General features: G+C 41.9%; 2 protein-coding genes and 1 long non-coding RNA gene across 8 annotated transcripts; 2 read left to right on the top strand and 1 right to left on the bottom strand.

Moving 5' to 3' along the window:
• Positions 1-6,821: 6,821 nt before the first annotated feature.
• On the top strand, positions 6,822-132,686 carry VCAN (versican). Of its 3 annotated transcripts, none has more exons than XM_081930121.1 (16): positions 6,822-7,262; positions 23,951-24,017; positions 39,089-39,454; positions 48,216-48,390; positions 48,498-48,625; positions 55,805-56,098; positions 65,134-67,185; positions 84,433-89,754; positions 91,833-91,946; positions 93,869-93,982; positions 97,746-97,793; positions 105,943-106,101; positions 108,203-108,285; positions 126,806-126,950; positions 127,930-128,112; positions 128,808-132,686. In XM_081930121.1, exons 2-16 carry the CDS (start codon positions 23,957-23,959, stop codon positions 128,936-128,938), a joined length of 9,375 nt encoding a protein of 3,124 aa, XP_081786247.1. In that variant the 5' UTR covers positions 6,822-7,262; positions 23,951-23,956; the 3' UTR covers positions 128,939-132,686. The 3 variants fall into 3 exon arrangements, with proteins under 3 accessions (XP_081786247.1, XP_081786249.1, XP_081786248.1); XM_081930122.1 differs by lacking the exon at positions 6,822-7,262 and adding an exon at positions 8,445-8,465; XM_081930123.1 differs by lacking the exon at positions 97,746-97,793 and having other exon boundaries at positions 6,823-7,262.
• Positions 132,687-156,520: 23,834 nt separating this feature from the next.
• On the bottom strand, positions 156,521-216,991 carry HAPLN1 (hyaluronan and proteoglycan link protein 1). 4 transcript variants are annotated; one of them, XM_081930261.1, is made up of 6 exons: positions 216,822-216,991; positions 216,383-216,673; positions 178,478-178,603; positions 168,944-169,312; positions 162,282-162,584; positions 156,521-159,939 (listed from the first exon to the last, which is right to left on the bottom strand). In XM_081930261.1, the coding sequence occupies exons 3-6, from the start codon at positions 178,575-178,577 to the stop codon at positions 159,650-159,652; spliced, it is 1,062 nt and encodes a 353-aa protein (XP_081786387.1). In that variant the 5' UTR covers positions 178,578-178,603; positions 216,383-216,673; positions 216,822-216,991; the 3' UTR covers positions 156,521-159,649. The 4 variants fall into 4 exon arrangements, with proteins under 4 accessions (XP_081786387.1, XP_081786390.1, XP_081786388.1 ...); XM_081930264.1 differs by lacking the exon at positions 216,383-216,673; XM_081930262.1 differs by lacking the exon at positions 216,822-216,991 and having other exon boundaries at positions 216,383-216,760.
• LOC309380395 lies at positions 177,579-187,248 on the top strand. Its single transcript, XR_014172906.1, has 3 exons — positions 177,579-177,666; positions 177,878-178,056; positions 184,888-187,248. It is a non-coding gene; the product is annotated as an uncharacterized lncRNA (long non-coding RNA).
• Positions 216,992-229,452: the final 12,461 nt, after the last annotated feature.

Below are 229,452 nucleotides of genomic sequence, written 5' to 3'. Positions count from 1 at the left end.
AGCAGTATTAAGAAACCAAATATCAGCTCAGTAAATAGTTTCAGACCCATGCTTTTCTGGACTTTCCATATTAGCTGCATAATGTACAGACCCCACCCTTAAATCTGCACACACAATGTTTTGCAGGAAAGAGTTAATGCAAGTTATTTCCTCCACAGTATTGATGCTTGCTTCCAAGCAACTCTTGTGTTGTAAAAATATAATAAGGGAAGCAAAACTTCTGATTCATCATGCCACAGCTTCTGTGGCAACCACAAGAGCTGGATGAATGAAATTGTCTTGAGTTGTTTGTTTTTAAAAAATAATTTTTCATTGAAAGATACAACCAAGAATTACAGGATACCTGTTTAAAAACACAGTGGCTGTGACCTCGTTGTGTGGCTGCTGACTGTTGTCTATGGCCACATAGTCACCACAACTTAGAGCAGGTTCTGAGCTGAAGGTGTAGGAAGGGCCAGTGTGTTATGGGCTTCACTGATGGTTAGAGGCAGGGCTTTTTTCCAGTGGGAACTCGGTTTTGGAACCTCTCTGGTGAGTGCCATTGCCATTCTACGAGAACGAGGGAGTTCCAGACCTCTTTTTTGCTAGAAAAATAACACTGTTTAGATGTACACAACACATTGTTCCTGTGATTACAGTGTGCTTCAGAATGTCTTACCTAAATGCATGTTACTCTCTGGAGAAATAGTTTGGAAGCCACCAAAATTAGGCAAGTGTGTCTTCAATAATGTCATGTTTACCTCAAATGTTTGGATTTTCAAGAGTTTGTATCTGCCTGGAATGGGAATGTGTCTTTAAATTGACTTGTGTGCAGCTTGGAGCCTGGTTGGCTTACTCTTGTTCACAAATATTAAATGTTACCTCAGAGCCCTTCTTAAAGTGGTGTGTGCGGATCACCCAGAGCTGTCTCTCAGATTGTGACTGTTGTATATGTAATGTGATTGTAGGCCAGAGACAGCTGTGTATTCTGTACCGTTTGCCAAACAATGCTGTAGCGGTCAGTGGCACAGGGTAGAGTGGCACATTGTTGCCAATCTTGCCCCTCCTCTTACCACCAGCAACCTCCATGCTGGGAAGCCAAGTGACCAACTCCACCTCAGTCCAACCTACGATTGCTGCCTTCTGTATCACATTACATCTACTTTTCAAAGGTACGCTTGCTTAGAGTTTATTGAACTTTCAAGGCACATTCCATCTCTGTGGTTCAGGGCTAAATCTTACTTTTGCACTAGTTGTAAGGTGCAGATGTTTTCCAGAACAGTCATGGAATATTAGGATTTAGAGGGTTAGTATACACTTCTTAATTGCATACACTCTTTGAACTTTTGTAGTATATGCTATTGAACAAAAACAATTGGGTAGTTTGGTGCTGTCTTCAGGTATTGGGGGTGGGGGACAACCTTGAGCAAGTTGCTTTCAATGGACCCCCATTCCTAAGTGCGCCTGCCATCTTGGTGCCACCACTGCTGCCCAATTCCTTCCTTTTGGGGGGACCCAATCCATTATTTGGGAAAGATCAAGGAAAGTGGAAGATGTGGCTTCATCCCTTGCTCTTGTCAATGCTCACTTCCTTCAAGAGCAATGGATGGAGAGGCAATGACATTCAGGTACGTAGTTGATTCCTTGCAGAGCACTGGCACAACAATACCCGTTCCTGATGCCAGAATGGTAAGGTATAAAGGTAAAGGGACCCCTTTACTGACCAGTATGTCTGGTCACGGATAACTCTAGGGTTGCGGTGCTCATCTCACTTTATTGGCTGAGGGAGCAGGCGTACATCTTCTGGGTCATGTGGCCAGCATGACTAAGCCACTCCTGGCGAACCAGAACAGCACACGGAAACGCCTCTTACCTTCCAGCCAGAGCGGTACCTATTTATCTACTTGCACTTTGACGTGCTTTCGAACTGCTAGGTTGGCAGGAGCAGGGACCGAGCAACGGGAGCTCACCCCGTCGCGGGGATTTGAACCGCCGACCTTCTGATCGGCAAGTCCTAAGCTCTGTGGTTTAACCCACAGCGCCACCCATGTCCCTTTCACTATGTCTTAACCTCACATAAATTATTGTGAGGGTGAAATGAAGAGGAGAACCATGTGACCATCTTGAGATCCTGGGAAGATAAAAGTTGTATATAAAGGAAATAAATAAAACAAATAAATAAGCTAGATAATGCACGATTGATGTTCCATTTTCCAGGACGGCTGTAAACGATCATGCATGAAAGGACAGGGATGTATATATCAGGAATCATTTTTCAGTGGTCATAGAAGATGCATGTATGTGCAGAAGTTGTTTGGAAACTCAATAGATACTCAACACCAGGGCACAAAACTGCTAAACTGAGAAGAAATAAAGGGGCAGGTTTATCACATTTCTAATTTCCCCCCTGTTACATTATTAATAGCAACAAATTTTGATCATGGATGCATCTAATTGGCAAGCCCTAGGCTCTGTGGTTTAACCCACAGCGCCAATAAGGTACACTATTTTCCAAATCCCCTACTCTGTTCCAAGAAGTCAACTTAAAGTGTGTGGCAACAAACAGCAACACAGTAGTAGTGACAACAATGTAATACTGTAGCCTCTGTAACCATTGCAGATGCCAACTCTTTCCACATATCTGACTGTGCAGACACTCTTGCTTTCTCTGCATCCAGTGCACTCCCACGACTGCTTTAGGAAGTGGTATACACAAGACATTAGCCACAGCCCATTTGCAATTTGATGCATTTCTCCCCAAGACCAGCTTCAATCCAATTTCGAAAAAGAATGATCTAGCTGTGTTTTGTCATCGTTGTGTACATTCTGACAACACTATTACAGAACCTAATAATGTCATTGACAGTATCACATGCTTCTTTTCCTACTCTTCTTCCATATGCCAGTATCTCCTTTTCTGCATTCTACATAGGACAAACGCCATGCAAAAGACACTGTGCAAAAGGATAAATGGGCACAAATCTGACATCAGGAATAGTAGTATCCAAAAGCGGGGTTGGGGGGGGGGCATTTCTGCTTTCCAGGACACTCTGTAAATGACCTTCAAGAACAAAGAATCTAACCAAAACAAAGGCATTTTAACACATTATATGTGTTAATTAGCTTACCAATGCCAGGATATCTGTGCCATCGAAAGCTGTTTTATGAATTACCATTGTTAAGTATGTAATTATCACTGCACTTTTCTCCTTGTCATTTCCCTCTGACCTGACTTTTTACGATCTCCCCCCCAACCATGGTATATAATTCAGGCATGTCCAACAGGTAGATCATGATCTGCTGGTAGATCACAGGGTGTTCCTGGTAGATCTCCTGGTAGATCTCTGGGCCCCTCAGTGATCCCCCCCAAAAGCTCAACAACTTGGTCCATCCAGTGACAATGAGTGAATCATTGCCAGTTTTCTTATACTGTGAGTAGATCACAGTATATTGGGAGTTGGACTTCCCTGGTATATACGGTATATATTTACCCACGACTCAGGATAACACTTCGTGCATCTGATAAAGTAGACTGTACTCCATCACAGCTTTTCCCATAATAAATCAGTTAATCTCTAAGGTGTCACAAGGCTCCAACTTTCTTGGTTTTGATGTGGAAGGCTTAACATGGCTGCTCCTCTGGAAATCATAAAGTGTAAAAATTGTCTTATCATGAAGTACAGGAATTAAGCAGAAAAAGGGATCGGGAGTACATTTAACGGCAAGCAGAAAATCTAGCAGCGGCGATAGAAAACAATATCAGTCTTAACTCTCTCTTTTTAGAATAATTAAGTGCAGGCCTACACATGGAAGCACTAACCAATGCTTTACTATGTGGCCTCAGTGGGAATCCCTATAATAGAGCCAGACAGTCATTCTAGGGCCAGTTCTTACGTTGCATGAGCAACGTATCTCATGCTCCCCCATAGCTGCTTCCCACTCCACCCTGGTCCTATTAAAAGAGAGATTATGTGGGAGGGGATAATAACATGGTGACTTGCTACAGCAGCCTCGCCCCACCCCCTGGAAGGGATAGAACAACTTTGCCAGCCCCTCCCACATGACTTTGCGGTTTTAATTTTACTGGGATGACATAGGTAGCAACTGCAGGGAAGTTACAATCATGCTACTCCCCCTAAGGTAAAAACCCAGACCTTAAGGCACATCCAAGAAACCTGAAAGTGCAGAATCAAATGATGTAAAACAGAAGTCTTTGACCTTTGCTGTAAACAACGTTCCCCAGGCCAAGAAATAAAAAGTGTGAGCCTCTCCAAGTGCAATTAAAGGGAAACAAACAATCCAGCCACAAGGCCAAATGAATCAGCGGGGCAAGGTGGGGTGGGGGAAGCATGAATACCCATGGGAAAGGGGGTGGCACACTGAGAAAAGGAGCACCCACTGCCACCTTCAACAGAAGGCATCAGCTCTGTAGGGAAGCTGACCACATCGCACTGTAAAAGCCCCCCCAGTGTTAAGGGCTGGAGATTGCTAAACCTCAGAGGGAAACACCCCTGGCTAGAAAAGCTGTTAATGTTGGACTGTCCACAGTTCTGGCAGAGAAAGGGATGAAGTTAACAATTACAAATGTATTTTTCTTTAAAACTCCCTTCAAGTGAGAAAGGGTTTAGGATGTTACTCTTTTACTGGCATGAGAAGATTATAAAGGAGGTTTGGGAGATGGTTTTTCATTGGCCAGTTGCTTGTTTTTTTAGGATTATAAATTTGTGTCCTTCAGAAGAGAACATTTCTTGCCTATTCATATTTATTGTGTGTTAGTAGAACAATAATACAGTACACTTAACTCTTTTAAGTGTATTATATCTACTTATTACTGCTGCTACCACCACTATTACTATTGGTATTCACACATTTATCTTCTCCTAGTAAAGTTGTACCTGCATCTGTGGAGGCCTTGGTTCACACATGCCGTGGTTCTTTGTTTGAATGTATCCCCTGGAACAGTTGAGGCACATTGTGTGGAGCTCTTTTGTATGGGGTGAACCAGTTTTCAGTCTTGTTCCACAAACAAATATTTCTAGGAAGCAAATGGATAAGCACCCCATCTGGTGAATGTGTGGATGTTGGGGGGAAACAAGCTTCTTAAGTCAGGGTGGAGAACCTCTAGATGCTTTTGGACTCCAGGTCTTCTCAGCTCCACTCATCATGGCCAATGATGAGGAAGATGCCTTTTGTACTTCAAAAACATCTGGAGGGGCACAGGTTTCCCACGCCTGGAAATCTCGAGATGGGGCTGGAAGGGGGGGCAGTCTTGCTCCCTCTCCGCATGTACAATTTATAATAATTGAACAGCCCTATATTTTAAACAAAATGCTTGATTAACCTGGAGGTAGGCTGTATGAATTGTGTATTGATTTGTAATGATTTGTTGGGTCTCTGGACCGCAATAAAGATTGATTGAATAATTGAACAGACCTTAATTTTGTGTGTGTGTGACCAGTACAAGCTAAAGCATGCTTCAGCTACAGAATCCCCTAAAACAGCCTTTGCAAACTTGATGCCCTCTATAGTTGTTTCAGACTACAACTCCCATGAGCTCTAGCCAACACAAAGATGCTCATCTCCCCTTTACACTTCATGTATCCCTTGCTAGGAAAGCTAGTGTCAGTACAACACACACGCCTGCCACCACGATGATGGCTTTTAGAGAGGGCTGCCATATGTCCGGATTTCCCCAAACATTGCTGGGATTTCAAAGGCGGAAGTGGCATCTGGGGGGAATTTCTGGAAGGTGGTGGTTTGTCCTAGATCTTCGGCGAGTAAGCCAAAAAATCACGCTTATTTGGCATTGAAAGCTCAAAAACTTCCAAGTTTCCCTTAAAAAACCCAAAACAACTTTTGGGGTGTCCTGCTTTTTACTTTTTGAAATATGGCAACCCTACTTTTAGAACAAAGCCTGGGAAACCTCAGTTTAAAGCCCTGCCAGTCCAAACACAGAGTGACCGGAGGCAAGTTACTGTCTTTATAAGATGGACAGACTGCATTAAGTCGCATCGCAGATGCATGAGGATTGTAAAGTGCTGTGGATATGTTTGTGATATGTCTGAAGAATGCACTTTGTCCTTATCACAGGCTTTCCTTCAGCTTGCAGATATATTTGGCAACCCAGGAAACAGCAGTTTAATTAGAATTCCTGGAAAGGATAATGTCCCCTTTCTGGAAAGCTTCTGCCAGTCAGTGCGGACCATCCTGAGCTAGATGGACCACCAGGACAGTGGTTGGTTGGGAGTCTAACAGGGGCGATGGTTTTTCAAGAAGAGCATCCCTATACACTTTGTAACCCATCCTCCCATGGGGGGGTTCACACGACACCCCCAAATCCCACAACCCATCACAGGGGGCGTTTCACTGCTTAGAGAGCCAGTGCGGTGCAGTAGTTAAGAGGGTTGGACCTAGGGCCTGGGAGAGACCAAGGTTCAAATCCCCTCTTGGCCATGAAGCTCAGGGGGTGACCCTGGGCCTGCCCCGGGACTGTTGTGAGGTTTAATTGAGGCAGAGAACCATGCACATCCCCTTGAGCTCCTTGGAGAAAAGATGGGCTATAAATGCAATAAAACAAAAACTAATTAATCAGAACGCTGTATGGTACATATTAGAGAAACAGAGAGGGAGGTCTCCATCCTTGTCCCACTGAAACCAGTTGCTCTCCCAGCTTGGGCGACGGAAGGCGGGAAGGTCCCCTGCTCCAGCTGCCAGGCCGCCTCTTCGGCATCCCCGGCGAGGGGCTGAAGGAGGCCGCGCTCTGCCGAGCCTCTTGGGACTTGCTGAGTCCGGCAGGAGGCTGTGGGAGGGGGCGGAGGCGAGGCGGGCGCAGGGAAGCCGCCGCCGCTCCTCCTGCCCCCCTTTGGCTCGGGGCTCGTCTGCCTTGGCGAACCTCGCCTTGCGCTGGAGGGAAGAGCCCTCCTCTCGGAGAGGCAGGGCAGAGCCCCTCCTCTGGAGCGCTGACGGTACCATGATATAATAATGATGGGTGGCGGAGCCCGCATTTGAACTTGCAGGGAAAGCGGGCTGGGTGCATGTGGGTGCCTGCAGCTCCCCAAGCCGGACTTCCACAGCCGGGGATCAGGTGTTCACCACCGGGGGGGTCACGAGGAGAAAAACTCCCGAGCCTGGACCAGCGACTAAGAAGCCCGGGGCTTGCATGAAGGCACTTCTGGATTAACAAGCACGCTGTGATTTTTATTTTTATTTTTTGGTGCTCCTTTCCCATAGTTCTTTTTTTCCCTTGAATTTTTTTCAGTCTCTGCAATAAACTGCTTTAAAAGGTAACTATACCCTCCCCTCTAATTTTCTGCATTTGTCGGGTGGGGAAGGTTCCCACCATCTAGGATTCCGCTGCTGTGGCCACTCCAGTTTACCTGTGAAACAAAGAGTTTGGGGAAAGAGAAAAGGGGGCGAGGCGGAAGGAGTGGATTGTTACTTAAAGAAAAAGGAAATCTACGGATCTGGGGCGCAAAGCAAAAGGGTTCCTTTTTGGTGGGAACCACAAGTTCTGGTGAGGGGGGTGGGAAAGAGAGAGAGAACAAAGAAAAGTGAAAAGAATGGAGGAAGTGTGTGTGGCCGGAGTAATTGAATGGCAGGCAAGGTAGAGTTGGGAGTTTGGCGGCTCTCAAACGGTTAATGGCAGGGGGAGAGAGAAAAAGAGAGAAGTCTTTGTAGGGGCTTGAATGCACAAAGCGGCGCTGGAGGAAGGAGGTGGTAGAAAGCCGGGTGGGTTTCATTATTATTACGATGATTATTGCACTGATCAGGTTCGGCTGAATGGGCTTGAACAGCCCGCGAGGACGGTGGTGGCGAGGATGAGAGACCGCTTCCCAGCCAGGCTGAGGTGGCTTGGGGGATTTCTGGGAAGCAGCCTTCCTCCTCCTCCTCCTCCTCAGGTTGGGGTGGGGGTCTCGGGGGATCTCCTGGGAAAAGGGGGTAACAGAGAACAGAAACCCTCCAGCCCCACTGGTAGGCGACCAGGAGGAGGAAAGGGGGTCTCCCCCTCGTCCCCTCCCCATGGCACCCCAGCCGGCTTCAACTGGTCTCGGGGAACATTTCCACGTTTCTTTCCCACCGTCCTTCTCCTGCTCACCCACCGGCACATTTTTTGTGCCTTTTAAAGTGTGCGGGGAGAGAAATGGGGGCGTTGAACTGGCGAGGGAAGCCCCTCCGGTGAAGCAGGAAAGCCTTGGGGAAGTGACCGGAATTCCCTTTGCATCGGCATTTGGTTCAGAAAGAAACGTGAATGCGAGGCATCTGTCTGTCTATCTCTAATTAGTTTCCTACCCTGATTTCCGAAAGGAGTTGCTGGAAAGGAGTTCAAGAGGCTAGAACGCTTTGAGGAAGCGGGAGGGAGGGGGAGATTAAGGGGGGGGGAGAGAGCCAACCCCCAAACTTTAATCTTGACCCACTGCTCCAGATTGCAAAACGCATCATCCCGAGGGGGAGGCAACTCCATCCAGAACTGAGTTCAGACTTGGCAGGTCAGAAAGAGCGAATGTGCAACATGGAAAAAACGGAGGGTGGGTGTGGTGGTGGTGCGGGGGGGGGGGAGGGGATGGAAAGAGTAAGAGTTTTGTTTTCGTGCACTGAAACGTTGTGTCGGAGGATGGAGCGTTGTTTTGTCTGCTTCGGGCCGGTTGCTTATGTTTCAGGCGTGCTGGAGGAGGAGGAGGAGGCGGGCGGGGTGGAGAGGATCTTTCCCCGCTCGGATTTGCTTTTGGTGCGCGCCTGTGTCTCTGCACGAGGGAGTTTGCGTCCCGGGGAGAAGCTCCTCCGAGGTTTCTCCTGTGCAAAAGGAGCGATGTGCAACTTCCCAAGGCACCGCCAGCCCCTCTGGCGGGCTCCAAAATGTCACCGGGGGTGGGGCGGCGGCGGGTCAGGATTTTCTCTGCGGCAGGAAAAGTCTATGTCATCGCCATCGGTTCGGCAAGGAACTGCTTCTTCCCCCAGCCCAGCTGCTTTCTTTTAGACAGACTCCCCACCCCTCCCAGTCCGGGTGGGGGGGGGGGAAGGTTTTTTTTTTTTGGCAGATTTTTTAAAAAGTTGGCTGGAGGGGGGGGAGCCCATCCAAAGACGCCCCCGCGCATCCTCCTCCTTCCAGGGTCCGGGACGCGATCTCTTCTTCCCCATTTTACAGGAAGTCCCGCTTGAGCAAATGAATGGGCCGCTTTGCAAAGAGGGCTCCGCCGCTTGCAGCTTCCTGGTCCAGTCCCTTTCGGGTTCCGATGGACCACGCTTTAAAAATCCCAGGACGTAGAAAGGGCAGGTTTGAAAGAGCGGAGCGCTCACCTCATCCACCCCGAAGTCGGAAATCTAGGAATCGGACGCTTTTTTGATAGACCCTCGGCTCCCCCTGCTGGGGAAACTGCGAAGGAAGGCTGGAGGCGGGGAAGGGAAAGTTCATTCACACAAGCTGGGTGTATTCTTGGGCAAGCTGCTTCTCTCACTAGGGAGAACACGATACTTGCACGCATTGCACTACCTTGGGGATTCTTAATGCCATAAGAGATCACCAATTAATGCCTTCTAGCCGTCTTCCCGATCACTTAGCAAGTCTTTTACGGTTCCTTTCCATGCACAACTTTTCTTGAACTTGGAAAGGAATGTTATTTCCGTAGGGAATAAACGTTCCCTACGTACCACAAACGTTGTGGGGAATAAATTCTGCTATTGTAACGAAAAGATAACTTATCAGTTCATTCAAGCTCCGTTTGAACCGGCTTAATTTGAGCCAGGGATCTCAGATTTTATCTATTTATTTAATGCCGGAGCGAAAGTCTGGAGCACGTGAAAAGTAATAATACAGAGGCGTGGACTCCGGACTAGTTTGATGACTGCATCAAGCGTTTAGCAATGCCTTTGCATGTGTGAACGAATGAGCCTTTGCACATCACAAAGAGAATATTCACACATCCGGGCACGTCCTAGCATTTTGAAGATAACTCTTATTTTCAGCGGAGCCAGTTCACACACTGGATTTAAAAAACCGCATGCACGTGGGAACTGACTCCTTGAGCATAGTCAGGGTGTGGGTGTGTGTTTGGAGGGGGTGCTGTGGGGTGGGGGGGAGTTCTTTCCTGCTGCACACATCTGGAAGTAGGGATCGGGCTTTCAAGTGAGGAGGCAAGTCTTTCCGGCAGACTTTATTTACTTTTTCATGCAGCCAGGCTGCGGTATCTGTATCTCTCCAGATGTTTCGGGACTCCCAACTCCCACCAACATGACCAATGGGCAGGAATGATGACGGGCCACCCACCGGCTCCGAGTCCCTGCCACAGAGCATTGTAGGGGTACAAGACCCCGAGTTGCTTAGTCTTATGTCCGCGAGGAGCATACCGTTGGAAACAGGAACCCCAGCTGCCCCCCAACCTTTCCGTTCATCTTGCCTCTGACCAACTTTCCTATTCCACGCGGACTCCCTTGAGTCGAATCTTTGCTTTCTTCCCACTTAATGGTCCGAGTCCTTTCTCTTTCTTTCAAAAATGGAAACGAAACCAACACGTGATAAGAAGCCCCTGTTGGGATCTTCTGGACCCGAGGCTTTTAGGGAGGGATGCGTAATAAGACAGGCAGCGAAACCTGCGTTTCCTTGGCTAGAGAAAGAAAAGTCTTGTTCCGCTTTCCTTCCGGAGCGGGCGCGAAAGGGCGAAGAGATCCCACAGACTCCTCCTAGACTCTGCACAAATGCAGTTTCCGATGAAGATGGGTCCCGCCTCTGAGAACGGGGGCAGAAGGGACAGTGTCACATTTCGGATTTGATTATCAATGGAGATGGAGCCAGGAATCTGGCAAAAAGGCTGAGCAGTCCCAGCCAGCTGTTGTTAAAAATAAAATAAATCCGGGATCCGTAATGCGCCCCTTTCCCACTCCCCATAGCAGAGCAAGACCTGGGGGTGGGGGGCGCGCCCTGGGCGTCGCCTCCTGCCTACTCCCGCCTTGCCTGGGAGCGGGAGCCTGGGAGGTCTGGTTCCCCCGGAGCCACGTGGACTGAGGAGGTTCAGCTGGGAGGCAGTCTTGCTCCTCCTTTGTCCTTGGCTGTCTCGTATGAAGTTAGGAGCTGCTGCGGAGCAGTTTGCCCGGCGCCTTTTGTCTAACGACCACAGGACCCAGGAGGGAGAGAAAGAGAGGGAGAGGGAGAGAAGGAGGGCTGAAAGTCAGAGAGGTGACCCGGGAGTTGGCGTTCGGAGACGCTCACGGAATATTAAGGTCGTCTGCAACAGCGGCTGCGGAAGGCGGGTTGCTTTATTAGCCACATGGCCAGGCTGAATGGGGGTGGCAGGGGAGGACACGGGCAAGTGGAAAGAGGCCACCGTGGGGCGAGGTGCCATTGCGAGCAGTTGCCAGGATTAGCTGGTTTGTTCCCCCACCCCCAACCCAAGAGTGCTGTGGGAGACTTTCCTGGTTTGCTATGACATCAGCTTCAGAAGGCAGCCAATGAAACTGCTTGCTTCACATGCATGAAGCAGACAAAGAATGTCTTAGGTGGGAGCAGGAGGAGAGGCCCGCTGAATCAGACCAAGCAAAAGGTCTGTCTCCTTCAGCATCGTGTTTCCCACAGGGGCCACTCAAATGCTTTGGGGAAGCAGGCCATAAAAGCAACAGTCCTCTTCCATTGTTTTAATCCCCCACCATCTGGAACTCAGAGGTATAGTGCCCCTGAATCTGGAGGCTCCATCTAGTCACCCTGACTTACAGTCAGAGATGGACATTTTTGTCGTTTTTTCTTAGTCCACTTTAAAACTGGATTGTAGTGGGGATTGGGAATGGCCAGTGAAGTAGGTTGTTGCCTTCAGAATAGCAGGGCCATGTGAAAAATGTTTAAATATATCCCAGCACAATTTCAAGTAACATCACAGCACAGTTAACACTTTTTCTCTCTCTCTTTGGCGTTGAAAACCAACATCGCTAGTCTTTCGAGCCTGTTCTACAGCAAGTAGTTAGGATCAATGTATTGCACAGCACAGGGATATGGTAACACCCCACCCCAGTAATTCACTTGTTATTGCTATGAACATTGAGCTACCTGGGGCACTTGAGGAATGAGGATACTATAGAATATATCAGGGCAGCAGAACCAATATATTTTGTGTCATCTTCCTTAAGAGGCCAGCTTGCCTTTAAAAAACAATCACCATTAGGTCATCTAATGGTTATATATAGGGTAGATTTGAATCATAAATTGCCTTTTATGTACCACTGCTCTGACCTGACCAATTGTACCTTTACATATTATCCACATACTGCCAGCTCTCAAAGGCATGTTGTCACCCTAGGAAAACTACATCCTCTCAGCTGACATTCCCCAGTTGTCCACATGTAGACACACAGGCCCTGCAAGCAGTTGCACAGAGACTCATTGCAACACTCCCAACAACTCACCCTTGCTACTGGTATCCCTGGAATTGCTCTCCACAGCTGATATTGCTTCCTTCCTTCTTGCACCAAGCTCTGGAGCCTAATTTTTCTTGTGACTTTGTCTGGAGCCTTCAGGATTCCTTGATAGATTCTGCCTCCCCCTCTGTCAATGGGCTTCATGCCTCCCCCTTGGAATTCCAAGGGTACCCAAAGTATGTTGTAATGACCTAGACACCCAACAGCTGAATGATGTCAAATTTGATGAAACTCGTTACCTGTTTGGAAGGGAAGGGGCACAAGACCTCCCTTTTCCAATGGGGGGGGGGAGCTGAAAGGGAGCCATATTCAGCCACACCACAATGTTCCAAAGCAATGCATCAGTTCTATCAAACCCGACAGCATGTTCCCCACAGAGCACAAAGTGCACAAATGTGTGACCCTGTCCTTCTAGAATTTGGATGGGAAATTATGAGCTCAGAATGACCCTCCACTGCCGTGGCAGGGGGTTTCTAAATGCACAGAGATTCTCCTTCTCCTTTGCTCCCCCTCCCAGTTTTCCATGCAGACTCTGACTTTGTACATAAATATGATTTAGTCATTAGTACTTATTTATCATCATGCGTTAAGTCCTAGTCGGCAAACATCACAGGAGGCCAATAAACACCTTGAAATAGTCAAAAGTGCAAAGGCAAATAGGACCAGGGGTCAAGATGGAGGCACTGACCCAGGTAATCTTCTCAGTAATCCTTGCTGAGAGAGATGCCAGGCTGGAAACTCAAGGGGGACCTGCCATTTGTCTGGGTGGACTGAGCCTCAGTGATGGATAGGCAGCAATGATGTAACCACTTGGGTAGATATGCAAATGAGGAGTCCTGCAGTGATGGAATGATCAGACAGTGCCTTTGTGTGGAGATGGGAGCAGTCCTCTTTCGTAGACTCCCTCCAGTTCCGATGTTGTCGCATCCCATGGCAGCCTATCAATGGCCATGTTCCCGCTGATGATCAGAATGAAAGAGCTCTCTATATGGAGGGACATTCCAGGTGCAGGATTAGCAGGAAAGGAGAGGGATGTCTGCCGCTGCTGCTGCTGCAACGACATGAATGTTATGATGACTGCCTCAGTGTATGGCTATTTCTAGATTGGAACAGACGGTGATACGAATCGGAGAAGTTTGGCATAACGTAGAGTTCAGCACAGGCCCCTGTAAGCAAGCCAGTACTCATCATCATTCGGTCCTCCCTGTACTGAAACAGGATGAACATGTGGGATTGCTTTCACACACCTCTTTATCCTTGGACCTTTTGAGATATTCCATTGTTCAGGGATATCCCACACAATGTGGAAAAGAAATGTTTGCATCATGTGTTGCAGCAGAGAACACAATGCCATTTGAAGCTGACCTGAGTGCTTGCAAACAAACCTTGTGCAATAACAAAGTGCCTAGGAGCTGGGCATTTGTTGTCTCTTTAAATCATAGAATCATGGAATTGTAGAAACGGAAGGGACCATGAGGGTCATCTAGTCCAACCCCCTGCAATGGCTGGAATATTTCAAATAGGTTTCTCTTTTCAGAACTGATTGTGTGCACTGGGCATACAGTAGACATTTCTTTTCTGTATCATCTGAAACATCCTTCCTATTTCCTTGTCACATGAAATGGGAAGAGTGTCCCTGATCCAATTTTGGGGGGTGGGTGGGTGGGCAGAGTATCTTATCATTTCAAACTTTAATATTTAAATCTGAAGTTCCTCCAGCACATTCATGTTTTTGCATGCCAGCCTTATTGCAGAAGGATTCTTAATATGGTGGCGGCTAACAGGTATCCCTACTAATGCATTTGAAAGATCCACACTTCATTATATCTTTGCAGATTTTAGGAATATTTAGCAACTTGGCGATAGATGGGGGTGAATCCGAATAGTTTTATTGTGTAGTTTTGAAGATTCTTGTTAACAGCTTTTTGAAAAGACTTGACCCACTTGAAGAATGGAGAGCAGATATTCTAGGACAGACTTTGTCAGCCTGGGGCCCTCCAAATGTTCTCAGTATTCTGGCCTTTGGCTGTGCTGGTGAGGCTGATGGGAACTGAAGTCCTAAACATCTGGAGAGGTTGAAGAAGGCTGCTCCAGGCACTTTCAAGGCTACATCTGCACTATACATATAAAGCAGGATCGTAGTACTTTAAACAGGCATGGCTGTCCCCAAAGAATCCTGGGAGCTGTCATTTGTTGATGGGAGAGCTGAAATTCCCCCTAGCAAGCTAATTTCTCCGAATTTCCCTAGGAAAGAGGGAGCAATTTCTAAACAACTTTGGGAACTGTTTTAAATGTCTGGTGTGGAGATGGACAGATTCATTAAAATATCAATACCCAGGAGCAGTGCTATTTTTCTAGGAAAAAATGTGTCTGGACTCACAATGAACACTTTCCTTGTTCTCTTAGAATGTCGATGGTGCCCACCTGAGAGGTGCTAGAACCAGGGCTTTTTTCAGCTGGGAACTCGCTGCAACTGCACTGGCCTATAAGTACTGTAAAAGAAACCCAAACTCCACCGTAGAGCAATATTTTTTATTAGGCCAACCAACATGCCATAAAACTGTGTGCAAACATTTTGAGTTCTTCAGAACTCTTCATCAGACCAGATGCTGCCAGATGTTTCACCACCAGCCAACTCTCTCCCCCTCACACTTCCTTTGTTTACCATAGTATGATGAGTTATGGAGAACTCAAAAGCTTCCACACTCTTTTTGCGACATTCTAGTTGGCCTAAGGAAGGCATTGCCTTAATATGAATTTGGGGTTTTGTTTTTTTTACACGTTAGCTAAAAGGAGAGAGAGATTTGACCAAATGACTGTCCTTGGGCAAGGCATTCTACTCCTAAGAATACACCCTCCAACGTTTCTCCAATGAAAAACGGGACTTCCTAAGGGAAAGCGGGACATTCCAGGATCAAATCAGAAACCAGGATGGCTTCTGTAAATCTGGGACTGTCTCTAGAATATAGGGACACTTGGAAGGTCTGAGTAAGGAACCCCTTTTCACCCACCCATCTATCCAAAGCGGGCCAAAAGTCTGCTAGGCTGGCTTTCCTCACAGCAAAATAATAATAATGCTGTAGAATTATTATTATTATTTATTGAATATATATACTCCGCCCAATACCCAGAGGTCTCAGGGCAGTTCACAGAACAAAATCAAAATATAAAACTACAAAATATATAATCAAAATAAAAACCAGAAGCTCATAGAGTGGTACCTCAGGTTACAGATGCTTCAGGTTACAGACTCTGCTAACCCAGAAATAGTACCTCGGGTTAAAAACTTTGCTTCAGAATGAGAACAGAAATCGCACTGTGGCGGCATGGCGGCAGTGGGAGGCCCCATTAGCTAAAGTGGTACCTCAGGTTAAGAACAGTTTCAGGTTAAGAACAGACCTCCAGAACAAACTATGTTCTTAACCTGAGGTACCACTGTACCACCACCCCCAGAAGGTGCTTCAGCACATGGAGCCCCTTCTCTGCCTTGCTTACTTCCAAGATCCCAATGGTCGCAGCTCAGACAGGCTGTGGCTCGTTTTGGTCCTCTAAATCCATGCTTCCAACTCTCATACCTGGACTAGGGTGAGCTGAGCCCAGCGGGAGAAGCGTCAGCAGAGGTGGTGGCTGCTAAGAGAGGCCCAGTGCCAGCCCTGCCTGCCTGCCTGCCTGGCATTGGTCAGGGGCTGTGGGGGTGCCTGCCCAGGATGTGCTGCCCACCCTTCCCCTGAAGCACCTGGACTGGTGACAGAGACTCTGCCCTGGCAAGGCTAGAGCCACACACAATATGGTGGAGTTGAGCACTGCTGCCGCGACAGGTAGCCACCACCTTGGCACATCCGGGGCTCCCGTCCCAGTACTCTCCCTGGGGCTACCGAAATCAGCCTCGCGGGCCACGTGTGGCCCATGGGCTGTGTGTTGGACCACTTCTGGTTTAGTTGGAGTCTCCGTTATTGTAATCCATTGGTTTGGGTCCTACCCTTTAGAGCAGGTACAAACTACCGGCAGCTAGGTCCATCTGTGACTGAATGTTTCCTTGCTTTAGTTGTGCAGAGTCTCTGGCTCCATTCAGATGACACTTTATTCTGTATTCTCAATTTCCTTATTGGATAATTTCTGTGTTTTATGTGCTCTTTCACATGTTGCAAAAGCAACTTCTGAAAATCGGGATTCAATGGAAGTTAAGCACTCATTCTGTTTTAATTGCTTCCAGAAAAAATCCATTTGCAACCTCGTTAACCTAGAAAATTGTGGGAGCTTTGTGTTGTAATTTTCCTATGGTTTTCCATGGATCGTGCCATGTGATGAAATCTGGGGTAATATTCTTGACTACAGTTCTTTCCTGACATTTTCACGGGGAAACAGAAGCCCACATGTGTGTAATGGGTGGCAACATGTCCAGTGATGTTAACTGTTGTGTCACAACACACCCACTGAAATTCAGCGTGACATGGCAGTACAGTATGTGGATGAAAAAGCCACAGTTCCTTAACACATTGGGTAATGCAGTGTAAAAGGAACATTAGAAACTGGTATAGAAGCACTAGCATTGTAAGCAGGAAGACTAATGCAATAATGCCCATGTCTGAATGCACTCTCTGTCTAATGAAGAACCCTGGAATATCAGTGTTTTGTGTGTTTTTGTGAGCGTGTGCAGGTGACAGGGACCTGCAAGAGGAGACAGGCCAGTGAGTCCATAGAATCATAGAATTGTAGAGTTGGAAGGACCTTGAGGATCATCTAGTCCAACCGCCTGCAGTGCAGGAATATGCAGCTGTCCCATATGGGGATCGAACTTGCAACCTTGGCATTATCAGAACTACCTTCTGACCAACTGAGCTAACCAGGGTCCATCCACACTTCCCCCTCCCTCACATGGCTGTATATATATGCAATGGGGAGAATGGATATCTAGGGCTTGACTTCCCGACACCCACACATCAAATCTGCACATGATGTAACCCAATAATTTGAGCACAGCCTATCAGGCCTGCCAGTAACTCATTTCTGCAGCTCCTGTCAAGCAGCAAAAACAGAAGGTTGACAGTGGTTGGCTCCATACATGGCTGGTGGGCTCTTTTTTTTTTTTGCTTGGTGAGATAGAAATTATGCAGGCTTCTGCTCTGTATGTAGATCTGTGTGACACTCCTTGGCTTCTTCCGTGTGACACAAACCTTTCAGAAGTTTTCAGAGTATGGGAACACTTTAAGTATGGTGTGAAGAGACAGAAGCAAGGACCAAAGCGTGCCTTGGGGGAGTCAGTTGTTTTGAGGTTCTGGCAGCCAGTCCATAGCAAGCGATAATGAGCTCATCAAGAGACTGTGATTAATTGAATATGGCCGAAATTAACCAACTGTGAGCAACAGAGCAATTAATCAACTGGCAGTAATGTGGTGAAACTGGCAAAGTTAATTAAACCGAGAGGAGAATATTTAAGCAGCAGCGTTTATGGTGAAACTAATCAGTGTACAGCAATTAACGGTCCAGCAGAGTTTCAAAAGATGGGAGATGAGTTGATAGTGAACAATACAAAGTGCAAGTATATGTTAGGGCTGCTGCAATAATTTCCATCATAGCTTGTTAGCTGGGCATAGTAAGGAAATGCTCGCTTGGGGTCTATGCCCATCAATAGGCCATGCCACAACTTGGGCTTTTCAACTTCACTAAAAACAAGTAACATACCAGAGTACCATGGCTTCTCAAAGACCAAGACTACAATCCTATGCATAGTCACTAGTGAGCAAGTCTAGCTGCCAGTGTGGTGTAGCGGTTAGGTTGTTGGACTAGGACCTGGGAGACCAGGGTTTGAATCCCCAACTGCCATGAAACTCACTGGTCAGTCGATCTCAGCCTTGCCTAACTCACAGGTTTGTTGTGAGGATAACCTGGGGAGGAGGAGAATTATGTATGCTACTTTGAATTCCTTGGAGGAAAGATGGGATGTAAATTAAACAAACTGAATGAATAAAATGACACCAACCTTTGGAAACAGGAAATGGGAAGGCAAAACTACCCTGATATAAGCATCAAAGTAAACAGTGCTATAGCCTTCTGCTTGAATGAATGTAGTTATTTGAAGTAGATTCAGCAAATCTAGCAGTAGAGGTTGTTTCCTGTTATACTTTTTCTACAATCTTGTTGCGGTACTTCAGTTCATATAAAATACTTGGTGTAGGATTTATCCATTAATTAAACCAGAAGGAACAACATCTGCATGTCTATTTTGGGGAGGATTAGATTAGAATCTCTGCAAATTTTGTGTCTGAAAAAAGGAATAAGACTCTTCTAAGTGAAGAGAGATCCCCAGGGCTCTTTCACAGCAGCAACAGCAGATGAACAGGAAGAGACAAGCCTCTGATAGACTCTGCGGCCCAAGGAGCAAGGGTTTATTACATCTTTGATCACAACAAGAAGACTTTGAAAAATGGAGGAAGGAGCAGGGGACAGGCAAAACTTCCTTCCATCAAGGAACAAACAGTTCTGACAAGCAACGTAAGGATGGGGAAAGTCACAGCTCTTAACAGACTCTATTCTTGTTCATTTTTCATTGCAAGTGCTCCAAGCTCAGACATGTTTCCGTCCAAGAAGCATCTCCTTGAATCTCTTTTTTTCTCAGATTATTTGTGCACACACTGGCTTGATAAGAGATTGAAATTGCAGCATGCTCTCTCAGAGCTATGTAGATGGTTGCTCATCTACTCATTGGAGGCTGCCTCACACATTACTTTTCCAACTTGTAGACCCCCCAAAGTGTGCATTCACAATGAGCCGTAGCCACATGACATGAAAAGCCATAGTTTATGGCTTACCATGATCGAGCAACAGGCTAGCCCATGCTGCTCAGCCACTCCTGCTTTAAGCTTTGTTCTTGGCTTACTGCTTTCATTTTGTGGGAAACCATGAGCACCATTTCACATGCAGCACTAAGGCAAGTCTTGTGGCTTGTTTCTTGTAGCTGTAGACAGGGCAGAGTGAAAGGAGGGTGATTGAAGAATGTGCATAAGCATGCTGCTCATTCCCAGTTTGTTGCTGTGACATGCAAACCATGGCTTACAGTGACATTCAACGTGTGAATGTCAGCATGAGTGATCCTCAGCACGAGAGCCAAGAGAATCAAATGGATCATACCCATCCTTTCCTCTTGTTCAGTGAAAGACATAATCAACTAAGGCAGCCTCAGTCCTTAACCCTGACCAGAAGGTGGCTTGAAATGGGTCTAAATCAGGTCTCGGGGCCAAACACAGTTCTGTCTGGCCCTAAGGACTCTCCACAAACTTCTCCACTTACTGGAGATGCTTGAATGCTTCTGTCCACTGGTGCATGTTCCCTGAAGATTGACCATAGATGTGCTGCCTTGGGAACATCTGCTGCCTGAAGAAGCAGCCTCACCCTGCCTAATGGGTGGACAGGCCCTGTATCTGTCTATCAAAATTAGGTCACTTTAAAAAGGTTTCACATGCATTCTGTGTGTTCAGGGTCCATCCAACTCCACTGGCAGGGCAATATGTTGAAGAGGGGTTAGAGAATGCAGCATTTGTTGCCTCATTCTGGTTGGGTTGCTTCCAAATGACCTAGAAATAAGCTGGGTCAGCCGCAGCCTATTCACCTGAATAGGAGGGAAGAACCCCAGGAGTATTCTTTTTTTAATATGCCTTCTCACTGAATGTATTGTGCTGCTACTGAAATCGACTGGCTAATATTACACAGGATTAATAAAATTTCACCCTCTGAGGTTAGTTTCCCAAGACATTCTGAACATTTGAAGTTTTCTTATTATCTGCTAATGAACTGGAGTGGTGGTTTGACTATTTTTTTTAAAAAAAAACCCACCCATATTAAAAATGTATAGCTATGCCCTGTGATTTTTATTCACATTATCTTAAAAATGATGCTGACATTACCTAAGGCTTTCTTCAAGCTGGAACACGTAATAAATGTGTTGAGGGTGAGAGCGACCGTGTGAAAACAGGAACTTGTATGCTTTAAGAGCAAGATGAGAGATAGACTCCTGAGTGAAAACTGGGGTTGAAATACAGACTGCCATTTAGGCATCTTCTCTTCCAGCTGCAACAAGAGCCTACCATTTTGTCCAAAGGGCTTATGGGCACCTGGTTAAAAAGTAGATTCAAATACTGTGGTACCTCGGGTTAAGAACTTAATTCATTCTGTAGGTCCATTCTTAACCTGAAACTGTTCTTAACCTGAGGTACCACTTTAGCTAATGGGGCCTCCTGCTGCCACTGCGCTGCCGGAGCACGATTTCTGTTCTCATCCTGAAGCAAAGTTCTTAACCCAAGGTACTATTTCTGGGTTAGCGGAGTCTGTACCCTGAAGCGTATGTAACCTGAAGCATATGTAACCCGAGGTACCACTGTATGGCGCATTTGTTCTCCCAGTATATGGCTAGGAATATAATTAAAAAACCAGTTACTTTGGGTGCTACTGCAATGAAAGGCAATGTGTTACATCCAATTAGAGGAGTAACTGAGGATACAGGTTGGTCAACTGGAACCATAGTTTTTGCACAGATCGTGCCCCAGGCTTTTCACCTTGGTTTCCATATGAAGAAGATCATTTCTGCCAGCTGCTATAGAGGGGTGTTTCACAGTTCCACAGTTTCAACATTAACCCCTTGTACTGCATACCCTCTAAGTGTTCTGATCTCTGAAGGATTGTCCTGGAATTGCAAAAGACATCCTGGCTTCTGATTTGATCCCAGAATGTCCTCCTGGTGCTGCTGCCACTGAGCTCAAGGAGGAGGAGGAGATGGAGCTTGTCCCAAGCAGTGGTTGCAGTGGCTACAAAGGAGCATCCGTGGCCTCTCCATGGCTGCCACTGCCGGCCTCCTCCCTTGGGCAGTTCGTAGCAGCTGCTGGAGGTGGGCAAAGAGGAGGAGAAGCTGCCACCATTAAGACCCAGCTTTGTGTGACTTGCCGGCTCTGAGGGGCAGGCAGAGGGCAAGGTTGCCCTGGGTGAGAAGAAAGGGGGAGCAGAGCAGAGCAGAAGGAGTTCTGATGCTTTTAAAAAAATGCTTTGTTTATCTGTGCCCAGTCTTGCCCCTTTCTAAAATTTATTTATTAGTGTGTGTTTTTCTTTTTGTAAATCTATCAAATAATGGAGGTGTGCTGTGTCCCATTGGTTTGGTGGTGCTAGCAATCACCCTTCTTCTGATAGGAAATGTTCTGCGGGGCATGGGGACGAAAAATTGGGGTTGGGGAGTGAGAAATGTCCCATTTTCATCTGAGGAATGTTGGAGGGTAAGGTACTGGTACTGATCCACCAAAGGGAGGATTTGTTGTTAGACACCCCTGTTTGGGGGAATGCCTGTGTATAAGCATGGGTCAAGGATCAAAATAGGGGTGGGGGTGGGGGCTGGTGTTGATGTAAATAACTCTGGCATGCAACACTGAATGCCATGCTGTGTCTTGCAGTCAATTTTATTTGTTGTCTTGGTGTTAGCTCTGGTGGCAAGGAATTCTTACAGCATTAGAACAAAAAAAGTCTTTGTCCTTTTCATCCCTGCCAGAGACAACCAATGGTGTGAAGTGGGGACAGAGAAGAGGTAAAGGAAATTTGGAAAGAAACATGAACTTGGTACATCTTCAGCAGCAACTTAGTACTCTGAGTTATATGCATTTTTTTGTTCTGAGATTAACATTTGGGCTCCATTTACTATGGACCAGAGATTTATGCCTCCCAAGCCCTAACTCCTGGTTTTCCAGTCTCTGTCCATACCCATTAAAAACTGCAGAACAGTATACATAGCTACTTCTCTCCAACATGAAAATTGCCCTTGTGGATTACCGTAGCAAAAGAAAAAAAAGGAATAGCCCATTCCCCCATCTAGATCTAACACCCCAAAACTTAAAAGAGTGATCAAAGTGTCATGTTTTGGCAAAGCCATACAGAATTTAGGGAGACACACATCAAGACTTGTTCCCACAGGGAGGAATTGCATTTGGATTGACTCGCAGGAGAGTGAAGATAGCAGGAAGGGCAGCTAATTGGCTCAACTATCGAAATTCCAGTGTCAGAAAAATTATTAATTAGGAGAAATTTAGTTGTGTACCACCAGGTCCTTTGTTTTAGGAATCCCTTGGGTTTTCAGGCCTCCCTTAACTCAAACTAACTACCACTGCATTACTAATACTACGTGACAGTGATGAATGTGGGTGATTTGTTTCCTGCAGTTCTGATCATGTTATCCTGGAAATCTAAGCTCAGCAGTGAATGTGAAGGAAATGTTTTCTGGAAACACCATCATGCTCTTCCTCTGCTTCATTGTTGTTGCTAAACTCCAAGAGAAAGAGAGAGAAAGAAACTGATCGTCTTAACTAATTCCTTTCTCATTATATTCCTTATCATGTTTTCCCTGTCCTTTTCTCTGCCTCTCCTGATCTGGCCATCTAAATTGGGCTGAAGGGGAGGAACCTGTACACCTCCAGATTTGGTTGGACTTATAAAATCTTGTCAGCCCCACGCAGCATGGCAAGTGGTCCAGGATGATGGGAGCATCTAGTAGGCTACAGCAGCATCTTCTCCACCTCTGATGTACATAAACCAACAAAGCTGGTTTCAGAATGTGACTATGGTCTGGCTGTTGTTGTTGTTGGGTTTTTAGGTATCAGGCTTCTCTCATTTTCTCTGTAGTATAGAAATTTCAGAATAAAGTATGCTCTTTTTGTGGAGTAAGGGGAAAAAAGGAAGTGGTGAGATGGAAAAAAGAAAGTGTTTAGGCAAGGTCCAGAAGAAGGGTAAGTAGCAGGGAATCCTCAGTAGTGGACTAAGCACAAAACTATATTTAGCCACAGTTTATAAGGTGCTTTGTTGGTGGAGTATGAGTTTCCACTGCTAAGTACTATTTGAAGGGAGAACCTTTGCCTTTATTGGAGGGTGTCAGAAGGTATTGGACACACCATACATTGAAAGCACACGGCTTCCCCCAGAGAATTCTGGGAACTGTAGTTTGTTAAGAGCACTGAGAAGTGCAGCTCTGTGAAGCATAACCTACAGCTCCCAGGATTCTCTGGGGGAAGCTGTGTGCTATATAAGTGATTTAAATGTATAGCATGAAAGAAAGAACTAGTCTGGGTTTCACCACCCTTGACACATGGTGACTTAGAGCACCTGAAGCAAAAAATGGCAGAGGGCTGTCCCCCAATTAAAGGATATTAATTAATCGCAACTAATCAATCTCAATAATATGACTTACCGTAACTGATTAATAAATGAAACTGTCAATTATTCCATATATAAAGTTGAAGCACCATTCAACTTTTTTGTTTAGGTTATACACACATCAGCCATAGCAGGCATAATGAGAGAAGAGAGATTCCTCGTATGTGGTTATGGGGAAGCACCTATGTTAATGGCGCTTGTCACTTGCAGTCTGTGTGACTAGGATGGAAAGGCACCACTGGATAGAACCACTTGTCTAAAGAGCTAGAATAAAGACAACGAAATAGCCTGTAATTTGATAAATATATATAATTACCAGATCAAGTATTTACTTAGAAGCTTTTATAAGACCACAGCAGAGTACATTTAATTTATTTTGTGTTTTCATTTTTTGTAGGTCAAGATGTTAAAAAATCTCTTATGGATGTGTTGGACCTTAGCCATAACAGGTGCACTTCACAAAGGTAAGGACATTGTGGACCAGGAATATTTGCTGAAGTTGGCTTCTGTGAGAATTGGAGACGTTGTCCTGATGTTTTTTGGCAGTGGGAATATGGCAATTATTCTGAAGCAATTAGTCTGACCTCCATAACTTTAATGTGTATTTGTGTGTGCGGTTCCTTTGCCCTGATGGCTCCTAGTTACACAGAAATGAAGGAAAATCTCTGTATATTTATTTATTTAGGATTGCCACTTCTTCCCCGCCCCTTTTTGGACAGGGTTCCTATGCGCCTTTAACAGCTGCTTGACAATGAAAATAACTAAGGAGTAAAAGTGTGCCGTTATCAACCTACGATGTTGGGGGAAAGAAGCATCTCAGCACCATGCAAGAGCTAGCAAAGGTTCAAGAGTTCCTGTTGGAAACAGAGATGACAGGGCTCTTCTCAGATTATATTCCCAGGAGGAATCAGCCAGCGAGAGATCACTCTGTTCCTCATGTAACTGCTAGTTAATATTCTGAATGGGAGCTGAATAAAGTCCCAAGTTAATCCCTAGTTTCTCAAGGTAGGACTGGGAAACAATCCTGCAGCAAACCTTGGAGGCCCAGTGCCAGTCAGTACCAAGCTAGAAGGACCAATGGGTCTGTTTCCTATGTTCCTATGTTGTTCTTCAGTGGTAGAGTACATGCTTTGCATGTAGATGTTCCTAAATTCCTCCAAGTAGGGCTAGGAAGGACTATTTTCTGAAACCTTGTGAAGTTGTTGTCAGTCACTGTAGACCAGCAGCAGACAACATGGTGCCCTAAGAATGTTGTTGGACTCTAACCTCCACCAGCTCCATCCAGAATGGCCACTGGTCCTGTTAGCTAGGGATGATGGGAGTTGTAGTCCCAAAACATCTGGAGGGCCGAGTTTGCCTATGCCTGGCCTATAGAGGGGGTGCTAACTTACTTTAGTTGTTTGTCAATTATTTAGCTACCCACTGCTGCTGTGCCTATAAGAACAGCTTGTTGTGCAGCCATTGTGAAATGAGACAATGGTTATCTTTATTATATGCCAACTTTTGCACGTCACACACATCAACCAGGCCTGTTATCTTCTGGTCCATTGGCAAACTTAATACAGTGGTACCTCAGGTTAAGTACCGTATTTTTCGCACCATAGGACGCACTTTTTCCCCTCCAAAAATGAAGGGGAAATGTGTGTGCGTCCTATGGTGCGAATGCAGGCTTTCGCTGAAGCCTGGAGAGTGAGAGGGGTCGGTGCGCACCGACCCCTCACGCTCTCCAGGCTTCGCGGACCTCTTCGCAAGGAGCGGGAGCACTCCGGCTCCTTGCGGAGAGTTGCCAGCATGCCGAAGCCTGCGCGCGCTGAGCTCAGCGCGCCCAGGCTTCGCGGACCTCTCCGCAAGGAGCCGGAGCGCTCCGGCTCCTTGCGGGGAGTTGCCAGCATGCCGAAGCCTGCGCGCGCTGAGCTCAGCGCGCCCAGGCTTCGCGGACCTCTCCGCAAGGAGCCGGAGCGCTCCGGCTCCTTGCGGGGAGTTGCCAGCATGCCGAAGCCTGCGCGCGCTGAGCTCAGCGCGCCCAGGCTTCGCGGACCTCTCCGCAAGGAGCCGGAGCGCTCCGGCTCCTTGCGGGGAGTTGCCAGCATGCCGAAGCCTGCGCGCGCTGAGCTCAGCGCGCCCAGGCTTCGCGGACCTCTCCGCAAGGAGCCGGAGCGCTCCGGCTCCTTGAGGGGAGTTGCCAGCATGCCGAAGCCTGCGCGCGCTGAGCTCAGCGCGCCCAGGCTTCGCGGACCTCTCCGCAAGGAGCCGGAGCGCTCCGGCTCCTTGCGGGGAGTTGCCAGCATGCCGAAGCCTGCGCGCGCTGAGCTCAGCGCGCCCAGGCTTCTCGGACCTCTCCACAAGCAGCGGGAGTGCTCCCACGGCTTGCAGAGAGCTGCCTGTTTGCGGGCTGGGGTCGGGGGAAGCTCGAGCTTCCCCCGCCCCAGCCCCGCGCCTGGGGGGGGGGAAAATAATTTTTTCCCCTTTATTTCCCCCCCCAAAAATGGGTGCGCCCTATGGTCCGGTGCGCCCTATGGTGCGAAAAATACGGTACTTAATTCTTTCCGGAGGTCCCTACTTAACCTGAAACTGTTCTTAACCTGAAGCACCACTTTAGCTAATGGGGCCTCCTGCTGCTGCCGTGCCGCTGGAGCACGATTTCTGTTCTCATCCTGAAGCAAAGTACTTAACCCGAGGTAATATTTCTGGGTTAGTGGAGTCTGTAACCTGAAGCGTATGCAACCTGAAGCATATGTAACCTGAGGTACCACTGTACTGCATTAATAGTTGATTGTAGCTAAACCAGAACACCTAGATTTACAGTACAAAGCATTTCCCACTGGGTTCCAACAGGACAATACCTGGTAAATAAGCATAGGATTCCAGCTTAATCTCAGACTGGATTATGGTGACTTCAGATGTTACAATATTGCTCTATGGAAAGAAGTACAACTTGTGATCTCACACATGCACATTGCTACATGATTATTCACATGTGACCATCTACACAGAGATTGCATGGTGATTCCCACACAGAAGTGTTTTCTATGTAAAGAACGCTGTACCTTACGTTGCTTCAGTTGGTTCAACTGGTTTGTGGATTAACCATTGGCAGACTTTTATGGGCTATATGTTCCACTGAGGTGGAGATTTCCATCATGATTTGCCCTGTCTGTTGCTAAGGTGGTACCTTTAATAGCCAGCTAAATGTATGTGTGACGTGAATGGAGGCATAATTTAAATATTTGCAACTGGGTGTAATCCCCTAACAGGAAAAAGAATGTATAAAATCAAAATTAATTGACCTGCCTTACACTTTCATATTTTTCCATATTAAAACCCAGTTTTTCTTAAAGCCTCCCTGCCACATTTCCCCTGAAATGTGCAAATACCATTTACCATTTCAATTACGACAACAAAAATACATTTATATTGAAAATAATAAAGCTCTTTGTAGGACGACTGCTGTTGTAATTTTATCAATGGTTTTCATCACTGGCCTGGTTTCCACACCATGATAAACAATTAAGCAATTGCATCTTTAATCAGGGTTTCTTGTGAATGGGTCATGTCCTGGGACATACTGCTCAAAAGTCCGCTCTTCACTTTGCTCACAGGCCATGCTGGGAGCAACAAACCACAAGCCTTGGCTTGCCTTGTCATTCAAACCCAGACTAATGGTTTGTTTCTCTCCAAACAAAGCACAAGTGGTAGCCAGGGTTTGTTCTTGGCCTGCTGCTTGTGGTTCATTTGGGGGAAACTAAGCACAAGCCTGGGCTTGGATGCCAAGCATTGTGGTTTGTTGCTCCCAGTGCAGCACGTCCAGGAGTGGTGGAAGAGCAAACAGAGGGACTTTTGAGCAGCATGTACTAGAACACTGCTCATTTGCATTCAACCATAGTTAAGCATTTGTGATGGCTGCTTTAATTTCTTTTTGGAAGCAACTGGCAAGCGAGGCAGCGGTGCCACGTTATCTGTTTGAGAGCCTCATTTCAGAGGCTCAAAATTGCTGAGTTTTGCCCCAAAACTTTCATATGGGGGAGGAAAGATTATTCAAATATAGCCTCTTCCTACACCTCTCCCTTTTCCTCTCATGGCATCATCATAGAATCACAGAATTGTGGAGTTGGATGGGTCATAACCATAACATATCAATACTGTGCCTAGAAGCTGCCTCAACACTCCATGATTTCTCCATTTCATCTAAGGCAGCAGCTAACGTATGCCTCTTACACCTCACCTAATTTAAAGGGAATGCTGTTATTTCCCCCTTTTCTGTTGTCCCCTTCAATTTCTACCCCACTCCACCTTCCACAGTCCCCCCTCCCCCGACCCTTTCCTTTGCTTTGATTCCCACCATCAGGTAAGGTTGATTTGAGCGAAGTAGTACACGTGGCAGCAAGTGGCTGAATGCAACCTTGGCTTCCCTTTGTTGCAGATGGCATATACTCATTCCCAACTTGTTCCTTTTGTAAATCTTCACCTGCCCCCTTTGCCCTGGCCCAGTGGTGCCATTTTGTGGTTTGCCTCAGGTGTCAGAATGTCTTGGGCTGGCCCTGGTCAAGAGATTTGTAGATGCCTCAGGGGTGGAATGGCTATTGCCTCTAGCTCTATGGTATTTGTTTTGAAAGGGCCAGTGAGTATTAACAAGAAGCATGTATTGATGTGTTTGTGGGTGTTTCATGCTACTACATTCAGATGCATGTGCCCTCTTAAATATTATTGCTGCAGATGGAATGTACATTTGCCTAGTTTCACATGATTTACAGCCGGAGCCTGAACAGTAACCGATCCTTCACCATGCCTGGTTTACATCTTCCCTCTCTTTACTGTACGAACTCAGACCACAAGCCATCTGGCAGAACAGAAAGGTTTTTGTTAGAATTCAATTTATTACCTTCATTGTCAAAGCCTCATGCACGTTTCTGCTGGTAGACCTGGATATTTCTGCAGATCTGCTCTCGCAATCTATATACGCTGACCAGGTGATCCTAAGGGCTGATTTACATCTGATGAAAGTCCTGCACAGAAGGCACTTCCATGTTGGTAATAGCTGGTGACCCCATTATGTGTGCCTAAGGGGTGTGTGTGTGTTGGACAGGGGAAGAAGAGGTTCACACAGTAGTTAAGGGGCTGTTCTTTGCTATATATTCAAAACTGAATTGCAAAAATTGAGGGAAGCGGTGCGTTTCAAAAACATTTGTTGTAGATACTATAGAATAGAATAGCCTCTTCTGTAGAAAACCTGTATGTAGTCTGAAGCTATAAGTTGGTTGGACTTTCTGTTGCCCTTTCCAAATGTTGTCCTGGTCATCCATATGTAAATCATCACCGTTGATGATTGCATGCATATGTATTGTATGATGTGAACTGTCACCTGGAAGTCAAGATTGCTTTCAGCAACTTCCTGCTTTATTTACTACTTCGCTCAAGGAACCTGTATTTCTTCACCCAAAGTGCAACTGATTTATGGAATTTCATATCAAAATATGGGGCAATGAAGAGTAGTTTAAATGACTTTAAACACTACTATGTAAACTCACCCAAGATATACCTCTCAATGGTTTATTAGACGTGATTAGGAATGCTTGGGGAATTTGTGAATTCTGATATAAAGTGGCCTGAATCTAATCTGCTGGGCTAATGTGCTCATTGAAACATAGATAGCCTTCAGAGCTTACACTTATCTGAATTTTGTGATAGTGCTTAGAGTGTATTTGGACCACAAAGCACTGATGAATAGTTCTCAATCATGATAATCTACATACAAGTATAGTGCCTTCCATGTACCCCCTTTTAGGAGTTATGGGGCTGTTCAAGAGACATGGGTTGCAAGCTGGCATCGCAATATCCTGGAATAATTAATTTGTGGGAGGTTTTTCTCTAAGGTTTTTCTATTTTGGTTATAGAATAACAACCACATATGGATCTGTGCCTTCATAGCTGAACATGGGGCTGGGGGTTGCTCAGATTAAAGATTTATATTTATTATAGTTAACAATATGGTAATAAATTCTACACATATTTATCCAGAGATAAAAACTAACATATAGTTAGGAGAGTAAAAACTTAAACACATTGCAGGATGTACCAAAATAGACCAGAGGCAATTGTATCTCATCCAGCAGAGCTTTACTGCTACTGAAGGCAAATAAGCAAAATGGTCACAAATCCAATACATACAGTGGTACCTTGGGTTACATATGCTTCAGGTTACATATGCTTCAGGTTACATACGCTTCAGGTTACAGACTCCGCTAACCCAGAAATAGTGCTTCAGGTTAAGAACTTTGCTTCAGGATAAGAACAGAAATCGTGTTCCGGCGGTGCGGCAGCAGCAGGAGGCCCCATTAGCTAAAGTGGTGCTTCAGGTTAAGAACAGTTTCAGGTTAAGAATGGACCTCTGGAACTAATTAAGTACTTAACCCGAGGTACCACTGTACAGGATTGGCACTGCCCACAAGAAATCCAGTTGCAGCAGACTTAACTTAAACGTACAATAACTTATAATAAGACTAAAACCTTAACACTGAGATACATGCTTCAGAGACAAAGTTCTGCAGAGATGAAGGGTGTTGGTATTATGGTCATAGCAAAAGTCTTTGTTGCCTCTCAAAGATGCTGAGCATCTAAAAAAAAAAAAAGACCATTTTTTGCAATGGATAACAAGATGAGGTTTAACAGCACAGATTTTTAACCCAGAGGTCTGAGTCCTTTGAATAAGGGAAGGCTATGATTCTGATTGAGGTCAAAAAGGAGAAGAGATTTTATTCAGTGTAGAGGGAAAAAATGTGACTGTGAGCTCCAGGAGGTGGGATACAGAATTTATAGCTTCTCTGGGATCCCTGCCTATAACTACCTCCCTTTAAATTAATTAAACAGCTCAACAGTTCTTATAACTGCCTAGCAACTGAATGCATTAGCTCTCTGGGTGGAAGACTATTACCACATGTTCAAGAGGTGATTGTTTTGCAATATGTTTTGTGCACATTAACTAAAGAGTGGGATCCTTAGGCTCCCTCAGTGATGGGACGGAATTCATAGATAAAGACAGAGGGGTTTGGTGTAGAACCTTATATTTGCCAGGCTATACAACACAGACCCTCTAAGTGTCCCTTTTTTCCAGGGACGTCCCTGATTTAGAGAGGCCATCCTGGTTTCTGATTTGATCCCAGAATGTTTCACTTTTCCTTAGGATGTCCTTATTTTCATCTGGAGGGTATGGAGTTATCCAACCCCCGAGCTGTCTGAAGGCAATCCTGTATAAGGAAGCTTGTTTAATGTTTTATTATGTTTTTATATATGTTGGAAGCTGCAAAGAATGGCTGGGGCAACCCAGTAAGATGTGTGTGGGGGGTATAAATAGTAAAATTATCATTATGGAATGTGATGTCTCTATTTTCATCAGAGAAATGTCGGAGGGTATGACAACAGTGCTAGTTTGGTAAGAGTGCTGTTCGGAGCCCCCTTTTCCTCTCACAGAGCTACAACTCACAAAGTGGTTTAATGATCAACCCTTTTCTTTTAATCAAGAAACTCTAAGCATTGCACTTCTATGAGATGAGTAGGGATCTCAGCACCTCAACAAGCTACAGTTCCCACGATTTTTTGGGGTGTGTGTGTGTGAATCCATGACTGTTTAAAGTGCTTTAAATGTATGGTGCCAATGGGGCTCAAGGCTGCTCCATCTCTGCCTGACAGCCCTTCTGATTTTGGAGACTGCTGTAATTGGTTTACATCTAAAAACGTATACATTCAGAAACAACATTCAATAAAATTTTCCAGAAACTAAACAAAAACAAAACACAATGTTGTATGAGAAATAAAACTGAGTAAGAGTACTTAACTAAAAATAAAAAGTAACAGTCCAGGATAGCTTGTGTAAGCATATATGAGTTTAATAGCTCAGGTAGTAGAGCATAAGACTTAATCCTGGAGTTGTTGGTTTGGACAAAAGATTCCTGAATTTCAGGAACTAGATGACCCTTGTGGTCCCTTCCAACTCTATGATGTAAAGGTCTTTACTGTCTGCCTCATGAATTACCTTGGAGGGTACATTCCAGAAGGTAGGTGTTATCACCAAGAGGACTTGCTTCCTTATTGTCACTAACTGACATTCTGCTAGTGGTGCAACAACAAGCAGGGTCCTCTTGGAAGATCATAATGATTTGCTTGGTCCGTACCAGGAGAGGCAGTCTATAAGATACCCTAGTCCCTAATCTGCAAATGGAATGCCCCCCACCTCAATGTCAATAGTATCTCTGATTATTTTATTTTGTATCAGTAGGCAGAACAAACATAATCCACACTACTATGTGTTGTGTCTAGCTGCCTGCTCTTGCTAGAAGGCTGAAGATATGGGCCCATATCTCAAAGAAGTGAATTTTTGCTATAAGGTACACTTATAGGTGTCTTATGATTTTCTGCTCTCCTCTAGGAGTTTCTGCTTTGCTATCTTCCTTTTTTGTTGTTGCTGCATTTATTTATGATTTATTTATTTATTTATTATTTATTTACTTATGCAGCCTGAGCCTAGCCATGTTGGGGGGCTCAGGAGGAACATCTGGGGTGCAGGGCAGGGGAAGAGTGTGTTGCTGCTACCACCACCCTGCCCATCAGCTTCTGCCTTAGGGGGCCCCCTTGTTTCTTCTATTCACAACCCCACACCCGCCAATAGCCCCGATTTTTCTGATACATCACTGATTGACAGAAGCCACCCTGGCTCCTTATGTCAATCATCTTATTTGAATAACCCTACATTTCACTATTCTGAGAGGTTTGTTTTATACACCTCTGTCATGTCCTGCTGTCCTTACCTCTAATCTAAGTAGCCCATAACATTGTAACTTTTCCTTTTAGAGGAGCTGCTCCTCAGTGTCTTCAAGTGGTCCAGACGCCAGTGAATTAGGTCTACTTGCAAATAATTGTTCTCCTAAGACACTTTTACAGGGACAAGTTTTTGGAGGTTCCCAGCCTCTGTCTCCAGGGCAGTGATTTTCAGCAGCATAAAACCGTTGATTTACTACCTGACAGAACAATTCTCTTAGGTTTCCTTGCAGGCATGCTCTGAGCTGGGGTCTCGGCAGTTGTTGGCCAGCTTTCCAAGCTTACCTCCCAGCAGCTGTCTGGTGGGTCTTTCTTCCTGAGCCTCTAGCACATTTTTTAAGAAAATGTTCTCCCACTTGGCTCAGTGGTGCTTCCAGCATGATGATAAATGCTGCAGAACTGTGAAGCTGTGGTCTGCTTGCACTTATCTAGCTTTCAGAAAGTAGCTGTTATGTCTCAGCCTCTGCTGAAACATCAGCCCTCACTTCCTCATGCGTTGTGATTTAGATTCTTGACTCTGCAGACTTTGGTCGCCTCTCCTTGACTCTGCTTGCCCTCCTAGGGAAAGCTCCCCCCCCCCCAGAAATCATTTTGATGTCGCCCTGATCTTGCTCAGATAGACATTCATTGCCTGGCAAGATGCAGACTTACATCTGAGTGAAAATATCTATACAGTGGTACCTCAGGTTACAGATGCTTCAGGTTACAGACGCTTCAGGTTACAGACTCCGCTAACCCAGAAAAAGTACCTCGGGTTAAGAACTTTGCTTCAGGATGAGAACAGAAATCGTGTGGCATCGGCGCGGTGGCAGTGGGAGGCCCCATTAGCTAAAGTGGTACCTCAGGTTAAGAACAGTTTCAGGTTAAGAACGGACCTCCGGAACGAATTAAGTTCTTAATGCGAGGTACCACTGTACACCGGGTTGGCCAGAGGCAGCCCCCAATTTGAAGCATTGCCCAGTCTGTCGGGTTTAAAGATTTAAAAACATTCAAAAGAAAGAGCAGGCACTTTGGAGTTGCCCATCAGTCGTTAGCATCTGACCAGCAGAATGAGTAGGCATGCAGGTCACCTGGTTAGTCTTCCTCACTATGGTGAGATGTATTATATTTCTATTTTAATTATGGTAATTATATCTAAATTTGCATCTATGCAGGACATATAAATATGTACACGAAACTATTATGCAAATCTGTGTCCTGATTTGGTGGCGATGCATAAATGACCACCCTAGTGTACACTGCATTATTACATATCTTTCACACTGCTGTGTTTTGTGAGAGTGAGCACATGTCCTTGCAAAGCCTTTACCCATTTTTGGACATGTGAACTATCACTTAGTATTTCCATTCCTTTCTTTCTTCCTCTGAAAGGTTAAGCAGGATTTCTGATGTGCTGGTGAAAACTAATTTGGCCAATTTCATGCTATTTGGTTAAGGTTTTCTTATTCATCTCTAGACTTACTTTAAATGTGTATAAGTGACCTTAACAAATATTTGCACGAAATATAAACATGCATCATTATTTCCGGCACCCCATTTCTCAGGAGAGGTGGCAGTGCCAAGCTGAACATATGGTTTAGGCAAATTTATTTTGCTTTGAAACATCCTATCTCTAGAAGTCTCTGCCAATTAAAATGGATACTTCAGCAGAAAGGGCAATAAATCATTCCTGAATTGGGAGCATGAACTGCTACAGGAGCAAAAAAATCACAACTCAATTATCCTCCCTTCCCCAATTCTTCCCAGTTACAAGTTTGAGTTGATTAATCTGAAAGCTAGACCAGAAAGAACTCCCAGGGAAAGCTACCTTGGGCTGCCTATTATGGAATAGTTGTATATATATATGGCTACATTGTCATTTTTTGTTCTGTATTGAACAGAAGGCTTGTTCATCATCCATTGTGGATGCCTCTACTATTGGGTACTATGAGCTTGTTGCTTCACATAACTGATTCTGTGTATCATGAAAGAGCAACTGATGGTTATTGAATTTGTTATAGTTGTGTTTTCATAGAGCCGTAGAATTGTAGCGTTGAGAGGGGGACCCCCGAGGCTCATCTGGTCTAACCCCCTGCAATGCAGGAATTACAAATAAAAAGTCCATGACCGATGGCCACCCAACCTCTGCTTAAAAACCTCCAATGAAGGAGACTCCAACACCTCCCTAGGGAGTTCGTTCCTCTGTCAAATAGGTCTTGCTGTCAGCAAGTTCTCCCTGACGTTTAGTGGGAATCTCCTTTCTTGTCACTTGAAGCCATTGGTTCAAGTCCTACCGTACAGAGCAGGAGAAAATAAGTTTGCTCCATTTACCATGTGACAGCCCTTCAGATATTTGAAGATGGGTGCATGCAGTGCTTTGTTCTGGGGTACTCAAGAGTATGCAGTACCGACACCCCCCCAAAAAATATTAAAAGTGTGGCACGTACTGTAACAACTTCATGGTGAATACCAGCTCCCTTTTCCCTAAAAATAAATAAAGCATTGGAAGTACACATGCACATTCAATGGCTAATGGCATCCATGTCACTCAGAAGGTTGCAGCCGCAGAGGTAAGAAAAGAAGAGTCGTTCCGTTGTCTGGAGAGGTCATTTCCTGGTTCGCGTGGAGAAGCCGTTTTCAACGAAGCCCAGCAAGGGAAACACGCCACTGTATTGAGGCAGCACTGGGTGTAGAAGTTTTGTGCCTCTAACAAATTTGCACCCGGGGCAACAGCCCACACTATGCCACTGATTCCAGCACCTTGTTCTCACAGAGGCCAACCGGTTGAATATGGAAAATGAATGCAACAATACTCTCCCCAATTGGGATTCCCAACAACCTGTGTGCTTTGTTTTCTTTATTCTTGTTTGTGTATCTTAGTATGCAATATCTTCTCAACCTACTCTGTATTTCTCAGCGTACACATAAAATGAACATTTATAAAACATCCCTGGCTATTACTACATGCAAGTAAATGCTGTTTCCTAAACAGCTAAATAACTTACAGGTGTCGGAAGTGCTCATTTCTTGCTTTGCACCGTTGGTGGCCAGCACTAGTCACAGATATTACGTTTCTCAATTGTTTTGAATTAATACATTAATTCATTTTGAATGGGCTTTTAAGGAAGGAAGGACGAAGTTCGCTTTTGTATCCAGGGCTGTCAAGTCGCATTGAATAACTTAATGAGGGATTAAGGGTTGGCATTCAGTGTTAGCAAATGTAAAGTTTCGTCTCCAGACATGCTGCAGGCAGGTTAGATGAACAGTAGCCAGCATTACCCTTAAGGATATTCTTTTGTTGTATGGAAACATTTTGCAGTAAAGTGTTTGCAGCTGGAGATGTATAAAACCATTGTAAAAATCCTTTAATCAAGCAGGGACTATCCACGTGCTTTCACTTCCTCTTTGGGCCCTTCTCGCATAAAATGCCGTGGGATGTTTTATTTCAGTGATATGTTAAGCCCCTAGATTGGAAAGGCAATAATTAAAAGGCAATGATTTGTTGCCTGGAGTGTTTTTTTCTGGAAATAATGGGAATGTGGCTGTTTCCTCTAGATAAATGTTAAAAATAAACCGACACTTGCTTAGAATTACTAGATTATGTATTCTTTTAACATTTTACTTTGCTGAGTCTCAATAAACATTGAGCAAACCTTAGCAACGCAGTGTGCAAAGTTAGAACAATACAATAGTTCTAACCAGAGTGGTTGCTTATATACACTAGAAAACAGCACCATGTTTTTAGAATAAAAACCAACCTCGACCTGGCAAAAGGTCAGGATGAGAGCCTGGTACATGAACCAAATTTCCAGATCTTTTGGATCACAACTCCCACAAGCCACAGCCAACATGGCCAGTGATCAGAGATGATGGGAGCTGCAGTCTAACATTACTGGACTGCATCACAAGTTTATTCTGTAACAAACTTAAATCTGTGCAGTATCAGCTGGGCCCAAGCAAAGGGATGGGTGGGTACATTTGGCTTTAACCAGGCCCAGAGCTCCAGGGGAGGCCAGGCCTGGGCTACATGCCCATTTCTGTGAGGGGGAAAAACAAGTTAACTAGTAGATGGTGCATTGAAGATGTTTATACAAACTTATTTCCATGTATTCATACATGATATCCAGATCTTGTGAGATTTTCTGGAAACAGTGTTAGAGTAGAACAAGTAATACAGTGGTACCTCTGTATACCAAGTTACAGATGCTTCAGATTACAGACTCCGCTAACCCAGAAATAGTACCTCTGGTTAAGAACTTTGCTTCAGGATGAGAACAGAAATTGTGCCGTGGCGGCACGGTGGCCCCGTAACAGATTCAGGTTATGAACGGACTTCCAGAACGAATTAAGTTCTTAACCCGAGGTACCACTGTATTCTGAAAAGCGAGCCACTGGCCTAGACTGTCCAGAGAATGAAAGAACCTCCAGTGACGCATAGAGAAAAATCATGATGAAAGGGTCTTTGGAGTTGCGTGTTTTAACTCCAACAGCATGCTCTTTCACTCCCCACCATCACTGTGTGTAATATCTGTAGCAAAATATTCCTCTTTCAGCTGGCTTGATGTCTGCATTCAATTACTGAGTAAATGTGGAGTCAGAGAGAGGGGATTTGTACAGTGGTACCTCGGGTTACATACACTTCAGGTTACATACGCTTCAGGTTACAGACTCTGCTAACCCAGAAATAATACCTCAGGTTAAGAACTTTGCTTCAGGATGAGAACAGAAATCATGTTCCGGCGGCGCAGCGGCAGCAGGAGGCCCCATTAGCTAAAATGGTGCTTCAGATTAAGAACTGTTTCAGGTTAAGAATGGACCTCCGGAACGAATTAAGTACTTAACCTGAGGTACCACTGTAGTTTGAAACACAAAGGAAAGTATGTCATCCTTTGTGTCATGCCCTCTCAAGAACTACAACTCCTAGTGATCCATAGTTCCTATAAGCATTTCCTGTGCACAGGTTGGAGAAACCAACAGGGCTCGGCAGTGGAAGGGAGAAATTATTCACAGGAGGAGCCAGTGCTGCTGAAAATATTTACTGGGCCCAGGATGTAGTTGAGCGCATGAGGTAGACCTCTGATCTAAAAATTGCGCTGAGCCACGGACCGTTGATCCAAGGGACAAAGAATGGTGCTGAAATGACAATTGTCAGGGCTCTTGGGTATGATTCATATACATACATCTGATATTGCCCTGTGTTGCTAGAAAGACAAGCTAGGGAGCCTGACACACATGAAGCTTTAATAAAGGGACCTGAAGAAACAATTCATGCAGGTGACAACCATTTCGCATGGCGGTTCTGTCCCCAGCCCCTGCGTGATATCGGCAGAGTTCACATAAGTGTGCCCCACTCTGTTCTTCCCTTTTCTGCCCCCATCCTTTTCTGGACCCCAAAAGATACATTTGTCGGTGATAGCACGCCATTTGGACGCGCCTAAAATGCTTGCCGCCTGTACAAATTAATCTCCCAATTTTTCAAAACAGACAAGGCCTTTTGCTGGAAGAGAGTGAGGAAGGGACCCTGATTTCAATCTGTATCAGTCCCAGCCCTTCCACGTGGGAAAGAGGGGCTGCATAATATATAATGCTGTATTGTTTTTAGCACTCGATTGGAAGCTGCCCAGAGTGGCTGGGGAAACTCAGCCAGATGGGCGGGGTATAAATAAATTATTATTATTATTATTGTTGTTGTTATTATTATTATTATTATTATTATTATTATTATTATTATTATTATCAGCCTGTATCAAGCTCAATGAAATTAGGTTTGGCCATTGCTGTTAACTGTGCTCTCTTATGCTGCAAATATGAGGGAATTCTCACAGACCCTTTCACGTGGCCTAAGAGTTGTGCGGGAGCTGATGGGCTGTGCAGGCTGGTTCTCACCGCCACCATCAATGTACCCATTGGCCACTCTTCCTGCTGTCTTTTGGATAGGATGGCTGTGGGAAGGGACTGTACACATGTGGTCAGGAACCCCCCTCATGAAGGGGCTTCTTGTACATGTAGGGCCATTCCCACAGTCACCCAGTTCCTGGTTGGCAGAACTTGGGCTATGTGCTGTGTACTCATTCTTTTAATGTGTCAAGGGGTTTGAGTGACTGCCCTGCTCCAAGGATTTAAATTAATGTCTTAAGACAAAAGGGATGATGAGAAGATAACAAGTGACAATGCCACCAATGTATATGGGTTGCTGTTTATTTTACATAGAAATGCTATCCTGAGGTGACTCCTTCCTGTAAAGGGGACCCCCCCACCATAACTCAGATTCCATATTTTAAACGCAATGTTATTTTTCAGTGGCTGGGTTTTATGAGGCTCTATTTGTCATACAGGGCCTCACTCAGAAGAGGGATAGGCAACTTTCAGTCTTCCAGATGTTAATTTTATTAAATGTATATATCATGTCACATGCCTCAAAGGAGTCCTGAAGCAATTTACAGGACAATAAAGTACAAAAATACAATTTAAAAGCCATTAAAACAATATGCTCCTCCACTTCTCTTCCTATGGCTGTGCCCAAACCTGGGGCCATGGTTTGTTTCCTTCAGATGAACCATAAATGATAACCAAAGTTTTAAACTATGGTCCAATGTGACATGTCAGACAGCTGTTTGAATCAACCAATTGTGGCACACTTTCAGCTGTAGTAATAGAAGGGGGCTATTGTTGCTTGAATTTTAAGTCTCTGTTGATTTTGTGTAGATCAGCTTTTGCCGGCTCACTTATATGCTATTTTCTTTTCCAGAAAAAAGCCCACCGGTGAAGGGTTCGCTCTCTGGAAAAGTCGTCCTCCCTTGCTTCTTTTCGACCTTGCCAACTTTGCCTAACTACCACAGTTCAAATGAACTTTTCCGGATTAAGTGGTCAAAGATCGAACAGGATAAAGGCGGAAAAGATCTAAGAGAAACCACTGTTTTGGTGGCCCAGAATGGGAAAGTCAAGCTAGAGCGAGGCTACAAAGACAGGGTGTCTGTTCCGAGCAACTGGGAAGACATTGGTGATGCATCATTGACTATGGAGAAATTGCAGGCAAGCGATGCTGGGGTTTACCGCTGCGATGTCATCTATGGAATTGAAGATGCCCAAAATGTTGTCTCATTAGCTGTGGATGGTAAGAATACACTTTTGTATTTGTTCATCTGCTTTATCAGCTTCAAATTACAAAATGAATCATTATATATGAATGAACTAGCATGTTTAATATGTTTCGCAAAGCTTTTCCTGTTTGCCAGCAAGATACTCTTATATCTCAATTATCTTCTTAGCCTCCCTTTCTACTCCTGCTGTTTCTAGTTTCCTGGGAGAGTCAGTCTAAGGAGACAATGGAGTGTGGTGGGTGTGGCCTTTCCTTCTATTGTCATAAGTAGTCTGCCAGTAAGTCCTATTACTACTGGCATTGGTTGTTCTCCATCTTTTGACTCTGGGCTGGCAATGGTGGGAGACAGCTGTTGTTTCGTATTTGGCCAGAATTGACCACAAAGCCTCCAATTGCTGATCCTGCCTTGCTTTTGGCTGCTTCCAGACCATTTGCTTATTGAGTGTCCATCCTGATTGATTTGCATAGTGATGATGCCACTTACTTAATGGCCATTCATTCTGATTTGTTTCTGGGGAGGTTAGATGACGTTGTAGCAAAGCAAGGGTTATCCCACATTTTCTAGTGTTTTTCCCCCTGTTGCTATCGATATTGGAAAAGTTCTGATCTTTGGGGAAAGCAGGTTTGTTGTAGAAAGTCTACTAATTGGTTATAATTGCACAAACTGAATATGCCAGTATGTGATTGAATCCTACTCAAAAATAGTGACAGTCTGAAAGTACTTTCTGCTTTCTTCCCAGATACTGAGTTTCCTTTTATTCACCTTTCTTTGAAAGAGAGATGGTTCCCCGCCCTAAATTCAAAACAACCCCTGTATTCATTGAATGCAGACCCTGCTCTTACTATGCTCAATCTAATCCCTTTTATGTCTTATCTATTATGATACTTCTTAATATTCCCAGTTTGGGCTTCATCACTTGTTTTCATTTTTATCAGACGTAATGCTGTAATCTCTCTGTAGTGGTTAAGAGATCAGGAACTGGACATGGGATGGCACCCTCCTCCTTCTCTTATCCAGCTTGAACCACAGTTAAATATTGCTTCCTCACTGTACTTAAATCACTAGTCCTTTTTACCAGGAAGTGATGCCCAAGGTGGAATCTACATATATGTTGAAAATGTTCTGAAAATGCTTTTAAAAAAAGCGTTTTTAAAAATAAATGAATTTTCCATAAGGCTCACTATCTAGTGTCACATTGTATATTGTACTTAAAACGTTTTATTTGAAGCTGTATAGCTGAGTCCCAAGTTTGAGGCTGTTGGTTAAGAGAGAAACTTAGTTATTATTAACTGTAGTTAACATCATTGCTTATGTAAACTTCAGTGTGACTAAAGCTGCCAGGCCATGGGTTGAGGGAATGCCAAGAGGTCAGGGAATGGGGGTCTCTTACTGCTCATCATACAGTTGTAGCATTGAAAGGGACCCAAAGGATCATCTAGTCCAATTTCCTGCAATGCAAGAATCACAGGTTAAGGCACCATTTTTGACATCTACCACCACAGTAGCTTCCTTATATTATGGTGCCAAATTCATACAGGAAAAATGAGTTTAAAAATGACTGCATGGTGCAAAATAAAATAAAAATTTGATCATTTTTATTGTCATAGAAATGTGACCAGATTTATAGTACTTAATCTGGCACACAGAAACCCCAAATACGAACATTTCTTCTGCCCTCATCACATGTATAATGTAATCTAGATGATACTGCTACAAAAGCAGACATTTAGAAGCACACAAGGTGATCCACATCATACATAGCTGGGGGCAAGGAAGAACTGAGTAGAGTAAAGCAGATGACTCAAACCAAGCTAAATGCAACGCTGAAGGCTAAAAATAGTAAAGGATGTTTAGGGTCCTTTTTCTAGCAAAAATTCCCAGGTCTGTTCTTCCTGGCACTCTTATGTACCATATTTTTTGCTCTATAAGACTCACTTTTTCCTTCCTAAAAAGTAAGGGGAAATGTGTGTGTGTTTTATGGAGCGAATGCAGGCTGCGCAGCTATCCCAGAAGCCAGAACAGCAAGAGGTATCGCTGCTTACGCTGTGCAGCGATCCCTCTTGCTGTTCTGGCTTCTGGGATTCAGAATATTTTTTTTCTTGTTTTCCTTCTCCAAAAACTAGGTGCGACTTATGGTCTGGTGCGTCTTATACAGCGAAAAATACGGTAGGTCTCTGACTACACAGCAAGGGAACAACGAATGAGCTCCTTGAGGAGGCAAGGAGCTCCATGTTCTGTTTCTGTGCCCTTGCATAGCTACTCTTAACTTCCAACCCTGCCCAGTGGTGCTGTCCCCGCCTTTGCATGCCCATCTTGCAACATCTCTAGCCACTGTTCTTGATCCGTCCATCCTATAAACTTTACAGGGAAAATGAGGGGAAGGTTCCCATTTGCTTTTTGTGCAGGAATCGGGATTGTGTCACAAAAGATGGTCAAAGTTGAATACAAGCTGGCAACTTCCCCCTTTGTTTTTCTTAAGCCTGTGGTGTTTGCGTGCAGAAATGAGATGATATGTCTTCCTCATGATAATAATAATATGGGAAGCATTACTCACCACAAATGATCAACTAAGCTTCCTCGTTTCATCAGACTGGTTGATAAGTGAGGGGACTTTTTATATGCATCAAAATATGCTTGTCTGTTTTCTTTGCATTCCAAGGCTACACAGCATATCATCATATTTCTAATCTTTATTATTTGGCCTGGAGAGCTAGAAGCATTATAGTCTAACCTCAACAGAGCAATTGGAGTTAACCAGAATTAATCAAGGTTACTGGGGTGAAAATAAAATTGAATAGATGGCATTTATGGAAAGCCATGATGGCAGTATTTAATGGGGAGAAGTATTTAGTTCAGTGACAGATGGCATGGTCTCAGGGGAGAGCATTGTAATTGAAAAGCGCATTCGTGCTATGGACTAAAGATTCCTATAATATCCACAAAATAAAAATTGATAACCACTGCTTCAAATCAGTCAGGTATAATGATATATCATAATTTTATTTGTATGCTGCCTTTCCACAGAAAGGAGCGTGCTAAAAGTAAGAAGCCACCCTGAGCCTAAATAGCTTTAACTTAGTTAGCATTCATAAAGAAAATTCCATATTGCAGGGGGTTGGACTAGATGACCATCGGGGCCCCTTCAACTCTACAGTTCTATGATTCTGTGTTATTTAGCAGCATACTGAACCTAGAGGCTCTGTATAGTTATCATTGCATATAGCCATTTGTAGGCCCATCCCCCATGGATTTGTCTAATTCCCTATTAAAACCACCTGAGATACTAGTTATCACCATATCTTGTGGCAGTGAATTCCATAAATTAACTGTATGTTGTGTCAGACATAACAACTGCTGACCAAGACTGAGCATTGTATCCACATGTCATCTTCCCCCATCACCCCTCTCCCTCTCCCTCTCCCTTCAATTGCTTGTTAGGACTAAGGATAGCTGATTCTAGGTTCATGGCAGTTAGTAAGTAGAGATTAAACCACTGTTTCCTGATTTGATTATAATAGGAAACCGTGGTTTAACAAGCACTGGGAGTCTCTTAAGTCTGATGCACGAGCAAAGTGATTGGGGAGATACTAAAGGGAAAGTGTACAGCCATAGTTTATTGGACAGAAACCATTATGCCTAAACAGACCCCGCTGCTTTTGTTCTAGGAGTATACAGCAATAAAGCAAATACTGCCTCTGTTCCTTGTTACCCTTTAGATATATTGAGGATCAAACTGTGTCTTTCTTCTCTGTCATCAGTTTAAAGGACAGCTTGGCTGACTGTTCCATTTTGTTTCCAGCTGTCTTTGTAAACCAGCATTACCCAGGCACAAGTTGCAGTGCTCAATATATCACTCATGTCAAGCAGAACACATAATCAAAAGAAACGTCCCTTGGAAAACTCAAGAATTTCAGAACAACTTCAAAAGGTTTTTCTAGGTCTAGACTCCCAGGAGATGGCAGTGGCAGATGACATTTTTATATATAGCTTTTATTTTTATATATAGCTTTCATTTTCTCTTTTAAAACCTCATTAACTCAACGTGTCAGTAATAGATCAGCCTTCTTTGTGTCTCTCTGACTAATATAGGGGAAGGGCTGTTTTTCATGGATATTAGCCTGTTCATTTGAATTTGATCCAGTAGCAAGTTGGAATAATTAACGTTAAACAGAGAAAATTCTCTCTCTCTCTCTCTCTCTCTCTCTCTCTCTCTCTCTCTCTCTCTCTGTGTGTGTGTGTGTCTTTCTGTCTGTCTTGGGGAGGAGGAAGGGTAATCTCATTTCCCATTTATATCAGTGAGGCATGCATGAGAGAACTCCCTGTGGGTTTCTGACTCACTTTTTTGCTACAGGATTTTTCAGTCAAAACTCACAAGGAATGCCTTTCATTCCCCTTTGGGAGAGCTGTGTGAAAAAAAGTGGGAGAACACTGCACAAGGTGTTCAGTTTCCCACCTCTCGATGTTGCATAGTGGGGGGAAACCAAGTTTACACTTAACAAAGAACTACAACAAAATCCTTGCTCTATTATGAACGGACCACCAGCATGATGCTACAGCAGCAGACCCTTTGCACTTTATGACATTCCAGTCTGAGAGTCTCCAACTTTGGGTGAGGGCCTTGAGAATATCAATGGAAAGCAATAGCACCCAAGATTAGCCAAAACAATGCTTTGGGTGTTTTCATATTTTTGGACAAATCAGTATTGACTTTCCTTACTGTTATAGGACATAATTTGCCACTTGAGTGGTTTGTCAGTTCCTGTCACTTTAACAGCATCAGTGGCATGAAAAGCTTCCTCTGCTGATTTCTGTAGATCAGGCACAGGGGCAGGTCAAACCAATGTTTTTATCTAGTCACAGAGCAGCCCTGTTTGCCACTGCCTCTCTGCTTCAAGGCGTTATCAGCTTTGTGAGTACAGTGGTACTTCAAGTTACAAATGCATCAGGTTACAAACGCTTCAGGTTACAAACTCTGCTAACCTGGAAGAGCTACCTGGAGTTGAGAACTTTGCCCCAGGATGGGAACGGAAATTGTGTGCTGGCAACACAGCGGCAGCAAGAGGCTCCATTAGCAAAAGCACACCTCTAGTTAAGAACAGTTTCAGGTTAAGAATGGACCTGCGGAATGAATTAAGTTTGTAACCAGAGATACCACTGTATTGCTCACCACAGTTTATTTTGGGTGTATTTAAACTGGTGGTGTGGAGCCTCAGCCATGGAAGGGAAAACTTTGGGACAGGGCAAGAACCTGTGACCCTCCAGATGTTGCTGGATTAAAACTCCCACTTCTGAGCAGATATGTCTAGGATTAGGTTACCAGACATCCCCGTTTCCCGGGGACAGTCCCTGGATTTACAAATCAGTCCCCATACAAAATCAATTGAATTTGAAAAGTGTCCCCGGATTCATTGGAAAAAATCTGGTAATGTTAGTCTAGGATGGCACTCTAAGCTCACAATGTCCCCCCTCTGTAGGTAAGGGCAGCTTCAGGGGTTGATGTAAGTCAAGGGAATCATCATGGGGCATGGGCTTATCAGAGACATTTCAAAGCAATAAACAGGACTTGTGGTAAAGGCCCATGATGCAAATTTACATAAATGTATAGAGTAGATTTGGGCAAATTAAGATGGGAGGTGAATAGAATTGCACTGGCACTTCACTAGGGCCAGGTGATATATCGATATATCGTGCAAAACCGTCTTGAAGTCCATATTGTGATATTGGTTTCATAATTTTTGACCTGCCAATACATTGCAAATAATGATGTGTGAGTACGTACTCTGCAAGAATCATGATGCGGGAAAAACCATGAAGCCAGTCAGTGCCTCTACATAGCTCCATCCTTATTTCAGACATCATGATATATCAGTATATTGCGATGTTTAGCTGGTGATATATCATAATGTGGAAAACCAGATATCGCCCAGCCCAACACTGCACTCTGCAGCATGTTCACCTGCAACATAAGTGAAATAAAAACTAATAAAATAAAAGGAAGGAAGTGGTAGGAGATATGAAACCTGGCATAAAAGACTCTTTGTATCCTGCCCAAGAAGGAATACCCTTCTTCCAAATCAGGGTCCTGTTGCTGCTGCTTTTGGTAAACTAAAAATATTTATTGAGTTTCCATCATGGATGTTGCACCTCACATGTAAGCTTGATCCTTATTTGGACATATGTTCTGAAAGTTCCTGTAATCATCTAGAGAGCATGCTTAGGCTGTTCCAGCAGAATGCTCCCAATTTTTAATTCCATCTTGCTCCGATATCAGAAAGCTTTAAGCTGTCTTTCTGTTTAGATTTTAAAAGACGCTATCTCAGCCCCTTGGAAGCATACCTGCCCTTGGGTAATGATCACTGGCAGAAAGAAGCTGGGAAAACATTGTCTCATTTGTATCTCTGCAGCAGTGGAGCATAACAGACTGAAATTGGGTTGCATCAAGTTGGGAATGTGCCACATCACAAATCCAAATTAGCTGGCAAATTACATTTTAATGAAGATCAAGATGCAAGCTGACCAGATCAATAGCTTCACCTATTTGTGGCCAAAGTCTATCTGGAGCCATTTTCCAGTTCATTAACCTGGACACCAGTTGCTGTGGTCTGTTGTTCACAAGGGAAGAGAAATAAGCAATAGCATGCCTGATTGTCACTTCTTAACTTGAAGCGATGGATCAATTTCGTCTTTTACAGCTGTCTAGACTGGGGTGGCCATCTGTTATGGAACCCACTGAGTCTTGAACCTTCAACCTTCAGGAACAGAGTCAAGGTTTTTCACTGCATGGCAGTTCTGTCAATTAGCATTGTTATGAACGTTTCAATATCAAATAATAGCAGAATGTTATTCATAGTAATATTATCATTGTTATTGCTGTTACTTAGATAGTTGTGTTGTGTGGGGGGTGGGGTGGAGTGGGGTGGAGAAAGGGATTGTAAATTTGTTTAAATGGCATGTGGGAAATTCCAGGGTGGTAAACACCTAATGTAACTGGCTCTCTGCCATCTTCTCATAACATTAAGACCATGCCAAGCCATAAGCCTCTTCCAAGTACTGTTTGGCCAAATGTTAGCAACCCAACGGTATTCTGATGAATTATACATTTGGAATAACTCTTTGTGTTCTATGGAATCATTCCACATTTCCAGCGATGGAGAGAGGCTATCATAAAAATTCATGGAAACAGTAAGGGGTGTTTTACAGCAAAATGCCGTATCCCCATTAAGCACGCCTAACTCCTGCTAATTTCAGGAAGATTTGGATTGCAATCTTGCACCTAGTTAATCATGTTGAAATGTTTATTTGAGTTACAAACACTTTAGGTAATGCATACAGTGGAGGGGCCACAAGGTTATTGAGAAGACATACACATAACAGAAGAAAGGACATTTTGCCATGTTCTGAGGCTGCTTCAGGCTGTGGTATTTTAGAGTGGGCTTTGGTCACATACTATGAAATGCAGGTTGCACAGTTAGAGTAGATTTAGCAGTCTGATGCAGCAGACCTCCCCAACACTGGACTTTTTGCAGTAAAGAAGGTGATAGGAAAATGCAATGGAAGGTGTGATATAGTGGTTTTTATTTATTTATAGAAATATTTACATGCCACCCTCTTGAGGTCCCTTCTAACTCTACAGCTTTATGGTTCTATGAATATAAGACCATTTCCCTGAGCTTTGCTTTTTGTGTAGCCAGTTAAGTTGCTGAACTGGCATGACTCCTACCTCCTACAGATCAAAGTGGGCTTGAATTTTATGCATTCTTTCAAAAGTTACACTGGTGCATTAATGTTTTGTGCATTATTCTTGTGTTGGTCATAATAAAAATTAAAATAAATTCTGCAAACTGTCCAAACAGGCTTCAGTTAGAGGCAATTAAGAGTGTCTCTGAAAATTACAATGTACGTTTAGTGACATAGCCTGTTGTGGAAGATACATTATTTCTCTTTAAAGAAACCCTTGTTTCTAACTTCTGTTGTCTGACAAGTTTTCTCATTTGTATGGAATTATTCATTAAGGAAAATGTTGAGATAGCTGTTGCACAGCCATATAAAGCACAGCACTGTCTACAAATGCAAGTATCTTTATTCATTTCAGATTCAAACATATGCCCATCTTTCAACTAGGAGAATACATAACTTTTCCCTTTTCTTGCGAGGAATCCTATTCAGAATAAGGGAATTTCCCTTAAAAAGGGGGAAACGTTGAGAGCTATGGAAGAATATGTCCTCTAGCTAAGATTTGTCTTCACTGAATCTCAGCTTGATGGGGACTCCAGGGGTGGCTATGAGACTCCTACACCTCTAAAGTCCCATACATAATCTAAGAAGAGCCTGAAAGCTTTGAACCCAAGCACTGAGAGAATATATTCAGCCCTATTGTCTATTCCTTTTGGGCTGCAGAGTGGAGGATAGAAAATTGACAGTCTATTTTATTTCAGGAAATTTCAGTAGGGTAAAAGTCCAATTCAGTTTTATTTCCACATTGGCTGTAGGCCATAATAGAAATTCAGAAATACAGTACTTAACTAATGTACTTAATGGAACCCATATCTTACAGTGAGCAAAAGATAGGTCAACCAAATTTAGTTTTCAGTTCCACAATCATGGTGATGTAGAATAAAAACTGAAGTTTTAAAATCCTTCCTCCATGTTATTTCTAAGCTTACTGCTTAATGAGGCTAGTATAATTTCATCAGCAATATGATGATATTAATATTAATAATAATAATAGACGTTGATGACACGCAAGTGACCAGCATGATTTTACTCTCTTTGCAGGTGTTGTGTTTCACTACCGAGCAGCTACAAGCAGGTACACCTTGAATTTCAAGCAGGCTCAGGAGGCTTGTGTGGAGAATGGTGCTGTTATAGCAAGCCCTGATCAGCTGAAAGCAGCCTATGAAGATGGCTTTGAGCAGTGTGATGCGGGCTGGTTGTCCGATCAGACCGTTAGGTGAGAGGACCAAGTTGCTTCTTGACTGCCCACCCTAAAATGTTTTTGTACATCTGCGGGGGCAAATGAAACGTGACCGTCACAAACTTTCACTTACTCTGTTGCAGGTATCCCATCAGGCAACCAAGAGTTGGATGCTATGGAGACATGATGGGGAAGGAAGGAGTCAGAACCTATGGATATCGTCTTTCTAATGAAACCTATGATGTCTATTGCTATGTGGGAGCCTTAAATGGTAAGCGGAATCTTTTTTTAACGCATGCTGGCTAAACTGTAAAGCAGGCTTCCCTATCCTGATGCCCTCCAAAAGGTTTGGACTGTAACTTGGTGTTATGTACTGAGTTGAATAGGATCCAAAATGCAGCAGTCTGATTGGTCCACAGGAGCCACCCAATCCAGCTCCAGGTGGAAGTGAATCCGCAACCTGGTTGGCCTACAGGAGAATCCCGGAATTAGCCAATCACATGGGGCCCATTGTGTAAATAATGTATATAAAGCAGACATTCTGGGGGAATTTCCATTCCTCCTCACCACTATGAGCTGAATAAAGAGCATGAAATCCACTCTCGATTCCGAGTATATTTCACTTACATCAGCCCAAGTCAGCATAGCCGATGGTCAGAGCCTTTGGGAGCTTTAGCCAGGGGGAATTGGAGGAATCAGGATGGAGAGGGCTTATTTAAAGCACAGGCGGTTTTTCGGAAACCAAACATCAGGTAGTGAACCTTACATGGACCTAAGCTTTCAATGGCAGCTCAGTATTCATTTTATCCAGTGGGTCCAGTAGTCTGTGGGCAGCCAGTGCAGATGTTTAAGAAGAATTGACCATCTGCCCCCGCCCCCCCAGCAATTTAGTCGCTGCAATCTGTGCTAGCTGGAGCTTTTGGACCAGGCCCAAGGGCAGCTCCACATAGAGCATATTGCAGTAATCCAATCTCAAGGTTCCCATTTCATGGATTGATTATGGTTGTAGCTGGCATACCAGATGAAGCTGGCAAAGGACACTGCTGGTCACAGAGGTCATTTGGGCCTCTTATGAAAAAGGGAGGACAACCCTAACCAGAAGAGACAAGCGAGCTGCTTTCTGGACACAGGAAGCACTTACGGAGCTTCCTTCTTGCCAGGATTCAAGATGCATTCACTGGTCCTCGTTCACTCCATAAGTACATTCATGGGCTAGTCCAGGCTTGCACAGTATCTCCAGATTCATATATTATGGAGAAATAGAGCTGCTTGTCTATCAACGTAGCAATGACACCATGCCCCCAAAGTAACGACTGCTCCTAACAGCTTCACATGTAGGTGTTAAAAAAACTCCAGGGACAAAATGTGTCCTGTGGAACCTCATGGTGGAGGCATTTTAATTTTGGACCGATTTTGCAAGGTAGGGAAAACCTTGGTGAAGACAGCCATTGGCACTTGTTGTTATGCCACTAGATTCTTAATATCACGTACCTGAGTCACCACGATTGTTTACTAGTATCCGAATCAATAAGCGATTTCATTGCCATTGTTGGACTAATCACTAAGGGAGAACACATGCAGATAACTGAAGAATAACTGATTGAAGGACATTATTATACAGTGAAATGCCAGGGCCAAAGTGTTACACCAGATGGGATTATTAGCAGGGTGGAGAGCATGTGGAAATATGTTGTGAATTTACCATACTAATTAGATTCATCAGGGTGAGATATATGTAAGCACACATGATTTTAGCTCATTGCAACTCCTTTTATAGCCTGTTTCTATGCATGCTTACTTGGGGTTAAGTTCTAGTGAATTCAGTAGTGTTTATTCCCGACAAAGATGCATGGTATTGTGACTTTGGGCTTTCAAAAATCACCTCCGCATTCATAGATGTAGGAGCTGAGTTTTTGTTCAAGAAAAGATACATTTTGCATGAATTTCCCCAATACTAATCTACTCTGGCAGTCAATTATATGTGATTTCATATTTCATACTGGCCTTTTATTTATTTTGCAATGCCCTGAATAGTTTTGCTGAAGGGGCAGTGTAAAAATCATTTAAATGCACAAATATAATTGTTTGTAATACCAGGTAAAACCTTATGAGTTTGACTTAAGGGCAAATTGTTTTGCTTTAAATGCTGCATGAATAGAAAGAGAAATATTTTCACATTCAGAATTCTGCATAGCTAATAGTGAAACTGGGTGCAAGTGATCCCTGTTTGCATGTTTCCTCTTTAATGTGATTATTACAAACTAATTAATTCCTTAATTAACAAATACGGGGTCAGAAAGGGCACCTGCTTAAAGAACATATTGACATAATAATGCCTAAGTAGAGCTTTTGAATAATAATAATAACAACAATATTACCCCACCCATCTGACTAAGTTTCCCCAGCCACTCTCGGCAACTTGTAAACAAATAGTTCAGGAATGTTTATTTAGTTTGACCCCCTAGATAAACATGCTATTGATATCTGGCTGGAACCAATGGAAAATTTGACTTGTAAAAAAGCCCATTTTCCATGTCTCACTGATGATGCCGATCCAAAACACAGCTATGGAATGTAAAATCTCCTGCCTCAAATCCTATTAAACTATGCCCATATAATAAGTAATCAAGGGAGTGGTAGGAAACTTATTTTATGGAAGTGTAAAGGGAAATCTAACATATATTTCCCCATGATCCACCTTTATGCCTTTTAGTCAAGAAAAGCAATATAAATCCAGATGTTTCTTGCAGATTTTTACACACACACACACACACGTACGTTAGTGAGTATTCACATCCCACCACACAGCAAGGGAAGCTCGTTGATTTCAGACTGCAGTTGCAAAATAGCTTATTGGTAAGAACAATAATTGCAGACCTCAGTTCTGGAGAAAACAAAGGCCATAAAGTGAATGTGAGTTTGGCAGTTGTGCTGACTGTACTTACCTGGAAGCAAGCCCCACTGAGATTTTACTTCCCAATAAACATCTAGGACAAGGATCATAACTGGCAAACTTTAAGCTGTGTGCATTGTTGCTGTGCAGTTGGCTTCAGGGAGCCTACTCAGGAATATAAGAAACCATTCAAAGTTGACATCGAGTGCAATGTGTGTGCAGAGAAGCATGCAGATGAGCCCCACAGGAGTCAGCAGAAGGGCATTTTTTCTTTTGCACCATTACTGCTCTGCCAGACATGCAGCATCATGACGAAAACATTCATATTAAAGACAGGATGAAAAAAAGGGTTAAAAAATGTAACTATTACAAACTAACAAAAATGAATTTGACACAGTTTTATGGAATCAAACAACAATTAAAAACAACCAGTGTATGCCTATTGATTCCCAAAGCAAATGAATTCAGATCATTTGTAGGCTGATTTTCAACCTTGTCAGATTCCAAAGGCAGGGTACAATGAAAAGATTTGAATAATTTGGCCTGTCATTTGGATTTGCTTGTGATCAACAGAGAGATTGAAGGAGTCCCTATACGGATAAGTCTTTTCTATATTTTTTAAAAAGTAAAGGACCCCTGACAGTTAAGTCTAGTCGCGAACGACTCTGGGGTTGTGGCACTCATCTCGCTTTGGCTGAGGGAGCCAATGTTTGTCTGCAGACAGTTTTTCTGGGTCATGTGGCCAGCATGACTAAGCCACTTCTGGCGAACCACAGCAGCACACAAAAACAACGTTTACCTTCCCACCAGACTGGTACCTCTTTATCTACTCTCACTGGTGTGCTTTTGAACTGCTAGGTTGGCAGGAGCTGGAACTGAACAAAGGGAGCTCACCCCACCACGGGGATTCAAACAGCCAACCTTCCAATTGGCAAGCCCAAAGCTCAGTGGTTTACACCACAGTGCCACCCACGTCTCTATTTTCTATGTTTTTAGTGGTTCTCAATTTTATGTGTAAACTGCCTTGAGTCCTGTGAGGGAAAAAGGCAGGGGACAACAACAGTGTTAGGTGCACTGAAGCACAATGCCTGGTACAGCTAGGGGAGTGATCCTCTATCTGAAGGATCCTAAATACAGTAATCTCATGCTTAAACCAATTCACAGATGGTCTACATACCAATGACCCTGGTTGGATGTAATTCAAACTGCCACTGACCAATGGCAAAACCCCATTGCAGGTGTGCAACAATATTCTTTCCTGATTAAATTTCATGTGCAACAAAACATATGAACTGAGTCTCAGAGGATAGAATACTAGAGGGTAATCTCTTTGGAGTTCAAGCATTTTGGCATGAGGCTGTGGTGAATCTCTCTCTCTCTCTCTCTCTCTCTCTCTCTCTCTCTCTCTCTCTGTGTGTGTGTGTGTGTGTGTGAGAGAGAGAGAGAGAGAGAGAGAAAGCTTGGCTGCCAAGTCTATCTTGCTGCATTTAATAGCAATAAAAAGCAGCTTAGTCAGGTGCTTTTTAAACTGAGCAATGCAAATACACACAACAGGGGAAATCTGGAGATTCTTAGAGTGCTTTGACTCTGGGGCAGAGGCAATCAGCCTAAAACAGGGGGCCAAAACTAACAGAAATCACATTGCTGTCTGCAATCCAAAGATTGTCATGGTTTCCATGTCACCCCTGTTATTGCAGGGCACAGCTAGCTCTCTTGCTCCTGGCCCTGGTGTTTGCCTGGATCATTTTGCTGAGTTACTCTGTGTGGATTCCAGCTATCAAAACATTACAGACCACTTTTAACTCTTGACTCTCCCTCCCTCCACTTCTTTCTAAGTATTTCTTCATTGCTCTAATGCTCAGAGCTACGTCACTCGCAAGCTTGCCAGATGGATTTTCTCTGTGTCTTTCTGGAACATGTGGGAGAGATACATTTAAGCTGTTTTTGTTTGGGAAACCTTGGCTCAGGCAGATACATAATTCAGCACCTCAAAGTGTATGATAGAACTAATCCCCACACTTAAAAGTTGACTGCAACGCTGCCATGGTGAGAATAAGAGCTGGTTTTGGAGATTATGCTTTTAATACTTTTACCGAGTTCACTAACAGTCATAATCTTGTTGAGGGAAGTTGCTTAGAAGATCCAGATAATCTTTCCCCTTGACGCTGTGGAATGGGAAGCTGTGGATAAACACCACCCTAGCTTGGCTACGCCTGTGGAAGTCAGGATTAAAAGTTTAGTGGTTCTGAGACTTGTGGCCTGGGACGCAGCATATAGAAACAAGACAGATTTTATAATCTCTGTGGGTTATACAATTGAAGATTGCAGGTGGGGGGGGAGGGGTCATCATAAGACACAGTGTATGAGATTGCAAGCTTGTTTCTGGACTGCACCATTTCCCATGGGAAAGGAGAGATTTCCAGTCATATAGCATACCCATCAAGCTGTCCTGAAACCCCCCCCGGAACATTCTGTTTTTCTCACAAGAGGACAGTGGTCCAAATGGCCTCTGTGATCTTGTGTCATTTCAGGCCCTGGAAAAGTGCTTTGGGGGAGGGGCAGCTATCTTACACAGTGCCCTAAAACATGCATTTTTCTGGTGCTGAGCCTGAAGAAAGCACTTTTGGGGAGGCTGAGATCTCATGTGGGTCACTTGACTCATGTGGGACCTCAGCCCCAGAAGATGGCATCATGGTTTTGGGCTGCTTCATATTGGAGGTTATGATATAGTACATGGTCAGTACATGAAAGAACAACCTGCTCATAAAAAAGCCCTAGCCTATCAGACATCAAATATGCAGGGAGTTTAACCCTGTGATCCTAGCATCTTGTCTGAAGTAGTAATATAGTCCAGTGAAGTGACTGTAGGGATTGACATGCAGCTGCATGTAGCTGCTGAGCCTAAAGCAACTGGTGGTCTAGTGTGGGTGGGGCTCTCGGCCACATGTCACTGTTGGTTGCTGATAGGTGGACAGGCAAGGCAGCAGAAAACCAATCCAACACTTCTGATACTGTGACCATGCTGAGCTCCCTGCTGCCTTGCCTCTCCCATTGTCTTTTGGTAACCAACAGCAATGTGCCGCGTTGGGAAGTCAGGAAAGAAACATAGGCCCACCCTGCTGGCCTCTACTGTCCCAAGCATCACTTTAACCTAAGCCAGTATTCAAATGTATCGTAGCAATTTCAGTAGGACTCACTCCCTGACCCCAAACATGTTTTCTCAGAAGATGCAATTGATTTCAGTCATCCCCACCCCCCTAAATAATTGCACTTAGGTTTGCAACTTTGGACTTCCCTTACAGTCTTTGGAGTATGCTCTCCGAAACAGTAGTGAAATCATTATTTCATAAAACACGGAGAATCTCCCAAACCAGACATCAATTCCACCGCTAGCCGAAATGAGACCAGAGCATTTTTATTACCTGTTAAATTGGCTTGGAAAGCACATTCATGTGTATCCTCCAAAGTAACAGAACAAAACATATATATTCCACTGCAATTTGGCAGAATTAAATAGTGCTGTTTCAACATTTTTAGCCTCAAACAATCATTGTTTATTTCTTGTTGAATGCTTGTTTTGTTAGCATGTTGCAGTGGCTGTGTACACCACTTGAGATGCAGATTAGATTAATATTGACACATGGATTTGTAGTTTCCTTGCAAAGCAGATTGCGTATTTTGAAGACCTTATTGCCTCTTTGTGGCAACACATTAACTGGAATTGGCTTAGTAGCTGTTTTTTAAGCTAGAAGTTTGGAGACGTTATTGTGTAATTGCTTGGTTTGGATGCCAACATCTGGACACATTAACCTAATCAAACATTTAGTGTTCATATTAGCATGAATCTGTGCAAAATACTTGATGGAATGGCCATGCAAATATAGCGTTGGTTTTCTTGGCGTTGGTTTTCATTTTATGTTTTTTGTTTTAACTTTCAGCTGTGATGTGGTCCTCTTGAGTAAATAGTGTTCTGTTATCAGTGGCATTAAGTGTGTACCTTCATTAGTCAGGTGCCTTGGGACAAAAGCCCAGGGTCTCTGGCTTCATGTGCATAAATATGGAGCCAGCACTTTCCCTGCCTCTATAGTAACCTTTGGCACTTGTTATTCTCTCCTGTTAGTAAGATGCCTATTATCATGATGGACAGAGCAGGGTATATGAAGACAGAAGGCTTCTATGTACATTGCAAGGAGCCCAGGAGCAGGCTCCCCACTTTTCTCACTCAGAGATGTCTGATCTACCCACCATCAAGGCTAGAGGTTGGGCTGTTCTGTTGCTTATAAGGAAGCAGATTCATGCTTCCAATTCAATGTCAATGTCACATTTTTTATTTACCGTATATAGTATTATGCATACACACACACACACTGCTCATGGCAGTATACATCAAACCAACTAATTATAACTGTGTGACCAGTAAGGAAAATATACATAATTAATTATTACAATAATCCTGGAAGTAAATTTTTTCCCATTTAAAAACCATTTTAGGAATGTGAATGTGACACAGCCGCCCATGCAAAGAAGTAAAGGTGCCCTTTGTTTCTCTTCTTGTAGGCGATGTCTTCCATATCACTTCTCCCAACAAGCTAACCTTTGAAGAAGCTAAAGAGCAGTGTGAGGCAAACGGTGCAGTTCTCGCTTCTGTTGGTGATCTACATGCCGCTTGGAGAAATGGCTTTGACCAATGCGACTATGGCTGGTTGGCTGATGGCAGTGTGCGCTATCCTGTTTCTGTGGCAAGGATCCAGTGTGGCGGAGGTTTGCTTGGAGTGCGAACCTTGTATCGCTATGAGAATCAAACATACTTCCCTCCCCCAGACAGCAGATTTGATGCCTACTGCTTTCTACGTAAGTTTATTTAATGCTTAAGAATGTATAACTATCACAGATTTTTTAAAGGGAAAAAAGAGACATAATATAACCTGCCAATCTACTGGATTCACTTTCTTGTGGTTTATTGTTTCTTCATTTGTTCAATTTCTTTATTTGTTCAATTTCCTCCAGGATTGCAGACACGGTAATGATAAAACATTAAAAACTCAACAACTAAAAACATTATTTAAAAAAAACCAACAGTTAAAAACATTCTAAACTAGTGATCTCAAGGTTGCCAGAAACAGTGTGTTTCAGCCATCAAATGCCTGGGTAACACCAGAATGCTTTTAAATTTTTCCTGCAAGTCATGAATGAAGGAGATAGACACACCTCACTAGGGAAGGCATTATACAAAGGGAGAACCGCCCTGTCGTGGGCACCACCAACCATGCATCAAAGCAGCTCTTAATGGAGGCTTTACACACCAAGCAAAGGAGCTCAGCTGAAATAATTCCTGAAGTAACATTGTCTATAGATATTTCATTGTGGAAACGAAGGAAATGTTGATATAAGCTTGAACCTCGGCTTTGTGATCTGCCACCTCTTGGAAAAACATTTGATCAGCCACCCAAAGGTTGATTGCAGTTTCCAAGGGTTAGATAGCAGATTAACAAGCTTGACTGAATCATTACTTTATTTGGAGTTTTGAGGAAAAACCTGCAATTCTTCCTGATTGCTGTGAGCACAAACACTGTTTGATGGTTCCATTGAACCAGGGCTGGCTGTAACTTCTAATTGCCTTGAATAGGGGTCTGGCTGTTTTCTCTTTTCTCATGCAACCCCTGCTCTGCTCAATACAGTACTGGGTACCCAACACAGTTGTCCCATTAGTGTTGGCAGTGCGGTGCGGGGGAACCCTTTGTGCTGTGGGCTAGATCTTTATCTCCCCCACCCCTGCAGGCTAGTTTTGAGAGGTGGGCAGGACCACCCACATGCCCGTCATGATGACCAATTGATGAGCGGAAGGTTCAGTCCTGCTTTGATTGCTTATATGGCTTTAATTGTCTTCATGGCCCCCACCTGTTCTCAGTCCACTACCTTAAGAAGTAAACTAAGTCCAAGCTTTTGTTCCATGGACAGAAGCGTCCTCAAATTTTAAGCCTGTGATAATTACACCTGTTGAGAATCAGGTTCGTCTAATGCTAGCCAATGTCAAGGGAAAGTGCAACATTTTGTGCACGTGAAACAGTACTTTAACAAGCTGTGCAGGCGTCTTGGATTGCCCCCGTTATTAACTTGTTACACTCCCTGCTCATACCCATATACAACTCCTTGGAAAAGTGACTAATTCTCTTTGAAAAGAATACCTTTGGAATTAAAAGCAAAGGACAGTTTATAATCGCAACCATTTATATCACATTCGAGGCTGTTAATTGTGGGGTGAGGACAGAAAACACTGCATTCACTTCTCAGAAAGACAAAATGCAGCTAAGACATCTAGCTAGCAGAGGCGAAGACATCTAGCTAGCAGCAGCGCCTGAAGTCTGTAGAACAGATGTTCGTACAGTAAAAAGCAACGACGTCACCCTTTTACTGTGCCCCTTTCCCCCTCGCTTTGGAGCAGGAGATGTTCTCATTTACTTAACCTTTCTGCTTTTATGGCACATGTTATGTATTTACTCTAATGTGGAGGGCTAAAATCCTACCCCTTTACTCAGGGAGTTGCCCCATTCTGGAGCCATTGATGTAAAGATTTGCATTGCAATGTCACTCCCAGCAAAGCCAGGAAATCAGGAGGGGGGGGAAGGGGGGAGGCCTCTGAGAAGCCAACCAGACGCTGGTGTTTTCACATCCAGCAAAGCACAGGATCTTTGCCAGAAAAGGCATCTGTCTTAATAATTATAAAAAAACAAACATTGCTGTCAACAAAGCAGACAGCCTTTTCTTTGTGTCTCAGCAAGAAACTGTTTGTGAGTAAAACCTTTCTTTGGAGCAAAATGAATGTTTTAAAATTAACATGTCTTTTAAGTTAAGGAAAATGAAGCCCTGATTTTATTTTTTATTTTTTTAAAATCTGAACAACCAATTCCAGTAAGGATAAATTACAAGGTATCTGCTACTAATGTAAACACAATCGTAATGTTTAGATGCTCTTAACTCACATTGATATGAGTGGGGATCAAATGCTTAACTGTGGGCTAAAGCCCCAGTGGTTTCTTCTACATGTCCAGCTATTTCTGGATGATGCTTCTAATAAGTACCCAAAATATAACTTAACGCTAATGGAATTATATTTAAGCTCTCACTTAATTTGATTTCACATTGCAGTGCCTGGAGTATATATATATATGGCCTTAACCTTGGCAAGTAAAAGCAGGCAATTGAAATAGTGATTCTGATCCCCATATCCATGTGTGCCAGATGTGCAAGGGCTCTGGGCTTTTCTTTATAACTTTCATTCTGACTCGTTTCTCTCACTCCTGGACTACCAGATTGCTTTCTGTACTTGCAGCAAGTCTATGAAAAAGAAGTTTTAGATGTTGGGAGCTGAAAGCGGCTGTGCCAAGAAAGCCCCAAGTGGATGTGCAAATGTTCTTTATTCTTTTGGATCATGCCATATGTGTTTAGTTTTAGGTTTTTTTTTTAAAAAAAGGGAAGTTCACAGTGCTGACCATAACCACTTTGATCATGGATTTGTTCCTAGAGAAATCACGGGGCTTTCTAAAATGCTAATCATTTTCATGTTCTCTTTTGGGTATGGAGCCAATCCCACTGGCATTATCGAAATCTAATAAAAGACTTCTGAGGATCTGAGCCTAGAGTTCCCTTGCCCTTTATAGACACTAGTAACCCTATTGTTCCAATATGATTTCACCATTGCACACCTAAAATATAGTGGTCCTAGCTCTGGAACTTCTTTCCTCTTCACAGTTTCTCACCTGTTGCTCAAACCTGTATTCTGATCATTTAACTAATTTGTTTGAATATCAGAAGACCTCACATTCTTTTATTGTCTCTCGAGACAGACCGATGCCAGCAACAATAAGCAGCCCATTTAACTTGCCGTCTATCTAGTTTGTGCTATTAGTCACAGTAGCCAGGAAGAATGTCATAGAAGGTTTCCCTAACAGGGTATCATGGCAATGTCTAGCCCCCTGTTAGTCCAGACCATCTGGTAGTCAATGACATAAATTAAGCCAGTCGAAAGAGTTTCTGATAGAGAAAAGAAACCACCCTGGTAGCAGCAGATATGTACAAGTGATTTGTTACTTCCACCTTTTGTACTTCCTGTATAACATCAGTCAGAACTTGCACGTCTTCTTGTGCATGGAGGTGTGAACGTCAAATGCATGTATAGCTCATACAGAAGATGAGTGAATTATTGCTTCCAGTATTACATATCAGAACATTAGAAGCTGCCTTGTACTGTTTGTATTGTCAAATCATTCATCTTTCTAGCTCAGTACTATTTATACTGGCAGTAGCTCCTTAGAGTTCCATGCAGGTGCTTCTCCCACCCCTACCTGGAGATGCCAGAGACTGAACCAGAACCTTTGCATGCAAAGCAGCTGCTGTACCACTGAACTTCCAAGTAAACACTAATAATAATAATAATAATAATAATAATAATAATAATAATAATAATTTATTTATATCCCGTCCTCCCCAGCCAAAACCGGGCTCAGAGTGGCTAACAACAGTAAAAGTAACACAGTTTACATAGAATCACAATCAATTACAGTGGTACCTCGGGTTACATACGCTTCAGGTTACAGACTCCACTAACCCAGAAATAGTACCTCCGGTTACGAACTTTGCTTCAGGATGAGAACAGAAATCGTGCTCTGGCAGCGCGGCGGCAGCAGGAGGCCCCATTAGCTAAAATGGCGCTTCAGGTTAAGAACAGTTTCAGGTTAAGTACAGACCTCCGGAACAAATTAAGTACTTAACCCGAGGTACCACTGTGTGTGTGTGTGTGTGTGTGTGTGTGTGTGTGTGTATATATATATATATATATATATATATATATATATATATATATATGCTTATTTATTAAATTAATATAGCACTCAGCTGTAAGGCTTTCTGAACCATTGTGTTCATGCACATTTTATGTTTCTCTGTATTTTATTGTATTTTTAATGTGTATGATATTGTTCTCTAATTAGTCTAGAGAACAAAATCATACGCACTAAAATACAATATAAAACTGAATGATGAGCACATCTTCTTTGCCCCCTAAAACTACATGATACTTGCGTGCTAAGCAAAAAAGTTAGAAGGTAAAGAAAGAGAGAACATTTTAAACAATGCAGTAAAACACCACACACAAAATCAAAGCATACAATATGAGATGTTATGGGCAGAGTTGTCTGCTCCCTGAAGGCTAGGAGGAGGGTGTCCAAATTAAGCTTGATGGACAAGGAGCTCCATAGGTGGGGCGGGGGTACAACCAAGATGGCTTAATTCAGATTTTGGGGACAGTTGGATAATTTCAGTTTCTAAAGTTTCCTCTGTTGCCCTCATTAGTAGGGCACAATCTTAGTAATGTTTATGTTGAATCTGGACTGTTATTTAAAAGGCCTTTTGTGTATTAAAAAGTCTTTGCTGGGAGAGGAAGCATTAAAGAAAAATGTGAAGAGGGACTTATAATGAATTCTGATTCTTCTTAACTATAGTAAAGTAAAACACAACTTTAGCCAAAAACAATTTGTTCCTAATGGATCCTGGTTTTGTGGTCAGACATAAGAGTATTTTGGAAGATTTCCCTCCTCTTTCTTAAGACCTAACCCTAATGAAGTCAACCACAGTCTGTCCATTGCTTTGTAAGCTTTGGCCAAAGAGTACAAAACCAAAGCAGTTTGCTTTCTTTTTTCCTTCTTTTACTTAGGGGTTTTAATGCTGCTTTTCAGCCATGACTGCCAACACAATAGAAAATACAGTGGACAGTCCATGTCATAATAAAACAGAAACAAATAATCCCTCTACAAACCTGATGGATTAAAAAGCATCCACGACCAGTTCTGGAGCATGCCTCACATACAAAAGGTCTCAGGTTCAACTTCCAGCATCTCAAGATAAACTCCTTTCTGAAAACCAGGAGGGCTGATGTCAGCAGTGCTGAGCTAGATTGAGCAGTGGCCTGTTTGCAGCTTCCAATGTTTCAGAATCTTCACAGATCTCTTAAAAGTCACAATGAAACAGGCCTGGTATTTTTTCCTAGGGAAGGAATTTAAAGATTCAGTTAACTACAGGAAAAACCTCTATTTTTGTAGTTAATCTAACCTGATATGGTGGTGGAACCCAAAGCAATATCAGTCCTGAACTTCTGAATTTGCAGACAAGGGGCGAGTGCAAGGCCTGCTTGTCCATGAGGCAAGGTGAGGCAGTTGCGTCAGGCGGCAGATCCGACCTTCTCTGCTACCACTCACTGCGTCCTCCTCCTCCGAATCCGCCTTCCACCATAACTGCTTCCTCCACCCCTGGCCACCCTCTTTGCCATCATGGACGCCACCTCTGTGGCTACTTGCCACTGCCACCACTACCTCTGTGTCCAGCCATGGTGGTGGATGGGTGCAGAGGAGGAGAAGGAGGAGGAGTGGTTGATGTCAGATGAGGAGACCAGGGACAGAAAAGATTGCTATGGCAGCGGGGCAGGGGGAGACATTTTCTTTTTTTGCCTGAAGTGGCAAAATATCCTGGGCTGGTCTTGGGTTACCACATGTAGAAGATCATCCCAAGTATCCTGGTCCTTTAAGTATGTAGGCCTAGTTATGGACATCATTAATGATTGTAGTTGCTCTACTTTTTTTTTTTAAAAAAAGAAAACACTTTTTAGGCACACATAGCCAAATAAGTAATTGAAATTCTTGGGACGTTTGTGTTACTGAGAAGCATGATTCAGCTGGAACTCTGTCAGGATTGCACCCTCCACCCCTCCAGACCAGCTGTGAGGAGGAGATCAGAAGCTTTCTCTTCTGATTTTGACTGACCAGTGTTATGTCCAAATCCATACAAACTGCAGTAAGCCTTAGTTATGTTTCACTCAAACAAGCCAACATCAAACCTCAGTGTATGTACCTGGCTTGTATCAACAAACCATGGTTAATGTTAAGCATACACTTGGGGACCAGACCATAATGCTGAATTGTGGTTAATTGAAAATGGATCGTTTTCCAATCTTCTTGTGGCTGTCCCAGAGGACGAAGGAGGAGTGCAGGAGCCCAAGACTTACCTAGACTTGTTCTCATAATGATAAACCACAATTTGCCATTAAATGCACGTAGCCATTGTGCTCATACATATAAAATGTAGTGTGGCGAGGAGATGGAAAAGATCCAACCCACAGTACTTCTCTAATAGTCATCTGGGTAACCCTAGGCCAGGCCCTAAAGCCACCAAGAATGAAAAGCTGAGGGAAATATGAGAAAAGGAGGAATACTGCTATTTCTCCCTCCCTCAGTTTTCAGTAAAGCACAATGATCAGTCACTGACTGGGGTGAGGTGTCACCAATATGTCTATCTAAATCAGGAGAGGTGACTGAGATGGAAGCCTGTTTTGGATGGTACAGGTTCATAGCTTGGGGTACCCATGGATCCAACATTGTTATTTTAAACCCAGGTGGCCTTGGTGACTGGGTGCCTGTTTCCAGCTCCTGATGATTAGCCAACTATGGGCCCTTTTGGACCGAAATGACTTGACCATGGTACTCCATGCTCTGTAATCTGCCCTGAGACCTGGTAGTGAAAGGCGTGTAATTTACCAACCACAATAATTGTGGCTCTAAGTAGCCCCATATGCTTGGGGGTTCCGAATCGATATGTGCTCCGCATCTTGAACCTTTTGTTTGGTATATTCTGAGGTATAATTTCACACTGTTCAGTGTCCCATCTTTACATGGGTTTGCAGGGGGAAGAAGAGGACATCAATTCTCACTCTGGATTGCTGTACTTTTAAAAAGGGCACAGTGTTATGACAGGGAGCAATTACTGTGCAGTAGCTTGCTTTGGGAATTAGGCCATTTTTTCAGACCACTGATTTCCCATGCATATGGCTGCATACAAAGATAACAGGTATCATGGAGACCCTTTTAAAGCAGCAGCTCCTCTTATCTCCCAATTTTATCTGTTCCTTTTTGGTAAACGTTATTTAGCTTAATTCAGAATCACTGCACTGCACAGTAAGCAACCTGGAAGCAAGTGTGTTACTACACTATTCGGTGATCTAATATTTAATGATTCTCCCAACTTTTTAAAAAAGTTATCCAATGAAGAACAAGTTTGTTTTAATATAAAAACAAAGGAAATATGTGTGGGGGTTTTTAAGCATAGAAACCTCTTCCAGTTGCTCAGCTTCATTCAGGTTGTGCATAATGTAAAAGAACACTATTTTTTTTTAAAAAAAGAACTCAGGTTAGACTTTGATGTAAGCAGCTGTCGGTGAGATAATTTGCTTTCTTGCTGTATTAGATGTGGATATTTTATTAGGAAAAACTGCCTCATGTCTTGCATTAGAAGGAGCACAAAGAAGATATCCCATTGAACATATGATTCTAGGAGTTTAGTAATGCAAAACATCTGTACAGCGAGGGAGTCTGTTAAAGCTGGAGCAGAGCCTTTTAGAAAGGAAACACCCTTCTCTGGGCAGGTCATCTTCTTTTAAGCAAAAGGCAGATGAAATGCAGAGAATATCTTCTTTGAGACGGAACAGCTTTAACATCCATTCATTCATCCCTTCTCTCTCTTTTTAAAAAGATAAGTTTAGAAATTTAAAGCTTGTATCTTCTGAACTGTGCTGTTAATTAAGCAACGTTCAATGATGGTGCAATAATCCTGGATTAAAATATTGCTGCCACTAGACAGAAAGCAGATTGTAGATGAAGTGTGCTGAGTGAATATTTTCTGGAAATATTAGTTGAAATTTAAACAGTGGAATAAGTGCTGAGGCTTTTATTTGTTGTGTCTAAGTGGAATCTGACATTTTTACTCTCTTTTTTAAAGCTTAAAAAGGGTATAATGCATAAAATATAGGCATGCCTATACAAATAGGCATGCCTATATTTTAGGAATTAAAATATAGGTATAATGCCTATACAAATTAGGAATGGTGTCCCACCTTACTTTGAGAACTGCACTGTATAATACAAATGACTAAAGCAGAAAGTGTTTGAATTCAGATGTGATAGTGGAGGCAGCTGGAGTACAATAACTTCAGGTCAGCAAAAATGAGAGCCATTTCACAGATCAGTGGACCATGGGGCAGCCACTTAAATTCCTTTGCATATTTATTTAGCACATGTATACCCTGCCCAGCTTCTAAGGAACCCACGGAAACATACATAGGTTTATCCAGTTTTGTTCTTATAGCTAGTGCTTTCTTTGTGACAGTACCCATTGGTATGGAGTACCTTCAGATCATTGTTGTTGATGCCTTGACCACCATTTCGTGCTGGTACACGCAGTACTTTTATCAACATAAGAGCAGCAGCGTCACCTCATTTTATTTTACCAAAAACAACATCAACACTGCTTTTAGCAGCTGTTGGGATGGAAGAGTAAATATCGATCCAAGGCCATCTGGCAAGCTTTGTGGCTAAGCAGGATTGAACCCAGGTCTACAAACTCCAACAATGTAGCATATGATCAGCCATTCAAACCAATTCAGGCTTTTATTTTAACATGGAGGGGCAAATTCCCATTTGAAGTAGCATGAAAAAAGTTTGAATCTGTGTGAGAGTAGTTCTATATGACCGATTTACCATAAGCTGAAAACTACTACATACAAGACTTTTAAGTCATTGCTATGGACTAGTGGGAGTTCACAATTCATTTAAACTACATTGGGTTGAATTGCTTTACTCTAGAAGTACATGGGACTAAATTAGCTTAATTACAGCTGCTTTCTGGTCAAGATGCTCAGCAAGTACATTCTGGGAGCAACTGGCATATAGTAAAGATACAGCAGAGATAAAGGATGCTTGTTCAGAATTAATTTATTAAAAATGCTTCTTACAATTAAGATATTGTAGTAAGCATGACATTCATTTTAATTGTCTTTTTTTTTATAGCTAAGCCGAATGATTCTGCAACTGTTGAACCGAATATACCTTTGGAAAGCGGATCTTCCAATTTATTAACTGAACAAATCGCTTCTAAACCTAATCTTGATCCTTATATCTCTTCGGTCACACAAGGAATGCCTAAGGCAAAACTGGAAGAGAAGATACCTAAGCAGATTGCTAGTTTATCCACTGTTCTACCTCAGACTGTTACAGACTTTTCTGATTCATCAGAAGTGACAGAAACAGATACTGCACCGAGTGACCTAGTAGGGATCACACCCACACAAGTTGTCTCTGACCTCAGTGAGAAGAGCTCTGAAAGTCAGACTGAACAAATAGAGGTGGGACCAATAATAACTTCTGTAGACGTTCTACTGAGAAAGAACTTGAGTGAACCTGTAGAAACAAAAACTTCTGTTACATTAACAAAGGAAGAAACACATCCCAGCATCCAGACTACAAAAAAATCGATGGAAGCAAAAAGCGACGTAAAACTGACAACCGTTGTCATCCCCAAAGAACTGCTCCCTGATCATCATGAACCTACAAAAGACGATAACAATGGCAATATTTCACCCGATGACAGGCCAGTTGCCTCTAGCACTGTTTCAGAATCAGATGTAGTCAAAGTGTCAAAGACCTTCTCACCTGAGAATGCTACAGCTACACCAGGTGTAATAGTCAGTTCATCTGAAAGCAAAATACCACTAACTACCGGATATACAAAGAGCTATGAAACATCATTTAGCTCTGAGTTAGGCTCTATGGAGTTTCCAAAGACCACAACCACTGCAACAGAAGTGAATGACACAGTGGCAGGGGTTTTCCCCAAAGCTGAAAGAGAGGACATGCCAAGGCACCGTGATACAGTAACACCTACTCCAGAGATGCAACAAGAAAAAACTGCAGGAACAGACGATGAGAAATATGATTGGACTTCTGAAGGGAGTTCTGCTGAGCATCAGCCAGACTTGGGAATTCCCAGACAAATCACTACTATTTCCTCAACAGGCATAGCAGGCACAGAATCAATTATATTTACAAAGATGGTAACTCCTTCTGCAACAGCAAAGGAAGAACCTGGCATTTCCCTCGTTTCTGAAACCCCAGTAGATAAAATTGCTAAAGATGTGGTCACTGTTACTATTCATACAGGCGCCAGAGGTGCGAAAACAGAGGCTACAACAGCTATTCAGGAGGAACCTGATGCTAGAGATCAAGCTGTGGAAAAACTGGCTACTGTCCCAGACACTACTGCAGTGATTTCAACATTGCTTTTGACACCTGAAAGTGACTTAACTGCTGAAGGATCCGCATATGAAGGAAAATATGCAACTACTGAGGCTTTGGGCCCAGGTGTCAAAATATCAGTTTATGAAACAGCCACAAAACCTGAACTGTCTCCTGGAATGGATGCTGTCACGAAACACAAACTAAAAACGACGGGGGTTCCCCCCAGAAAGGCAAGCACAGAAAGTGAAAAGGATGTACCCACCACCAGATTTTCAGGTCCTTTTCCTACTAAAGCTACTGCTCCTGTCACTGAAAAATTACCTCATGTGGAGACCCTTACAACTCATAGCCCAGAAGGTTCAGGAACGACAGAAGAGGCCGTAGGAACAGAGCCAGTTTTATTCTCGGCTATTGTGACAAGTAAACCGACGGTGGTAAGTGGCATAGCCACAGCTACCATTGCTCCAGTAGACAAGACCCTGACCACTTCGCCACCCAAGCCTTTAATTACCAAAACACAGCCACCCTTAATTTACAGTGAACCTGATGAGGATACGAGTAAAGACATGGTAATAATTGAGGAATCTGTTTCTCCCATTAAAACTACTACTGATGATGATTTTACAGGCAAGATGGCCGAGCCAGAGATTGATACAGAATATTTTACATCATCGAGTGTGACTGCGGTTGCGCAGCCTACAGGACCACCCTCTGAGGTTTTAGAGTCTCAGGAAGAGCCTCCTTCTACTTCAGATGCTGACGTAGGAGTGGAAAGCAGGCCTGACATAAAAGTGTTTGTTGTTGCTATCTCTGGCAATGATACAGGTAAGACTTTGCTTCTCAGGGCCATATGCCCAACCTGATGGACCTTTGGCCATAGCAAGTAGTTTTAAAATGTGCTAGAAGATGTGTCTTTTATGTCTGGAGCATGAAACTATCTTACACTTTTGTATGTTAAAAATAGTTGATATTTTTGAAATGAGGTATTGGTAATAGCTATTGGCAATATAAATGTGCAAATCATCAGTTGTGGATGTAGCAATAATATATGAGAGCTTCCTATCTGATACTAGCAAATCATTGAATTGACTTCCATTATTTGTGGAACAAGGCATTTTAATTTCATAGCTTCCACTCCATGCATTACTACTCCTGAGTGTGGCATTGGAGCGTGTTAACATTCCATTAGTCTGTAGCTATTAACAATGGCATCTGCAGTGCTATCAGCTAAACAAGGCGTGGGTTCTTTTTTCTTTGCTTACGCCAAAGGGTGCTATCAAATTTGGGGAAAGAAAAGGGTATTGTGTGAAATTGCCAGGTTGTAATCAGAACAAACATTTGTTTTCTTCTGTTCTGTTCTGTTTTAGCTGAGGGCACTGTCTATGCAGCTTTAATCTTGTGGGTATCCAGAACAGAGATATCAACTGTCACTAATAAGTTATATGATTTCTTCGGTGTTAAGAAAAGAGGCCAATGTGTCAACTGAAAAGAGATCTGACAGGAGACGTTGTGGGATTTTTTAACATCATCAATGATAACTATGTTTTGAAGTCAGATAGAAACATTATTGGATAAAATAGCAATGAAAGCTTATTGGATATCACGTCTTATATAATTTTTCATACAGTAAGCCCGCAATTTATGCGGGGGATACATTCCAGGGATCATGCCTAAAGCTAATAATTGGGTTCAATGGCCAAAGTCATGTTTCCTTTTTCAAAGTTCAGTGGGATTACCAAAGTCATTTCCCCCAGAACCACACCCCTTTTCTGCCTCCATTTAAATTTCTTTTTTTTTCTTTTTTTGTCATGTGCACAAAGCTGAATGCACACACGTTAAATGCACCTAAGTTGCAGGCTTACTGTATGTAATTCTACCTTACTACTCTTTATTTACTCTTTCCAACCAGTAGGGCACTTCTATAAGCTTTACAGAGTACTCTTTTCCAGTTGTTGTTTTATCAACTTCACACTCACTCTTGGCTGTACATAGTGTCATAATGAACATGTGTGGGTAGACCAAGTTCACTGAAAGAATGCTGAAAATTACATCAGAAAGTAATTTATTTGGAGCTCTCAGCCAAACAAAAGTAGACTCTTGACTCTTACCAGTTCCCCCATTTCCGTGAAATCCCTGAATCCCATTCTCAAAGCTAATTATTGATTCCTGGCCTCTACCCAAGTCATAACAAATTATTGCATCTGCAAGCCAGTTGTGCAGAGACTATAATTTCCAGTGTGGGCTGGTCTGTTAGGGCAAATGAGGGACTGCCCCACCAACCTCAGCCTCTCTCTAGCCAGCCCCCACATGCCCACTTCTGTCTCACAACCTATCAGCTTCCTCCTCCTTAGCCTCTGTGTTGAAGGGAGGGTGGGGCTAAAACTAGTTAGTTTTACCTGGTTGGATTACCTGGTAGGTAACTAACACTATAGTAAGAATTCAGTAGTAATCATTCCTGAGTAGTAAAAACATCATGCAATTTTCTCAAACATTTATTGTCAGCAAGATTGAGGCTTCAAGAAGATAGGCTATGACCCTGTGCCATAGAGATGAATTGGTTTAGTAACCAAGTTCCATTGGGCCCTCTCCTTCATATCCCTGACAGTTGCCAGTTTGTTACTTTGCCAAGGACCACATGTGGATGATTCATATTGTTGGGCTTTAGCATTTATTTTACTGAATCAACTTGCAATGATTACACCATTAATTACAGCCAGTTGGATCTTTCCTCCGAGTTGGCCTCATTGGCCAAATGGATGCCACTCAGGAAGGTACCGCATGATCTGGGTTCAGGCTTGAAGCTGCGGAGTGAGTACAAAGACCTAACACAATTCCTCTCATGTTTGTTCTCTAAGTGGTTCAACCTGCCCCAGTAACAATTCTAACTCAGATAAAACCAAAAGAAATGTTTTACCAGAACTTTGGGGTGTTTTCAGTAGGTAGTGTTTTTGAAGTCTCTCTTGATCTTAACTTCTTGATCTTGTCATTCCTTGTAAGGTAAAGCTAAAGGGACCCCTGACCATTAGGTCCAGTTGTGGCCGACTCTGGGGTTGCGGTGCTTATCTCGCTTTATTGGCCGAGGGAGCCGGCGTACAGCTTCCAGGTCATGTGGCCAGCGTGACTAAGCCGCTTCTGCCAAACCAGAGCAGCGCACGGAAATGCCGTTTACCTTCCCGCCGGAGCGGTACCTATTTATCTACTTGCACCTTGAGGTGCTTTTGAACTGCTAGGTTGGCAGGAGCAGGGACCGAGCAATGGGAGCTCCCCCCATTGCGGGGATTCGAACCACCAACCTTCTGATCAGCAAGTCCTAGGCTCTGTGGTTTAACCCACAGTGCCACCTGTGTCCTGTCATTCCTTGTACCAAACAACTAAACATGGTCTATAGATGATGCTCTCACTCACATGAGAACGGTGCTTAAGAACACTGTGTTGTTGTATAATCTAGTTCTGTGAGTTGGCTAACGGTGGTTTAGGATGCGTGGCTGGCTAACACCTAAAGTAGGCTTCCTGCAAATGAGGCTTTTTGGGGAAACAAAACTACCATTCCCTACCCCAAGCCTTGAACCTCACTCAGAACAATGCTATGTCAAGGCATAGCATCATTCCAGGACATTCTGCTTGCCAGAAATACAGACATCAGCAAGGGATAAAAGAGTAAACGCCTTGAAAGTATTTGAAAAATTGTCCTGAAAAATTGTATGTCCCCAGATAATTGTAAAAAAGGACCCATTTCCATTTGTTGCTAAATTAGGGTAAGAATATTTCGCAACAACCCTAAGATATGTGTGTGTGTGCATTTATTTGTATATGTCATGAACCATAGAAACAACCTATAACTCCATATTCTATTTCTGATCCCTTGGGACCTATATGATTGTTTTCCTAAGTTGCATGCCTTTTCTATTGATATAGCATAACATGAAATTATTCTGGAAGTTTATTTATTCTTTCCTTACACCATATCAATTATTGTTTGGTACAAAATATCTGTTGTAGTTACAGAATTCCACTTGTGGGGCGAAGGGGCTGACTGAGATCTGGCTGAAAATCAAAATCGTTTTTTGTTTTGGCAGCTTCACAAAAATGTTGATAAGGGATATGCTGATAATATTGCTGAAGGGATTAAAATGGTTCTTTCCCCCCTCATATGTGTTAGAATATGGTGGGTTTCCTGAGAAAATGTATTGCAGAAGCAAACCATGCACTGATGCACTTTGAGACAGGTGTACAAGTTAATGAGAAATATATAAAGCACACCATTAGTGTGGGTCATGAGGAGTTCTAGGGCAGGTGTGCAAATTAATGAGCAAAAATATGTGTGTATGGGGAGACAACCCTTTGGGAATTTACTTTCTTAAAAAGGGAACCATGGCTATGCATGCTGCTATGTTTTCTCAGGGGCTGTTATTTCTTTCAACAGGATCCCATAACTTAACTTTCATACTATTGTCAAATACATGATGATACAACAGGGTGGACGGAATAGTCTCCAACAGTTTGATGCTACAGTCTTTTCGTATTGTGCAAGTGGAATCCGTCTTGCGTCAATACTTGGGGGTGCGGGGAGATACGCGTCATTTCTGTGCAGCTTAAAAGGAGCAGTAATGGAGAGTTATGATTCAAGAGCAAGGAGCGAATGAACTAGCAGAAGAAAAAAGGAACTTTTCTTGAGCATATAAAACTTTTTATGAGCTGACAAATACTGGGGGATTGAGGTGAGGCTGTTGTTTAACAGCAGCCGAGGGGATACTGAAAACATGACTTCTGTCTGTGTCGAGAATAATTTGCGCACCTGCGTCTTGTGGAGGCATTGGAAAGTGTTTACTTAGCATGCTTGGAAAGGCTTGCTAGGAGCCCAGGTTTCACACCAGCTATGTCTGGTTTTTTGACCCCTTCTGCTTTCGAACAGTCTGAAGCTGAGAGGGAGCCATCACTTTTTGAACGCAACCTTTTATGAAAAGGGACTGCAGCCTTTTTAAATGCCATTTAGCATGCCATTTATTTTTTATTTCGCTTATTTTCTGCCTCCAAGATGTAATAAGTGTATAAAACTTCAATGAAAGTAAGAGTCTTTCACAGAATGCACAGATTGAAACATAACCTTAAGTTTTGGAATAAACAAGTGTCCTTGTTAGGGCTAATACTGTTCTTTGAGATTGGACATTGCATTTACTTTTATTTATTTTTTAAAAAAACCTTAACATCAAAGGTCACATGGTGAGAACCTAAGAGTTATATGAAAAATGTCTCAGATTTCAGTGGCACCAGATGTATGAGAAGCTACTTACAAGAAAAATAAAAATCACTGGTGGACATAAAATTGTATGTTTGGCAGCAGACTAGATATTGGTTTTGAGGGAGGCTTTCAGAACAAGATGAATACAGGAAGAGAACTCATTTCCACAATATAGCAAGATTTGGGGCATCAAATGTGGAGCATTTGGAACAGTGAGTGCTAGTTTAATGCATATGGACTTGAACGATGCTGTTGTTTATTGCTGATATTTGCACTGTGAAAAGGCTTATAGATCCTTTATTTTGAAAAGTTAAAAAAATGCTTGCGTGGGAATGTGGAAAGAGATGGAACCTCTTTTCAGTGTTTGAAACTTTAGCACAGGAATGGAGAAGTAGACTGCCTGCTTCAGAAATCCCCTGCACAGAATAAAATCCTGCCCTGCATCAGAAGCACATGGAGGATTGTTTGTTTGAAAGGACTCATGTCAAATTTCTCTGCCTAAGCAAAACTAGCCTAACAGAGAAGCGGTTGGGATTTAATCCTTGCTCCAAGTGTATTAGCTTTGCAGGGACAACACACACACTTGATTTTGTCTGCCTGCTTTCCCTTTAAATGTGCAAGCTTTTCTGTGTAAAAGCTGTATTTCTCACAGTGTAATTAGGCTGTCATCTTGTCAGTGAGTGTTAATTTCTTAGTTAATCACCAAGACAGCTGTAGTAATTCTCATATTCTGAATGATCAAGTTCTTTTCTCTCTCTCTTTAATGAGGAGAATTGCATTATTCTCTCACAGTGCAGTGACAGACTGCTGCTTTACCACAGGAAATGACTCCTGGGAGTTCTTTACCATCATCAGACTTGGATTTCACCTAAGTTTGAGTTGAATATCACCCCCAACTCATGGTGCCACTTGTCTCCTACAAAAGTGTGTGTGCGTGCGCATGTGTGTGGCCTTTTGGAGAAGTCTGGGGTGGGGATTGCATGAAATTCTATAGTTCTTGAGAGGGCAGAGGGTGTACCATTATAGTTAAGGTAGCAGAGAACTTGAATTTGGCCTTTTATGGGGGGTGGGAGAGACATTTGCTGCCACTTCGTTGCTTTAATAAGCAGCCCAGTGGCATTCCAAATTAGTAACAGAGTGGACCAATGCAAACAATGCTATGTCATGACTTATACATTGTCTGAACAGCTTTTTTTGTTAAATTAAATTAAAAGGTTGAGTGCCCCTACTGGTGATCTTCTTGGTGCATGAGTTCACATATTGTAGAGGGATCTGTCTGAATGCAGTTGAATGTCTGCATGGCACTTATGAATGGACAGCTATGTTCATTTAGATCTCTCTCCACACACTATTGGCTACCCTGCTTTTCAAGGCTTCCCAGTGGATGGACCTCTATGAACATATAGTTCCCGTTGTTTTGAATCATACAAATGATTGAGATGGGGGACTGCTGCTGAGATCTTGCTCCTCCACTAGCTTTCACTCACCATAGCTGGGATATCTGAAAAAAGGCGTTAACTACCGAGGTGAACATGGCAATAGGCCACTGCTATTTTAAAAAGCAGATAAGAATCAGAATCTAAGTAAAGTGGAGTGATGAGAACATAAGTTTGTTCTGAAGTGGACATTAGAACTTGGCTCTCTCACATTCCTAAGTATTATTTGTTTCACTTAATTTTTCACTGGTACATTTGAAACCACTTTGTGTTAAATCTGCCCAACTGGAAGACCTGTTGTTTGTTATACTTGCTCTACAAAGCATTATGTACGCCTTTCTAAACAAAGTGAACACAGGGATAGTATAAGCTTATTTTTTATTTGAGAAATGATTGTACGTGTTTGAAAGAGAGAAAAGCATCTATTATGGATTATTCCTGCCCTTTGTACAAAACGTGAATTGTAGGCTTGAAAACTCCTTAATGTTAATTGCCAGCCTAAACTGTAGATTTAAAAATATCTTAAACAATTGACTCAATAGTCCATTGCCATCCATTGTAAGATGTTTCTGTGAAGCTTGTTAAAGAATGATTATATTTCCTCAGATTCCTTCGTAGACACCCGGAAACAAAATCATATACACATTGTCTCTGCTGTTTTTTGCATGGTTGCCAAGGAAACTTCATCACCCTATAAACAATACTTGAGGCTTCCTAATGGCCTTTTGTCCATTTATGAAACAAATGAATGATCACTTTATTCATGGGTACCATGCCATTTTCATTATTCTCATAGGGAAATAGAAAAAAAACACCTTTGCAAAGTACATATAGAGAAGGACCTATTCCGCATTTTACATGGATGCAACTCTTAACATGTGTTTTCTATTGAGGAATATGTTTCACTTCTTGAACATGTGGAAAGTTTGTCATCTGTTCCTTCAGGCACTATTGAAATGTGAATGTCCTGCCATTCTTGCTGCAAATGTTAGCTAATTGTCACCTCTGGGGAAATAGCTGGACATAGTGAGAACTTTAGTTCCAAAACAAATGGGCCAACGCTCATAAAACCAAATTCAGAACAAATGTGGCATTTGGCACCATTAATGCAAATAGCCTTGTATGGGCAGAAGCTTTTGATGCTTCTCATTTTTTCCTCTTTTTGTATATGTTGCTTTTCAAACAAATTTCACAGTGGTGTAGAAATTTCAAAATTGTGCTTTTTAAATATTGAGGTACTACTGCCACCACCACCACTACTCATTTAGTATATTAATAGCATACTACTTTGAGCGCTTTCTCCCTATTTCAACATATCCAGTCTCATGAAAGCACTGAAATTGCAGGGCAGGGAATGTCCAGTACTTTATCAGGTGTGATTAGTGTAAGAGCCATTTTTGGCACATTAACACTGCAGTAGAAATAGTAAAATGAAAACGCTCCTCTCAAAGAGACAGATCCATCGTCTATGAATAACCCCACCAAGTTAAACTGAATAGAATCTCCTATACACACATATTTTTAATCTCTTCCCCTTTTACCAGGTCTGTCACTCCTGAAATCACCATCAGGTTGTCAGAAAGGATAAACAGTCAGTCTGTGAGCACTTAGAAAAGGATGCTGTGATTACTAAGATCCAGCATGGGTTTCTCAAAAGCAAGTAAGGCTGGATGAATTTCATTTCTTTTTTTGATAGAGTTACAAGCTTGGTGGATCAGGGGAATGCTGTGGAGGTAGTGTATCTTGATTTCAGTAAGGATTTTGTCAGAGTCCGTTATTATATTATTGCAGAGAAGCTGCACCAGACTGCACTCCTTTCCAGTTTCTGGAGGGGGTGATGCTGAGCTACAGCATTTGTTTTTCTTATGTGGCATAAGGCTTCTGACATTGGCTTAGCATTGCAGGAAGAAACCACAGGGTGGCATATGAAGAGATCCTTGGTGAAATGGGTTGTCACCACTTAATTTGTCATTGTAACTTTATTATGTTGTTTCATTGGGAAGTGGCTGAGTGAATGTGGGAACATCATCTCCTTTTTCTAATCTAGCCTTGACCTTTTTGGAAAATCAGCAGAACATCATAATAAACTTCCAAAGCAAAGGTAACATCACTTATTTTGGGTTCAAGTTTCTGGAAACAAATGTAGCTAATAAATATTTTACAGGAACGTTTTTGAAATAAGAGAAGTAAGACTATTCTGTTCTAGTCAGTGACCCACTTTTACAGGACCTATATTTAGAGAAGTAAATATTAGGAACTAAGCTGGTGGGTCATTATCTCTCTCCTACTAAATGAAAAAATGTACTCTATGACCAATGATTTATGGGATGGGGTTAGGTAGGGGGAATGGGTCATATGGAGTCACAGATCTAGAATAAAAGTGTATTACTGCGACATAAGCAGTTACAACTGAATATTTAGTGAGGTCCATGATTCTTATCTGCTGTGAATCCAAATGTTGGTTTACTCATTCATTCAGCTTTACTGGCATAATTTAGACAATACAATTCATTCTTCTAATAATGTTTCTGGGCATCAGACAATATAGGAATTAAGAGCTACATCCCATATATGTGAATACAATGGGGAATCACAGTTACGTTATGGCTTTTTTGGCATTGAGTGTTCCAGGTATCTTAGTCGTTTAAAACCAAATTCAAATGTTACCTTTACAAGGCCATTGGATACACAGCCAATGTATCCAGCAGTCAGAATCACAGTTGATCAGATAAACTGTCCTCGGCAGATCCCTTGTTCTTTTCATGGCGTTTACTAGGTTATATAGCAGTGTTAATCCTGCAAGAATGTTATCCTTAGTCACATTATGCTATTTTTAGGCACCAATTGTTTTGGGGAAAATATGAGAATAACTGTTAGAGAACTACCAGCACAGACATTTTTTCAGTACCTATATTAGATGAGATACCATGTTCTTTTGATAAATGCTTTTTAAAAAGTCAGGCCCAATTTATGCGTGCATATTGAAGGTAGTAAAGTGCTTGTGGGTAATTTCATTACCTCAGTTTCACATGGAAAGCCACATGTAAACAGTCCAGAGTGAGAAATAATGGTTTCATTACTCTCCATTTTAACTTGGTTCCCTCCCTCTTCATTTCAAATTAAAATGGTGGTAGTATGAAATAAATATAATTTTCCCACCATGCAATTTTTTAACTTGACAGATTAATCAGGAAATGAGCTGATTTCAAGCCCAATCCTATACAATATTGGTCAGATGCAAGTTCTCTTGGGAGAATTACACCTAAGCAAGGGTACATAGAATAGTCTTATTCTGCATAAATCTCACACAGTAAAGTGGACAGCAGTGTTTTCCTGAACAACACATGATGAATACAGTTTTAAAGTATTATTAACATTTACCATATCCTTGACTCCAGTGAGATATTAACAACAGGTATTCGTTGAAGAAAGGATAAATTTCTGACTACTTCCTTCCCCTGAGTTCAGCACATAGCCAGCTGTTCAGGATTCTCCATTAACGTTGCCAGTAAAGTGCAACATGTTTTAGCTTTGTGAAGGCTTACTTGACCTTTCTACTCCAGTCTTCAGCACATATATAAGTAACTGATTGTGCTCACTTGGGCATTCCTAAGTATCAGGATGCTGATGCTCCTGAATGCCATTTTGACTCCTGCCATGTAAGCATTTAGGGAAGAGTTCATTGTAGCACCAAGTTAAAGTCCCTTAGTGGTACTAGCAGAATGGCTTGCGTAGGAGAAAGTGCAGGAAGCCAGGATATTTGTGGATAGTTGCGCAACCAGCCACAAGAACTATGGTATTTAGACTTTGGTTTTTCTGTGACCCTCTTCCTGGAAAATGGACAGTGACAATAATTTGCACAACTGGTCACACAACAAGCTTCTGCTAGTGCAATTGTTGCATGGGTTTTCATTTTCTTCGACCATTATTCTCACCCTTGTGCTGGTGGTCAGAGAATGTTGAATCCTGCTTGGGAGATGATTAACCATTGGGGAGAAATGATGTTGGAGTCTTCACTAACCAATTTGTTCAAGCAAAGGGAGGAATCCATGGGCTGGAGCGATAAACCCGAGTAAAGGTTTGAGACCTGTTATTGAGTTCACTTATCCCTAAAGCTTCATTAACCCAGTAATCCTACCATTTCACTGAAGGATGTATTTTTGTATTTATCTCACCCTACCAGTCCTGTATGCAATGCTGAACTTTAAGAGTCTTAAAGATTTTTTTAGGGCAAGATTTAATGCCATATAAAAGATGCTGAGCTCACAAGAACCTCAATTTCCTCATTTTTTAGTGGTGTGTGCAGGCTGCCAGAGTGGAAAGATAGTTTTGGTATAATACCCACATAGAATGTGTGAGAGAGTGGGTGTGCATCTCTGTTCACAGTTCTCTTGCCAAAAAGGGCAAAATTCCTTGATTGAAGGCAGCAGAAGAAAACATGTTTTGGCATATTGATATTAGTGAATAAATAATGATTCGGAATAGGATTGTGTATTTAATGCTAAGAAATACTATGAGATTTCTTCGTTAAGCCAGATCTTAAAACCATAAGCTAGGAACAGTTTATGCAAGAGGGTACTTCCAAGAAAGACACTGCTGTTGCCAATCCTGACACACAGCAAACCTATATAGTTTTTGGGCAAACTCTTCCAAGGTTACATTTTTAGACATGGGATTAAGTTATGGGATCATTCCCATGACTAAAAAAGGCAAGGTGGAAGTATTCATTTAGTAAGGGAGAATAAACATTAACAAATTCCTTGGTTTATCCTGTAACCTAATGATTGTTTAAAATATCAGGTTAAGTTAAGGAGAGCATGCTAGAAACAAGGTCTTTCTTTTGGCAAATCAGTATACCCTTGATTAAAGACACATTCATTAACTGCTTAGGTGGTTAAAGAATCAGGCACTGGCTAAAATAAAGTAATACAGTGTCATGCTTGATCATTGTCAATGCTTGGTTGAGCACAGTGCAGTTAAGAACAAACAAACCGTCAGTTACATGGTGCCCATACATACGAAAAGGTCCTCTCTTATATTAGCAACATTTATGTGAATAGCCTCCCCCCCACCCTTAATGGGTTTTGATGGTGGTTTTCAGAGTCTGGTCAGGCAGAACTTGCTGTAGAATTCAAGGAGGGACATACCTAATTGTGCAGTAGTGTTTCCTCTCTGGACCTAGCTAGATGGCAAGTTGGATCAAGCTTTGTTACACTTTCCCATAGTCTTCTCAGCTTGGATTGGGCCTCTTCCCCTTTGACTCAAGTTATTTTGCATAAGGTTCAGCTTATTTTGTGCAGACTGTGGCAGGCTCGGAGGTCCTGAATTGAAATAGTCAGTATTGAAATTAGGCCTTACTTGATGCCCCTTTGGAATAAGAAGAGTTGCTCACATAGCCAGGGGGAAAATACAGCTATTCCAAACTAATATTGAATAGGAACTTGTAAGGTTCTTCCACTCTCAGAACTGAAGTCTTGTAGTACCTGACGAGTGCATGGCAAATCAATCTCTCTTGGTGATTTTCAATGGAAATGCTATTTTTGTCTTTGAAAATTGTACCACATGTGCTAATAATTGCACAGTATACATGCATGCAGATCCAGAGACAGAACAATCTAAAATAAAAATAAAAATTCTGCCTTTATAGTTTTATAACTTTCTTTTATCTAGGACATATCTTTCACTTAATCACCATAAGCTGCTACTTCAGGCCACTTTCTCCAGTGGGACTTATTCTGACTGCAGTGGGACTTATTCAGAGTAAGCGGTTTGAGGATTTCAACTACAGTCTAAAAATAAAAGTCTTGGACAGCTGAATATTAACTAAAGCTGCAGAAAGAAATAGCACTGCCATTGTCAACAATTAGGACGTGTGGCATTAATTTAAACTTTCTTAGAACTGCACTAAAATATATATTAAGTCTATTGCAACCATTCTGCACAATCCAAAACCATATTAACAGTCATATTGAAAATCTACAGCCAACAGATGAGTGGATAATAAAAAACAAGGCTATAATGAATTACAAAGAGAAATGGAAGACATAAAAGCGGAAGAAATGCTAAATTCTATAACAGGAACCACCAGCACCCCTCTGAAAGTGACAGTAAAACATCCCCCCCCCCATTTCCCTTGAGATCTAGGGTTACTTCTTTGAATGTTCTACCAGTACTGTAATATTATCTGAAAGCAGCTTATCAATAGTATATATAATTGTCTTTACCATAAATGGTCTCTTTAGTAAATAAGGAAGAGATTATTCTTAACCTCTGGTGGTATAAATAACCCCAGACTAAAGTAACCTGTCCCATGTTCAAAAGTGTTCACCTGTGCACTCAATGTCCATCATATATGAACAAATATATCTATCTGTCTATCTATCTATCATCTATCTATCTACTGTATCTATCTATCTATCTATCTATCTATCTATCTATCTATCTATCTATCTATCTATCATCTATCTATCTATCTATCTATCATCTATCTATCTATCTATCATCTATCTATCTATCTATCTATCTATCTATCTATCTATCTCTATCTATCTATCTATCTATCTATCTATCATCTATCATCTATCATCTATCTATCTATCTATCTATCATCTATCATCTATCATCTATCATCTATCATCTATCATCTATCTATCTATCTATCTATCATCTATCTATCTATCTATCTATCTATCTATCATCTATCTATCATCTATCTATCATCTATCATCTATCTATCATCTATCTATCATCTATCTATCATCTATCTATCATCTATCTATCTATCTATCTATCTATCTATCTATCTATCATCTATCTATCTATCTATCATCTATCTATCTATCTATCTATCATCTATCTATCTATCATCTATCATCTATCATCTATCTATCATCTATCATCTATCTATCTATCTATCTATCATCTATCTATCTATCATCTATCTATCTATCTATCTATCTATCTATCTATCTATCTATCATCTATCTATCTCCTGGAATTTCTAAGAAAAATCTTAACATGCGTAAGGTAGAAAAGAAGCAATTCTATCAATGGTTCTATGTTCATCTTGCATCTCTTGCACTGTGCATTTTTCCAGTTGTCTCCAGCTGTTTCATTTCCGCACAAATTCTGGTGATATGCAGTATAAATGGTGGCTCATTCACATCTACTTGTGTGTAAGTGGCCCGGATAAGTGTGAACTGCACATGTGCAAATAGAACTACCCAGATTTGTCAGTATAAGGAGGACAGGTGTGAAAAGCTTTGCATTTCTTGTTTTGGAAAAATAAAATTGAGAGTGCTGACATGGCATAAGATTATAATTTAGACAGAAGTGAAGATATTGCTGAGGTGCTAATTTAAAACATCGGAGGTCAACAAAATATGATTAAAGAGCCAGTGTACCACTGAGCCAGAAGATGCATTAAACTGAAATGAATGAATGACTTTTCTGAGCTTGGAAGAAGCATTTGCAAAGCTGTGATGAAGCCAGAGTGGAGAATGTGAGGATGCTCCCTCTGGCAACATCCACTCTGCACAGATGTTTCTGGTCTCAGCCAACAATTCTGACAGTCTGAAATGGGGCCCTTCAGACAAGAATTGGAACTTGAGAAGATTCTGCTAATTAAAACATTCATCTGCTTTTCCATGCTCTTCTACTGGAATACAGGCAATGCTGTAAACCAAGTTCTGTAACTGAATCTAAAAACTCCAATACCAAGACTGACCACCCAACTTGCTTGATTTTCAACTCCTTTCAGGCCAATTGTACAATAAATAAGTTCTTCTTTAGCACTGCCTTCAAGAAACTGAGTTGACTAATAATTTATAGCTTTATACGAGTTTCATGTGTCCTTAAAAAGAAGAAGGGCTTACTGCTGCAGGGTGTTTTCCCCCAAATCTCTCTTTTAATTGTTGAAGAGAGGACAAAAGTGTACTTTGATTAAATGTGTTTGTGTGAAAGACTGAACCAACAGAAAAATGTTCAGCAATATATTCCTTAAACCTTTAAATCACAGCCAAAGATAACAGTGCTTTGACAAGGATACATCAGCTAGGAAACATTGTGGATACATCTGCTAGGAAACATTCAAAAAACACTGACTTTCACTCTGACTTTGGCCAGCCTACTTACAAATAGGTCTGAGAGGGGAGAATAGAATAAAAAAGTTAATAATTTTTGCATAGCTTGGTTTGTTTAACTTAAGTATATGTAGTGGTAGCTATGTTTCCCCCCACAACTAACTTGCTGACATTGGGCAAATTCCAAATTCCATCTTGCCAGAGGGAGTAAAACTGTTAACAACTTTCAGGGGTTTCAGTTCTTCCCCAGATGGAGGGATCAGAGATTCATCATTGATATTTGAAGGCTGCATGCATACAGCAATTATTCATTAAATTTGGAAGACTAAACGATGCTTTGGCATAATCATGCCCCTCCTGGCAAGTTGACAATATGACTGACAAGTCAGCAGTGGCAGGGTCAGCAAGGTCTATAGTCTAGTGATATGGCTTCTTATCATATGCAATACCCTGCGTTCTACTAGGCAAAAGCTGGAAGGTTATAGAGAGCTATGGCAGGTCAAGAAAATAGTGTAGTCAATAGAAAGCTAAAGCCAGGGACCAAAATTGGTACAGTTGAGAACCAACAGTTCTCAAAAGATCATCCACTTGAAGCTGATGCTACCCATAAAGGTAAAGGTAAAGGGACCCCTGACCGTTAGGTCCAGTTGTGGATGACTCTGGCGTTGTGGTGCTCATCTTGCTTTACTGGCCGAGGAAGTCAGCGTACAGCTTCCGGGTCATGTGGCCAACATGACTAAGCCGCTTTCTGGTGAACCAGAGCAGTGCACAGAAACGCCGTTTACCTTCCCACCGGAGTGGTACCTATTTATCTACTTGCACTTTGAGGTGCTTTCGAACTGCTGGGTTGGCAGAAGCTGGGACCGAGCAATGGGAGCTCACCCCATTGTGGGGATTCGAAACGCCGACCTTCTGATCGGCAAGTCCTAGGCTCTGTGGTTTAACCCAGAGCGCCACCCACTTCCCTCTGATGCTACCCATATATAATCTAAACCTTGATCGTTCTGCGATTGCTGACCATTCCTTATCAACATTGTTGCCCAGCTTAGGAGGACAGGATTACCCTGAAACATAATTTAGTCTTCCATCTCCCCTAAATGAGAGCTGAATGGATATACACCCTTTAGATGGCTTGCATGCATTTCTGATCTCTTCATCTGGGGAAGAACTGAGACTACTGAAAATTATTGACAACCGCCCCTCTCAAGCCAGGTGAGGGAGAGAGGGGTGTGTGTGGGGATAGATGGTGTCCTCCAACCTTCTATCAGATTGCTAGATTTCCAGTGGTCATACATTTTATAGGGGGAGAGGTTGATCAAAGCAGTGAGAGTCCAAATGGAGAGAATTGCAGTGAATCTGGACCCTAGGTGATGCAATGTGTGCTCTGACAGGAGCAAAAGAAAATGAGAAAACGTAAAAGAAAAGGTACAGATTCAAGCTCTGTTCATAAGGACAATATACCTATGAGGACTGAAAAGCTGATGATTACAGCCAAATTACAAAAACTGTAGCATGAAGAAGGTATTTAATGTAATATTATAGAACTCCATGCTATACAATACCATTCCACCCACCCAGGGGAACTGTTAGGTTGTGAACAACTGTTCAATGTTTTAGAAGAGAACCTGGTTTTAAAATTATCTAAATATGCTAAATCTGTAGCAGAATCATGTTGGAGCATTGCATCTCTATAAATTGCTTCTTTTGTGTGTATTATATGTTTTAAAGCTTAAGGAGATCAATGCAGACTTGATGTAGGCTGTTGTTGGCTACATATGTATATATGTTTATGTCTTCTCTGGGTGCCTAAAACAGATGCTTTTCATCAGGGTTATTACCTACTATAAATGAATTATACTAAACCAGTAATCTATGTGTCTCCCAGGTGAGAAAAGTAAGCCAATGGCCAGGAATTTTTTAGTCTCATTACTGCCCCACAGTAGAGGGGCCAGTTTTTCAGTTTATAATTTTGAATTGATTGGTTAAATGTTTTGAACTACAGCAGCAGAGAGTTTAACAAACAAACAAAAAGTTTCAGAATTACTGAAGATGGTATTGTTTAGGTAAGGGGAAAAAATTATTCCTGAGTTTTTCTCATCATGGTAGTTTGTTTTGCTGCCATTACTTTCAATAGCCTCGGGGGATTGATTGGTTTACTGCAGTATATGAAGACAACTCCACAGTCTTCTACTTTTCCAAGAAACTACTATCATGGGGTAAAGCAGTTCTGGGAACTTTAGCTGTATTTGGATATGCCTGAATAGATCTCAGGGCAGAGTGAAAATTCTAGTCACTATGAAGGGTTTGGGCTTCTTCCCTTGTATTACAGGCCTCTCAGTTACAATAAAAGCTCTCCAGACTTTCATTTTATTAAAAAATGCTGGAGAGACAAAACTAGAGAAAAGGTCTCTATCTTTCATCTCGGTAATTAAAAAATGGTGTGCCCTAAAATAATCCTGATGTTAAAATAGCTTGTAATACTTTTACTTCAGTTTCATTAGCCCATAAAGCAGGTTGTGTGCAAAGCAAGGGCAGTTAGCCGTGACCTTGGTGAGTTCATTAAAGGAACCTCCAGATATCAAGTCCTTTTCCCCACATCCATCTTGCTCTCAATGCAGTCATACCTACCCACTGGCTTCATATCCCGACCAAACATATCTAGATGCTATCATCGCTCACAGAGTCACCTTAGACCTCTGCATAGTCTCCAAGATGTCCCAGATACTGTCAATCTCCTTTCCCTCCATAGCTTCTGATAGAGCGTTTCAAATCTTTCTATCACCTTGCTATATCCTTCTCTCGGTGAATGCTGTACTGCCACTAGAAGGCCATGCCCTTCAAACACTGCTGCTGAACTATTTGAAGACCTACTTGATTTGTTAATTTTTACTAAGCTGGCTATATTTAAACTCTAAATTTTCTTTTCTAACTCTCTAAGGAAGATTAGTTTATGATAGAACATACTGCAGTGGCATGTAGTTATGTGTGTGATATCATCGATACTTTATTCACCTAATGGTTGATAATTTCCTCTTTCTTTGTAGAGTATAGTTTCGCTGTTTAAATAAGCACTTTGAAATATTTATTTCGTTTCATTTCATGGTATCACAAAACTTGGGGAGGGAGGGCTCAGTACAACAAAAACAACAACATGGTAGTGAAATATTAGAAGTGTTTAAATAGCTGGATACTAATGGAAGCACATGGGAGCATTCAATCTATTTTTCCTTTCAGTGCATTTGGTTTTACTGTGACAGTTGATGCCCATGTCAAGCCAGTTGCTAAAAATATTATTAAAAGCTCTCTTTCTTTGCAGATCCAGTGCATGAAGTTTGGGATTTATTTGGTTATCATGAAATAGACGAGCCCCCTACAGATACTGATTCAACACAAGATGAACCCTGCACAGCAACGCCGGATGAGGAATCTGCAGAACTTTTAATTTTGGACCCTTTATTCTACCCAGAAATATACAATCTTGGAGAAGATGATGACGAAGAAGACTGCGAGAATACTACTGATGTCACAACTCCACCGGCTTTGCAGTTTATCAATGGAAAGCAACAGGTGACTACAGCACCTAAAGATAGAAATGCAGAAGAAGCAAGGAGTGACCAGATTGAAAGTTTACCACATTCCAAAAATGTAACCTTTTCACACATCAATGATACTAACATAGTGTCTGAAAATGAGATCTCTGCCACAATGCAGCCAAATGAATCTGCTGAAATTATAGGAGAAGCCACTACGCAGAAGCTAACGGCAGAATCTATCATGACGGAACTGGCCTTTAGTGGCGATTCTGAAGTTTCTACTACAGATAAAATCCTTGAAATAACATCTCTACATGGCCAGCCTTTATCAGACACTACAGAGAAATTAACACAACCTGGAACAGATTTTCATCAAATCTTAAGCAAACATCCTGGCATTTTCTCTGTAATTAATACAAAATATTCAGGAGCTTCTACTACCATGCCTGAGTCAAACAGTTACAGCTTTTCACAATCAGTAAAAACACCTCCAAAAGCAGCTTCTGAAAGGTTTTCTACTACAACGTTTGCTCCAATGTTTGCTTCCATAATCATAGAAGACAGCACAACACTTGAAAATGTTCTACAAGATGAATATAAATCAACAGTTAGACCAGATGCACTTCTTACTGCTGAAAGTTCAATAGAAACAACCAGAAGTCCTAGTTTGTTGAATATACCAGAAGGCTCTGGAGATGTTCAACAAGAGAATGCTAAACCTACGACCGCGGTAATAAAAATGACAGGAACAGAAAAAAATCCTGTTCAGGATATTTCCTCAGATCTTGGCAGACACAGCCCTACAAAAAGCAGCCCTAGTGCTTCACAGCCTCCTGCATCTTTGTATAAAGACATGAATTCTACACTTGAACAAAGTTCTGTAGAAGCTCTTACTACCCAAACTATTCCTAAATTAATTTTGAACTCTACCAAAAATGCCGAAGAAGTGAGGGATGATAAGGACAAGATTAAGAGCACCATTTCCTCAACCAAGGAGCATTCGACTACTGTTAAAGCAGAAAAGTTGCTGTTCAGTAACGATAGCATCAGATCTGTGAGCCAAGAATCCATAACTCTCACTAAATCAGTATCAGTGACAGATGCCTCACCTCTCAAAACTAAAGAGGCCACAGAGAAGATAATTCCTGTAGATGAAGAATCTGGGGATGGATCCACAGATGTTTGGAGGAAACCTGGCATGGACATTCTTTTGGGGGGTCCCACCAGCAAAGTGGTAAGTACTGACTCCCCATTTATTGATCCAGGTACTGAAAAAATAGATGTTATCACTATAGCTACTACATTGAGTTCCTTACTATTGAGATCTCAACCTGGAAGCACAGAGACACAAGTGAAGGAGCTAGACACTCTTAACACAGATTTATCAGCTTTGGAATATACAATTATTATTGATCCTACAATGCAAGTGTTAAGTACTGAATCAGACAGAAAGGCCATGGAAACTAAAACTGAAGTGCAAGTATCAAAGGATATAACTGATAACCAAGGACCAGTAAAACATGAATTGGATGCAGTCACGCAATTGCCATTTAGTGAAAAGTCTATTCTGGAATCAAATGAAGAGATGATAACATCTTCTACAGCGATTGAAAAGAAAATTGACTTGTTTGGGACATCTGGTGTGGCATCATCTGTAGAGTCAACTGGAAGTGGAAGCACTACAATCCTTTCTGTCAGCACTCCTACACTATTGAAAGATAACATTATTCTGCAAGAAAGAGGTTCTGAGTTTTTAATAAATGAAACAATGGAATCTGCCAAACCAGAAAGCACTGGACGCTTTTCTCCAACCATTTCTGCTGAGATAATTGACCTGGTGGATGTGGGCTCTGGGGAGGAATCAGGAGATAACAGAAGTAGTGTAGTACTTGTGACTCATGGTCCTACAGAAAGAATAATAAATACTAAATTTCCATTGATTGAACAAGGTTCTGGAGACATAGATTCTTTTACAGAACCTCCTATAAAAACAACAAATGAAAACAAAGGTAGCAGCGGGACATCTAGATATATGCTGTTTACTGATGCACCTGCAAAGTTAGACACACATAGTCATCACACCACCAGGTTCACTTCAGTGAATGCAGGAATTACAAACACTGAAGGAGAAACACCAGCTGAATCGGAAACAATAGCTTTTACTACAATCCCTCCTTTAGAAGATGAAATGAATTCTGATGAAGAACATGCTGCTGAAACATCAGATGAAATGGTACAGACCTTTGGAGTGGTAACACAAGAATCTTTCATTAAAAGTAAAGAACCTTTAACTGGACAGACAGGAATTTCAACTGTTTCTACATTTATCCCATACATAGAAGAAATAAAAATTGATGCCACATCTGGAACTGAATTTGTGCAAAAGAATCTCTCTTCACATGATAAGATCCTCACGATTGAGTCTGAAACATTTCCAGATGAACCTGTAAGCCCTTCACCAGCAGCTGAAGATAAAGAACAGTTGGCACAAAATGCTCACCCAGCTGAGGACAGCCACAAGCTTTCCTCCATGTCTACAGGGTACAAGCCAGTAAAAAAGGCAACCAGTAATGCTCCATTTTTTTCGGAACAAGGTTCAGGAGATGCAATCTTTACTGTTCCATCTACCACTGTGCCTATAAGTTCTGCTATATTAAATATCAATGCAAGCACATTAAGTCTTGACATTCTTCATCCTAGAAGTTCAGAAGCAAGTACTTCAGAGGAAAAAATAAAAGAATCTGATACATATCCCACTGAAACATATGAGGATTTCAGCAGTGTTAATAAATATCCATATACTATAGCAGTAGAGTTGCTTGCAGGAAAAGACAAAATAGCTCCTAGTGCATCTACCTTAGGTACCAGGGTCATTGGCACAGAAGTACCTGCTATAAAGCAACTCATTCTTGAAAATTCTCAAAACCTAGAAAATAGCTATCAGGAGAAAGAAAATACAACATTATCAACATTGGTAGCTACTGATGGAATTTCGGAGGAAGCTTCTCACGTGGTGATGTATGAAGACACAACTCCTGTTCCTGAATCTGTTCCTGGAAGGCCTACTCTTGGAATTGTTAAAGAACCTAAACCCACCTCAGAACCTGAAATGATGAGAATAGCAATTCACGAAGGATCTGGAGAAGGTTCTGGTTGGCGGGACACCATGGAAAAATATCCTGAATCACCTACCCAGTTGCCAAAAACAGTAATACCCTCATCTCATACACCTGGCAAAAATAATTCAAAAGTTGTGGACCTTGCTGAATCAGTGAATGGGTCTGAAATAGAATTAGTATCATCACCCACCCACGGAGAAGAAAAACAAATGCTACCAACCTCGGATAGTGACTTTTCAGAGACATTTGCAGATGAAAGTTCCACAAACAGCATAAAAGACTTTGAGGAACTTATCCCACTGCCTGGTGACAAAAGGAATTATTCGGGGGGTATTTCCAGCTTCATTGATGTAGGCCATGGAATAATATCTGATGAAACAACAATTATAGATGCTGATAACTTGAAATCAAATATTGAAGACATAGGTGGACAAAGAACTGTGGGCTCTGAGAGACCCTCGATGTACAGCATTTATACTTCTGTAACAGAAATTCAGACTGCCACACCTACAATTACTTTAGCTGTTGATAAATCAGATGGCTTCGGAGATGGTCAAGGGAGTTCTGTAACCAGTAAGTTCATATTCAGCAAGCCCATGATATCTTATCTGACACCAACATCAGATGATGTGGGCTCAGGAGATGCCACACCTTTCACAACAGAAACTGGTGTTACTCAAGAGCTGCCCAAAATAGCTGCATTGCTTCCAACTATGCCACTTCTTGTTAGATCTACCACGTCCTCGCCAACCAGCTCCAAAACTGATGAAAAGGACAAAGAATTAGAGCTGGAAACTAAACATACAGATTTCAAAAATACAATAGAAGACAACTCTGAATTACAAACATTGTCAGACAACCAAGCAATAGCTGATGAAAGTGAAATTGCTTCTACTGCAGACTCTTCAGGAAAAGGAGAAGTAGATATGGATGAAAAGAAACTTGTGGCTCCTACGCCACCATACCTACCCATTGAGCCATGGCAATCTTTGACAACACACAAATCTGAAGAAAGCACAGTTACTGTACAACTTGCTTCCCAAAGTGTAACGAAGTCTGAAGAAACAACCCAGGAGGTCTACAAAGGAATGAAGGAAACGGAAGCCACAGAATCCATAGAAACAGATCCAGAAAAAATACATTCTGCAACTCAAACTCCAAAGTTGCCGGTGACTGTCTATTTACTCAATGGAGCTTCTGAGTATCCTGAAGACATAATGCCAAGTACTTCATCATCAGTTGACAATGACAAGCATGATTTGTCACCAGTACAAACCTTTAGAGAAGCTAGTGCTGACATCACAGCAACTTACAAACCTGCCCTGAAAGAGTCTTCAGGAAGCACCGAGTTCCCATTAGTATCTTCTCCCAAACTGGTATCAGAAAGCAAGACCACTGAATCTGTGCCTAGTTCTGTAACAGAAATGAAGGAAAAGCCAGGAAGTTCAACAGAAGTGATTATTGTCGAAGGAACCATTGCTCCTGGAGAGTCTCTTTCAAAAGAAGCTGAGCCAACATTTATAGTTCCAGGAACTGACATTTTAGAATCTAGTTCAGAAGAAGAAACTTCTCATGAGAAGGAGCTAAATCAGTTAGATGAAAATAGTGCTGATGGAGACTTACCATGGATTCGCACCACACCATCTCCTATTCCACATGAAAGTAAAACAGGTGGAGTATTTGGGACTGATGGTGAAGCCGATGTTTGGCCAATTTCATCCCCTCCATCAGTAGACACAACTGTGGAAACTCAGACTGTATTGGATGGGCAGAAGAAGCCAACAACTGTTTCCTCTAATGCTGCAACAAAAAACCCAGGCTCTGAAAACACTCCCGAATATATTAAGCAGGCAAGAACCACAGGGGGCTTAAACAGCATTGAACTTGTAACACCACCACTTTTGCTTCTGGATGTAACTAATGGATCAGATTTCCTGATTGGCACAGGTGGGGGTTCAGTCGAAGGCACAGCAGTTCAGATACCAGGTAAGAGTTAAATTTTCCACTACTGAAATGTTCTTCACTCACATGAAAATATTGGCCTGATGATACAATATAGTAAACTCTGAAGATACTACTGTTAGGTCTCACAATACATTTTTCATCGGTCTTTGCAATCTCAACCTTTTTTGAGCACACAGACACATTTACAAATGTAATAGGCGAATTGGATCTTTTGTGGGTATGGCTGGCAGAAGTGCCTTTCCCTCATCAATTACTTTTGGCTGTATCTAGGCTTGGCAGATTCACATGCAACGTGTGCCCATTCATTGTCCAGCAACAGTGAAGGCTGATTGCATGAAGAAAAGGCATATTGTGTGAGAGAGCCATGAAACTTTGGGTTACATGGGGTAATAATTTTTGAATATTTACAGAATAACAAGTCTTTTTATGTTAACAGATATTCTAAGGTTATTAGACTTTGATATGTCATAATAATGCAGATATATTTGTCTTCAGCCAGATATACCTATGTGCAAAAGGGGGCTACATAATGAGTCTTACTAATAGTAATTTTGACTGGATTCACAATTGTATCCCAATCCTGGAATGAAAGAAAATCACACCTGACTAAAGAGGTGGATAGCAATTATCTCCCTGCCCATTGAATCTGCATCAGTTCTCTTATTTTACTCTTTTGTACAAGGGGTACGGTGGGATTCAGGCTGAAATCCTATACCCACTTACAGAGTATAAGCCCCACCCAATGAGACTTCTGAATAGGCATGTATAGGATTTGCTGTTGGTGTGGGTTTCTGCATTTGGAACAACTGCTTTACATGTGATAAGCTCCCACTGTTGAGGGAACAGGACAAATAGATGATTTCCTAGTACTCTTGGTGGCACTTTTGGTATGGCTGTGATAAATTACGCTATTGGTCTCAAGTTCTTTTTAAAGTTTGTGGTTGTTTTGTTTTTAAAATGTAAGGATGAGTCCTTGACATTAATGGAGATCTCCCATTGTCAACCATGACAGGAAGCATTACGAATAGTGCTAGACAGATAAATTTGAAGACAGAGGATTTTTTAAATTTCTATTTGTGATTAAATCATTAAAGGAGGCACTCTGGGGCATGATCTGTTCCCTTATGACAGGACAGATTTACACCTTCTTAATGTGTTTATTATCAAATATAAATATGATTCCCTGTTGATTGATGCTGCTTTCATGTCATAAAGATGTTTTATGTGTGACAGTGACTTGCCATGGAGGTTCTGTATATTGGTAGCTTACATGTGTAAAAGATTATAGTCTTAAACATTCCCCGAAGTCTTCCCATGGCAAGGCTATAGATATGATTGAAAATGGCTGTAGTAGTTCCACTAAGCACTTATATGTAGCATAAGTAATCATACCTGATGCTATCTTGATATAATGCATATGAGGAACTGGTCCAAATATCAGATGCAGAACCAAAATTGCATACTATTCATTGCATACTATTTTACATAATATAAGAGCCTTATATATTTGTAATCTTATGTGAAATAATGTTTAAATATGCATATTGGTTTGGCCTCTTATTCAGTTAGTCCTTCAATAACCATATAAAGAAACAAAATGAGAATATGGCTTGATGGAAAGCAAACAATATCCAGAATGACAAACAAGAAGTGTGGTATAAGAATGCATGTTCTGTGTACCCAATCATTCCACATAAACTAACCCCGTTCAGATAAATGCATATTTCACTCACTGTGCACATATGTTTTAACTGTTTTCGGCTATAATTAATTGTCATGTCATGCCAACTAAATCCTCAGTAGAATATTGCAGTTGCCAAAAATAATACAAAATGTCATTTGAAGAAAATGAAATATTGCTGAAAGTAAATTGTTTTCACCAGCAAGTAAGGATTGCATTGCCAACATGGATGATGGCTGATTTACTATTACTGCTGCATATTATGATGAATTGATTTTGGTTTCTGTCTAATCTGCAACTATAGCAAATCTGACAGAACCAGCTGAAAAGTAGGAAATGTCTTTCTGCTGAAAGAGAGTCAGCACCCAACAAGCAATTTTAGCAAAATATAGCAATTTTCCATGAACTCACTTTACAGGCCAAGAGCCATGCAAGAGTAATCCATGCCAGCATGGGGGAACTTGTTATCCACGTGACACTTTCTACATCTGCACTTGTATGCCGGGTTTCAGTGGTGACCAGTGTGAAGTAGGTAAGAAGCAAAGTCTTTGTTGGTATTTAATTATCTGATTATTCAGTGTGCAAAACAGGGCATGGTATTGCAGTACCAGAAGACTCAGACTGATGTAAACAAGCAAGACGAACTCTTGCTTGCTTACCAACCTCGTCCATTTTCGGTCCAATCCGCAAATGCAATTTGTGTATGGGAGTAAATTTTCATGTGCCAATCTACTGTGCTGAGTGGACAAAAGCCAACGGGAAGATGGGAATTTGTATCCAGTACACCAGCAAAATGTGCCTTCTTCCATATGCTTTCTTATGTGGTAGTTTGTATACAAACTTGAACACCAGGCAGCAAATCTCTGTGAGATCTACTAGGATAATCAACTGCAATTTATACACGTGCAAAACCTGTAGAAATATTCATGAATGGCAATATCTGGTGTTTATAAACGGATGAGGAAGAATAACTGCCTCAAATGTTTGAATGCTGCTAATAGCCTGTTGAAAGTTCTTCCAGTTTAGATATCAGATTAGTAGCACATTGGAGGTAATGCCGCTACATGTGCTGAAGAGAAGTTAAAAAGAAACTGAGTGGTTATTGCAGGCAGAAGTATGAGCATATTCACTGAATGAATTAATGAATTTCATTTATTTATTTATTTGGTTAGGCCAGTCACATTGCATGAAGACAAAAACAGTTGTGGTAATGGCAAGACTCTTTGTGATGATGGACTCTGTAAACAGTTAGCCTACTGTTCTTGCATTAGCCAATTTCTCTGGGATTCCTATGTTTGTATCCAATGAAGTTGTCCCAATTGTACAAGGAATTCTGCTTGGGCAACGGAACTTCCCCTCCCCCTCCTCTTGCTGCATGTGCCCTCAATCTGTTTTGGAGGGTTGGAGCAACCCCATTAATATATTGGGGGACACAGGACAACCTTCACTGGACACAACCCCTACTGTTTGGAGTTACATTTTTATGACCACCAGGATATGAAAGAGCAAGGACAGTAGGAACAGATGGCAGTGTCTACCACAATAATGTGAAATGCAGCCATTGCAACCTAATAGGAGTTCAGCCTTCCATGGTCCCAAGTTAGAATAGGTTGGACACATTATAAAGGTATTCTGAGGGTTAAAGAGAGAGAGAGAGAGAGAGAGAGAGAGAGAGAGAGAGAGTGAATGAGCTGCAGTACTCTTTCCCTCAACAGTACATTTCCGAGCACAATTCAAAGTGTTGGTGCTGACCTTTAAAGCCCTAAACTGCCTCAGTCCAGTATACCTGAAGGAGCGTCTCCACCCCCATCATTCAGCACGAACACTGAGATCCAGCTGCAAGGGCCCTCTGGCAGTTCCCTCCCTGCGAGAAGTGAGGCTACAGGGAACCAGGCAGAGGGCCTTCTCGGTAGTGGCACCTACCCTGTGGAATGCCCTCCCATCAGATATCAAGGAAATAAACAGCTATCTGACGTTTAGAAGACATCTGAAGTCAGCCCTCTTTAGGGAAGTTTTTAATGACTGATGTTTTCTTGTGTTTTTAATATTCTGTTGGGAGCTGCCCAGTGTGGCTGGGGAAAACCAGCCAGATGAGTGGGGTATGAATAAATTACTACTATTACTACCACTACCCACTACTATTACTACTACAAGTTCTGAGAGGTAGAAACCAAGGATGCAGGTTACAGACCCAGCGGTCATGCAGGATGGTTTAAAATGTTCAGGCGTGTGTATATTTTGTATTAGAATTGTTCTGCAAATTCTGAGATGCAAATGCTGCTGAACTCTGTGTGCAAATGTTGAAGAAAATCATTAGGTCCTTATGCATTGTGATATCTGAAATCAATTTATGTACATTATTTATCTGACATTATTAATACATATAAACTTTCTTTTATATTGCAAGTGAGGACAATACCTCATTCTAAATACCTGTTTCATTTTCTTGGGCAGACATTGATGAATGTCAATCCAGCCCTTGCAGAAATGGAGCCACCTGCATTGATGGCATCAATACGTTTACTTGCCTTTGTCTTCCAAGCTACGTTGGGGCTCTTTGCGAAAAAGGTGAGTTCAGTTTGAAATTTATAGTTAACTCCACTGTGCTTATAATGGAATCAAATATGCAAATTTGCTAACAAATCAGGCCTCTATTGGGAGGGTGGTGGCAATTAATGGATAATTATTTGTCTTTGCTTTTATTTTCTTTCGCTTGTGTTGCTTCGCTTTCTTTCTCCTTCCTGCTGAAAATAGTCATAACTGGGGGGCGGGGGCGGGAATTGCTGTAGTCTCTTTTACTGAGGTAGAAAATTAATCCTCTGGGCTTGATTTTAGTTTGTCATCGTATGTTTCCAACATTTGACTTCAAGAGTGATGTTTAAAAAATGAAGTTTTAAGTTTGCGATATGGTTCTTTAATCTGTGTTCTTTAATCTGCCCCTGGACGATGCTATTCCAGATTCCAGAAAGGTAACTGCATTAGTCTGCTACAGCAAATACAAAAAAGAATTTATTGTTACATAACTTTGTGGACCAAAGCCTCTTTCATCAGATAAATCTTATCCTCAGTTGGCAAGTCTCTTCATCTCTGTGTGTGTTTACACAGGTGTAGAGGGTTTTTTGGGGGGGAAGGGGAGACTCCTGTGGGTGCCCAGATATTGTTGGACTACAACTCCCATAATCCCTGCAATCCTGCACCCACTTTGTTGGGTAATAAACATACTGAATTCTATGGGCCTTTAAATGCATGTATAGAATTGTGATGTGAATTGATTTTAGAAATGTTCTGCTTGAATTAAGACAGGAAACATGAGGTCCTTCAGATCATATCAGTGGAGAAACACTTCACTCCCATGAACCAACAAAGATTCATGCCCTGCCAGTATGGCAAGTGGGCAGAGATTATGCAGTTGTTCTTCAGCACCATGTAGGAGACCTTAGGTTCACCAACCCAGGGATTGGAGGCCTGTGGCCTTCCAGGTGTTGCTAGACACAATCCATGACCATTTGCCATGCAGGCTGGGGCTGATGGTAGATGGAGCCCCAAACATCCAGAGGGTTACAGACTTTCCTGGTGAAGAGAGAGAAAAGTAAACAGTGGAATCCAAAAGCCATGAAATGCAAAAGGTATATGACATTTCTGCCATTTACAAGATAAGCACAGTGATGGTAAAACATGTGAATGCTAACACACCCAACACTGCAGACCTGAGAGAGTCCTTAACAAACTCAATAAGCCTTTCTCAAGGTGACACCATGTTTTTCTTTCCTTTTTGTGTCTGGGTCTTCTGGTCAAGCAGGCTAACGTAATGGCCCTACAGAGAAGTTAATTACGTAGTGTTGCTGTGGGCTTTCCAGCACTCTTTTAACATTACCTCCCTGCCCTTCATTTGTAAAGGTGGTATTACAGAATAAACATGAATCTTCCAGCATAGGTTCAGGCCTGTCCAAAGGTAATAGGGAAATTTCCAGGATGAAAAATGAGCTGAAAGTTTTAAAAGTTGTGGGTTTTACCCCTTTACGTTCACCCTCACATGTAGGAAAATACCATTTCCCCCCCATCTTGCTCTGACTGGATTCACTCACAGCTAGAGCAAGAGTGTCTTCCAGGCATAATTACATAAACATTGGCATGTTTCAGGCTTGCCTTTCATCATAAGCCTACTGGGCGAAAGACTGTGAATTTGCAAGTGCTTTAAAAATATTCCATGAGCCTGAAGGGACTTTTTTTGCTTTTGTTTTGTTAATGTTGAAACCTCAGGCATAGGACTAGGTCCAGCACTCATTATATTTCAGTTTTGCAGTAGTCTGGCTTAGGCTGGAAAAGACTCCTGAAATCTCCTCTTTAATACAAGAATTTGACCCATGTTTTTACAGCAGAAGGATATTTCTGAAAATATCTTCCCGCAACAAATCCTTAATGCTGAAATAGTCTGAAGTTCATGGTAGCTTTAAGTTGCGCTTTATGACCAACCAGGGAGAGTGTATTTGAAATGCTTAATGTGAACATTTCCTCGTTTGTCAGTCTGAAACAGACCTCAGCTCAGTCAACTCTGGAATTTAAATTTCCTCCACAGAAAGTCCTGCAGTGGTTTGGGATCGCAGGAAGGCATTCATTGGCAGCCCCTACCCCCTGCCCATTCTACCAGACAATGGGGAAAATGTGGACCGCTGTCTGGAAAGCAGTTTTGATTACATGTCAATGAACCTGATTTCATTAGATCTAAAGCAAAGCCAAAAAGTACAGAACCAGGCATTCCTAAGCCATGAAATGGCATGAGTGAATGATTCTGTTGTTTCCTAGAACTAGTCATTGGTTTGTAAAAACAATCATTTGCCAAATGGATTTCTGAGTGCTTGTGAACATTTGAACTAATATTAGAGAAGATGTAGGTGACCTTTTTGTTGTACCAAGAAGGTAAGGTACAGTAATTGTATGCAGGTCAGTTGGCATTCAGCCAGTGGTGATATTTTCTCTGTCAGTATCAGCTTAGCGGGGGAACATGAGGGCCAAGAAAGGGACATTAGCCAGTGAATCCTGGTTGTCACAGTGGAAGAGATGGAAGAACTGAAATATGGAAACATCAGGATTCACTGCTATTTGACTGCTTTCACTTCCTTCACTTCTTCTAATAGGCAGAGAAACCCAAGATTGTGGAAGCTGCCTTATATTGAGTCAAGCTGTTGGTCCATCTAGCTTAGTATTATCTATAATGACTGGTAGTAGCCCTCTGAGGTTTCAGGCAGGGGTCCCTCCCTTTCTATAAATGTTGAAAATTGAACCTGGGACCTTCTTCATGCAAAGCAGATGTTCTATCACTGAGCTGCGGCCTTTCCCCATAGGTAGACCTCATCTGTGAAAAAGCTGTCTGAATACTGTTCCCCATCAGTTTGCAACTAACACTGGATTCAGTGTGTTCATTGCCAGATCAGACTGTAAAACCGGGGGGGGGGGGTGAGCTACCAGAGGGCCAGTGCCTCTCTCAGCCCTGTGGCAGCCCAGTTTCTTAAAAAAGATCCTATTAAATGAACAGGAGCTTACTTCTTAGCCTGATTACTGTATGGGGGGAGAGTTTTCGTAGAGAGAGATGGTTGGGTGACAGCAGGGGGAAAATGTTTTTCCCTTCCTCCCCCCATGCTGCCACCTTCTGAAAATTACCCTATTTTTCTGTCTATAAGACACCCCATATTTTTGGGGACTCCAATTTAAGAAAATGGGGGGAGATGACCCCCATATATAAGATGCCCCAAAATTTTGGACATTGTTGTTTAGGAAAAAAATCTAGTCTTATACACGGAAAAATACGGTATGTCCCTTGCAATTGCTCTTAGATAAAGGTTCCATTCTCATTCCCCCCCCCCCAACTACCACAGATAGGGATGGGATGAGAAAAAGGGCAAATGATGGTGAGGGGAGTTTAAAATGGCAGTGCAAATGTGGGATATGTGTGGCTGAGGTTGTATATGCGTGGGTAGATGGAGGTGTGTGACTAGATTGGGTATGTTGCTTTTGGGTATGGCTGCATCTAACACTGGCTTTTGACTTTTTTAATTGGGTGGCTATTTTGAAGAAATGCAACACCATCAGCATATTTATTTCAAGACCGTTGGAACAAAGTAGAAGGCGTGCTTTAAACTATGGTCTTCCTTTGTCTTTGCCTTCATCTCTGTCTTCTTCTTCTTCTCTTGCACTCTGCTCCTATAGCTCAGGTTTTGCTTTTGGCGCCATTTCTTCCTGGCAGTACAACTCAGCCTTACTGTGCTATATAAAGTCTTCTTTACATATATAAAAACATTAAGTAAAATTGAACCTTCGTTGCACTGTTTACCAGATGCAGATGTGCATGTGAACCTGCTGCCAAAACTGCGCAGATGCAATTGTGAGTAGACAACCCTCCTTGGGGCAGTATAGCCAGAGATGGTTTCTTTTCCCCCTTCCTCCTCTTTTCTTTTTTTCCTCCTTTTCCTAAGGAAAATAAATGATTTCTTTGTTAGCAAAAGTGCTCCGTTTTATAAAGGAGTCAGTTCCCTGTCCAAATGTTTGTGATTGCTCTTGTCCCTCCCCACAGGCTCAGTTCTGGAAGTCATTGTAGTTTGGGAAGGAAAAAAGCATTTCTATTTGGAAATAGCTTCTAGCTCAGTTCCCACAGCTGAGAAGGACTGGGGGAAGCAATGCCACTTCTGAAAGCCATTTGACTAAATTAGATTTACAAGCTTTTGCTTTATATGTTTGCTAAACCCATTTCGTCTCATGCCCTGAAGTGAAGCCATCTTGGGGAGTTAGAGCTTGTCTGCACAGGACCCTGCTTGGCAGCAGGACTCTTCAGGCAGCTTAACTGGGCACAACATGTAGGCAGGAAAGTGGGATTAGAGTGGCCATGTGCCTTCCTTTATAGCAGACAGTCCTCTGTTTGAAGGCATCCTTTATTTGAAGGGTTGTCTAACCCAAGTCCCATTTAAATACCTTTAGATGTGAGAACAAGGAGCCTTACAGTTTCCAACCTGGAGACGTGCCCAAACTCAACCGCTCCCTTTTAAGCCTGATCTTCCTGCGATCTTAAAGAGGGAGATGGAGACTCCCAAAGGCTCTTTCTCCCTTCCCTATCAAGCCCAATCTCACTGCAATGTTAATGGGAGGGAGACTTGCAAAAGCTTCCAAAAGCCTTTGGGAGTCCCTCCGCCTACAGTCTTGCTTAAAGGGGACTCCGAAAGGCTTCTCCTCCCTTCTTCCCTTTTAAGCCCAGTCTCACTCCGATGGGAGCAGAAGGGATTTTGACATCAACTTTGGCCTGTGGTGCCAAAACAGTTCTCCACCTCTGCTCTGAATGAACTTACCTAGGGAGAGCCAGTTAAGACAGATCTGCCTCCTTGATGCATCTGAAGGGAACCTGGTAGAAGCTTTTGCCTGCTTCAAGAACGGGGGTGGCAGTGGGGAATCTAGTAGCCAAATATTTCTGCACTTTTCTAAAAACAATAGTTGCTTATAATTAACCTAATAAGGGTGTCTGATTCCTAAATATATATTATGCACATAATTATATTACCTTTCTTCTAAAAGCAAGAAGTTATATCTACCTTCCCTTGCTTGACTGATCTTTCAGACTGTAAGCTTCTTGATTGTACCACTTGTCTCCTTTTGTAAAACTGTATAAGATGGTCTACACTGATGGTACATATAATAGGCCCTGGCAAGGTCTGCTGGAATAGGCAACTTAGGGGGCAGCAGATCAGCATTAAGTCCCTAGCTCAGTGAAAGATACAGAAGTGCAACTTGCTCAGCTGGGACTCACCAGACTTGTTTTCCTTCTACCAGCCTTAGGCAGAGCAGCAGCAGCAGCCATGCTGTTGAACAGAGGTCTCAGGGACGCGGGTGGCACTGTGGGTAAAACCTCAGCGCCTAGGACTTGCCGATCGCATTGTCAGCGGTTCGAATTCCCGTGGTGGGGTGCGCTCCCGTCATTTGGTCCCAGCGCCTGCCAACCTAGCAGTTCGAAAGCACCTCCAGGTGCAAGTCGATAAATAGGGACCGCTTACCAGCGGGAAGGTAAATGGTGTTCCGTGTGCTGCGCTGGCTCACCAGATGCAGCTTGTCACGCTGGCCACGTGACCCGGAAGTGTCTGCGGACAGCGCTGGCTCCCGGCCTATAGAGTGAGATGAGCGCACAATAGGACATTTTAAATGTGTTGTAAAGTGCAATATGCAAATGTGACACTAGATGGTGACAGTGAGCTATGCTAAATTCTATGTATTTTTCAAAATGTTTTTTGAAAAAGCGTTTTCATAGCGTTTTTAATATGTTTGTAGATTCCACCAGAATTTGGATCTTGTGTAACTTTGCTATGGCTTAATTTACACCAGCTTGCTTTATGGCAGTTTCTTCTGCATAGGATTTCTCCCTTAATAATGATTAAATTATCAGGGAAGAAAATATGACAGTCCTAGAAAGAGGTTTAAATGACACACATGACAACATTTATACATAATTGTGGTGGTAGGTTGGTCACAAGAAATGTTGCATGTAAAGCACATTTCAGTTAATATCTTACCACATTTTCTTAATGTTAAGAACCTCAAAGAAGAGAAAAAGGCAAAACATGTTTATTTTCTTTTGTTGAGGGAATAAAAGTATGTGTTTTTGTCACTAACATAACATGATCAAGCAACCTAAGTTTTACTGTCCTAAACTCATTTGAATTCCCCCCCAACATAAAATTTATTGTCATTTCACCAAATAAAAAGCAAAACTATCTCTGCAATGATGGATCATCAACCAATTCTCTATTTTCTTGGAGAGGTATTTAACCAAATTTTTTTTAAAAAAGAAAAAAGAGAGATTCTGAGTAATCTTGCATGTCATGCTTCTGGTTGTTTTACTCATGTGTAAAATGTCATTTTGAAAAATTGTTGCCAGATCTTGAAACTTTGGAAAATTATCTTTCAAATGATACAGAACATGTTAACTACTGTATTTTTCGCCCTATAGGACGCTCCGTCCCATAAGGCGCACCTAGTTTTTTTGGGGGGAAATAAAGGGGAAAAATTTATTTCCCCCCCAGGTGCGGGGCTGGGGCGGGGAAAGCCCGAGCTTCCTCCGACCCCAGCCCCCATAACAGGCAACTCTCTGCAAGCCGTGGGAGCCCAGCGCCGGGCTCCCAAGGCTTGCGGACAGCTTCCTGAAGCCTGGAGAGCGAGAGGGGTCGGTGCGCACCGACCCCTCTTGCTCTCCAGGCTTCAGCGAATGCCTGCATTCGCCCCATAGGATGCACACACATTTCCCCTTCATTTTTGGAGGGGGAAAAGTGCTTCCTATGGGGCGAAAAATACGGTATACAGTCATACCCGGGTTAAAGTCGCTTCGGGTTGAGCATTTTCAGGTTGCGCTCTGCGGCGACCCGGAACACATTACTTCTGGGTTTTGCTGCTCACGCATGCGCAGACGCTCAAAATGACATCACACGCATGTGCAGAAGCGATAAATCGTGACCCGCGCATGCGCAGATGCGGTTTGCGTTCTGCTCTGGATGCAAACGGGGTTCCGGAACGGATCCCGTTCGCATCCAGAGGTACCACTGTATATGGAAATTAAAAAATGGGTCTGCAGGTTGACATGTTAATGGAATTATCCATTACCTAGCACATTTTGTATTCCATGTTTCCCCAAAGAACATCAGATGCATCCATGAAGTAATACTGTTTTTATCCTAAGAACAGCCCTTTAAGGTAAAGTAGGCTAAAAAGTGACTTGCCAGTAAACTTCATGGCAATTTGAACCTCGGTCTCAGTCTAAGTCCAATGCTTTATCTACTGTACCCCACTGACTTTGATAGTAATTGTGCTTCAGACTTTGCTTTTCTCGCATTTTCAGAGGACTTCTAAAACAAGACGAGGGTTATAGTCAAATGTTTGTTGCAACAGTTAAAAACAACAAGCCAACAGCTCTAAAACAATTTTTTAAAAGCAACTCTGCTTAGAATCTCTAGACAGCATAACTTAGATATGTCTGAAGAATAATATCCATGCTGAAGTTATCGTAAAGAGATGATGTGAATATATAAAACACCCGTCCTCCATAAATAAAAATGAACTGCTGCACTATAATGACTCCTGGGTTTAGTGAAACAGCTTTTAAAACACCATAAACATGCCAAGCTGCATTTCAATTCTTATATAATACATTTTAACTATGAATGCCTAGAATGTTGTAAAAGAAAGCATCTCTATGCACATGGGTCACATTGGATTACTATTATTTGTATCTAAATTATTCACTGATTCAGGAAATTTCATGGATTATCTAGTCTAACAGGCTCTTTGGTACTTAAAAAAACCTAAGACCTCTTTTTGTATATGGACCTCACATTAGCACCATCCTGTGGGTTGTATCTAATGTCAGTCCTGCTTAGAATAAACCCATTCAAATGGAAGGACATGGTTGACTTGGGTACATCAATTTCAGTGGGCAGAATTTAGTAGAGTGCAACCTTGTGGAAAGAAGGTGCAGTGGAGCTCTGCAGGGACTATACCATTTTGGAATGCTGGTAGAAAGTTATATGTTGAAACATCCACAAATATCCAAATATCCCTTCTCCTAGAAAATGCTTATGTCAGGAAGTAGGCTAGAATGGAACTCTTTTTCTCAGTGTAGATCCTCACTGGATTTGAACCACCCCTCCACCCCAAAGCATGATTTTTTAAAAAGAACATCTGTAAAGGGCTCAGGCACAACCCAAAGCAGCAGTGGAATTTTATGCCACTTGTCAGCTCCACTCTGGGATTCTGCGGTACTGGCAGTGTAATTGACACGAAGCCATTAAAATGTGCTACGTTGCCAAGCTTCATGTTTGCTTCCCTTTAGCAAAATTGAATTATAGGCTGATGCAAATGCTTTTCTACTGTGTGTTCTTATCGGGACCATCCGTCACGTGAAGATAGACAACGTGCATTTCATTATTTTATGTTTCAGTTTTACAGCTGCCTTCAGAAAATAATCCCTTAAATTTATTTAATATATTTAAAAAGGTCCCCTCCAGGGGCCTTTTTATTATTGTTTGGCTGGTCTTAATCTCTGTTGAGGTAGTACTCCAGCTTTGCATCTGTGAACTGCACAACAGCATGCACAACAACAGTTATTTTGTTCCATGGCTATTTTCAGTCATCAGTTCTTAAAGACCGCATTGCCAAAATGAAAAACGCAAATAATGTTTTTTTTTTTTATGAAGGCTGTGGGAAAAAACACAAGACCCTTCCATATTAGGGCCAGAAATCCACCTGGATCTAATTTTCCTTTCTCACTAGTTATAACTTGTGTGTCCTGTTGCAATGTTAAAACCTAGCACACAGGCCCAGTCCAACTAAAGTTATTCATGAAACCAGTGGAACAAATCAGTTGCAGCTGACTCGAATCCCATTGCTTTCAATGAGATTTAGAACCAAACTACGTGTGCAGCCATGTGTATTATATTCATGTTTCTTCCCTTTTCACATACAGAAAATTGAGAAGTGGGGGCATCTTTTCTTTTTTTACATGACAAAGGAGGTGAACAAAGCCATTGCCCCTCCCATAGTGCGACCTGTTGCTTAAAAATAATAATAATTCTGCCCACCCAGCTCATTTCTGATTTTAGGCCTTGTGTGTAGGAAGTGCTTCAAACATTCGAACACAGCATGATAAGATAGGGGGGGGGAAGGGGCCAAATCTGACACGTGTGTAGTTTCTCAATATTAATCTCCATCCTGTGTGTGGGCAGAGATGTTGGGGAATAGGGTGGAGTTGGGCAGGGGCAGACCATGCACTGAATTTCTCTGTAGAGAGGAGAAATTCTCCTACAGTTTCTCAGTGCGGGACTTTCCCCCCTCAAGAGGCTACAGTGCAACTTCACACCCTCCACAATACCCTGGACATACCCAGGGCATTGCGTGTCTATGTGTGGTGTGGAAGAGAGGAAATAGTGACCATAACAAAGAAATAGCAGAGGGAAATATGAGAAAATTCGGCAAAGTGGTTTTCTTTTCCATTGTGGGAGGAGTGAGAAAAGAAAAACCTCCAAGAAAAAACCAAGACCCTCAGCTCTAGATGGGATTTTGCTCCCTTTACCCACTTGATGCAAATATTATTTACACACACACACACACCACTTTACATGTCCATCAGGAAGACATGTGAAGATGTGAAAGAGTACAGCTTGCTGGCCTATGTCACTTTTCTTGACTCATAGTCATGACTAACTTTGTCAGGGTGTGGGCTGCAGCGTTTTTGAGTATTCGTTGACAATAGTCTTCATGCATCATTTTTATTATGGAAGTGAACTTCCTCGAGTCTCCATTTTCAAAGTGTTAGGAATCAGGAATGAATTTTCTTCACAGTTAAATCTGAAATCTGTGCCTCTGCCTTTATCTACTTCAAAATCTATTTGCACGGTGGAGATGAATTAAATCAATGGAAACTTTGCCATTGGCTTCACTGAGATGAACATTACTTGGGTAAGTTTGACTATCCTCAGCTAATCTTTGCTCAGTGAATCATGTTGTCTGAATGATATTACAATGGGGTTTGATCATTAGCTGTGATTAGAGCTTGTTTAGTCATGGAGTGTGAGTGCAGGAAGCCCCTCCCAGCCCTGTATGTTTAAAACTGTATCACTCAACAATGGTTAATGGGGGGAATAAGTGACCTTTAACTACCAAGCATAGGGTATGCTTTTGCTAAAGGAATTAAAGTGGGTCAGACGCCCAAGTGTGTGCAGGGCTTGCAGCTTCATTTATGCTGTCTTTTTTCCTATGAAATGTTAAAATGATATCACGGTCTTTTAAGCCGTTAAATGACACAGATGAGGTTGTTCCATTTTTTATTTTATTTTTTTGCAATTCCACGTGGAATGTGGTATCTGGCATCTGGTGTAGAATTTCCTTTCTGCTTTCTAGTGCTAATGGCTGAGTGTATGCATCTGGAAAACATACAAGCCATGGCCCAAATCCAAAAAGCTCTATATGCAAATAGCTTTCTTTGAAGATGTAACTGCAGCAGCTCCCTCTGATGAAGAAGCAACCTGTACAGTACACTGTTCAGATGAGAAAGTGTCCTGATTCTAGTGTAATGAGAGCCACTGCCTGTGATTAGATCTTCAGGCTTAGTTGCTGTCCTAGCTGGGTCCTGGGTCTCAAGGGAACTTCCAGATAATGGAGCTATTGTGGGCACAGTCAGCAACCAATCCAAGGCCAGTCTGAGGTCTGTTGCCAGACAAGAAGTATTTCAAATGAGGGCTCAGGGAAGGTCTGATTTCAGGCAAGCAGTATCTTAGAATCAAGTCAAAGAGAAGTGTCCTCAGAAGGAAGACCTTACTCATAAGACCATTACTCCCAAGGAATCTTTCCTCAAAGTCTTGCACGTCTCCATTTCCATCTGTTGTTTAAGGCATCGGTCACTCCTGCAGGCTCAGAGCCCATTAGATCTTGGCTGCTGATGTCTGGACTGGTAGCCTAACACATCCTTATCTCTAAATCTAGCTGGTTCCTGGGCTTTGCTCAACACAGGGGGCTCCAGGTCGTTCTCAGATGAAGAATCCCCTGGGAGAAAGCACACAACTTCCTTGGGAGGTGTGGTCCTCAGGAAGCTCTTTATGTTCATGGGTCAGAGCTTTTGGGTGTAATAAGGTTATCTGTCTGTTCGTTGTGATCTCTGCCAGTGGGCCTTCACTTTCTAACCCTCAGTAGAATTCAGTTCTCCAGACCACTTCCTTGTCTTGCACAATTTCTTCTTCAAAGTTGGACATCAAAGAGATGCTCTTAGTTTGCTCCTGTGATTCATTCTATGCTCACTAAGGTCAGGGCCTTGGGTGTGGTTGTTGTTGTTTAGTCGTTTAGTCTTGTCCAACTCTTTGTGACCCTATGGACCAGAGCACACCAGGCACGTCTGTCTTCCACTGCCTCCCGCAGTTTGGTCAAACTCATGTTCGTAGCTTCGAGAACACTATCCAACCATCTTCGTCCTCTGTCGTCCCCTTCTCCTTGTGCCCTCCATCTTTCCCAACATCAGGGTCTTTTCTTGGGTGTGGTAGCAGCATGTTATTTGGAATATGCTTTCAGTGAACATCAGCCTGATACCTACAGTATTGGCATTTGATCTCCTGCCTAAAATTCACCTGTTTGTCCCGGCTTTACCCTGAGGGGTGATCCAGCTGTTTCCAGCTGATGTGTAATGTATTTTGTATTTGTTTCATGGTTGCAATTTTATTGCTGATTTTATGCTGTTCACCACCATGGTCTCCCCCCACCCCTTAATGCTGATGTTATGTAATATTTTCCAAACAACAATCTGCAGAAGGCACACACTTACTACATAAATGTTATTCACAGACTCAAGTTTATTTTTTTTGAGTGAAGCATTTGAGCGTTTCTGTATGCAGAATGTCTGGTCCCCTTGCCAGTGAATGTTTCATTTTGGGCATTTCAGCATTGGCTCTGCCAATGGGCAGCCCCTGGGCATTGCCAACCCATGTTTACAATAAGAGTTTTGCACTTGTTTGTTGCAGATACCGAAACCTGTGATTACGGATGGCACAAGTTCCAAGGGCAGTGCTACAAATACTTTGCTCATCGGCGCACGTGGGACGCGGCAGAGAGAGAGTGCCGCCTCCAGGGAGCCCATCTGACCAGCATCCTGTCTCATGAAGAACAGCTCTTTGTGAACCGTATGTGGCGTTTTGATCCAACACTGTTCCTGAGGATGCAGAGGCAGTGGAAATGGCTGTAAAATAAAATATCCACCAGGCCTCCAAATATTTTATTTTATGTTTTGCTTTCTGAAATGTGTGTTATCGTTTATCCTTTTTAAAAGAGGACCTTTTGTCCTTGACCGCTACTTTGTTCCTTTCAGCCCAGCTCTAAGGATCTGCCAAACTCATTAGCTAGAGTGGGAGAAATGGCTGATCGTTGGAGGGATTCATCTTTCACAATCCTAAAGAATTTAGTTCATGAGAAAAAGACATTAGAAGAAGAATTAAGTGAGGCATTTTATTCCAATGTTTTAATTTTATTTTAGGCTCACTGTTTAGACAGTCTCATCTCCAGGCACTTTAAAAATACTGTTGCTCGCAGGAACGACTGCATCAGTCACTTTGCGTTCTGCTACGAGTAGCTGACATTGGTTGCAGTCCCAGGTGCTATCTGAAAATCCAAATTCTCATTCCAGGCTAATGCACATGAGGTTCATTTCAAAATGCTCATCATTAGCTGTGTTAATGTTTGGGTAAGATGTTTATTCCCTGAATAAGTTCTTGGAAGAAAACACATGTTCGTTCTGGGTTTGTGTTGTCTTCTGAGAAGTCGCCAGGTTGTTGATTTTCTGCCAAGTCGTTTGGCACATCCTTCATTTCAAATGTTTCTAAAAATTGCTTCAGGAGGATATGCATCCCTGGAAATAAAAATCGGCACACCAGCATGGCACAGCAAAACATTAGAAATAACTAGGAAAATTAAAGAAGGAAATATTATGGTGGCCATTTTTGTTATTTGTAGCTTATTGCATTTTCTGTTTTTTATATTAAACAAGAAAATACAATCAGCATGGGGTGAGGGTTTTCCCCCCTTCAAAAAATATAAATATTATGTTTTCAATTGGGCATTATTTAACTTCTATGTGCTCATACAAATGTGACACACTCTTTTTACCTCTTCCAGGGAATATTCTACATACAAATTGTGGTACATAACAAAATGGTTAAATTACTGTCATCTACTCACATCATTCTCCAACTCTAAAGAGCTGGACAGCCTGATACATCAGGGTGCAAAATATGCAATGGAGCACCCACATGCGCACTGAAGTTGCTGGATCACAGTACGTGTGAAATCAGCACAGCCATTGGACATTTGTATTCAGGGACTGTAAAAAATAACAGCAAATGGAAACAGTAGTGATCAAGATGAATGACCATGGGTGGTATTCTACTAATCAGTACTATCATCATGAGGATTTCCACTTGCCCCCCCTCTCCCCCTCTTACACACCCTCCTCAAATCTTCTTGAGGGACCTGGAAGAACCCTTAGAACAGTTTTAGGGGGCATGCAGGAATAGGGGGGAGAGGAGAAGAATGTTCTGTTGCACAAGCCAAAATCTTTGTAGTTGTTGGCATTCGTCTGTCTCAAGAGACAGTGGAGTGTGTCTTCGGGGATGAAATCAAATTACTGTGCTAGCAACAGCAAAGTGACCTCCTTGGGGTACAAGCCTGGACAATGTGTATGAAGGTCCTGGACTGTCCAGACAACAAGACCCCCCCATCCTCACTGATGTGGTCCAATGGAAAGCAGAGCAGTACATTTGGCACTCTTGCACTGATGGAACAATTGCCTTAGTACTATGTCAAATTCCACCCCCTTTTTTCATAGATAAATTATTAGTCTGATACCATAAGGGCATTGAGAAGTTTTACTTATTTAAGTGTAACAAACTAAACAAGCCTGTTCAAACACTGGCAAGTGTCAAGCATTTTATCATATACAGCCATCTGAAAAGCAAACCAACTATCCAACACTTTAAGAGTAGTCAGCAGCAAAATATGAAATCATTGGGGGGGGGGTTGGAAATGTGATTTAAAAAAAATAAATAACTTCAGTTATAAAAAGGTGGAGCACACTGCGGATATTCATTTATTTTCTCTGTGAAAGAATAATCATTTTGAAGCACACACAGGAAGGCTAATTCAAGTCTATGTAAATACTTTCATTTTGAGATAATTCCCTTTTATGGGAAAGTTGGTTAAAAAAAATTCACTGGTTCTGTTTCCTTTTAGGAATAGGACATGACTACCAGTGGATTGGCCTAAACGATAAGATGTACGAGAGTGACTTCCGCTGGACTGATGGCAGCGTGCTGGTAAGAGACCTATAAAACAGTATCTGGAAAACGTTTCAGTTGTTTGTGACATCGCTTCTTAGAAAAGAAAATAGGTCAGGCTGCGAGAACAATGGAGAAAACTATATCCTAGCAAACAACCAGCCTGATTTGCTATGGTATGGTGTTCTTATTATTGTAATGTAGGGCAGGCAATAATAACGCCAAGGTAGTTTTGGATTTGAGCCCCGGTGAGTGTGACACTTCACGTGTTTGTACATAACTTTCCTTACTCCTGGTTCAGTCTTTCTTTCAAATTCCAGCTCAAAACTTACCTCTTCCCTTAATCCTTTTGCCCTCAACCTCCAACTAAAATAAAGTGGCATATGCTTGAAGTATTCCATCTTAGCATTTGCTCATACTCCTTTCTACTGTTGCCCCACCCAACTGAATTAGATTGCATGCCTGGGACAAAGACATGTCTTTTGCTTGTATAATAGGGCGAAGTAAGAGAAATGGTGGTAGGGTTTCCTTAGCAACTTAAAAACGTAGCTTATACACAACCATTGTATGGGCTTTATGCAAATGGCGGATAAACTGTGGCTCTCCAGATATTTCCAAACCAAGACTCTCATCAGCCCCAGCCAGCATGGCAAATGACCAGAGATTATGGAGGCAGTTGTACTTCAGCAACTTCTGGAGGGCGTCAGGTTAGCTGCACCTCCTCTAGGCATTTGCTTAAACTAGGAGGGATTCAGGTTAGATCAGAGGTCGGCAACCTAAGGCCCATGAGCCACAAGTGGCCCATGGGGGTCGTTTTACCGGCCCCGGAGCCGAGCTGCCTGCTCAGCGAGTCCCTGCATGCTGGGCTAAACTGGTGCAGCGTGGCGTGGATACTCGTTTTTGCGGTGCCGGAAATTGCGCCTGCGCAGACACAAACGCTGGAAATCGCGCATGCGGGGGGGGGGGGAGCTAGCATCTGGACCCCCTGAATACAAACCACTGAGGCTCCTATAGTCCCAGCTGAACTGCACAAAGGCTGCCAACCTGCAGCCACAAGAATAGGCACCCAACGTCCCACACTGAAGTCCTTGCCTTGCATGCATTCTGCTTTGGAGACTGAAGTCTTCCATGTTCTGTTTTTTTTCTAAAGGCTTAAATGATATCAACATGAATTTTTATCCTAACACAAATTGCTGTGGTGGTGTGGATTTTCTCCGATACCTTGGTGTGGGAGGGGAAGCTTAAATCTGCCCTCCACCCCATATTGTGCTCCTTGGAACAATTCCTGCTCCTTTTTAAAAAAGCTACAGCATGATTACTAATGGCGTCTTATTCCTGCCACATGTAGCTAGGCCCTGACTGGGATGGTGTGGAACATTCTCAGATTGATTAGCGTGAACTGAAGTCGGTTCACTCTCCGACCTAAGTGCAGATGCTTTGCAACAAAATACCGCATAAATTCAAAAGTAAAGCAAATAAAACTGCTGCTCACTCAGTTGCCCCTTTCTTTTTTAAAACAGGGTTTTGTTTCATCCAAGTCAAAAATGCCTTTTTTCCATATGAAATGTATATGATTTTTAGCCTGTGGATTGTGCACAGATACTGGGGCTACGCTTCCTATTTGCCTTCTGTTGTCAGGACTCCAGGAAAAGGTCTGGTCCTGGCATCACTTCTGACTATCACACATGTCAGCTTCAGAAAGAAGTCACTGAAGAATCCGCCTTGATTGATTACCATTTAGAGTTTACCAGAGGGTTTGAGCGGCTTTGTGTGTGTGCATGTGTTTGAAGGACCCTTTTCTTTAAGAGCTGCTATTTGCTGCAGGTGACAGTGTAGAAAATGAAAAAGGGGAGCAACTCTTTCCTTCTCTTAATGTGCTATATTGCTGACACACTTTATTGCTGGAACAAATGTGCTTTATTGTGCCTTGAGGAGTAGTTTCTCTTGGCGTGTGGCAGGAGAGAGCCTGTTTCTCCCCAGGGCACCCTCCCACCCCTTTTTTTCCTCGTTCTTGGAAGCTTCACACATTCTGTCTGTATTGTGGGCTTGAATGGCCTTGTTCTCCACTTGCCATGTTTATCCTCCCCCCACCCTTTCATGATTGAATGCATTCTAGCACTCCAAGAATTGTATTCGCAAGATCAGCCTGTCTTCAAGCTAGTCAGTATTAAACATGTGATAAACCTCAGGGTGGGAGAGCCAAGAATGGCATGGAACCAATCTTCAGACTCCAGGAAATGAAATCCTAATTCAGGCTTTTGAACAAACCCGAGTGTTAAATTTTTAGCTTCTTTTTTGAGATGAGGAAAAGAAGGCATTTGATGAGCAGGATAAGGACATCTGCCAACAGACCTCTTTCCGTCTGATCTCCATCCCATTTTTTTCTTCCTTTCTGTTAACCACTTCCCTCCACTTCTTTTCTTTAGAAACAATCAATAACGTTTATGCTTTTTCCAGCTTATACAAACAGGATTAAAGCCAGATTTAGCAGTGATTAGAGTAGTTGTACTGAAATCAATAGAACTTAATTCAGTCATTGCTAACATTAATGGATATCTTCTAAGCATGACCAGTATTTTATGCATCCCAAAGTGTTAAACAGCATGCCTCTGAATATCAGTTGCATGGAAATAACAGCAGAAGATGCTATTGCACTCAGGTCTTGCCGGGGTTTCCCACAGATGTATTGCTGGTCACTGTGGGAAACATGATCCTGGACTCGACTGATCTTCATTTTGATCCAGCAGTGCTCTTATTCATTTCTTATGTAAACTTCCTGCCTTCCCAGCTCACTCAGCAAAAGAGAACTGGTCCCAACTTCCACTAGTTGCAATGAATATAATTTTAACCCGCCTTCCTTCCAAACACTACAATTCTACGATTCTGTGCATCCTTTTTTATTTAAAGGGATGGGGAAATGTTGTGCGAGAGTTTGGAGAGGAGGAAGGCAGGGGACTAGGGTATATGAGAAGTAGCAAAGAAGTCTACCATGGCTGTATAAGCTTGCGCTCTTCATTGGCAGGTTGTCAAGAGCTGAGACTACAGTGGTACCTTGGGTTAAGAACTTAATTTGTTCTGGAGGTCTGTTCTTAAGCTGAAACTGTTCTTAACCTGAGGTACCACTTTAGCTAATGGGGCCTCCTGCTGCCAACGCGATTTCTGTTCTCATCCTGAAGCAAAGTTCTTAACCCGAGGTACTATTTCTGGGTTAGCGGAATCTGTAACCTAAAGCACCTGTAACCTGAAGTGTCTGTAACTCAAGGTACCACTGTACATCTTATCTGCACATTTTGATACAGCTTTTCCCAACTTTCCAACTAATTAATGAGTGTGCACTGTGTTTTGAGCTGAATTCTGACACAGGTTATAGAATTGAAGGGAGTAACAAGTTCACTTGATAGTTCCTTGCGTTGTTTTATTAAGCAATGACTTATTGTGTATTTTCCTGAAAAACTCTGCTATTCTGTATACCAGAGTGGCTAACCTGCAACCCTCTAGATGTTGCTGGACTCTATTTCCCATCATCCCTAGCCAGCATAACCAGCAGTCAAGGCTGATGAGAGCTGGAGTCCAACACTGAGCGCCACAGGTTAGCTATCTCTGCTATAGATAGGAGAGTGGTAGTACTCCCGGGGGTGGACATGTTGTGCTCCTTCTGGGGTAGTTTGTCCACCTTTGGTCCCCACGCTGCACTCAGCTGTCACCTGTGGTTCCCAGAAACTGTTAGCAATGTCACAGCAGCCACACCCTGGGAAACCAGTGCAGTGATGCCTAACAAACAAAAGAGGCTTCATTGTGGATTGTACCCATCTGGGATATCCAGTGTATGTCACTATGATGCTTTCTGAAAGAATAATCCCACACTGGCCTAAAGGCGCAACCTTGCTGATACATCTAGTCAGTGCCTAGATGGGTGATAGCTTTGAAACTGCCTGTACACTTTCTTGGGCTCCATGATGGAAGAAAAGCAGAAGATAACATATATTTTAAAATGTGGGATATGGAAGTGTAATTAGTAGGCAAGACAGACAGATAAATGAATGAATATATCCAACACAGAGTTCTGAAATAAATTATGAATTGGCACAATGAAATATTTTCAGCTGCTGTCAGCTTTGTCTTCAGAAATTCTCTTCTGTCACTTCTGCTTTTGTTTTTCTTCTTTTTCTGTTTTTTTCTTCTTCTTCATAGGAACAGAACATTTTAATGGGAAACTACCATGGCAAATTATAGAATGTGCTTTGGGGTTGCTTCAGTGCAAATCTTTTTCATGAAGTTATTGAGGAAGTCCTCAGCTTTCTCATTCTGTCCATGTAAGGCAATTTGTTTGGCAAGAACTAGCAATATACATTTTTAGAATTGTGTTTTATAGGATTGGAGGAAACAGATTATCTATTCCAGCTGTTTTTGAAGTCTCCAAGGATTCTCTATCATAAAGCTTTGCTCCAACTGGTTAAACTAGGAAGGGCAAATGAGCGGAGGGAGAAAGCCCCAGGGTGGTTGGGGGGGGGGATGTACCTGAGATCAAGAACAATCGCATAGCACTTTTGTTCCAAACCATTCCATATTTAATTTCTAGCTGTAGTGATAGCTTTTGTCTCATGTGGAGAAGCATCTCTTATTTTCAAATCTTAGAAGAAAAATAAATTTTGGTTGAAATAATTTGTTTCTTGACCAAAAAAATCCCCCCCCATTTTTTGAACCGTAAAGAAAATAAAAATATAAATGAAATGAAATTTTTAACAGGTATATTTGTATAGTTGGTGGCTATAGCTTATTGAAAACTAAAGCTCGTAAATGTTTGATCATTGCTAGAGTCTAGGGAATTGCACACAGAATCACAGATTTATAGAACATAATCATAGAATGATAGAATTGTAGAGTTAGAAGGGACCTCGAGGAATCTCAGCTAAAGCATCAATGAAAGTTGGCCATCCAACCTTTGCTTTAAAATCTCCAAGGGAGTCCATTCCATTGTCGAACAGCTCTTACTGTCAGAAATTTCTTCCTGATGTTTAGTCAGAATCTTGTAACTTGAATCCATTGGTTCAGGTCCTAGCCACTGGATCAGAAGGAAACATGTTTGCTCCATCTTCTATGTGACTGCCCTTTAGATAGCTGAAGATGGTTACCATATCTCCTCTCAGTCTCCTCTTACCCAGACCAAACATGCACAGCTCCCTCAACCGTTCCTCATCCGGCTTGGTTTCCAGACCCTTGATCATCTTGGCCGCCCTTCTCTTCTACCCAATTTAAATCTTCTACCCATTTTTAAATAAGGAGATACTTGGGGGAATCTGCAGTGTTCCAGAGACCAGAAGATGTTCATATACAAGTCTGTAAGACTTGCTACATATGTTCTCTGAGGGCTTCCACCTGAAATTCCCATTGGAACCAAGACTTGAGAGAAGACTTATTTGAATCAGGAGAAACTAGTTGCATGCTGAAATACAGTAGAGTTTTCATTTCAATAACTTCATTGAATGGCAACTTTTCACTCTTTTGCCCAGTAGTACAGTCTTTGCACAATGCCTTTGTACAAGTAAGGATCAACTGCTATATTGTTAACAGAATACTTCATCAATCAATGTGTTAGACGAGAAGTGTAATTAAGAATCAAGGGTCTACCTGTTCATTTTCAGAATTCTTGGGTTACTTTTTCCCATGGAAATTATCAGCTGTTGGCAATTTACCAGAATTAACAACTGTAAAAATACCAGACTTGTGCACTGCATTTTTTTTTCATACCCTGACTGGAATGCATACGAAGTTAACAAAAATAATTCCAGTAAGTGGAGTAAGCTTCTAATCCATGAGGACTCATTGACAAGCAAAGCTTTGCAGGAAAAAATGCTTAGGTCATTGCAGAGCCAACCACGAGCTGTCACACTGGAATCATTCTTCATGGACCAAACAAAATTGCTTTCATGCATTTCACCAGTAATACCTCAAGTTTTTCAAAAGCTTAAAAAAAAAAGTTTGGGAAAACCACCCAAGAATAAAAAGGAGAGAGAGAGGGAGAGAAATGCAGTTCCTAGTATCTTGCACCCTGGAGGTGTCTGGAATTCAGGAGGGCTTCCTATATAAACATAGCTCTCTCTGTAGGGTTCATGCTTAGCATTAAAGGAGCTTTATTAAAATTGCCGCAAGAGTTTGCATATGAACTGAACTGAACCTCATGAACAAAAGCAAGTTAAGACTTCTTACCAATGTAAAGGCATAATTTGCTGCAGCTCCTGACCCAAGCACTTTTGAAAAGAATTTCAGGTCTCAGGTTTAATACCTGGTGTCCCCAGATATGTCCAACTCCTGGGATTCCCATAGGCATCTGGTTTGTCCACTAAGAGAACAGAATGCCAGACTGGGCGAGACTTTGGTTTGAGCCAGAAGGACTACTCTTACGTTCTTATGGAAAGCTCACAAGCAGATCCAACTTGGACTCTCTTGTAGCCTGATACGCCTTGCTCCAGGTTTTGTAGCAATAATAGCTGTGTGCAAAGTCTAGACATAATATACTAGACATACCATGGTTTGTTCTAACCATAGTTCAGAAGCCCCACATTACGGTGTGACCTTCCAGGTGTAAAATATGCAAACCATTGCTTAGAGCTGCTTGTCTAGTGTTTCCCATCTGCTCAGTACTCAGCTTCAGAGCAGAGACTTGGCTTAGTGCTATGCGTGAGCCAGCCCATTAAAGCTAGGGTTGCCATATTTCCAAAAGTGAAAATCTGGACACAGAAGTTTATTATTATTATTATTATTATTATTATTATTATTATTATTATTATTAAAATGATTTTTATTTATATACATTTCAGTAGTTTAACCATAGTTCTAACATTTCAAACCTCAACTTCCTTCCTCCTCTTTCTGCGGTTCCTTAAATTTATTTTATCATTTCCTGCATATTCTTACTTATTCTTTTATTCATCTATTTTGATTATATATTCTTTTGAAACTGCGGATTATTACAATAATCTTGCCAATGTTTTTATCTGTTGGACATAAAAGTTGTTCAGGAGCTTTTTTTTAGTTTTGCACAAAGTTGTTGATCTCTCCCCCCCTTTTTTTCCTTTGCAATTTTTTTGGAGTTATTCTTAAGCAATTTTGCCAAAATCTGTGCTTCCAATGTATGGCAGCCCTAATTAAAGCAAGTCATTATTTACCTATACAGTGGTACCTCAGGTTACATACTCTTCAGGTTACAGGTGCTTTAGGTTACAGACTCCACTAACACAGAAATAGTACCTCAGGTTAAGAACTTTGCTTCAGGATGAGAACAGAAATTGCAAGGCGGCAGCAGCAGCAGGAGGCCCCATTAGCTAAAGTTGTGCTTCAGGTTAAGAACAGTTTCAGATTAAGAACAGACCTCCGGAACGAATTAAGTACTTAACCTGAGGTTCCACTCTACAAGCCATGGTGCCATGTGAAATCTGAACTACAAAAGGATTTGACCATGGGTTCTTCACATTTCAGTCCTGTTGGATTTCCATGGGAAGCACATGGGAATTTTATGATTCAAGTCTTAGAAGCCTGGGTTGCTGCCCAAACTGGGGGGAAAGCCTTTATCATATAAACACAGGGGCATCTGTTGATCAAACAATTCCTGTCTCTAAGGTTTGAGTTCCTAAAGTTCTGCTGCTTCCCCCTTTTAATTACTTGAATTCTTTAAAAGAAAAAGAAGAAAAAGATATGCACATGCTGTAAATAGCCCCCTTCAGACATCATTAGGAGGTGTTTAAAAACCTTGTAGGGAAATTGCATTTCAAATAATTCAATTAGATTGGCGAGTGCCAACTTTGATATCAGCAAAGCCTAACCATGTAAACAGAAAAAAAGCAGGTATTGTTTTTGGCACATTTTCCACTGAACTTGGATGACTACCATTTTGCTATTCGGGACCTTTGCAAGCAGGCGAAGCTGTAAAGGAGTCCACTGGAACCATTCATGTTATGGATTAACTACTTACAGCTACTCGGGGTTGTGCGCTGGGCCTCTTTCTCACAGGGGGGAGTTATTCATATCCTTTGGAAAACGCTGCTGATAATTAGTACTTTGTATGGCAGTGAGCTCACTCACATTACACAAGATTAGTGCTTTATTAAACGAGCAGACTGGTCCCTGCAGCCAGATTGTGTCTCACCCCTGGCTTGCTGGCAGCAAGGAAACAGGCGCATTGCCACTTTAAAACTGTCCAGAAACCTATGCTCATTTCTCTTCCCTTCCATGCAGACACATTTCACATGTTTATAATATGGGTTTTCAGGATGCCAATGGGAAGAGGCAATGTTGAAACAAAAGGAAACAGAAGTTCTTTATGCGAAAAGAACAAAGCATTTTCTTTCTTTCTTTCTTTCTTTCTTTCTTTCTTTCTTTCTTTCTTTCTTTCTTTCTTTCTTTCTTTCTTTCTTTCTTTCTTTCTTTCTTTCTTTCTTTCTTTCTTTCTTTCTTCAGTTTTACCCTACACAAATCTGCGCCTGTGCCCCTTTCAGAGAGAGTATAAAGGAAGGTGGGGAGGGGCGAGAGACCGTGAGCCTTCCATGGAAGAAAGTTGCCTGGGAGAGTTAAATAAAACAAACAACCCCCGCTTGAGAGTGCTGCAGGCAGACTGCAGACAAAAAGCCTGTTGTGCCAAAGACCCCCGGGACCCTCGAATAAAAGGATTTTAAAACTTAGCAAATATTTTCATTTTTGGTTGGTACGGCTTCAATTTAAGATACCCATTTGACCTACTCTGAGGAAGAGGAGGGGAAAGCCTGCCACTATAATTACTTGAAATATATTGTTTGGTGACAAAATCGTGTTTGTTTTGCTCAAACTAGTAAAGAGGCATTTGTTTGGAATTTTTGCTTAGTGAAACAAGGTAGCCCATTACCTTCAAGCAGCATATATATGGGCGTTTTGCTTTGTTTGTTTTTTTAATCTTTGGGCTGGAAGAAATGAATCTTAGAAGGCAGAAGCAGATTTAGCCTGGAAGTGTCCCTCTTTTCCAGAAACGTCCCTGATTTAGAGAAGGCGTCCCGGTTTCTTATTTGACTCCAGAATGTCCCACTTAGGATGTACCTATTTTCATTGGATAAATATTCAAGGCCTTAGTTTTAACATCCTCAGTTCTTCAAAGACTCAGACTAATATACCTCAGTGACTGCATCTCCCAATCAGATTTTTAAAAATTGTTAATTATGTTTTTGCAAAGCTAACTGAATTGTCTGCCGTTTTTCATGTTATAGTTGTGACAAGTTGGAAAAGCCATTTTAATCACAGAGACCCATAAAGTGTGTAGGATGGATAGGTAGGCAGGCTGTTTCTTCATTGTCTGACAGGGCTGGCCCAAGATATTTTGCTGCCTGGGGCAAAAAGCAAGGTGGCACACCATCCCATTCAATGTACAGAAGCTGACTGGAGTGGCCGTCAAATCTTTCAACACTTGTGACAGGACGGCATCCTCCACCATATCCATAACAGAGGGCAGCAGCTGGGCTTAGAGGGTGCAGAGCAGGCTGTGTGGGACACACAGATCTGTCACTCAGCACCTTGTAGCCACTGCCTGCTCCCCTGTATCTTCCACCTGAGGAGGCTGCCTCCCTTTGCCTACTGGTAGGGTGGGTCCTGTTGCCTGTTGTGATACTATGGCACAAATGTCTGAAATGGGAATTTTTGAGTGTAGTCTTCAGTGATGAATGGTTTGTTGTTGTTTTTTGTAAACTGCTGATGTAACAAAACCAGTTGCTTGAATCTGCATTTTATTAAGACTTGCTCTACAAACCCAGTTCCTCTCTTTGTTCTTCCTTCTCGTTTCCTCTCCCAGCTAGAGACACCATCCCATTAAGCACACGAAGCTCGCAGAAGGCAATGGGAAGATTGTGATTGATTTCCTTGGTATTTGTGCTGAGCACTAAAGGAATCACATCTTTCCGGTGTATTAAAGCTCTTAACCTCCTTTAATCAAGGACGTTTACTCGTTCAGCAACGAGTAAACAGCTCCATCTAGTGGGGATTTTCCTTGACGCTGAATAAGCATTTACACTGAGCTGATCTCTTCAAGTTTTGGTGGAAAATAGCTTTAAATCCCCAAATGATTGCTCCCCAATAGCAAAATAAAAATTCAGAGCATTTTTTTTTTTTACATAAGGGACTTTTTTATACCAGGAAATCATTGTGAGACATGTGGAAAACATATCTCGAAAGATATATGTGCTGAGAGATCCACAGGCTTAAAATTTGGCATGCAGTCAGAAATTTATTAGTATCCCACATCCTAATAAGTCATGTTAGGTCCTTTCATGTGGAGAATTCTCAGGTGTCTGATGTATAAAATTCAGTGTACCTGAGGTACACATGTAATATTTACCCTAGTCCAATCAGCAGACTCCAGTAGGAGGGAGCTAATAGGATTTTATGTGGGTGGCACATCCAAAGTAGAGACTTGCATAACTTTTTGTCTGTCCTGCATTAAAGTATGCAGATCTGCTTTCTGAATGTTCCCATCAGCTCAGCTCTCTTATTCTTTTACTCAGAGTGGTGCGTTTAACCATGCAACTAAATTAGGTCTATCCTCGCCGGATTCATTGCAGCCTCCTGGGGAATTCCAATGATACATTTGTCTTTTCCCACCTCTGTGTGTGAATATCGGCAGCACACATAAGTTCATCAATGGTAGCTGTTGGGATGGGAGAATATCTTCCTTCTGTTCTGTGCAACATCTCTGCCTGATTCAGAAGGGGAAGGTGGAGTATGTACACTTTTTCAAGTCTGGCAAAACCTGCTGGGTACACTGTACAATCACATGACTCCTAAACACACTGTTTTTGTGTGTGCTTATGATTTTTGAATGTACATAATAACATGTGAAGGAGACAACACATCTGTCAAACTGGTAGACTTCAGCATTGATCTTAAACACCAGGCTTGGGGAACTAGTGGCTCTCCAGCTCTTGTTGGACTTCATATCCCATCAGCCCAACCAGGGATGGGAGGGCCACAGGTTCCCTACCCCTGTGATGCAAACTGTGATGCCCCATTGAATACACTGCAACCTATTTCTGGGTTGACAAGTCTCTTGACTTTCTTATCATTGTACCTATATAGTACATGTTGATAAAAATGTTTGTAGCTTGCACACATTAGGTGTGCATTTAAAAACCGTGTTTGTTTTTGCTACATCTAAAAAGTGCCATGGGCAATGTGCAGTGTTACACTAATTGAAAGCTGCCTTCAGTGGAACCAAAGCCATGCTTAGTTCATTATGAATCAGCTCAGTCTGAACTTACTAAACTAAGGGCACCCTTGACAGGTCAACTTACAGACAACCCAGCTGTTCATGTGGGCAATGGAAGGACTTTACTTGAAGTTAAATAAACTTCAGAAGAAATTTACCCGTGTAGGAAGCACACTTTCTAGATAAAAACCTGAAAGGTCTTATCTGCTTCAGTGGAAGAGTTCTTTCCCTAATAGATAGGAGGGATTATGGGAAAGACAACACTAGTTAAAGAAGGTTTCCGGTGTTCAGTTTTAAAGCACTCACTGATAAATGCTAGGCTTATTTTCTTTGCTTTGAAGGTGTCCTTGGCTTCTTGGGTTTTCTGAAAGGCTTGTAACATTCCCCCTGCCCACATAGACAAAAATTTCCAGGGGATAGTGGAAGGAAGAGAAAGAAAACCTCAGTTCTCTTAAGGAAGCATTTAAAGAAGCTGAAAATTAAATGACTGACTGACTTAATTTTGGGACTTGTTTATTAGAAAGAGCCACATCCTTGATATTGGATGCTCATTGGTTTCTCACACAACGGTCAAGTCATTATGCTTTCTGCATTGGCAGTTGATTTAGTCGCGGTTCATTACACTCTGTCCCATTGAGTGCTCTGGAATGTGAAATCCCAACTATTGATCCCAGGCACTTGGTGGGGATTTCAGAGATAAAAGGGATAGCTGTTATCATTCAGTATCTATTGCATTGCTTAGATACTGTTCAGGACAGATTCACCTTGACAACATTCAAACAACTGAAGAGCCATGAGAATTACTTATTGGTTACCCAAGTAACTAAGCTGCTATAAAGCCAGATTAGGTTAGGATACATGCAAAAGATTTCAAGAAAGAAAAGCTAGAGTTGTGTATTTTGGATGTGCGTTGTGAGTGAATGACAAAAGTTAGCAAGCAGCTAACAAAATCAATTGTTGTTTTTATCTTGTTTTGTCTAAATGCAGTTTCAAGAAAGGATTTCTGTATCTCTTGTGGCATGGAGCAGTATAGTTTAACTGAAACTTAAATGTTAGATACCATCGAAATAGGTAGCAGTAGGAACACAGTCCTATAACTAATAAGGAATGACCACACTATATACTTTCTCTGAAAGAATGATAAATTATTGGAAAGTGGTGCTTAGCTGGCAATGCAGAAGGCAGCTTTAATTTTCTGTAATGAATCTCGCCAAGAAAGATCTATGTGAAAACCAGCAGGGGATTATAGTTTGGATGTCAGATTAGGACTGGGGAGCCGCAGATTTAAGTCTATCCTCAGCCATAAAGTTAATATAGTGACCATGGGCCAGTTAATGTTCCTCAGCCTAACCTACTTTACAGGGTTGTTTGAAAAATATGGGTAGCATGTACCATCTTAAATGAGGAATTCTCCCAAACTGGGGTTGCCTCTTCTATGCTGGTGCCTTCTACAACACATCTGCATCATCTAAAAAACAAAGACAGTGTGCTTTTGGCTTCAGAACTCTTGTTCAATTAACTTGCAAATTAATTCAATGCATTGATGAACTATTTAATTAATTAAAGCTTGTAAACAAATCAACTTAGAGAGAAGCCCCTGCTGGTTAAGCAACCACAATCCATTGCTTCCATTACCACTCCCCATTTTACCCAGCTTCCCTTCCCTTTAGCAGGATTCCCCAACAACAGCATCTGCCATCTAAGGCAGCTACTTCAGTCAGCCTAATGGTAGGGCCGGCTGTGCACTTAATTGCTTTTCAGGAAATGGGGTACAGGAGAGCTTGGGTTCAAACGGATGTCAAAGCTGTAAGTACCAAAAATCTGTTGAGAACATCTAACACCTAGCTCAGCATCCTGGGCTATGCTGGTTTTGCTTCGGCATATGCTTCCCTGTTTTATCTTTACCAGTGCTTTCCACCAGTTTTCCAGAGACTAATATTAAGAGAAGTGATCTGTAATTTCCAGGATCCTCTTCCCCTCCATCCTTTTTTTAAAAAAATAAAAATAAAAAAATGGTGTTACATTGGCTACTTTCCAGTCCTCAAGTATGGAAGCTGATCTTAGGGACAAATTGTATATACTTGTTAGAAGATTGGCAATGTCACATTTCAATTCTCATCTGTTGACACTTGTATGTGAGGATCACTCCCGTAAAGATCTCTGTGCATTTTGTTCCATATTTTTGATGCCCTGTATATATCCCCAAGTAGCACCACTCTGCACACACAGAACATAGCCCCACATGCCATTGTATCTGTGGAAGCTTGCTGTTGTACCTGGATCATCCTTGGGTTGATTTAAGTACAAAAGCGAGACTTTTAGCTGATGGCTTCACTCATCTATTAAAGCATAACACTTTATTTCTTCATTTATACAAAGATGTAACTTAGCTGGAAAGTAACTGGGAAAGGGGTATTGTTTTTGTATCCGCCTGTTCATTTGGCTGGCTAAGCTTCAAAAATATAAGACATTGTTCTGTGCCAAAACTGGAAACGAAACATTCTGTTTCTCTTCCATGTGTTATTTGAAAAATACAGAAATAGAATAAAATAGAAAGTACAAAGACATGGAGCACAAACCACAGCAATGTTGCCTGCATGAGCCCTGTTGAAATTAGGTGATGGAAATCAGTTGAAAGCTTCTGCACAAGACACTTCCATGAATATACCAGGAGAAGCTCCCATGAAACAATGTCTGTTTTCACCTAAATCTATTAAAAGATATATCTGGATCACGTTCCCATTAGCAGCCTTGCTTATGCATCAGTTAACTGATACTGTGGTTGCCGAAATCCCAACCCTTAAAGTCTTGTGGCAGATTGTAGTTGTGGAGCTTAGTGAAAGATTGAGGTCCTTTCTTCTCATCAGAAAGTTCATTTATCTACTATTACGTTCCATCCTACATCCTACTAGGGAGGGGTAGTACCTCTAGTGGGGGGGGGGGGTACATTGTGCTGCTTCTGGGGTAGTTTGCCTACCTTTGGTCCTCACCCTGCACTCGGATTTCACCTATGGCTCCTAAAAGCTGTCAGCAAGTGACAGTAGCCACACCACAGGAAATGGTTTTGACTGGCTGGCTAAACCAGGTGAGGGTAGCCGATGGGTCTCAAACCCTCAGTGAGTTAGAGACTTTCCCTGCATGCCAAGACAGGCTCCAGCGGATTGGGTGGGCGAGACCAATAGTGGGTCAGTCATGAATACACTTTCTGTACATGCTGTAGAGGGCAGTGAGAGGCAGATGGGGCTCATCAACCTGGGAAGGTACCCCATCTTGGAGGACATCGGAGCCAAGTCTTAGGGGCTGAAGTCCCTTCACCCCACCCATAAAATATTTAAGGGGGCTTGGGCCTCCCAAAGTTTATGGGCATTGTCATTCAAACGGTGCATGTGTGCTCTGTGATGGGATCAATTATGCAGGGCAGGGCTTACCTGGGCCACCCCAATATTTTATTCAAGTTGGTACCCCTGGAGAAGGAAAACACTGAAGCTAAACCTCCACTGCTTGCGGGAGATTTTTGAGGGGAGAAGAAAAGGTTCGTGAGCAAACCCTACACAAATGGAGAGCTGGATGGCCCCTTGTACGCCTCCTTCCAAAAATTCCTGCAGCCAAGCTGAGGCCAAACATATTGCTCTGCTTTCTTTGGACCACATCAACGAGGCCAAAAGAGAGGTCTTGTTGTCTGGGAAGCCCAGAACCTCCATACACACTGCAGGGCACCCAGGGGAGGTCACTTCAGTGTTGCTAATGCAGTAGTTGGACTTCACCCCCAGAGGTGTGCTCGATTATCTCTGGAGACAGGCGAACACCAACAACAACATGCACGTGATGCCACACAGGTAGTGGCAAAATGTAAAGCTTGCCTTGAGCTGTGGTCCTTCAGATATTGTTGAGCTACAGTTTTCTCCAACCCTGGTCACTGGCCATGTTAGCTGGGACTGATGGGAGTTGGGAGTCCAACAACAACTGGAGGGCCACAGTTGCCTCACCAGAGCCATCTGAGCACCATCTGCACTGGGATCTGCATCAGTTAAACCTGACTTCCACCCATATTTGTAAAAGGAGGAATCAAGCCTCCAATGCACTTGTCTTGTGCCATGTTTTAATGCGGGCCGAGGGAACCGTTTCTGAAGGCTTATCTCCCCATCAGTGATGCTTGCCTAAATAAGGAAATGGAAAAGTTCAATATGTGTAGCATGGAGAGTTAAGAAAGCATTTCAGGAGTCTGGAACCTCCTCTGTTAAGTGGTTCTGGCATTAGTAAAAAGCAGCATGCGGGTCAGAAAGCCAAAGTAAATGTGCGCAGTGATGATATCAGCTGTGAGGCAACAGCACGTTACGGCTGGGGATGTGGTGCAATCTTGCAAAATCCATTCCATGGGACTGAAGGGCCTTGCCAGCAGCATATGCAAGCCAGGGCTCACGGCTGTTATTGCAGGCCCTTGATGTAAAGGCTCTTGAATCTTTGTTGGCTGGAATGTAACGTCTTGAAATCCCAGGGCTGCCATTTCTGCCAGGAGTTGACCACCAGCATCCCCTACTAGCATATGGAAACTAAAATGAATGTTCAGCTATTGGAGGAAAAGGTGTTACTTAGAGGTTTGGCTACGGAGTGACTGAAGTCACTTAGTAGTTTTGGATGAGGTTTGCAAAATAAGCCCTGACTCTTGCAGTTATATTCAGAGTTTTGCACCTGGTTAGAAAGCAAGTCAGTTCATTGCTTGGGATAGAATTGTAGAGTTGGAGAGGACCCTGAGGGAGTCTGTTCTGCTGTCAAGCAGCTCTTGCTGTCAGAAAGTTCTTCCTGATGTTTAGCTGGAATCTCCTAGAAGACCAGTGTGTATTATACCATGATACCAGGCAAGAATGATCAATGCATAGTTTGATCTTATGCATATTTACATAGGAAAAAAAGACGCTGTAGTTCAGTGGGTGTTACTCACAGATAAGTAAGCATAAGACTGTAACCCTAGCCTTATGGCAATTAAAATGTTTTATAGCCTGGCACAGACAATACTTTTAATGCAGCCCAATTTAGAAGTCTACAGTTCACTTGCCTGTATACATAAAATGCTATTATTGACATACTGGAGGAAATACGACACTAAAATACTATACAGTATTCAAAATACTATATCCCACTTTTCCACAGCCAGGATAATTAAGCACCACTTTTGTGTGATACATTAACTTTATTAGTAAAATGTTCTCAGAAAGACATTATGTTTGGATTACCAGATAAAGAATTAAAGGAAAACATTTTGTACTTTTTATAAGCATGTAAGTGGACCAGCTCCAAGAAGTAAGCACTGAGATTAAATAAAAGCACTTGTGAACTGTGCCATTATGACCATTTAAGGGACAGAGTGACTGGTACATGCCAGGTATTTATGAGGATTCTTGCTCTTCTAGAAACTTATTTTTACCCACCATTAATTTCTACTTGAAATGAAAGTTTTGTAGCACCACAGAGAAAAGCTAAAAAGATTTCAAGTGTTCTCCCTCTCTTTTCCTGGTCACTCATATATCTGTATCTGTACGCAAGACAAAGAATATTACAATGTAGTACTTATTTTGCCGTAGTCCTATTTATTCAGATAAAGAGTTTTGAAACATTGTTGTTGTTGTTTAGTCGTTTAGTCGTGTCCGACTCATCGTGACCCCATGGACCAGAGCACGCCAGGCACTCCTGTCTTCCACTGCCTCCCACAGTTTGGTCAAACTCATGCTGGTAGCTTCAAGAACACTGTCCAACCATCTCGTCCTCTGTCGTCCCCTTCTCCTTGTGCCCTCAAACTTTCCCAGTATGTTTTGAATATGTTTTGAAACATATTCTAATGCTATGAATTACAGAAATGAAAAAGGGATATCTTGGCAAGGCAAGCATTTTCTCTCTCTGGGCTATTTGAGAAACAAGGAACAAGGCTGTAGTAGTGCATACTGGATAGTACAGAATGTCCACATGGCAATCCCTGATGGGTGCTTCCTTGTTAGACTCTTGCCTAAAATTTCAGCTTTCTCAGTTATTAATACAAGTATTTCACTATTTTCAGTTACAGATAGGTAGCCGTGTTGGTCTGCCATAGTCAAAACAAAAAAAAATTCCTTCCAGTAGCACCTTAAAGACCAACTAAGTTAGTCTTTAAGAACTAACTTAGTTGGTCTTTAAGGTGCTACTGGAAGGAATTCTTTTTGTTTTCACTATTTTCAGGGAGGGATTGAAGATGTGATGGCAACATACCTTAAAAAATTAGAAAATAGGTCAAACAAACAATCCTCCAATATATTTGAAAACTTTCGGATTCCTAAACTAAGGACCTACCCAAATGTGATGCTAGATGCATATTTGCCTTGAGGAGTGGCTGGCCTCAATGTGATGTTAAATGCATATTTGCAATCGGGAGGGGCCGGCGGGGATGGCAGTGGCATGCACTTGACCTTCCGGCTCTGCTGTTTGTTGCTGGGAGAGGGAGGTTGGCACTGTGTGAACACAGCAGGAGGAGTGCCAGATCAACCTGCCTTATAGCACTGACTTTTCCCTAGCCTTGCTTTTCACCCTCTCAATCAGCCACAGCATCATCAGTGCCAGGAGGCCAGCTGGGTGCTCCTGCTCCTGTGCCCTTGCTTTGGTGCTATGGTCTAAACCTCAGAGCCTCTTGGGCTTATTGATCAGAAGGTTGGTGGCTCAAACCCCTGCGACGGGGTGAGCTCCCATTGCTCTGTCCCAGCTCCTGCCAACCTAGCAGTTCGAAAGCACACCAGTGCAAGTAAATAAATAGGAACCACTGTGACAGGAAGGCAAACAGCGTTTCTGTGTGCTCTGTTTTCCATCATGGTGTCCCGTTGTGCCAGAAGCAGTTTAGTCATGCTGACAACATGACCCAGAAAGCTGTCTGTGCACAAACACTGTCTCCGTCGGACTGAAAATGAGATGAGTGCCACAACCCCATAGTTGCCTTTGACTAGACTTAACCTTCCAGGGGTCCTTTACCTTTACCTTACTGTATTTAATGTACATATTTCAAAATAAATCAAATAAGAGCTATGGTACTCAGGGAAGGATAATTAGTGGAATAGCAACGGGTGGAGAACCCTTCCCCATTTACTGTGATCCTGATGAAAATCTGCCCCCTGAAGCTGCTATTTGCATTGGGAGAGAACACTTTATTGACTTATGGGGAAAATTTCTTCCCAATGCAGATAGCAGCTTCAGAGGGCAGGTTTTCCTTGGGGCTACGGGGAAGAAGGAAATATTTACATTTCATTGGTCCTTAACTTAGCAAGCCCTGCTTGAATTCAGTTTCTCTTAAACCATGCTTCTGGTATTTTTCTTTATCTTCTTCAGCAATATGAAAACTGGAGACCAAACCAGCCAGACAGTTTCTTTTCTTCTGGAGAAGACTGTGTTGTTATAATCTGGCACGAGAATGGCCAGTGGAACGATGTACCATGCAACTACCATCTCACCTACACTTGCAAGAAAGGAACAGGTAAAGATTTTCAGACCAGGGTCACAAATTGCCACATGAAATACACAAAAAGTGAACTTGTGTGTGCAAGTCATAATGTCTGAAGCCTAGCATATTTCATTGCAGGCCGAGCTATGTTAGTGCTGCAGAAATCAGTGTTGGCTATGTTATTGAAACTGGCTGCATGCCATTACTAAAAATGTGCTGAAACAAATGAATGCACTCTAAGTAGAATTCTTCATCCCAAATTTAGCTTTCTTGTAATTTCGTGTTTCAGCTGTGTAAGAGAAAAATGCAATGACATATGACTGCCATCCTAACTCCACTTATTTTAATTCAGCACTGAATTCAATAGGCTTTATTTCTGAGTAGATGTGGTTAGGATTGTGTTGTTCCACTTGTGAGATCCTTCAATGAGCAGAGTTCCTTCTCATGGAGGTTTGGTCCCAAGGGTCCCTCATATGAGCAAAAATGCCTATATGCAAAGTACCCCCTTGGAACTGCCCCCCATGAGCAACCCTAGTTTTCTGGAGCTGGCATGCCTTGCCCCCCAAATCAGACAAAGAACTTAAAAGCTCATTCATGTTGGGTAACCCAGGCAGACCTGGCATGAAAAGAACTTTTAACCTCTGTGCCTTGATTGCGGGGCAAGGCCGTCTCAGCATGCTGGTTCTCAGATGCTCTCACAACATCTCAAGTGGCCGTCCATGTTCCCATGAGATTTGACACAAGCCCTCCTAGCCTTCCTCTAATGTTATAAACTTCTAGTGACTATTTAGGAAAGGTTGAAAATTGTTGTAATCAAATTAAGTTATACTTCCAATTGACTAATTTAGTTTTTTTAAAATGAAGGCTATGGGTTCCCACCCCTTTAATCAAATTCTCTAAAAATGACTAGGAACCCAGTCTGAATAGTGGGCTTTTTGGAGAGAGAAGGGAGCTTTGTCTGAGGTTATAGTGTGGAAGAAAACTGACAATAATTCTGAATTTGTACTTTTAGTTGCCTGTGGCCAGCCCCCAGTTGTAGAAAATGCAAAGACTTTTGGGAAGATGAAGCCTCGTTATGAAATAAACTCCTTGATTAGATACCACTGCAAAGATGGTTTTATCCAGCGCCATGTTCCAATCATCCGGTGCCAAGGGAATGGACGATGGGATTTGCCTAAAATTACCTGCATGAATCGTGAGTTGCCTATGCAAAGGGATTTGTGATTGCCAAGGTTCAGGCTAGACCTTCACCAGTCTGTCAAATGTCTTGGCATGGAGGAGGAGAGACCATTACCTGCCCCAGCACACCTCTCCACTTTACCCTGTGGATAGTGTTATTTAATGCAGGTGTTGCATACAGGTGTACAACCATCATTCTGATGCTCATTTTATTCCATCATCTTATTTTTATGATGTGGGAGAATTGTGCAAATTGGACATCTGCACAATTGGATTTCCAGACAGAGAGCCTGAATTGCATGTGACTCTAGGATGGTTCACAGGTTACCCTGAATGCAGTACAAGCTGTCTTTGCACTTGTACAAACATTTGTGTGAAAGAGTGCACACTTGTTCATATGAACAGCTCTGCTGTTATGTAGGCAAGTACACAGACTGCACACTTGCTGAACAACACACATGCATTACTGTATGAGTGTGTAGCTCAACTATTTGTGCTCCCAGTTTCACAAACTGCACCCTTGTTGAATGTAACGTGTGAACACCCATGTTACCTCCATGCCCTCTCCTCCACCACACAAAGACTCTACACTGGTCAGGAAATGTCTGAACCTGAGTTGTGTGTCTAACACAGTGCATCTCTTCATCATGCTTCTAGTTTTGCTGGCATGCTTACAACATTTTCCTTCTTTTCTTTCTCTTTTGTTTCCAGCATCCTCATTCCAAAGGACTTACTCTAAGAAATATTATTATAAACATTCTTCACCAGGAAAGGGAAACTCATTAAATTCATCAAAACATTTTCATCGTTGGATCAGGACATGGCAGGATTCAAGGCGCTGAACGCACTCTGGCAAAAGCGGGATGTTCTCCATGCCAGCCAAAGTCCTAACTTAACTGTGCCTTTTTAAAAATCAATTATAGGAGTATTACCAAGCATTTTTATTTTTTTGAAAACTTAAGGACCTCAGAACTCTCAGCACACATCTGTGATTGCTACAAATGCAAAAATCGAAAAGGGAGACATTGCCAGCCATCTATAGCATGTTAATGTTCATATGTCATTGATGAGGGAACATTAGAGTCCCTGTCCCAGCGTCCTATAATAATTAAAACTCTTCCATTTTAGCACCAATGATAATGTAAATAAGATGATTTAATGGTGTTTTAATGTGTGTTACGTTAAAAGAACAGCAACCCTGTATATACAATGAAATGTCACACTAAGTTCAAGTTTATTTATGGCTATTTGGCCTCAGAGGTCTTTAATCGTTTTTTGTTTGTTTGTTTGTCTTGAGGTACTTCATCAGGCTGAAAATAATTGTAAATTGCAGTCTGCTCTCTCTTTTCTTTTTGTAACCATGGGAGAAAACGGCTGTTGCAATGGCTGAAGATGAGCAAAGAAGCAGAGGAACGCTGCTCTTTCCCAGCAGAGGTCCATAGAGAACTGTGTGATGAAACCTTACATATAAGGAGCACAGCAAGCAGGAACAACCCTGAACAATGGACTGCAATGTGGAACTTGACTTCCGTCCTTTTCAGCATTGGCACTGATTGAAAAGGGACTTGCCTGGAGGACTTTTTTATAAAAAAAATGACAAGGAGGGCCTGTAGGAATAACAATAATAATAATAATAACAATAATAATAAGTGCTAATACAGTAAATCTCAACCAGGGCCACTTTTTTTTTTAACGATGACTTTTACAACACTAACCGTGGGTCTACATTACAGCTCTCTGCATTTTAAGATGGAGATACGATAGACCTACAACTTTTGTTGTACAAAACCCCCCGAACAAACGAAAAAGTAAATAATTTTGTATATATAAATATATATAACCATTTTTAATCCTTTTATAAAGTAATGAATGTTTGTGTATGAATGCTGCAGCTGTGAAGCGTACCTAAATAAATGAAGTAAGCCATACTGATATAATTTATTGGATGTTCTTTTTATCTTGAAATAGCTTGGTAGCTTGTTTTCAGCCTCCAAGCTCATCTTGGTGCATTTGGGAGAACTAGAGTTGGCTTCAAATGTTTTTGACTTGACTTGAGAGAATATATCTATATAATAAATGGGATCATGAGTGAGAGCTGTGTGACTTGTAAGCAATCAGTACCTTGAGTTGTGAATAATCTCTGTGTTCCTAGAACTATTGTAGATTTTTCTGCCTAACAGGCCTAGTTTAAGGAGGGGATATGTCTCCTTAGCTCTTCTCGATTCATCTTCCATGGCCAGGTGGGGTACACTAATTGTAGAAAGTGGTACTTTCTAAGGGCTAGGCTGGGTCGGTACTTTCAAGGGCTAGAAGTATCTTATCTCCAGATCCATGCCATGCATGTGCTGGGGAGCAAGGGTGTGTCTTCCCTCTCCACACTTCTGGTATGCCTTCCTCACCTCCAAAGTTGCCACTGCCCACACAAGTGTGTGGCATTCTAATCTGGCCTTGTGCATCAAGTCTAACACAGGACAATTTATGGATTTTATCTGGGATATCGACCACACAAAAATGCGTCTGCTCTGCATGGATGCCTGGTGATATCAGAGAAGCAGTATAGGCATTCCAGGAGTGCTCAGAGGGCTCTAATGTACACTCTCTGCGTCAGGCATAAATGGTGGATCTTCGAACAAGTATGGTCCTATCTGACCCAAAAGAATACCCCCAGTTGCAATATTCTGTCTTTATCTTTGTTGAGGAGAGAAGAAAAGATCTGAAATGTTCTGTCCAAAAATGTATTAAAGAAGAAAAATATTCTAGTTGTATCAGTACATGTGAAGTTTGTAAGTAGAAGGTAACATTAATCAGTAAGGGCTAGCTGATAGACTGACCTCTTCATAATCCAATTCTGTTGTGTACGTTTAGTATGTGATGTAGCTATAGTTGTGAACAGAGCTCGTGTGTACTCTCACAGGTCAAGAAACTGGCCCTAGATTGGTGCAGCAATGTGTCTTCACACATAAATGTTGTGCGGCTAGAATTTCATATAGAATTTCATATAGATGCAGCCTCAAGTGGTGTGGATTATTTACTTGTAAAGGGCTTCCTCTCAAGTCCCAGGTTATGGTCTGAAGGCACATTTTGCTGAGACTAAGCAACTCAGTGCCTGGATGGTAAGACTTCCTGGGACCTTTGGTGCCATGATGGAAGAGAGGAAGAGAGGCAGGATAAAATGTAAGAAAACAAATAGTAACTCTGATTTTGGCATGTTCCCCTAGGTAGTTTACAGTTTCCCACTGCCTGAAACCTCTTTCAGCTGAATTAATGCACCCTGAGAACTTGTGGTAACCATAGACTGGTTAAATAATGTGTGAATCTATGGTAGATTAACACAGTTTCTTTCCTCTGTACAACAATCTGCAAACAAAACATGGAGGAATCTAAAAGAAACTGGGCCATTTATTAAATGAGCTTCAAGACAATGATGCACAATATCTGGCTGGCCAAAAAACCAGAGTTGGAGAGGAGTGGTGAAATCCCATTTCAGGTGCCCTGTTGTGTAATGATCAGAAGCAAAACTGAACCATGCTGTGGGAAATAGATGTGCTAACTTTCCATGTTAAGACTGAGGTAGTTGGCAGGTAAGCTTGCTCACCAAAGGTATACAATGAGCATAAACAATATATAGCTTCATTTTGTTGCACATTCAGTAGCTTCACTCTTACAAAGGCCCAGGGGTTCCCAGACTGGGACCAGTTTTGTGAAACGTAAAATCACCTTTAGAAGAATCATGGTCTCTCATAAAAAAGCTACCACTGTTTTGAACTGTACATTTCTTTCCTTTTCTATACCCATAATACTTTTTTCACTATTTGTATTCTATTTTGTATGGTGTGTAATGTGAATGTTTTGGGGTTTTTGTGTGAAAGAACTTTAGAAACCTTGTTAATTTTTTTTTATATATCAGCTTCTGGCTCACCAAAGAAATCTTGTTTTGCTCTACTGTGATATGTTCTGTTTATTGCATGTCTTCAAATTTATGTCTATGTAATGTCAAGTTCTACTGATGAGTCAAGTCAAATAACCAAGAACAACAAATACTGAGTGATGCAAACACTTTCATAACATTTTTCTACATTTCTAATAATAACTTTTTAGCTGATTAACCAGGGTCAATTTTTTTGATTGACTTTTAACGGGAAATTGATTTGACCATAGTCAATTAGATGCAGGTAATTTATGAAATCTGTTTTATAATATACCATATATATATATATATATATAAATATAAAAAATAAATCTTGTGTAAACTGAGATTATTCTCAATAAACAGTATATATATGTCCTTTTGTACAAAAATACACTAGTGTAGGTTTTATCACTGCTTTTCACCATTTGTACTGAAACAGACATTTTGATCAGACATTTTGTTCTTGTTGGTACCAGCGCAAGGATTACTGCTGTTATTCCTGAAACTCGCTGTCAAATCAAGGTAAGTGGGGGAGAGGGAACTGAAGAATTGCTGAACCTCAGCTCAGCCAAATAATAATACAAAGACTCTTCAAAGGATTTGAAAGTGGGGATATACTTTGCAAAGTACAGGTGCTCTATCATTACAAAATAAAAAAAATAAAATCATTTGGCATTGTGCTAAGTAAGTGCATGTATTTCTGAGTCATGCCTGCCCTCCTTCTTAGTTGATTTCTTTGTGAAGGTTGGTTTTTGAAACAGTTTGCCAGTCTTAGTCAACATATGCACTTTCTGCCCCTTACACCACCATGGTGGCTAACCTTTGGCCCCCCAGATTGGAGCTAGACTACAACTCCAGACTTCCCTGACTATTGGCCATGCTGGCTGGTGCTGATGGGTGTTGGGATACAATGGCATCTAGAGGACCACAGGTTAACCACCTCTGCTTTACACAATAAGCCCATGTTCCTATTCTCAAAGTCAATGGTCTGGGGCACTGGTAGGCAAACTAAGGCCCGGGGGCCGAATCGGGCCCAATCACCTTCTAAATACGGCCTGCAGATGGTCCGGGAATCAGCGTGTTTTTACATGAGTAGAATGTGCCCTTTTAAGTCCTTGCACTCTTGCTTGCCCCTCCCCTTGTCTCTTTTACATCTCATTTCAAAGAAGCTGCTAGCAATGCATGAACATTTTTTGCGCTAAATTCTTTGTGCACAATCCGAGCAAACACATCCAAAAAACCAGTGGTTTCTGCGTTCTCCAAGTGATCGTGCACCAGACATTTACCGGCCCTCAAAAGGCTTGCCTTCACCATTGCCTGATCCTGTTTCCATTCAGTAGCCCATTTACCTGGGGTTGGAGAAGGAGGGTGCAGTGGCGGAGCTTCATGCTCTGGCACTGGGCAGGGGGCAGAGAGCAGGTGGGGGCAGGGCTGGTGTGCATCCTGGGGGCATGGCACGCCGCCTGTGGGGGTGTGGCACCTGAGCGGGCGGTGGGCAGCCGCAATGGTACCCCACCGGGGGCTGCGCACTCCCCCGCACTCCTCTTCCTGTGCCACTGGAAGCGTGCTTCAAACGTGGTGGCAGGCATGCCAGCTCCTTATGAGGCTATTTTACCACCAAGAGGGTTCACGATATTAAGTTTCAGTATCCCTGTCAGATATCTGACACCCTGTGTGCTCCTTATCCCTAATGTCTGGCTAAACATCCTCTATGCCAGCCATGCCCAGCCTGTGGATTGTAGCCCACTGAACAAGTGGGTCGTGGACTTGGTAAGTAAACCCCAAATAATTATTGCATTTAATCCCTAACTCATAGGATGAATAGCTTTTTGTTTGGCTGGCCTATTATAATGATGTGTTGACACTTGTAACTGAACATCAGCAAAGCCCAAGGCTTACATTTTAACACACGGGAGCTGCTTGCTGGTGGCAGAGCTGTTGACAGTTCACCACAGGCTGCTCATGCAGGGTGTGCATAGGTGCCTGTGATGTGCAGGTGCTTATCACCAGATCTGCTGCAGGGAACAGCTTGTAGTTGAGCCAAGGGTGATCTGAAGTTTGCTTAGGCGAAATAATAATTAAAAGCATTAGCTGATGTAACAATAATGATTTGAGTGTATGTCTGACAACCATCACACTCTGCACTGACCAACTCATTGGCAAAATGCAAGCTCAGCCATCCCACTGATGCTTGCCAGAATGGACTCTATTGTAAATAGGATCAAAACGCTTATTAGTTCATTATATCTAACGCTACTTGAGTAACGTTTTAGAATAAAATTTGTACAGCTTACGGAGCGATATCCTGCAATTAGATGGTTGGTGTTTTTACGTTCCCATAAACAAAACTGAATAACTTTGTAAGTACTATAAATATTTCAACAAATTCCACATTAATAGAAGCATTAAGTAATTTTTTGTTGAGGTGGTTATAAATTAGGCAAATTTGCAGTTAAAATGCACACAGCCAATGGCTGCCAAAGACCAAGGGTCCAAAATTCATGTGACAATAAAACGAAGGGTCAACCTACCAAGTAAAATTGGACTTGTGGATTGCCACACCAAAACAGTTGGGAACCACTGTTCTATGTCACTTTTCTCTCTTTTTCTTTGTTTCTATGCTGTCACTTTTGGGTTGTTCTTCCCTTAATCTGCATTTCCCTCTTGTTCCACTGACTTCTCCTGTCTGCTTTACTAACTCTCTTACTTAGTTCCATTAACATTGCTACACATTGCCAAAGGCTCCATTCCATCTTTTGTTTTTTCCCCTGTTAATTTACCCTGCAATAGTTCATTGCCCACTGATTTAACACCCAACTGGGTCTTTTGTTCATTTAATTACCTTGAATATAATATACCTTGTTCATTTAATAACCTTGAAAAATATAAGCACTGCTCACATGTTCCCTGAATGCTTGTACAGGGCAGAATGGGACTGAACCAGCTTGTGTAGCTCCTGGACCCATGAGTGCTTGGTGCCATGTCTAAAAGAGCCTAAAACCATTCAAACTGTATGAGCGATAGACTCTGTTTATGTGACCGAGATCCCTTGAATGGGCAGGGCCCACAATCAAATGAACAGGTATGTTTGGGCATGCAGTTCATATACACAATGGATCTGTCAGACATGCCAAACAAGTATACAAGGCAGGAAGAAGATTGTGAGTAAGCACAATCCCACGCAACACAAGCCCAGAGAACGTCTGAACAGGGCTATAGTTGTCCTACAATATGCTTTCAAAATATACTTCAGCAGCTGCAGGGTACAAAATTGCATGGATCTGCTTTAGGCAGAAGATGCAACCCAACTCAGAAATGATTAGAACAAACCTGGCAAGATCAGGGTCTTCATGCTGTGGCAGTGTATTGGAAATAAAAGCTGACTTGTGAGAACCTGTGTTGATATCTGCAGCATGCTCTCAGCTTCCCACCACACACATTTACAGAGCTGAGTGGTCCAAACTCTCTCCGTTAATGGACACCTACATTTGCTTTCCTACATTATGTTTTAAGTTATGGGCGCAATCCAACACCACCTCTTTGTTTATAGGAAAGGTTTTATACACATAAATACAGAACTTGAAATGAATAAATGCCAAGAACACCAGGATTTGCTGAATAGCACCTGGGTTCTCAGCATGCCTTAGCTTTAAAAGGAAGTGGACAAATTCATAAGCCCTTCCTGTGCTATGTTTGTATATATGCAAGAAGAACATTCCTTGGATTTCAAAAACGTAAGCGTGAGATGTCTGAAAGACTTAGGAAACTGCTGTTTTCCTGCAGCATATACTGAACACCTCTCCTCCCGACGCTACCTTGCTTCTCGCTTTCCTTCTCTCTTCCATACACCCACCCACAAAGCATGCACATCTCTTTGCAGAGAAACAGAAAGGTAACAGCTCACAGGACCATAGGGAGTCAGTCGCTAGTCCATTTTGCTCAGTTTTGTGCACACTTAGTGGCAGAGGCTTTCCAGGTTTTTCTGCAGGGAGTCTGTTCCAGCCCAACCTGGAGATGTCAGGGATTAGAACCTATAAACGGTAAACCACCTTGTGATCCTCAGATGAAGGGCAGCATATAAATTTAATAAATAAATCTGGGACAGCGGCGGAGCATATGCCAGTGCTGCCCAGGGTGGGCACCCTCCCAGCATAGCTGTCAAGCGTCCCTTATTTGGTGGGACAGTCCCTTATCCCAGCACCATGTCCTGCTGCTGTCCCTTATTGATGATGTCCCTTAAATTTCCCAGGTTTCAAAGGAAGCAGCTCTTCTCCCTCCCTCCTTGCCAGCCAGGGAGGAGGGAGGCTCCAACTGTGTTGCTTGGCTGCGTTGCTCACCCAATAAGAAGTCTAAGAATGACTGGGGGGGTGGAGCTTGCATGCCTTGTGTTGATCAAATCGGCTGCGTTGCCTGGGGACTCGCCTTTGCTCAGCGCTTCCCAGCAGACAGGTGACGGTGGTTTTCCTTGAGGCTTCATTTGGCTGTTGGCTGGGCTTTCTGCCTTTGGCTCAGAGGGGCTCAGAACTTGAACATACCTATGCTTAGAAAATCCCTCATTTTGGCTGCTGATCCCTTATTTTCGAGGCTGCTGGTCCCTTATTTTCAAATCTGTAAGTTGACAGCTATGCCTCCCAGCCGCGAGATAGCTGCTTGGGTGCCCGGAGCGGCGCACTCACACTGAAGCCAGGGGCGGAGTGAGCCGCCCATGGCAGACATTCGGCGTGCCACCTGCCAGTGACTCCCAAGCCTCCCCCAAGCTGTCAAAATGAAGGGGGGAGGGGGGAATACCGCTGGTTGCGGCTCAGGGTAGGCTCAGGGTAGGCTTGGGAGTCGCAGGTGGGCGGCACGCCAAATGTCACCCCCCTCGGTGAGGGCACCCAGGGTGTTTTGCCCCCCCCCCACTGCTTCCTATGCCCCTGACTTGGAACCGTCTGCATGTAAAGTTGTATACAGTGGTACCTTGGGTTAAGTACTTAATTCGTTCCGGAGGTCCGTTCTTAACCTGAAACTGTTCTTAACCTGAAGCACCACTTTAGCTAATGGGGCCTCCCACTGCCGCCGCACCGCTGGAGCACGATTTCTGTTCTCATCCTGAAGCAAAGTTCTTAACCTGAAGCACTATTTCTGGGTTAGCGGAGTCTGTAACCTGAAGTGTATGTAACCTGAAGCATATGTAACCTGAGGTACCAGTGTATGCTGTGCCACTGAGCTGTGCCCACTCACCCAAAGCACTAAAATACAGCCTCCCCAAAGTTTTGCAGCATCCTTCAAGTCACAGGTTCAAACTCCAGTCAGAGGAGTTGAGGTAGTAGCGCTGGTTTGACTCGGCAAAATATAGCTTCATATGTGAAAATAATAGTCCTAGAATTCAGACAGTTTTTTTTACTCAGGATGAAAAGATTAAATAAATAGCCTGAAGCATACCTGCTGAAATGTAGAGGTCAACTGCACATTATATACAAATGCACATAAGCTTCAACTTTGTATTTTTTCCCCTTCCTGAAAAGCAGTCTTGAGGGGCTGCAATGTTGCATAGTGGAAGAGCAGTGTGGGGAGCCTGCTTAACCCTTTCCCCACCAGCCGTATTGTCAATTAAAACTGCCTGCCCACCACAGCTCCCCGTGCACTTCCAGATTACTCTCATCAAATGCATCTTCCACGCTGCAGTTTAGAAAAGGAGCTTGGGACAGGCATGATTGTGAAGAAAAACAACCAGCACAGAAAGGAACATAGGAATCTGCCTTCTACTGAATAAGACCATTGAGCAATCTAGCTCAAAGTAGCCTACTCTCTCCAGGGTTTCAGACATAGCCCTTCCTGGAGATGACATGAATGGAATCTGGGACCTTCTACATGCAAAGCATGTGTCCTGCCATTGTGCTAGAGTCCTCGCCTTTCAAGGGTTCATCACTTCCCCACTCCTGCACCCAAATGCACAGCTTTTAATTTCCAAGACTGCTTTTAATTAAAACAACAACAAAAAACCAGAGAGAGGGGGGAAAGAAACAAGGTTTAGTACAGGCATTTGTGTGTATATTTTTGCCCCTTAAGCTCAAATCCCACCAAAGTCTGTATAATATAAACTAATATAGTTTAACTTACTTAGACTGTGACATTGCTTTTCACTAACAGCACAAAGCATGGGAAAACTTTATCATTTCTAAATACACATTTTGTTATTTTACAAAAAGTTAATTGTGTTGCAATGAAGGAAAAAAGCCAAAATTAATAAGGAAGCTTTTTTAAAAATAATAATAATAATAATAACTTAATGGCTCAGGATAGCTTTTTGATTCACGGCGCCAGAGTCTCTTCCAAATGCAGTCCCTCGGCGTCCAAGAAAAGGAGTGAAAGCCAAGAAACAGTGCAGAACCATCTGGAGGTTATTAGGGTTTAAATCCTTGTGTTGTAGGAGTGATGCCTCAGACAAAGCAAATTTGTGCCAGCAGCTGAACAATAGCTATCGGCAAACAGTGCCAGGAGGACCACCCCAACCTGTCACAGGGCCCTGAAACAGCCTTTCTTTCTGTAGGCTGAAGGTACAGGCATCGAGGAACCACCAGAAAAAGGTTGCTGTCACTTTCATATCCTAGCATGAAACTACTTCTTCTATCCTGGCTGTTGGTACTAGGACTCTTGTCCCTATTCCCCACCTCCCAGACTGGTGCATTGTGGGTGGATTCTGCGATATGTTCTTGGCATAATACTAATGCATTCAGGTGGAATTTATTCTGCTTTCTTCTTTATTTATTTCTTAAATTTCTATACCACTCTTCATCCAAAGATCACAGGGCGGTTTACAATATAAAAACACCAAAAAGCAAAGGTAGACTTTGGCAATATGGCGCCCTGAGCGAAGACAAAATCCCCCTCCCCCGAATATTTCTTATTTTAACAATAATTCCTTTTGGTACAGTTGCTTATTAACAGGTATTCTCAGTAGCTACCCATATAAAAATAGGCCTATTATTATTATTATTATTATTATTATTATTATTATTATTATTATTATTTTGTGCTCCGTCGGCTTCACCCTGTGTAGGGGAATCACCTGCACCAGCCAAAATCCGACACTGCAAATTACATTCCATAGTAAAACAGCAACAACAACCCTGCCCATCCTCAAATTGCTATCGTACCATTGCTCTCTGGAAGGTTTAGCACAGTAAAAGCAAGGCACCACCACCCAGAACATGTGTGGTCTGAAAAGCTATGTGATTTCAGCAGGACATTCAGCGATTGGAAATGAAGCCATAAGAGTGCTCTGAAATTTTAGTAAGTGCAAATGCTGTAAAAAGTGGGGTTGTATATGATCGCCCTGACAGCATCATGAGTACAAATGAATTCCCAATAATTTGCACATTCAGTAAAAATAATAAGTAATAATAATAATAAAGTATAAAATGAGTGCACATCTGGAAGGGCCCCTTGGCTACAATTATCAACCTGGGCAGGTAGCCCACTGAGGTGAAGGTGTAAACACTGATCCTAAACATCTGCTGCCTTGCTTCGAGAGTAAATCCTGAGGAAAAACCTGTACCTGCTGCCTTGTGGGACATCTATGGGAGAAGAAAAGGCTAAGGAATAAATCCTACATAAATCCTGAGTAGGGATTTTGGATAATGTATGGCAAACGCAGGAAAACAACTTTATAATACAGTACACACTTGAAGTAATGGATTCAGCTACTGCAAAGGCCCTGGAACGCGTTCCGGTGAACTGAGAAATCCTAGTTCTGTTGAAAAGTCATGCCTATTATGGAGGCACAGTGGAAAGACTGTTATTTCCGTGAGCTGATCTGCCACACGTAGGTTTTAACTTCCTTCAAGAAATATGATTTTGAACACATCATTTTTAACTTCCACACACTGTAATTTGAGCATGCCACCACTAGATGTCAGCCACAGGAGGCTTTATAGCATTGGATCTGCTAAGACTGGTTTTGGGCGAGGGTTGGCTGCTGAATGGAAGAAGGGTAACTGTTTACTCATAACACCTACTTGCCGAGAGGCATTTATCTCCCATTTAGAATTCAGGGAAAGCCTGCCACTGGTTATTATGAAAATGAATTGATTCTCACAGAGTCCAGCAAAGTGAGCTATAGTCACTGAATTTGGAACAACCACAGCTGGAGTCTCCCAGGGTCCAAAGTTTCAAAACAACATTGTTAATGGGTGTGGCTTGCAGTTTGGAGCCATAATGGAAGGGACACGTTGTTTTCATTTTGAGGAGAGGCACTCCTCCAGTCGGATTTAGGAGGGGACATGGGGCCCCTACTTTCCAATTTACTTTTGTGACATTGACATTAACCTGCCAATGGAAGTAGACCCGGGTATTATTATTTTTTTGTTCCTCAGCTACTACTGTTTCCCACAGATAATGTGGAAGAAAAGCACACCATTTTCAAAAAGTGGAAATACATGTGTTACAACAACAGCAAAGTCAAAACAAAATGTGTGACTGGAATCATAATTTATACTGCTACAGAGGAAAATGGCAAGTTCAAAACCTATGGGGTTTTATACCGACATGATGAATTTTGTATTGTCCAGCATAGGACTGTAAAATGGTTAATGCATAAAACTTGATTCCGAATGGATCTACACAGTTCTGATGCAAATATGGAAACGAAGAAGATGGGGCTGCTTTACTGAAGCAGTAACCTTTATGTCTGAATATTAAAAGGTTATGTATAAATTATCTGATTGTGGAGAGGAGAGTCAGGCATTAATAGCCTTTGCCTGAGGGCACTGCAAAACAGTTTCTCTGCCAAGTAAACTTATTAAATAGCCTTTTAATCAAATCAATAATTCACAGCCAGTGGATAATGTTACAATGAGCTGAGACGCAGTCAAAGATTAATAACATGAAGAGTGTGGTGGAGGAAGGCTACTCTATCGCTGATGTTGCTTCAGATATCAACTTAGCTGGAGAAATACATTTTTGGAGTGGGAGAAGTTCCTTATTTTTTCCAGGTCCAATCAGGATCAAGACCCAATGCTAAGTACATTACTTTCCTGTAAATCTTGTGGTAATATAGTGATAATTTTAATACCTGGTGACACACCTGTAACATGACTGACAACACAATATGTTTCCTTAGAATAAATGCCATTGAATTCAGTGGTGCTTACTCCCATTAAAGTCTGCACAGGATTGCAGCCTCGGCTGTGAACCTACATATACATTCCTGCCTCATTTTTGCCACAGTCATTGCTTCAGTTCTTAGTAGGCCTCAGTTCTGGAGTTGTGGAGAAATGGTTGCCCCCCAACCCACCACACTCTTACCTCAGAATGAGTCTTTGAAAATATAGCTGTCATAACCTGTGCTAGACTTTGTTGGTTCGGAAGACAGCAATGAAGCAAATATATGACACACATTAAGCGTATAATGATGGTGAGCCGCTGTCCAGCTATATCAAGCTGTGGTGGACACCATCTTAAAAGCCTTAGAAAAACGAGGGAATGGCCCAATAGATTTTCTTCACTGTTGGAAAGCAAGAAAATCTTCCAAAGGTATTCTAAGATTTGACAATGGCAAGAGCAAATATATTAAGAGATATGTTTGGGAAATAGGGCACTTTGTCCTATTTACTTGGTGCAGGATTCTTCTTTAGCTGTTGCAGAACAAACAGTGTCTTGTGCAAGTGCTAAAGGCCTGGAAAGAACTAAGCTGCCAATATGTCATAAGTGTAATTCATGAGCAAATAAAGAATTGTAGACACATAAAGAAGTGTTTTCCTGTGTAAACGTTAAGGTTCCCTCCTCTGCAACATGTCCTGTACTTACTTACTTACTTACTTACTTACTTACTTACTTACTTTTCTATACTGCCCTTCATTTGAGGCAGTTTTCCTTTAAGTTACAGGATTTGTCTCTCTCTCTCTCTCTCTCTCTCCTTCTCAACCATTTTTAGATACTCAAGACAAGAAAGGGGTAAAGAGCCTCCCAGGCTTCACACCTTGCCTTACTTTACTAAGATATCCCGGAGAAGAAACAGAGAGGCACATTGTGAGAACAGAAAATTTTGATTAATTGGCTTTGCTGTGTGGCCGTGTGTGTGTGTCATATAAAACCAGCTGCAAATGCCTGGCCAAACCAAGATGATCACAGCCAAAAATGTCAAGGAAAGTGTTTCTGGTCTCCTTTTTTCCTACCACAGTGGGTCTGAAATAGTCATAGAAAATTCCTCTTGAAGGTAACTGCAGAAATGTTCTGTGTAAATGTTTTGTTTAAGGGTGGGGAGAGGGAATCACCTTCCTCACACACCCTAGAAAAATGTTGGGGAAAGTGGTACGTTATTTTGGACGTTTGCTTCAACACTGAGGACAAAGACACACTGTTACTTCGTTTTACAGGTTGGCTGAGTTGCTTGGATGGTTTTTGCCAAGGACAAGCTTATACAGCTTATTCAGTCTACACAAGGAAGCATGTACTTAACTCTTCCATCGAAATCAATGGGACTTGAAAGTGCTTAATGTTGGCTGGATCACACCCATCAAAAGAAAGAAATGAGAGTCAGAAAGTAAGAAAGCCTTGAAATACTTCTTTCCATCTCCCTCAGTCTAAATTTAATCTGCAGGCTGCGGTAGGTTATGTGAAATATGTTTGCCATGTGTGGAGATTGCATGTGTCAGATCTGGTAACTTTCAGCAGTTGTGTGTAGAAATTGGCACAGCCAGTCTAGGCACCCTCACTCACTACTTGAGGAAGTAACGTGATTTGATGTTCAACGAAGGCAACCTGGTATGAGTTAATCACCCAAAAAGGACATGTAAACCAGCCTAGAGTTGCTCCTTCTGTCAGGAGTGGGAAACCTTTCCAGTTGGTGGGTCACATTTCTTTCTGGGGGGCCACACACCAGAGCTGGCCAGGGCCAGAGACAAAAAATGGGTGGAGCACTGGATGTGACTCTTATTTCTGTACAGTAGGCTACGTTCGGATGATGTACACATCTCCCTTTGTCCAGGCAAGCAAGAGTCATTATCACAATTCATGGACACATTTCAGCCAGAAGAAATCTCTTGAGGAAGCTGCAGAGCGGGACCAGAGAGGGTTGTTCCCTGGAGAGAAGGGATGTGGTTCAGGAAGAGGCATGGCCTGCAGGTAGACCTGAGGGCCGGAGAGAGGTGCCTGGAGATTACCACTGGCCCTGGGGCTGAGGTTCCTCATGACTGCTTTAATCCAAGGTCAATGGACCCTGTCATGTTGCACAAGGAGAAGAGAACCCCCGGGTGTATTTTCCTTTGCTACAATGTCTTGGTTCCCCTTTCACTTTGTATATTCATAAGATATTCTGTTTACTGTCTGCATAAATTATTCTGGCATACCCAGAGAAGAAAGAAGGATTTTCTGGTGTATGACTTGGCTGGACTGACCATCTAAACATAGAGCAGAATGCTTGGTTAAGCTCTTCTCTTGGAAGAGCAAGGGATATGGCAACCATGGCTGTGCGTAAAAGATTTAATTGTGTAATTAACAGTAGTTATTCCAAAAACAGTTCACAGTGGTAAGCAGCAACCACTTTGACTTAATCAAACTGTATGAGTACAGAAGTATGCATATATTCAAGATTCATAACCACATCCACTCAGTTCTTCATAAATTTCTAAAATTCAGTATGAAGCCTCTGACTGTGCACAAAACCTTTCCTGTATACTGGATGGTTGGTGGATGATAACTCATCGGAAAAGAAGGACACTCTCTTTCCACAAGCTCAGAGGGATATTCCAGGGTGTGGTCTGAAGGCATGTGATGCAGCAACCTTGCTGAAGCGAAACAGGTGTGGGTCTGGTTGGTGTCAGCATGGCAGACTGCCTGGGAACTTCATGTACACCAGCTTGGGTTCCACAACGGAATAAAGTTGGGTTGTAAACAAATAACAACTCTTCTTATGTGTGGCTACTTCAAACATTCTGGCAGTGACCATCTGTTCAAGGATTCAGCTCTGGCTCGATTTGTGCTGGGTCCAGTTTAACGGCTGCAGTGTCAATAATATACATATTGCAGCATTGGAGGTTGGCTAGCCTGCTCTGCATCCTGACATGGCAAATTGGCACTACTTGCTGAAATGGTGCCACCTCATCCCTATTTCAGCAGTGCAGCTCAAAAAGGGGCTGTTGCTGAGCCTGTAGTGGAACTGGTGTCAGATCATAGCTTGATGCCAGCAATTGTAGCATCATTTGAGTGCTGGGAGCTTCACACCTGCTGAATAGACCTTTAAGGTAGTGTTTGTTCTGTTCTGTTCTGTTTTTGCAGAGAGGGCAAAATTGTCAGCAAATTCAAATATCTGCACACTCTCCTTCCTGCAGCTGGCAGAGTCAGGACTGCAGCAGCATAAAGAATGATGCTTTTTTCTAGTCCTTAATGTGTTCTATATCTGAACATGATCAGCATCTAGACCACTGGGCTGGTTATAACTGTGGATGTGTGTGGTCTGGATCCACATTGGATCTGCACTCATGAAAGTTATATAGTCCCTTAATTCTGGCTGTTTTTTAGCATGTCAAGTGCTGCTCAAAAGATACACTATTGGGGAAGAAATATCTGGGTATTTATATTATTTAGCATCATTTGTATAATTTATAGTTTCTTAAGAATTTTTTTCCCCTTTCCGTTTCCCACAGCATACTCCTATATTGAATTAAAAAAGAAAAAAACAATTCTATACCATCACTTCCCTGTTTTAAAAACTGAACTTGGTATAAATGGAACATGTATCTTCATACAGGAAATGCAAGAACCTTTACAATAAATTGTTACCACATAATTTATTTTTACAATATGAGGCTTTGTTAATTGACATACCTCAATTAATACAAAACACAATTTAGTATAACTTTATGTAGATGTTTATTTGGTAAACAGATGAAAGAGAAACTGGAAGCTCCCATTCCAGTACAGTGGTACCTCGGGTTACATATGCTTCAGGTTACATACACTTCAGGTTAAAGACTCCGCTAACCCAGAAATATTACCTTGGGTTAAGAACTTTGCTTCAGGATGAGAACAGAAATCGTGCTCCGGCAGTGCGGTGGCAGCGGGAGGCCCATTAGCTAAAGTGGTGCTTCAGGTTAAGAACAGTTTCAGGTTAAGAACAGACCTCCAGAACGAATTAAATTCTTAACCTGAGGTACCACTGTACAGTGGATGCTCAATTTGCGAACGTGATCCATGCGGGATGCACGTTCACAACCCGCAGCGTTCACAACCCCCAGCGCCGCTTCTGCGCACACATGGGTTATGATTCAGCGCTTCTGCACATGCGCAAAGCGCAACTGCCAAAACCCGGAAGTAACCTGTTCTGGTACTTCCGGGTTTCAGCAGTCCGTAACCCGAAAAAATGCAACCTGAAGCATCTGTAACCCAAGATATGACTGTATATCATCAGCATTGGGGAAACATCTACATTGGTGTAGCTCTCAAACTTCAGGATCCCTTCTGAACCACCTTAAGCATTAGCCTTATTTGCATTTCACTTTAAACCATGGTGAAAATGATATAAGCTATGAAGGTGAAGCTGCAGCATGCTCAGGCATGATGCAAAAATCATGAGCACTTTGCTCACCTGTTGCTTCCATGCTGCTAGGATCTAAGCCATGGTTTTTCTTAGCATTCTATCCAAACCTGGGTTTGTGGTTTGTTTCTCTCCACATAAACCACGAGCTCTAAGTAATATTTGTTCTTAAGTTAGTGCTTCTGTTTGTTTGTGGGAAACAAACCCTGAGCCTGGGTTCAAAGGTAACACTAAAGCAAACCATTGTTTCGCTACCAGCGGTGCAGCACGAGGGATGGTATCCTAAACACATGTATTACTAATAATTTTAATGGTAATAATAATAGCAATAGCATACACCACCTTTCATCTCAAGAAGACATACCAAGGTAGCATTAGGAAGTAAGCCCCGTTAGACGTAGTGGAACTTACTTCTGAGTAAATAGGCATAAGATTGCACTGCATGCAACCTTGGGAGACTTCTCAGCAAAGTCTGCTTCACATGGATCTTGGCAAAGGATAAAAGAGAATAGCCTCATATTTGCCATCCTCAGCTACCTGTAAAGTGTGGAATACAAATGTGATGAATAAAAGACAGATTAAAAGTGCATGCAGACCTTTCATAGAAGAATTCCCTTGAAGTTCTGTATATGGCTTTCTCTAGAAGCAGCATTCAAACTCACTTCATCTGTGTGTGTGTGTATCTGTTAAACTAATGTGGTTAGTTGTACAAGTTTTTACCTCCCCCACCACGTGCCCAATTATAGTACTTTCAAAAAGCAGAGTGGAGCTTTCCCCGATGGCTCTAATGGAATACTTAAATACTTTATAAAGGCAGAGCCATGATCGGAAACACTGACCTGTGTCGAGTGTGCTGCCCCACAAGTGTGAAATGGATAGGCAATCTGATACGCTGGAAACAAGACTCTTCGATGTCAGTAAGATTTCTAGGGCACCCAAAACATGTTTACTTAGGCAAAGGATACTTGCCAAACCCATGAGGAGTAGGAGAAGACTTGGAATGTGTTTCTCAGAGGTACAAAACAGTGCACAGAGGATGCTTCTAGATGGGGTTTAAGATTGCATCATTCAGATATCACAAAAGAATTACTGGCAGTTTTTAAAAGAGACTTTCTGGATTCTTTCCAAGAAAGTATAAATCTGGGTTAAACAAAGAGTGGTGGTGGTGGTGAGAAGCTGGTATTTTGCTGTCAATAATGGAGTGTAGGTGCTGTGAAAAAATGTCTGCATGCATCCATCCCACAATATACTCTTGTCTGGAACGATCTGAACTCTATTGGAATGTAGAGTAAGAGTGAGAATTCCATAGAGACAATGTGTGTGATAGTATCCAGGGCTACTAAACTTACATTAGTCAAAGGTGTTTTTGAAAGATCTATAGTGCATGTATGCCTAAATATACGGCTATATTTTCACTTCAGATAAAGCTGTTGATGCTTCAGGTAACCATGGTTAAGCAAAAGAAGTTCAATAAAGCAGAGATATATATATTCAGTAAGGATACTATTTTTATTATTTATGGAGGAGCAATTTGACATATCCCAGAGATGAAGCATATCTGACGTCCTAGTGGTTCCTTGGAATAATGCACACTTTATGACTACACTGTGGCTTCCACTAACCCTCTGTGATAGAATTCTTACAGTGCAATCCTAATCGTGTATACTAGGATTGGAATCAGATGGAATGTCATATTGAACTCAGTGAGGCTTTACTCCCAGGCAGGTGAGGTTAGAATCACAGCCTTAGGCAATCAAATCTGCTCTGGAGTCCAAATAAAGCATATCTGTAAAAAGCATTCACATCATGCTGTTGACAGGTTGCTTAGCTACAAGATATGCACATTTGCAACAGGGGGGAAACATGGACAGGGTCAGCGGTCATTTGAGAGAATGAAGCATGTAGCAACATCATCCTAGTGTAATTTGTGACATATTTGAGATGGCAGGTCTTTTTGTCCCTTGCTATTACAGTGCAGGTCTTCATCTTCAAGACAGAAAAAGTGTGTGCCATGCTATAACCTAAAAGTTATATTGCTTTCTTTTAAATGCTGGAAAAGCTAACAGGAGAGAGTGTGTTTTATTGATAATGGAGAACATTAATTCTCAGTGGCTCAGTGTGACTGCGCCAGGTGTCATCATTGTTTAATAGAGTGGGTGTCAGGCCTGTGTTCAAGATGCTTACCTTTATATTGATATTTCTCTAATCATTGCTTCTCTGCTAACCTTCTTATTGGCTAAGGTTATTCAGAAACTACTGAAGAAACCATTGTTTTGCTAATGGAAGCTTTCCTGTTTGGTTTCACAGCTCAGCATGTAGTGAAGATGACATTGGTCTCTGCATTGCTGCTGTTTTCAGTAAGTGAGCAAGGATGATTCCAAATGGATGCTTATTTTGGAACTGGTGGTCTTCATGCATGCAAGTTTTTCTTTCTTTCTGCAGCACCTACGTGGCATCATTATTTTATCAAGACGCCAACCCACATTTTGTCCTATTTAGTATGGGTTTACTTGTTCTGGGGGGCAACCTTGTTGCTATTTACATGTTTGCAATATCTCATTTACAGCACCAAGCCCCTGTCTGGAAGCTCCCAAAATTTAATTACCGCATTCATTGTATACTTGAAGCTCACAGGGATACTGAAGTAAGTGGGAAGTTTGCAATGGCACTCCTTTGCTTCAGAATTTTAGAATGAGATTCCGTTTCATTATAGTTAATTGAAGTTGAACCACAACATCAATGGAATTGGAATCACATCAATGAGGTACAGCAATATCTTTTCTTGAACCAGGTCCTGGGCTGGTGCCTTTTTTCACTAACAAATGGTAGTCTCATAACACAAAGTGTCATGACTAACTCACCAGAGCTGTATGGTCACAGAGAGACACGTTATAATGTCATTGCTTTGAACACTGAGAAGATTTGTGCTGAAAATATATTTTTGGTTAATGAAAAGTGTAGATCTAACTTGACATTATTTATAAACAACTGAGAAACTGCAGGAAATTGCAGCGGATGAATGAAATGGATAAAGGAATGAAGGAGAGTTACTTTTTAAAATCTTCTTAGCCGTTTTAACCTCTATACCTTAGGTAAATAGACTGTTTTTCGGCTGGGTTCTGACCCAGACCTGCCCAAAGCAGGCTGTGTACTTGTTTCTATCACCTGGTTCTACCACTTTTTTTTGTTTCAAACGTTTGCACTCCATCCCTCTACCGTTGCCCTGCCCATTTGCCTGTGTCAGTTCCACATATTGACCTTCGTTGAATGCTTTGCTTCTTAGGGCTACCAGGCTAGTGCTTAAATGCAAGGTCAGATTAAGCCACAAGTGTGCACAGCCCTATCTTGGATTGTGATCATGGAGGGCTTATTATTAAATAAATAAATAAATTTGTATATTACCCTTCATCCGAAGATCACAGGGCAGTTCACAACATAAAAATACAAAATGAGAACATTTTGTGAATAACTCACCTCTACAACTAAAAAAAAGTCCAGTCACAGCACCACTTAAGAGACATATTCTCATCTTAGTCCAAATGGGCCAGATTCACATTGAGCTGAACTCGGAAGAGACTGGGTTAAGAATGATAAAATATCACAGTCTACTTCTTTCAGTTCAAGACCTGGGAGGGTGAAGGAATTATTTCATTCTGCCTACCATGTCATTTTCTGACCAAACTGCGGGAGGCAGTGGAAGACAGAAGTGCCTGGTGTGCTCTGGTCCATGAGGTCACGAAGAGTCGGACACGACTAAACGACTAAACAACTAAACAACAACCCTGTCATTTGGGATCTGTGGAACTGGTAAGATGAGTTAGGCAGCTAAGAAGCTCTTTTCTCTATTTTTTGCTCAGCTGGTCTGAAAGAGATAGGGACTTGCCATTTATAGCAGTAAATATTCTTTTTGATCCAACATTTTGAAGAGTGAATTTCTAGTTGATAGTCTGCACCTTTGTTCACGTGTCACTGTTAGTAGCGGGTGAGTGAGTGTGGGGTTTTCTTTTGTACACTAATGGTGGGTTGTGTCCAAAATGAGAAATGTTCTGTAGCATTCCCTCCAACATTTGGAGGGTATGAAATGTCCCCTCCAACATTTCACCAATGAAAATGGGGATATCCTACCATACCCTCCATCAACCAAAAGAAATAGGGATGTCCTAAAGAAAAGTGGGACATTCTGGGATCAAATCAGACACCAGGGTGAAATCTACACACATATAAAAACCATTCTGAATACCTTGAATTTTCCATAAGGCTCACCATCGCCATCAAGTGTCACATTGTGTATTTCACTTAAAACACACTTAAAAGGTTCTATTTGCAACTGTGTAGCTGAGTCCCAGAACAGCATCTGTAAATCTGAGACTGTCCCTGGAAAATAGGGACACTTGGAGGGTTTGCTGTAGCTGCAGTCACACCTTTACATACCCTCATGTTCTTTCAGTTAATACCTGTCAGAGTTATGAGCATGCACATGAAAATTGCCCCTTTGTGGGTTGTTGTTGTTTTTAATGCCTAGTGTTCCAGAATTCTACTCTTGTGGGAGGCCAGATTAGAATAGGAACTACATGTCTGCTTGAGCTATGGTAAACCTGGTTATTGTGATGAAATTTTGTCTGCAGCTAATGGTATCATGGGTAGTACTTTGACTCAGTATTATAGTTTTCACCTGTCATTTCTGCCCTCTGTTCTAATCTCACAAACTGACAAAGAGGTAGAAGAAGAATAAGAATTTGGATTTGATATCCCGCTTTATCACTACCCGCAGGAGTCTCAAAGCGGCTAACAATCTCCTTTCCCTTCCTCCCCCACAACAAACACTCTGTGAGGTGAGTGGGGATGTGAGACTTCAAAGAAGTGTGACTGGCCCAAGGTCACCCAGCAGCTGCAGGTGGAGGAGCAGGGAATCGAACCCGGTTCACCAGATTACGAGTCCACTGCTCTAGTCTCCCAAACCATGCCCATAACTCCCAACCCCTCCACACAGAAATTGGATAATACACATGTCCCACAAAAGAAGCATTCTGGATCTTTCCTAAATGTCAGATTATTATTTTTTCAGTAGAGGAAAAAGTGGTTTTTTGAGTACATTATTCTGGTATAACAGGTGAATAATGTCACTGTGTAGCATCATGCCATTAAAATGGGTGTGGTTGGATGGAAGAAACCATTCCACTATACATGGTAAGTGCGGAAAGATCCTTAGTGAGTGGGGAAGAGGGAGAGGAAATACCTAGGGGAGAGTCTTCCTTTTTCAATGCTTCTTTTCCAGCAACAGATTGTCTCAATTCAAGTTTTCCATTACCCAACCAATCCTAGCTAGATAGTTTGAGCATGATTTGTTTTCAGTTTCCATAAAATCTTGCATTTGAGGTCTGGTTACGCAATAAAACCCTTCATGCAAAATGAATTGTGCTATGCCATGGCTTGGTTCTTTGTATACAGTTGAACATATAAACAAATAAATTAACGAATGCTCAAGAACAAATATTTGATCCACATAACCTTTCCTGCTGCAATTTACTTTTAGCAATTGCCAATAAATATTTTTATTACTGAGAAATAATGTATGAAGCATCCCAGTAAAGTGAAGAATGGCTTCATTAATAGGAGCCTCTATCAGTCTAAATGTCAATGACTCACACTTGCTATGGGATATTACAGTATTTCAACACTGAATTCAGACAAGGCTCTGTAATGGCAGGTAGCAAAAATAAAAGTTGTGTTAATAAATGCATGCTTGCAAAATGTAAATAAACATTAATATTTGTGAGTCTGTTATTTGTAGAGAGAATGAATAAAATGTATCAATTCTGTTACTTAGAGAGATTGAATACCTTGCCTAGGGATGTCAGCCTAGCAATGTACTTTGAGACACCCACTATTACTTTTGGAGATTTAGTTACCATTGTGAACTATATTTCAGTCAAATCTCAGATATCTTCCTAGGTTTGGGAGAAGTGGAAAAGTGTAAACACTGCAACAATGCCATTCCTCTTTTTTTCCCCTTTTAATTGAATTTGTATGCCATCCTTCAGTGGAAGACCACAGAGTGGTTCACAACATAAAAATGCAAAATGAGAAATCCTTACAATCATTTTAAGTAATGTCATCCCTATGTAGTTTCTGGGCAAACTGATTCTGAGATAGAGATCTGAGGGTCAACCATACTGTGCAATAATAGGAAAGGAAAGGAAAAACACACAGATAACTGGTAACACCAATGGGCCATGAAAACACTGTCCGCATACCGCAAGGAGAACAAACTAGAACTTAATTACCAGAAAACCAAAATCATGGTATTTGCCCAAAGGCCCAAATCTTGGTCATGGTACATTGATGACCAAAAGATCGAGCAGGTCACTGCTTCAAATACCTTGGCATAGCCCTTCATTCCTCGGGAAGCAGAAAAGCCCAAGGGGACTATGTTGCAGGGAACGCCCAAGAAGTGCAAAAGCCATACTTAAATATCTCAGGACCAAAGGTGGCCACTTCATACCTGCAACCCTCAAATTGTTTAAGGCAAAGTCAATTGCGCAGCTGCTATATGGTGCTCAACTGGTAAAGGTAAAGGGACCCCTGACCATTAGGTCCACTCGTGACTGACTCTGGGGTTGTGTGCTCATCTCGCTCTATAGGCCGAGGGAGCCTGCGTTTGTCCGCAGACAGCTTCCGAGTCATGTGGCCAGCATGACTAAGCTGCTTCTGGAGAACCAGAGCAGCACATGGACACGCCGTTTACCTTCCTGCCGGAGCAGTACCTATTTATCTACTTGCACTTTGATGTGCTTTCGAACTGCTAGGTTGGCAGGAGCAGGGACCGAACAACGGGAGCTCATCCCATTGTGGGGATTCGAACCTCCAACCTTCTGATCGGCAAGTCCTAGGGTCTGTGGTTTAACCCACAGCGCCACCCGCGTCCCTGCTCAACTGGTATCCCCCCTCCAACTTCACAACACTGGAACTGGTACAATCTAAATTTCAAAGATCAGTCCTACAAGTGCCCAAAAACGTTTCCAATGAAACCCTACACCTAAAAACTGGACTTGTAAGAATTGAGGCTAGAGCGTGACTTGCCACACTTAATTACTGGTTAGACTATCCATCTTCCCATGTGACCTTGTTCTAACTATAAAGGACAACTGCCAAACAACTTGAAAACAAGAAGTGTTAAACAAAATAACAACCCTAGGTTTTATCTCACAAATTTTACTTGACATGGGATATGAAAAAGCCAAAAAAAACACACCACTGAACAGCATATGGTAGACATAGAACGCAAGCAGACGTAATCAGATCCCCCCAATTTTTTCATTGATGAAACCAAAAGATACCTCAGTTCCCATATGCCATATATAACCAACCTAGAAATACCAAAACAGCAAAGGGCCTTCACTTTGGCCCCATGCCAGGACCTCCCCCCAGCTATCTAGGAAGGCCGTTTTAGAAATGTACTGTACAAGGAGAGAAAATGTCCCTGTGGCTCAGGGCAACTAGAAACTACTGACCATGTCTTCTTCCACTGCCAATATTATACAGATATATGAGTCAGGTTCATCCCACCAATACTACACAAATTCCCTGGAGAGACAGAACAACTCTATACCTCCTTGCTTCTTCAAGATTCAAACCCAGACGTAACACACTCAGCCAGATTTTGCACTGCTATGATGGTCATTAGCACCAGACCTAAACTGAAGACTTATACGCAAGACCTGTTCCCTCTCTTGCACCCTCCCTTCTATACTTACTTTTGCAACTCTTTGCTCTTAACCCTCTAGCTGATTTTAAGTCTCCCTCATGCACCCCTCCCTTCTTTGAGTCATTCCTTTTACCCGTTTTACCTGTTTTATTTCCTAAATTACTGTGTGTTTCTATTTTAACATGCTGGTTTGTGACAGTAATAAAGATGATGATGATGATGTTCGAATGGATCCCATTCTACTAAGAATATTCCAATGTTTATGCCTGGGTTTTGGATGATAAACATTTGTGATATATCTAGGGTTCAAATCATGGTATTAGCTCCACCTCGACCCCAATTTTGATTATTGTAATAATTTTCTGGATACCAAAGAAGAGAAAGAGTTGAAAATATATTATCTTTTATTCCTTCCCTCACTCATAAGTCCTTGTGAGGGACAAGTGACACAGATAGAGATTTATTTACGAATAAAAGAGTAAAAGAGACGCTTTGCTTATAAAGAAAGAAGTTCTCATTTTGAAAAGATCAACATGATTTAATTGTTGCCATACGAGGGGACAGTAAAATTCAGATACATTGTGAAAATACAATAAAATGACACAGTGCATTAATTCATTTCTTATTATGATCGAGGGTGGTTTCTTTCTTTCCAAGAACAGTAGCACCGACATAAAACCAGTTCTTAAGCATTCCCTTCAGACACTGTTGAAGCACCATTTCCTCATAGAAGAATGCTCTGCAAGTCCCAGTAATGCTGTAAAGCTCATGTATTAATATTCATATTAGCAAGTATATAAAATAAAAATTATTTCTGCTTACTTTTTATTGATTTTCTTTGTGAGCTTACATTTTATTATTTTCCCACCTAACTCCTTACAATGCAAGAAGTTATTTTCTGCAGCCTTATATGCCAGCACTATGATATCACTTGGGATCCGAAACTACTCTTACTTCAGTTAGAATATATGAGAGAAAATGAATGCATCAGGTCTTTAATAATGTAGGCACAGAAACCGATTTGAATTGGGTGCAATGCTGGAAAGCTGCTGCAACTGTATCTAAATGTAGAGCTCAAATGAAATTGACCTTAATTATTTTGGCTTACTCTTGCCTTGTCTCTTTGCCACATTTTAATATTTCTCTGGTGCTGCACTGGTTTGCTTGGATGCCACCCTCAAATTCATGGTCCTACCCATGCCATGTTCAGGGATGTGCTAATAGCTTGAGGGAAAGCCTTCTTGTTATGGGCATACACTAGAGTTACCTTCAGTGTGTCCTGATATATTGGCTTTAGGATTTGGTCGCCTTTAGGATTTGGGTGCTGCTAAGGTGCTGTTAGGTTATCAGATCCAACATACAGCTGATTTTGGCCAGACTCAAATTTCAGATGGTGCGATTCATCAAACAGACCCTATCAGTGGAATCCCTGTGCTAAAGCTTTCTGTTAGGTTATCAGATCCAACATACAGCTGATTTTGGCCAGACTCAAATTTCAGATGGTGCGATTCATCAAACAGACCCTATCAGTGGAATCCCTGTGCTAAAGCTTTCTGTTAGGTTATCAGATCCAACATACAGCTGATTTTGGCCAGACTCAAATTTCAGATGGTGCAATTCATCAAACAGACCCTATCAGTGGAATCCCTGTGCTAAAGCTTTCACTTACATAACATGACATCCCTCTCACTCCTCCTCCTATGTGCCTCTACACTGAAATTAGATCAGTGGGGTTGGGGAATCCAACTGAAATCCCCAGTTGCACATGGGAGAATGGGGGATCATTCCATCTGTCAGGCTACGATGCTTGTGCAGATAGAATACTTGAAATAATGCGATGTTGAATTCCACCCAGAGGGCCCATGTTTTTCAAAGTCTTTTATCTCAATATTGGAAGAAATTGTTCAGATCAGGTTATCCTATGCTAAAAAATAAAATGAATGAAGCTTTTTTAAAAAAAGCTGAACTCAGAAACCCAGATTCCCCAAGAGTCTAGGTTGTTTTGTTTTTTAATGTGGGATTGTATCATTTTAGAATTCAGGTAGGGGATCAGTGTTTGAATGTAAGTAAGGAATATGCAGTCTCAAAAGCCGTCATGTTAGAACCATAATATTATATCAGTCTACATGATAATCTTTGACATTCTAGCTTTCCATGGACAGGGTGTTACTGACAATTCAGAGTATTCATACATGTAATCTCCACAGGCATTCTAAGGTGGTACAAGCCAGCAGGCATAATTTGTTCGTGAATGCACACATCAATGTGTGTGGTCAGCTCTTGGGAGTATATCACAGTATATCATTCAATGTCATTTGCTTTCTCTAAGCCTTTAAAAAAGAAATTACCGTATTTTTTGTTCTATAAGACTCACTTTTTCCCTCCTAAAAAGTAAGGGGAAACGTGTGTGTGTCTTATGGAGCGGATGCAGGCTCTGCAGCTATCCCAGAAGCCAGAACAGCAAGAGGGATTGCTGCTTTCACTGCGCAGCGATCCCTCTTGCTGTTCTGGCTTCTGAGATTCAGAATATTTGTTTTCTTGTTTTCCTCCTCCAAAAACTAGGTGCGTCTTGTGGTCTGGTGCGTCTTATAGAGCGAAAAATACGGTACCTCTAAGTACATGGGAGTGAAGGTACTGTGTATGCAAATGATTGTTTAAAAAATGTGTTGATGTTCCTTCTAGTTAAAGAATTTGATCGATTTGGGGGTTTTGTTTTGTTAAAGTATTTTAAAGCACACAGAAATGCCCACCCATTAACTTAGGTTAAACAGAGTTTCTGGTTAATGTTTTAGTGTAACTCAGTCTCATTATTAAATAAAAGGGATGCACTGCTGTCCAATTGATCTATTTCCCCCTATATGTGTTTCTCAACTGATAATTAAGGGCATCAAGGAGCTTAAAACAGCTGTATTTTTTCATCAGATACAAAGCAAAAGCAATGTGTAGTTTTGACATACACAATCACTAGTACACATGGCTTACCTTCAGAAGAAAACGAAAAACCCCAAACCCTAATATGAACAAGTGGCAGAATGGAAAGCAGTGTTGAGAGCAAATTGAACCAAGTCCAAAAATCCATAACAAAAGGATGGGGATAAAATTATTCTTCAGTGAAATCCCATGACCATAACCAGATAAATCAGCACCACAAAATCGAGGGTAAAACTTGTAGAGGGGATTTTAAATTCATCTCCAATACAATTGCACTGTAAGCCCATTCTAGAAATACTGACTCTCAAGAAAATTAAGCAATTTCATTCACCTTATGCTTTTACACATGTTAACATTTTCAATTCTTTTTTTTTTAAAAAAGGTATTTTCAAATTCATGCAAAGATGCATTTGGTATTATGAGTTTGTTTGGAACCATAATATATCACAATACTCTAATACACTCATACCACATAACCTAGTTAATAGATCTTTCAGCTCATGAGGAAACTGATTTATTTATTTTAAAAAACCTGCACAGAAATATTTGTGAAAGCATATCAGTTGGGCTACACTACAGAATATAATTGCATTTAAATGTGATCAAGCATGGTTCCAAGGAAAGAGTAGTATATGCCCTTTGTCTTAACAGTAAACTGATGAATGTCATTTTTTTTTAAAACAACCATTGTTTGGTTCTGATAGCTTGGATTATTATTCTATGTCTGAGAGAAGCTTTGGAAAGTGACTTGATACTTTGCAAAGGTTAACCTTGCATTCTTTACAAATAAAAGTGCCTCACAGCTCAATCCTATAATATCAACTCAAAAAGTGAATCCCAGTTAGTTAAATGGGTCTTACTTCCAGTTAAGTAGATATAGGATTACAGTCTCAGGGTGCTAAAAAAGGCAGAGTGCAGTGTAGCAACTGCTGAAATATATATTTTCCTTTAGCCAATGGAAAACCTTCTCACTCCCGTTTTCTTTAGAACAGACTTTCCCAACCTGGTACCCTCCATATATTTTAGACTACAAATCCCAACTGTGCAAGCTGGGACTGATGGAAGTTGTAGTGGCTGCTTTAGACTATAAACTCTTATCCCATTAGTTCTTAGTTTCTCATATTTTTGCTGCATTTTCCTGAAAAGGAAAACATATTAGGCAGGATGTGAAACAGATTTTCCGTTTCTTTCTTTTCTTTTCTTCTTTAGTGATTATCTCTTTTTTTCATTTCTCTTCCTCCATATATCCCATTGTTGCCCTCTCCCCCTTCTTCCTAACATCTTGGGCCAGATTACAGAAACCTTCAAAAGTCAAACTTTCTAAACACAAATTGATGAATGAATTGCAGCTGCTCTTCCACTCAGTAAATTCTTTGGATGATTACAACATTTCTCCCAGATTTTGGGGTTCCAAATTATATCTGATCTTGCTTACAGAGTGTCACCAATGCATTAGTGACCCACCATTCTGTTTTATTTCCAGACTATGTTCAAGACTCTGCATGGGTACAGATCCTCTGAAGTGAGCACCAGAACATCTGCACGTTGATTAAAACTGCACAACAAGGAATCTTGAGACAATTGCACTGTATTTTAATCAATGCATGCACATGCCCTTTCCTTTGATTTTCTTCCTCCTCCTCATATTTTAGTTATAAACCACATAGGATTGCCCTGAGCTGATTACATTGGCACCAATTAGTACTTGACATTCTATGCCTCCTATCGAAAGAATGGCCAATCTGGGACACAATCAGTACATCTGGTTCCTTCAAAGATTACAATCAGTTGACTACACTGCTCACAAGTATTTGAATGCTGTGATATGTATATCAAAGCACAGGCATATATTATAAGGCTACCTTGCATGGCAAATAAGAAACCATGCTTGATATACAAGCATGAAGCCTCTGTAACTATTGAAAAATTGATTCACTGTCAACTGTCCAGCTAGTTGGGCTGCAATCCTAAACCTGCTTATCTAGGAATAACTGGAATGGGATTTACTTTTCAGTGGACACGTTTAGAATTGTTCTTTAAGTTCCATTGAAGGCCATGGGACTTCAGTTAATCATGACTAACTTTTCCCATTAGATTCAACTGAACTAATTTTTGTCTTCTAGGCAGGTCTGCCCACCCTGATGCATTTGTTGCTCTTTTAATGCTTTCCCTCAGGAATATCATGTAATAGGTAACTTTTCCTGTAGCAGGGGTTAATATCCCATAATCGGAATACTGATCAGCTGGAGAGTCAGAAATAAGTATCTGGGTGAAGTAGATAACATTCTTCCTGATCATTTGTGGGCATGGGGATTCTTTGCTCCTTTACTTCAGTGGAGAGACAGCACCATAGGCATGACATTACCATGAGCGGGGAAATGCAAAGAAAAACTACATTCACAAATTGGAATGTACATGGGGAACTGATTACAGAAATATCTTCCCCTTTCATAATTGGGATCAGAGGTTTTTTTTCTTTTGTAATCATAGAGTGGATAAATATGTTTCAAGATTCATTCAAATGTTTGTCTTTCACATGTATAACTAAGCAAGAAATATTAAATATTTAAATGCTTCATTTATAAAGACAATACTATTTTAAAAGCTAACATGAATCAAGCTGCTAAATTTCAGACATTTGTGTTTCTTTCTGTCCAGCAGTTCATTTATATATAACTGCCCTGAGTAAATGCTGCTTAGGAAAATGGCCTTTAGAGTTAAAAAAAGAAAAGAAAAAGAAATCCTCTCCGTAAAGCTACTCAAAGGTAATGCAATAAATCTCAGGCATATTTAGTTTGCATTAAGAAGAAGGTAGGGCCCACCCTTTAATTATTCACACACACATTATCTACTACATACACAATAAGACTGGGAATGATGTTCAGAAGATTTAGCTGTGCTTGTTGGAATGTTATGAGATTATTGAGCAGGTTTTGATAAAAAGGCAGGGTTTTAAATAGTGAAGCAGTTCTCATATTGCAGACTTCAAAAAGCACTGTCACTTTAACTCGTGTTCACATCTTTGTATTTAACTGCTCGCAAAACCACATGGCAGTCAAGGAAAGATTAATGTAGTTCAGACCTGCAGATCTCATTATTCTATTTTAACATGATGCAAATATGTAAACTCGGAAAGGTGTCTGCTTTGAGTAGCCTTACATTCCTTAACTTAAGTCCTAGCAATCATCAAGCTATTGCATGCCCCATTCATGAAAAAATATGCTTTGTTGTAATGACGTAGCTTAAACAGTTACACTTCAAGCACTTCCTTACCTAGAGCTTCCTTTAAATTATATTAATTTAAAATATCTATTGAATGATAGTTTTTTTAAAAAATAACCAAAACAAATTAATAGGTTGGTTTTTTTTTTATGAAAATGACTCTTTACAGTAAGTAAAAAAGATTTATCACAGTTTTGGTAACTTGCATGAGTTCGTTGAAACAAAATCCTTCACATGATGGATTGGATGTTGTTGTGCTCTAGGTACATTCACTGGTATGACCTAAAGCAGTAGACACCATAGAGCTTGTGCTTTTTATCGGGAAAGCCCACAAAGCGGACTGCTGCTTCAGTAGGACTGCAGCGTTTCCTTGGCCTAGAGATGGGGTAGCGGACGCTGCCATCAGCCAGCCAGCCGGCATCACAGCGGTCGTATCCCAGGAGTTTCCAGGCTGCAAACATTTGGCCTACTTTAGCAATCTGTGCACCATCTTTGAGGCAGGCATGCACTGCTTCATCGTAGGTCAGCTTGGTTGGGTGTATTAGGTAGTAAAAACGGCCTAATGAAAGCAGAGAAAATATCAAGAACAAGATAAAGTTATAATATGTTTTCTTTGCAGTTCTTTAAAGCAATCACTGTTGAGCAAGGAAGTTAAAATTACAGTTCTCTTTTTATAGAAAAATTACTTATTCATTTGCTAGCTTTCAACAGATCTCACTATATAATCTTGAAGTGACTACTGTTGTTTGTGTAAGAGCGGTTGCACAATGCCTCTCATTAATAGTGCTGGACATTACATTGCCTTTTGATAAACAGTGGGGTTGTATTTACCTATAGGCACAAACCAGAAGCTTGTGTTGATATTAAGTGATGCACCATGTACTGAAGTTTTTTAAAAAATGAAATACGGCATGCAACTATAAACCATGAAGGTTACAAAATGTCTATATTACATGGCAAAAACTGCATTACAATAAATATGAACACATTTATTTATTATGCCATGAGCTTCCTTTGACTAAGGCTAACTTTATCATTACATGGAGTGAAATCTCAATTCACTTCATGCATTTGATAAAACCGTGCCATAACAAATACATTTGTTAGTCTTTAAGTGACACAGAACTCTGTTAATATTGCTGCAACAGACATGGGGCTCATCCAGATTTCCTTCTGCGCTGCAATTTCCAGGCAAAAGCCCAGACTTTAAGGTTCTGTGCCCAGCTCTCCTTCAATTAATGCTCTGCCTTTTAAAAATCCTTCTTGGGTGCAGGTAGGGAAACTACACAATCCCTTTCTTCAATTGACTTTTAGGGTATGGAAGAGTTTGTGCTCACATTTAGTTCCATCTACAACCCCATTAATTCCTATACCAGACCACCCATCCTTTAGCCTTAGGATGGAAGGCAGCAGAAGTTTATAGAATTAATGATATTCTTTCTAATAGTCTTCCTGTTTCCATGTCTGTGCATAAGTTGTTGCTTTTTTATAATTGAGATGCTAAGGAAGCAGTTTGTTCTATTACATAATGCAAGCATGCTCACACATCTGCACATGAAGAAGGGGCATGAAGGAACCAGACCTTACAGAGTGAAATGAATTTTCATTGCAATTATTCAAAGGCTGACTAGCCCTTTTTCATGCCTGGTTGTTTGTTTATTATTTATCCCCTTTTCTACAAACTGCATAAAACTGCTTACATGGCACAGGATTTATTTGCATTAACTTAACCATCCCCTTCTGGAACAATTTAGCTGGATCCGGATCAGGTAAACATTTGCACAATGTTTTAACTCTGGTTTTGAAGACTATTTGTTTTGGAAAAGCAAACTCAGGATTGCTCAAAGCAAGAGAAGTATTTGCTCTTTGCATGTTTTAGGGCAAATAAATTTAATTGTCAATACCCAGAGCGTGCGTAAGTGGAGAATGTGAGCATCTCTGAGCTCGCAGGCTACAGGCCAAACATCTGCTCCCCAACATGCATACAAGTTAAGACATATGGGAGAGGCCCATGTTTGAGGAACACAAGACAGTCCAAGTTGTTGCTGAAGAGGGAAGTCTGTTGTGTGATGGTCCTCCCCTCCCCTCCTAAACAGACCAGTGATTTCCAGGCTATATAGAGCAATTCAGTTGACTTTGCAAGTTCATTTATGATTGTGCTCTAGCACTGGACAAAAAACACAGCTATCCTTTAATTTCATGGCCCCATTCACACCACACCCCTGAATTCTGAGCTGAAGGTTCCCATTAGGATGGAAATATTTCAATAAAATAAAATAAAATGGTATCAGATCATACTATTTATCCACCAAGCCCAGTATTGTTGAACCTCACTGGCGCTGTTTCTCATGAAAAACTACACACTACAATTAATGCATAGTGTGTGACTGTGCCTCTTGTTCTCCTTAAATTAATCACAGATTATTTGATTGTTATCAGGATTGAAGCATGCAGGGAGTGGAGGCTTACTCCTTCTCTCTCCAGCTGTGTCCCCTCACCCCCCAAAACACCCTCCCATAGGCTAGGAGGCTTAGCAAAAAAAGTTCTCAGTGGTGCCAACTCTCCCTTCCCTGCATGTTGCAATGCCAATAACAACTGGAGCCCCCTACAGCTGTAATTAATTTAAGAAAAATCACAGGCATAGCTGTGCAGTGTGTATTAACCATAACACAGAGCTTGACCCTCAGGGTCTCCAGCAGAGGCCTTTCCCACCAAACATTACCTGGCCATTTTAACCAGAGATGCCAGAGAGTGAACCTGTGACCTTCTGCATGCGAAACATGTGTTCTACCAGTGAGCTATGATCCTTTCCCAAAATAAGTAATAAATTGTTTCGGCTTGTCATTCTTTCCCCCTAAAGCACCAATGGGCCCCTTTGAAAAGGGAGTCAAAATTCCTTACCATTAAAATGGGATGTAAAACAGAAGACATCGTATCTACTTTGATCTTTATTTGAGAAGCCATAATTCCGGATTCCAGGCACTGTATTCTTCCCACCGCAAGGCTCCCTGGGATGCGTAATGGGATATTGCACTGACCCGTCGCTGAGCCAGCCAGCATTGCACCAGTCCAGGCCTGCTCTCCACGCATCGTACAACTGGTCAAATGAAGCGATAACTGCATCTTGGTCCAGGCAGGCTTGCTGAGCCTCGTGGAAGTTTAAGTTGTAACGACCCAGTCGTGGGAAGTAAGGGAATACAATGCCTGAGAGAGAAAATAAAAGAGAAGTGGGTGAAATGAATGGTTTAACTATAATTTTAAACATGTGTGTATTCACACATGAATGTCATCAGAAGAGGTGCAAGGAACATTTGCTGGAAGTGTAGGGTTGTGGTGGTGAGAGAGTTACATGTATATGATGCCAAAAGAGCAACCTGTTAAGTTTTATATCTGGAGATATTGGCTGTCAGCGAATGAGCTGTTTAGTCTGAGAGTTCTGCCTGTCTCCGCAGACAGAAGGCTTCTCTCTCAGACAGAATCACACCCTTTCCTGTTGGAATGCCACCAATCCCGCATGCTATTCTCAAGTGTGGGCCATCACCAATTAGAAACATTACTCTCATTGATCAGTTCTATTCTCCACAGAGCAAGCATACCAAAATAGAGAAACCTAGGGAATATCCAGAAGAGCAAAGGAAATCAAGTTGGCAGACGATTGCTTCATTTAGACAACAACAACAACATATGGAGAACTGGGCAAACATGTTCTTTGGTATGGGTCATAATGAACAGTTATCACATAAAGCATTGTTTCATGTTGCACCTTTCAGCACCATCTCTATGGAGCAAATATATCAGTGGTTGTTAGCTATGATACTGTAGCTACATGAAGCCTGTATCTCTGAACAGCAACCGGATGTCTTGGTTCACACATCACACACTAAACCAAACAATGGCTTAGCCCCAAGGCATGTGCATGTGTGCTCCCAGCTTATGGCTCTATGACCATTCTGCTGCTGGGTTAGCATCAAAGGTAGGTTAGATGGAGAATGATTACTTGGGTTTTTCCCTGCACAGTGACCTTAAACTGTTTTTATGAAGATTTATCGAGGGAAGTCAACGCCAGATGCTGGTGGGGAAGCCCTTTTTGGAGTTTCCTAGCAGAACAGGTGAGTGAAGCACTCTTCAATACAAGGGGCAGGATTCAGCTAGCAAGTCCCATCAGTGGAAGCGCTGCAGAAGGGCTTCTGCTTGCTCAGTGGGGATTTCCCTTACTCTTTTATGCCTGCACATGCAGACCCTGCAAACCATACTCCCCCCCCCCTTAAATTGGCTCTGGGGTCAGGTGTTGAAAATAGACAGGATCGTTCATCTGGCAAGCCAAAATGTCCTGGTGGAACGATCACCTCAGTGCAATGTTGAATTCCTGCCAAGGTCCTGAACTAAATGGACCTTTCCGCCTGATCCAGAATTTTCTGAATGTTCTTATAGTCTCAATATTAGGGCAGGTTCTTATGTCAAATGCACAGCAGTGCATTGTGGGAATGCAGAGAACAATCTAAAACAAATACACATGAAGTCCCGCCCCTTGAGAATAATTTAGAATAAACTAGAGTGCAAAGAGTTAGAAAGGAAAAATACATTGCTAACTAACTCTGTGCCCATATTCTAAACGGTACAGTGGGAACAAGGCATTCATATTTATACAGTAACTGTTTAAAATTTTCTAGTTACATTTTTGTAAAGCATAGTTAGTTCATATTCAGGGCTAAAAGCCAAACTGGCATCTTTCCCAAGTAAACAGGTCTGCAGCATTTCTGTGAAAGATACCTTCCTCCACTTCCTTCTTGAAAGGAAAATTTAATTCAAACTGAAAGCAAAGCCTATGTACTGGAATCAACATCTACATTTAAAAATTCTGCCTATTTTTCTGAAGATGCTCAAATTAAAACAAAGCCTATTTCTGTATTTACAAAGTGTATTTGTTTATTTACAATATTCCTTATTCCATGCCCTTAATATGGCATCTGAAATTATGTACAATGCAATTAAAAATTAAACTGTAAAAACATGTATCAATAATAAGACATTTTAAGACCTAGCAACACATATTAAAACTTGCAACAACCCAGAAAGGCAGCTGAACCAAAAATAGAAGGGAAATGTTAGGTGTCACTCAGTCCTGTTAAAACAAGTGTCACAGCATTCTGTGCCATCTGAAGCTTTCAAACCATCCTTGGAGAACTACTGAAACATGGGATGACAAAGATAAATCCAATGCCTGGGCTCTCACTTGTGGGGTGCCTCAGGTTTCCGTCCTCTCCCCCATGCTTTTTAACATCTATATGAAGCCACTGCAAGAGATCACCGGGGGGCTGGGTTGGGTGTTCATCAGTATGCGGATGATACCCAGCTCTACCTCTCCTTTAAATAAGAACCAATGAAGGCGGTGAATGTGTCCTGTGTGAGTGCCTGGAGGTGGTTGGAAGATGGAGGATGGATGGCGACTAACAGATTGAGGTTGAATCCTGACAAGACAGAAGTACTGTTTTGGGGGACAGGGGCAGGCAGGTGTGTGGAACTCCCTGGTCCTGAATGGGGTATCTGTGCCCCTGAAGGACCAGGTGCACAACCTGGGAGTAATTTTAGACTCACAGCTGTCCATGGAGGTGGAACTAAAAAGGGGCCCTCTACTGAACTTAACACTCAGGATGGTTTGTAGGGAAGGAGGTGATCTTTCAGATTTTGGGGGGGGGGGCTAAATAATTTGAGACTTTAAACATTACTGTAGGCATCTTGAATTGGGCCTGGAAATTTGGCCTGGCACCAAATGGAGTTCTTTTAGAATAGGAGTGATATGGGTTCTAACAGCAGCACCAGCTGGTAATCTGGCCACTGTATTTTGGACCAACTGAAATTGTTGAGTCTTCTTCAAGTACGCCTCTAAGGTACTAAGGCTCAAAAAGTGATTATTTAGAGCAGTATTTCAAAGGGAAGAAATGGATAAATAAGATCTATTGGGTATAACTTATTTACCTATAAAATGCAAACATTTTCCCAACTGCTGTTGTCACTTGATGTTTCTGGTCATCCAGTGTATTGTACAAGAAACCACTAATTGCAGTTGTTCAGCACAGTGTTGGTGTTAATGATCTAGCATTCTTAAATGTGTGCTTTTTAAAAAATAAGCTGAGTCTTTCTGACAGTTAAGTGCTATTAGGTACCACTGGAGAGCAATATCTAACATCTGCTTTTCACTATAGAATGAATATTGGTCTACTAAGCCAAAGACTTAGCTAATAAATATTCATGCGCCCTATCCCTCTGCCAAAATCTGAATGCTGAGGAACACTTCTCTTCAGCTTGGAAGACCCAGCCAACAGAAAAGGCTATTTTTCCCATAGTCATGTAATTCCATCTTTCTCTCATTTGGAGGCTCAGGTTACCAGCTGCATACAGTAACATCCATTTACTTCTTCCAAAATACTGGCAGAAGATATTCTGGAGCAAAGAACAGTCACATAGAGACGTCTGATATCCACTTAACATTGATCCCTGCATTCTGAGAAGCCTGTGTTGTGGAAATCAATATGCTTTGATAGATACCATTTTCCAAGGAAAATTTTTAGATTTAGGATTTTAACTGTGACAGTTGCAAAGGGTGCTGGAGTTGCTGAGTTAACACTGCAGTCAATTATCAGTTTTAAGAATAACTGGTCTGTATTTACAGAGAGACTTAAATTTCCTGTACCATAAGTCCACATGGAAAAAAAGAGGCTAGCCTCAGCCAGAGTAAAGAAATTGGCTTCCTTTGGTGCTAGTCTAAACAAAAATGTCAGACTTCTCATAGCCAGAGTCAACATGGGATACAGTAGACCTTCCTGCAGTCCACCATAGTGTAACCATCTTAACCTGGCATGCATATTTGCCTAACAAGCATTTTTCCAATTGATGTTACTGTAATACTGTGATTTTTTTAAATCTCACACCATAATTCATTGCTCTCCCACAGCTGCATTCAGGAAGCAAGGTCAGGAAAAGAGGAAACTGCCGTAGAGTCAGATCATTGGTCAATCCAGGGCATTCTCCACCAATTGGCAGCAGCTCATCTTTCCCAGCCCTACCTGAGGATTTTAGGGCTTGGTTCCATGACCTTCTGTATGAAATGCATGTGCTCTTCTGGAGACCTAAACTCCTTAAAACTATTTGTCCAGTATCATCTACCCTGACTGATAGCAACTCTGCACAGTCTCTAGCAGATTTCTGTCACTTTAGTGCTACATCATCCTCTTAGCTAGAGATGCCAAGGACTGAACCAGAGACCTTCGGAATGATAAGTGTGTGCCCCAACTCTAAGACATGATCCCTCCTTCTGCCAAGGTTCTCCCATCCCAGAACAAACTTGGAAGTTTTATTAGTGCTGAATCTACAAGATCCCCCCCTTGTTGATATGATAACTATATGTTGTTGGACTACAGCTCGCATCAGCCCCATCTAGCATGACCTGGTCAAGGATGGTGGGAACTGTGGGCCAACAGCATTTAGAGGACACCACAATGGCTTTACTTGCAGGGCTATCCCAGGGAATCCACAAATTCAGGGAATTCGGGGAATTCGCAAAGCCAGGATCTATAAAGCAGCTTACAAACAAAAAAATTAGCACCAGGAGAAGGAAGCCCCTTGAAACAGAGAGTAGATGTCATTGTTTTGACAAATATGGTTTCTGAGTGAAGTTACATATGAATGATTAACTGTTTTGTCCAGCTTAGAGGCATTCCTGGAAATAAATGTTTTTGTCAATCTGCCAAGCATCATCCAATAAGACCATTATCTAGGGACAAGTGTCTTATTGATTCACAGTTTCATCAGCGGTTACACTTGTTCCATCAGGCAACTGAAGACTGTGTGCAAGTGTCATGTAGGAAAGAAACTCAATTGTTCTAAAAGAAAGATAATGCTTTGCTGAATTGTTCTAAAGGGTCTCTTTTGCATTTTCAAGTGTAAATTTCCATAACCATGGCAAGAAGTTAAACATTCCTGTAGAATGTAAAGAGAAGAGAGGAAAGTATGATTGCCATATAATTGAATGAGGCCCTTTTTTCTAGATCAAACCAGCTATTTATATATGCTTTTTATAAACCTATGATCATTTTTATCTCAAATATGGCGACTTCAGCTGCAAGCCTTAAGCGAAATGTGGTTTGATTGTCTCATTTAATATCCTACCTGGCTCTACCAGCAGGGCAGAAGGAATTTATGGGCTTTGGATTTTTCAATCTTTTAGAAATTGTAGGTAATGGGGAGGGTAAGGTCTAAGCATGCTCAAAAGCATGTCTAAATAATGCTGTGGTTTGGGTGCATGGCAGGGGACTAAGAGAGCTTAAAATTCTTAGAAGCCCACCAACTTCCATCTCATTCCTTTTTGGGGCCTTTGCAGCCTTAGTCTCTTTTGGAAGGGACACAAAGTAAAACACAGAGATAAATGTGAATGGATACCAGAACAGGACTGAAAAAGTAATTTTTAAAAAGCATTATATAGAAAAGCCATTTGTGCACAATCATGTATTCTTCAATGTCAGTATTGTGGCAACTTAAACGTGTTTATGGCTTGAATGCACCTTGTTGCAGTTGGTGGACCAGATTCAAAGTGGGAGAAATAACCCACTTTCATGTTATTGCTGAGTTCACCACACAAATCAAAAGACACTTCCTTAAAAATGTACCAAGACCAAAACTTGATTTCATCACAGACAAATCCAAAACTATTACTAAAATGATTTATAACTAACTTGTGTTGACAGAACAGAAAATGAAATGTGCCACAACATTAACATGTACAGAGAACTTGTAGCTGCTTAAATTCCTTGTGGGTTTGTGTGTGTGTGTGTGTGTGTGTTTGTTTGTTTTCTGTTTCTTTAAAGACAACAGATAATTTCATGGCTAAATAAAATAAGTCACCTTAATTTCATGTCAACTTTTAGTGGATGTTTATTTATTTATTGGGAAGCAGATTCAAAGTTAATATTTTCTAAGAGAAAAAAATAAATAAAATAAGAATGGCAGACATGTTAGCCTGCAAACTGCAAGACAAAGAATTTTGTGGCACTTGCAAAATTACCTGGAATGTTGCAGCATGAATATTTGTACATACTGCCATATTTCAAATGCATCCCTACAAAATCTCTTGCAGCATTAGATCTAAGCCAGTTAATGAAAGTGACATAACCTTCCTTGACTAAGAACCAAACTGCATGTGATGTAGTTCATGATATCTCCCCTTGCAGATATTATTTCTGAAATAGGTAGTTCAGGGCTCTTGATATACATTGGCACACTGGTGGGATTTATCAGCAGTTAAAGTTGTAAATTTTCTAAAGAGCTCTATGTATATAAGCTGTGAAACAGGGTCTCCAAAAGGTGTGTCTGTCATCTTCATTGTATAGCTTTCACCATAAGCTGAACACACACACACACACACACACACACACGATTTTTATATTGTATTTTATAATATGTTGTATGTTGTTTTTAACCTGCCCCAGGACCTTAATGGTGAAGGGTAGATAAGAAATATGACGACAACAACAACAACCACCAAAATCAGCAATTCCAGAACTACTTGCCTTCTAAGTCCAGAGATACGACAGTTGTGTCATCTTCTAAACCTTCAATCACTTCACATTTGTATTTCCCATAATCCTCCAGCATTATATTTGTGATTACAAGGGAGGCATCGTTTTCAGTGCTTTTCTTCAGGAAAACTCTTCCTTGGTAATTCCCATAGCTCTTTTTGTGATATCCCATTTCAACATAGACATCCACTTCCTTGAGGTAATCTGAGGTGAGTTTGGTCCACTTGACCCGAATTTTATGGGATCCCGAGTCAGATGATCCATGGTCACGATAAAATTTACATGGCAGTGTAACATTGCCACCCCGTTGTGAGAAGATTTTTGTTTGATCTGCTTCCACAAGGAGGCGAGGTCCATTTTCTGATCACATATTTGGAAGAAAAGAAACAATGATTAGTTTGGCATTCCATCCTACATTTCACAAATTTAAAAGGGAGCATTCCTGTGCATGGTTGTGGGGGTGGGGTGTAGGGTGGGCAGCCTATGATCTTTCCAAGAATTGTTAGACTTCAGTTCTCATGAGCCCCAGTCAGCAAGGTCATTGATCAGGGATGATGGCAGTTGTCATTCATTAATATCTGGAGAGCTACAGAGACCCACTCATGGTCTAGGAACATACATGCCAGCTGCACAATACTGGGGATAACAGATTCCAGACTCAGATACGTCATGAAGATAAACTGGAAACTAAATGTGTGTGCAGCCAGATGGTTCCAAATGACTAAAGCAGTGAGGCAAGTCACACAATGCACAGCAAGCGAAATACAAAAGTCCTTTAAAAACAAACAAACCACTATATTGTGCTTATATTATTTAGGCATTGATCTCCCTTTACATCTGAGTAAACTGACACAAATGCTTAAGCATGATAACACATCGTAATAAAGAGAGCATCTCAGAGAACTTCTCATTTGTAGTCAAAGAAGTCCCATTCAGGGTTTCCTACTGAGAATTCCTCCCCCTCTCTGTACAAATGACAGTCCTTAACCTTTAATTAAGGGGCAATTACAAATGTAGATAAAAAGACCTATCCAAAACAATTTGTCTTTTCCAAGTGGTTTGCATTAGCAGTAGATCACCATCGAGGGTGCTGTATTTGGCTCAAGGACATGGACTTTTAAATCAACTTTTTGTACATAGCATGCAAAGGCACAGAACTCTTATGCTTTGTTCAATTGCTTGCTTATATTTAGAGCTTAATGTAAAACAATATAGTCCTATGAGAAATACTCACTATCACTCTAACCTTGCATAAAATTAAATTTTTGATGGTATAAAGTAAAGTGCATTTATATAGAGCGCATTTATATGAAGCTTGCTTTTTCATCCAAATTTAATGGCTCCAATTCATTGACAAAGTTTTGGGTGGCTAAGCACCCAAAGCTTGGGTGCTGAGTTTGGAAGGAGGAAGACCACTGTGTGCCTACAGCACTTCCCCTGACATAAGCAGTAGAAGGACAGCAATGTGTCATTTCCATACATAGTTATCATATTATAATTGCATAGTAAGTCTTCCTCTGCCATGCATCTTGCAATCCTGATTTTTTTATATATGAACGTAATTTCATTGCTTGACACAGGACTAAAAGTGGTTTTGTGGATAAGGTGATAGCTCAGTGGCAGAATATCTGCTCTAGGAGGCTTAGTTTGATCAGAATCGAGTATACACTTCCAGAGTTAATGCTAAATACATTACTTCTGATAAATGAGCCACTGTAGCTGCTAGAGGGCCATGCAAATTTGTGTCCTGGGCTTTTTAGAGTGGTCTACCCACATACAGTACTATCTGAAACCCAAGGGGTACATTGGTTGCCAGATGTGTGCTTTTTTCCATCTCTCCTACCCCACTACTTGGTTTTCATTATTTGGATTGATTTTAGTAATGAAGAATAGACTAGAAATATTTTAAACAAACAAACAAAAATAAGTAAATGGGATCCTCTTTAACGAGGGTCCTGGTTGCACACGAGCCCCTGAGACAACCACCACCAGGTTGAAGGTGCTGGGCATGGCCCAGGCCTTGTCAATATGGTCCCACAATCACACCAGGCCATTTGGAGCCAATCCGTGCAGGTGGCGTGATTGGTAAGGGCCTATAAAAGCAGCAGCGCAACATGGCTGAGGCATGGTTTGGCGGTTAGGCATTGGCTTAATGAAGTGTGTGGGAGGGGAGGTGCGGCCATCACCTGCCCCTCCATGAATAATGGTAAAGGAATCTGGGGGTCCTGGATCTCGTCCAAAGTCCGCTTGATGGACTAGGGCCATGCTAGGACCACAGGAACCCCGGGGTGAGCTTTGGTTGATCTTCATTGATGTTGCTCCCTCGTTTGGTGCTTACCCTTTCAGACTACCAGCCAGAGAGGCAGGAGTCAGTTACAGTCTGTTGCCAATGCCTAAACCAATACCAGTCACTTTGCTGTAATCAATAAAGTTGTAGCTTAAATTTTGCCCATTAACTTAAACCAAAATTGTGTGCAGGTATGAAGTTATTTACTTGGGAATGGCCTTGGGGGCCTTGGGGCACAACTATTTTGAAACACATCCAAAACAGACCCAATCAACAGATCTTTCTTCTGTTTCATACTTCATGTATTGACAATTACTAGCATAGGATTTATTTATGCCTTATAACAGATTTCAAACTTTTGGTGACTGGCATGTCAAGATGTTCAGAAGAGTTGGGCAATACTTCTTTGCAAAAACCTTGGTAGTTTGTGAATCATGTTTCTGCCTTGGGGATAACAGTGGTATACCCAAAGCTGAAAATGACACAGCCCAGCTGGTAGAGTAACTCTCCTCCAGTGCCCTTTTGATCCCAGTTCTCTTACATATTTTGCAAAGAAAACAAAAACCCTGGCTGCAGATACAACTGTCTCTTAGCATTACATATAGTGGGGAAGACAAGCCAGTGAATCATCACACATCCTCATGCTGTAAAAGAAATGGTGATCTCACTGCAGCCAGAAAATGGTTGAAAAGGAAGTGTTTTTGTTAAGGAGGAAAAAGCACACACATGTGGCTCTCACATGTACCACTGAGAAACTGACTCCTGAAAAAAGTTTCTTAATTTAGGAGAGGGATGGGAAACATGTGGCGTTCCACATATTGTTTGACTACAGTTCGCATCAGCCCTAGCCAGCACGGGCAATGGTAAGGGATAATGGGCTTTATAGTCCAAACATCTGGAGAACAACAAGTTTCACATTCCCGATTTAGGACCTGGAGTGGGGAGGCATCACTTAAATAGTGTTCCATATTCAGTTACAGAGAGGCTAGAAATCTGCACACCAGATTAGCAAGGAAACAATAAAACAGCAGGAAAAGTATATTTGATGGGAATAAGGAATGAAAGCAACATGATATATGTCTGGGAATTAGACTACAAAGCGTTCAGACTGGTTTCTAAAAGATGAGCAATTCCACAGTTCTTCATTCCTTGTACCCATGCATGCCCATGGATGACATGGGTTTTTTTTGGGGGGGGGAGCAGAAGTCACATATATTTATCTACTACTATACTTACAAAATAATTTGGGTTAATGAAATTTTTAGCATCAGAGGAAAAGACTGTTCTACAAGAAACATGACAAATTAAAAGCTCCAGGGATTGCTGCTTTGCATAAAAAAAATTTCAACCCATATTTATGTTTGACGTATATAAAAGAGACAAGCTGATATGAAAACTGTCATGCTTTGAGATTAAGATATAAAGTTTCCCAAACACTTCTAGATTGTTGGTGGAAAAAATGATATGGGGCAAAAACTTTTAATAGTCTATACATGAAATGAATCTATATTTTTTATATAAACACTATGCTAGGTAAATGTAGTTTTCATTATGAGTCCACATTTTCTTAAGATAAAGGAACCTTCCATATTCCTGAGACATCTAGACCTGCTGCATTTTGGGAATAATCCTGTAGGGGGAAACAGAACGTTTCTCTCAGAAACTCTTGAGAGGGCATGTCTGACACAAGTTATGCACAATCCCATGCATGTCTACACTGAAGGTAAGTCCCACTGTTTATAAGGGTTTTACTCCCATGTAGGTCTAAACCTTAAACTAGTTTAATGGTAAGTCCCTTTTACCATGGATTCCTAGAATTATTTGGGCGAAGTCATGAAAATTAAGCTTTTATAAAACTTACATGTAAGTTTATAACATGCTTATGCTTTTTATCACTATTGTTTGACATATATAGACCAGTGCAGCCAAAGTACTTGGATTTTTGTTTATTATTTATTTTGGCTTCAGAAAGACAGCGCCAGCATAAATCAGTAATTTTGATTGAATTCATTTGTGTACCAAGCTCAAAGATGTATGACCATGTTAGCTATTTAATGAATGTTTATTTTCAACTGTCCTGCATATTGTGACTGTTATATTGAGCTCAGTTGGATCCTGAAATAATACTTATTCATCGGCAACAAAAACTTGAATTACTGAGAGGCAAATATTATCATAATATTTAAAGATGACTGGAAGTTGTTGTTTTTTTTAGTTCTTGAACATGAACCGTTTTGGGTCCAATTGATTTTTGTGTGGCTAAAGTAATTACATTTGTTCAAATAAGTACATTAGTTAACATGGTTGCTGTTTGGGCTAAAGTATCCAGGCATCACATTTTTGCATGAATGTACAATGCACTTTCTACCAAAAATTAGTCAACGCCATCAATTATATTTTTATCTCACAATTCCACCAACATTTCAAGGTGGCATGCATGATTCAACCTTTCCCCTCTTCTCATCCCCACAACAAGTAGGTTATGCTGATAGTGGCTATCTGAGGATTTGAACCTGGGTCTTTCAGGTTAGAGGGACTTTAAACCACAGGTAAACAAAACTAAAGGTGAACATGCAGCAGGCTGGCGCACACTGCTGATATTGTGACTGCTTTGCTCCTCCTCCACTCCTGCTGCACGGTCAACTAAGCCATAGTCTGGTTTAGTGTTACATCCAAACCTGGGCTTGTGGTTTGTTTTCCTCAGATCATGAAAACTAAACCAAGAATAAACCTTGGATACTTCTCATGGTTTGTTTGAAGAAAGACACCACAAACCTGAGTTCAGATATAACTCTAAGTCAGGCTATGGCTAAGTTCCCAGAAGCATAGGAGCAGAGAAGCACCTAAAAATTCAGCAGTGTGCACCAGTACTTTCATTTAACTATAGCTTAAAATGATGTGCAAACCAGGCTAGGATTGTGAACAACTGATGCTGTCTGATAAAAAGCTGAACTTTCCTTAATATATAAAAAAGTGCCCTGAAAATTAGGTCTAATGAAGTAAAATTGCATGATTCACCTTTCCACACCCAATCTTCTCATTTGCTTGCAGAAGCTATTTTAATTTTTAATTTTAAAAAGACTGTGAGTTACTTGGGATCACAAATGAAACATGAAATAAAACAGAATAAATTGATCTTAAGTGGCATACCCAATGACCCAGATGTATTTTCCCCATCTTAAATGAAGTTTATTCCCAGGTAAGTGTACCTGGTTCTCAAAGTAATTAAGGAGCATTTCTAGAGTCATTTTAATCTAGGCTGGAAATGGTCCCCCATAATGCTGACTCTAGGTGAAGGGGAGCTGAGGAGAGGTGGGTGCCAAAGGGGGGCAGATGAGTGCAGGGCAGGCAGAATTCTTAGCTTGCCACTGAAGCCTAAACCCAGTTAGTTGTTAGATGTGCCCTGGCTCAAAGGATGAGTTTAACATTGCTCTGGGGTTCTTTAAGTAGAGGATATCCTGTGTAGGACTAGTAAAGAGAGTGTGCTCAATGAAATGGATCACACAGTTCATTCACAGTTATTTCAAGTCTGGTGAGTGTGTGACACTCCATCACATGTCTTGGTCAAGGCACACAATGGCAGGTTGTGTCTCTCCTGGAAAGTGCTAGTACCTCCCTTGGGAGGCCAGCTTCACGGCTTTTAATTTTGTGGGGGTTTCTTTTGCCATGGTTCTGAACTGAGAATCTTTTGGTATCAGATGCCCAGTCAGCAAAATCATTTTATATTCATTTGGCTTCCTTCAGTCTGCTTAGTTTATTTCTGTCTATGCTGCTATTCCTAAGCATATCAGACTTCCCTCCCCACTCTCCACATTATTGTTGTAAGGATTAATGCCAGATGGGGCCTCTGATACACAGTCTCTCATTAGCTGGAGATCTAGATGTCAGATGGAACAGACCGAGCTCAAATTAAACTGATCCTATCTGTAAATACAAATATAGATGGAAGAGGAAAGAAAGACATTGTATCCTTTAACTGTTTAACACATCCACAGTTTAGCAACTGCAAACTGTGTAAAATGGCAGGCTGTTGTTGTTCTTTTAAAAATCTATCCCACCCATTTCTCCAAATGAACATTAACTAGGGGCTGCCACTGCTGCTCACTTTGCTTTGCTTGCCAACTCCATCTAACTCCAACCCCTACCCAAAAAACCCATCTCCTTACTCGTTGCCAAAGCCATCCTGTCCCTTCACTCCTTAGCAAAGTCATCTCCAACCCTTACAACTTGCCAACCTACATTCCCCTTAAAGCTTGCCAAAGCCCCCCCCCCTAGACCAGGGATGGAGAAACTTTTCTCATGGAAGGACCAGATCTTTATACCCCCTGTGCTGGGTAGGGCAGCCAAACTGTCAATCACCTGATGTCACCATGATGCCATAGCCCTCTGTAGCAGGGATGTTTACAAAGCCCTTTCACACACATACTACTTTACTTTCCAGCTGTGAAAGTTTGAAGAAGATGGATGGTGGTGGGAATGTCTGCTGGGATTGCTATATTAGCATTGGTTTCTGCAGCTGTTGGCACCCTGTTGACTTTGCAAGGTGAGAACTGGGTCGTGACTATTTTATCTGGTCCTACCCATGCATAGTAGCCATGTGACATGCCTGGACAATAGGATTGTTCTGTCCATCCTTAGTATTAAATACTCATTGGCACTTGAATCTTGTTTTTTTAAAAACAACAACCCCCCCCCCACAATAATTGTAATTATGCTGTGAAAAACCACTGGCTACAACCTGGTCACAAAGTCCTCACAGTATCTACAACACTATAGAAGTACTTTTGGGAAATTATCAAGTGGTATATGCTAAAAACTGAGGGATGCAAATTATTAAAGAGAAGATTTCACTTGTGTGCTGCTGCAACATTCAGTGGTCATAATTCCACCACATCTGGAGTCGTGCCTTCTCTTGCATCTGATCATGCAGGTCCTTTCCTATATTAGCACACTGTTCAAGGCTACTCTCCTCTAGCTTATTCTCTGACACTCCCTACCACTAAGATCTACTTCCTTTTGGTTAGTTGCCTGGTATTAAGCTGCCCTTTACACCCTTTTTTTGTTTAGCAAACAAGTAGCACCTTGAAGTTTAGCACATTTTAATGACGTGAGTGGCATGAATTTTTGTGTCCACTTCATCAGATACAGAAAGTGTTAACCTCAGTTCCAGGTACACCACACATGGATTGTAAGCAGCAAGCTCAGGGGGAAATGTAATGCAGAAAATGTCACACAGTGTCCATTCAATTCAATTAAAATAAAGACATGTTCCTTCACAACAGCAACAACAAGTGATAATACAATCTGCCTAACAATGTTGTTAATTAACATTGATAGTGGGACAGGGAACCATTGTTTCTGTTTAGACCCATAGTGCCTGGCATTCTTGGTGGATTGGATTTCAGTGGCTTCACACTGGTGTCTTCTTTTGAAATGTGCTTATTCAAGTTTGGTTATCTTAAATACCAGTAACTGAGAATCCTGGTAGGCTACAATGTTCTCCTAATAGATTGTTTATTTAGCTCAACCTCTGTGTTAGTCAATGGGCAGCTTAAAATGTTAGCAATGTGTACAAGAGAGCCATGAACAGTTAATCATAAAAAAGTAAAGAGAGTAAGTCTGCCACTCTGTTTCTTTTTCAGAAGCCCTTTGTACGGAGGAAGGGTATAGACTGAGCCACAGGATTGGGGCTGAATAGCGTGAGAACTAAAGTTTTATGGACACGCTGAAAGTTCTGCATTTGAACCTGTGCACTGTCACTGGGAATACTACCAGATAAATTCCAACTGCTTGAAGGTTTGCTTCAAAAGCAGCTCTTTTGTGCTTTATTACTAACCAAGGGTTCAGCAGCAGTTTGCTGCTTGAAAGGGATGTTGCAAAGAGGCAACAAGGTTTCCTGACAGAATTAAAATAGACGTGCTGTTACTTGCAAAGCTTTTTATTACATCCCTCTTCCCTAATTCATTCAGAGAAGGTCATGGTTTAAGTTCATAGTGAGGACATGCTCTGAGGTATAAGTAACGCATCTACACTAACAAATTAAAAGCAACATATTTAAAAATATGTTATACATCAAGTGGTTAGAAAGTTTCCTTTGCTCAAGAGGCACGTGCTGATATCAAGTTATGGTCCAAAAAGAAATATTATCAACTAGACAACACCTGCAAAGGAAAGAGCTAAATTCTTCAGAATGAACCAGTTCATACACACTAAAAAGGCCATTGCTTTTGTATTTTGATTAACACCTTCTTATAACCACTCATCTTGCACTCCTTTCCAGTGTCATTTTCCATTACCACACCAATCCGGTGCAATTTCTTTTTTGACCTTGAAGATAGTGCCTGGTGCCTGGAGACTCTCTGCTCCTGAAATCTCCACTGAGAGAACTGCAAATGCTAAACCCTTCTTGGTGTCAAAATGTAGTGTGGTGCGTGTTTATAAAAAGTGCAAACACTGTGGGGATTTTTTGGGTTGGTTTTTTTTTAAGTAGCATAGAACCTCCAAACTTCAAATGGCACCCATGGGCTGCATTATTTAAGTTGTCAAAATTGGATGTATAAAAATGAAAGAAGCTATAGATGTATTTTATTCCGCCTGTCATTTTTGCATAAATAAATGTTTTGGCTTGCTTCATACAGGATGACCCTCAACTGCTAAAACTGGAGCTGAAAAACAGCTGCATTGCACTGCAGCCTCAAAGCTTCATACAGCCAGCTGTAAGCTTTAGAATTCAAATGGATATACACGATTATGCAGAGGGACAACATACCACTGTATATGAGTGAAAGCTATGGGAAAAAAGCATCTATTTGTTGAGGTAAGTCACTTTTTATACTGCTTGAGTTTTCAACTGATGCCTCATTTTTCAATACAGTGTCTTAATAACCACTCATTTACCTGTGAAAGGGAAGTCTTTGCTTATATGATGTGTTTTAGATCATATTTTTTTCTGCAGTAAGGCCAATACTTTTCTGGCTAAACTAATTGCTTGCTTGCTTCTTTCAATATGCATGCACTCTTATTTTAACAAATACTGTTTCTGTCTCAGAAATAGTCATGAGATTGCACACTGGGAAAAATGCATTTCAGATTTAAAAGCAGGTTTCATTGCTCAGAGTACAATAATGCAGCACAGCAGCAAGCTATCTAATCTTTTTCTTTTTTTAAAAAAAAGATGCAAGTCATAAAATTTCAGCATAACATCACAAGTGCAGCTTTAATTCCTTTTTTTAACTTACCGTGGATGTGAATAATTCTGTCATGCTCCAGTGTGAAGTTGGCAGCATGATGATCAGCCCAGCAGAAAGAAATCAACACCAGGAAAAGTAGACTCTTCATCTTTTATAGCTCAGGAATCTTCTTTACTGTAAGAGTACCACATACAAAGAAGCTGGTGAAATTTGGAAAGCTTAACAGTGATGCAATGCACAACTTGTTACAGCCCATCATTTTCTCATTGCTCTATGAAAATTTAACCCACTGTGCTTGAAAAGTTAGCAGTAAGTGACTTTTCAAGCAGCATTTTAAAGTTAATCCTCTTATTAGAGTTAGCTGCAGAGACTATTAACTGATGCTTAATTGAGATATGCTTGCAGTTGAATAACTTTGCCCATTAAAAGTAGAATAAGAACTGAAATAACGCAATCATCTTCTCCAGATGCTAAAATAAGCAATGGTTGTGATTCTTAAATGCATAATGGACTTCGGTTTGTTGAATTTATTCTATTTATTTTCTTTAAACAATCATGTTCTATATCTCTCCGATATAGTATGTATTGCATACACACACACACACACACACACACACACACACACAAACTAGCATAGGGTGTAATGTCTTCGTCAAACCTAAGGAGCATAGAGGCTGACCAATAAAGGCATACTTTATTTCAGGTACACACTTACCATTTTAGAGTCTACAGTGAAATGTTGAAAACCATGCACAAAGTAGGTTAGAGTTGCATGTGCTGCCACTGCAGTTGCCCTGATTGATTTTTCATTCATTTCTATCTAGAATGCTGACGCACTAAATTGTGTGCCAGGTAGGGTCTCTGCAGTCAGCAGAGCTGCTGAGCGCTGCAGGGGAAATCTCTGCCAGCCTCAGAGTAGTAATTAGGCAAATGAAGACCCGAAATAAATAAGAGGACACAAAATGCAAGGGCTCTGATGCAGAAGGTTCAGCCTGTCATCTTCTCTAGAGGCATCATTTTCATAACTAGGCATTCACGGTCCTTTTCAAATGTGCTTGGAAATAATTTATTGTGGCCAGAATAGCTTCAGCAGATAAAAAAAGAACAAGGCCGATACAATCTGCATTAAAACTTAGGGAGTATCTGCACTTAGGGTGCAGAGCAAAACTACAGATCAAAGCCTCGTTAAATTTGGAGGCAAAGAAGCTCTGTCAGAATCTTATTCTAGTCCAGATTTTACAGACTATGTCTGCATTCGCTCCCAGCTGCTTTGCAGGCTAACATGAGCTGCTGATCTTGCAAATACAGCAAAGGCTGTTTGCAGTCGAATGGCATGGCCTGTACACTGCAATGGCATCCTGAGCCAATTTATGATGTTGTACTGCTGCAGGAGCATACAGGCAGCATTGCTGCACTGGCAGTAATCACTATAACTCACAGCAGCTGGGCACAGAGCAAAAATTACAGAGGGAAGTCTTGAGGCAATGTGAATTCCATTTCAACCTCTGGGGAACTGGCTGCATCAGTAGAAGCCTGTCTACTTAATATATTTGGTACTAGGAAAGCTTAGAAAGCTGCAGCTGGCAGCCAATAGAGTGCAATGTTTTTGCCCACTTTGCTAAGTGCCCTGATCCAATGGCATGTGTATAGAGTAGTTGGGATAATGTATGTGTAGTCCTGGACAGAAAATTGATCATAGTGCTGATCAACATTCCACAAAGAGGAGGGAACAGTTTATTTGAGCTGTAGGGCCTAAGATTCCATCAATGCCTATATATATATATATATATATATGGCTACTCACCTAGCTAGGGTGCACGAAAGCTCGCAGGGGCCAGGTTGGTGACCTTTGTGTATTCCTGACATCCATGGAGGGGCTTATCTGAATTGGAGTGCTCAAGTATGCTCTGTGATTAAGAGAGATGTGCTTAGCCAGAGAGAGAGCAATGTACAGTGGTGCCTCGCAAGACGAAATTAATCCGTTCCGCGATTCTCTTCGTCTAGCGGTTTTTTCGTCTTGCGAAGCAAGCCCATTGACAGCTTAGCGGATTAGCGCTACAGCTGTCAAGCGGCTTCCAGCGATCAGCTGTTAAGCGGCTTATCAGCGGAACAGCTGATAAGCGGCTTAGCGGCTTAAGAAAAGGGCGAAAAAAGCTAAAAAAAACCGCAGGGGGATGCAAGATTTTTTCGTCTTGCGAAGCAACCCCATAAGAGAATTCGTTCTACGAAGCGCCTCCAAAACGGAAAACCCTTTCGTCTAGCGGGTTTTTCGTCTTGCGAGGCGTTCGTCTTGCGGGGCACCACTGTATGTAGGGTCTGTGTGCATGTGTCATCTGTCAGAGGGAGAGATGCAGTTGGGCAGAGAAAGACGGAGAAATGTACAGGTGGGTGATATATTAATATATCATCCAAAACCGCTTTTAAGTCCATATCGTGATAACAGTTTCACAATTTTCGACCTGGCAATATATCGTGATGTGTCTGTGTGCATGGGCTACGCAAAAATGACAATGTGGAAAAACCATGAAGCCAGCTGATGCTTCTCTCGATTCCTGCAGCCCATGTTAGCTCTGCCAGCTCAGCTTACCCCTGCCTCATGCAAGGGGCAGCAAATCACAAGAGTAGGTGCTGGCAAAAAAATCACGATACAGGGAAAGCCATGAAGCCAGCCAAAGCTACTACACAGCTCTATCGTTATTTCAGGCATTGTAATATATTGGTATATTGCAATGTTAAGCTGGTGATATATCACAATGTTGAAAACCAGATATTGCTTGGCCCTAGTAGTCTGTAAGGGGTAGGGGTGGGGAAGGAAGGCATATCTTTGAGGTCTATGAGAGAAGGAGCGATGTTTGTGTGCAGTGTGTGCAAGAGACAGTATGGTGTGCTCATCTTGTACGCTCTTCCCTGGTCCTGGGGGATGTTCCCTTTTGTCATTAGTCAATAACAGCATCATTCTCTCTGTGTGCAATTACACATTGTGTATTTAATTGCTGCGACTTGCCCAAAGATCACATGTAATGAAGGGCAGGATATGAATCAAACAAACAAAATCCTCATGCAATAAATACCTCTAATTTCTCCTCCATCCACTTCTTTTAGGACAATTCCAACAGTCTTGTGACTGTTATAAGAACAGAAGTAGTTCTCTCAAGGACGTATCAATCAACCCTAGTTTATTTTAGATGCTGCAGGTCGTATTTATTTATCACATTCTCAACTGACTGGCAGCCTAAGGAATTGCAACAGAATTGAGAAAACATTTGGGATGGCCTATTCCAAAGGACCCCTTGATTTGAATACAAGAGGTCTGACTCACTATCCCATGTAGGAAAAGATTTACAATTTTATAAATTGGCTTTAATTGGTTTTGCTTTGCCAAGAGACACAATGTTTGAAAGACGTCTCATTTTCCATTACAGCCACTGATTTTTATGCCAATGTTGGCTACAGAGGGTCTAAAACACAGTGAGGGCTTCAAGGACTTAATGGGGCATGCCAAACTAGATAGGATTTGTGACACTATATGTTTACCAGGGGTACATTCCTGCTTGAATTGATAATGGGCAAGGGCTGTTAAGAGACGTAGAAAACCTCTCCCTTTATTACTGCACAGTATTCTGTTTTGTGTTACAATCACTGGGCTCTCAGAAATCTATGGAAAGTCTGTAGAATGCCTCAAGTGCCCTTGTTTTTCCAAACAACTTCTGCACATGAGGAACTTCTTTCGCCTCATAAAAACAAGTTGCACAAACTGATGTAGATTATACAAGCAGGCTACTTCATGCAAGTTGTCATAGACAAACACATGCATGAATTGGTTGGGTGCACAACAACTTCCACATCTGCATGAGTTACATGCACAGTTCAAGAAAAATTGTATCTGCAAGCAAATGCACAGAAACTGTTTTGTCAAGTTCCAGGTACAGGCTCAAGGAAAACTGTTTTGCTTGCCAATTATGTAAGTCAAATTAAATGTTCCTTGCCTCTTATGTTGTTTAGATTTACTGTGGGAAAGATTCATCACACTGTTACTTAGATGACGGTAGACACAATATTTTATATACAATGCTAATGGGTTTTGAGGTGTTTTTTTAAAAAAAAATCAAAGATAAGTAGGATGAATTGCATCCCTCTGATGAATTCTTTTAGTCTTTATTCAGACTAAACAAGACATTGAAACCCAGATTACTTTTTAGGTTGCATTTCCAGAATGTTAGAAATAGACAATTAAAATAGGTAGATAGGGCACTGGGTTTCAATATTTTTTAACTGATGGCTGATAGATTTTCTTTTTGTGTTTTGTACATTGCCCTAAGGTCCTTTGGAGGAAGAGCAATTCATAAATATTATAAATAAATAAAATATAACATTGGGTGGCTTTAACAAGCAAAAAAAGAAAATAGGAGTTGGCCCAAAGAATAGGAAAATAAAAAGAAGAGGCAAGAACACCTTAAATTGTTGTTCTTAAAATTGGAAGTTGATTATGGGGTGTAATAAGCCAATTACACCAATATTCAGTTTACACTCTCACACTTTTTTCCAATGGAAAGTTCTCTAGCATAGTTCTTCATATGCTTTTTCAAATGATGTTTTATCAGATCAGTGTTGCCATTGGAACAAGGCAATGCAAAATCAATGTTACCCCTGAAAATACTAGAAGTCAAAATGCATTGGCCATATTATATACCAGGTCAACAATTTTTTGAGCACCAGTTTGAGATCTTTCCTCTACCTTTGGTTTGGCCTTGACCAAATCACTTGGCATCTCTATTTTAATTTTCCATGGGTGGTATTCAACAAGCGTTACTCAGAATACACCCACAGAAATTAATGAATATTACTGAATTAGGTTTATTAATTTCAGTAGGTCTACACTGAGTAAAACTTAGTTGAATGAAACGGAAGAATAATTGAAGGCCATAGTTTGTAGCCACCATATAAGAGGAGTTTCCATTGATAATATATTTACTATTTAACCATTAATTATCGAGTGGCAGTCTTACATTGCACTTACTCAGTTAGTCAATATATCATTAGAGTTGTATCAGCTTTTAATTTTTACAGAATTAAGGATGGATTTCTTTTTATAAAAAACTTATTGTAAATTTTCTGCACGTCCAATTTGTAAATCACAGCATGGAAAGTAAATGGAGGAAAGCCAGTTTTTCTTGTGAGGACAGTAGCAATTTATATCAACAGCTTTGATTTTAATTTGATGGCCTTATAATCCACATCATGACTGCTCTGGGATTTTCCTCATTCAGTTACTGAATGTTACTAGGCGATACGATGCCGCCTAGTCAATTTACCACTTGTGTGGTGGAAGTAATAACCAAAAGAAGTTCAGCCTGTTGATATAATGCAGAGGTCGGCAACCTTATCCGAGGATGGGCCAGTCGATGCTCTGTCCATCAGAGGATGAGCTGGAGTGTGTGCGTGTGCTCTTCTGGGTTGGTGGAGTGTGCGTGCACACACGCCATTTCCAGCGCACATCGGGTTGGAGGAGCGTCCGTGTGAATGTGCACGGGCGCCATCAACCTGGAAGTCGGTCCCTGCACTGCGCCGCACTGTGCCATGCCAGTAAGAGTGGGGGGCGGGGGCGGCGGGGGGGTGGTGGTGGCAGGGGTCGCCATGGGCTAGGTAGACAAGCCTTGTGGGCCGCTACCAGCCCATGGGCCTTAGGTTGCCGACCCCTGATAGAATGTAATGCTGGTGCCGATATTTTCAGGTCTACACAATGACATTTTGCAATAAAAAAATAATGGCTGTGTATATTTGAAAATGCTTTGTGTGAATCTTGGTAAACAGCTCTACCACACTCTCACAAGCTTTAGTCAGATGCACAAGCAGTTATGGATAAGGATATTTGCTCAAGATTTTAAGAGTGTTTCAAAAATTGCTCCTTATATAGAAATGCAAATCCCACCCACAATACAGTACAGTGAATCACAGTAGAAATAATATTTATGAAATATTCTGAGATTTATGCTCAGTTAATGGTTCCCATAATTAAGTGATTCTAGCAAAATGGAAAATTGTTACATTGGTTCACTCAATTACAGAGCGGAGCCCTTACTCATGCTACTATTACTGCATTGCATGGGGCTGAACTAGATGATCATCACCCTTCCAACTCTACCATTCTATTATTCTACTCTGAAATGTTAAGTACTACAGAGCATAATTCTTATGTTTTTATTATTATACTTTGCCACCTATCCTTTTAGAAGGCATATTTATATTTTGGAATGTGATATTCACAAGATCATAACAGTATATTATATCATTGTCCCTATGTCTTTTGAAGTACTTCTGTTATGCACCCTTATAATATTGCTGGAATATTGTAAGTTCATAAGAGGTAAATAGTCTTCACACCAAAGAAGACTAATGAATTGATATTTTAGTTTATTTTAGGCAAGACTAAAACTATCATCATAATTCTTGTTCTGCAGACAAAGAAGACCAGCAGTCTTACTATTCAAGGAAGAATTCAAGATATTTTTTAGAACCACAATACACAATCCATTTTAATAAGGTATTAATCAATTGCATGGAGGGTAATCTTTGTGACTGGATCTCATCTCTTTTGTGTGAAGTTGGAGGAGGAGAAAAGAAAAGGGTCTACTGCATCTGTGTCATCACTCCCATTGCCTCAAAATCCCTCCAGGTTCCCTTTACAAATCCAAGACTGCATACATGGGGAAGGAAGTATGTGGGGAGACAGTCACCCCACCTGAGAAGACCACAGAGATTTCACAGGAGAGGCAATACAGCCTGAAGCTATGGACTTTTTCTGCCGTTGTTTTTTGTGTGGTGCAAGCTCCAAAGAAAGAAGTAGTAGAAAACCATAATGTGGCTTCGCTGGAGTTGCCTGACCAGGAACAGGAAGAAAGCCACAAGGAGATTTGGTGCTAATTGTGGAGAAAGTGCACTGCATGCTTTATATCCAGGAAGTCATCATAGAGAAATCAATGTTATTGATTCTAATGCTGAAGCCAAAGGTAAGAACAAGGAAAATGCCTGCAATAACCTAAAGATTCCTGAGATGCTGTTGGAAATGATGCTCTCAGTATGTTTTCCCACCTAATGCAAGAACCAAACAATGTTGTTAAGGATGTGGAAAACTATTTATTGAACAAGTATTGTTCTTGAAGAATAGTTGATCCCAACTCAGTTATTGCCAGTAAATAATTTTCTTAGCCATCAGGACCAGCTAACTCAACAAAGACACCTCTACATCAAATTGAATTAAATGAACCAGATACTTTAATATTCTTTTCAAGGTTCTGTTTTGCTCTTGACTGGCTGGCCAAGTGAGCAAAGATACTTTATTTAAAAATATAAGAAAAACTCATTGCAATGAGAGAAGCTGTGTAAGTTAACCCAAGATACTGAGATGCAATTGAATACTCTTCACAGACACTGGAGAAGATAGTGTTGATAATAAAGCCTTGGCTATATGCACAGCACAGAGACAGAAAAGTGTAACAGATTCAGCAATCTTGGCTTTGTTCATTCGTAAGTTCCACTTGTAAACCTAAAAGGATTCTATAAAAACTTACGACATTTATGGATTATCAGTCAAATGCCCCTGATAAAATATTGCTAGCCAAGCAGCAGAAATCAGCATGATTACTCAACAAAGCTTAGAAACCCCCAAAATTCTCAACATTTCAGTAGCTTTTGTCTAACTGCTCATCAGTTGTTTTGAAAGACGCACAGTCTATCCTTCAAAAGATGCTTCAAACATTAGAAACACAAGCTAAACATGAACATCTATATTCCAATTCAATTAAATAGTGGCAGTGAAAACAAATGAAACTCTGTCTTGAAACCTATGTTGATTCTGCATGTTACCTTTATGCCACCCTGATCTGCTGTATTGGGCTCAGTTAGAATACTTTTTTGTTATGGTTATGAAGCTTCCATAGTGGACTGATACTTACTCCATTAGCTAACAGAAGAAAATCACTCCTATCTCTGCTGCTCTCTAAAAAAGGTAAGCAAACACTTATAGGTGGCATTGGTCCTTAGGCAATCTGCTTTGGCTCATCTTGCCCTGTACTATTTGTATAGGTGAACATAGTGATATAGATTAGGCCTAACAACGTCCTGTCAGCCTGAATTCATGAACATCTCACAGCCACTCTAACTGCCTCTCTATCATCTTCAAGATTATTCTGGATGCAAGCCTTCAAAGTCCAATTATTACTTGCACAGAGTCTTGGATGCCTGAAAGTTTGATAAAATATCTTATAAATCTCTACCCAATGTCTTCCTCCTACAGAAACTGGATCCAACAAAGAAGTATTCGTAACAAAGATTTTGCTATGTCTGGCCAAACTCCAGAAGAAAGATACAACAAAAAGATTTCTGAGGGGGAAAAATATATATTTTCTCAGAAAAATTATTACACGTCATGTGCATGGAAGTTGCCAAACCAATTAACCAGCTAGAAGGATTACTGTTAATTGCACCAGTTTTCCTATAACTTGATATTGCTGGATAGTTTTGATGAACTGCAAAAGCATTTTTAGTTTGCTTTCTGTTGCCAGCCTGGAACTTTTCTTTATTAGTGCCACTTTGTTTTCTATGATTCCTTGCAAATGAAGGAAAACCACTTTTCTGCTTGTATATGTTGATAATATAATTTTGGTTACTGAGAACAAACAAGATTGTACAAAAACAAGATTGGGTACAGGCCTGGACAGGACATAGGTGTCCTGACTGTGACAAAGGTGACCTGTGTGCTTGCTTGATTAACAATTGTTGGGAACTTCAAGGTCCCTGCTCTCCCTTCTTATGGTCTTTGTACTGGACCTGGAGACTCCAATAGAGAGCATTCCATGTCAAGAAGGAGGGCAAGTGGGCATTTATCAAATGACAGGGCAGGAGTTACACGGAGCAGGGCCTTTTCACTGGTGGTGTTCATTGTATGCCTCAATCTTCCCAGAATTGCTCTTTTTTGGCCTGTATTTTGGAGCTTTATAATTTAGGAAGAGTTTGGAAGAACTAGTTGACAAGTCTTATCAGTTGCTGACGTATGAGCGGATTTTATTTGCTGCTATTCTGGGCTTCTGGTGCATCAGGGTTTACACCAGCATAATAGACTTGGCCAGGATGCCAGAAGGGATACAATTTATGAGCTTTCTCCATTATCTGCACAGCAGTACTCTGAATGGTGACACCAGGGACCTAGAAGGTGCAGGGCTTGTCAGTCCAACCCCTGTACAGTCTCATCAAGGCTGACCTTAAGGCAATTGGAGCAATTGGGCCAAATTGGGCCCCGCAGGCTGCTCCTAAGGGGACCCCAGCACCAGGGCAATCTAGATGGATTTTATTTATATCTATAAGATTTTGCAGACTTTGGCTGTGAGCTGGAGCCCTACCAAAAAAATAAAAAAATAAAAATCAAGCTGCACCCCACTGCTTCAAATTGGGCTCCATTGGCTAGCCCTGAGTCTCATAGTTGCTGGGCCTGAGTTGCCCTGCCCTTGCATGAAGTCTTGGGTTTGCAATTTTGGGAGAGGGGAGACTGCGGCACTGGGGAGAAGGCAGGTTGGTGAGGCCCCCTAGACTTAGAGGCCTTAGGCTTCAGCCTACTTAGCCTATACATAAATCTGGCACTGGACCTAGCTCTGTCTGAAGGGTCTATTAAAGACATGGCTATCTAAATACATATTTTTGAGTGGGTTTCTATTCTGAATAATATTTGCCAGCTAGATGCACTGTGGTATGAATGGGGATATGAAAAACCTGCTATAGGAACAGCATACTTAGTGGCACTTCACTAGAGATTTAATGCTGTTTGATGATACAAATGGGTGATACAGAAATAGTGACCCTGTGAAGGTTTGTGTGATTAACATGTGGAAAAGTTATTTGTGCTATTTGGTTACTATCAGTAGAATGTGGCTGAATTATAGACTCCAAAACCATGTTGCAGAACCTTGTCCAGAATATGGGACAACTGGAGAACAGAGGATCTTTTTTTTTTTTGCACTCTGTTAACCTTCTGCTGTGGTTTTTCTCACCTTGAAAAACACTTGGTACATGTTGCAAATGGCACTAGCAAGAGAAAAATTATAAGGCCTAAGTTTTGTGTAGTTCCCAGGTAAACAATTTAGTCACACAACGTTCCACCGAGGGTGAAAATAAATAAGAAACTTCCTGTCTGGGTGTGACAGAATGAAAAGCACTCACAAGAAAATCCCAAATGGGCAAAGCACATCTGTTTACATGTGTATGTGTACCTCTGACTAGGGGAGCATAAAGGACCTTCTTAACAAAGTGTATTGGTTCTGAATACTCAACAGGGAAAAAATGCAGACACATTATTTAATGAAGTGGAATATTCATACAGCAATAAGCAAAATCTTTCCCAAGTGTCAAAGAGTGTTATAGATTATCATTGCTTTAGTTCTGATGCATGGCTAAGCTACATTATTGATTGATAGCCTCAGATGAATCTGTATTTGCCTGGGCTTCACCAATTGGCAGACTGAAGTACTGAAAATGCTAGGATATTTCCCACTCTGTTAGAAAGAACCCTGGAATTTGGTAAATGATCCAAGACTTATTGTTTATTAGACAAGTATAAAGGACACTCATGCTTTTCTCCCCCAAAACAGTAAACTCAGAAACCCTACTCAGGTGTTCACTTCCATAGGTCCCCAAAACACCCTCCTCCATTGTTCCCTTCCCTACTACAATGTATTGAAAAGTACTGTAGGTCTGAACAGGATATCTTGTTGTGTTAAGTGGAACATGCTCAGAATATTTCACATGGATGGGAATCCTGCATGGTTGGGGGATCCATTCACATGGAGGATTCTAAGGGTTGACAATTCAACACACTAAAGCCTCCCCCTTCAGATCTTCCTACTCAAGATGTAAAGGGCTGCAGCTGCAGCCCATGGGAACAGGAATGACTAACATGTCTCCTCCCTCCCTTCAAATCCCTGAACTGGTTAGAGAGATTTTTCCCTGGAAGAAACTCCTTGTTGCAAGCATATAGCCCAAGACACCACTGATGATGCTAAAAATCTGAAAGGGAGACAATTGTGCACCTGTCGCCTAGAACAGATGGAATAAAAGTTAAGGGTACTCATGATGTGAAGAAGTGTGGCAGTGCTTCCGGCCTCACTTCTGACACCATATTCTTGGGCTAGAACATCAGTCTGACCTGCTCTGTTTCTGGACTTCTTTTACACCATGTAATGTGTGAAGGGAACTCAAGTGTACACTGAAACACTTATGGCATTTACTCCATTAGCTAGGAAGCTGAAGCTTTGTACATACATAGTCCAAGATACCCTTATTTCTGTAAAAGTCTGAAGGGGAGAAATTTATGCAACAATTTCCTGAACTAGGAGACTCCTAATATAATTTGAAATGGAAACCATCAGTGCCAAATTTTCGCACAGGCTAGGTAAACTACAGCTCAAGGGCTCAGACTACGAGGGGCCTCTAAATACAACCTCACCAGCACTGGGTTTTACATAATAATGCACTTTTGGGATGGGGAAGGGGTAATGCGATGGGGCTTCTAAAACTTGACATAGTTTAGGGCCTCAGCATGTCTTAATCTGGCCTTAGATATCATACCTTCCAAGCCCTTCAGAAAGATAAAAGTTCCTACACACATACAATACACCCTTATAACTAGATAAGTCTGAAAGGTAGACATTTGGCTCTCCCTAGAAATAGGAGGCAAGAATTGTACCCCAAGCACTATAGCTCTGTAAATGAAGTATTTTCAACATAAATCTAACAGGTTTCCAAAATTATTCTCAATATTCATCATTCTGCATTAATGGTAATGTAAGAAAACAGGGAACACCTTATCATGCAAATATGTTTGCTTACACTATAGACCTAACTTTGAAGACGAGAATGCATAGCAATGGAGGAAGAGGACTGGTACTCCTCAGCAGGCACAGATTTAGCCTCAGGACTTCCAATTGCGTATTCCAGCACTATAATGTGTATAATAATTCTACATTATCTGTTATGTTGTGCTTATTAGGCCTTGATTATATCTTTATTATATTGAAAAAAATCATATCCTTTTTATCATTGTTGTGTTTTGTTCTTATAAATGTAAACTTTCTTGCAAGAATATCTATTCTCATATGTATGGTAAACAAAAAAACAAACCTACAAAACAGAATAAAAACATATATGAGGCGGAAAGTGTTATTGTAATTTCTGTTCAAGATAATTTTACACATTATGCATGGGATTCAACTAAGTTTTACTCAGAGCAGATTCAATGAAGTGAATGAACATGCCTAAATGAGGCCTATTGATTTCAATAGGCCTACTCTGGGTAAAAAAACACACACCTGGTTGAATAACAACCAGCTGTCCTTTATATCAAGTGGGTAAATACATTGCTAGGACAGGTAGACATTTTGTAATACAAATATCAAATCAAATCTTGAGATATCTCATAAAAGAAATCTGAGTACAATGGATACCTGTTATCATTTAAATGTGTAGTGGGTATAAAGATGTGATAGTAAGCAAATAACATGTACAGGCCAACCTGCTAGGTTCTACGGAGGAGAAGAATAGGCTGTATTCCAAATAACGAAGTATTTCTCAGCTTCTATGTGTCAGATTTGTACACACACGGTCCCACATATATTCGGCCAATCTAATTTATTCTAGGTAATGGATTTGATTATATCAGACTAAATGAACACCACTGAACGTGAAATTGTATTCTTTGTTCCTTTCTCCTAAAAGTAGGTACATTATTTATTTTTTTGCGGGGGCGGTGGGGTCTGCCACACTCCAGGAAGTTTCCAACAATTGGTAACTGTCTTTGGGTAGCAGACAGCTTATGATCAAACATAGTAGCTGCATGTAGACGTTCGGAAGCCATGGATAAGACAAAGCAAGATCCTTGATTAAGATTCAGTGACCTCAGTAGAGCTATGCACATAAAAGTATGCTGCATATGCACATTGATTCTCCCTGTGCAACTGGGAGCCTCTCACTTATACTTCTATTTGAACATGCAGAGTGCATGTGCATATAATTGTTCAGATCTATGTAGGAGACACTGAGAGTGAGGATGGCAGGCAGTGGCGTAGCGTGGGGGGTGCAGGGGGGCTGGCCACACCGGGCGCAACATCTGAGGGTTAGGGTTAGGGGGCACAAATCCACGGGTTAGGGGGCGCAAATCCACGGGTTAGGGAGTGCAAATTACTTGCCTTGCCCCGGGTGCTGACAACCCATGCTACGCCACTGATGGCAGGTCCCCCACTCTCCATGTTTACTGAACACCTGAAAGGGCTTGTTGAATGGAAAGTTGTCCCCCCCTCCACACTTCATCCATATTTAAACATTTGTAGCTGGCTGGATAAAATTATATGAAAAGCTGAAACATACTTTAATTTCATTTGCAAGCTCTTTAAGAAATGGAGTGATGTCGTTCTAAGATTTGGTCCACCAGCAAATGATTGTTAAGCTTGGGATCTACCAAACACAGAGCCAATATAGCATCACTGTCTGTTATATTCTGCTGGCACAGCAAGGATGTTTTATCACTAATGTGTAGGTTTGCTGAAGACTCAGCAGCTCATGTAAATATGCATCAACAGTTAATAGAATAATTGTTTTACAATCCTAAGTGCATATTTATTAAAGCATACTTGAGTGGAAGTGCTGACCTATCTGATTTTAGATTGTCATATCTTTGCAATATTTAAATTAAATGCAAGCATCTTGCTTGGCCTAACGGTTTTGCTCCTGCGAGTAAGCATATGGCTTGGTGGAGCTGAGATAGCTTCAGTAATTATTATCAAAACTTGAACAAGATGTCTATTAGCTTGCAGTCTGGTCACATATTTTGTAGCATTCAGGCCTATGGATTACTATAGAAACCAGGCTGCAATGAGATTGCGGTTTTTTAAAATAAATAAATTATGGAGTTATTTTGGAATTGTAGGTGCAAACACACATATGCCACCACCCAGGCCATTAGAACTGTGATTCCAATTTCCAAATCACAGAGCAGATCAAGTAGGGCAGGCATCCCCAAACTCAGCCCTCCAGATGTTTTGGGACTATACTCCCATCATCCCTAGCTAACAGGACCAGTGGTCAGGGATGATGGGAATTGTAGTCCCAAAACATCTGGAGGGGCTGAGTTTGGGGATGCCTGAAGTAGGGTATCATGGTCGACTGCATCAAAAACCACTGAGAAATCAAGAAGTAGCAAGGTCACATGCCCCCTGACTTTCTCCTGAGATAGGTCACACATCAGAGCAAACAGAGCCATTTTGGTGTGAAACCCAAGGCTCAACTCAGGATGAAGCAAGTCAAGGTAATGCACACCTTCCAAGAATGTCTGAAGTTGAACAGCTACTGTATATAGTCGTACCTTGGAAGTCAAATAGAATCTGTTCCGGAAGTCAGTTTGACATTCGGAAACCAAAGCACGGCTTCTGATTGGCTGCAGGAAACTCCTGCAGCCAATTGGAAGCCCTAAAAGCCCCGTCAGATGTTCAGTTTCCGAAAATAGTTCACAAACTGGAACAGTCACTTCCGGGTTCAAGAACTAAGCTGTCCAAAAACCAAGGCACAACTGTAACTAAGGAATGTCCCTTTAGGGGGGTGAAACTTTGTTTTTGAAAATTTATTCAGGGAGGGTACTTAAAAATATGTTTTTTGGGGGTGTGAATAATTCAAATATGCTATTATTTTTGTGATCTGACAAAATTGAGCTTGGTAAATCTACATTTGATTAAAAAGCACAAAAACTGCTTTCAAAAAACCAAAGAATTGTAATTCTGCCTTCTGAAAATGTCAGGTAAGGCTATATAATAATAAACTATAAACAATAATAATATAGAATATAACTGCAAGTACTTGACAATCATTTTACTTATTTTAATAATGATAAATAATATATCTGTGAGTACTTGGCAATCATTATTATTAATTATTTCTATGCAATTTTAAACATGTACTTACCAAGCAAAACTAAATTATATTAATGTAAGCAAAATATCTTTTTTAATTTCAAGTCATGTTATAAATTTTTAGTACCCCACATTTTTGGAATTTTAAATTTAAAAAATTCAACACGCCCTACCGAATGACACAGGAGGTTGCAGGAGGTAGGAGAATTGGCAAAAAATTGGGGGATAGAAGTGCTAGTGTAAACTCACCATCAGATACAAGAAGAAGGAGAGTGGGAGATGCCCCATGAACCAGAATATACAAGACAGCATCATTTCAAGAGGAATGATAATGTTGAAACAAAAGAAAGTGCTCTGACTTGGAGCAAGTGTTTCCCAACAGATGGTTTTTTTAGGGGTGTAGTCCAAAACCCATTTGCATGCCTTGAGCCATAATGGCTGCATTCCCGAAAGCCGTGAAAATAGCATATTTGTCCTTAATCCAGATCAGTCTGATTAGAATCAACATGACTAACCTTGTTTTAAGTATGCTTAAGTATGCAAGCTTTGTGGATCACTACTTCAGGTTGTATATTCAGAGTCAGAGGGCATAGCTCAGTTAGGTTCAATTCCTGGTTGATTCCAGTTAAAAAGCATCTCGGCTAGAAATGGCCATTACGAAATTTGGGATGAGGTGCTAACAGCATGCTGATGATGCTCAGCTCTGTTTCTCCAAAATATCTGAATCAGGAAACACAGTATAGGCCCTAGGCCAGTGTCTAGATCTACTGGTGGCCTGGATGTGGAGAAATAAACCAAGCTCATCTGAGCAACTAGCCAAATGCTCAACCTAGATGGAGTTGCACTCTTAGTGGAGAAGGTACACCAACTGGGGGTGCTCCTGGATCCAGCCTTGTCACTTGAGGCCCCAGCTTTGCCAAGCCAGCTAGTCCAACTTCTGCAGCCATTCTTCAACTGGGATAGCATGACCACAATAGTTCAGGCATCGGATACTTCAAAAATGCAATGCACCATATGCGAGCCTTCCTTTGCAGCTGGGCTGGAAACTGCAGTTAGTGTAGAATACCACAGCATGATTGCTGAGAGGAGTCTTACCACTGCATATTACATCTCATAGAATCATATGATAGTAGAGTTGGAAGGGACCATGAGGGTCATCTAGTCCAACCCCCTGCAATTCAGGAATCTTTTTCCCAAAGTGGGAAACCCTGAAATTAAGAGTCTCATGCTCTACCAATTGAACTCCACCCAACAATCTGCATGGCCTTGCCAATTTGCTACTGGGCCAAGTTCAAGGTTTTACTATTAGCATAAAAAATCCCACAATACCTTGGGAGCAGCTTGTTTGAAATATCACCTTTGATCAGTGTGAAACTTACACAAGTTCTTTGATCAGTGTGAAACTTACACATCTAGAAGTGCCATATTATGTCCATTCTGTATCTGTTAGGAGTCCATCTCTCAGTGTGACAGCACTTAAGTCTTGGAAGTCCTACTCTACTACTAGGCAGGAACCCTAGCTACCATTTTAAACGTAAAGGGACCCCTAATGATTAGGCCCAGTTGTGGACGACTCTGGGGTTGTGACGCTCATCACACTTTACTGACCGAGGGAGCCGGCGTACAGCTTCCGGGTCATGTCGCCAGCATGAATAAGCCGCTTCTAGCAAACCAGAGCAGTGCATGGAAATGTCGTTTAACTTCCTGCCAGAACGGTACTTATTTATCTACTTGCACTTTGACGTGCCTTCAACTGCTAGGTTGGCAGGAGCAGGGACCGAGCAACGGGAGCTCACCCCGTCGCAGGGATTCGAAACGCCAACCTTCTGATCGGCAAGCTCTAGGCTCTGTGGTTTAACCCACAGAGCCACCTGCATCCCACTATCATCTTAAAGGTAAGGTAAAGGGACCCCTGACCATTAGGTCCAGTCGTGGCTGACTCTGGGGTTGCGGCACTCATCTCCCTTTACTGGCCGAGGGAGCCGGTGTCCAGCTTAAAAACATTTTGTTTTTTTTTAGGAAGTCTACCCAGACACATAATTTAGTTATGAATTGTGGGTTTTTCTTTCAAAAAAATGGCTCCTTTTATTTGTATATTATTGATAATTATTTAATATTGTTTTATGTGTACCTCTCAGAGATTGTTTGATTAAGAAGTTTATATAATTCTCTAAGCATATGTATATACTGTACACTCATACTCTATTGTTTATGGACAAGTTAAAAAGCACCAGTAACAATATAAATCCTTGGAGGACTCCACTTCTTACATCCGTCTATTATGAGAACAGTCCAGTTGATTCTTGTCCTCTGTTTAACTAAGTTATCAACCAGTATCCATCCTATTCTCCCATAATGACTACTACATTTACTTCAGCGTATTTGGTTATCATAGGTGCCCAGGCTCTGCCCATGCAATCAAGGCCTCTTGAAGGAAGGGCTGGAACCCAGTGGTAGAGCATCTTCTTTGCAAGCAGAAAGCCTCAGGTTCATTCACTCTAGGGCTCAGATAGACTCCTGCCTCAAACCCCACAGAGCTGCTGCCAGTCATTGTACAAAGAAATGAGCTAGATGAACCAACACTCTGACTTGGTATAAAGCAACTTCCCATAAAAAGGTAAAGGACCCCTGACAGTTAAGTCCAGTCACGATCGACTCTGGGATTGCGGCGCTCATCTGGCTTTACTGGCCGAGGGAGCCGACATTTGTCCGCAAGCAGTTTTTCCGGGTCATATGGCCAGCATGACTAAGCCGCTTCTGGCGAAACTAGAGCAGCGCACGGAAACACCGTTTACCTTCCCACCAGAATGGTACCTGTTTATCTACTTGCACTTTGATGTGCTTTCAAACTGCTAGGTTGGCAGGAGCTGGGGCTGAACAACGGGAGCTCACACCGTCATGGAGATTCGAACCACCATCCTTCCAATCAGCAAGCCCAAGGCTCAGTGGATTACACCACAGCGCCACCTGCGTCCCACAATTTGCCATAATATATATTATTATTTGTTGTTATTTGCATTTTTATATACATTTTTATATGCATTTTTACACATGTGTAAATCACATTTATCACATCTTAGAAAGGTATAATAGACATTCCAGGAGAAAGAGAGATAAGCAAGCCAACCTCTGTATTCAGTATCCTGGAACAGCCAAGTGACCAACAGATAGTGCTGATCTGGTTTCTGTTCCTGCACCTTCACAATTAATGTTCCTTAACATTAACAAGTTCCTTTCTTCAGCACTGCCTGCCATATTGTCTTTGCTGGAGGCCATCATATCTCTACCTTCAGATAGAGTGATGATAGTTAATTGGCCCCACTGCAACCCTTCTTTCCCATTTTCATTCCTGCTCATCACATTTGCTTTCTTTAGCCAAAGCTCAGGCATCAAACACAGCATGATGAGAAGAGCTGGTGTGATTCACTGAAGCACCTGTTTCTTTTTCTACTTACCTTGATGGTAATGTTTCACAGTCTTTAGTACTGTATTGTTCTTTCTCCAAACGTTTTTTTTGCTGGGAGGCTAGGTATTTCTTCTGCTTTTTCTCTAGCAGTGAAATACTGTAGCAGAATCTAATTTATTAGTATATTCCACACATCTATGCTTTCTTCTAGATAATATGATGTATCTTCTACACTTTCATTTTGCTTTAACCTTGCTTGTTGTATACATTGTAGCAATGTGGCTTTAAGAGATTAGCACAAGATGATAAAACCTAGCTCACCCAGGTGTGTCCCAAATGTAAATAGGAGATTAGGCTCTGCGAGTTTTCACTATATGGGATGCAGAGAATGATCTGCACTAGACAAGAGCTATAGCATATTGCTATCTAACCTTGAGCAAAATTGTCAGAAAAGGAATGCTGGAGACTGCAGTGCAGCTCTGCACCATTCTTTGTGAATGGTTATGCCTAAGGATACAATGTGTGTGCATTAATTTACAGGACAAATGGCTACCAATATTGCTGAGGATCACAAGAACAGCCACTCTTTCCAAATGGGAAAATCCTCACCCATATGACCTGCACACAAATGTTTTAATTTCCACCCTTCAATCAAATGATCCAGAAATGGCAAACTGCAGACACATTTGTTTCAAGGAAAGAGACTTCAACCCTAATTCACCCCTGCTAACGTGTCTATTTATATCTCTTAAAGGAAATTTTATTGAGAAAAATTATGTTGACACAGAGGGAGATGTGTTTCTTTCCATCACAGAAACACATTTCCAGCTTACAGACCTTATTTAACAGCTCTATTGTAGGGTTACCTTTATGTTTCTAAGAATGGTGTGTGTTTTTGTGCCAGAAAGATATTTTTGAAATCCCTCCTTATTATTAACTAATTATTTGCTATTTCTTTAGTCTGGCAGTGATCCAGAGTAACTATCTCTAGCTTGGGGTAGCCAATGTGCTGCCACCCACATGTTGCTTGAGTATAATGTACTGTACTCTAATAGTCTGTATAGCCAGGAAAATAATTTTCTCCATTGAGATGAACTCTGCCAGCAACTTGGTCAGTTGAGAAGAACTGCACCAATGGCATAGACCAGGGGGAGTCAGCTTGCCCCCCCAATCTATCATTAGACTAGAGCTTTCATCATCCCTGACCACTAGCCATATTGGCTGAGGCTGATGGGAGCTGGAATCCAACAACATTTGGAAAGCACCATATTGGCTACCTCTGGTCCAGCTGATTTCCATTATTATTATTATTATTACTACTACTACTACTACTACTACAGGAGTTCTCTGTGTGGCTCACAGTACAAACAACAATTAACAAACGTTAACAACAAGCAAACAAGAAAACTGCAACAAATTAATTTAAAAACTGAAACAAAAATGAAGCAGAACTCAATTTAAAATGGAAAGGCCTAGATAGACATGGCTTATTTAAAGGTCTGAATAGAAGAGTCACTTGGTGCTCAAAAGGCCACAAAGATGCTGGTCTAACCTCTGTGGGAAGGCTGTTCCATAACCCAGGACCCCTCTCCCCAATGGTTACCCACCTCATTTCATTTTGTGGGTGCACTCAGAGCATGACCTTTGAAGTGGTTCTTAAATTTCTGGTAGGTACATATTTCAGGCAGGTTCTTAGTTAAGAAATGCTTCAAACATCACTCATTTTCTAACTTGAAAATTCCTCCATCTGGGGAAGTCTACGCCAACTGATTGTCATGCGTGATGACTGCACACCACATCAATGGATGAACACATCCACTCTTTCCCCTTGCTTTTTTTGTCAGCCATAGGACGGTTGAAGTGCATTAAGATTATAGTGAGGTTGAAGTACAGGGTGTGGACAAGACTAAGGAATGGATGATTTTTTCTGAATGCATCCTCTACAGATAATGGAGGGAATCACCCAAATAAATAGATGCATTGTCAGATGTAATCACTTGGTATAAAGATTTTGTGTGGTTTTTTCACACACAGATGCTTGCCATGTTGGAAAAATGTAGCATCCATGGTGCCTCCAGATATGGATAATTTAGCAGCACCCAATCAATGCTGTTCTGATTTAAGCTGGAAGTGGAATAGCAACTCTGTTTCCAGACTTCCAATACTCTCTAGCCAAATGGGAAGTTCCCCATTCCCCAGCTCCAAATGGGCTAAATCTTGCAAACTGCATACATAGTCGTGTATGTGTGTGCGCATGCATGTGTGCGTGCACACACTCTCCCTCTGTTAGCTACCTGCAGATTCAAGCCTCTGCAACGTGGGGGGGGGGGAGGGAGAAGGCACACAAATCTGGAGGCTTTAGGTCAGTCCTGGGGGTTTGCCAACAGCATCCCCACAGCTGACTTCCTGCGGGTACATTGCACAACACAGGTGAAACATTTACATAACAAGAGTCCTGCTGGATCAGACCAAAGGTCCATCTAGACTAGCATTCTGTTTCTCACAGTTTCAACCAGATACCCATGAGAAACCTAAAAGAGGACCCTCAGCACCAAAGCATGCTCCCACTCATTATCTTAAACCGGGCTGTATTCCCAGAAAGGTTACCACAAAAGGGAGATCAGCCCAGACTGAACTTCTTTTGGGACCTGTGGTAACTCTTCTGCAAGCACAGTATAAAATATGTCCACATGGAATATTCATCTTCCTTAAGATTTATTCCCAAAATAAATGTGGATTGCATTACAATGGAAAGCTCAATGATTCAACTGACTTACAGTGCAGCTGACTTACTCAGAAGTAAATTTTACTAGTACCACAAAGCTTACTCACAGGAAAACAGGTAGAGAACTGTAGCCTTAACTGCCTTTTAGACTGTGAGCAGCAATCACATAGATGATAGATAGATAGATGATAGATTGATAGATGATAGAGATAGATATAGATAGATGATAGATGATAGATAGATGATAGATAGATATAGATAGATGATATAGATAGATGATAGATGATAGATAGATAGATAGATAGATGATGATAGATAGATAGATAGATAGATAAATATAGATATATAGATATAGATAGATAGATGATAGATAGATGATAGATAGATGATAGATATTATGCCTTATTTTAGAAATTCAAAGCAGCTAACAAAATTGATGGGTTGGGTCCAGACAAGTTAGCCATGACTAAATTAAGTGCAGTGGATTTCAGTGAGTCTACTCCAAGTATGATTAAGGGGACAATCCAAATTCTGGATGCCAACTGGTGGGGCTTTATGGAGCAGCAGGACAATAGCCACAGCTGCAGTGCTGCTGTACATAACAGCTTGAGTCGAAGGCAAGGGGCGCAAAACCATTGCCACACTACTTTGGAGCCAGTACAGCAATCGGTACCAGACAGGATGCAATACTGTCATGTGACAGAAGTGGGATCAGCTCGTGTTTCAATAGATTTTATGCCAGCCTTCAATGGCAGAGCTGGGTGCAGGAACATCTGTGCCTAGGTCAAACTCCTCACCCAACCCAGGAGAAGATGGACTGGATTACTATGGATCTCACCCAATAAAAATTAAATGAAGGAAGAATTATATTGCAGAAAAAAATAAAACATTGTAAATAAATGGCAGCAACAATTAACTAACAAAATACAAATTCTAACAAATAATACAATTAGCCTTTATTAAATACTTTGCTATTGGAAGAAATTAGGAGCTAATATATTCCACACACATGCTGTTTGTATTATAACATCCCTTTTACTGCAATAGTGGAAGAGTGGCTATCCTGATTCCCATGCTAGACTGGCATATATTTAGGTGATTGCCTTGGTCATTGTTGCTCTGAGCATTTGAGCATTTTTTTAAAAAATGCATACCTGCAATTTTGAAATGGCAGCTGCAGATTCCTTGGAGGTGAAGCCTCCTTCTAACTATTTGCTGGTATCGCAAATTCACCTCTAAGAATCCTTAATCCCTGTGGCTGAGGGTTAGGAGACAGAAAAAGAATTGTATTTGGAATATCGCTACCTTTGCCTGATAAGAAATTCTGCCAAAATTCCTGCTAGTATTAAATCGAAATCTGTATTTTAAGGATATCATGACCTTTCTAGTCCTTAACTTATCTATTTCATGCAGCTGTATCTTTGACTTATTCCTGTGTCATCTATATTTCAGGAAGAATAAAGAAGTTGCTTTTCCCAGAAGCATTCGAATTGGGCTCATTAAAATAATTATTCTGAGCTCTGCAGCCATGCCAAGTAGTCAAGCATATTTACAGTCACTTTGAAGTTAAAGATTATCACCAGCTGCCCTTGTAAGTAGGGATGCTGCTTCACAGAGGGACAACACTGGAGGCTGAAGCCAAAACCCACCAATCAGAAGCTGCTGACTAGGTATTAGGCAGGAAGAAAAATCCTCCCTTCACCGAAACTTTTCTACTGTGTCATCAGTGCTTGATTCAAGCTTAAAGTTGTCAGTGTGGGTCCCTTGGACCTGAAACTTCCATGCATTCATCAGCAATGTTTTTCTTTAATTGCTTTTCTTTCTGTGTTGTAACTATCACACTAGCATCACTAACAGGAGGGATGTGTTTTTGGATAACATTATCTTTTACATACTCTTGATGGGAACAAAACTACATGTGCCCAGTGCATATATTTCACTGACAATAAGCTGTACTTCATTCTTGCACTTAGATGTACTTCATTCTTGCACTTAGAAAGATACTGATCCCCCCCTCTGCCCCTTCATCAGTGGACAGGCTTCTTTCTTGCAAATATGGGAGGAGTCAAGTTAGTATTCCACTTTGCCCAGTTATTTGGAGCTGAGGGAAGGTGCTGTGCTTTCGAACATAGGCACCAACTCCATGGGGCCTGAGGGGGCCCGAGCCCCCTCAAAAATTCGTTTAGGGGGGCTCCGCCCCAATAATTTAAGAAAATTATTACCATATTTTTCCCTCTATAACACGCAGATTTTTTCTTCTAAAAGGGAAGGGGAAATGTCTGTGCATGTTATAGAGCGAATGTGTGGTCGCTGGAGCCGAAAACCACGCGGAAGCGGCTGCTTTCCTGCATTCTGCCTCAGGGTCTTACTGCCCACCCTCCTCTGTTTCCTTGCTGTGTTTGCTCAAACGGAACAAAGAGCAGGGAAAGCCCCTCCCCTCCAGGCAAGCAGAGGGGAAAGCAGAAAACATGCAGGAGGGAGGGAGGGAGAGAGAGAGAGAGAGAGACAGAGACAGAGAGAGAGAGAGAGCGCTTGCGAGCTGGCTGGCTTGGGTGGGTAGGTGAGGGAAAACTTTTGCCTTCCTTTCCTCCCTGCCGTTATACCCCTCTCCTGCATTCTTAGCCAGCTGCTTCTCTGCACATCCCTCTCGTGCTCCTTGTCCGTTCTGTGTTTTTCCTTCCCTCCCCACTTAAAATGTGGTTAAAATGCATGGATCCACATGGATCCTCAGGATCTTTGCATTGGGTCACCCCAAATTCACCAACAGATCACATAGCATGTCCATGGCTACAGCCTGCCCCCCCAAAATCACGCACCCACTGTTGCCTGGGGCTGCAGTGGTGCAAAAATGTGGTTAAAAAGCATGGATCCACATGGATCCTCTGGATCTTTGCATTGGGTCACCCCAAATTCACCATCAGAGCACATGGCATGTCCATGGCTACAGCCCGCCCCCCAAAAATCACACACCCACTGTTGCCTGGGGCTGCAATGGTGCAAAAACGTGGTTATAAAGCATGGATCCACAGGGATTCTCAGGATTTTTGCATTGGGTCACCCCAAATTCACCATCAGATCAGATGTCTGTGGCCACAGCATGAAGCACAAAAATGATACATCATTAATATTCACCGCCCACGGCGGCAGCCAATCGGCTGCCGCAAAGGGCGGGCCCTCACAGGTTCACTTAAGGTCGGGGCAGCCCGGGGCTCGCCTCTTTCGTTCCCCCAGCAGCAGCGGTTTGGAGGTCTTAGGCCCCCCCAATATTTTTTATAAGTCGGTATGGGCCCCCCCAATATTTTTTATAAGTCGGCGCCCCTGCTTTCGGAGCAAGGGTGATGCTTCCTCTAGGTCTATCACTTGCAGCACTGGCAGTATCAGCATGGATTGAGGACATCGTTAGTCTGCACCTTTATGGAATTGTGAACTCCTTGGAGCTTACATCTGATAATGACAGGTTCCCCTCATCCTGTCAGTTCTAATTCAGTTCTGGCAAGGAATCAGCACATTAAACTGGGTCAACCAACAATGGTCATAGCTTGGACTCTTGCCCTGCCCTTTGAATACCTCTTCAGATAAAACAGCACCTCCTAAATAGGTCATTCTACCTATTGGAAATAAGCCTCCGATGATTAGATCAGTATTACCTGATTTGAAATGAAGTGATGTGTTTCACACAAGACAACATTTCTGCAAGGGCTAGAATACTTTCCCCCCTGATAGTGAGAGACTATTGTCTATCTTTTATTCAAGTGACATTATCTCCTAATTTCCTCTAGGCAACCTTTGGTTGTTGACAGCAATCCATTTTGAAGGATTGTAAACTCTGGATTTTTATCAGTCTGTTTCCTAAAATGCAGAATATCATAACAATGACTGTTTGGATAACATGAAAAATAGGATCACTTAAATTAATGGGTAAAACCTAGAGCTATGAACCAACCCTAAGAAAACATTAATGATTGCTAGATGCCAGTAATTTTGTCACTAATGTTGCCAATATTGTTGAGTCAGAGGTGTATCCTGGGTCGATACTGACTACAGCCAGGGTGGCTAAACTGTGGCACTCCAGATGTTGTTGGACTACAATTTCCATCATCCCTGAGTACTGACCAGTAACATCCCTGAGTACTGACTGGGCACCTCCAACAACTAGTTTGCTACTCTCGAACTCAGGGGCCTCTTACCCATAGAGGCTAGTGGTGGAGGGTGCCAGGATGCCAAGTTCTGGAGGGCACCAGGGAAGAGGCGGAGGCTGGAAGCAGCGCCTCCTGGCATCAGCTTGCTGCCCTCGCCCGCCTCTGCCATGCAGCACTGAAGCAGCACCGTGCCTGGAGCCTCTGTCTGCCGTGGCCACCGTTGCACGAAGCGGCCAGCTGAGTCGGGAGGTGCTACGTCCAGCCTCCACCTCTTCCCCGCCAGAGGAGCCGCCCTCCAACCACTGCCCACCTCCTCCAGCCCTTCTGGCAGTGCCGTCCTCCCTAAGAAAAGGTGGACAACTCTGGGAAATGGGGGGCAGGGCGCCGGAGGGAGCTTTGCACCATGGCACCGGATATGCTTAAGACAGCCCTGCTTGAACCAGAGAATACTGAAATGTTATTAATCAGATTCCATCCCAAATTAACAATCCTGTGTACTACAAGTCATTACACCCAGCTCCAGAGATACTTAATGCCATTGCACTAATTAGCGGTGAAGTGCAATTAACTTAAACTCGCTAAGTGCAATGGGCCTCAAGCGCAACTATCTTTTCATTGGGAATATCATGTTTTGATACTGGAGAAGCAATATTCTCCCCATTTTCTGGGATGCAGCTTAAATTTTAACTTACCCTGCTATGACAACAGATAGCAGGAAGGAGATTTTGATTATAGTGTGTATTTCCTCCTTGTCTTCTAGTATTGATTGCAACCTCGAATTTACTGCTTCACCTTGCAGGCAGTGTGAAGTTGAGAGGGATTATTAGCCTGCATATGCTATTAACAGTGTGACTCTAGGGCAACTAATTTGAGTTCATTAGACTCTATGTTGGAATGAACCTTCAAAGACATAAGATATTACTGTTGAAAATGTTCTGTTTTGAATGTGAAAAACAAAGTCTCAGTTCTTAGTGAGCAGAATCTATGGTTAGGAATCGTCTTACTCTGTTTATCAGTGGAAACAAATCACGCAAATAAGCAAGTACACTGGCATAAACATTGCTAAAACCAGGTTCGAAGGAACACATTGCCAGAAATAACTGCTGAAGGGAGTTTATGAGGGGAGGATCCTGAGTTAGCAAACATACTAACATAAGTCAAAAGAAATAACTGATGTGTCACAAACATCATTTACAAGAAAGGCAGAACAAATATATAATTGAAAATGGAGCTTGAAATGCCATCAGTTCATAACAAAACCTCAAGTCAAAGCTTTATTTAGACCAAGGTACTTTGAAGATGATTTATGCATTTCATGCAAACATATTTTTGCAGCTTGAAGTAAACACAGGTTGACTTTTTCCACTGGATAAACACCATAAACTATTCCATGGCATAAACATAAATTTATGATGAATTGTTTTGTGAATGGTTCAAGCATCAAGATCATGAAATGCCACATCCTAAAAGTCTTCAAAAATAAGGTGAAACCAGAATGTGGTTAAACATGTGCAAATCTTGAAGGAGCTCAGTTTGTTGACTCCCATTACTCTCTATTTCCATTTTGAACCAGACTATGCACACACTCACCCAAATGCTGTGTTTGTCTGACTGTGTCTGATCTGCACAGTCTACGAGAAACACCCACATAAATCAGGACATCCTGTAGTCCAGGCCAGAGGTAGCCATTGTGGTGCTTTCCAGAGGTTGTTGGGACACCAGAATGGCCAGTGGTCAGGGGTTATGGAAGCTGGAGTCCAACTATATCTGGAGGGGACCAAGTTGGTTACCCCTAGAGCACAGGTGCAGTATCTTTCAATGGACCAAAGGAAAAACAAATTTTCCTGATTATACAAATGCAATGATGTATTGAGGATTTAATTATCTTACTTGTTCTGTCTTGCACATTTATAATCCACCTCACAGCTAAAAGCTAATGATGCAGTGTATAGCATGACTAAATGAGGTAAAATGCAAATGATACATACTCAATAAACTAAAAACAGTAAGATCATTTCTGTAATTGTACAGTTAAAATTCCATAAAATTACTGTTAGGTTTCTGTGACTTAAGTAAAATTAACACTGTGCCCTAATTTTCTGGGAATTCTGAAATTTTTGTTTTCTGAAAAGCTCAGCTGGTGTTTTCAAGCAGAAATGACAGTGTCAACTTTTATTGTATCATGCAATAAAAGAGCATGCCACTGGGTGGAAGCACAATGTACACTATTATATATAAATTAATAATGCAGAATTAACCAGAACATGCAGTTTGAATTCACCAATAATGATCATATCCCCATTCAGTTATTGCTTCTGATTTGCTACCTTCATAATTTTGGATGAATATTATGCTATTTTTAATTCAGCTAATAATGCCAAAAGTTTTTTTTTGTTATTGTTAGGTACTTATATGTTCCTCATAACAAGGGTATGGTAGTCATAATAAGGATATGATAGTCAAATATTTTAAAACATGGAGAAAGAAAATAAAGACTGTTTTTTTTCAATAGGGTAGTGCATGTTGAATTTTCCAAAATGTTCATGGATTTTTACTAGATGGTTTATTCTTCTAGCTCTTGTGTATGCTACAATTCCAAATAACCCCAAGCATAATGTTAAGTCACAATCACAAAAATGTTTTGTGAGTTGGATAAATAGCCCAGGATAGAACAGTCTCTCAAGACTGAGACATAAATTTCCAGCACCAATATTTTTCTTTATACCCAAGTAACCTTAGGAGAAGGGTAAATTGCTCAAATAGAAAAAAAAATGTACAGCCATTGAGAAAGGCTTTGGCTACTGGACCCACACATGACTGTTCCATTATAAGCAATGATGTTGAGGCACATGAAGTTCCTCTTAACATTATGCCCACCAATCAGGGGACGAGCAGGCGAGTCAAAAGCTGTCACTGAGTGCTGTGGGAATCCTTTCTAGTATGTGCAAGTGTGAGCTATGCATGATTTCCCTACAATCCATCCTATATTCCTTTGAAAACAACTTCTTTTTCATTTTTAACCAAACTTTGGGTCCACCAACCCAATGACTTTACCAGTATCCCTTCAACACTGTAAAATCCATTCACATCCTAATGCCTTTCTCACGCTTCTCTAATATGTTGATCAAATTCTGAAAAGCACATTTGTGTTTCTCTTCCAGGAATAGCTGTACAAAATCTGACACCATGTTTTGCATCATTTATTCATGGGACTAGTGTTTAAATGAATAGGTTTGCATTGTGATGTGAGCTTTTCGGAAACGAGCTTTAAAACAGTCACAGTTGGTACCAGCCTCTAGCCATGCAAACAATGAGGTACCAGTTGCGAATCAATGGGAAACTATGGCCAGTATGCAAAGAACCATAAGTCAGCAATAGTGTACAGGCTAAAACAATAGGCTCTCAATCGGGAAGAATAGCAAAAACAACCTCCATGTTCTGAATGGTTTGTTTTCAGATAAAACCATTATGCATTCTGTACAAGCATACATATGCATATGGATGTGTATGTCTGTATATAATATAATGGACATAAAGAGATAGCATTAATCAGAAACCTGAATTTGGCAAGGAGGATATATTTGTTAATATCATGCTTTGATATCAAAGTAGTAGAGCATGCAAAAGCTCTTAGGTTCAGATTTCCAGATAGGGATGTAACTGACTTCTGCTTGAGCATGGAAGGCAAGACAATACTAAGCTAGATGGAAAATTGGTTTAGCTCAGAATAAAGTGCCTTCCTGTGTTCTCATGAGACACTGTAAATCCTTAAAATTCTCTAGTACTACAAGCCTTGTATAATTTGTTCCATATTGAACTCCTTAGATATTATTGTTATGATATAAATAAACTAGTGATTATGGCCTCCACTTTATGGTTGTGAAATACAGACCATTCTAATCTGAAGCACTGTGAATTGCCATTGCATTCTCACTTTAGCCTCTCCACCTGCTCTCTCTGTGGCATGCAACACTCAAAAAAGAATCTCCATAGTGACACACACTATATAGCTACCATGCAGTGGCTTCCCATATGGTGCTTGTAACTCATTGGTCTGACTTGTATCAAGCAGTGACTCTATATTAAGTGTTTGGATAAATATATCTCATCTGAGGCTTCATACCTGGTGGCAAAATATGACCAAGGGAAGCCAATATGCCCAAGCTTTTGCTGCACACCACACATCACCATGTTAATGGTGTAGAAGAACACCTGCCAATCCTATATTCGTGCTAAGAACATAGGAAAAGCCCTGCATCCTGTTCCCACAGTGGCCTGTGCAAAGCCCACTAGCAGGCCAGGCAACCTGACAGCACTCTCCCTGCTTGTGCTCTCCAGCAACTCATGCTACTAAATCTCTGTCCCTCCCCCAAGCTAGCATTTGTTTCTTTTGCTACTCAACAATCTGCTATGCACACATTTTATCTACCTTGTCTCCACTGTCATTCTGTTAGCCTTTAAAATAATTAAGAGATTTTGTTAATGGAATGCTGTGGCAAGATAATAGTCCCTTGCTACTAGATAAAATGTCAATTTGACATTTATTTTCTAAGCAGGAGGCAAGGATCTGGTAACAGTCTCCTGAGCTATTAATTTTGTTTCTGTTAAAGATCCATTGTCTCCACCCATGAACTATGAAATCATATATATATATTGGCCCCATTATCTGCTTGCATTTTATGAAGCACAGTTGCATTTTGCAAATTTCACCTTTCTCGTGAGAAAGGAAAGCTCTTGCTTACTTCAGCCATTAGCTCATACCTCATACCAGCAGCTTATTAAAGTAATATTTCACATAGCTCTGGGTTTTGGTTTTAAAAAAGTTTTCCAAGCACTCAGAATGGTCTTCAGACGGATTGTTCCTACTGCCTCTTTTACATGTTTGATTTTAGTGCAATCAGTAATGTTCAGAATTTCCTCTGTTGTATTAATTAAAGGAAAGCTGCCTGTTCTGAAGCTGAGTATAGGGGGCAAGGAATCTTTTCATATAGTGGCAGTGTTGCTGTTTCCTTCATCTCCCCATCCCATGTGACCAAAATCCAAATTAAACTTGTGATGTTTTGTATTTTGCAAGTATTGCTGAATCTTAGTATTGAAAAAGAGCTTCACAGACCACCTAACCCTGTCCCTATAGAATGGTAGAATATTTTATATATAAAACAATTAACCATAGGCTTACTATAAATGAGAAGGGAGTCATAAAGTGTCTACATTAAGAAACTACAGTGGTACCTCGGGTTACAGATGCTTCAGGTTACATATGCTTCAGGTTACAGACTCCACTAACCCAGAAATAGTACCTCAGGTTAAGAACTTTGCTTCAGGATGAGAACACAAATCACGCGGCAGCAGTGGGAGGCCCCATTAGCTAAAGTGGTACCTCAGGTTAAGAACAATTTCAGGTTAAGAATGGACCTCCAGAACGAATTAAGTTCTTAACCCGAGGTACCACTGTACTTGCCTTGCACCCCTGTATGGCTTCTAACCAACAGGAGGATCCTTCATAGCTGTAGCTTCTTTCTAGCATTTCCTGCTCTCCAAAACCTCCATTTGTTGCTATAGCCTGTGAAGACTGTTTACTAGGTGGGATTCAGTTGAAGATGAAGTAGACTTCAGGGATAGTCCCAGAACTGCAGAAACTCCCTCCCTCAAGTTGTGTCTTGCCCCAACTGCACAGGCGTTTAGGTGAGCGCTAAAGACCTTCTTCTTCAATGCTGCCTTTTATTGAGTCATAATTAACTGAGGTGCTACAGAGCAGCTTAGTAATTATTCCTGTATGCTTGCTAATGTGGCTGTTAAATCTTTTTATCTTGCCCTGCTCACGTGTGAATGTCGTTTTGTTGTAGCTCTAAAAAGCAACTAAAATATTTTAAATACATGGATAGATGTATAGATAATTGCATAACTTCTAACCTATGAGCTGGAGAAAGCCTTTTAGGCCATGTAATGTCCAACCCTTTCTGGATGCAGGAAATCTGGAGCTTCTGCATTCCCAACCCATGGCTGCTGAAACTCTGCTTGAAAAATTCTCCATTGAGGAAGAGCTTAACAACCCTCTAGGTGTTTGGTTCCATTATCAAATTTCTCTTCCTGGGTAACTGAAGTGTGTTAGATCTAGTTCTGCTTTCTGCAGCAGCAAAGAACAAATCTTTGCCCTCTACCATGAAATAGACAGTCAGGGTTCTCTTCTCCTAGCTACAGTTCCTTCAACATCTCCTCATGGAGATTCTTTTCCATATCACTGGCCAACGTCATTGCCCTCCTCTGATTCTGTTCCAATTTGCCTGTATCAAATTGGGCTGTTCATAAATTAAGAGGGGCAAGTCTAGAAGATTATGCCCATTATAAAAACCAGAATTTGGCCTGGTTTGTAGCCAAGTTTACCATGCCAGGAAACGAAAGGGGAGATGAAATATAACATAGAATGCAAGTTGACAGAATGAAGACAATAGGAGCAAAATCAGAGAAGGAGGAGAGAAAAAAAGAGGTGACAATGATTGGAAAGAGTGGGATAAACTTGGGAAATGCTATAAAGGTGGTTAAGCCTTTTGTCTGCAAAGTTTGAAAGGGGAACACAATTATTTTTGACAGGCGTTGCTTTCATTTTTGCGATGAATTTTGAAAGCATTATTGGCATTAGCTCTGATCATTGGCATTTTTTATATGAATGTCTAAAACTTGATTCAGATAGAGACATTGCTGCTATTACTGTATGTGTGGTGTGACTTAAACCCTTGGAATTAGCAACCGAACAATAAATGCCCTGCTTCGTTAAACTAATGTTATTATTAGTGGAAATAACTGTAATTTCTTGAGGAAATAAAGCCAGCCAGGAGCTGTTAATTACTTGTTAAGAGTTCATTTATATGCTGGATTGGCTACAGAAGTGTGGAATTTTTTTTGGAGAAAAACGTTTTTTAAGGTAGTAAAATCCTGTCAGATCCACTAGGTGGCATATGATGACCATGGTTAATACATTATACTGCCACAAAACCTCCCATTCATGTCATAAATAAAGACCAGCATTATTAATTTATACCATTGCATCCACTCTGCCCCCAATATTTGTTTAGCCAGCTGTTTCCTCTAATCCTGCTTAAGCACCATTGACTAAAATTCCAAATACATTTGGGGTGGGGTTCCCTCCCCCCCAAAAGAACATTTTGTTACCTACAAATTACAAGCGGCCTTTTCAAGCACATGCCTGCATGTAGCAGTTGCAAGCTGTGAAGCCAGAATGTCTAACAATTCCTTAGTAGAAACACAAAAGGTTTGTGAGCTGAAAATGATTCAATTAAACACCTTACAAAATTGAAAAGGATTTTAAACATATATTTTGACAGACAATATTTCTGATTTTCAAATGTCAAATAAATAAAAAGTGAATCTACTTTCAGTGTTTTAAGGCATTTTAATTGTCACTTGAGCAGAAAGGCAAATATTATTGCAGATGCTTTTAATTCTTCCCATGGCTTGCAAGCCAACTCTGAACAATCTTCAGGTCTTTGATCCTAGTGATACATACAGGAAGAAAGCTTCACTGAACTGTTGGAAAGTGGGGAGAAGACAATCTGGAAGCTATGTTGTGCAAGTGGATTTCCACTGCACAAGTGAATGGACATCACTGAATGCCCCCCCCCCATGGATTTTTGGCACAACATCATTATTTTCATCAGAGCTTATTTTCATCATAGAGAATTCAGGACCAAAACTTTAAAAGGCACAATAGCATGAACAACAAAAGGTTTGTGTGCCATTTTTCTCCTTTTACAATTGTACTCTTAAGTAGAGCTTGTTCCAAGTACTGACTACTCAGTCTTGTGACTTAGAAATGAGCTACATTATTGGTATGTTTAGAAGGCTATAGAATAAGTTGCCAGTCAAGGTAGGACTCAAAACGTAACCCATGTAACAGACTAGTCAGTCTAGAAGCAGAATATTGTCTATACAGCAGAATCTTTCAGGGTATAGAACAGGATGCAGAAAATTTGAAACAAGTCATCTTAGGGCAAAATGTGTATTTCCACCTGCCTGCCTGCCTCCCCATTAAAGTAGGGGCAGCCCCCACATTAATAGGGAGACATGCGGGTGCAAATCCACCTTTTGCCCTAGTGGACCTTTCCCCCTTTAAATGCAGGGTTTTCCAAATCCACAGAAAGCCTGAAATGGACACAATAGAAAACCCTGCATTTAAATGGGGGTGGGGAGACAAGGTCTGGTGCAACACTGGGATGGGGAGAAGATGATGTGGATGCTCCAACATTAATGAAAAAATGGTGTGGACAAACCATCAGACTGTGAAGCCCAGATTCCACATACTGCTTTTATTGCCAATACACCCCTTTCCCCTGGTGTTCCATCTCCTTCGGCCACCATCTTCCACCACATACTTCCTAGACACTAGTTGTAATAATAGCGTTTGTAGTTTAGATATACTCTTTTAGTGTTAAGAAGTTGGTAATCTGATGACAGGTCATGTGGACGAGAAGTGTGGAACAAGCACAGTTCTCCCACTGGTGGCTATAGGTTTGGGGGTTGTTGGTTTTTTTTTAACCTTCTCACAGCAGACAAGAGGTAAGCAAGCACATGCATGCATTTTCGTTCTTCTGAACAAGAAGTATTTTCCTACACACTGGAAAACTGATGACATGTACAATTATTCTGGTCTATACACTTGTGCACAGACACCCAGTTATGATTTTCTGATAAGCATTTATGAATCATTGCACTGGAAAAATTAACACATGGTGTGGTTTTCAGAGTCACAAAAGGCCAATGCCAGAAGCTGTCAAGTTCTGGCAAGAGTCCAGAGACTCATTAAAGAGTTTGGGGGCCCACAAACTTGCTTACAAGGTTTTCCTCCCAGCAGCTGAGGAGAAAAGTCATCTTCATGTGTTCCCTACACATTGAAGACTATTTAGAATGCAGAATTACTGTTTGGAGCATTGCTGGAATGAGGTGCCTCCCTCCCCATGATCTACAACACAGCCCTAATGTATCCAAGCAACTGCTGCTCTTCCTCATGTTCCTCTTGGTGCATTTGAGGAACCTACAGTACTTCAAGGAAAAGGAAGGAGTGGTTCTTTTTTCTTGCCTCCTTTTAACTGTTTTGATTACTCTTTTCCACTCCAAGCACTCCCCCACCTACCCAGTTTTTTGCGTATTCCCTCTGTCAGGTGATGATGTGGTTGGATAGGACAGGAGTGATGTTCACCAGCACAGGTGTGGTCTGTGGTCTCCTAGTGTGAATTTAGGTTGGGGTTGGTTATGACTAACATTGGGAAGTGTGACTAATGCTATGGCGACACCCTGTTAGAGAAATGTTAAATGAGAAACAGAACAGGCAACTCTGCATCACCTTTGCACACACTGAGGATGAGGAATGGTTGGCAAAGCCAATAGGCTGACTGTTAAGTTTTTGTACCCCTGATGGGCCCACCAAATGAAATTCAGCTTTAACTTTTTCCTGGTTCAGGGTCCAACCAACCTGGTCAGGCCCTGCTATAAGAGAAAGTGAGACTAAGCCTATGAGCATCATGTCTCACATGCCATTTTATAACCATGGCTCAGCTTTCTAACCCACCCAATAAAGAGTGCTTCCATGAAGTGTCCTTAAAATACTAGTGTTGGTCCAATCACTTATAAGCTCAAATTCCACCAAACTATGGCTTACTATTAGATTTCTACTTTATGGGCCAAGTTCTGTCTACACTAATTAGTATTCTTTACATTATTTGTCACCCTAAGTTTGAGTACCATTGAACTGATTCCATTAGAATAGGACACTATTGTTTACATTACTTATCTTCTCATGAACTTCTGGTTCTTCTTTTTACCATTTTAAAATCTTCTTTCCTGAATCAGAATATAGATACAGTGGGGCTAAATTGCTACTTTACAACAACAAGGTCTCTCCCGCCCCCCGACCCACTTTTTAAAAAACTTCATATTCAATGTAAACTTTTTGGGCATTAAGGCTAATTAGAAAGACAATCCTCTTGGCACCTATGTACCACACAGAGCAGATGTTTCTTCATTGCACCACTGAAGGTTTTAGAACTTGTTTCTTTGAAGGAGGCATTTCTTCAATACTGAATTTGAGCTTGTTGTTTTATTTTGCAAGGCTTGTCAGTTTAAGAGTATGCATTGCAGTTTAATAGTTCTTGCTCACTGAACTGAAGCGAGCTGGGCCATCAGATGCTGGCTGAATATCAGCCTCCACTAACAACACAAAACTTATCCCCGCTAACATCTTAAGCTTATTTCCTCATCACCTGGATGTGGATCATTGCTAAGATAAATGGGGTGGGGGGAATCCAGGGAATTTTACTTTGCGTCCTGCTTCAGCACTTTTGGAAAGAAATGTGCTGGAATAGAAACCCCACCTACTATTCAAACATTGGACGAGTTCCACTCTCTAATTCTGCCTTCCTAGTCTCCCACCCCAGCTCAGTACAGCAAAACTAAGAGTCAGTGCGACTTGGAGAGTAACACCCACTTACCTTCATGCTTAGAATTAAGCACTTTCAAAATGTGCTGGTTTCAATGGAAGAGTTGGTCAAATTCTTGAAACTAGTGCAACTGTAAAAAGACACTTAACTTTGCTGAAATGTGCCCTTTTGGTGCTGTTGGGCATTACTGAAGGAGTTTCAAGAATGCACAAAAAAAAATGTAATGCATTTGCAAATCTGAAAGTGCTAAATATATTGAGCTAAAGAGATCTCATGCATCTAGACCTGGCTTAAATTTTACTCCATTTTAATAGCTCATTGTCTCAGCCTGGAACTTTCTTAATATGCAAAAAAACCCTGACTTTTGAGAATATAGTTATTTGAATGGCACAATAATAACAACCAATTCCTTCATCCTCTGGGAATGTGCATTACAAGGCACATTGCATCACATCATATATAATTTGTCCAGAGCAGAATAACTGAAGCTCTCATTTTGCTACCACCTTCTTGCTTTTTACTCTCACTAAAAGTGTTTGCAAATTGAAAATATTAAACTCACTGTTATTAACTTTTCCATTAAGCTCTTATCACAGAGTGTAACATATGTGTTTCATTTCATGTAATTCTTTTTTTTTTTCAACTGATGTTTAGAATTCGGGAAAACTATGTTGGGATTTATTTGATCTTTATAACAACCCATTGAAACTATATACATGCCTTTTCCACTTTGAAAAACCCAACCAACAACATATGTGGACTTTCTAGAGATTATAATCATACATACATTAATCTCATTTACACATTGTTTGCTGTATAACACACTACTGATTCCAAGACCTGCATCTACCCAACTCTTGCAAAACTGTCAGTTTTGGAATGTGTGTTTCGGATTATTATTACCATGAAAGTAAAGCAACAGCAACAAATACTTTTTTAGGGTTCTTGAGTCTACTACTATCATCCAATAACAGCCTTTTGATAATTTATTTAAGTTTCGGTCATAAGTAACTCAGTGCTGGAAAAATATGCAACACATTTGGGACTAAACCATCCTGCCATTTTAATGTGTTGCGGACAAATACACTGTGGAGGCTACAGTCATCCCTAAAGGGCAAGGGAGGATGGCACTTGCTAGAAGTGTAAACTTCTTCATGCCCCTTTCATCCTTTTCGTGCATGTTCAGGAAAGGTACTTATCCATGCATCCCTTCCTTCTCCCGTGAAATGCTGCCAACTGAAGGGGGCTAACTCATCTTGGTGAGAAACCAAGCCAGGGACTTCCACTCCTTGAAAGCTTTTCACTCACAGGAGGATTGTCATGCAATATAATTTATTCACCCAGATTAATTACCTCTTGTACTGAGGTACAAGATCACCCTATCGTACTGGCATGAATGGAAATCCCCCTTCCCCCAGTGTGGAAAATGAAGCAGAGAGTGGTGGCTCTTCTAGACTCAGGGGTCCCAGCCAGGTGTGAAATTATGCATGTTCCTTCAGAGATGTGAAAGGTCACTAGGGTTCCTGTTTCTTTCCTTCCATTCTGCCTCCTTACATGTCCATCACTCGGTGGGCTGCCCTTGGTTCCTCTTGCTGAACCAAGATGCTCAAATTATTTTAGCCCTTGCTTTAGGAAGTTTACAATTCCTGTTGCTTCCCATTGCTGTCGCTGTGGTAATAAACGTGGTCAATGTGAGCAGTGGCAACGGCTAATCATATTTGATACCCCATTTTCATCTCTCAACACTACTTGAGATTCCACAGAAGGCTATCCTACGCAGGGGCATAGAACTGTGGTTGGACTCATAGAACTGTGGAGTTGGAGGGAACCCAGAGGATCATCTAGTTCAACCCCACACAATGCTGTCATCCATCAGCCTCCAGCCAGCATGACCAATGCTCAGAGATGATGGGAGCTATAGCCCAACATCATATAGATGACCACTGGTTCCCCAGCCCTGAAATACAGGTTTGTCTAGTGGTAAAGATTTCCCCAGCACAGAACTGAGGCGAGTTGCATCTGTTTAATTCCTGCCTGCCTTTGTATCTGTCAAAAGCCAGAGGAGCTGTCAGAAGGGGCGGGCGGGATGGCAACCCCTATTCCCTGAGCGCTCCACGCTTCACACCAACGGAGAAAAGTTGGTTCCAAGTCCTCCCTCACACGAAGTTCGAGCATTCCCAGGAAAACTGGCGCCTTCAGATTATGCTCTATTGGTTGAGAGCAGCTCGACGGGACTCCCACCCTCTCTCCCCACCTTTTCCTCTCTCTCTTTCTCTCTCTCTCTCTTTACCTTTCTCAAAGCTCCAAAGCGAAGATGCCTCCCCTCAAAAAAGCAAAATAAAGTCTCGCGACGTTGGTCCCTGAGCGCGGCGGGCTCTGCGACGGCCGCTCGCCTGGCGTCGTTTCTGCGCGCGCTCTGGCTCGCGCGCGGGGAGGCTGTGAGGGCGAAAGTCCCGATCCAGGCGAGAGGAGCGCGTGAGGCGGGAGAGCGAGCGAGCGAGCGCCACTCTCGGTCGAGAAGGCACCACGTCAGACGTGAAGGACGTTCCCCAGAAAGCTCGGCGTGAGCTCCGTTCAAAACCTCAGGAGCGAAGGGGAAGAAAAGTCGAAAGCAAAACACACACACGGAGAGAGACACCCACAGAGTGTCCGGCGCAACAGCGTCTCTTCACACAGTGGCCTCTTGTCCCTTCTGCCCCCGTGTCCTGACTGACGCCCTCGCCACTTACCTCAGGGTCTCGCTAGGTGCCCTGCCCTCTTGGCTCCGCCGCTTCACAACTCCCCTCACGCCACCCGCGCCCACGCCCCGGCTTTGCCCAGCGAGTGGAACAAGTTGTCAAGAGTTTCCCTGTGTGAAGGGATCGCGGCGGGGCGAAGGACCGACACCTTCTCAGGAACACGATACTCCGTGGGCTCTGCCCTCCTCCTGTCGCCCCCACCCCCTTCCCCCTCTTCTTGGGATGGTGTCTTGGAGCAGATCAAGAGCGGGGGGGAAGGAAGAGGGGAGGGAGGAAAAACGCCGAGGAAATTCTAAGAACTAACCGAATCCCGTTGGCTTACCCAGCGAGTCTCCCAGCAGCTGGCCCCACACAGGAACATGTAGGATTAAGGGCGCGTGCGATCCCTATTTGGGGAAATCGCTGGCAAACTTTAGCCCTGAACTTCAGTTGGTTGCATCCTTGGATCATCAAGCATGGGAACTATTCTTTGTGCTGTAGAGATCCCTGGTCAAGATCAGGAGCCTGAAATCACAAGACATGTTCCCACCACATATATTACGCTAATAATGAGCAAAGGAGGGTAACAGAACCCTGGTAATATCTAACATGAGGATTTAGTGCTGCTAGGGCTGGGGGAGCAAGTATGCATATCACCCACAGGATGAGGTCCTTGCCAAAATGCTGCCCCGTATAATGTTCCCATTTAATCTCGATTTAGCATTTCACCTATAAGTAACAACACCTGTGGGAATGGTAAACCCAGATTAAATTGGGGAAGGGAATGGTCATTTTCATAAGATTGATGCTGGGGAAAAATTGCCTCCATGAACAACATCAAATCTCCAATAATCTGTTGCATAGTAGTGACCTAAACCGAGATATGAATTAGCTAGGCTTTGCATGGCTTGCTTCCCTTTCCCCTGAACCTGGCAATTTGAAAAAAAACCTGGGCTGTGTCATCTTGACAGTGGGAGAAAAATATTGCATTTTCCGATTCACTGGCGGTGCTTGCAGATGACCTCATGGATATGGTACATGGCTCATGCCTAGTTATAAATCCAAGCTTTTGGAAATGTTCAAAAAGCAAAATAATGTGTTTGGGATGCCTTTTTACCACCCTCACCCCACTGGGCTGTGGAAGTGAATGAGTCTTGATCCCAGCATCTGTAACACATGCCCCATCAAGGCCCAACAAAAGTGACTGAATAATAATAATAATAAATGTTTGGACTGTCATAGCTAAATGCAAACCCTTACCCTTGCCCTCTGGAGTTCCCCTTTCTAAACTCCCACCTTCTGTTTGCTTAGGTGCCACATATCTGCTGCCATGGTGCAGCCTTGAGACATCATTTCTCTGCAGGAAGAGGCATGGCACTATGGTAGAATAAGCTATTTATAATGTGTTCTGTACTGTCTGGGTATGAATATGTGCTACTCCTGTTTGGCCACAAACATAAATGATCTTGCCAGATCCAGCAGCAATATTTTGGTCACAAACAACTAGTTTACTTGAACAAAAAGCGTTCTTTAGTAAGCTACAGGTACATATTGAGTTTGTGTTTGAAATGTCCATATATAGCTGTAGATGTAATAAGTTCTGCTGACTCACACCCCAATGCCAAACACGCTAGGAACATTCCCAAAAGGGTTAGCTGCAACTAAGTCTTACTGAAAGTGGTACAAAGGGTCCTTGTCAGGACTAAGAGGTGTGGAGAGATAATTTCAGCAGTGAGCCCACTGTGCAAAAACATATCACGTACTGAACACATGCACCATCCTCTCCAACAGAGCAAGCTAAGTGGAAACCTGTTATGCTTTCCAGCAGATGCTGATTTTGTTCAGTGATGATTGGCTAGTCTTTGAGTTGCTCAGTGTTGATTGGTTAACCTTTGTGTCATTCACAAAGTGGACCCCCCCCATCGCCTCCCCCATCTTTGGTTTAGAGCAACACATTGCTGATTGATTGACTGGCTGCTGCATCAATCTTAAAAGCAACTTTCCCCATCCCCAAATAAAAGTGGAACAAAAAATGTTTGGGGTTTTTTTAATGAATAACTCACAGAGATGAGGAAGCAAGGGTTTTGCAGAATAAACGCACCACCCAAATATTGGAGGGAGGGTAGAGAAGAGGCAGTATCACGTCCAGTGCTTTTACTTATATCATTACAGAAGAAACCTTACAGCAGAAAAAATACAGATACTCCTGTTTTAGAATATGTTTGTATGCCACTGATTTCAGTAGGGCAGCCACTTCACACACAATGTTTTCAAGATACAGTATACACAAAAGTGTTTTAGTGTACACCTAATCATGACTGCAACAAATACGTGTTTGCAAAGATGTATCATAGAGCTATGCTAACCAAGAAATTCAAATTGACTGTGACTTCCCATCAAATGCATGCTGGGTGGCAAACCTAATTTTGCTGCTTGTCATGTATAAAATACTTGTAGACCCTATTAAATTTTGCTGGATTGTTCCATTATTCGGAGTGTGAACAAACTGTTGGTAAGAAAGACAAACAGTCCGGGTTGGTATTGGAGTCTTATCTTCAATTCCAGAGAATAGCACTGAGGATGTGTGTTTGACCTTATGACTGCTATCTGGTGGGATCCCATAAGGTTCCATCTTGTCTTCTGGGCCTTTGAACACATTGGGAGTTCGGAGTGGTCACCAGGAGATGTGGGGTGAGACATTATCAACATGTCTCAGGTGGTGGGTACAGGTGAGATCAACTTCTACTACATGCTACCTGATTATGGTGCACCTCTCCAGGCAAGGTTTGCTGCCTGCTCTTCTACTTTGCCTCACTCTGAGTAAGGTCCCTGGAGAGAAGGTATCATTTTTTCTCTTTTTAAAAGCATTTCTTGCCACCTTGCCCAGAATGCCTGGCTCTGAAAAAGGAATCCTGTGTCTCTTTCTCAGAGCAAGGTGAGACGGGCACACGGTGGTGGCAGAGAAGCCACTACCACAATCACTGCTAATGCAGCAGCCAAGTTTTACTTTTATTTTAAAGTAAGAGAGGAGGAAAGCATTCAGGTAATGAAAAGTTGGTGAGTCATCTGCTCCTTGGCAGGTGTTGAGGAGGATCCAGTCATGTTTACCAAGAGTTTGTTCCTACAAACAAAAAGTACAGGCTCACACTCCAGCTATTTAGTGAATGAGAAGACACTTCACCAAGGGGGTGGGATCCATGCATTTCTACCATTTTTGGTAACCACCTCAAATTTGTGCTTGCCCAAAGCCATGCACCTCCCTGAATGAGAATGCACCTCCCTCAACATAATACTGAGCTTTAGAAAAACCTAGAATGCCTTTTGAGTCCCAGGGCTAGTATAAAGCTGAAACAGCACCTCTCCTGCTGAATTCTGACATAGGGATAGACAGGAAGTCCCTCCCTGTCTTGTCCAGTCCAGAATCTCTAGTACTTCTGAGGCCAGCACAACCATGGGGGTCTCTCTACTGGGGGTGGGGAGGGCCCTGTCCCTGTTGTGCTTGCTCTAGAAAAACTCGAGAGAGTCAAGACATTTCTTTGGGGACATTTCTTAGTCCCCAGGCTAAGCTAGTCCTTCTACGCAATCCTTCTGGTTAAACTGTGGGCTTTTCCAAATACAACCGGCTTCCCTCCAAAATAAGACTTTTTGCAATGAGGAAAGTGATGGGAGAAATGCCGGAAAGTGATGGGAGAAATGCCGGAAAGTGTGTGGGATAAGAATTGCTGGACATTGCAAACAAACCAGGACGAGTGCTCCATAAACCACCGGCATTGGGTAACCTCCCCACAAACGTCGTTCAAGAAAGTCTGGATGAATCCTCGATCAACAGATCATCTGGGAACAACCTTTGCCTATTAGTCAGGCTGCAATCCTATATCCACTTACCCGGGAGTAAGCCCCATATTACACAGCAGAACTTACTGCGCTGTAGAGATTGGTATGTTTAACCTGGTTTGCTTCATCTGCCTACCAATTGCAGCCCCAATAAAGAGAAATGCTTTGATCCTACTGATGGCTTGTGTGTGCATGCTAACAATAACATTTATTATATGCCACCCATCTGACTGGGTTGCCCCTGCCACTCTGGGCAGCTCCCAGAAATATTTAAAAACAAAAGAAAGCATCAAACATGGAAAAAACTTCCCTATAGAAGGCTCCCTTCAGACGTCTTCTAAAAGTCAAATAGTTGTTTATTAAGGCAACACACCATCTGCATATACATATCTATGTGGTGTCCCTTACAAAGTTCCTAGGAGTTGCGAAATTAGTATCAACACAGCAGCAGCAACTCCGAAATTGGGACCCAGCTGTGTTCGGGTTGTGTGTGTTTTAGGGGTGTGTTTGGGGCGGTGAATGGAAAGCGGGGTGGGATCCCCCTCTTTTTGGGGAGGCCGAAGGGGCGGCTGAGCGCGGCGGCCACAAGGGGCGCTTGGAGAGGCGCGCCTTTCCTCCGAGCAGCGGCCGAGCGAGAGGCGGCGCGCCGCCGCCCTCCCTGCCGAGCAAACAGGAGGTATTTATTTATAAGGCCGAGGAGAATATATAGGGGCCATTGATTCCCGCCTTGAGCAAAGCAGCTCTCGCTGGAGAGGAAACGGCTTCCTATTTCAATAACAGAGCGGCCTTTGATGGCTCCTGGAGCCGGAGAGAAAGCCAACGGAACCCGCCCTCAGGAAACAAGGGGCGGCTCGGGGGGAGCGGGAGGCCGAAGCGCCGCGCGAAGGCGCAGGAAGAGAGGCGGGAGGGCGGAGAAAAGGACAGGCGGCTCGAGGAAGGTCGAGAGCAAAAGGAGGGCTCGCCGCGTCCAGTTGAGCTCGCGCCTTCGCTTCGTTGGGCTGGCCTGAAAGCAAACGACGCGGCGCAACACGCCTATGTCGGCGCGGGATCTCTAGGTGGCGCTGTTGTCTCAACAAACAAGACGCAAACGCGCTTCTCCTCCGGCCGCGCTGAGCGGCTCGCCTTCTGCAAAGAGGAGACCGGGAGGGATTCTGGTCCAGCCCCGCTGTCGCATGCCAGGCTGGTGGCACAACTAGACCCATCATTTGGTTGGACTCTCGGGTCTGACCCAAGGAGAGAGAAAATTATTTAAATACTCGAACTTTGTCAAAAAGTACCCAGGTTAGGTAGCAGTTCGAAAGCATGTCAAAGTAAGGTAAAAGGTAAAGGTACCCCTGCCCGTACGGGCCAGTCTTGACAGACTCTGGGGTTGTGCGCCCATCTCACTCAAGAGGCCAGGGGCCAGCGCTGTCCGGAGACACTTCCGGGTCACATGGCCAGTGTGACATCGCTGCTCTGGCAAGCCAGAGCCGCACACGGAAACGCCGTTTACCTTCCCGCTGGTAAGCGGTCCCTATTTATCTACTTGCACCCGGAGGTGCTTTCGAACTGCTAGGTTGGCAGGCGCTGGGACCGAGCAGCGGGAGCGCACCCCGCAGCAGGGATTCGAACCGCCGACCTTTCGATCAGCAAGTCCTAGGCGCTGAGGCTTTAACCCACAGCGCCACCTGTATCCCAGGTATGTCAAAGTGCAAGTAGATAAATAGGTACCGCTCCGGCGGGAAGGTAAACGGCGTTTCCGTGTGCTGCTCTGGTTCACCAGAAGCGGCTTAGTCATGCTGGCCACATGACCCGGAAGCTGTACGCTGGCTCCCTTGGCCAATAAAGCGAGATGAGCTCCGCCACCCCAGAGTCGGTCACGATTGGACCTAGTGGTCAGGGGTCCCTTTACCTTTACCCAGGTTAGGTAACAAGTGAAGCAGCAAAATCAGAAGCCATGGAGTGTAGTGGAAAAGCAGTTTTAGCACATGCCTTTCTTCAAAGAACCTTGGGCAGATCCCCCCTCCTTCACCGGCTTGCATTTTTAAAATATATATATATACTGTATATAATACAGATCCCAGGATTCTTTGGGGAAAGTCATGTGCATTGGATTTGGTGTGGATCTGCCTGAAAGTGCACTGGGAAGTGTTGGATTACATACGTTTGATGCAAACTTACCTAATCTCCCTCAAAGCAAATCAGGGTGAACGCTCCTGAATGCAGGCCATTTAGAAGCAACCAAGGTCCCAGCCACACGGTCACAAACTGAGGAATGCAATCACAGGTTATCCTCTTCTCCAGCTTGATCTGAGAGGTAAAGGTAAAGGACGCCTGACAGTTAAGTCCAGTCACGAACGACTCTGGGGTTGCAGTGCTCATCTCGCTTTATTGGCTGAGGGAGCCAGCGTTCGTCCGCTTCTGCAGACAGTTTTTCCGGGTCATGTGGCCAGCATGACTAAGCCGTTTCTGGTGAAACCAGAGCAGCGCACGGAAACAGCGTTTACCTTCCTGCCAGAGTGATACCTATTTATCTACTTGCACTTTTGGCATGCTTTCGAACTGCTAGGTTTGCAGGAGCAGGGACCGAGCAACGGGAGCTCACTCCGTCGCAGGGATTTGAACCACCGACCTTATGATTGGCAAGCCCTAGGCTAAGTGGTTTAGACCACAGCGCCACACAATGTACTTGTCCATGTATCCCAAAGCCACTGTACAGGAATCACTAAATTATGGGAACCATTATGATGATTATTACACAAGTGCATCACAACATATTGCTCTGGCAGACCTACACTGGACTTTGGTTCAAAGAAAAATGAAGTCAGATTTCAGAAAGCTAAACTGAAAGGGCATGAAGGAACAACACCTAGCTATTTTATTTGACATTTTAATTGCACTTTGAATCCATCTTGCTGCTGCTACTACTGGGTGTCCTTCTGCTTGGGGATTGATTTTTCCATGATCTAGCCTTTGAAAGAATGTGCTAGGAATACCTGTTTAATTTTACTTCCCAGCCAGCAGGGAATTAATTTATCATTGCTTCTTGTTACTCATGTGTCCTTGGTTCCTGTGGGTTATTTTTCCAAACAGCATCCCCCTGCCAGTCATTATTATGGTAAATAAATCTATGTCCCAAAGTATTCCTACAACAGTCCAGGAAATATATCACATCTGTTTACCTACTGCAACTTATTAATTTATCTAGATGATTTTGGGTTCTTGTAAACAGGATCTTCTTTCTCCAGCCTAAATAACTGTGAATTTGAATCTCTCAGAAGTCTAGTAATTAGCTGAAGGCAATGAAAACACCCACTGTTAACTGTATCATTTAGCAGGGCAAACTGGCAAGATCCATGTGGAATTTATTTGTGTTAGCTCAGGGATGAGAACCTTGTGGCCCTACAGATGTTGAAGACCAACAGGGCAATCCTAGGACATGATACCCTAGCACAGCCTTTCTGAACCTGATGCTCTCCCAATGCTTTAGACTACAACTCCCGTCATCCCTGACCATTGGCTATGCCATCTGGGCCTGATAGGAGCTGTGGTCGAAAACACCTGGAGCATATCCGGTTGGAAGAGCCTTACTTAGAAGTACTAAAAAATTCCTAAAAGGGTAGGACACAAATTTAACAAATAGTAGTTAACAGTTTTAACGGCCACAAATACTTTCAAAGGTTTGAACTGTGCAAGCTCACACAGTACTGCCAGCATCCTAAAACCAAATAAGATGAATTTCCACTTATAATAAGAATTTATATTTCAACTTTTCTGTTTCTCCTTTTTAATCTTCACTTAACACATAAACCACGAGACATGTGGATAGTCACAGTACATTTTGTAAACTGAATGCTGTGATCATAGAGACCTTCCTGGGAATTGTGAGTCGAGGACCCACCACCCGCATAGGATTATAATAAGATGCAAAGACACATTATTTTAGGTTAATGGGCAAAATAAGGCCACAACTTTATTGGTTACAGCATATGAGTAGTATTGGCTTAGGCACTGGATAAAACAGCAATACATGACTCACCCCGCTAAACAGGGACTCATTTCAGGGTTAACAACCAGTGGGAGGAGCTTGTTAATGCAAATACAACTGGAAGCTTCCCCATGACGTCACTGGGGGTCGTGCCATGGCCCTAGCCACCAGCAGGGCATTGGACAGGATCCACGACCGCCGGATTCCTTTAACGGAATACCCAAAAGAGGAGGGGTAGATGATGGCCCATACCCAATCCTCCAACACAGCACACCTATTCCAATGCCTAACTGCCAATACCAGAAAGTTGTGACGAGTTGCTACGAGGTAGGAGAAAAAACCAAGAGGCTGGTGCCAATTTGCCAAATGGATAAAAAGTCCTACCAGGCCCCTTGGGCAACCAAGGCAACCAACCGAAGTCCATAGCAAGGTCAATACGCAAAGGAAGCTGACCTAAAAGGGAGGGAGGGAGGGAGGGAGGGAGATCCAATGCAAGCAGGAACTGACTGGGAACAGAGTGCTGCTGTGGCTGCTTAAATGCAGCTAACCCCACCCACCAGCTGGTCCTATTGGCCGGCTGAAAGGCTTGCCTGCGGCAGCAGAGGCAATCAGAATACGCCTCCCTGCAGCTGTGGGAAGCTGCTCCCACTCACAACCCATCCCCTCTGGGAGGAGGAGAGGCCTTCTCAGCCCCCACCCCCGAAATTAGGCTTGAAAATCAGGGATGCAAGAAAGCAGCAATTCCCATTCTGACTTGTAATTGTTACCATCAGTGTTGTTTACATTCCATTGTAGTTCATTTTCAGCCAAATGCTACATTATTCATCTCACTGTCTGATTTTAAACGTAATTTACATAAGTTACATAAGTATTTATGTAAGTTACATAACTTGCATTCTTTTCAGTGTAAAGAAAACAGCAAAACAATGTAAAAAATGTCATTAATTACATATCATTAGCAGACTTTAGAAAACAGTATGAATCAATACCAATCAAGTTCACTTGACTGATTTCCATTCCTGACTATGGTTTGGGAGTGCAAGGGCACTCATAACTGCTAGACTCAGTGAACGTTAGAAATTCATAACTGATAGAAATTTGATGATATTTGGAATATGGAAAGGTTTGATTTAATATGCAGGCTAAACCAGGAAATTGATTGGGGAGAAGGGCCAACAAAGGGCAATTACTGGACAATGGTCAGTCATTGACCCTATGCCTGAGCTCTGGGTGAGTAGCAGAGTTGGGAGGGGGAGGTTATTGGAAGTGTGGTGTCACACAGGAAAAATGTGTCCTTTTGAAAAACAGGTCTGGATAAGGAGGGCAAGCAGACAGTGGGGAGGAGACACTTGAAGCAAAGTTCTTGGGAAGAAGAAAGGAAGTGGGATGAACTCCATGCGTTGCTGTGAAAGCAGAATCATCTTGGCAAGCTGGGACAGGCATGGAGATGGTGTGCAGGATGCCTTGGACTCCAATGCTACGCTGCTGTGGGGAACAAGCCCCCCTTGGGATGTCATGTTCTCACCAAACTCTCACCAGAGCATCCCTAGTTGTAAATATGTGTACAATAAACCACTTTTCTTAAGTCTCTGTTGTGCCTTGATTTCCCAAAGGAAACACAATCCTGGGTGAGTGCCTGGAACCCCTTGGAACCTTGCTGTCAGGAGTTCAGCCTACACTTGAGTAGGACCCTGGCAGAGACACATGCCCAACTGGCATGTTCTCTCCTTCCTGGTCGATTGTTTGGGAGCTTCATAAGCTTTCTTCAGCCCGAACATCACAGCGACTGATGCCAACCAACACCGGCACACTTAGGGACCCGCAGAGTTGGCGCACCTTGCGCGACAGACCTCAGCAACTCAGCATTTTGGCTAATCTGCTTTATTTACATATAAACACACGGAGCACTGCAACATGGCTCCCTCCCTCTCTTGCATCAGACAGCAAAGAGAAAGAACAAAGGACAATCGTCCCTCTTCACAGAACACAGTAACACAAACATCCTGTCTCCATCACTTCCCACTCTTTGGAGTCAAACATATAACGTCATGTGAAAGACAACAATCCTATGACTGCAATCATGGATTAGGAATTCTAACAGAGACTGGGGGTGGCTCACAACTTCTGCAGCACCATTTCCATTGCAGTTATGTGACATCCTTTGATGTTACTTGTATGAAGCATTCTGTACCACCAAGTGGTGTGTGCTTGACGGTGGCATGTGTATGTAGTGTCCACCACAGCTTTGCTGATTTACATGAAGCATTCTACTGTAGACCAAAGAATAGGTTGTGGTATATGCTTGGTTGCCGTGTGCATACATGTGTGGGGCCCAGAACATTTTCTTTGGCTTGTAAAAAAGGCTGCCAGCCCCTTACATACAGTATGTATTCTTAGAAATTCAATTGCTCACTTTCCAACTTCTTAAAGAAGGGTAGAACTTCTGCCTTTCATCAACAGGAGATCTCCTTTCATTTATGGAAGGTTTAAAATTTAGTGGTGGATTTCACTGGTGGCAGGGGGCAGTTTTTGCCAATTGCCCCTTCCTCCTAACCCACTCCCTTTTCTGGAGGGTCCTTAACCCTCAGGAGCAAGGGGCTTTCAGAGGGTGCAAGGGGCCGCAGGGAGACTGCCTCTTCAGGTGGTCTCATGCCCTCCATGACAGTTAAACCAGACCTCCATGTTCAGAGGCAGAGTATATATGCCAGATGTTGTGAACAAACAAGAGGAAAGATGCTGCCTTCATGTCCTGCTTGCGAATTCCCAGAAGCATTTAGAGCTGCCCGCTGTTTGAAACAGAATGTTGAACTAGATGGACCTTTAGTCCGATTCAGCAGCATCCTTCTTGTATAAATAAAACTAACCCCAGTGTATAAATAATAATAAAAAACTATATAGCTTAGCTCTCCAAGTGCAGCTAGCCAACGGCTTCCTAGATATCCTTGCTCGTTCCACATCCAAAATAAGAAAGTAGACTTTGAGTTCTTGTTTCACTAAGCATACTGCATACTGCCAGCTTTTAAATCATGCCGCTTTTACGAGACTTCCCTTGCATTTTCTTCCCTCTTTCAGATCCTGCTTTCATTACAGTTGGTGTGTGACTCACAAAACGAAATGCTGTAAATGTGAGCTATCTGTGCTATGACACCAGGAACTAATTCTCTCTCTTTCCTGGTGCCCTTGAATAGATCAAACCATGTTGCTCCTGAGGACTGATAACCCCTCCTTATGGGCAAAGTTGACAGTTGGCACTTGAGATAATAACAGTGACAGCAGCTCTCTGCAAACAAGAAATTGATCTCAGAGGGTGTTCAGTGCTGACACTCCAGTAGTAAACCAAAGTTTGGTCAATAATGAAAAGGTACTATTAGTTCCCCCTGTGAATGCCTGGCAAGCCACTTGGGTAGGAAAGCAGCTTTATATCCTAGTCTGATGGGCAGCTCTGTTTACCACCTCCCCCAACCTCCTGGTGTAAGCATGAGACCACAAAACTAGGTGGAGACCTGTGTTCTATTCTAAGCTGACTCCATATATGTGTGACTTCAGGCCAGCTTGGGCAACAGTAGCTATTTCTTTTGCAGGACTGCGGGACATATTTCTACTCACTAAATGTGGCATTGGAAAAATCTGAACATACCTGTGGGGTTTTATTTTGATCCACTAGTCCCTGTCGTGCCTAAAATAAAATCATTTTCAATAACTACATTCATGCAAAGACCAAAGCACATTGTAAAGGAGGTTCTTATATAAGCAGCAAATGCAGCTCCTTCTGTCATATACTAGCATTGGCACCCTAGAGGAATTTCACATACAAATATAATACCTTGTGAAATAGTCCCAGAGTCTCCTTCAGAGAGTTTTCAGTAGTACTGCACTGAAAAAAAAATTCTGCATGGTGTCCCCACCCCCGTTCTCTATCAATTAAAAAGTAAAGAAAATACATTTGAAAATGATCAAAGGGAAGAGAAAATTTTAGTGAAATGTTTTGCAGATGGGTGGCAGGTTTTTTATTTTGTTGTTGCAATCATCTGACTTAAAACTGGATAATGCTTATGAGCGTCCTTTCACCCCACAAATTATCTGTCTTGAGTTCTGTATTCTGCAGCCTCCCTAGGTACCCACACTTCCTGGAAACCCCATGACACCCTCAGCTGGCCTTCCCTGTAAGTATAGGAAGTCAGGAAGGCTGTAGAGAACTTGAGAACTGTTTAATGAAAATGATAAGGTATGTTCCATTAAGCACCCACCAATATTCCAAGGGGTGTGGGTGGCTGGGAGGCACCAAATTAGCCACATTTCTTTTAATGTGTAAGTTACTAAATACAATAAAAGGATCTGAGACTCAGCTAGTAGTAATGACATTATCCAATTAAGAAGAAGAATTGTGGCTGCAGTCCTAGGCACATTTCACTTGCAAATGAGACCCACTGATATCATTGAAACTTTCTTCTGAATATAAAAGCTTAGGATCAGGATGCTGTTTAAACAAAGGCATTCACTTGTAACAGTATGTGGAGCGGAGCTTCTTTCAGCTTTGTCATCAGTCAAGACAGTAGCTGTTCAATTCTCCTGAAGCATCGCCTTGAAGACAGAATGAAGGGCAAATCTGCAAGTGCATTGCTCATCATTAAATAACTTGCAACATCAACGGACACTTTGCATGTGTGGAATAAGAGGCAAAGATAGAGCACCACAAATAGAGATTTCGTATCAATCTCTTTAAAAATGCAAAACATTTCAGCTGAGGTGACTCGGGTATTTGGCTGAGAGTCATCAGGTGTTATTGACTGAATGTAAATGTAGCATGTGTTTGTTTTATGAATGACTCAGTTCTCAGTCAGC

The sequence above is a fragment of the Podarcis melisellensis genome (assembly GCF_964234715.1).
Source record: "Podarcis melisellensis genome assembly, chromosome: 11".
Lineage (NCBI taxonomy): Eukaryota > Metazoa > Chordata > Lepidosauria > Squamata > Lacertidae > Podarcis > Podarcis melisellensis.
Note: the sequence above shows the minus strand (reverse complement) of the source record. Positions and strands in the feature narration are given on the sequence as shown.

What these genes read in the sequence shown, in the direction of transcription:
- VCAN (XM_081930121.1), top strand. Translation starts at nt 23,957, where the DNA reads ATGTTAAAAAATCTCTTATGGATGTGTTGGACCTTAGCCATAACAGGT. An exon ending in CTATGTGGGAGCCTTAAATG is followed by an intron (nt 48,626 to 55,804) that starts GTAAGCGGAATC and finishes CTCTTCTTGTAG; the next exon opens with GCGATGTCTTCCATATCACT. An exon ending in TGGTGACCAGTGTGAAGTAG is followed by an intron (nt 91,947 to 93,868) that starts GTAAGAAGCAAA and finishes TTTCTTGGGCAG; the next exon opens with ACATTGATGAATGTCAATCC.
- HAPLN1 (XM_081930261.1), bottom strand. Translation starts at nt 178,577, where the DNA reads ATGAAGAGTCTACTTTTCCTGGTGTTGATTTCTTTCTGCTGGGCTGAT. An exon ending in CAGAATTATTCACATCCACG is followed by an intron (nt 169,313 to 178,477) that starts GTAAGTTAAAAA and finishes ATATGTGATCAG; the next exon opens with AAAATGGACCTCGCCTCCTT. An exon ending in CGTATCTCTGGACTTAGAAG is followed by an intron (nt 162,585 to 168,943) that starts GCAAGTAGTTCT and finishes TTTCTCTCTCAG; the next exon opens with GCATTGTATTCCCTTACTTC.